The sequence below is a fragment of the Podarcis liolepis genome (genome assembly GCF_965112155.1).
Source record: "Podarcis liolepis genome assembly, chromosome: 5".
Taxonomy (NCBI): Eukaryota; Metazoa; Chordata; class Lepidosauria; order Squamata; family Lacertidae; genus Podarcis; species Podarcis liolepis.
In genome coordinates this window covers 98,360,484-98,577,779 of record NC_139556.1, presented here as the reverse complement: position 1 = coordinate 98,577,779, position 217,296 = coordinate 98,360,484, and the positions used below count along the sequence as shown (strand labels likewise).

The window sequence follows — 217,296 nt, the reverse complement described above, 5'->3', positions numbered from 1 at the left end:
AAGCTGGAGTGTGACATCGGAAGGAGACCAAGGCATTTGGAAACTATGCAATAAGGAGTGAGGCCACAGGAGCTGTAGCAAGATGAAGAGGACAGGGTAGTTCTAGATGACATCTAGATGACATAATCCTAGTCTTGCACTACTGCTAAGCAACTTAGGTACCACCTATAAGCAGAAAGTGTTCATTTGTTCCTGCACTCAAAACAAATGAGTGCCACCCCCTCTCTCTGATGAGCTGTGGCAGAGTTCCAATGGGTTCCAGTCTGTGTTCCTTTGGAGAATTGAGACATGGCGGAGCATGCCATAGCTTTAAGAAATATGGTTTATTCGCCTATTTATACCTTCTGTCTGCATGGAGGGGGTCCAGATCTTACAGTATGGTCATTTCAAGAGGGGCTTGTACCCCAAAGCAGTGCAGCCCTGGAGTCGAAGGCATTTCTCCCAGCCAGCAAGCGGCCAACCTGCCCAAGATGGATCCCAGTCTTCCCTCCCTCCCTCCCTCCCTCCCTTCTTCTTCTTCCCAGCAACCCTTCCTCAAGACTCTCTTTTCCTGTCACCTCGCACCCAGCTAGGCTGGTTTCCTTCCAAACCCCCAGTCTGTGTCCACACCTCAGGGAAAAGGGCCAGAGCAGTTCTCTTGCACTGCCAATTGTCCTCAATGGCCCTGTATTCTGCTTTATCATATCATCAATGCATAGTACGGTATGTTACAGTCAAACACATGGTAATAAGAAACGGGGGGAGGGGGGAGAGAGACTAACAAAAGTATATGACACATATCTGTAAATAATAATAGTAACATATTATAACTCTTATAAGCCTTAATTTTAACTCTCCTTCCACTTTTTATCTGGTTTCCTATCTGTTGTCTTTTTGACTGCATTTTCTTATTTTACTAAATTATTTTCAGTATCTTACACTGTCCCACTTCGTCACATCTGCTGCCGAGTATTCCCACCCCCAGTCGGTTACACTTACTTTCTTGTTATACTATTCCCCAACTATTGTTTCTATATAATGTCCAGTCCTCTTTTAAATTCTTATCGTCATTATTTCTTAATCTATTTGTCTTGCTGGCAAGTTCTATATATCCTAATATTTTAAGGTGCCATTCTTCTCTTGCTGGTACTACATCTTTTCCCCACTTTTGTGCTACCAGAATTCAGGCAGCTGTAGTCACATACATCCATAGAGTAGTTTGATTTTTTTGGTTTTTCCATTGTTATTCTTCCCAGAAGGAAAGCTCCTGGGTTTTTAGGAAACGTTCTTTTAAACATTTTCTTAAGTTCATTACGGACCATTTCCCCTATTTCTTTTATTATTATAGAAGGCCCTGCATTGATTCTTAATGTCCCTAGCTTGGCCAGGGTGTTTTGCATAGACTAGCCCAGGAATTCCTCTACCGCTTGTATTTCTCCACACCCCAAATAACCAAAATCCTATCATTTATTAATTTCTATGGTTTGGGGGGAATTCCCCCTCCCAAATCCATAACAATAATTTCCCACAACCAAATCTTTTGGTGCTTAGCTTCTCGAAGTTCCCAGAACTTACTTGACCATGATTATATTATATTCTGCCCTTTAGCTGAGGGTCACATGGTGGTTTAAAATAGAAAAACACAAAAGTATGTAACATAATAATAAGTGAGAACACAGTAATCCCCCCCAACCCCAACCCCCCACAGTTTATAAGGCCATGGACTGTCTAACTGGCCAAAGGTTGGGGAGAAGAGGAATGTTTTTGCCTGGGGAGGGTGGTTACATGAGACACTGTTCTCTTGGTGGTGGCCCCTTGCCAATGGAATTCCCTTCCAAATGATATGTGATCTGCCCACACCCTTCAAGGCATTTTTCTTTGGATCCTGAAGTATTATTTGAGTTGCGGTTCTACAGTGAGTTTTCTCACTGTGGTTCCTTGCATTTTATTTGATCTGTTCGTTTTGGGAACTGTTTGTCTTTCACTGATTGTGTTTTGCTATTGCGCTCCGTTTTGGAATAAGGGCAATATATAAATGTATCAAAGCAACCAATTAAAGAACCCAGCCCCACAGAAGGCTTGGGAAAGTTAAATAAGAATAAAAGATATAAAGGTGGGAACTTTTGCATCGCCAGGAAAGAAAAAACAAATAACTGAAAACAGGACAAAATAAGGCACGGATTTGCATAAAATGTGCATATATTCATAGCTGCAAACTGAGAAATAATTTCTCTAACTGCTGCCCAGGAGTTAACAGTTGATGAACCACTTCAAAACCTTTACTCCCACTTTGTAAGGCTCTTCCTCTTTATTTCATTCCTCTTTATTTTATTTATTTCATTTTTAAAATTTCTATACTGTTTTATATTTTTAAGAAAAATCTCAGAGCTGTTTTCAGCATATTAAATCAATAAAACATAGATAAAACAATCTGAAGAAAGTCAAATATAGAGTATACAGTCAAAGCAACATAACAGAAAATTAAAATATTATTTTAAAGATTTCAAAATAAAACATTACAAAGGAATTAAATATGAATTCTGTCAACTACAGAATTCATATTTAACATAGTAGGGCTGGGAGAGTCTGGGCCCTGCCCCCTAGACCAGGTGGAAAGGGCCTTGCGGGGAGCGGCCTTCATGCCCCACAACCGGGCAATGTGCCTCTGGCCTCATGAGGAGCCTCTTCAGTGGGGCTGGTGAGTCTGGTACCCGCCCCCTAGGCCAGATGGGATGGGCCTTGTGGGGAGCGGCCTTCATGCCCCACAGCTTGGCAATGTGCCTCATGAGGAGCCTCTTCAGTGGGGCTGGTGAGTCTGGGACCCGCCCCCTAGGCCAGGTAGAAAGGGCCTTGCCGGGCGATGTTCCTCCGGCCTCATGAGGAGCCTCTTCAGTGGGGCTGGTGAGTGTGGGCCCAGCCTCCTAGGCCAGGTAGAAAGGGCCTTGCGGGGAGCAGCCTTCACAGCTCACAGCTGGACTTTGCCCTGACAGCTGTTCCAACATGTGATGTTGATGGGCAACCATAAAAAAACGTTTTTCTCCTTAACCATTTGTGAGTATTGTTTTATTTATGCAGGGGGTTGGACTAGATGACCCTTCCATTGCTACATTTCTATGGTTCTATTATTCTATATATTGGAAGAACATGCACCACAGCCCCTTGTGGACAGCAGCTTCATGTTGCAATGTTCAGGCAAAGTTTTTAAAAGTTTCACAAATCTTCTTGCATCATCTCTCACTGTGCTACTGAGTTCTGGGCTACCAGCTCATAAACTTACTTCAACAGTGGCTGGCAATTTTCCTGGAGAACTAAGCAATGCTCTTCCCAATAAAGATTTGAAAGACTATGGGGGAGTTGATTTGGTGTCAGGGGCGTTTCAGTTGTAAGAAGTCTGAAATAGCTGGCAGTATGGTGTAATGGTTAGTGTGTGGGGCAAGGCTAGCCTCACAATTGTTGTTTGTTAAGTGTGCTTTATAATAAGCAGTTGATGCTCCTCACACACCCAAAACAGTGCTGATCTTCGCTCCCCACTTCTTCCTGATGCTGATATTTATCTCCCCACCCCCACCCCATTTCAGATGCTGGTCTTCACTTGGGGAATATTGGAAATGGGGAGGGGGGAGTCGGTCTAGTCCTGCTGTGTTGGATGAGTTTCAGTTAGTAAGGCCCAGGCATATGGACAAGGCGTTTGGATTAGTCTGGGCGACCACTTGTGCCCTGGAGACTCTTGGCTTATAAAAACTAGCAAGGAGGGGGCAGCTGGCCGGGCCAGTGAGGTGATTAATGCCTCCTTGCGAGAGAAAGTGGCCTCTGTCACCTCAGGAAACCCTTCCTTAACTCAGAAAATCTACCAGCCAGTTGCTAATCTCCCCTTCATCAGCAATGTTCTTGAGCAGGTGGCTGTAGACCAGATCCAGGTGCTCTTGGAGGAAACTGATTTTCTAGATCCTTTTCAGTCGGGGTTTTGGCCCAGTTTTGGCCCAGAAACTACTTGGGCAGCCTTGTACGATGATCTCTGTTGGGAGAGAGACAGGGGAAAGGTGTCCCTGTTAATTCGCCTTGACCTCTCAGTAACTTTCGATACCATCAACCATAATATCCTTCTGGGCTCCCTCTGAAGACTGTCCAGAAACTTCAGCTGGTGCAGAAGCATATTATCACTGGGGCAAGCATATTACACCAATCCTGGCCTGACTGCACTGGCTGAAAATTAGTTTTAGGGCCCAATTCAAAGTGCTGGTTTTGACCTATAAAGGCTTAAACAGCTCAGAACTGCAGTACCTCAAGGACTGCCTCTCTCCATATGAACCTACCCAGACCCTGAGATCATCCTCTGAGGTCCTTCTTCGTGCGTCTCTTCCACGAGATGTCAGAAAAGTGGCAACGCAAGAATGGGCCTTTTTTGCAGTGGCTCCCCATTTGTGCAATGTTCTCCCCAGGGAGGTGTGGCTGGCACCTTCATTATACACATTTAGGCTCCTGGCAAAAGCCTTCCTCTTCAACCAGGCCTTTGACATTCTTGGCAGGTGGTGCGTAAGGCACCGTACAAGTGTCCTGATCCACACGGATTCAGACCACTGCAAATAAGTAAATAGTCCAGGCAAGGGGGAGATCAGCAGTCCCAGGAAGCCAAAGCACGAGAGGGAATCAGCTGTGGGTTTTCAGGACCACGGCCAGTGATCCTGCTGCTAAGACAGACCATGCAAATTTCAAATCTAGGTACCCACCAAGAAGTTGTTCCAGTAACAACAAAAAAGAAGTGTTGGTACTGCATACCCCTGGGAAAAAAGCATTGTTGTTGTCCTCCCCCAATTTGGAGCCTTCCAGCTGTTGTTGATCTCAGATTCTCACCACTCCTGGCAACTGGCCAAGCCAGCTGGAGCTGATGGGAGCTGCAGCAACTTCTGGAGGGCAGAAGGTTAGAGAATGCTGGTGGGAGAGATGGGCTGGCTACTCTGCACCAGAACACTACACCTTGATGAGCCATTTCTTGGTAAATTCAGGATAAAGCAAGATGGGTGTGATAATTGCACCCTGCAGATTGAAGTAACTGTGTCAGTGTTTAAATCCTGAAAGGCATCACTGTAGGCTTCACTGGCATTTACTGGGGATTAAGGGAATAGGAAAGCAACAGCCGTTAGGCAAACTCAAGACTCTGAAAGGGAGGCAATCCATGTGGCAAGATCTGCCAAGAACATCTTAGGATGCAACTTAGGGGACTTTCCCAGTGGAGTTGAAGGAAGCAGTGGTGCGTCCGCTCTTAAAGAAAACATCTCTAGATCCTTTAAAGGTAAAGGGACCCCTGACCATTAGGTCCAGTCATGGCCGACTCTGGGGTTGCGGCGCTCATCTCGCTTTACTGGCCGAAGGAGCCGGCGTACAGCTTCCGGGTCATGTGGCCAGCATGACTAAGCCACTTCTGGTGAACCAGAGCAGCGCATGAAAACACTGTTTACCTTCCCACCGGAGCGGTACCTATTTATCTACTTGCATGTTGACGTGCTTTCGAACTGCTAGGTTGGCAGGAGCAGGGACCGAGCAATGGGAGCTCACCCCGTCGCAGGGATTTGAACCGCCGACCTTCTGATCAGCAAGTCCTAGGCTCTGTGGTTTAACCCACAGCGCCACCCACGTCCCTCCTAGATCCTTTAGATCTATCCAATTACCTCCCAGTTTCAAATCTTCCATACCAGGGTAAGGTAATTGAGAGAGTGGTTGCTGAACAGCTTGGTAGGTTTCTGGATGAAACATCGGCTCTGGACCCATTTCAGTCCGGCTTTCGCCCTGGTTACGGGACCGAGACAGCTTTGGTCGCCCTAACAGATGATCTCCATAGACAGCTGGATTGAAGCAGGTCAGGACTGCTGATTCTCCTAGATCTATCAGCAGCCTTTGACATGGTTGATCATGAACTTCTGGACCACCGCCTTGCCGACATGGGGATTCAGGGCACAGTCCAACAATGGCTGTGCTCCTTTATCTCAGGTTGGGGAAAGAGGGTGGTGCTAGGGAGGGAGTTGTCACCACAGCACTCCTTGGTGTGTGGAGTCCTGCTGGGTGCAATCCTTTCCTGATGCTTTTTAATACAGTGGTGCCTCGCAAGACGAAAAGAATCCGTTCTGTGATTCTCTTCGTCTAGCGGTTTTTTCGTCTTGCGAAGCAAGCCCATTGACGGATTAGCGGATTAGCGCTATTAGCAGCTTTTAGCGGCTTATCTGCTGAACGGATCAGCTGATAAGCGGCTTAGCAAAAGGGGGGGAGGGGGGAAAACCAGCAGGAACTCGCAAGACATTGTCGTCTTGCGAAGCAAGCCCATAGGAAATTCGTTTTGCGAAGCACCTCCAAAACGGAAAACTCTTTCGTCTAGCGAGTTTTCCGTCTTGCGAGGCATTCGTCTTGCGGGGCACCACTGTATCTTTATGCGCCCCCTTGCCCAGATTGTCCGGAGCTTTGGACTTGGTTCTCATCAATATGCTGATGACACCCAACTTTATCTGTTGATGGACGGCTGCCGTGACTCGGCCCCGGACACACTGACCAGATGCTTGGAACCTGTGGTTGGATGGCTGTGTGGGAGCCAGTTGAAGTTAAATCCTTCGAAGACAGGGGTCCTCTGGTTCGGTCGCGATGACATGGGGTTAGGGGGCCAACTCCCCTCTTGCGGGGGCTCAATTAGTGCCAGCGCCTTCTGTCAAGAGCTTGGGTGTAAACTTTGACACCTCCCTTTCCATGGAGGCGCAGGTTGCAGCCACAGCAAAGGTGGCATTTTCCCATCTCTGCCGTATTAAGCAGTTGGTCCCTTACCTTTCTCGCCCTGATCTGGCCACAGTGATCCATGCGATGGTCACCTCCAGGTTTGATTATTGTAACTCACTCTACGCGGGGCTGCCCTTGAAGCTGATCCAGAAACTCCAGTGGGTGCAGAATGCCGCAGCGAGGCTCCTTACGGGGTCCTTGCCACGGGATCACATTCATCCAGTGCTTTACCAACTGCACTGGCTGCCGGTGGAGTACAGGGTCAGGTTTAAGGTGCTGGTTTTTACCTTTAAAGCCCTATGCGGCCTAGGACCCATGTACCTATGGGACTGCCTCTCCTGGTATGCCCCGTGGAGCACCTTAAGGTCCACAAATGACAACATTTTGGAGGTCCCAGGTCGCAAGGTGTTTAGATTGGTCTCAACTAGGGCCAGGGCCTTTTCAGTACTGGCCCCAGCTTGGTGGAATGCTCTGTCACAAGAGACTAGGGCCCTGCGGGACTTGACATCTTTCCACAGGGCCTGCTAGACAGAGCTGTTCCGCCTGGCCTTTGGTTTGGACTCAGTCTGACCCTTATGTTTCCCTCCCCTTATGGTCTTGATTTATCGGCTACTTTTACAATGAGGCTGCATTTTAAATTGTATTTTAACTTGTATTTTAAGTTGGTGTTTTGTTTTGTCTCCCCCCCCCCCCATTATGTTTTTACTGTGATTTTATTGGTGTTAGCCGCCCTGAGCTCAGCTCTGGCTGGGGAGGGCGGGGTATAAATAAAAATTATTATTATTATTATTATTATTATTATTATTATTATTATTATTATCATCATCATCAGATCTCTGTCCCAACACAAGACAGAAGATAGGGCTGTCAATGGCTGCCCTTCCTTATGAGGAGACCCAGGGATGGGGTGGGGCAAGGCAGGTGGAAGGAGGCCTTGCCTGATGGAGTCTCTCCCCTCACAAGGCATAGCTTCCTTATGAGGAGACCCAGGGACGGGGGGGGGGGGGGACAAGACAGGTGGAAGGAGGCCTTGCTGATGGAGTCTCTCCCCTCACAGTTCTTCCTCCACAAATAGCTTCCTTATGAGGAGACCCAGGGCCGGAGGGTGGGGCAAGGCAGGTGGGAGGAGGCCTTGCCTGATGGAGTCTCTCCCCTCACAGTTCTTCCTCCAGGCATAGCTTCCTTATGAGGAGACCCAGGGAAAGGGGGGGGGGGCAAGGCAGGTGGAAGGAGGCCTTGCCTGATGGAGTCTCTCCCCTCACAGTTCTTCCTCCACAAATAGCTTCCTTATGAGGAGACCCAGGGAAAGGGGGGGGGGCAAGGCAGGTGGAAGGAGGCCTTGCCTGATGAAGTCTCTCCCCTCACAGTTCTTCCTCCAGGCATAGCTTCCTTATGAGGAGACCCAGGGCCGGAGGGTGGGGGGGGCAAGGCAGGTGGAAGGAGGCCTTGCCTGATGGAGTCTCTCCCCTCACAGTTCTTCCTCCAGGCATAGCTTCCTTATGAGGAGACCCAGGGCCGGAGGGTGGGGGGGGCAAGGCAGGTGGAAGGAGGCCTTGCCTGATGAAGTCTCTCCCCTCACAGTTCTTCCTCCAGGCATAGCTTCCTTATGAGGAGACCCAGGCCGGAGGGTGGGGCAAGGCAGGTGGAAGGAGGCCTTGCCTGATGGAGTCTCTCCCCTCACAGTTCTTCCTCCAGGCACATCTTCCTTATGAGGAGACCCAGGGATGGGGGGGGGCAAGGCAGGTGGGAGGAGGCCTTGCCTGATGGAGTCTCTCCCCTCACAGTTCTTCCTCCAGGCATAGCTTCCTTATGAGGAGACCCAGGGCCGGAGGGTGGGGGGGGCAAGGCAGGTGGAAGGAGGCCTTGCCTGATGAAGTCTCTCCCCTCACAGTTCTTCCTCCAGGCATAGCTTCCTTATGAGGAGACCCAGGCCGGAGGGTGGGGCAAGGCAGGTTGAAGGAGGCCTTGCCTGATGGAGTCTCCCCCCCTCACAGTTCTTCCTCCAGGCACATCTTCCTTATGAGGAGACCCAGGGCCGGAGGGTGGGGGGCAAGGCAGGTGGAAGGAGGCCTTCCCTGATGGAGTTTCTCCCCTCACAGTTCTTCCTCCAGGCACATCTTCCTTATGAGGAGACCCAGGGCCGGAGGGTGGGGCAAGGCAGGTGGAAGGAGGCCTTGCCTGATGGAGTCTCCCCCCTCACCTGTATAAGAAGTAGAATGAAGGAGGCCTCCCAGCATTCTCACAGGCCCATATAAGAACAGCATAAACAGTTGGGCCTGATGGACATTGACTGTTCCCATACCTAATCCTGCGGAAAGCTATCTAATTAGATTTTAATTTGATTCTGACTTGTTTTTAGGAGGTAATTTAATTATTGTTTGATTTTATACCAATGTTATATATTAGATGTTAGCCGCCCTGAGCCCATTCTCGGCTGGGGAGGGCGGGATACAAATAAAAGTTGTTTTTATTGTTTTTATTATTCAGCATTGTCCATCAGTTTCATAAACTGCTCCTACTTTGTTGGTAATCCTTCTTTCTACATCTGTCCATATAAAGTTCTGGTTGCTGCTGTCGTGTACATAAATAAACTAGTCAGCTTTCTCCGGACCTCTGTCCCCATTCCTAGCAAAAGGCTTCAGGGTTTGTTTGGTTTTGGAATTAAACATCCTTTTCACTCCATTATATATATTTCCCCCCCAAACCCTTCACCTTTTCACAGGACCTTCACATATGATAAAATGACTCTTCCTCTGTTGACATTTCCAGCATGTACCTGGCACTTTCTTATACATCTTTGCTAGTTTAGATGGTGTTAAGGACCACCTACACATCATTTTCATATAGTTTTCTCTCAAGGTGTAACATGCAGCAAATATCAAATCTACCTTCCATGGTGAGAGTGTAGTGATCAGGTGGGATTGCTATGAGGAATTATAACAAAAATAGAGTAAGCCACCTGTGTCAGCAATGAAAGCATTGCGTTGACTGGGTTTAAACTATTTTGATATGATTCCTGATCAATCCACACCTCTGCATCCCTGTTCCATTTCTCTTTCTTGATAAGCCACGTACTGCAGGCAGGCATCCTGGGTCATCAAAGACAGCGGGCAGATTCTTTTGATGTAGCTTTTCTGATATGTTAATCTTAGGATGTTAATCTTAGGGCCAGGAAACAGGTCTCACATAAAGGTGATAACTGTCCTCCTGGCCATCCTTCTTATCATGTATATTGCTTGTTTATCACCTCCCGGGATTGCCAAATGCACTCCTTTGTAGTTCTGTTTTATTTGTTTTATTTACCCTATGCTTAATTAGTTTTGGTAGTTTAACTTTGTCCCCACGTGGGGTTTGTTGAAATGCTCAGAAAAAATCTGATTGGTTCTTACAAGCACTCTGTAAAAAGTTCTTTTGTGAATAAAACGACCTGGGCCGAGGGGCAGGGAGAGATTATTATACGCACCGTTCCCAGAGTCTTGCTGGTTCAAGCCTCTGTGTGTATTCTTATTAATCAGAGTTCAATCCTTCCTTTACTTTGGGAACGCCTCAGAGAGAAATGTGGGATCTTTCTAGAGCACAGGTAATGCCCAGCTGCTATAGAAACATACGGTTAGGAGTTTGAATGTGTTCCATACACCTCTAATCCTTGGATCCAGTAAGTGTTAGGATTTAATTAAGACTTCTAATTCTTGGACTAGCCAGGCAAGCCCCTGATGAGGAGATAGGCTGGGTGAAGAGTCATTAAATGGCTCGTTGTGTGAACGAGGCCTCCTCTCTAAACAGACAAAGCCAGAGTTTGGAGCAGAGCTGAGCTCCAGTGATGGGACTGAGAGGCAAGAGAGAGAAAGCCATGCCAGGACCTCTGCTTGAATCCAAGGCTTTGGCTCTAGGAGAAACAAGACCCTCTTGAGGTGTTAATTCTGTGAAGCCCTCTAATGTTTTTAATATTTAATGCTGTATTGTTTTTAATACTTGATTGGAAGCCGCCCAGAGTGGCTGGGGAAACTCAGCCAGATGCGCGGGGTATAAATAATAAATTATTATTATTAATATTATTATTATTAATGTAGGCTCAGGTTTCATATATGTGTAAATATGGCATAGCTGAGCAAGAATAACTTCTTCACCAAGTTAATTTTATATCACAATTTCAGTGATCAAAAGGCTGCTTGATTTGAAGTGAATGTGTTTATCTTTGCCCACAGATTTAACTACTGTTCCTGGCAGAAAGAGAAAGGGTGCGCTGATTTATATATTTGCATAGTGATTCCAGGAAAGGTTTTCAGGATGAAGCAGGTGAACAGAAGCATTTCCTCCTGATGACTAAGGGCAAAGGCTTAAAATAAGAAGGCAGATAAAATCCAAACCACGCAGTATAACAACTTTACGGCATAAAACATGAAGTAGTTAACTGTTGTTTGAGTTTCAGGTAGTGATAAAGCGGGATATCAAATCCAAACTCTCTTCTTCTTTCACGGACTTCTCCCTCTTTCTGGATCATGACATTTTTTATCATGAGGGAGACAATTCTTACTGTCAGAAAGTTCTTCCTGATGTTTAGCTGGAATCTCCTTTCTTGTAACTTGAAGCCACTGGATCGAATCCTACCCTCCGGAAAAATGGGCTTGCAAAGTGGAAGTCCAGAAAGTAAAATCTTTGCACAGGTTAATGGAACATTTTTAAGAATTGAAAGAGTTGACCTAGGTAATAGTCATGCTTATTTTTGTATTTTTTTAGGCTGTGAGGTTGCCAGCAGAAGTCGTTGTTATTGTTGTTGTGATTTATCTTTAAGAAACAACTGTTCACCCTAAGGTCCCAGTGAAAACAATTCAAAATACATTGTTACTTGAAACAAATAACAGTCAGAAGAACAGAGTGGGTCCTAAAACTATATAAACGTGTCGAAGGGCGGGGTAAAGAGTTGTGTCTTCAGCAAACAGTGCAAACTGATTAATGAAGGTGCTGGATGTACCTTTGTGGGAAGACAATTGCACAGCTTAGGAACTGCGACAGAGCATGGCCTCTCTTCCGTTATCTGTTGGGACTACCACCATTTTAGCACCTGAGAGGGTCTGTATTGAAGGATGTAGCCTTTCAGATATTTCAGGGCATCCTGACCTTGACAGCTCTCCCATTTGTGCTGAAGCAATGGCTTTCTTGGAAACACTTAATTGACTCTTTCACAATTGCACAATGGGTGTGTGGCCTAGATGGGCAGATAAACAACTAAGTGGCAATTGTTGTCAAGGCTCTGTCAAGACTTCAGGGAATTACGATCCCTCCCCCGGTGGCAGTCAAAAGGCAGATAGTTAAAAGAGTTCTCACCACATAATTTATTTGGTATACACAAAGAGATACAAAAGAACGCTGTCTCTACAACAATGGTGTTGCTCCAACTGAGCTCCTCCGCCCTCCCTTCCTAGCAACAGCACTTCCCCTTACCGTGGGCGCCAGGGGCTAATTGTCTCTGAGTCCTTTGCTCTTCCACTTGCAATGAACATCGAGTTCTGGAAGAAGGGGTGTCAGAAATGCTCTCCAGTGATAACGTTCAGCTGGCTGCTTTTGCTCTGTCCCCTCCTTCTCTTCTCCCAACACCTCCCAAATCTTCTGTTCACCTGTCTCTGAGCTGTAATCTTCCTCAAACCACAGCTGTAATTCATTTTTTTTTAAAGATATTTATTAAATTTTCACAAATTATAAAATCAAACACAATACAAACAAACACACACAAAGACAAACAAATATAATTTCAAATCCTTATTCTCTTAAAACTTACTTCACCGACCTCCTCATACCTCCCCTTTCTGCATTCCAATTTCAAATATTTAGTTCAGCAAATACTCACCCTTAATTTACTCTAATTGTAATCCTTTCTTTGCCTTTAACCTAATCTTTACAGCTGTAATCCGCTTACTTCTATAGCCGCAACATTTTAACACTCATTAATTTTACAATGTCTTTTAAGATCTTAAATTTCTTCCAATCTTCTTCCGCCATCTCTTTTCCCTGATCCCGGATTCTGCCAGTCATTTCAGCCAGTCCCATGTAGTCTATCCCCTTCATCTGCCATTCTTCCAGAGTGGGTAGATCTTGTGTCTTCCAATACTTTGCGATGAGTATTCTTGCTGCTGTTGTAGCATACATAAAAAAAGTTCTATCTTTCTTTGGCACCAATTGGCCGACAATGCCCAAGAGAAAGGCTTCTGGTTTCTTAAGGAAAGTACATTTAAGTACCTTTTTCATTTCATTATATATCATTTCCCAGAAAGCCTTAATCTTTGGGCACATCCACCAAAGGTGAAAGAAAGTACCTTCAGTTTCTTTACATTTCCAACATTTATTATCAGACAAATGGTAAATTTTTGCAAGCTTGACTGGAGTCATGTACCACCTATAAATCATTTTCATAATATTTTCCTTTAAGGCATTACATGCCGTAAATTTCATACCGGTGGTCCACAACTGTTCCCAGTCAGCAAACATGATGTTATGACCAAATATCTTGTGCCCACTTTATCATAGCTGATTTCACTGTTTCATCTTGTGTATTCCATTTCAACAGCAAGTTGTACATTCTTGACAAGTTCTTAGTATTGGGTTCTAACAGTTCTGTTTCTAATTTTGATTTTTCCACCTGGAAGCCAATTTTCCTGTCCTGCTTGTAAACCTCCATTATTTGATAATAATGGAGCCAGTCTCGCACTTTAACTTTTAATTTCTCAAAGCTCTGTAATTTCAGTTTATCTCCTTCCTGTTCCAAAATTTCCCAATATTTCGGCCATTTGGCCTCCATATTGAGTTTTTTCACAGCCTTTGCCTCCATAGGGGACAACCACCTTGGGGTTTTATTTTCCAACAGATCTTTATATTTAATCCAAACATTATATAATGCTTTCCTAACAATATGATTTTTAAAAGCTTTATGGGCTTTAACCTTGTCATACCATAGATATGCATGCCATCCAAATACATTGTTAAAACCTTCCAAATCCAAAATGTCTGTGTTCTCAAGAAGCAGCCAATCTTTCAGCCAGCAGAAGGCTGCTGATTCATAGTAAAGTTTAAAGTCCGGCAGGGCAAATCCCCCTCTTTAATTTACATCAGTTAAAATCTTAAACTTTATTGTGTGTTTCTTGCCCTGCCAGACAAACTTCGAGATATCTTTCTGCCACCTCTTGAAACAATCCATCTTGTCCACAATTTGCAGTGTTTGAAACAAAAACAACATTCTAGGCAGTACATTCATCTTGATAATAGCAATTCAGCCTAGCAAGGAAAGCTTCAAATTTGACCATATTTCTAAATCTTTTTTTACTTCCGTCCAGCATTTCTCATAGTTATCTTTAAATAAATTCACATTCTTAGCTGTCATATTAATCCCCAAGTATTTCACTTTCTACCACAGCTGTAATTCAATACTGCCTTCCTCTTCTCTGGATGCTTCAGGAGGAGGGGGCGGCGGTCTCCACCATTCCTCCTCAGTTTCATCCCCCTCAGTCCAGTCCCTGACAATTGTCAGCCTTGCACATCTGCTTGACTTTTATGAGTGCAAGGTTCCACTCTCTGAACTGAACCTTATGACGTGTCTGCAGGACCTGGGGCTGAGCTCGCTGTCTGGACACAGGAAGGCCAACTTGGAATTGTTCACGTGTTCAACAGATTACTTTTAATTATGCTCATGTTAGTTTGCCAGATGGTTGGTTATAACTTCAACGGATTGACATGGGTCCTGCCTAGTTGCTCAGTTTTAGAAAAGAATAGGCAAAGGTTGTTGAGCTCTCTTTTAGGAAAGTCTGCTAGACATCTTTATGTAATAAAAGAACACATACATGAACATGAAAAGAATACAGAACCCAGCTACCTTAACCTCTACTATCTTAAACTCTTCTTACAAAAAAAATATTAAATGAATAAAAAATGGTGAGATGTAGTGATCAGATGGGATTACCATGAGGAATTATAAAATATACATCAAGCCATTGTGTCCACGATGAATGCATAGTGTTGACAATAATTTCTGATTAAATCCCATAAGATTCTACATTTATGCCATTTTTCCTCTACTGCCAATTTTTCTTTCTTGACAAGGCACGTACACAGCGCAGTTGCTTCGCCAGGCATGCATCCTGGGCTGTGAAAGATAGTGGGCAGCTTCTTTGATGTAGCTTTTCTGATATGTTAATCTTAGGATGTTAATCTTAGGGCCAGGAAACAGATCTCACCTGAAGGTGATAATGATCGCTGTCCTCCTGGCCATCATTCTTATCATGTATATTGCTTGTTTATCACCTCTGGGGTTGCCAAATGCACTCCTTTGTAGTTCTGTTTTATTTGTTTTATTTACCCTATGCTTAATTAGTTTTGGTAGTTTAACTTTGTGCCCACGTGGGGTTTGTTGAAATGCTCAGAAGAAATCTGATTGGTTCTTACAAACACTCTGTAAAAAGTTCTTTTGTGAATAAAACGACCTGGGCCAGGGGGTGGACAGAGAGATTATTATACACACCCTTCCCAGAGTCTTGCTGGTTTAATAATAATAATAATAATAATAATAATAATAATAATAATAATAATTTATTATTTGTACCCCGCCCATCTGGCTGGGTTTCCCCAGCCACTCTGGGCGGCTTCCACAGAAACCAGAAAACACTAAAATATCATACATTAAAAGCTTCCCTGAATAGGGCTGCCTTAAGATGTCTTCTGAATGTCAGGTAGTTGTCCATCACCTTGACATCCGATGGGAGGGCATTCCACAGGGCGGGCGCCACCACCGAAAAGGCCCTCTGCCTGGTTCCCTGTAGCTTCGCTTCTCGCAATGAGGGAACCGCCAGAAGGCCCTCGGCGCTGGACCTCAGTGTCCGGGCAGAACGATGGGGGTGGAGACGCTCCTTCAGGTATACTGGGCCGAAGCTGTTTAGGGCTTTAAAGGTCAACACCAGCACTTTGAATTGTGCTCGGAAACGTACTGGGAGCCAATGTACGAGACCGGTGTTATGTGGAGCTTTCAAGACCGGTGTTATGTGGTCTCGGCGGCCGCCCCCAGTCACCAGTCTAGCTGCCGCATTCTGGATTAGCTGTAGTTTCCGAGTCACCTTCAAAGGTAGCCCCACGTAGAGCGCATTGCAGTAGTCCAAGCGGGAGATAACTAGAGCATGCACCACTCTGGCCAGACAGTCCGCGGGCAGGTAGGGTCTCAGCCTGCGTACCAGGTGGAGTTGGTAGACAGCTGCCCTGGATACAGAATTGACCTGCGCCTCCATGGACAGCTGTGAGTCCAAAATGACTCCCAGGCTACGCACCTGGTCCTTCAGGGGCACAGTTACCCTATTCAGGACCAGGGAGTCCTCCACACCAGCCCGCCCCCTGTCCCCCAAAAACAGTACTTCTGTCTTGTCAGGATTCAACTTCAATCCATTAGCCGCCATCCATCCTCCAACCGCCTCCAGGCACTCACACAGGACCTTCACCGCCTTCACTGGTTCTGATTTGAAAGAAAGGTAGAGCTGGGTATCATCTGCATATTGATGGACACCCAGTCCAAACCCCCTGATGATCTCTCCCAGCGGCTTCATATAGATGTTAAAAAGCATGGGGGAGAGGACGGAACCCTGAGGCACCCCACAAGTGAGGGCCCAAGGGTCTGAACACTCATCCCCCACCACCAAGCCTATGTGTGTATTCTTATTAATCAGAGTTCATTCCTTCCTTTACTTTGGGAACACCTCACCTATCAAAAAAGCTTCTGGGGTTTTTTTTAGTAAATGTCATTTTAAACATTTTTTTTCAATTCATTATATATCATTTCCCCCCAAAATTGAATATTCTTACATTCCCACCACATATGGTAAAAGGTACCTTCCTCTTCTTTACACCTCCAACAATTCCTTTGTTCTGTTTTATACATTCTTGCCAATTTTGTTGGTGTGACATACCGCCTGTACATCATCTTCATATAATTCTCTTTTAACAATATACAATCCGTAAACTTCAAATCAACTTTCCAAATTTTTAAAAGCAGATTTCTGATGCAGTGTAAGGCTTTTTTAATGTTGTAAACTGCCCTGTGATTGTCAGATATACATTTCATTAATGATATAATAATTTATCCTATGAACTGCCCTGAGACCTGTGGTTATAGGGTGGTATGCAAATTTAATAAACACACAAACAAGCAAGCAAACAATTCTTGCTCAGGCTTACACTTCCTGTTTCTTCTTTGACTGTAACACAGAACATGCTTTTCATTCTGAATGAGTGCCAGGAGAAAGTAGCTTCTTAACATAGGCACAAAGAGAGAGGTAGCGCAAGTTCCTTCGTACTTGGCAACCTGCAGGGATTTCTCGCTGCATGCTGATATAAAGGTAAAGGTAAAGGTACCCCTGCCTGTACGGGCCAGTCTTGCCAGACTCTAGGGTTGTGCGCTCATCTAACTCTATAGGCCAGGAGCCAGCGCTGTCCGCAGACACTTCCGGGTCACGTGGCCAGCGTGACAAGCTGCATCTGGCGAGCCAGCGCAGCACACGGAACGCCGTTTACCTTCCCGCTGGTAAGCGGTCCCTATTTATCTACTTGCACCCGGGGGTGCTTTCGAACTGCTAGGTTGGCAGGCGCTGGGACTGAATGACGGGAGCGCACCCCGCCGCATGCTGATATGCATTACATCAAATGGGTTGAGTTACCAACGAACTATATATAGAATCTGAAGAAATAAAACCCTCTGACTCAGCCTTAGAAGACTGGAGGACTGGGCTCAGCCAGTAGGGGTGAGATGTGTATGTGCCTGCCGGGGATGATGGGAGTTGTCGTTCAAAGCCCCTGAAGGGCGGCAGCTTGACAAAGTATGGAACAGCCAATTGCCAGCAGCACACAACTCACATAGTTCCACTTGTAGACTGAAATGAGCCTTTTTCTCTTCACTGCTCTGCTGAGTAGTTTGAGACAATAAAATGATAGTGGCAACCCTCCAGATCCCCATACTTTTTTTAAAAAAAATCATAATTCATTTTTATTAAATTTTCCACTTTAACAATCCAATCCAATCACATTAAATATTCCAGATTATACATATACATATCAAATAATCTGAATATTCTGCCAGATTATAAATAGGACTTCCCATGCTTCAAGTTTGGAGGGTTCTGATCATATCTCTACTGCTTTTCATGGCCACTTCCAATGGTTCCTCTAATTCTTCCTGTTGTTAACCTTCGTTCTTTCACGGCCTCTGAGTTGTTCCCACAAGCGACTTGAAACGAGCAATGATGTGTTTCTGTGTGGGTTTTATGTCTATGATTCCCCTCTATAAGTTTGCAGCATCTCCTCACACGCTGGTGTTTCTGCCGAATCAGTCCAAAGGTCTTTTCGCTGCTGGCAGCCACCATCTTCACTCAGTTCCGATGAAATCAAGCCTAAGTGTCTGCTCATTCATTTCCCCAGACCAGTTGCATCAAACATTAGCCTTTCCAGGGAAGATTTACCAAATCAAACTGGAAATACAAATATAACGACATATTAAAGGCTCACCTCCTCCTATGACTATTTGTAGTTCTGCAACTCCGTCTTGACTTCCATAATGGCGGATTTCCAAATTAAAATTGCGACACAGCACCCACATAGATTCTAGGAAACCTTCCAAGGTTTTTTAACATCTCTCCAACGGCTAATGAGATCCTGCTTCTGTCTGATATCAACAAATCGGAGAATCTTTTATCTTCTTCCAAGCAAATCAAAGATCAAAAGCCTTAATTATATAGTATTATTATTTCCACACAGTTTATAATTTTAGAGCCATATTATATAAACAAATACAAAACTTTCCAATCTCGCTTGTTATAGTTAATGTAAACAGCTCTTCTGGGGTTTGGTGTTTTTTTGCCAAATATTATAATAAAGCAAAGTACAATAGTAAGAGAGGCTTACCCCCCCCCCTTTCCGTTCTGTTCCAACATACCAACTTAGATGTTAATCCTTCTTCCACTCAGTCTTTTTTTGGCACCTCAGTGGTTGGCTTGATTGGCAGAGTAATTTCTCCCTCCTCGCTCGAAGCATGTCCAAACCTTAAATCCAATTTTTCATCTTAAGAAATGGAACTTGATTCGCTCGCAGAGACAGCGTCCAAGAGAGCCAGACTCTCTCGGGGGCTTTCCATCCAGTGCCCCCAGCCCCTCCTTCCTTCCGAATTTGGGGCTGGTTTGTTGGGCATCCCCGGATGAGACTATGTCTTCCCGTACCCCCATGAAGATTTTGGGAGGCTGATTACTCCCATCTCAGCCTCTAGGTACCCCGTGGGAGCCGGAGCGATGGAATTTTCAGCCATCTTCCATAACGCCTCAAGCGGAAGTCCCAGATCCCCATACTTTAGAGGCTCTCAAAGTGTGTCAGGCTGGGGCTGGTGGTGATCTGCTGGAGGATCTCACTCCCATTGGCTTCTCCTCTGGCTGGGGCTGGTGGGACTTTCTGTAAACACCTGGAGGGCACCAGGTTGGATAAGGCTGTTTTGCATGATACTAGGGTGCAAGACAAGGTTGCACAAGCCATTCCTTTGATTCCCATTTCAACATTGAGTAAGATTGATTTGATTCCCTCCACCCTGTTCCCATTCTTTATTGTCCACCCTTGTTCTCTCGTGAATTTTTTATTATTATTGAAATCCATGGATTTCATACACAATCTTATCTACATGTAAAGGGTAATAGTAATAATAATAATAATAACCTTAAATGTTTGGTCTGGAGCCAAGTGAGGATTCCTAGGTAAGATCCTCCCTCTATTGTGTGGGCAGGGTAATCCCTCCCCTACCTGGCCTGGTCTCCTTGGCAACGCTTCCCCCAGGTGGGATTGGACAACTGACTGAGGTAGGCGGAGACCTCCAGGTATCCCACCTGAGGGAAGGCAAAGCCAAGCCTATGCTGTTGGGGCGCTCCAGATCTAGGGGCTGCACGCGCCCGCGCAAAGGGCGCCCCCCCGTTTTAAGTGGGGAGCGGTCATTACCATTAAATATTAATTTAAACTTATATGTGCTCTTTTCTTATATTTTCTAACTAAACAAAAATAAACCAAAGTAGAATCAAATAAACTAAACTGACTTCCCGTAATTTCCCAATGTACTTTACATTTACAATATTGAATGAACTTAGACTTATTACCTTACTCTTAATATATTTTCTAATACTTTCTTAAAACACATCATAGCATTTTTCCTTATTTATTAATATTCAATTTATACAAGGGTCATTCAGAAGCTGCCATAGATGTTATATTGTCATTATATTTTTGTAGGTATTTCTTGAACATATCCCATTTTTGAGTAAATGATTGTTTTGTATTTCCCCTTAACCTATTTGTCAATTGAGCCATTTCTGCATAGTCTAGTAACTTCTTCCGCCATTCCCTTACTGTTTCCCCCTTTCCAATTCGATGCAATTAGTAACTGGGCAGCAGCTATCGCATATAAAAAGATGTTTCATATCTTTCCCTTTCACAATTTTGGCTAATCCTCTAGTGTTACTACATCTTTCCTCTGGAGTAGGATTTGACTTACCGGTTTGTTTATCAAATACCATATTGAAATCTCCTGCCATAATCATATTGCCCTTTTGAATATACCTTAAACACTTAATAACAAAATTCCATCTGACTTTCATTAGGACCATAAAAATAAATCATAGTGTATTCCCCCCCCCCCGCCCTGTTATTGTTCTCTGGATTATTATCATCATCATCAAACCTTTATTGGCATCACTTACAAACATTCATAATAAATAAGCCAGTGTAATCTTGTTGTCATGTGCCCAAGGGAAGAAGAGGCGAGCGATCTGTTTCATCTCTGTGGGTTTCCAGCAAGGGCAGGATCCTGCAGCATACTTCGGTGACAAAAAATCAAATAGAGGAACTGGAGGTGGTTGGAGGGTGGATGGAGGCTAACAGATTGAGGTTGAATCCTGACAAGACAGAAGCACTGTTTTTTGGGGACAGGGGGCAGGCGGGTGTGGGGGATTCCCTGGTCCTGAATGGGGTAACTGTGCCCCTGAAGGACCAGGTGCACAGCCTGGGAGTCATTTTGGACTCACAGCTGTCCATGGAGGTGCAGGTTAATTCTGTGTCCAGGGCAGCTGTCTACCAGCTCCACCTGGTACGCAGGCTAAGGCCCTATCTGCCTGCGGACTGTCTCGCCAGAGTGGTGCATGCTCTAGTTATCTCCCGCTTGGACTACTGCAACGCGCTCTACGTGGGGCTACCTTTGAAGGTGACCCGGAAACTGCAATTAATCCAGAATGTGGCAGCTAGACCGGTGACTGGGAACACTTCAAGTTGCGGATGTGCCTCCGGGACAGATTACATTCGCAACTCGGGGTTCCACTGTAGTTGCTACCCCTCTGGATTTTGACATACCATATGCGTTCTCATAATTATTTAAACCTCTCAGTTTGAGGTCATTAACCACCTCTTTCATCTGATGCGTTTGCTGTCAAAGTATTATATCTGCTTTGTCATTATTCAGTAATGTTTCTGTCCTCCTTCTTTTCATCATCAGCGCTTGGACCTGTTCCTGGAATGTTCCTGCAATGTACTTGATCTACCGGCACGTGAGGTCCTTGTCTGAAACACCTTTGAGGTTTGGTAATTGTCACTACTGACAAATATACAAATGCTGGAGGCAAAGCTGTAACGCCTTCTCTGCAGGAAGAATATGAAAAGCAACCCAACCTGCTAGAGACATCCCAGAGCAGAGCTGAGGCTTAAACCTAAGGTGGCAATGGAGATCAGCAGCTGCCTTGCAGTTCTGGCGGTGTCCCTCCTGAGTCTGCAGTTCTTGAAGCTGCAGTGGGCAAGGCGCCACTTCCCACCTGGACCACTTCCGCTACCTCTCCTGGGGACCCTGTGGTGCTTTGGCTCTGGATGGCATCAAGACACCCTCTCCAAGGTATCCTTTTTTGCATATTAAGGGTTGTTTCCTAATATGAGGGTGTAGCAGCAGGACCTCCCAGCATCTGGGTCACAGAGGAAGGGCCTCTATTTGTTGCTCCAGACACCGACCCAGATTCCTGAAGGCTACTGGTGGCATGTGAGGTGGGGTCCTTCACCACCCCTGAAGGCCACAGGCTGACTTATGGGGCACAAGGCAAACTGCTTATTGCTGTGCCTTCCAATACCTCCCCTCCTCTCTCTCTCCCTCTCCACTCTGCCTGACACAGGGGTGCCAACTTGAGTAAAACATTGAGGGGGCCCAGGTAAGCCACGTCCCGCATAATCAATCACAAGACGCACATCATTTAAATGGCAGTGTCCATCAACTTGGGGGGGGACCTGACCCCCTCAAATATTTTATTGGGGAGGCTGAAGGGACCTCTACCCTTAGGAGTTGGCTCCTGTGGCCTGGCATGTGCACTCCAACTCATGTTCCAAGGCATGTTATAATTCTGCCCTCCCTCCACCAAATAAATAGTAGGGAATGGGTCAATCTGTCTGTTTCAGTTTCTAATTTTTTAATTTATTACAATCCCACCACATATGGTAAAATGTCCCCTCCTTTTCCTTACACTTCCAACACATATTTGAGCTAGTTTTATACATTTTTCCTAGCTGCACTGGTGTCATATACCATCTATACATCATCTTCATATAATTTTCTTTCAACAAAGAACAATCTGTAAATTTAAAATCAATTTTCCATAACCTTTCGCAATCTTCCATCATAATATTATGACCTATATCTCGTGCCCATTTGATCATGACTGATTTTACCTCTTCATCTTTCGTCTCCCATTCTAACAGTATCCTGTATGCAGCCTTCATTAGTTTCACTTTCCCTTCAATCACATTCATTTGAAACCTAGACCTTGTATAATTGAATCCTTTCTTGCTGTCTTCCTTATATGTTTCATATAATTGTTGATAATGCAGCCAACTCTGAAAATGATCTTTAATCTCATCATAATCTCTTATTTTCCATCATGGTCCTTTATAAATCAACATATGTGAGCCACTTTCTTTTCTTTTCAAGTGGTTTGAGCAGTAATGCTTCATGTGGTGAACTCTCAAGAAATGTGGTGAACTCTCAATAAAGATTTCCTAATTATATGGTTAAGGAGCCAAAGTGTTAATCTATAAAATCCTATGAAGCAACTGTGTTAAGGAACTGAAGTGAAGTAACTGGAAATAAGCTGAGCATTTGCCAACTTTTGACATCTGCCTGAAGCGTAATAACAGAACATAAACAACTGAAGTTTAACAGAAGCTGTGCTTGATTAGAAGCCTGTAACATCCATTAGATTTAGTATAATTAATAATAGGTTAACTGTTTCCTGAAAAGGCATTATCTCCCGATACATCCTTTTTTTATCCACTTCATTCTGTTAAATAAATCTTTATTGCTTGTTCAACTTCTGCCTGAGTCTCCCAGTATCGATTTTTTCCCTCACAGAAGAACCAAAACATAACCTGTGGTGGTTGAAAAATACATATTATGGAGTGTGTACGTGGGAGGGATCCGCTACATATTGGTATACAGCAGTGAGATCCACTACATTTTGATGGTAGCGGTGGGATCTGCTGCACTAGTACACGCACTAAATAAGTTAGTAATGAAGTAGAGAAAATGTTTACCCAACAATTGGCAGTTTGACTGGGTGGTCACAGAGAATCATAGAGCAGTTGAGTTGGAAACCAACCCCCTACAATGCGAAGTTCGGTGTAATGAAACAATTCAGAATAAGAGGTAGCCTTGCCCTGTTCTGGTTTTCCCCACCTACTCCCTGCCACCAGATACAAGTAGATGTGGACTCAGCCAAATTCAAATGGGGGGACATGGATTTACAGCTAAATAATGATCAAATGTGGACAACGAAGGAATCCTTGGGCTGCAGAATCCTCCACAATCTGTCCTTTGTCTTGTGTGTGGACCTCCGTTTCTGTATTGCTCAATATATGTCTGTGTGTGTGTGTGTGTGTGTGTGTGTGTGTGTGTGTGTGTGTAAAGCTCAACACTTTAAAATGGCTTTTAAAAATGTCTGACTGGACGCTTCCGGACAACCCTGTTTATAGGTCATGCACTCTGATTTGTTTGCAGGTAGGTTAGACAATACCACCCCCCTGGGATAAATAAGCAACCTAGATTTGGATAATTAAATAACCTTTAAAAGAGGGGAGGGTATTGTTTTTGTTTGCTATGTTATGTGTTTTTATTTTTTCCTATTGTAAAGTGCTCTGTGATCCTCAGATAAAGGGTGTTATAGAAAATAAATAAAATAAATTTAAATAAAATAAAAACTATCAGCTTATCCCAGGAGTTTGGAAATGTTGGAAAAGAGGAAATGTTCGGAAAGAGGAAAGAACTGGATGACATTGCAACAAAGATGTAATTACCCTTTGTTGCAATTTGGCTGTAGAATTTCATGGAGTTGGTCCTGAGCACAGGTCATCAAGGTGAATCATGCAGAGCAATGTAAAGGTAAAGGTACGGCGCTCATCTCGCTTTATTGGCCGAGGGAACTGGTATACAGCTTCCGGGTCATGTGGCCAGCATGACTAAGCCACTTCTGGCAAACCAGAGCCGCGCACGCAAACGCCGTTTATCTTCCCACAGGAGCGGTACCTACTTATCTACTTGCACTTTGATGTGCTTTCGAACTGCTAGGTGGGCAGGAGCAGGGACCGAGCAACGGGAGCTCACCCCGTCGCTGGGATTCAAACCGCCGACCTTCTGATCGGCAAGTCCTAGGCTCTGTGGTTTAGACCACAGCGCCAACCGCGTCCCGCAGTGCAAAGTAGCATGCTGCAAACCCAATTTGTTGCTTTAACTGCTCCTGTTTCTCAAATCACACCAGTCATGGACTTTTCTAAAGTGTGGGGTTAGTTGGGTCATGTTGCAGAGAAAGTTTTCAGCTGTGCACAACTGGAAGGGACACATTGCAGGTGGTTGGCTATGTTTATTTGAACCCAATGCCCTGCACTAATTATGCTCATACAGTTATGCTTTTTAATTTTATTGTTTAAAATACTGAATTTTGCACATAGTGTAGAAAACAATACAACAGAATAGGGGAGAAATGATGAATCACATTTTGGTGGACAGTACATATACCGTATTTTTCGCTCTATAACACGCACCTGACCATAACACGCACATCGTTTTTAGAGGAGGAAAACAAGGGAAAAAATATTCTGAATGAAACAGTGGACGTATCATTTTTGTGCTTCATGCTGTGGCCACAGACATGTGATCTGATGGTGAATTTGGGGTGACCCAATGCAAAAATCCTGAGAATCCCTGTGGATCCATGCTTTGTAACCACGTTTTTGCACCATTGCAGCCCCAGGCAACAGTGGGTGCGTGATTTTTTTGGGGGGGGAACAGGCTGTAGCCATGGACATGCTATGTGCTCTGATGGTGAATTTTGGCTGACCCAATGCAAAGATCCTGAGGATCCATGTGGATCCATGCTTTGTAACCACGTTTTTGCACCATTGCAGCCCCAGGCAACAATGGGTGTGTGATTTTGGGGGGGCAGGCTGTAGCCATGGACATGCTGTGTGCTCTGATGGTGAATTTGGGGTGACCCAATGCAAAGATCCTGAGGATCCATGTGGATCCATGCTTTGTAACCACATTTTAAGTGGGGAGGGAAGGAAAAACACAGAAGGCTAAGAATGCAGGAGAGGGCTATAACGTGAGGAAAGGAAGGCAAAAGTTTCCCCCCACCCACCCACACAAGCCAGCCACTGTTTAAGGATTTCATCCTTTTAAATGGAAGAAAGCATATTTGAATGCTGTGTGTCTCCAAAAACAAAAAGCAGGAAATCAAATCAGAATTTTAAGCCGAACCTGTAATCTCTCTTCCCTTCACAAACATTGTTCCCTCCGGAGCAGGGACAGGATAGAGCGACGCTCTGCTTTCCTCTCTACTTGCCTGGAGGGGAGGGGCTTTCCCTGCTCTTTGTTCCGTTTGAGCAAACACAGCAACGAAACAGAGCAGGGTGGGCAGTAAGACCCTGAGGCAGAATGCAGGAAAGCAACAGCTTTCTCTCTCACGGAGCTCCCTTCTCCCTGAAGCGCGGTTTGATTTTTGCCTTATTTTTCGGCTCCAGGGACCACACATTCGCTGCATAACACGCACAGACATTTCCCCTTCCTTTTTAGGAGAAAAAATCTGCGTGTTATAGAGCGAAAAATACGGTAAATAATATAGACGACTAGTGTCCCTGGTGCTATTTTTCTACAAAAAGAAGTGCAGGAACTCACCACAAATGCCTCTCTTGTTCTCATATATGCCTTTTTAATTTTAAAATGACACAGCTGTCCAAGGTTTACGGGAAGGTCTTCACCATCTGGGTTGGGCACAAGCCGATGATTGTTGTGAATGGCTTTCGTTTGGTGAAGCAAGTGCTCAGCAACTACTCGGAAGAAACCTCATGTCGTGTAGTAACGCCCTTTGTCAGAGACACAATGAAAGCAAAGGGTAAGTGTAACCCATAAAATCATTCCCACTGCCCCCACCTCAATGTTGTTGTTGTTGTTTAGTCCTTTAGTCGCGTCTGACTCTTCGTGACCCCGTGGACCAGAGCACGCCAGGCACTTCTGTCCTCCACTGCCTCCCGCAGTTTGGTCAAACTCTCATTAGTAGCTTCAAGAACACTGTCCAACCATCTCATCCTCTGTCGTCCCCTTCTCCTTGTGCCCTCCATCTTTCCCAACATCAGGGTCTTTTCCAGGGAGTCTTCTCTTCTCATGAGATGGCCAAAGTATTGGAGTCTCAGAACAGTGCTTTCCGTAACCCAATAAGAAAGATATGAACACAATAAAATTCAATTAAAACTAGTTTAATTGATTCAATGAAATTGACCCAGTGATGCCAGCTTCTCAAAGCCTGGTAGTCATTTACACCTTCAGTCCACAGCTGCTGCCCTCTAGCCTCTTAGTGTTCCAACTTTGGGAACTACTGGTCTAAGAAATTATTCTTCTATTATGTTCTGGGTCAAGGACCACCCAGGAAACCTGGGACTCCCATTTGGATATCTGGGTAGCAGCCTTCCCATGATACACAGCTCCCTGTGGAACATCCACCCATCAGATGTCAAGGAGATAAAGAACTGTACAACTTTTAGAGGACATCTGAAGGCAGTTTTTTAAATGTTTGACATTTTATTACATTTTTATACATGCTGGAAGCTGTCCAGAGGGGCTAGGGAAACCCAGACAGATAAGAGGGGTATGATGATGATAACAATTCCTAAAGAAAATATGTGCAAGTAATGGTGTTCATTCAATAGCAATAGTGGGTTCACTTACAATATACTGCATGAGAATCAGAAACTTTATCATGGATAAAGATATGAAGAAGGAAGGCCTGACGGGGGGGGGGGCTGGAGTGGGGAGGGAGGGGGGAAAAGTAAATCGGATGGTATTTTGAATTGATTTTGTTATGTAAGCCTTTTTTTCAGAAACCATATAGATTAATCTTATGTAGTTAGGCATTGTAGTATGAATGAATTTTGTTCTGTATTCTTTGTTTTATAGAATATATATAATAATGTTATGTTACTAAGCAAATTTAATAAAACAGGAGGGGGGAAAGAGAATCAGAAACTTTATTGTTAGTTAACCTTTGTTTTGCTTTGTATTTATGTGCTTAAACCTTGATTTAAAAAAAAAAGAATTTATTTTGTGTTTGTTAAATTGTTGGCTTTTGTCATTTTTGAATTTACTGACATGCTCTGTATTTCGTATATTTGTATTTCGGCGTTTTGAATGTTTGCTGCAAGCCACATTTGACACAGCTTGTTGCAGAAAACCGGCATATTAGTAAACTTACAGGGAGCAGTGCTGGCATCTGTCTATCTCGAGAAACAATGGAGGAGTGCGCCTTGTGGGTGAGGTCAAGCTGTTGGACGGCTGCAACGCCTGCTGTGGCCGTAGAGACCGATGTGGGAGAAACATGTTTTGTTGCAGCTGGGGCAGATGAAGATGTCGGGTTGTGCCGCTCCAGATGCAATGTCCCACCTTCTCCCAATATCCACCTATTCCAAAGGAAGTTTGTGCCCTACTCACAGTCAGTTCAGGGGTGCAACCAATGAGCAAGGTTCTCGTAGACTTAGAATTTCAGAGCTGGGAGTGCGTTGCAAGAGGGAACTCCAGCAGGTGGCAGCAGAGAGGGTGCGGACGGTGCATTGGAATAAAGCACAGCAGTCGAGCGGCTGTCTCTTGGCCATGTTTTATACAGATGGTTGGCTTGCAAAATTCATTTCTGAACAATAATATCTTGCTGCCCTTAGGTATCCTGTTTTCAAGTGGCCACACCTGGAAGGAGCAGCGGTGTTTTGGGATATCTGTGCTCCGATCGCTGGGCCTTGGAAGAAGAAGCATGGAGTTCTGTGTGCAAGAGGAGGCTGGCCACATGGTGGAGTTCTTCGCAAGCAAGAGAGGTCAGGAATATCATTGATTCTAAGGCACTTTTCCTAACACCAGGAATGAACCAGATCAGCCACCACCAACCAGGTGCCCTCCAGATGTTATAATAATAATAATAATAATAATAATAATAATAATAATAATAAATTTTATTTATACCCCGCCCTCCTCAGCCAAGACCAGTCTCAGGGTGGCTAACAACCAATAATAAAAACAAGTTGATTGAAATACAACTTAAAAAACAGGATTAAAATACAACATTAAAACATTAAAATGCAGCCTCATCACAGGAGGAGAAAGGAAAAAAGAAAGAGGTGGAAGGAATCAAATTGATTCCAAGCCAAAGGCCAGGTAGAACAACTCTGTCTTACAGGCCCTGCGGAAAGAAATCAGATCCTGCAGGGCCCTAGCCTCATGAGGCAGAGCGTTCCACCAGGCTGGAGCCAGTGTTGAGAAGGCCCTGGCTCTGGTCGAGGCTAATCTGACTTTCTTAGGGCCCAGGACCTCTAGGGTGTTACTATTTATGGACCTTAAGGTCCTCCATGGGGCATACCAGGAGAGGTGGTCCCGTAGATACGAGGGTCCTAGGCTGTGAAGGGCTTTAAAGGTCAAAACCATCACCTTAAATCTGACCCTGTGCTCCATCGGGAGCCAGTGCAGCTGGAAGAGTGAATATGCTCCCATGGCAAAGACCCTGTGAGGAGCCTCGCTGCAGCATTCTGCACCCTCTGGAGTTTCTGGGACAGCTTCAAGGGCAGCCCCGCGTAGAGCGAATTACAGTAGTCAAGCCTGGAGGTGACTCTTGCATGGATCACTGTGGCCAGGTCAGGGCGGGAAAGGTAAGGGACCAACTGCTTAATGCAGCAAAGGTGGAAAAATGTCGCCTTGGCTGTTGCTGTAACCTGTGCCTCCATGGAAAGGGAGGCGTCAAGGATTACACCCAAACTCTTAACGGAAGGCAATGTCACTAATTGGGCTCCCACAAGAGAAGGGATTTGGTCCTTCATCCCTGTATCATCCTAACCCAGCTAGAGGACCTTTGTCTTCGAAGGATTTAGATTTTGGACTGCAGTGCCTATCATTCATAGAATCATAGACTTGTAAGGGATCTCAAGGGTCATCTAGTCCAGCCCCCTGCAATGCAGGAATCACAGCTAAAGAATCCTTGACGTATGGCCATCTGTCATGGACTGGTGGGATGCAGAGGACTGATGGGAGGCACCAGCTGGGGAACTCCCAAGGGAAGAAGGCTCAGAGCCCAGGGAGTGGTGGTGGGATGGTGATGAGTGGTCAGTGGGAGAAGATTGGGAAGAGGAGGTGTTGGTAGCCGAAGAGGCAACAGGGTTTAGTGATCAGGAAGAGGCTGAGGCAGAGAGCAATCCAGAAGCAGAGGCAGAAGCAGAAGCAGAGGCTGGCGAAGAGAGAGGCAAGATGATGAAGCCTCAGATTGCTTGGGAAGGAACCAGAGAAGGAGGAGACTTAGGGAGCTGTGGGAAACCGGGGACTTTTAGTCCTTGAAACTACCTCATAGCGGCAAATCCTACCAGGAAGCGTTGCTGTGCTAGGCCTGGCCTCCTGAGCTGTCTGTGTTTTTTTGAATAAAGAGTTAACTTTGCTGGAGCCGTGTGAGTTATTGCTGACTCCAGCTGCATCCAACCACTGCGTAAAAACCTCTGGTGAAGGAGAGTCTACCAGATTCCCAGGGAGTCTGCTCCACTGCCAAACGGCTCTTGTCTACACTGACATGGGCTTATGGGTATTGTTGTACAAAACATCTGGAGGGGACCAGGTTGAAGGCTGTATCCGTGAGGACTGGTGTTAACAGGGGAATGTGAACAGTTTTGCTGGATCAGAATAAAGGCCCAGGAATGGCTGCATGGAGAAGCAAACAGTCAGTTCACAGGGGGTGTGCAGTCTGTTTCTATCTGCTGTGTGTCCACAATGATGTCAGGTGATTGGCAGGTAGGTTGCCCTGCCCACTTGTCAAAGTTGGCCCCTTGGGGTGGATTCCTTTCCCCCTGTGAACAGAAGGACTAAAGGAGCAAATATGGTTAAAAGAAGAGCAAAACAAACAAGTTGTTCTTCGAAGGGAGCAGGAGCTGAACGATTATGCAGATAAACTGTATGTGACCTTTCCAACACACATTCAACACTGCTCAGAGTGTTCATTGTGACAGAGGACACCTGTATTTTTCTAGGCGAATCTGTAGACCCTAGAACCCCCCTCTTCCATGCCTTCTGTAGCGTGATCTCCAACGTAATTTTTGGACACCCTTTCGACATTGAAGACAAAGTGTATCAGAAGCTGATAGAATGCATTGAGTACGAAGCACATTTTTTCCTCTCCACATTTCATTTGGTGAGCGACTTTGCTATTTTGCTATATTATATTATTGCAAGACAAAATGTCATTTTGACTAGCAGCCCCTAGTGTGTATTTATACCCAAAGGAACGTCTCCACCCCCATCGTTCAGCCTGGACACTGAGGTCCAGCGCTGAGGGCCTTCTGGCGGTTCCCACACTGCAAGATGTGAGGTTACAGGAAACCAGGCAGAGGGCCTTCTTGGTGGTGTCACCTGCCCTGTGGAATGCCCTCCCATAAGATGTCAAGGCACTAAGCAACTATCTGACTTTTAGAAGACATCTGTAGGCAGCCCTGTTTACGGAAGTTTTTAATGTTTGATGTTTTATTCTGCTTTTAATCTGTTGGAAGCCACCCAGAATGGCTGGGGGAATCCAGACAGATGGACAGGGTATAAATATTAATTATTATTATTATTATTATTATTATTATTATTATTATTATTAGTCTCTGAGTATTTGTATATGCATATGTGTGTGTGTGTGCGCACACCACACACACAATCTTACCAGTTTTGCAAGGCGCTTTCATGCCACCTCTTGCCTGGCCTGATCCTTCTACCAGGGAGAATGTGCTGGCGAAAAGTTGATTCCATTTGTGAAAGCTTGATGGGACACCTCAGGCCTACTTGGTGTCAGCAATCCAATGAAGAGACATGAGCAGTGGGACACCTGAGCCAATGTGGAGCTGTGCTTAGAGTGTCAGACTAAGACCGGGGAGACCTAGGTTCAAATCCCCACTGGGCCATGGAGCTCCTTGGGTGACCAAGGGCCAGTCACTGCCTCTCAGCCTAACCTACGTCACAGGGCTATTGTAGGGATTACCGTATTTTTCGCTCTATAAGACACACTTTTTTCCTCCTAAAAAGTAAGGGGAAATGTGTGTGCGTCTTATGGAGCAAATGCAAGCTGCGCAGCTATCGCTGAAGCCAGCAGAGGAAGAGCTCTTGTTCTGCTGGCTTCCCAGAGAAGCGGGAGGAAGAACAGAAGGGAGCACTTACAGAGGCTCTTCCATCCCTCATCCTGCTTTGCTGGGAAGCCAGCAGACCAGGAGGCGCTGCGCAGCCCTCCCTCTTGCTGTGTTGACTTCAGGAATAGCTGCGCAAAGCCTCTTCAGCAAAGCAGTAGCGTTCCTCCCGCTTTGCTGAAGAGGCTTTGCGCTGCTTTCGCTGAAGCCAGCAGAGCAAGAGGGAGAGCTGTGAAGCACCTCTTGTTGTGATGCCTTAGCCTGATCCTCCCTCCTCCTTCGTCTTCAACAACATTCGATTCAGAATATATTTTTTCTTGTTTTCCTCCTCTAAAAACTAGGTGCGTCTTATGGTCGGGTGCATCTTATAGAGCGAAAAAGACAGTAAATGAGGAGGGAACCATGTCCACTGCCTTGAGCTCCTTGAATAAAAAGATGCCCATTGAGGCCTCTGGTTGGCCACTATGAGAACAGGATGAGGACGCTGGACTGGACGGGCCATTGGCCTGATCAAGATCCAGGACTCTCCTCACGTTCTCTCTCTCCCCCCCTCCAGTTGTACGAACTGTTTCCGTGGCTGATGCGCCACCTCCCAGGACCCCACCAGAAGGCCTTCTCATGCTTGGAGCATATCCATTCATTTGGAAGGAGTGAGATCAGAAGGCACAAGGAGAAGAGGGAAACAGATGAACCGCGGGATTTCATTGACTTCTATCTGGATGAAATAAATAAAGTAAGTGGCTGTTGGAATGGGGACAATTTGCTCTTCAAAGGCCCTGAAGGAACACCATTCTCTGTAGGTTGATGGGCTCTGTCCAAAGCGTGGATGTATGAGTCTGCCAGTTTTGGTTTTCTCTTCTTCTTTCTTAGCCTCAAGTCCAGTTTGCCACGTTTCTGCATCAACTTGTGGGTTTATTTATTTCATAAGATTTATATATTGCTTGATAGTTTAAAAAAGAGAGGAAAAAAAACCCTCAAAGCAGTTTACAAAAGGAATAAAACAATGAATTTGTCTAGTGTTGGACTACTACCTGGGAGAGCAGGATTTGAATCCCCACTCAGCTCACCCCAGTGACCATGGCCCAGCCACTGCCCCTCACAGCCTAGCCTACCTCACAGGGGTGTTGTGGGGATTAAATGAGGGTGGGGGAGAACCATGTACACCCCACCCCTTGAGCTGCTTGGAGAACAAAGATGGGATATCCGTGCAATAAATCAATATATTCATTGTCAACAACAGAAGAAGGATGACCCCGAATCGACCTTTGACGAAGCCAACTTGGTTCATGTCATTTACGACCTCTTCACAGCCGGGACAGATACTGGTTCATCCACTTTGTGCTGGGCTCTGCTCTTCATGGTGGCTTATCCAGACATCCAAGGTGAGAGCCGGGATGTCAATGTTCTTGAAATGTTTCGGTCCAGAGGGAGTTTGTGCAGAAGCTGGGCACCGGAAAAGCGGAAGAGGGCCATGGCCCAAATCAAGTGCAGTTTTTTTAATGTGGTGTGTGAGAGAGAAAACCCACATATTCGTTGTTGGTTTGAAAAGTTCCTAAGCATTTCTGTACACCCACATCAACATGTAACAACTAGGGCAACTCATTGTATCTTCTGGTATAAAGTCCTGTCCTGATGGCACCACCAGTTTTCAATATGTCTTTCTGCCCCCGTGATTTGGAACTCAATTTGGTGTCCATGGTCACCATATTGTATTATTGTCAAAATGTGTATATCCGGAGAAATATACACAGTTTTCCTCTTTTTTCCAGTCTTCAGATCTCTTTATTTCTTCACCAGTTTGCAAATTCCACTCCCTGCCCCACGCTCCTAGTCCTCATGAAAATCTGTCAGCATTTTAAGTGCGTATTTCTTCCCCCAAAACCACATTTTTGTATGCAGTGTTTGCCTAATATAGATACTTTTGCAATATCTAAATAATATAAAGCATTTTCCCCTGTTATTTTAACTACCCCAGGCACACCTTTCCCTAATACACATATTTCTGTACACATTTTCTATTGGGGAATTGCATGACTTTCAGGGCTGGTGCTCAGCGGCCATTTCTGATACTTTGAATCACTCTGAGCTTGTGTTGGAATACATTAATTGTTTGATGAATTTGTGTTTGTTTGGGTTTTTTGCCTTATTTATACACTGTTGTGTTTTTTATATGATTATAGAGATTGTAATGTTTGTTAATTTTTAATGCTGTTGTTAGTTGTGAGCCACTTTGCACTCAATACTGTTGTTGCAAATGTGGGATGCAAACCATAGAATGATAGAATTGCAGAGATGGGAGGGACCCAAGGGGTCTCTCTTCCAACCCTCTGTGATGCGGGAATCACTTTTATTATTAAATTAGGTCAAATCAAATGATTTGGAGAAGTGCACATTTTGAAGAGTAGTTGTGTTTTGGTACTTGTCTTGTTTTGAAAGGGGCGAAATGGGAATTTTAATGCAAATCAAGCAAAATTTCATCCCCACCCGTATCCTTAGGAATTCATTTCCACCTCAATTACAAATGTCTTTATGGACTGAGGATGCCGTAGGGTTTCTAGAGCTGCACGGTCATCATAGTAAGATTGCTTTGGTTCTAAATGTGAACATGATTCCACAGAGAAAGTTCAGGCCGAGATTGATGCTGCCGTGACACGTTCCCAACGCATCTCCTATGAGGATCGGATGAACCTGCCCTACACCAATGCTGTCATTCATGAAATCCAGCGCTACAAATACGTTCTCTTGGTTGGAAATTTCAGGCAATGTGCAAAGGATGCAACTATTTTTGGTTTTCCCATGAAAAAGGTACAGAACTCCCCCCACCCAACAGCAAAATTAAAATTTAGTGCACATCCTGCCAATAGCTAGACTGATGAGAGTCTTCTAATAGTGGGCAGCATGTGCCCAGCAGATCAAGTCTCCCTGGTTTATTTATACTCCACACTTCCTCACAAATGAATCCCAAGGCTGCTAACAAATACATCATAATACAAAGTACGATCAGGGCTTTTTTTTTCCCAGCCAGAACTCGCTGGAAATCAGTTCTGGCACCCCTCAGGTGGGTGCCATCGCCACTGTAAGAGAACAAGGGAGGTATTCATGGTGAGTTCCTTCACCTCTTTTTCTAGAAAAACAGCACTGAGTACAATGATAACAAAGCCCACCTAAAATACCAATTAAAGGCGTACAAAACAATCATAATGAAAGAAATGGTGCAGTAGTCTGACTTCCTGCATTCCTATAATGTTTTCCTGAGCTGGGCTCAGGGAAGAATTTCAAGAGTCACAGATGCCCATATTAAATGAGAGCTGGATTCTTCACTGGCTTGGATCAAAATCTGAGCCTTGGAAGAATTACAGGATTCCTTCCATGTATGTCTACCAGCTGTCCCAGCCTACCAGAGCTCTCCTCCCTTTCTGTTTATCTGGCAATGCAAGGTACCAAAAACAACATTATACAGCGGTCCAAAGGCCAGGTTAAACTCAGGCAGTTTGTGTCTCTCTTTGCAGGATACAGTAATTATTCCTGATATAGCATCTGCACTATATGACCCTGAAGAGTGGGAGACGCCTCACCAGTTCAACCCAAACCACTTCCTGGATAAAGAAGGGAACTTCTTCGTCAGAGACGCCTTCATTCCATTTTCAATAGGTAAATGTGACTTGCCATTCAGTGCAGAGAGCAATGTAATGGCTGGTTCTAGAGCAGAGTTTCCCAACCTTGGGTCTCCAGCTGTCTTTGGACTACAATTCCCATCATCCCTGTCCACTGGTCCTGCTAGCTGGGGATGATGGGAGTTGTAGTCCAAAGGCAGCTGGAGACCCAATGTTGGGAAACACTGGGCTAGAGCAAGGAAGGGTGGGGCTACATTTTTTCAAACCAAGGACCACATTTCCTTTTGGGCAAGATACAAATGTGAGCAGGGCAGCGAATACAGATGTTGCCTTGTGACGGTTTTCTACGCACACTCCCTCTGTATCCCCAAATCCAGGCAAAAACACCCAAGAAGGGTTGTTGAATGGTGCGACTCAGGAGGGCATGGGATCTGGGTGGAGCGCCAAGGGCCAGGTAGAGAGGTCTTAAGGGCCACATACCTTAGGCCTGAGGTATCCCAGTCCCTGGACTAGAGACGTCAACACAACATGGGCGAAATCTCTTGGAAAACCTTATGTTGTTGGTCACCCTAAGCTGTCCAGTTATTACAGTGGGTAGTATCTCCTTCCTTAGGGAAGCGTCTCTGTCTTGGGGAGAATCTGGCGAGGATGGAGATTTTCCTCTTCTTCACTAACCTGCTGCAAGCGTTCACGTTACGGCTGCCTGATGGCGTGCGGGAGATCAACACAAACGCTGTGAGAGGAGGGTTAGCTGTGCAACCGTATCCTTACATGATCTGTGCTGTTCCTCGCAAGGCTACAGCTTAGAAGAAGGAACAAGAGGCTAGCCCAGAGAGCCTAGAAGCAGACGTCACCAAACCAAGCTGTTGTAGTTTAGTCGTTTAGTCGTGTCCGGCTCTTCGTGACCCCATGGACCAGAGCACGCCAGGCACTCCTGTCTTCCACTGCCTCCCGCAGTTTGGTCAAACTCATGTTCGTAGCTTCAAGAACACCGTCCAACCATCTCGTCCTCTGTCGTCCCCTTCTCCTTGTGCCCTCCATCTTTCCCAACATCAGGGTCTTTTCCAGAGAGTCTTCTCTTCTCATGAGGTTGCCAAAGTTCTGGAGCCTCAGCTTCAGGATCTGTCCTTCCAGTGAGCACTCAGGGCTGATTTCCTTCAGAATGGATAGGTTTGATCTTCTTGCAGTCCATGGGACTCTCCAGAGTCTCCTCCAGCACCATAATTCAAAAGCACCAGTTATTCGGTAATCAGCCTTCTTTATGGTCCAGCTCTCATTTCCCTACATCACGACTGGGAAAACCATAGTTTTAACTGTACGGACCTTTGTCAACAAGGTGATGTCTTTGCTTTTTAAGATGCTGTCTAGGTTTGTCATTGCTTTTCTCCCAAGAAGCAGGCGTCTTTTAATTTTGTGACTGCTGTCACCATCTGTAGTGATCATGGAACCCAAGAAAGTAAAATCTCTCACTGCCTCCATTTCTTCCCCTTTTATTTGCCAGGAAGTGATGGGACCAGTGGCCATGATCTTAGTTGTTTTGATGTTGAGCTTCAGACGATATTTTGCGCTCTCCTCTTTCACCCTCATTAAATGGTTTCCTCCTCACTTTCTGCCATTAAGGTTGTGACATCTGCATATATAAGGTTGTTGATATTTCTTCCGGCAATCTTATTTCCAGTCTAGCCTTTCACATGATGAATTCTGCATATGTTAAATAAGCAGGGAGACAATATACAGCCTTGTCGTACTCCTTTCCCAATTTTGAACCAATCAGTTGTTCCATATCCAGTTCTAACTGTAGCTTCTTGTCCCACATAGAGATTTCTCAGGAGACAGATGAGTTGATCAGGCACTCCCATTTCTTTAAGAACTTGCCATAGTTTGCCAATGAAGCAAAAGTAGATGTTTTTCTGGAACTCTCTAGCTTTTTCCATAATCCAGCTCATGTTTGCAATTTGGTCTCTCGTTCCTCTGCCTCTTCTAAATCCAGCTTGCACTTCTGGGAGTTCTCGGTCCACATACTGCTTAAGCCTGCCTTGTAGAATTTTAAGCATAACCTTGCTAGCGTGTGAAATGAGTGCAATTGTGCGGTAGTTGGAGCATTCTTTGGCACTGCCCTTCTTTGGGATTGGGATGTAGACTGATCTTCTCCAATCCTCTGGCCACTGCTGAGTTTTCCAAATTTGCTGGCATATTGAGTGTAGCACCTTAACAGCATCATCTTTTAAAATTTTAAATAGTTCAGCTGGAATGTCATCACTTCCACTGGCCTTGTTATTAGGCATGCTTTCTAAGGCCTATTTGACATCACTCTCCAGGATGTCTGGCTCAAGGTCGGCAACCACACTACCGGGGGTGTACGAGACATCCATATCTTTCTGGTATAATTCCTCTGTGTATTCTTGCCACCTCGTCCTGATGTCTTCTGCTTCTGTTAGGTCCTTTCCACTTTTGTCCTTTATTATGGTAATCTTTGTACGAAATGTTCCTTTCATATCTCCAATTTTCTTGGACAGATCTCTGGTTTTTCCCATTCTGTTGTTTTCCTCTATTTCTTTGCATTGCTCGTTTAAGAAGGCCCTCTTGTCTCTCCTTGCTATTTTTTGGAAATCTGCATTCAATTTCCTGTATATTTCACTATCTCCCTCACATTTTGCTTGCCTTCTCTCCCCTGCTATTTATAAGGCCTCACTGGACAGCCACTTTCTTACATTTACTTTTCATTGAGATGGTTTTCGTTGCTGCCTCCTGTATAATGTTACGAGCTTCCATCCATAGTTCTTCAGGCACTCTGTCCACCAAATCTAAATCCTTAAACCTGTTCCTCACTTCCACTGTGTATTCATAAGGGATTTAATTTAGATTATATCTTACTGGCCCGGTGGTTTTTCCTACTTTCTTCATTTCAAGCTGGAATTTTGCTATGATGATCTGAGCCACAATCCGCTCCAGGTCTTGTTTTTGCTGACTGTATAGAGCTTCTCCATCTTTGGCTGCAGAGAATAATTAATCTGATTTTGATGCTGCCCATCTGGTGATGTCCATGTGTAGAGTCGTCTCTTGTGTTGTTGGAAAAGAGTGTTTGTGATGACCAGCTTGTTCTCTTGGCAGAACTCTATTAGCCTTTGCCCTGCTTCGTTTTGAACTCCAAGGCCAAACTTGCCAGTTGTTCCTTTTATCTCTTGATTCCCTACTTTAGCATTCTAATCCCATATAATGAGAAGAACATCCTTCTTTGGTGTCATTTCTAGAAGGTGTTGTAAGTCTTCATAGAATCGGTCAATTTCAGTTTCTTCAGCACCGGTAGTTGGTGCATAAACTTGGATTACTGTGATGTTAAAAGTTCTGCCTTGGATTCGTATCGAGATCATTCTATCATTTTTGAGATTGCATCCCAGTACAGCTTTCGCCACTCTTTTGTTGACTATGAGGGTGGCTCCATTTCTTTTACCGGATTCTTGCCCACAGTAGTAGATATGATGGTCATCTGAACATTCGCCCATTCCCGTCCATTTTAGTTCACTGATGCCCAGGATGTCAATATTTATTCTTGCCATCTCATTTTTGACCACATCCAGCTTACCAAGGTTCATGGTTCTTACATTCCAGGTTCCTATGCAATATTTTTCTTTACAGCATTGGACTTTCCTTTTGCTTCCAGCCATATCCGCAACTGAGCGTCCTTTCGGCTTTGGCCCAGCCGCTTCATCAGCTCTGAATCTACTTGTACTTGTCCTCTGCTCTTCCTCAGTAGCATGTTGGACGCCTTCCGACCTGAGGGGCTCATCTTCCAGCATCATAACTTTTATGTGCCTGTTGTCTTTGTCCATGGAGTTTTCTTGTCAGGGATACTGGAGTGGCTTGCCATTTCCTGCTCCAGGTGGATCACGTTTAGTCAAAACTCTCCACTGTGACCTGTCCGTCTTGGGTGGCCCTGCAAGGTATAGCTCATAGCTTCTCTGAGTTATTCAAGCCCCTTCACCATGACAAGGCAGTGATCCATGAACCAAGCTACTTTCCCATGAATCCTGATGGAGAACACTCAACTGCATTGGTTAAGAAATCTGATGTTGCTGAACAGGAACTCCTCTGTGGAAACCCAGTTTGTGGGTACATGGCTTTCTAACCAAACTCAACAGTGATCTTCTAGATGTGAATGTCTTCCAGCTGCTAATTTATTTGCAATACGATTCAACACTTGTTTTCAACTGGGACCTTCTGCATGCCGAGCAGTTGATCTACCATGGCTCTTTTCCCTAATTGCCATAAGGAATAAACCAAGTCATTTCAATCATGTGTCGGCCATGTATTGATGAAGAACCTAGCATATAATGAAACTGGTCCTTGCAGGCTACAGAAAGATACAGCTCTTTCACATGAAGGACAAGCATGAGTGCAGCTTTCCCAGAAAGCAGCTCAGGTTTCGCACAAATTGTAGCCCCACACATATCAATTTTCTGGCTCAAACTTCATCGTTCGTGGGCTGGTTCATTGGCAAACCACCCTCTCAGCCTGAGCCCCTGTCTGTATTGTAGTAATAATACTGACCTGCTATACAGGATTGCTTCCTTGCCAGTGTAGGTGCCTTGCCAGTATCATGTTTGAGGCGTTCCCAAAGTAAAGGATGGATTGAACTCTGATTAATAAGAATACACACAGAGGCTTGAACCAGCAAGACTCTGGGAAGGGCGCATATGATAGTCTCTCTCTGTGTCTCCAGCCCCCCTCGGCCCAGGTCGTTTTATTCACAAAAGAACTTTTTTACAGAGTGTTCATAAGAACCAATCAGATTTCTTCTGAGCATTTCAACAAACCCCACGTGGGGACAAAGTTAAACTACCAAAACTAATTAAGCATGGGGTAAACAAAGAACAGGACTACAAAGGAGTGCATTTGGCAACCCCGGAGGTGATAAACAAGCAATACACATGATAAGAAGGATGGCCAGGAGAACAGCGATCATTATCACCTTGTGAAACCTGTTTCCTGGCCTTAAGATTAACATCCTAGGATTAACATATCAGAAAGGCTACTTCAAAGAGACTTGCCCATTGTCTTTGATGACCCAGGATGCCTGCCTGGCTGTGTACGTGACTTGTCAAGAAAGAGAAATGGAACAGGGGTGCAGAGGTGTGGATTGATCAAGAATCATATCAAAATAGTTCAAACCCAGTCAACGCAATGCTTTCATTGCTGACACAGATGGCTTACTTTATATTTGTTATAATTCCTCATAGCAATCCCACCTGATCACTACAATGTTCACCTAACTGCCTGCTTTCCCCAGATTTTCACATTGGGGCCATGAGTTTCATTTAACATCCTAGAGCCAAAAAGGGTAGCAAAAACCAATTACATCTTATTGTGAAACTACTGCTTTACTTCATCAGGGGAGTCCTTCTTCATGGTCCCTATGCAGGATGTGCTATGGGGGCCAGGAAGGAGGGGCCTTTTCAGTGGTGGCTCCTCCCATTTGGAATTCCCTTCCTATGGAGGTGGGTTTATGGGTTTGGGCAGCTGGTTAAGACTCGCCTTTTTTCAGTGGGCATTAGGAGGAGAAAAGACGTGGTTGGAGAAATCAGCTGGTTGCTGCTGCTGCTGCTGCTGCTGCTGCTGCTGCTGCTGCTGCTGCTTTTAATAAATCACTGTTTTGTAGGTTGTTCTACCTCGTTGTGTACTTCAGGGACTGTGTTATTTTATGCATTCTTTTTTCCATGTTTGACTTTTATAAACCGCCCTTTGTACAAGCCACAGGGTGGTTTGGAACAATTACCCAACTGGATAAATGAACAAATGAAAGAAGTGGACTCACTATCAGGGTTTGAGTAAACACTTGCAATTAAGAAAACGAGCAAAAAAAGTTAAGATGTAATAATGGGGAAATAACAAAGGGTAAGAAGTAATGTGGAAAATATGATACAAAATTGGTAAGATTATAACAATATTTAATTAAAAGATTATAAAATGAAAGTAGAAGAAAACAGGCAGGAGAAGTAAATATATAATGAATCGGAAGAGGAGGTTTGGGGAAGTGGGGGGGTAGGGGTTTATATATCATTTTTTTAAAAAAAAACAACCCATTGATTGTGATGAATATAAAATCTGCAGAACTCAATAAAAACTATTTTAAAAAATGCATGAAATGAAAACAAAGTGAGAACATCAATGTATGTTACATATGCTTTATATAAGGGTCTGGTGACTTCTGTTTCAGTGCATCTGAAGAAGTGTGCATGCACATGAAAGCTTATACCCAGAACAAACTTATCTGGTCTCTAAGGTGCTACTGGACAATTTTTTAATTTATTTTGACTGTGTCAGACCAACACGGCTACCTACCTGAACATATGCATTCTGTTGATTATAATTTATTTTATATTGCTATATGAGGTCTCAGGAGAGAAAATGATCTGCTATTTTATATGTAAGTTAAGAGAGGTGTGCGCGTGTGTGCGTGTTTAATTTCTGTTGGGAAACCGCATAATATTAATATAACCTCAGTGGAGGTCTTGCTGTGGCATTGGAGGGGACACTTTGAGCAGTATTCTACTAAATAGTTGAGCAACTCAGAAGACTCCACTTGCAAAATGGGACTCCCTCCCATCTTCTCTCCCCCCATGTGACACCCTGCAGCACCCTCAGGTCTGTTCTGAAAGGTTGGGGTGGGAAAACTTGAATACAGTGGTACCTCAGGTTACATACGCTTCAGGTTACATACACTTCAGGTTACACACTCCACTAAGCCAGAAATAGTGCTTCAGGATAAGAGCAGAAATCAGGCTCTGGTGGCGCGGCGGCAGCAGGAGGCCCCATTAGCTAAAGTGGTGCTTCAGGTTAAGAACATTTTCAGGTTAAGTACAGACCTCCGGAACAAATTAAGTACTTAACCCGAGGTACCACTGTATATTTAGGGGGTAGTGTATTTGGGGGAAGAGCAGGGAATCCCCATTGCACAGGTGGAGGTTGTTCTGGTCATGCAAGCAGTTACTTATTGTGGCAGCTGAATGCTTTGGGAAGCATCTCCGGGACTTAATGATAAAACGAAATGATTCAATACGTTACTGGACACCTTGGAACAGAGGCCAGTTGTTCACGGAGCTGAGAAGCCATGACGTCACCAAGAACTTTCATTTGCCATCTGGACATACAAAAACCTCTGGAGTACTTTTGCATTTGTACAAAAACAAAAGGTCCTTCTTGTAATCAGCAGGGGAACAAAAGAACAAATGGACACAGTAAAGTAAGGCAGTGTAAAAAAATAAAAGCCCAAGATTTAACCAGATGTCTGGGGGAAGGGGCAAGACCGAAACCTGAGCTGGTGTTCAGTTTGCTGTTATCTAATATTTTGGTTGTGAAGTTGGAACAAAAGCAGTTTCTGTAAGCTTAGATGGGGAGGGGGCTATCTTCTATCTCTCACTTTCTCAATTTTCCGGTCATAATGTCAGTCTGCCCCAGTTCCACAGCCGCTTGCAATTTTTGTAAGAGTATGCATAAAAAAATCATATGCATGTTTGTTCTCGTGCCTCTGTATGTACCCCCAAAATATCCATTTTCATGACTTGCGCCATCCCAACATTTGCTTAAAAGCTTTGGTTAAAACTCCAGAACAGATTTAGGAGACACACAGGGCTTGAAGAAGGGGGAATCTTCCATTTTGCAAGGAGAAATCCTTGCCCTGATGGAACCAGTGACTTAGGACTGTAACCCCATGTAAAAAATAAAATAAAATACAATGACCTCTTAGAAACCAGGGGCTGAAAATCCAGCATTGTGATTTCCTCTCCCATCCATCCTCTAAGATCAAGAGCATGGAGCCTATGGCATCCCAGATGTTTTGGGAGCCCAGCTTCCATCAGCCCCAGCCAGCATGAAGCGCCCAAAGCCTTATGGGAACAAAAAGTGTACTCATGAATGCATCTCAAAATCTTCTGCAACCTTGGACTTCTCAGGAGACAAATTCACCTGGAAAGTGTTCCCAGAAAGTAAAACCACTGACCTAATAACTTATGTACTTCTATGTCCCATGGCTTTCATTCTCTGATTTATCCAGTAACCTGACTTTCTTTTCAAAAAATCACATTCCATTCAAACGCACACCACATGCTGCAATCCTCCCAAAAGTATACCAGTTTTAATGGCAGACCAATTATTGTAAACTGTATGGTGGATTACTTCAGCATAGAAAGTGCTTGTCTGTGTGCACACATCTGCATTTAGGAGATAATTTGAGATGAGGGGTATGGTGACCATCCCAATGTTGCTGGACTTCAACTCCCATTAGCCTCAGCAAGCAGGGTCAATAGTTGGGGACGATGGGAACTTTAGTCCAGGAATTTCAGGTTCCACTGCCCTGTGCTGAGCAGCAAGAGTTCAGCACCCTGGAGAGTTCCAATGTTCTGCTTCAGATGGGGCAAGGAACTGGGTGGGCTAGGGGGGAAGGGCCAGGAACTTGGAACCAGTGGCACCTCTGAAATTGCTGGACTCCCGGCTCCCATCAGCCCCAGCCAGCAGGGCCAATGGTCAAGGGTGATGGGAGCAGGAGCCCAATGTCCTCGGGGGGGGGGGGTGAGGCATTCCCAAAGCAAAGGAAAGATTGAACTCTGATTAATAAGAGGCTTGAACCAGCAAGACCCTGGGAAGGGTGCGTATAATAATCTCTCCCTCCACCCTCCAGCCCAGGTCGTTTTATTCACAAAAGAACTTTTTACACACTGTTCGTAAGAACCAATCAGATTTCTTCTGAGCATTTCAACAAACCCCACATGGGCACAAAGTTAAACTACCAAAACTAATTAAGCACGGGGTAAATAAAACAGAACTACAAAGGAGTGCATTTGACAACCCCGGAGGTGATAAACAAGCAATACACATGATAAGAAGGACAGTGATCATTATCACCTTTATGTGAAACCTGTTTCCTGGCCCTAAGATTAACATCCTAAGATTAACATATCAGAAAAGCTACATCAAAGAAACTTCCGACTGTCTTTGATGACCCAGGATGCCTGCCTGGCTGTGTACGTGACTTGTCAAGAAAGAGAAATGGAACAGGGATGCAGAGGTGTGGATTGATCAAGAATCATATCAAAATAGTTCAAACCCAGTCAACGCAATGCTTTCATTGCTGACACAGATGGCTTACTCTATATTTGTTATAATTCCTCATAGCAATCCCACCTGATCACTACAGGGGGGGCCACAGGTTCCCCCGCCCTGTGCTGACATACACAGGCCTAAAGGTTCTAACTTTGGAATTCTGATTCAAAATTATTCTTCAAAAAGAGGGTGGGGGTGGTTGAAAGCACTTCTCTCCTTGGCGGGGAGAACTTAGTTCTTCATGTTTCAAGATGAAGAAGGTTAGAGAAAAACAAGGGGTTGCAATCAAATGAAAGTAAAATAGTATTAATTTAAAGGGTGTGTTCTCTCCCTTGTGATTCCTAGAAACTGGTATTCAGAGGCAATGCTTTTAACACACCCACACTAACACCAGAAAAAAATGACCTTGTGGCTGGCCTAACTATGGGGAAGAAGAGGAAAATGGTTGTGAGCCGTGACTTGGTGTTAATGAACTGGTGTTGCCAAGAGACCTCTGCAGAGCATGAACAGAAACAAGTCTGTCCCAGATACGACTGCTCTGCAGCATCCAGCAGTAGAACAGAGTAGGAAAATAATTCTCTATGCAAAAAAGAAAGCAAAGCAGAAAACTAAGCGACACAGGAGGAAATTTTTAACTGATTAAGATCTTCCATCCTTGTGGGTGTTTTCTTTTTGAATAGAAGGCTGGAGCTGTGTTCATGGAAGCTGGACAAAATGTCAGGTAAGGTCAGAAGAGAGAGACAATGCCCAGTTAGGGTGCCTATGGCTGAAAGACAAGAATAAAAAGAGCTGCGTAATGTTGAAGTCATACCTTAGACCAGTCATTCCCCAAATGTTTCTGGACAGTGACACCCACCTTCTTGGTTCCATAAACTCGTCCCCAGTGCCCTATCTGGCCTTACCCTCTAAAAAGGATTATTCATTATAGTGGTTTGACAAACCCGCTAAGAAAGATAATAACCCAATAAAATTCAAAATAGTAACAACTTCACATTTATTCAAAATCCAGTTTAAAATGTTTCATCTAATTAATTCTACAAAACAGAAGAACTTGACCCAGTGACCCCAGCTTTTCAAAGTCTCTTAGCTGCCCCCCCCCCAGTAATGCCCCTGCCCCTGTGGGGTGATATTGCCCACTTTGGGATCCACTGCACTCAGACCTTATGCACAGATATTGTTGTGTATTTTCAGGCTTTTCTTTTGCAGTCAGGAGGTATAGAAACTTATTCCTTGTCTCATGACAAAAGTTTTGATTCTCAGGACTCTGAAGAAGCTACGCAACCCCACACCAGAAGACGGCGGCTTTGGGTTAACAGTACAGCATGTTTCCACCTTGCAACTTTTCCTAAACAGATTTCCAAAGACATGAGATGCCAGGTCTATCGAGGGATAGCGCAGATCTCAAAGTAGTGAGGCTGCAAAGTGCCCCCCAAAACAGGCTCTGTGTTGACATCTTTTGACCCTTCCGCCAAGTGGAAAGTGAACGCCTGCAGGAGGTTGGAGAAGAAAAGAAACATCTCCGTCTTGGCCAGGTGATCTCCCAAGCACACTCGCTGCCCTGTAGGAGAAGGAGAGAGATGAAGTCAGGCTGTGCACCGTAAGGACATAAGGAGAGCTCCGCTCTTGGATCAGGAAAAGGGGGACCCATCTAGTCTGTTCTCACAGTGGCCAACTAGGTGCCAATAAATTTACATCCATTGCCATTTGGAGAACTCTTAAATTGAAAAGCAGGGCATACCTTTCTTAGAAAAATAATATCTAGATCTTTCACAACACTTTTGCTCAGTATTGACACAAAACCCCACCACCCTCTGCTGCTGCTGAGGGCCTGAGGCTAAGCGCTCATTAGTGTGACGACTCCAGGCTCATCCCAGGGCATGAAGATGCATTGGGAGCCTAGAGGGGCAAACTGGATTCCCATGGGGAAATCTGCTGACCTGAGCCAGTGGCGGAACATCTCCAGGAATGGCTTAGAACAGGCATAGGCAAACTCAGCCCTCCAGGTGTTTTGGGACTACAACTCCCATCATCCCTGACCACTGGTCCTGTTAGCTAGGGATGATGGGATTTGTAGTCCCAAAACATCTGGAGGGCCGAGTTTGCCTATGCCTGGCTTGGAAAGTCCTCCTTCCCTGCCCCACATCTGAAACCCTGGAAAGACACCGCCAGGGTAGACAAGGCAGCCCCCGTGTTTTTATGAAAATGAGCCCCTCCTAAGAAAATATGTATTCCTCCTAGCCATGATAGCTTGTCTCCACAGCTGGAGAGGCAGCAATGCTTCCAAATACCAGTTGCTGGAAACCATGGAAGAGGACAGGGCTCTTGTGTTTGAAACCTGCTTTGTAGTGATCAGGTGGGATTGCTATGAGGAATTATAACAAATATAGAGTAAGCCATCTGTGTCAGCAATGAAAGCATTGCGTTGACTGGGTTTGAACTATTTTGATATGATTCTTGATCAATCCACACCTCTGCATCCCTGTCCCATTTCTCTTTCTTGACAAGTCACGTACACAACCCAGTTGCTTCGCCAGGCAGGCATCTTGGGTCATCAAAGACAGTCGGAAGTTCCTTTGATGTAGCTTTTCTGATATGTTAATCTTGTTGGGAATACTGCCAGGGAGATATAGTCCATCATGGCCCCAAGCCGGCTGCCGGACGTCCATCGATCTCCCGTAGTCACGCAGATCCAGCAATTAGCGACACGAAACCTCAGAAATAGAGGTCGCTAATTGCTGGATCTGCGTGACTACGGGAGATCGATGGACGTCCGGCAGCCGGCTTGGGGCCATGATGGACTATATCTCCCTGGCAGTATTCCCAACAAATCTTAGGATGTTAATCTTAGGGCCAGGAAACAGGTGATAAAGGTGATAATGATCGCTGTCCTCCTGGCCATCCTTCTTATCATGTATATTGCTTGTTTATCAACTCCTGGGGTTGCCAAATGCACTCCTTTGTAGTTCTGTTTTGCTTACCCCAGAAATATGTGTGCTTAATTAGTTTTGGTAGTTTAACTTTTCCCCACGTGGGGTTTGTTGAAATGCTCAGAAGAAATCTGATTGGTTCTTACGAACACTCTGTAAAAGTTCTTTTGTGAATAAAACGACCTGGGCCGAGGGGCAGGGAGAGATTATTATACGCACCCTTCCCAGAGTCTTGCTGGCCTCTGTGTGTATTCTTATTAATCAGAGTTCAATCCTTCCTTTACTTTGAGAACGCCTCACTGCTTGAAGGCATCTCACAGGCATCTGGTTGGCCACTGTGAGAACAGAATGCTGGACTAGATGGGCCATTGGCCTAATCAAGCAAAGCTCTTCTTATGTTCTTATGTTCTTCATATATGCCTTGGGCAGCCTTAGGCGTGCTACTATGTCTTTCAGCTCCCAACAATGCAAAGCAAAACCCTCAAGGAAACCACCAAGATTTTGTCTCCAGCCTTTTCATCTACCTAAAGAAAATGGAATGAAGGCTTCTGGACAAACGAAATTTCCGTCCTTGTCAAGGAAGTGGTTGGGGTTGAAGCTTTCAGGCGTCGCCCATTCGTTGGGATCGTACAAGGCAGAAGCCATGTTTGGAAAGATCATGGTGCCCTGGGAAAAAAGAGTCAGAGATTCAGTCCTGCCTTGCTCCAGGGAAGCAGACCATACACTCAGCTTTCAGTTCAGTAAAACCCCTCTCTCAAATAATTGCATGATTCGCTACCAAACTGGAAAAGCAGAGGGCTCTGGCAAAGAGAGATTCAATTGGCCTCTTATTGGCCAGAGATAATGCTCTGAGCATCTTCACCTCTCAGGGATGGTGCAACATCTTCTGCGATGGGGAAAGACACAAAGGCTGTGTGGACACCATACTTGTACAGCACATTTAGTGACGATGGCTTCCCCCACAGAATTCTGCGCACTGCAGTTTATTGAGGGTGCGAGGGGCTGTAGCTTCATTGTGGGTAAACTACAGTTCCCCTGATTCTCTCTTTTTTTTGTAAATGATATTTATTGAAAGTTTAAAATTACAGAAAAAAGTGGAAAAAAACAAAGAGAAAAAAGAGATTAAACAATACAAGTCAATACATATAAAAAAGGAAAAAAAGAAAAAAAGAGAACAAAACACACAATACATCAAGACCAAAAACAAAAGCAAAAAAATTAAAAATAGATCCAATATTTCCATATCTTTATCTTTCATTAACTTGTTTCATCGACCTCCTCACACCTCCCTTTTTTGTATTCTAGTTATTAATTATTTCAGCAAATCCTTTCCATCTTTCACTATTTTCTGTCATTTAATTATCTTAATTCATTTTAACCTTATCTTACCATAAAAAACCCTAAAACTTAAAATTTATTTGTACATAACTCCTTATAACATTTCTACTAAAGCCATATAGTTTCATTCCAACATTTTTCTAACACTCATAAATTTTACAATATTTCTCTAAATAAATTTTTAAACTTTCTTCCAATCTTCATCCACCGTCTCTTCACCCTGGTCTCGGGTTCTGTCAGTCTTTTCTATCCATTCCATCTAGTCCATCAACCTGGTGATCTCCTGTCCGAGGCTCTTAACTCTTTTCCATGTCCCTTCTGCAGGTCTTCTTCATATTTATACCTACACTTTACTTTGTCTTCTGCTGATCTTGCTCTTAATTTCCTTCCTTTGTCACTGAGGAGTAGATCTCGGGTAGACTCCAACCTAACAATGTCTTTATCCCTTCTCGACAAGTCAGCCCATTCTACATAGACAGGGCCAAAATCCAAAACATATTTCAAAACACGTTTCAAATTCCCTCCAAAGCTAAAGGCCCCACCACTCCAATCTCCCCCTGGCCCAAAACCAGATCCCAAAGGCCAGAACATCCCTGCATAAGGGGATCTTTCCAACTCTCCTTCTCCAATCCAAGCGGGACTCCATCTCTCCAAATCTGGCTTTCTCCAGATTCAGTCTTCAAAAGCAACAGCTTATGCTCATACAAGGCCGAGGCTCTCTCCACTTGTATTGCTTGAGGTTCAACAACAACCTCCTCCTTTGTCTTCTCCACAGGTTGCCATGTCAAAGCAGATTCCTGAGTCGGTTCCTGAGTAGTTTCTTTATAAGTATTCACTTTTTGTCCCAAATCAATCCTTTTTTGTCCAAAGTTGTCAATGCTGGTAGTCATCACATCCATCTTCTCATGAAGCTGTTCCAATAAGGCACTTGTTTTGCAAAAAGCAATCACTAAGGCTTCTTCTGTCCACATTCTTGTCCAAGGTCAAGTCTAATTCTCACGGTCTTTAATCTCTACAGCTGGAGACTTCCCCAGCTCCACTCCTGCAACAGTTTCAAGAGCTCCCTCTAGGGGAAACAGTTTCTATTTGTATCTGTCTTTTTTTAAAAAGCGGGTCCAGCAACAAAGTTAACAAAGTTAATTTCGATTTTCAGATATTTTGCTCCTTTCAAGTGCAAAAGGAAACATTGGAATCAATATGTTTCTCTTGTTTAACTATCTGTCAACATACGTTTTATTCACAGTCAATGAACTTTCCCAATACATCGCTCCCTGGCAGCCCGTTCCCAGGTTCAAAACGGTGGTAATTTATCTTTCTTCACTCTCTCTCCTGCAGGCTTAAACAATCTAAACTTTCCCCCTCTTCTCCTGCTTCCAAGGGGGGTTTAGTGATTTTAGCCGATGGAGATTTAATCCTTTACAAAAAAACTTTCCAGACTTTAGCTTGCAATGTCTTTGCTTCAATCTATTTACAAAAGCGGAAGGCGGACTTCCTGTTTGGAGCCTTCCCGCTTCGGTGCCAAATTAAAGATGTTTAGTAATCCAATTTTCCATTCTACTCACGGGTAGTTGTTTAAAGTCCAATTGTCCACAGGAAAAAGTCAGCGCTCTCCGGCAACAGCAATGTGGCTTCACTTCGTGAAAAAAGCAGTTGATTCGAAGCACCGCGCCGCTCACCCCACGTCACTCCGGATCCCCAAAACTGGGTTTCCCCGCGAGTAGGGGAGGCGCAAAAGGTGCCAGCCGAATCCCACGTCCACAGGTTTCTCCCGCCTGTGGTTTTTAATGGGTCTCCGCCTCGCCGTGGCGGTCCAGACCCTGATTTCCACGAAGCAGATTCCTCCCGGTCAGAGGAAATCTGCCATTGCCGGAGGCGCTAACCCGGAAGTCCCAGTTCCCCTGATTCTCTGGGGGAAGTCATGTGCTTTAGATGTACGGTGGGCAGAATGTCATTTCCTGCCCAATAAGAAACATGGCCAGGCTTTTCTTTGATGGTAGAACTAAAAGTGGTATCTGATAAACCTCTGCCGCATTTTCTTAGACATTTGAAGGAAGCGGGGGATGTGGGCATTGGAGGTTCACTTACCCTCTTAATGGTAAACTGTCGAATCATGGTGTCCTTCACACATAACCTGGGCAACCCAACTGCAATGATGTTGCTGAAGCGCTGGACCTCATGGATCACGGCATTGGTGTAGGGCAGCTTCTTGCGATCCTCGCCGCTGATCATTTGACCGGGAGCCACAACCGTGTCAATCTCCTTCTGGATTTTCGCTGAGTGGAATCCAAACACATTCATTTATTTACACACAAAAAAAAGCGCATGCAAAACTTTTTAGAAAATTCATCCCAACACAACGGTTGGTTGGCATGAAAGACAACATTTTGCTTTCTTCCACGTCATTCAGAAGACGCAGCAGTTGAACATCATTTGCACAATTCGAAAGTGGTGCAGCATTACATCATCTCACCTTGGATGTCTGGATAAAGCACCATATACAGAACTCCCCAGTAGAGAGTGGTGCTGGATGTCTCTGTTCCACCCAAGAAGAGGTCAAATATACACTGGATCATGTTACTTTCATCGTAGGCTGGTTTGGGCTGGTCTTTCGTCTGCAGAAGAGAAGAAATAGAAAAATGGGCACAGTTAATGTCACCCTTGCAGCTGTAAATTTTCAAGGGCTTGCAGCTAAACATTCACAAAGGAGCATTTCCCAGCAGGAAGAAAAATACAAATTCTAATTGGGGATGGAGCAATTGCTCAAATTATGGAGAAGAGGATGAGGACAGCACATCCTGAGCAGTTCTGGTAATGAACAAAGAAGCTACTTACTTTCTCTATCTGAGCAAGGTAACTATAAATGAAATCTTGAGGGTCATCTGGGAGTCCTGCAATCTGGTGCTTGTTGATCTCCTTCCTTATGAACGAACACACAAAGTCTCGGGCGGTCAAGGCCTTCTTGTGAGGCCCTGGGATACACTTCATAAGCCAGGGCATGACATTATAAATCTGGGGAAAGAGACATGAACAGATGGAGGTGCGGAGAAAGTTGCTGCGCAGTATTAGAGCACCTGTCCTGTGCACAGAAGGGGACAGGTTCAATCCTTGTCATATCCAGGTAGGTCTGGCAATGTCTCCACATCTGCAACCCTGGAAAGTCGGTGTGGACAATACTAGCTGGAACCGAGGTCTGACTCAGTGTGAGGCAGCTTCTTCATGTCCAAGGCAACCATGGGATCGCTTATCTCTATATGAACCTTCCCAAGCAATGTTCAGGTCATCTGGGAAAGCCCTGAAGAGGCTTAGGTGACAGCTACAAGGAGCTGAGCCTTCGGTGGAAATCCCTCCCTAGAGAGGCCTGCCACACTCTTTCAACTATAGGGCCGGTTGAGGCCCAGCTGCTTCAGAAGGCCTTTTAGGTAGTAGGCTGAAATAGGATACCCTCCAACACATCAAGGCAAAAAACCGGGTGCAGGTCTTCCAGGGCAAGTCATGTGACCCATGCGAGAGCGTGGCCCTGAGATTGCAGTGCCCAAAATGGGCACCATGCTCTCATGAGAAAAAGTGGGGTGTCCCGGTTTTATCAGGACACTTGAAGGGTATGAAATAGTTCAATAATTTCTGAATTGCACCAGAAAATACTTCCCATAATTGACGTGTGAACAGAACATGAATCAAGTTTGGTTTGGGGTAGAACTTTGAAAAATTTCTAGCTCATCTTCAAGTTCACTTACATGTATTTAAAAAAAACAAAAACTTTTTGGACTCCTTGGGCCTTCAAACTTAATTATCATAATTGTTGGGGTATATTGCAATTGTTAAATATCATAATAAATATGGTTGTATTTATTTTCTAAGGAAATTCTTCCCTCACCACAAACTGTCTAGCAAAAGTGAAACCTTTTACTGCTGTTCCTTTCAGGAAAGGAAATATTGAAAAGCAAAGCAAAATAGCGGCTTGCTTACGTTGTGACCGAGACTGCCAGCAAATTTGAAAATGGCCTCCATTGCTTCCAGGAGCTCGTGAAATTTCTTGTCCTCGGTTGAGAAGCGATGCCCAAACACCACAGCGCAAATCACGTTGGAAACGGCGAGGGTCAGAGCGAAGGACGGATTCATGGGTTTCCCTGCAATTGGAATCATCAAGTGCCCATTTGTGAACAATCCTGTCAATGTAGCAAAAGAAGCAACAACCAACCTTTGCTCACCTGGTGTCTTCCAGATGTTTGGGACTACAATTCCCATGAGTTTCTGGATCCAGCTTGGTCACGGGAGGCTCAGATAGTTGTCGTGGCTAGAAATGCCTTTTACCAACTGAAATGAGTATGTCAGTTATGACTGTTCCTGGACTGGGAAAGCCTGACCAAAGCAGTTCATGCATTGCTTATTTCAACGTATGAATGCTGCGACACAATTGCTGCCAGGAGCGAGGCCTTGTCAGCATATGACATCTGTGCTCAGAGACCTGCAATGGCTGCTCATTTGCTACCCAGACAAAGTCAAGGTGTTCCCGTTAATATATAAAGCCCTTAACAACTTGGCACCTGAAAGATCGCCTTACCCAATATATGCCTAATTTGTAAGAACTCCTTCTTTTAGTTTCTTCCTATTTCCACCACACTTTGCTTCCTGTTGTTGGATAAGTTGTTTTTTGTTTGGTTTTTGTCCAGGGTGGGGCAGGGGCTGCTTTAGGAAAATTTATTTGTTGTTATTCATTATTATTGTTGTTGTTGTTGTTGTTGTTGTTGATTAAATTTCTATACAGCCTTTCATCCAAGCATCACAGAGCAGTTTAGAAGATAAAAACACAAAAATCCATGACATAATTTGTATACCTGCAGGTCTCAGGGTAGCTACACCACAAAATCACAATATACACAAAATACATAATAAAAACAACTCAATAAGCCAGCCCAAAAGTTACAAAATAGTCAGCCAGCAATGCAGGATCTGACCCCAAGATAATTCCTACACAGCTGGCTATTTTGTAATTTTTTGGCTAGTCTGAATAAATATATTATTTTTGGGTGAGATGTAACCATAAACAAAAATAGCCAAAGTGTGTGTTGGCGAGAGGTGGTGTGGGAGATGCTTCAGAAGAAAAGCCCCAGTGTGGGCCGTGATGTGATTTCAGAACTGCAGAAAATTTAAATTCAGATGTAAAAGAGAAGTGTTTCTTTCATATTACAAGTCTGAGATATCAAGAAGTTCTTATCTCACCCATGCTTATTGTTTCAATGTGAAGCAGCATCATTTGATTCCTGGGTAACTTAATTGCCTTGCAAGACCAAAATATTTTGATGCTGAAATTCTCTCATTGAGTAATGTGGCAACAGAGATATGGGGACACTTTTCTGGTTTAATCTGAGAAATCAGCCATGGCCTCTGCACTCAGCCAACCCATGATGAAGATCTGAAGAGCCAGCAAGTGGCAGCAGTTAGAGTATGAAACTAAGATTTGATAGATCCAGACTCACACACCCTCTCAGCCTTGAAGCTCACAGGTTGACTTTCATATATCACTCTCTCTCACCCTAACCTACTTCACAGGGTTGTTGTGAAGGTGAAAATGGTTGGGGGTAAGGAAGATCAGTGTATCCTGCCTTGAGGTCCTTGGAAGGAAGCTTGGCTATAATCGCAATAAATACAAGTATCCAGTGCTTTTTTTCTGGGGGGACGCATACCCCTAAACATTTTGTGAATCTAAGTTTGGCCTCATTGAGGGGCAGTATTAGGGTGCAGTATTAGGGTGCCCTAAACATTTTTAAGGGGGGCGAAAGCACTGCAAGTATCTATTACAGTTCTTCATACAAGGTTTGAAAAAAAAATTTGGTACACGATTTCAAAAACCTGCTGGTTTTCCCTTGGTCTCCAGCCAAAGGTATTTTGTTTGGTGTTTTCGTCTCCTCTTTGAGAACAGGAGAAAAAAGCAGGTTAAAACTGGAATCCAGTGCAATCAATATTTATGGCTTGCAACCATTGGTCAAATCAGATGCCTATTAGCACAGACATAAAACATGAATAAATGCATGTTCCATCTAAGATGCAATCAAAACTAAGGTGAACCTTTGGAGAATGAATGACTATCTCTTCGACGACCAAAAAATTATACAAGATGCGCAAAAGAAGTTGATGGAATATTTTGTGGATAACTGTAATAAAGGTACGAAGATGAGTACAGTCTGGGATGCAAGCAAAGCGGTGATGAGAGGTTTTTTTATACAACAGAATTCAGTTAAAAAGAAGAACAGAGAGAAAGAAAAGAAAGAAATTCTAAAACAAATAATGGACAATGAGCAAAAATTAATTAAAAAACCAATCAATTTAAAAATCAAACAAAATATTAAGGTTCTGCAAACACAATTTGCTATGATAATAAATAAAGAGGTGGAGTGGAATATTAAAAAGTTAAGACAAAGAAATTTTGAATTCGCTAACAAATCTGGCAAATGGCTTGCTTAGCAAATTAAGAAAAGAAAAGAACAAAGTACAATCAACAAAATTATGGTGGAAGGAGAAGAGATAGACAATCTGAAAGGTATTAGAAAAGGATTCCTGGATTTTTATAGACAACTATATAGAAGCAAAAAAAAAGAATAATATGAGGAAAGTAGAGAGATATTTAAAAGAAAAAGAGGTGCAAAAGATCCCGACAGAAAAGAAAGACAGACTGAACACTCCAATTGATAACGAGGAGATAAAAGAGACTATAAAAGAGTTGAAAAAAGGAAAGGCCCCTGGACCAGATGGATTTACATCAAGTTACTATAAAGAGTTGAGACAAACCTTGACGGCACCGTTGAAAGAAGTAATGAATAATATCTTGAAGGAAAGAGACATACCGGAGACTTGGAAAGAAGCTTTAATAACCTTTATCCCAAAGCAAGATTCAGACTTAACACAAGTAAAGAATTATAGGCCGATTTCATTGTTGAACATGGATTACAAAATTTTTGCAGGAATAATGGCGAAAAGAATGAAAAGGGTACTACAAGAAATTATTCATGAAGATCAAGCAGGTTTCCTTCCAGGCAGGCAGATGAAAGATAATGTTAGAAATATAATTAATATTTTGGAATATCTGACAGCCAGGAATGAGAAACAAGCAATTCTGATGTTTGTGGATGCTGAAAAGGCATTTGATAACATATCATGGGAATTTATGTTAAAAAATTTAGAATACATGGAGATGGGGAATGATTTCTTTAATGGAATAGAGGCAATTTATATGGAACAGAGAGCAAAATTGATTGTGAACAATGTAATTTCAGAAGAGGTGAAAATATCGAAAGGTACAAGACAGGGATGTCCTCTCTCACCATTGCTGTTTATACTGGTTCTGGAAGTCTTTCTGAATTCAATTAGGAAAAATGAGACAATAAAAGGGGTGACAGTAGGTCAGAATGAATGCAAAGTTAAAGCCTTTGCAGATGATCTGGTAATAATGATGGAAGATCCGATGAAGAGTGTAACTGAAGTGTTATAAGAAATTGAACAATTTGGTAAAGTGGCAGGATTTATACTAAATAGGAAAAAAACTAAAGTTATTGTAAAAAATATGGATCAAAGTGTGGCAGAAGTAATGCAACAACAAACAGGTATTGAAGTGGCGAAAAAGGTAAAATATTTGGGAATATGGCTAACCCCAAAAAATATTGACCTGTTTCAGAATAACTATATACCAGTGTGAAATGGAATTAAGAAAGATTTGGAGGTGTTGGGAAGGATGAAACTATCCTTTTGGGGTAGAATTTCAACGATTAAGATGTGTGTACAACCAAAGGTGTCATTCTTATTTCAGATGATTCCAATATTTAAGGGGACAATGATTTTTAGAGAGTGGCAAAGAGTGATTTCAACATATATCTGGCAGGGTAAAAAGCCGAGAATTCAATTTAAATTACTAACAGACGCAAAAGAAAGAGGAGGCTTTGCCCTGCCAGACTTGAAACTATACTATGAAGCATCATGTCTCTGTTGGTTAAAAGAATGGATAAAATTAAAGAATACAAAACTGTTGGATTTAGAAGGATTTGATAACAGATTTGGGTGGCACGCGTATTTATGGTTAGAGAAGAAGAAGAGTCATAAAGCTTTTGAAAACCATATCTTCCGGAAATCGCTAATTGAAGTTTGGGATAGATATATCTATATCTATCTATCTATCTATCTATCTATCTATCTATCTATCTATCTATCTATCTATATTGGAACCAGGAGTTCCACACTGGCTGTCCCCATTAGAGGCCATGTGTGTAAAGAAAATTAATATGAGAGGGAACTGGATTACATATGGAGAATTGGTGATTAAAGAAGGAGAGAAATGGAAAATGAAGCCATATGAACAAGTAAAAGAATATGTATTTGATTGGTTGCATTACTATCAAATAAACGATATGTTTAAAAAAGACTTGAAAGAGAAGGGTTACATAGAAAAAGATTCAAAATTTCAAACAGAAATAGTAAATAATGATTGTAAGACACTGTCAAAAATGTATAAAATGTTGTTGGAAGTATACGATGGATGAGGAAGTTAAGTTGGTAATGATTCATTGGGCCAGAGATTTCGGGTATAATATACATTTTGAAGATTGGGTTAAAGTATGGAATGATAATTTGAAGTTTACAGCATGTACCACGTTAAAGGAAAATGTTATGAAAATGGTATATAGATGGTATATTACACCGGTTAAATTAGCAAAAATGTTTAAAATTTGTAATAAGTGTTGGAAATGTAAAGAAAAAAAGGAACCTTTTTTTCATATGTGGTGGGAATGTAAGAAAGTGAAAGGGTTCTGGGAGAGGATATATAATGAGTTAAAGAAGATGTTGAAATATACTTTTGTAAAGAAACCAGAAGCCTTTCTCCTAGGAATAACAAGAAATGAAATAAATAGAAAGGATTGTAAACTTTTTCAATATGCAATAACAGCAGTGAGAATATTAATGGCCCAAAAATGGAAGCAGGAAGAACTACCAAGTCTGGAGGAATGGAGAATGAAGTTAACGGACTATGCAGAACTGGACAAACTAACTGGAAAAATAAGATATTAACGAGATCACAAGTTCATTGAGGACTGGGGAAAATTTACAGAATATTTGAAGAGTGTATGTGATGAACAAACAACGCTAGTGGGTTTTAAAGAAGCTTTGTGAAAATATAAGGAATATTGCAAGAATGTAAATATGTTTGAAAAGGTATTTTAAAAGGCGATACTAAATTTTGGGAATGCGTAGTTAAAAATTTAAATACGGATGATTGTCAGAGAAGCTGAGGGAAGTCCAAAAGATGAGAATATGTAATTTGTGAAATTGTTTGATTGGCGATATTTGTGTAAAATTTAATAAAAGTTTATTTTTTTAAAAAAAACAACACTAAGGTGAACCTTAAAACTTCCTGAGGTTGCTCTTAGATTTAGCTTGCTGAAATTAATGAGAGCATAAGAAGAAAACAGGGTTCTGGACTGGAAAATAAATTAAAGGGCACATTCTCCCTCCAACCCTGAGCTGTGCCGTACCTTTAGTGCTCCTAAGGTTCTCCACCAGGTGATAAGCTTCATCTTGGATCTGGTACTCCAACGTCGTCTTCCCCAGCCCCAATGTCTTCAGAGTCATCAGCGAGAACTTCCTCTGGTGCTTCCATGTGCTGCCCGTTGACAGCAAGATACCTGGAGGCATTGAAAGTCAGCTGTGGACTGCTGCAGTGACCCATTATTTGCATTCAGAGCACAGAATCCAAACCCTTCGAAATTATGCTAGGAGGTTGCTACCAAAGCCCTGTTTCCAGTGTCAGGACTTTGACTAGCATAGACCCCGACTCCAGCTACAAAAGCTGAGGCTGCTGAAGAGGCCAAAGAGCATATTGGCTGTGAGCCCTGGAAGACGTTCTTCCATTTGTGCTGGGAGGGTGGAGCCCTGAAGGACTGACGGATGGATGGATGGATGGATGGATGGATGGATGGGTGGACTGACTCCAGCTACAAAAACTGAAGCTGGTAAACAGACACTTGAGCTGGGATATTGCTTGGGTGTGGGAGGGCGGGTCGTTGCTCTTACTGATTTCTTTTTTTATCTTTGTTTTATATCTTATGATTTATGCAAAATACATTTTATTTATTGTTTATGGCTAATTCTGCCATGATCATACATGATACTTCATGCCATAAACTGCCCTGAGCATCAATTTGTGGGAGGGGATCGGAATTAAGTCCTTGTGAAAATTCATCAGCATTTGGGTGGAAATCTTTGCAAAACAGTTTCCCCAAATATAATAATAATATAATATAATAAATTTTATTTATATCCCGCCCTCCCCAGCCGAAGCCGGGCTCAGGGCGGCTAACAACACTAAAATAGTGCCACATTATAAAACATCATAAGAATTAATTAAAATCAAAATTGATGGCAACCATAAACTAAAGCATTGTAAAGATTGCCAAAAGGAGGGGGTCAGGCTGTGCCCTAACCAAAGGCCTGGTGGAACAGCTCTGTCTTGCAGGCCCTGCGGAAAGATGTCAAGTCCTGCAGGGCCCTTGTCTCTTGTGACAGAGCGTTCCACCAGGTTGGAGCCGCAGCCGAAAAAGCCCTGGCTCTAGTTGAGGCCAGCCTAACCTCTCTGTGGCCTGGGACCTTCAAGATGTTTTTATTTGAGGACCGTAAGTTCCTCTGTGGGGCATACCAGGAGAGGCGGTCCCGTAGATACGAGGGTCCTAGGCCGTGTAGGGCTTTGAAGGTTAAAACCAGCACCTTAAACCTGATCCTGTACTCCACCGGGAGCCAGTGCAGCTGGTATAGCACCGGATGGATGTGATCCCGCAGCGAAGACCCCGTAAGGAGTCTCGCTGCGGCATTCTGCACCCGCTGGAGTTTCTGGGTCAGTCTCAAGGGCAGCCCCACGTAGAGCGAGTTACAATAATCCAGTCTGGAGGTGACCGTCGCGTGGATCACAGTGGCTAGGTCAGGGCGAGAGAGGTAAGGAGCCAACTGCTTAGCTTGGCGGAGATGAAAAAATGCCGCCTTTGTTATAGCTGCAATCTGCGCCTCCATGGAAAGGGAGGTATCGAAGATTACACCCAAACTCTTAACGGATGGTGCTGGCACTAATTGCACCCCCGCAAGAGATGGGAGTTGCCCCCTCAATCCCATATCGTCCCGTCCCAGCCAGAGGACCTCTGTCTTCGAAGGATTTAACTTCAACCGGCTCCCACGTAACCATCCAGCCACAGCTTCCAAGCATCTGATCAGTGTGTCTGGGGCCGAGTCAGGATGGCCATCCATCAACAGATAGAGTTGGGTGTCATCAGCATACTGATGGCAGCCCAGCCCAAAGCTCCGGACAAGCTGGGCGAGGGGGCGCATAAAGATGTTAAAAAGCATCGGGGAGAGAATCGCACCCTGAGGCACTCCACACACCAAGGAGTGGCGGGATGACAGTTCCCCCCCAAGTGCCACCCTCTGTCCCCGACCAGAGAGAAACGAGCGCAGCCATTGAAGGACTGTGCCCTGGATCCCCACGTCGGCGAGGCGGTGGTCCAGAAGTTCGTGATCAACCATGTCGAAAGCTGCTGACAGATCTAGAAGAATCAGCAGCCCCGACCCGCCTCGATCCAGCTGTCTACGAAGATCATCTGTTAGGGCGACCAGAGCCGTCTCGGTCCCATGACCAGCGCGGAAGCCGGACTGGAATGGATCCAGAGCCGATGTTTCATCCAGAAACCTACCAAGCTGTTCAGCAACCGCTCTCTCAATCACCTTACCCAGGAATGGAAGATTCGAAACTGGGCGGTAATTGGATAGATCTAAGGGATCTAATGATGTTTTCTTTAAGAGCGGACGCACCACTGCCTCCTTCAGTTCCCCTGGGAATGTCCCGGTGCCAAGGGACAAATTGATGATATCCCCCAGGGGGGCCCGCACCTCGTCTGGACACGCTCTAATCAGCCAAGACGGGCACGGGTCGAGAGGACAAGTGGTGGGCTTTCCAGCTCGGAGGAGTCTGTCCACATCGGCTGGGGATATCCGGTCAAAGTGGTCCAATACTGGACCCGAGGACAGTCGAGGGGCCTCCAGTTCCTTTATTGTATCCAAATTGGCAGGGAGGTCATGGCGGAGCGACAGGACCTTCTCCGCAAAAAAGCTCGCAAATGCCTCACAGCTGTGTGTCGAATTGTTATTTAAATTTGGCTGTCCTTCGAGGGACATTAAAGACCGAATTATACTAAATAATTGTGCCGGGCGAGAGCTAGCGGATGCAATGGAGGCCGAGAAGTAGGACTTCTTAGCGGCCTTCACTGCCATCTCGTAGGTTTTCATAAAAACCCTATAAGATGTTCTTGAGGCTCCGTCACGGGCACCCCGCCATACTCGCTCTAGCCGTCTGAGGTCCCGCTTCATTTTCCGGAGCTCCTCAGTAAACCAGGGAGCCCGGTTTCTGCGGGGTCGCAGAGGGCGCTTAGGTGCGATCTCATTGATGGCTGCCAGGAGCTGGGTATTCCAGCCCTCAACAAGCTCAGTCAATGAGTCGCCAGGGGGAGAAAGGTCCCGCAAGGCTTGACGGAATCTATCAGGGTCCATCAGCCTCCGCGGGCGAGCCCAAATCGGCTCACCACCTAAGCAGGGTGGGGGTGGAACGTCAATCCTGGCTTTCAGAGCGTAGTGATCAGACCATGGCACCTTCATCGAAGGAAACATGATCACATCTATACCGACGCCAAAGATCAGATCCAGCGTGTGGCCTGCTTGATGTGTGGCGCCCGAAACAAACTGGGAGAGCCCTAGTGTCGCCATGGAAGACACCAGGTCCAGAGCCTGTGAGGAGGGAGTGGCATCGGCATGGATGTTGAAGTCCCCCAATACCAATAGGTTAGGGAACTCCAAGGCCCAGCCGGCCACCGCCTCCAGCAGGCCTGACAGGGTGGCTGCTGGTGCGCTAGGTGGCCGGTACACCAGCCAGACAGCCAAGCTCACCTCGGAGCCCCACACTAGGCCAACACATTCAATGCCGGGGATCGATGGCGGTGGTAGAGCCCTGAAAGAACAATCTTCCCGGATTAATAGTGCCACCCCTCCCCCCCGGCCCACAGTCCGTGACTGGTGGAGGACGGAAAAACCCGGGGGCGCCATCTCTCGTAAGGTAACAGTATCCCCTTCGCGCACCCAGGTCTCCGTCACACAAGCCAGGTCGACCCCCTGCAAGGTGATGAAATCTCGCAGGGTGGCGGTTTTGTTGCCTATAGACCTGGCATTGCACAACACCAGTGACGGAGGTGAGTAATCCTTGCTCACCCTACCCTCGTCTCTCGGGATGGGGCGCAGATTGGAAGGGGTACGAGCATATCCGTATCTCGATCCCCTTCGCCTATGACATCTGCCCCCACCGCCATACCTCCCTCGCCCCTCCACAGTAGGAATCCCAGGCCTCATACTCGCCTCCATTTACAAAATATAAAAGCAAACAAACAAACAAGGAAACAGTTACCCCAAAACAAAACCAATCCCCACCCCACTCAACAACCATCCCAACCCAAAATAAAACAAAACAAAATAAAAATACATGGATAAAAACCACCGTTTCTGGTGATACAACAAATAAGTAAAAACACTTTTAAAACACTTTAAAAAAATATAAAACGTTTAAACATTTGCTGCCGCAGCAGCAGTGTCCTTAGGGTTGTGGCGGTGGTGAGTATGGGGGCCGCCCCCAGGCCCAAGATGGAGAATGGGCTTGCAGGGGGGGCGGTCCTCCCCAAGACTCACTGGCAGAAGAACAGCAGCGATGTCCCGAGGCCTCCTTGGAGCCTTGTGTGCTGAGGTGGAGTCTGGGGCCCGCCCCCAGGCCCAAGGTGGAGAATGGGCTTGCAGGGGGAGCGGTCCTCCCCAAGACTCACCGGCAAAGCGGCAGCAGCGATGTCCCGAGGCCTCCTTGGAGCCTTGTGAGCTGAGGTGGAGTCTGGGGCCCGCCCCCAGGCCCAAGATGGAGAATGGGCTTGCAGGGGGAGCGGTCCTCCCCAAGACTCACCGGCAAAGCGGCAGCAGCGATGCAAAAGGGATCTGGGAGGAGCTGCAAGCCCCTCTCTCTGGAAGCTGAGGAGCTTGTGGGGTCTTGCTAAGCCAAGATTTGCACCGTGTGAAGCAGCCAGTTGATTTCATAAGCAATAGGTTTTTGAGCACTTTATAACCAAAGTGTACTAAAGAGGAACGCCACTAAAACCACAGAGCCACTCCTTCAATTCTGCTATGGGAACAACATGACCCTGTGGTTCCTACGCAAGCGAGACAGCCTTACCTTTATTGTTTGCCAGAGCTCTGAAAAACGGGACTACTGGCCGGCCAACTACATCTTCTGGGTGGGTGGTGAGACCGTCTTTCACAGCTTGGAACCCATCCAGAACTACCACAGGGTGAGGACCAAACCATACAGTATAGATGTCCCCATAGGATTTTGCCACCTGTAGGAAAACACCAGGGAAGCTCAGGCAAATAAAAACCACACCCAACCTTTGAGCAATTCTGTTCTTAGTTTTGGGTTGGGCTAAGTTCATTAAAGTCATGCATCGCTTCCCAATTTTAAAAGCTCCAAAGTTTTTTGGTTGCAGCGAAGTGTCTAGAAATGCCATAACAAAATCATCTGAACACATTAAAAACAGCAATACAGTATTATATCACTGGCGAGGGGGGAAAAAGAGGTCTTTGCTTGGTGACTAAATGATGGCAAGGTTGGTGCCTGGCAGGGCTCCCTGGGCAGAGTGAGGCCACTTTGCCCTCCATGCAACCTTCTAAAGCCATCAGAGCCACGTACGGTGGCTCACAAGGGGCTCGATAAACCTTACTGATTGCTTCACATTGCAATCGGCTATAAAGAGGAGATGGGCTGAACCTCATTGGCAAACAGTGATGGGTGAATCTGAGAGTTTGGCCATCTCTCAGTTTCTCACTTTCTCAGTCTTAAATTCAACCCTCCACATTTCTGCAGCAATTTGAAATTTTGCTTTTGAATCCTCATGAAAAATCACTCAGCATTTTAGAGGGAATTTCTCCTAATAAACCTATTTTTGCATTCAGTAGAATCATGGAATCTTAGAGTTGGAAGGGACCCCAAGGTCATCTAGTCCAGCTCCCTCAATGCAGGACTCTCAGCTAAGCCATCTATGACAGATGGCCAGCCAACCTCTGCTTAAAAACCTCCAAGGAAGGAGAGCCCACCACCTCTCGTGGGAGAGTGTTCCACTGCTGAACAGCACTCACTGTCAGAAAGTTTTTGCCAAACGTTTAGTCAGAATCTCCTTTCTTGTAACTTGAAGCCATTGGTTCAAGTCCTGCCCTCCAGAGCAGGAGAAAACAAGCTTCCTCCCTCCTCCATGTGACAGCCCTTCAGATATTTGAAAATGGCTCTCATAACGATGAGAATTTGTATTGAAATTAAGAATGAAGAATGGAGTGATCCCCTCATGGGGAGATCGGAAGAACTATGGATTACAAATTTGTTTAAGATGAAAGTTGGAGCCTTTGGGACATTTGGGACATTTGGACTTAAAAGAAGCGAGAAATATGATTTGGGCTCCGCTTTTGAATATGGAGGACTGGTTGGAAGAAACATAGACTTTACTGGGACAGAGCTCCTTCGAGATTTGATGACCAACATAAAGGACTACCAACAAAACCGGCAGAGAGGGACTGAGAGAGATTTGAAGGCCTCGGACGTGAGGAATCCAGGCTAAGAACTGATATTGTGGATACTCTTTGGGGATCGAAACCGGGAAAGGGGGGGTGAGAGTTTTTGAATCCAAAGGGTGCATAATTTTATGCTGTCTTTTCTTAGTATGCTCAGTAATTAATATAAAAATTGGGAAATCTGTGGAAGGGAATTTGGGTCGACCTTAGAAAAGGATGTAATGATTAGTATTGTGATTTAATTGAGGTGTATAAGTTAAATTTGGTTAATTAAGAAGAATTAAGTTAAAAAAAATAACAATAAGGTAAAGGTGAGAGATAAGAACTTGCTGAGTTAACTATTGGAATTAGGATGTAAGAAGGGGAGGTGTGGGGAAGTCAGGGAAAGTGGTTAAGAAAGTAAGGATTTGAAATTTTGCATGTTTGTTTTTGTGTTTGTGTGTCTGTGTTGTGTATTGTGTGTTTATATAAATTGTGAAAACCCAATAAAAAAATTATAAAAAAGAAAAAAAGAAAATGGCTCTCATATCTCCTCTCACTGTCCTCTTTTCCAGGCTAAACATACTTTATGGACTTTATGGATAGAAAGAAAAGTCAAGGTAGCCTATAAGCAAAATATAAATCTATGGCATGCACAATGCAACTTTAAGATTATAACTTAATAAAATCAGTATCCTAGCCTAATGGCCAATAGAGTCGTCTTAATATGCTATGACACTGACAAACTGGAAATAACATGCAGAATCTCATGAAAACAAACATTGTGCAAAGCCAGTATCAGACATGTTTTGATTGATCAGCCTTCTTCTGACAGATAAAGAATACAGAATTCCAACTTGAGCATGAATCCAGAAGGTATAATTGCTTTTACGATGTGCTGCTGCAAGAATTCATTTCTAAATTTCCAAATTTTAAAACACAGAGATTTTTAACAGAGCACACTGGCCAACCCTCCCCCCCCCTAAAGAAAGGCCAATACCCTAATTTGAAAATGAGGGGGCTGTGGCCACAGAGACCCCAGTATTTAAAAAATCATTTGACAACCAAGACTTTAGCATATCCAAAGTTCCAAAACTCAGAGCATCAGAAGAAGCCCTAAAATGAGTCAGACTATTGGTGCATCCAGTGACTTGTCCATAGTGACTTGCAGGTGATTTTTAGGGTTTTAGAGAGAGAAGACTACCATCAGATGCTGGAGACCATCTGCATGAATAATGGATGCTTGACCACTGAGCTTGACCACCCTTCTCCTATCAATCTCCTCTTATCAACCCGCTGGCCATTACGCTCCCTTTGCTACTGCCCATTCCTCTATCCTGTCGGCCAATCAAACTGCTGGAAACAGATACCTTGGTCAGGCTCTCGCGGCTGACGTTGAAAAACTTCACCTGCCATAGGCATCCGATAAAGGGGAGAGGCGTTGGTCCTGGAGGGAATTGTCGTTTTCTCCATTGCAGCTTCACAAACTGGACAATCAGGAGGCAGAAGAGGAGGAGGAGGAAAATGGAACTTAGTGCCGGCATTTCCATGACTCTGAGTTGCAGAGAGGCACGAGTCGGGCACCTTGCGCTCTTTCCCGTGGGTGTGAGTGAATCTCGTTTGCTGTGCCTGAATTTCAGGGCCTTCCCCCCCCCCTCCCCACGCTGATTTCAGATCCTGTCTCTGAACAGCTCCAGGCAGGCACTTTTCCTGCGTCGTAACATGTTCAGAAAATTGTTTTATGGAAAGTTTATGAAAATCCTCCCTCGCCTGGATATGTCAGATCAGTCTAGGAGGGATTAAAGTTACGAATTAATTTAAAGATGACAGCTGACACATTTGGTTGACGTTTCCCTGGTGAATCAACTGCAGCTGTAAAAAGTATGGTTGAATGAGCACCTCTTAGGTAAAAAATCTGTCTTTTGTCATATTTCCTTGGTGCATTTGCTTTTAGCAGCTTTTACGTTTTGTGTGCTTTATGGACTCATTGCTCACGTTTCGTTTGGAAAGCAATGGAATAATTAATAATAATAATAATAATAATAATAATATCTGATTTATCTAACCTACTCTACTGGAGAAGACAGAAGTGCCTGGCGTGCTTTGGTCCATGGGGTCACGAAGAGTCGGACACGACTAAACGACTAAACAACAACAACACTTTACTGGAAGACAAAGAAATACAGTGGTACCTCGGGTTAAGAACTTAATTCGTTCTGGAGGTTTGTTCTTAACCTGAAGCACCACTTTAGCTAATAGGACCTCCTGCAGGATTTCTGTTCTCATCCTGAAGCAAAGTTCTTAACCCGAGGTACTATTTCTGAGTTAGCGGAGTCTGTAACCTGAAGCGTATGTAACCCAAGGTACCACTGTACATTACAGTCTCAGGAAACTGCAAATAATCACAGTATCCACTAACATCAGATGCAATTATTAAAACTGAGAACAGAAACAATGAAACTTTCACACAATTCAAACAAAATGCCCCCCCCCTTCCTTTTTACAATAATCACTGAAACATCTACTACTTAAACAGGCAACCTACTTGAGTGACTTTTCCCTCATTTTTGTTTTGGGAACCTATCATTTAAATAGTCAAAAGAGATCTGCCAAGTAACAACCTTGTTTCCCACTGAGAGCAGTATTTTAGGGCCAGGTGAGATCTTTGCCTGGGGCAACTGGTTTTCACTGGGCTGGGTATTCCTACCATGGCTGTGTGGTCCAGCCAGCCATGATATGAGGATGTAAGTTAGCATTCCTACAATAGTGCGTATATAGCAGACATAAGTCCTTTGGCATAAATTTGATTCATGGCAGGCAGTATAAGTTTTTACCAAGTTTTTGCCAAGGTTATGGCACTGCCCTGAGCCTCTTTAAAAAACATTTTAACAAGAAGCCAAAGCTCTTCACGCATCACTCTGCAACCCAGATCTGATGGGTATATTCCACTGAGTAACTGAGCACAGGTCACAAATGACGTCTATTTTATTGGTATCAAATAGCTGAACCAATATGTTTTGAAGTGCAGCTTTGTAGGGGCACAGGGAAATGAGAGACAGCTGGTGCCAGAGAAATAATATTAATATTGATGAACAGCAATGAGGATGATGAGGAAGAAGTTGTCAAACCTTATGCAAACTAAGGCATATCAGTCTGGAATCAAAGAGATAGATAGGTCAGTTCAAGAGGTTGAAGATACAGAGATAATCTGGGAGGCCCTAATATAGGGTGGATCTAGACACAGAAAACCCCCCACTATAAATAAGTCAGAAATTAGATCGTTATAACAAAATAAAAAAAATCTCTATGGAAAATCGCATTTTAAAATTTCCTGCTCTCTGGCACCATCTGGTATTGCATGTTTATAGCGCATTCAAATCGCTGTTTCTTTACTAATGTAGCTGAGTCCACCGTCTGTTTTATCCCACGCAGAACCCTTCTTCTGCAAGCTGAGTTGCATTCAAACATCCAACATGAACAATCACACAATAAACATTCAAACACCTAAACATTTAAAACCAATCAGTTCTATGAACAAAACAATTAGTGAGATTCAACAGTAAATTAATAGAAGCAAATTGAGTCATAAAACCAGCCTGTAGCCAACGGCACCTGACTACATGCATGCTGACATTATCAGTTGCCAACAGATTGCTTCTGTGGCCTGGAATTTATGCCTGTAGCTCAGGGGTCAGCAAACTTTTTCAGCAGGGGGCCGGCCCACTGTCCCTCAGACTTTGGGGGGGTGGGCGGACTATATTTTGAAAAAATAATGAACGAATTCCTATGCCCCACAAATAACCCAGAGATGCATTTTAAATAAAAGGACACAATCTACTCATGTAAAAACACGCTGATTCCTGGACCACCTGCGGGCTGGATTTAGAAGGCGATTGGGCCGGATCCGGCCCCTGGGCCTTAGTTTGCCTACACATGCTGTAGCTTTTCCAGGGATGCATTTCGTTCTTCACACCTTCTAAAGATAAAACAAATGGTGATGAAACTCTGGCTCCAGCTCTTCCATTCTGTCCACCTGGTTCCCTTCTGCCTTGGCCAAGTTCCTTCCACACAGGCCTTTCCCATCTCATACGCCCTTCTACTCTGAGAGATTAGACTGACAACCAAAGCATAAATTTAGAAAATTGTTTTGGAATTATAATCAAAGGAATTGCAAATACATGAAAAAGGTGTCTTATTATGGCACTTGGAAGACCAGCGGATTTATTGTGGCACTTGAGGCCACATGTTTCTGATGAAAAACTTCGTGCAGCAATTAATCTTCCTGCTGCAAGACTCCTTGTGTGTGTGCATGTGTTTGTTTGTGTACAATTGCTAAAACAGCTGCTAAGGCAATAGTAAGAATGCTCATTCAGTTGTCTTCAGCTGCTTCCGCGCTGGGCAGACTAGGGAGATGTGGGAGAAATCTGATTCTGTTCACATTTAAAAACAGTGCTATGTAATTTGCAATTTCCAAAAGAGGATGTGAAGCGAAGTACAACCATCCCTGGAAATTCACACCTCTCCAAATTTTGCAAAAGTGCATATACTAAGGTCCAGGGCTCAAATTCCAACTCAGTCATGAAGTTCATTGGGTGATCTTGGGCCAGTCACTGCCAACCTATCTCTCAGGGTTATTGTGGAGACTGAATGAGGAGGGGAGAACCAGGCACACTGCCTTGAGCTCCTTGAAAAAAGCTGGATATAAACGCAATGAATAACTAAAACGAAGTGTGCATAAAATTCAACGTAAGTGAAAATAGCATACCAGAAAGATTAGGCAGAATTGCATAGAAATACATGTTTAATTGAGGACATTTGCCGGTGAGTTTTTGAGAGGACTTTTAAAAAAAATCAAACCAATCCAGAAATGTGGAGAACTGAAAGTTACAACTGGAAAAATAAGAAACAGAGAAACCAAAATGAGCAGATTTCCCCGTTTCCCTCCTATACAGTAGCTAACACTTCCTTCACACTTTTTAGAAGGCATCTACATATCATGATCAACAAAGAAGCTGAACAGGTCAACGTAGGAGTTGGACTAAGAAAATCGCCATCCTCATCATTTGCTTTCCAAGGGATGCTCTTTGCATGGTGGCAAGAATAATACCATTGCTCACTTGTTCTTCTTCTCCTGCTGACTGGGGAGGAACAGGTTGTGGCAACCCGTTTGTGGGAGGTTTTAATGTGCCTTTAATCAAAGCATATAATCAGTGGCTTGAGGTGGTTCCCAGAATTCAAACCTTCAAAGTAAAGCTGGCTGGGGAGAGATCGCATCACAACACCTGAACAGCAACTTTAGCTTGAGACACATGTTAAGGACAGCGATGATTCATGGCTGTTGTCAGACCGGTTTCTCCAAACAGATCCATGAGGAGAGGCATGCAATTAGAACCAAAACCTTGAGATATCAATAATTGCACAAGCTTCAGACCAGAGCTGGTTAGATTTCTGAGTTGTCATCAGACCCTGAGTCTGAGATGAGCCAGGAGCCAAGAAATAATACCCGTGAGAGCAGCCAGCAGTCAGGATCTGACAGTCAATGAAGAAACCAGAAGCTTTTAAAAAGAATCCTCTTGTATGTGCCGTTTTTAATTGATGAAGTAAGCTGGCCTGGGAAGGGCCAGAGCTCAGTGGGGGCGTATTTGCTATTCAGGCATGTATCCCAGTGTCACGGTCCGGTTTACAGGTGGTTGAAGTCCTGGTGGAGGACGTCGGGACCAGGGGCAAGATGGCGGGGTGGGAGCAGGAATGAGAGTCTGGAAGCCAGGAGTCCAGAAGCCAAGGGTCCGAGGATCAGGAAGCAAGGAGTCACAAAGCCCAAGGCAGAAAGCGTGTTGCTGTGGCAAAGAGCCAAAGGGAAATGCTGACCTTATATCCCTTTCCGGCTCTTGCCACCGGGTGCTGTGAGTTACCAGTCGGCCTCACCTGTGCGGCCATGCCTTGCCTCTAGAGAACAAACTTAGGAAAGCCCCAGTCCTGCGAAGCCCTACCGGTCACAGGGCCTGGCTCCTGCATGCACTCCTGACACTGAGGCACAATTCCTGGAATCCCCAGGTAGGGCTAGGAGAGACCTTCTGTCTGAAACCCTGGAGAGATGCTGCCAGGCAGAGACCTAGATCTAAAGAGAGAAAGCTGTGTGTCAACATTATGTAATAAATGTCTCCCACTGATTTCAATCTGACTAAAGTGTGGCTAAAGTTCTCTGGACTGGGGTCTTGTGGATGCTTGGCTGGCTGGCTGGCTGGCTGTTGAAAGTGTTTGCCACCATTCCACTATGCACCCAGGACCATAGCTGTCAACGTTTCCCTTTTTTAAAGGGAAATTTCCTTATTCCGAATAGGATTCCTCGCAAGAAAAGGGAAAAGTTGACAGCTATGCCCAGGAACCCCGAGGTCTGTCCCACAGTGACATGACATGAAGCGTCGTAAAATATCCCTGAGCCATAAAAGAGCTAACAAATTTTAGTAGAACAGGCTCCGCAGAAAAACCCAGCGGCAACTGCCTATTGTGGTAAGAATTCACAACACGAAGCATTGTAACACTGAACGTTGTAAAAGTTCAAAGGCGGCAACACCCTAAAGACAACAAAGTGAAATCTAATTTCAGTGGGTGTACAACACTTTTATTGAATAAATGTGATTATTCCTCGCACGTTTCACTGACAAGTTGTTACTTAGGAAGGGGGCCAGAGAGGGAGAGATGGTATAAACTGGCATTTTGAGAAGCTCCAGAGCCGGTTGGCAGTTATCTGGGCCCATCCCCCTCTGCTTTCAGGTCCATTTATGGCACTACAACAGCCTTGGTGCCCCTGGCTGATGACATTTGCTGACAGGGGGAGTGTGACTCTGCTTGATCACCTTGATCTCTCTGAAGGTTTTATAACCATTGACCGGGGTGCTCTTCTGTAGTGACTCTGGGCAGTGGTGGGGTTGGAGACCCTTGTATTACAGTCGTTCTGCTTCTACCTTCAGGTAACAACAACAACAGTTATTATGGCTATCAAATTCGTATGTTGTTGAGAAGATGTACAAGGCACAGAGCTGGCCCAAGACATTTTGCTGCCTGAGGCAAAGGACAAAATGGTGCCTCCCCTTCCATGTTCAGAAGGTGGCTGGTCTGAGAAATGACTCAAACATCAACACTGGCAACAGGATAGCAGCACCCCCAGCACACCTGAGGGTTGCTGGCTAGTTCAGTGGGGCCAGAGCAGCCACAGAGGCAGTACTGCTGCCACCCATCAGCAACTTCGCCCTGAGGTAGTTGCTTCCCTCTGCCCAACGGTTGTGCCAGCCCTGACAAGGCACTTTCAAATTGCTTTGCAATGTGCTGTCACAATCCTGCACTGCACCAAATGCTCATTGGCATTACAAATGCCTCTTCCACATTAGTCAGGATCGGAAAGCATTAGGTAGAGCACATTCTGTAAACAGAAGGTCTCCTGTTCCATCCCTGGCATCTCTAATTAAAAGGACCAGATGATTTGAAACACTTCTTGAACGTCTCAAGAAGCCAGAGCTGGTCTTGGGTGAGTGTTACAACACAACGTGCAAGAAAGTGATCCAAAAGCTCAGAAATTTGGCACATGCTATAGGTACATGCTACAGATCCAAGCTTGGGGCATGATACTGTTAAGTTTGAACATGCAAAATGTGGGCTGATATGGCTTTGTCACTCTAATTAAGAGATCTGATTTAAATGAGACAAATGCCTAAATAATTAATACCACAATTTAGAAGATGTCTCAATATGTTTCCTATTACAACTTTACCATAATCTTGCTCAGCAAAATGTACATGAATCTATGCAAACTTCATTGCAACTCTGTGAAACTGGTTTAGCGTAGCCTTGGCAGCCCAAGTGCTAGGAAATGTGTGGCTAGTCTTTCCCCCTGGCAAATATTCAGTTTACTGATGATGCAACTATTCTTTACCGTTGCTGTGTTGCCATGCAGTATTTCTTTTAATTAAAAGCTGACAGACAGACAGACAGACAGACAGACAGACAGACAGGGTTTTATACTTTGGAAATGATCCCAAATTCAGGGGGTGGGAAGCCTCATATTTCGCTTATTTACAAGGGCTCTTGGGTCTGTAATAGTGTACAGTGAGTCTTGAGCCCAGCTCACATCTGCAGGCAATCTCTACGGATGCAGTTTAAAAGGTGGTTTTAAAAATGTGGGCTGGGGGCTTCCTCAGTAGGAGTCTGTCAATGGGAAGATCAGTAATGTGTTCCCCTCCGCTCCCAGCTTCGTGAATTGTCTGTCTTTCATTACCGTGAATGGGGTCTACTGCCGATGGGAGTACGAGATATGATAGAAGTATGTTAATGGGTTTTTTATAGCTGCAGATGGTCCTACGAATGGGCAGGAGTCGGGGTCTGAGCTGAGTGCTTGGCAGATTTATTCACTCATTTGGGGGGGTTATAGGTCTCCTTTCTCCTCTGAGAAATGAAGTACTCCAACTGCAGCAAAATATTAGAAACAGGAGAAAGCAAAAAGTCAACAGAAAAACAACCTCTTAAATTACAAAGGAGAATTGTGTGTGCGTCTTATGGAGCGAATGCAGGCTGTGCAGCTATCCCAGAAGCCAGAACAGCAAGATCCCTGTTGCTGTTCTGCTTTCTGAGATTCAGAATATTTTTTTTCTTGTTTTCCTCCTCTAAAAACTAGGTGCGTCTTGTGGTCTGGTGTGTCTTATAGAGCGAAAAATATGGTATATAGGAGGGAGCAGTAAAACATGGAACCCCCCCCCCAAAAAAAGCTAGGACTAAACAAAAGAAATCTGTGCAACATATAATTCAAGAGAGAGCTGGGAAAGTGCAATGAAACCAGTAGAGGATGTTGTGATGCTCACCTGACCTCCTGACAGATGTGTTGCTTCTGCTTCTTGGGAAGAAGAGGTGGAGGTTCAGGGGAGGTCAGCACAGTGTATATGCACTGGCAGGAACACCAGATTAGCCCTGATAGTGTAGATGCACCACATCCACCTCAGACCTTTCCTGGTAAGCAGCAGCAATACAGCTGTTGGGAGGTCAGGTGAGCACTGCCACCCCACCAGGCTATCTGCTGCTGAATGGAACACGAGAGAGAGAGAGAGAGAGAGAGAGAGAGAGAGAGAGAGAGAATTTGACTGCCATATGCACAAAAAATTGCATATCCCACACACTCCAGGGGAAAGGCCCTTTCCAGGCATCGGGCCCACCACCTCAGAAAGCAAAAGCATGTGTGAAAGGGCTGCCCCAGATTATCTCAGAGGGCAAGCAGATGCATGGCAACCGAAAAAGGCATCAAATTAAAAACATGCCAACTTTTTGGCGCAAAGAAAATATTGGGAGCACACTAATGAGTGGTCATATTTAAGCCCTTCTGGGTCCAGGGAGCTTCACTTCCTTGACTTCCAGTAGTGTTGCCAAAGGAGGGAGGGAAACAGCCTACCTTGTTCCTGTGCTTTTAAAAGCACCTTGATTTGTAAAAATGATAGTATCACCAATTGCTAATATCTGCAGATCAAGCTGCTTCTAGAATTTCACATTTTAAAAAGCTGTTTCCCACACTGCTGACTTCGTTAATCAAGTGCACAAGTCTGAGTTTGTTTTTCAGATTAGAAACTAAAAAAGGTCACCCCAGTCCTCCTCTTCAGTTACTATGACGTTCCCCAGGTGCAGATCTCTTTCATCCACAGCTGTCAACTTTCAGATTTGAAAATAAGGGATCAGCGGCCTCACCTGTCCCCGGGGCCAGTCTACGGGATATCTAACAATCCCGGATAGCAGCGGGAAACGGCGCTGGAATAAGGGAATTTCCCACTAAAAAAGGGAAGGTTGACAGCTATGGTTTCATCGCTTGCATTTATTTTGAATACCTAGATAATTGTTTTGCTAGAAGAGAGAGAGAAACACGCTGATAAGATGTTGGTTTCCCAACAAAAGAGTTTCCCATAAGCGACATCTTCCTGTTCCCCTCAAACATGGTGTGGAAACCCATTCTGTGAGTCACCTGGCAGATGCCTTGGCATCAGAGAATACTCATAAATCACACCTTAAGTAATGACAGATTAAGGAACGATCTCGACAGTATGGCAGAGATTCGTGACCAGCTGTCCTGACTCTTTAAATCTGAGAAGAAAGCAGTTGAGTGGGGAGAAAAAAGTGAGCTCAGGTTATGGCAAAAAAGCTCTGGGGCTGAACGATGGGGGTGGAGATGCTCCTTTGGGTCAGCAGCAACACTTTGAATTGTGTTCAGAAATGTTCTGGGAGCCACGGTAGATCTTTTAGGTCAGGGGTTGGCAAACTACGGCCCCCGGGCCGGAGCAGGTCCACCAGGGCTCTAAATCCGGCCCGCCCGGCCATTTAAGAACCTGCCATGAAGCCGAGACTCCTGACAATGACGACGGGCGGAAGAGACGGAGTGGCGGCAGCTCTGCCAATCAAACGCCGCGCCTGGTTTACCTCAGCGCGGGGACGTCTCTGCCGATCAAACACCGTGCTGTGCTGAGGTAAACCGGGCGCGGCGTTTGATTGGCAGAGACGTCCCCGCACCACGCTGAGATAAACCAAGCACGGTGTTTGATTGGTGGAGCCGCCGCCACTCTGCCTCTTCCTCCGGCCACCCCTGCCACCCCCGCCCTGGTGCTCCTGTGGCTGCTGCTGCTCTGCGTCCCCATGAGGGGGGTAGCAGTGGTGTTCCTGGAGGACAGCCGGCCCAGGCTGGGGCTTAGCGGGGTCACCACCGCCGCCGGGCTCCCATTAGCGGCCAACGTGACGGTGGAGGATGATGAGGCCAGCGGCGAAGTGGCCCAGGCGGCCTTCACCTCCGGGGAGCAGGAGGATGAAGGGGCGGAAACGCTCACACGGGGTGGCAGCTGCTGGTGAGGCACCAGCTTGTCCTTGTCTCCATCTCCATGTTCCTTGGAGAGGGACACTGGGCAGTGCACACCACTCTCAACCAGCCCTCAGGCTCCCGACTTCCGAGGCGCCCAGCTCCTGTGAGCACGCCAGCCCATTCTCCAAAACTTCCTGTCGGGCCCCTGATAGTGTCTGAGGGACAGTGAACTGGCCCCCCATTTAAAACGTTTGAGGACCCCTGTTTTAGGTGTTATAATAAATGCATTCTATCCTTAGAACAAAGGAAGGAAGTCAATATGTGTATATGTATGTAATGACTAGATTAGAATGATGATATGGTTTTATTTGTAGATGTGTGTTTTTGTTTTTTGTGTGTGCGCTTTTTCTCTTGTGTTTTTTTTTTCTTCCCTTGTTTGCACTGTTTTATTTTGGATTCAATGTTTGTAATTTTTGTCGCAATTTTGCATTGAAAATTTAAAATAAATAAATAAATAAATGCATTCTAAACGCATTTACTAAATGCATGCATCAGGATGAAGTGCAGGTGAATTTTCATGAGGAGTTAAGGAAATAAATAGATCATGAACTATGAAGAACTGAACTTAAGATGGGGAAAATGAGAAGCTGGGAGAAAGCAACACTGAGACAGAGTCATTCATCCCTACCTGAGATTCATTGGGAGCCATCCCTCCTTTCTCCAGACCTGCCCAGCTGACCTCATCACCGGCCGCTGAGCCAGTGAGAGCTCAGAGTGCACAGTAGGTGTGGCTTAGTCAAATAGTGGGGGGCCCCACACTCATTAATACCATTTTTAAAATAATAATAATAATAATAAACCAAAGAAAAAGGAAGCGAGAGAAAGAGAGGCAATGTGTCTGCAGGAGAGATGACTGCAGACACATCTCTTAGCAATAATTAGAACCAGGAGGTTTTCTGAAGGAGAGACCGAGGACAAAGGATGAAAAGGGACGTTTAGGGGGATGATTGGACTAAGTGGACTTTTCCTACTCGCAGTCCTCTCTCTCTTCGTTATACAGTTTCTGAAGCTGCTATGGGCGCGGACTCGCTTCCCCCCAGGACCGACGCCTTTTCCCGTTATTGGCAATCTGTGGCTCCTGGATTTTTCCCTTAAGAAAGAGATTCTTGCTAAGGTAATTATTGGCAGTGGCTGGTGGGCAGGTAGGGGGAGGGGGACAAAGGCATGGTGCCCGGGGTCAGGATAACGTGGGTCATTTGCCCAGAGCTTACTTAAGCATTGTTTTGATCATTACTGTGATATTGGCTGAGCCCACAGAGGAAACCTGGGGAGAGATTAGAGACAGTCAAACCTGTCCATTTTGGTTTCTCAGTTTTCTGATATTAAGTTCAGATTTCCACATTTCTGCATTGGCATGCTATTTTTTAAAAGTCCTTGTGAAAGACCTCCCCAGCATTTTTCTGCAAAAATTTCCCAATACACACACGTTTGCAAGTGATGTAATGCATTCTTATATGTTATATCCACTAATGTATGTAATGCATCTCGATGCACACGTTCCCCAAATATGCACATTTTTGGGTCACATTATTTGATTGGGAAACCACATTGCAAAACTGAGAGAGGTGCAAATTTCAAAGGATAACTGTTTCGGTTCACGTCATGGTTTCATGAAGTGTGTGTTCAGGAGTTTCATATTAACGAGTGAACAGAAGCAAATTTCTTCCCCATCTCAAGGAGGGTTGGACTAGATCAGGTCAGCAAAGTGTGTTTAGAACAAAGTTAGTGACCTTCAAACTGGGGAAAACAAAGATAATTAAGTAGAGGAAACAGAAAGAGAAGATTGCAAAACTGAGTCCTCTTACCTGTTTTATTGGTGCCTCGTGTTTCTATCCAAATTCACTATTTACTTTTAACCCAGCAAAGTTGAATTAGATATCCTTCATCTCCCAAAAGAAAAGAAAAAATTTATCTGGGGTCCCTTGATTTTTATTTTCTGTAAGAAAATTAATTAAATAAATAAAAAGTGACAGGGACCCTGGAGAGCCACTGGCAGTCAGTGTAGACAATGCTGAGGTAGATGGACCATAGCTGTCAAGCGTCCTTTATTTGGCGGGACAGTCCCTTATCCCAGCGCCATGTCCCGCTGCTGTCCCTTATTGATGATGTCCCTTAAATAAGCTACTGAAGGTATTGAGGCCCTTTGTATGTCCAGCTGTCCTTTGTCAACAACAAATTGTTGCTTTTTTGTGTTGAATATATGCTATATGGTAATTTATGGACCTAATAGGTATCTAAAGCCATTTGCACGCAACAAAATATGTATTTTATCAAAGTAATTGTTGATCCCTTATTTTGGCTGCTGGTCCCTTATTTTCAAATCTGTAAGTTGACAGCTATAAGATGGACCATTGGTGTGACTCAGTAGAAGGCAGTTTCCTATGCTCCTCTCCTAGTAGCTTCCCAGCTGACTGCTGCATGGCAGGGGCAGAGATCTTTTGCCCTCCCCAGAAGGCACCATGAGTCAGAAGGTTATTTAAAAAGCAACTTGTTTACCGAGATGCTCTCAAGTTGGTTAAGTAGTCTTTCCAAAGGCAAAGAAGTCTTCTGTTTGGAAGAAAAGGACTCCCCAGGAAGGAGAGATGGTAATCTCCACACTCGTTCTCTGGCTGCTGCTTTAGTGCCCTGCAGGCATATATATCATAGTCCAGTTTGGGTGCAATGCTAAAACATAGTTTTAGCGCTATGCACATGGTCAGCATTGCGCCTCAGGCTGGAGTGCTCCCCCTAATGGTGGGTGGGCTGGGCCCACGTCAATTTGCACGCATTTGCAAATTGCAAATTCATTTGTAAGTCTGTATAGGTGTGCACACAAAGAATACAAACAGGCAAAACTTCTCAGAAGTGCCAACCAAAAAAAAAAAAAAGGTTGATTACAGCTCAATACATTCCAGAACACTGGTTCCTTCTTTAGGAGCAATTGTAAACGTTCAAATTGTGCCTTTACAACCTGGTGTTTTGGACCACAACTCACATCAGCCACAGGCAGCACAGTCGCCAAAGTCGCACTGCAGTTCACCAGGAGACTTTGCGAGGCAAGACTTTTGGGAAGCCCTATGCAAGGTGTCTCCCCGTATTGCCGGGCAGCAGCCTGTGGGCAGCCAGCCTGATCTGGTCTTCTGAATGCCAGCAGTCATGGAGAACCTGGCAGGGCAGATGCCAGCACCCGAGACCCTCTCTAAAAGTGCTGCCATTCTTGAGGGAGAAGGCTCACCATTGGTGCTCCGTGACTCAGCAAGGAGCCAGCTGTGGCACACCCAAGCAAGCGGGATACTGGCTTGGTCCTGGAGTGGCCAACCAGACAGCTGCCAGCATCAGGGACCAGAGCAGAAGTAGCAGCCAGGAAGGGCGGGCCTGCTCCAGGGTTGTGGTCTTGTGGCAGCAGAGCTTGGGCAGCTGGGATGGGATATGTCCATTTCACAGAAGGCCAATATGCCTCATGGTAGGGCTAGCACCCCTTACTCTAGCTGCTACCTCTCCACTCCATGTTGTACATACTAGCTGCTCCCAATCTTGTTTACACATTGCACTGCAGACAAGTAGAAGTTGTTACCACATACGTACAAGAGTTTGTGTGGTTAGAGCATGGTGCTGATAATGCCAAAGTCTCAGAGATGATCCCCCTACGGGACAGCTGCCTATTCCTGCGTTGCAGGGGATCGCAGGGGATCCTCAGGGTCCCTTCCAACTCTATGGTTCTGAGGCTCAACTATAGCAACCAACTAGACGACTGTACAGCTCAAATATTTGTGCACAAGGTACATAGATTGTACCTTCATCAGTGGCGTAGCGTGGGGGTGCAGGGGGGGGCCGGCCGCACCGGGCGCAACATCTGGGGTGGGCGCTCGCACTCGCAGCTCTCTGCCCCTACCTGGCTCACTCACTCTCTCTCACTGCAGTGCTGGCTGTGCAAATCCGAGCTGCTGGGTCGCTGCCCACTGTGGAGGGGGTGGGTGCCAGGCGTGCGGTGTGGAGAGAGAGCGAGGGACTATCTGGGGGAGGGACAGTGCAGCGGCCGCCCAGCGCAGCGCTGAGCACGGGAGAGAACCACACCAGACCAGACCAGGCAGCAGCAAGAAGAAGCTGGCGGCGGCGGCAGGTTAGGGGTTAGGGGGCGCAAATTACTTGCCTTGCCCCGGGTGCTGACAACCCACGCTACGCCGCTGACCTTCATTGAACGTTGCATGTGAACAACCCTGCAGTGATTTGGGGTTAAAGGACTTCATGTTCCTAACCTCCGCAATCTTTGTAACAGTCCTCTAAGGCAGGTCAGTGTCCATAAGAAAGTAGTCTCCAAAAATTTTCAAGGCCAAGGCAAAATCTGAACTCAGAGCTTTGTGGTTCACAGAACTGCATAATTCCCAGACCCCAATCCTTTACTGATCCCTTGCTAAAATAAAAATGCCAGAAAATCTCCTTTCAGCTCACTTCTTCAGCTGTGGTTTTAACCAATTTTTAACCACACTGTGCATAGCTAAACTATGGAACTCCTTGCCACAGGAGGCAGGAATGGTCACCAACCTGCGTGGCTTTAAAAGAGGACTGGGCAAATTCATGGAGGAGGAGAGGGCTATCAGTGGCTGCTAGCCAGGATGGCTATGCTCTGCCTCCACGTCTGGAGACTGTGCTGTTTCTGAACAGCAGCCGCTGGAAACGGCAGGAGGGGAGAGTTGCTCTTGTGTTCAGAGCCTGTTTCTGGGTTTCCTGTGGGCATCTGGTTGGCCATTGTGAGAAGAGGACACCGGACTAGTTGGGCCATTGGCCTGATCCAGGAGGGACCGTCTTATACAGTGGTGCCTCGCAAGACGAAAAGAATCCGTTCTGTGATTCTCTTTGTCTAGCGGTTTTTTCGTCTTGCGAAGCAAGCCCATTGAAGGATTAGCGGATTAGCGCTATTAGCGGCTTTTAGCGGCTTTTAGCGGCTTTTAGCGGCTTATCTGCTGATCGGATCAGCTGATAAGCGGCTTAGCGGCTTAGAAAAAGAGGTGGAGGGGAAAAAACCAGCAGGAACTCGCAAGACATTGTCGTCTTGCGAAGCAAGCCCATAGGAAATTCGTTTTGCGAAGCACCTCCAAAACGGAAAACTCTTTCGTCTAGCGAGTTTTCCGTCTTGCGAGGCATTCGTCTTGCAGGGCACCACTGTATTCTTGCTTTTAAAAAAAATAAAGATGATAATGAACTTTCTAGTTAGCAAACATCTATGGAGACATCTACACCGTCTGGGCGGGAACCATGCCTTTTGTCGTGCTGAATGGATACAAGGCAGTGAAAGAGTGCCTTGTCACTCACTCGGAAGAGACTGCGGGAAGAGCGCTCTCACCTTTCTATAAGGATCTGATGGGCGAAAAAGGTAAACACCAATATTATTCTTTTCTTGGAAATTAGACTAAAGCAGATCTTTGGTGTCCTTCGGATGCCTTGAACAAACAAGAAGAAATTTGGTAAACTCCTGGCACAGAGATACTGCAGAGCTGCAACTCTTTAAATTCTTCCTGCCAACTGAGGTCCAATTTCAGTTTTTGACATCACCCCAACTCTTTCTTAGTATCCAAGAGATAGATAGATAGATAGATAGATAGATAGATAGATAGATAGATAGATGATAGATGATAGATAGAGTGGTACCTCGGGTTATATACAGTTCAGGTTACATACGCTTCAGGTTACAGACTCCGCTAACCCAGAAATAGTGCTTCAGGTTAAGAACTTTGCTTCAGGATGAGAACAGAAATTGTGCTCCGGCGGCGCAGCAGCAGCAGGAGGCCCCATTAGCTAAAGTGGTGCTTCAGGATAAGAACAGTTTCAGGTTAAGTACAGACCTCCAGAACAAATTAAGTACTTAACCCAAGGTACCAGTGTAGACAGATAGATGATAGATTAGATAGATATCTATCTATCTATCTATCTATCTATATATATCAGAAATATGGAATCCTGTTTCAGGGATATTAAAATAAACTGTTTTCTTTAACGCTTTTATGAATAGAATAGATGTTAACCTTTACAGGTTTGAGCACTATCTGTGCAGAGTATTTATTATAAACACACACATACAATGCTATTTTTCTAGAAAAAAAGAAGTGCCAGAAATCACCATGAACACTTCCCTTGTTCTCTTAGAATGGCAATGGAGAGGTGCCAGAACTGAGCTGTCATGTAGCATTACAAAGAATCTGTCATTCACATTTCTTTGTGACTGCCTAATAACTTAATTGCCACAGTCTGTACCTTCTGCAATGCATTTCCCTCTGACCTCACTGCTTCCCATCCTGCCAGTAGCTGAGGATATCACTTTGTGCATCTTACGAAGTGGACTGTGGTCTAGAAAGCTCACACTGGCCTTTGTCAACCTGGTTCTCCCCAGATGTTTTGGATGACAACTCCCACCAGCCCATCCAAGCCACCTGGAGAGCCCCAGGTTAGCAAAGACTGGCTTGTGCCATAGTTAATTTGCCAGCCTTCAAGGCGCATCTTTATCTCTTTAGCTGCAATGGATAAATGCAATTGAAAGATTCTGTCATTGCCAACATTATTGTGGAGGGCAAAAGATATTGTCGCCCATCATGTTACAGCTGCACTGCTTGACACAGAAAAAGGAAAGGATTTTCTTTTGTGTGACACAGGCATTTATCCTACAAACAACCATAACTGGAAGCAGCAGAAATACTTTGCTATGATGGCACTAAGAAGCCTTGGGGTGGGGAAGAAGCACCTGGAACACAGAATTCACAACGAAGCCCACCAACTCCTAATGGCAGTGACAAGCAAGGAAGGTAAACTCACAACCAGGCAGCTTTCAGTTTTTGATTATGATAGCCCTCTCCACACGACACATGATCTGGGGTTCCTTGTTGCAATGGACTGATCTGCAAGGCACTCAGAAGACAACTGTGCAGAAATGAAAGGGTCCAGCCCCATCCCTCTGGAATTCATCTGACGGCTGATGCACTTGCCAAAATAACTGGTTATCTTGCAAAGAGGTGGACACAGCTTCCTTGCAGTGCTTGCCCTGCACAGCAGCTGTTTCCAAGTGATTCAATAGTCTTTTCATTTGAGATGAGATAAGTCCCTGCCCAATACCTTGAGCAGGTTTGTTTTGTGGGTGTGAACTAATCTTCTGCCAGTTCTGCCGCATATGAATTCAAAGCGGAGTGTGGACAAAATGAAACAAACGAGGTTTGCTACAAGGGAGAGGGCCTTTTCAGTGTTGGCACCCCAGAGGTGTCTGCCTAGTGCCAACATGACAATCTTTTTAGGTGCCCGGTGAAGGCGTTTCCGGTTGTAAATGTTTTTTACTGCATTTAAAAAAGAAACTTTATTATTTTAAAAAAATAAATGCAAAATACAAACAACATTGAACATATTGATACAAACTAGAATATATTAGTGGGAGGGGAAGAAAAAGGAAAAGAATACCCTACATTAATTCATTGATGATGGTGTGTGATTGTGTGTACCATGCCACTAATACTTCCTGCATTCACAGGTTTAGCCTTTGACCCCCAGACCCCCATAAACCGCGCTGTGGCCAACGTCATCTGCTCTTTGCTGTTTGGGCATCGCTTCGCCAGTGAGGACGACTCTTTCAACCGATTGATAAAAGCCACCTATTTGATCGTCTTCATTCCGGCTTCTTTCAGGGGTGGGGTGAGCTTCCTTCTATTCCTGCCCTTGTCCTCTTGAAAGCTGTTTTCCGTTATGCTTCCTCAAATTAAGTGAAAACAGGGACCTTTCCGCTCAGGGACCTTGTGTTCTCGCCCCACACAATGCATGCTGCAAAACTCCACCTATTTTCTGGGTTTGGCACGACCAGCTGCTGCCTTCCTTTTTATTCTTTTGCAAGATCAATCTGCATGCTTTGCAGAAACATTGCATTCTTCTGAGAAATGGCCGGCCTCCCCTTTCCAGCACATTAAGGTTACCTCAGAGCCATTTTTTGGCTCACTCGGAATTAATTTCACGACACTCCTCCTCACCTGCATTTTCCTTTGTTGCCACAGGTATATAATGTTTTCCCATGGATTATGCGCCGCCTACAAGGGTCGCATCAACAAGCGTTTGAATACAACAACTTCCTCCATGCCCTTGTGAAGGACGAGGTCCAAAGCCACCAGGAAAGATGGAAGGAAGGTCAAGAACCAGAGGATCTCATTGACCTCTACCTGGACCAAATGGCAAAGGTAAGAACATGGCTTCTGTCCAGCTTCAGCACCATGCCTGTCCTCCTGAGGCAAAGCGGCCTTGGCCAGGGCTCAGCATGGCTGCTAAGAACAAGCCGGGCTCTGATGTTGCTTCACCCACAGCCAGCCAGCTTTAGGGCACATTTAAAGCACTATCTGAAGAAGTGTGCATGCACACGAAAGCTTATACCCAGAACAAACTTAGTTGGTCTCTAAGGTGCTACTGGACAATTTTTAAATTTTTATTTATTTATTTAAAGCACTGTGATGCTGCTTTAAGCAGCCGCAGATTCCCCCAAAGAATTCTGGGAGCTGTGGTTTGTTAAGGGTCCTGACAGTCGCTCGGAGGCCCCAATTCCCTTCACAGTACTTCAATTCCCAGAATTCGCTGGAAATTAGGGGTGGAATCCCTACTACAGTGGTACCTCGGGTTAAGAACTTAATACATTCTGGAGGTCCATTCTTAACCTAAAACTGTTCTTAACCTGAGGTACCACTTTAGATAATGGGGCCTCCTGCTGCCACCGCGCCACTGCCGCGTGATTTCTGTTCTCACCCTGAAGCAAAGTTCTTAACCCGAGGTACTATTTCTGGGTTAGTGGAGTCTGTAACCTGAAGCGTCTGTAACCCGAGGTACCACTGCACTCTGGAAATCATGCTAGCAAGGCCCATGAAGACCCTGACTGAGGTTGAATGGGCCCTAAATGTAGCATCTCCGTATTGATGAATTGCATTTAAATGCCACTCACAGAACGTCAGAAGTCCTCCGGGCAGTTTAAAACTCAGTGCCAAATGCAGTCCAGAGTCCAAAACAATTAAACTAGTTAGCAACAATAGAAAGCAGCAGAAGACAAACTATCTACAAACAGGGCTGGTCCACATGAGGGAAGATGAAGCGATTGCCTCAGGTGGGACGATCCACAGTGGCAGCAGATCCAGCCTTCAAGGGATGCCTCACTTGTAGCAACGGCTATGGGACACCCCTTGGAGGCCAGATCTGCCTTTCCCACAGCAGTACCCCCCTCGCAATACCACCTCAACAGCAGCCTCTTGGTGAATAGGAGGGTCTGCTGGTCTCCTTCCTCCCCTAGGAAGGAAATGGCAGGGGCTGCCCTCAGGGGTCTCCTGGGGTCTGCACCCACCTGGCACAAGTGGGCCCCGTTCTCCCACACAACGGCCTTTGATTCCTAGTTCAACCATCGGGTCAGATTGATTTGATTCTGCCCCCTGTGTGTCTGATGTGGATCTTCACTCCCTGTTCTTTCCTGGTGGGGAAGCCCTGCCATTTTGTGGTTCACCACAGGTGCCAAAATGTCTTTGAGCTGGCCCTGTCTACAAACCAGCCTAAGCACAGCAGCGGTAAAATCAATTTTGAAGCAGCAAAGAGAAAAAAAGTTGGCGCAAGAATTTGAAAATATCCGATAAATATAGCTTTGTGCTTACCCTTCCGAATGTTGCTGCTCGTTATTTGGAAGCCCCCCCCCCAGTTTTCTGGGGGGCAGGGATAGGCTGGGAGTGGGGTATAAGTATCTGCAGAGAAAAAGGAGTGTTTCGGGAGCCCTGGCTGCTCAGCAACTGAATCTCTGGCAACTGAATCTTTGACTCATGACCTGGCTCTGCCTCCAAGCTTGGCTGGCCAAAAAGGCCAAGGAAACTTCACAAGCAGCTCTTGTTGGATAGGGATCCACTAAGCTTTTCTGCATTCTGCCCACAGAGCAAAGATGAGCCAACGTCCACTTTCAATGAAGACAACTTGGTTCAAACTGTAGTTGACCTCTTGATTGGAGGGACCGTGAGCACCACGACTATCCTCTACTGGGGATTGCTTTACTTGTTAAAATATCCAGGTGTTCAAGGTGAGTCACTCATCATCATCATCATCTGCATCATTTTATTTGCAATCTGCCTTCCCATACTTAAAACCAGAGGTTTACATTTGATGTGAGGAAAAGGCTTCAAGAAGTACGCAGCCCAATTGGACAATTTCCACATTAATCATAACATGATCTAAAATAAAGAAGAAGAAGAAGAAGAAGAGTTTGGATTTGATATCCCGCCTTTCACTCCCTTTAAGGAGTCTCAAAGCGGCTAACAATCTCCTTTTCCCTTCCTCCCCCACAACAAACACTCTGTGAGGTGAGTGGGGCTGAGAGACTTCAGAGAAGTGTGACTGGCCCAAGGTCACCCAGCAGCTGCATGTGGAGGAGCGGGGAATCGAACCCGGTTCACCAGATTACGAGCCCACCACTCTTAACCACTACAAAGATGTACAAAAAATTAATATCAATAACAACAACAACCCCCACTGAACTCCCAGGCCCAAGGGTCTGTCCATCAGCCTCAGCTTTTGTAGCTGGAGTCAATCAGTCAGGGCTCCACCCTCCCTGGCCAGGTGTAAAAAGTCTTGCAAGGCAGGCAGCAGGTCTTCCAGGACTCACAGCCGAGGTTGAGGCCATTGCAAAGTGTGTTGCTAATGTTGATTCAAGAACCGTGTTGGCCAGTCCAGATGTAACCATGTGCAAGACTGTGCATGTGACCCAGGAACATCAGCTGGGGATGAGCATCCACAACTGTGTTGCAATGAGAATGGGAATACCCATGTCGCGTACTCAGAATGGTATAAGAGGTCATTGTTTTATGGTCCACCTTGTATATGCCAAATGCAGGGCAGAACGGAATACGGTGCCTTCTTGCCAGTGGTGGGGTGTAGCCAGTGTGGTGTAGTGGTTAAGAGTGGTAGACTTCTAATCTGGTGAACTGGGTTCGTGTCCCCGCTCCTCCACATGCAGCTGCTGGGTGACCTTGGGCTAGTCACACTTCTTGAAGTCTCTCAGTCTCACTCACCTCACAGAGTGTTTGTTGTGGGGGAGGAAGGGAAAGGAGAATGCTAGCCACTTTGAGACTCCTTAGGGTAGTGATAAGGCGAGATATCAAATCCAAACTCTTCTTCTTACATCCCTAGCCTAAGCTGCACATTGCATGAAATGTGTGATCCCATTGAACGTGTCTGGATTTGGGGTTAAAACAGCACATGTTGTAGAGCAGTAGTTCCATAAACTCTTTTTCTCTGCCCCCAACCTGACCCTGTAAAAAGCATGATTCAGAATAGCGGTTTGCACAACACAGCAACATTCAAAGCAGTAACAGTTCACTGCACATTTAGTCCAAATTCAATGAAAATCGTTTAGTTTAGTTCATTTGACAAAATTGATTAACTTGGTCCAGCACCCTTCTGTTGCCCCCTGGCCTCTTAATGCCCCCCTAGGTAACCCTGCCCACTCCCAGTGGGTGGTACCACCCACCCTGGGTCCCTCTGATGCAGAGCATGATTAAGAGCAGGACTAAGTTTTCTCCTCCTGCGTTGCTGCCATAAACAACCCCTTCCCAAGCCACTGTTTGCATTGGAATGGGACTCAGCTACTGGGGTCAGCAGCAACTTCAAGGGGGCAGGTTTTTTCCAGGACCATGGAGAGAGGAGGAGGAGGAAAATCAGATTCCCACTGGCCAGAGTTTCAATCCTGACTAGGCCCACCTGCTGCTGTTTAAAACAAAACAAGAAACACACCCAGGGACATTCAATACAATGTAAGGCCCCCATAGAGAAAGCACCCATAAGTAGAGGGTTGGTAATACTTTTATGATGCTGTTGCATTACAGTTAATATAGTTTTAAATGCTGTATTTTGCCATGGAAAGATTTTGTTTCGAACAGCAATTAAAAAAATAATTGAATGCATTCAACAAATAGACTAGCTAATAATGACTGTAGAATAACAAAATTGCAAAATTCAGTCGACTACATGTGTGAAACTCCTAAAATTACAAAGTAAGCTGACAATGTTGCAATTCCAGATTAAAGAGCAGTGAGAATTGAGTCAGACTTGCAAAGCATTTTGCAAAAATATCAAAAGAGTTGGAGGAAGGGTGTGAATCTCTTGTAACAAATGAACAGGTCTAGGCAGAACCTTGAAGATCTGGGTCTCACTTCCTGCTGAACCGCCACAGGCAGAAAGTCAACCAGTGTAGCTTCCCTGTCGATGTGTTTCCTTACCCAGAAAACTGCACCGGGGGAAATTCTGCCTGCCATGCAGCTGTGAAAGAAATAGAAGAGCTTGAGGGTAAAAAAGCAAGGTGACCACAGCATATCGGTATGGCCTGGGGCAGTATGTTCTACAGCCTTGCATTAACTTACAAGGCACATTAACAACTTAGGGTCAGGATACCCCAAGGACCACAAACTCTCTATATTGCTGCCTGATCACTGAGGTCTGTGGCAGAGTGAGTGGCCCTCCGTGGCTCACAGCTACAGCTTGCAACTATCAGGAGCTGTACGTTCAGCATTGTGGGCCCAATCCTGTGGAGCTCTCCAAAGGCTGAGATCAGAGAGGCCCCTCTCTGTTGAAGTTCGGGTGTTTTTTATTCCAACAGGCATTTCTGGTTTTAGGGTGAATTTTAACTAGTTTTGTATTTTGTAATTCAGTTTGTGGAATTCAGTTTAGTGCTAAGATGATCATACTGAGCAATGCAATGTTCTCCTCCTGCCAGGCACCTCCAGGCACATTCCAGGGGTGTGTGAATCAATATATAACTTGGTGAAATAAAGGAATCAGCCTTATGGCTGCCCATTTTCCATATGCCTCAAGTCCAAAGAGTCCAGGGCAGAAATGGGGAACCTGCGGCCCCTCCAGATGTTGCTGAACTACAATTCCTTTCAGCACCAGCCAGCAATCATGGGACTTGTAGTCCAGGACCATCTGGAGGCAGGTCCTCCATCCTTAAAAATAAAATTTTGAAAAATGAAAAATGAAAGACGGAGAGTTTCTTCACATGTGGTGGACATGTAAAAAAATGAAAAAAATGGGATATGATTTATAACGAATTGAAAAAACTGTTTAAATATACCTTCCCCCCAAAAAACAAAAGCCTTTTTGCTGGGATTGATAGGAAACGAATTAAGAAAAGCAGATCAGAGACTGTTTATGTATGCTACGACTGCTGCCAGAATCTTAGTAGCCCAAAAATGGAAAACTCGGGAAATACCAACACTAGTGGAGTGGCAGACAAAAAAGGTTGAATACCGGTATGTAGAATTAGCAAAACTGACCCACAGGATCTGTAACCAAGAGGAAACAAAGTTCAGAAATGAATGGAGTAAATTTGTCGAATATATAGGTAATAACTGTAGAAGTTTAAAGACTGTAGTAGGATTAAAATAAATTTTGTGATGTGTATAGAATGCTATTAAGAATCTGCGAAAAAAGAGAAAATTTAATATGAAAACCTGTTGAGGGGAGGAAGTCCATGCACGATAGTGTGTTTAGAAAATAAGTAGAGATATGATTGTGGAATGTTAGAGTATTTATTTTGTTTATGTTAAAGAAAACTCAATAAAAAGCATTTAAAAAATAATAATAAAATAAAATAAATCCACAAGATGGTATGAGGAAATGAAGACTAACAAGTAAGAAGAATTCTGCTGGCATCCATTAAGGGAATTATTTATCTGCAGAGAAAATCCACGAGGAAATAGACGCTGTTCTGAGACCTTCCCACGTCATCACTTATGAGGACCGGATTAAGGTGCCCTACACCAATGCTGTACTTCATGAGGTGATGCGCCATTGCAATGTGTCCATCACTGGGCCTTTCCGGAAATGCTTGGAGGACATCACTTTGCTGGGCTTCCCCCTTAAAAAGGTACAAGATGCTCCTTCCCCCCAAAGGCAGCACAGGCGGAAAGGCAGGGTATGAATAAACAGAAAATAAATATAATAATCATTGTGACCATTATTGGCACCAGTCAGGAGCTGGGATGGCTTTGGGTTCCTCCAGGCAGCCTGTTTATTTGATTACATGGAGGGCAGACAAGGCCCCGTCTTGCAAAAAGGTTTGCCCATCAGTTGCTTCACATGATTTTGAATCATGTTTCTCATTTGTTTTTATTTTGCTTATTTATTTCATAGAATTCATACGCTGTTCGATTTTTATTATTATTATTATTTTTTAAAAGCAGTACAGTTGTACCTTGGAAGTCGAACAGAAACCGATCCGGAAGTCTGTTCGACTTCCAGAACGTTCAGAAACCAAAGCACGGCTTCTGATTGGCTGCAGGAAGCTCCTGCAGCCAGTCAAAAGCCGTGGAGGCCCGGTCAGACGTTCAGCTACCAAAAATTGTTCGAAAACCGGAACACTCACTTCTGGATTTCAATTGTTCGGGAGCCAATTTGTTCAAGATCCAAGGTACAAAAAGGATAAAATAGTAATATTATCTCTAGAAAGAACTAACAAGGATGTTCTGATGGCAACAATTAATTTGCAAACTCATCCGAAGTAATTCTCTCCTTCTCCCTTTTGCGCAGGGGACCCTGGTGTTACCCAACCTTCACTCGGCGCTGTATGATCCAGAGTACTGGGAGACCCCCTGGACCTTCAACCCGGGGCACTTCCTCGACTCGTTTGGCCGGTTTGCGAGCAATAAAGCCTTCTTGCCTTTTTCGACAGGTAAAGAACCTACTCCTTCTCCTTCCCAGGATGCAGATTTAATGGTGAAATCCCATACCATGGTGGTGATGATGATGATAATTATTATATTATTAATACCCCGCCCATCTGGCTGGGTTTCTCCAGCTACTCTGGGTGGCTCCCAACAGAAAATTAAAAGCACACTAAAACTTCAAAATGAAAAATTCCTTCCAGTAGCACCTTAAAGACCAACTAAGTTAGTTCTTGGTATGAGCTTTCGTGTGCATGCACACTTCTTCAGATACCAAGTGTGCATGCACACGAAAGCTCATACCAAGAACTAACTTAGTTGGTCTTTAAGGTGCTACTGGAAGGAATTTTTTATTTTGACTATGGCAGACCAACACGGCTACCTATCTGTAACTGGCACTAAAACTTCAAACATTAAAAACTTCCCTGAACAGGAATGCCTTCAGATGTCTTGTAAAAGCCAGGTGGTTGTTTATTTCCTTGACATCTGATGGGAGGGCGAGCGCCACTACCAAGAAGGCCCTCTGCCTGGTTCTCTGTAACCGCGCAGTGAGGGAACCACCAGAAGGCCCTTGGAGGTGGACCTTAGTGTCCGGGCTGAATGTTGGGGGTGGAGATGCTCCTTCAGATATACAGGACCAAGGCCGTTTAGGGCTTTAAAGGTCAGCACCAACACTTTGAATTGTGCTCAGAAACGTACTGGCAGCCAATGTAGGCCTTTCAGGACAAGTGTTATATGGTCTCAGCGGCTTCCGAGTTAAACAGACCACCTTTGATGATAATTGGGTAACATCTAATGAGCATGACCAACACAGTAGGCAAGGGCTTGGAATTGTGTCTTTCTTTCATGGAAGCGATTCTGTCCCTTCGATTCTCCTGCAGGCCGCCGGTCCTGCGTGGGAGAACCTTTGGCAAGGATTGAGCTTTTCATCTTCTTCGCTAACCTGCTGCGTGCCTTCAAGTTCCACCTTCCAGACGCAGAAAAGGAAGTCAACATGGAAGCCATTAATGTAGGTACCTGTCAGCCGCACCCATACAGGATCCTCGCAATTCCACGCTAACCCAACCTGGCTGCAATTTCCTTCCAGGAGAGCTGGGTGGGCCAGATGGGGAGCTGCTGGAAGAGCCCGTGTCATCCATTCTCATTGCCAGCAGTGGCTCGCAAGCTTCTTAGAGCCGCCACCCTCAACCTTAGTTACCTGTTGCTCAGGTGAACTTCAGCTTGCACCAGGAGAAGCCTCCCGGAAAGAATCAATGAATGGCCATTTTCTCCCTCTCTCCAGGTGAGAGATGGAGAAGTGGCTGAGAGAGAAAACCCAGGTGGGAGCTGGGAGGAAAGGCAACCACAGGTGACAGGTGTGGCTTCCACCCAAGGCTTGCGGGTTAATTGCAGCGAACTTTCTGGAATAACAATTCTGCACCTCCCCCAATTCTTATGCTGCCATTTTATTTCTTTGTTAGGCATTCTTCTCTCTCCTGTTCATTTTTAAGTGACTAAATTAGGTTAGTTTATTCGTAGTGTTTTATACAACTCAGTAGGGATTGGTTCCTTTGCATTTACTTATTGACAGTATTAAATCTAATTGTTCCTAGTATGTCTCTTGAAATGTTATCCTGACTCTTTGGGAACCGTTTTGTGGAGATCACACTTCGTGAACCCGACGGAAGTGGGCTGAGGTTCATAAAAGCTTGTGCCATAATAAACGTGTTTATTAAGTGATGAAAGACTCTTTGTTGCTTTATCACAAATACCATGATAGCCCAGGTTTTGAACACCTGCCACGCTTAATTCCATGCTGCTTCCTGTGTCATTTTGTAGACAGCAACCTGGAATGTAAGTGTTTGCATTTCTCTGTAGCTAAACGGTTATAACCAGACCGCACCAATGACTGCAGGAGGTGCCAAATAAACCATGCAGGGCTGGGTACTGTGCATATTGACAACTCTTGTTATCCATTTAGGAGAGATACCATCTCTTACCTCCAGGATCTTCCCACCCACCCTTTCCCACTAACACGGAAGGAAAAGGAGATTGCATATACACACATACATATATATATATACAAATACATACAGGCACTCCCTGATCTCCAAGCTCGCTCTGCTTTTCCTAATTTCCCATGGTAGCATGTTGGATCAAAGCAACAAAAGGGATATAGGGAGTGATTGCCACTACAAAGAAAATCATTGCCTTTGCTTTTAGGAAAGCTGCTCTGCAATCCCAGGCAGGAAATATTTTTTTCAGATGCCTCATTCTGTTACCTGTACAGGCCTGTCAATTTCCTGTATCCAAATGGGGCAGACAAATTGAAAACGTAGACAGTTGCAAAGTCTAGTGGGCAACAGAGATGCCTGGAAGAGTTGTCTATAGCAGAGGAAAATGAGGCCATTTTCCATTTTCCTTACCGTTTTCAACACACACACACAACCGGCAAAGCATCACCATGAAAAAGCGCCACATTATAAAAGAACACAACTCACCAAAAAAGCTCGTGTGAACGGAATGCCATTTAACATTTTAATATATTATTTTCAAAAGACGTTTCACCGACGACCTCATTTATTAAAAAAAAATACAATATTTTAAAATCTCACTTAAGAAATGCTTTCCAAGGAAATCTGGAAAAAGATCAGTTTGAACTATAGAGGCATAACTCTCCCCAACTAATAATTTTAAAATTATAGCTCTTCTTAAATCCGTCACGTGCAATATCCTCCCCGCAAACAGTTTCAAACCAATGCCTTATTACAAAGGGGATTATTCTCGCTTCTCCAGCTCACATTCTCCTGAAAGAAGCTCCTTAGAATCTCCCCAAGCAGATAAACACAACTGTTTAAATAACTTAAATAAATAAATAAATAAGACGTTCTGGGCAACTGCAGCTCAGCTGCTGCAAGATCAGGCCCACCAAAAGGCTCACCTATGCGGCTAACTAAGGCAGGAAATTCCAGCCAGGATTATTGGGAGGATTTTCCTTCGTGCCTCACCAGATCCTGGCCAAGGTGGAGCTGATCGAGTGGAGGGAATCACCGAAATCAGGAGGTGGAGAGCCTGAAAAAATGAACATTGGAGTGCGGTGGAAGAGCACAGTGGGAAATTGAGAAAAAGGAATGGGAATCCAATGAGGCAGGAACAGAAGCACGGGGTTGGGCTAGATGACCCTCGGGGTCCCTTGCAACTCTATTCCATGGAGCTGGGAGAGGAATCCAGTTTAGACAGAGCTGTTATACCTCCTGAGTCCTGTCCTCTTATCGCCCTCCACGTGATACTCATTTTTTGGGGGGAGCCTTGACCGTGAAGGACTAAGCCACTAAGGGATATGATGAGAGGTTTGCTAAGGGGATGGTTTTCCCAAGCAGTTTTGAGCAAGTCTGCCCAGCAGCCAACCTGCCTTTGTGGGCTGAAGACAAATAGGTTTAGAAACGTATTTTTTTCACCCTTCGGTTAATTGTTCACAGGTGGAGACAGGCAGGCTGCTCACTCGCTGGACCTGTTCACGGTTATTGTCTCGAGGCGATACTGGTTCCATATATTATTAATTATTACTATATAAATCTGGTTTTATTTTTTGTCTTGCACATTTTAATGGAGAGCAAGATAGAAGTGCCTCAAATAAAATAATGTAAGCCATCTCCTGCATTTACACCTCGTTTGGGGCAGCCAATACAGTGGGGGGGGGGGTGGATTGTCAAGCACCTAAGACGCTGCACCCAGCTGCGAGTGGCGTCTTGCATATGTGGAAAGCATCGCTGGCTGCAATCACCATCTTTTTAAAAACTTCCTTCCTGAAAGGATGGTAGCATTTCCTGTCTGCTTCCTCCTGGCCTCCTTTCCCTTCTGTTTCCAAAGCTTACTTGGTTAACGGTTTGGTCTCCGAGAAACCGACTTCCACTATGAACACACACACATACACACACACAGGGCAAAAGTCTCACCACCACAGAATCAGAACAGATTTGAACACAGCACATGCACAGCGGTGCCTTTCCGCCAATATTTAGAGGGCATTGAACGAAGTACACCAAGCAAAGTCCATGGATCTCGACACAGTTCATACGGGGGTATTTGAAACAAACAAACAGAAGAGGAATTGGAGGTGAGATTTCCTTCCATTTGATTTTAAAGAGAGGGTGACTAAGAGGACCAGATGCGACTCTGCCTGGGGGAAAAACCCAGTTGGGCCCAACATCCGTTTGGATCGTTTCAGGTTAAAGCAAAAACAGCATTGCCCTTCCCAAGGCGCCCGCCACTTCCTCCCTTGCTGGGTGTGCCAATTCCAAATTACATTTTCATCACAGCTTTGAAGGAGACCTGCAGAATGAAAGAAAAACAAACATGCACACTGTTGGAAACAAAAACAGAAAACTGCTGTTTTGTGGACCCCCACCCCCCAAGCCTTCAAGAAAGAGTCCGAAGGAGAAATCCACACAGTCAAGATGTTTGACACGAATGGCATGGAATTCAGAGAAGCTGCGCTCTTATAAGCAAGCAGAGTGCCTAGTCCTCCTGATATGTCCAGAGAGGGCTTTCAGTACACGGATGCTAGTTAGAGAGAGATGTGCTTCTAGGGTGGGAATCTGAATCGGGTGCTAAGGGCCTTTTAAAGCAGATTTTAGCTCGTCTATGAAGCAGCACACCTGAGCTCACAGCTACCAGGGCTGCATCATTCAATAACATCCCAAACCTCTCTGGGAGGGGTAAGATGTGTGCCCACTTAGCTGACTTGATCATCCAAGTCGTGTTATATGTCTTGGAGAAGACTTACATTGTTTGTTGATACTAGATTTATAATGTTAGGAGTTGGGGAGTGCTTAATATTTATATTCCGCCCAGCCGGCTGGGTTGCTCCAGCCACTCTGGGTGGCTTCCAACACATATTAAAGCATAATAAAACACTTTTCAACACAGGGCTGCCTTCAAATGTCTTCTACAATTTGCGTAGTTATTTATCTCTGATGGGAGGGCGCCGCCACCGAGAAGGCCCTCTGCCTGCTTTCCTGTAACCTCACTTCTCTCAGTAAGGGAACCGCCAGAAGGCCCTTGGAGCTGGACCTCAGTATCTGGGCGGAACAATGGAGGTGGAGACGCTCCTTCAGGTATACTGGGCCAAGGCCGTTTGGGGCTTTAAGGGTCAGCACCTACAATTTGAATTATGCTCAGAAACGTACTGGAAGCCAATGTAGGTCTTTCAGGACTGGTGTTATGTGGTCCTGGCGCCCACTCCCAGTCACCAATCTGGCAACTGCCTTCTGGGTTAGTTGTGATTTCCGAGGCACCTTCAAAGGTAGCCCCACATGGAGTCACATCGCAGTAGTCCAAGCGGGAGACAACCGTAGCATGTACGACTCTGGAGAAACAGTGTGTGGCATTAAGGAACCACTTTTGAATATGTGTTGTGTCTAACTTGCACTCAGCTGACCCCCACAAGCATTCTGGCCTGCACGAGCGTGTTTGGGAAATTACGAAGGTTGCTCTGTAGAAATAAACTTTAAAAAGGGATATTCTAGGTCTGTATTTCTTGGCTCTGCTAAGGCTTCTCCATGGTGATTTAAAAACAAGCCAAGTAAGAACTGTGCACAGAGGAGTGGAGATTTGGCTGTCTGGCTCTGAGTATAATAACACTGACCTACCTCACAGAGTTGCTGTAAGACCAGCAAGGCTTTAAAAAGCCTCTTCGCCACCCACCCCCTTCGGATGTTATACCTGGCTACTCTCTGCCTTGCTCATCCAACTCATAAATCACAACTGCTGGCAACTTATTTAAATGGCTATTTTCAGGAGTGATTTTAAAAGCCTTTTTATTGTTCTAAGAAATCTATGCACATAGGCAACAAAAGCTGTAAGAGGAAGGGATGTTAATGCTTTTAAAGCAGGGATGAGGGATTTGTGGTTCTCCAGATGTTGCTGAATTAAAACTCCTACCGTCCCCGGCCTCTTGGCTCTGCTGTTTGCAAGGGCTGATGGGAGCTGGAGTCCCTCAACATCTGGAGGGCCACGGGTTCCCCATCTCTTCGTTTTACAAAATCAGCTTAACATGACCAAAGCAGCTCACAGACCAGCAAATTAGTACCAGGGCAGCTTGTAAATTCGGGACTCTCAAGAAGACATGCAGCAGGATCCCATTTGGAGATTGCATTCCCCTTTTTTATATAGTGGGAAGATGGGGGGCAGAACAATTATGGGGGTGCCTGGAGTGTTTTGCTATTAGATTTGCTCTGGGATTTTCGGTCAAATTAGCAACCCCAACCCAAAGGGCTCTTTCGGGCTCCTTATAACTTCCTTGGGAAATAGAAAGGATAGCTCAGTTGGTTAGAGCATGGTGCTGGTAACGCCAAGGTCACAGGTTCGATCCCAGTATGGGACTAGGCGATCCTTCCAAATATGCAATCCTATGATAAGATGAAAAGAGGTGGCAGTTTGGCCTGATCCAACCCCGGGGCAGGCTTGTTCATAATAATAATAATAATAAATAATAATAATAATAATAATAATAATAACAACAACAACAACAACAACAACCGCCGCACAACAACAATCGCCGCCCATCTGGCTGGGTTTCCCCAGCCACTCTGGGCGGCTTCCAACAGAATATTAAAATACAATAGTCTATTAAACATTAAGAGCTTCCCTAAACAGGGCTGCCTTCAGATGTCTTCTAAAAGTCTGGCAGTTGTTTTTCTCTGGTGTGGGGGCGTTCCACAGGGCGGGTGCCACTACTGAGAAGGCCCTCTGCCTGGTTCCCTATAACTTGGCTTCTCGCAGGGAGAGAACCGCCAGAAAGCCCTCGGAACTGGACCTCAGTGTCCAGGCAGAACGATGGGGGTGGAGATGCTCCTTCAGGTATACTGGACCGAGTCAGGCAGAAGGCATCACCTGCCGCGGCATTTCTCCTTTCCTCTCGTTCACGTTGTCTTCTGAGCCACTCCAGTGGTCATTTCTCAGAGCACTTGAAAGGTCCAGAAGAGCCCGCCTCCAAGGTCTCTTCCAGACAGTCTGTCTGTTCAGTATTCACCCCGATTTGTTTGTAGGGAGACTAGGCAACACTGGCTTTTGAATGACATTGGCTACTGTTTGTGGGAAGGTTAGATGGTGTTGCCTCAAAGCAAGCAAGTTGCCCTGCACTCTCCTCTGCATTTCCCCCTCACTTTCCTTATTGCACAATGTTTCTCTTGGGGAAACTCGGGGACGGCACAGTCAGCTACAATTGCCCAATCTGAATTTCCCTGTGTGTGCTGGAATCCCACCCAAAAAGAACGACAGCCTGGACGTGCCCAGGAAGTGCAAGGGCAGGGGAGAAGGGCACCCCTGGGAGCCACATCTGCAGTAACAGGGTGCCCAGAGTCAGCTGAGGCAGAAGGTCCCTCTGGGTTATTCAGGGGGGCACACGAAGGAAGACCCCAGAGGGTGATCTCAGGGTCCGGGGCGGTTTATATGGGGAGAAGTGGTCCTTGAAGTATTGCAGTCCTGAGCCATTTAAGGCTTTGCAGGTCAAAACCAGCACTTTGAACTGGGTCCAGAAACTAATTGGCAGCCAGTGCAGTGCATTAAAAGAGAAAGGGATTATTGTTATTATTATTACAGTCATACCTCTTGTTACGTTTGCTTCAGGTTACGTGTTTTCATGTTGCATCCCATGGCAACCCAGAAGTACTGGAAAGGGTTACTTCCGGGTTTCGCCGCTTGCGCAGATGCGCAAAATGACATCACGCGCATGCGCAGAAGCGGCGAATCACAACCCGCACGTGCGCAGATGTGGGTTGCGTTCCTTTCATGTTGCGAATGGGCCTCCGGAACGGATCCCGTTCGCAACCAGAGGTACCATTTTATTATTATTATTATTATTATTATTATTATTATTATTATTATTAGTAGTAGTAGTAATTGAATTTATATACCTCCCTATACCAAAAGGTCTCAAAATACACAAAATACACAATCAAAATCAAAAAATACACAATCAAAATAAAAAAAACCCACTCGTAAACCACTTTGATGTTTTGTTTTTTGTACAGAAATCAATCAGTGTATAAATTTTATGAAATAAATACATGTCTGGATGGCACCAGACTGGGGAAGGCTGAACTCCATTCTGATGGGTAACAGCTCTCTTTCCAAGAATCTGGATAGGAATCTTCCAGCACCACTGAGGATTACTGAGTCAGACCCTTGGTCCGTGGATACGTCAGTATTGTCTACACTGACTGGCAGCAGCTCTGCTCTCCAGCCCAGGCCTACCCGGCAATGCCACTGGGGTTGGAAGCTGGGGCGCTCTGCACATGCACAGCAGATGCTCCACGCTGAGCTATGGCCCTTCCCTCCGCACGAGGCAGGAAGAGAGGAGAGGGGCAGAGACTGAAACTGATGGGAGGAGCCTCGAGGAGGAGAGCCCAGGCAAGCCTACAAGTCACTGTCCGCTCTTGGAATCGGGGCGTGCCCTAAGTCAGCCTCAGCCAACCTGAAGCCCCCCTATCTGGGGCTGATGGGAGTTGTAGTCAAAAACAGCTGGAAGGCACCAGGATGGCCTGATGCTGCTCTAAGCGACTGCCTCCTGTGCCAAGTTGAGAATTTCAGCGCTTTAAAAATGCAATTAAAAACACAATTAATTTAACATGAACTGATTTTAAAAAGTGTCACTTGCCTCTTGCAGCCTTTGCCCCAAGGTCTCCTTGCTCCGAATGCTCTTCCTGTGAAAAAGAAGATATTACTATTGCAAAATACAATGTAGGGTCAGTCCTACACCATTCACCAACAGCTTCAGAGATATCCTGAAGGAGCCATTTTTTGCTGCTGCTGCTTCTTTTGCTTCACACCTTGCCAACACTCACCACCCGACTTTGCCATTAGAGGGGCTAATGAACACATGAGCTACAAAAGGCCATTTCTGTTGAGAATGGGAAATAGTTATCTGTTTTTTACATTGCTTACACTGGCACCATTGGCATCAATAAAATATTATCTTAAAGAATTCAAAATAGGTACGGTAAAGGTGAAGGAGCTCTGGACGGTTAAGTCCAGTCAAAGGCAACTATGGGGTGTGGCGCTCATCTCGCTTTCAGGCCGAGGGAGCCGGCGTTTGTCCACAGACAGCTTTCCAGGTCATGTGGCCAGCAGGACTTCTGGCAGAACAGAACACCATGATGGAAGCCAGAGCACACAGATTTCAAAATAAAACATTACAAAGGAGGTCAACTACAAAATGTGGCAAAGTTAAATATAAATATAAATAAGAATGAGAGAACGCATTTCAAAAGAAGACATTACTTAAAGGAAGTCAAATATACCGTATTTTTCCATGTATAAGACTAGGGGTTTTTTTTACCAAAAAATTAGGTTTGAAATTGGGGCTCATCTTATACAAGGGTAGTGCTGAGGGGTGTTTTCTTAATTTGGAGTCCCCCAAAATAGAGGCACCTTATACATGGAGGCATCTTATACACAGAAAAATAAGGTATTATGTTTTTATTATTTATTACAGTGGTACCTCGGGTTACATACGCTTCAGGTTACATATGCTTCAGGTTACAGACTCCGCTAACCCAGAAATAGTGCTTCAGGTTAAGTACTTTGCTTCAGGATGAGAACAGAAATCATGCTCCGGCGGCGCAGCAGCGGCGGGAGGCCCCATTAGCTAAAGTGTGGTGCTTCAGGTTAAGAACAGTTTCAGGTTAAGTACGGACCTTCAGACCGAAGTAAGTACTTAACCTGAGGTACCACTGTATTATGGATTGTTCATTGGTGTACGTGATATTCTGTGCATTTTGTTATGTTATTAAAATTACTTTTAAAAACCTGGTAGTGAAAAATTGTTTTATATTTGTAGTGTGGATCAGTTCCTAGAACAGGACTCTCAAAGAACAGGACTCCCCAGCCAAAATGGGGGGGGACAAGACAAGGCAGGCGCCCAGTCCTGTTTTGCAAAGATATCCATGTATAGTGGTACCTTGGTTCTCAAACTTAATCCATTCTGGGAGTCCGTTCGACTCCTGAAACCGTTCAAAAACCAAGGCATGGCTTCCAATTGGCTGCAGGAGCTTCCTGCACTCAATCGGAAGCCGCAGAAATACTTACTTCCGGGTTTGCAGCGTTCGGAAGTTGATTTGTTTGACAACTAAGCCGTTCTAGAACCAAGGTACCACTGTATTCTGAACCTGGTTGTCTCCAGATATTTTGACACTCCAACTCTCATCGTGCTGGAGCTAATGGGAATTGATCGTTCCAAACATCCGGGAGGCAACAGGTTCGGGAACACTGATCTAACAGAAGCAAACATGGCTTTACCTGTCTATTTTGGTAGCTACGATCACCGTGAAGCTGCCTTCTGTATCTGGCAAATACGTAGAAGGAACAATGGCGTAATTCCCTGAAGAGAGGCGGCACAGCTGGCTGACTTCCTGCGAGTAGCAATGGGGCACACAACTAACCACTGGCTCCAAGTGCAGGAAGGAAGACGAAGGCATTTTCACGTTGTTGTTGTCGCTGGGGACCTAAAAAGGATTGCAGGCTGTTAAGAAGGCTTCCCTGTGACCTTCAGGTATCGACTCCCTTAAGTCAACAGCTGGGCTCAATTGTAACACAAACCCAAAGTTTGCCCACAAATCATGGTTTGTTTAAGGCCAAGAAACCAGCATCTGTGTATGCAACTACAGCAGCAAGAATACTCATCGCGAAGTATTGGAAGACACAAGATTTACCCACCCAGGAAGAATGGCAGATGAAGTTGATGGACTACATGGAATTGGCGGAAATGACTGGCAGAATCCGAGACCAGGGGGAAGAGTCGGTGGAAGAAGATTGGAAAAAGTTTAAAGACTATTTACAGAAATATTGTAAAATTAATGAATGTTAGAAAAATGTTGGAATGAAGTTATATGGCTTTAGTAGAAATGTTATAAGGAATTAAGTATAAATAGATTAATAGAGAATTAAAGGGAAAAATAAGGTTAAAATGTGTTAAGATAATTATAGGATAGAAAACAGAGGAAGATGGAAAGGAATTGCTGAAACAACTAATAGAAGTGGAATACAAAAAGGGAGGTGTGAGGAGGTCGTGGAAATAAGTGAATGAAAGATAAGATATTGAAACTATTTGATGTGTTTTAAATTGTTTTTGTTTTGTTTTGCTAGTTTAATTGTTTTTGTTAGCTTAGTGTTATGTATTGTTTTTGTTTTGTTTTGTATTGTATTGTTTATTTTTCTTTTCTTTTTTTGTAATGTTTAAATTGTAGGAAAAGTAATAAATATTATTTTTTAAAAAAAAAAAAAAACACAAACCAGCATCTGAAACTGGGGTTTGCAAGTCACAGCTTGCACTAACCAGTTTGCTTTTATGCCCAAATTCAAAGATGGCTGATAAACCACATTTGAGGCTGCTGGTCTGCCTCAGGAAGGAACTGAACTGATGAGGGACAGTCCCAAGAAGATAGGAGAGAGAGACAAAGACAAAGACAGAGACACAGAAGCAGAGAAAGAAGCAGTTCCAAACCATGGTTTATCGGTTGTACTTATGGAAGCTCCAACCATGGTGTGGGTTCTTAATCACGGTTAGCCACGGCAGAAAAGGCCTGTTCTTGTGTTGCCACCATCTGGACCTCAGGTGAAGGAGGCACACGAAGAAGGGCCTCAGAAGATGAATGCAGGGCCCGGTCAGTTCATATGGGGAGAGTAGGTCCTTGAGGTTTCCTACCTGGAAGATGTGAAACCCTATTGGGCGGCACTTGTTATCTGGGCAGTGCTGGCGGAGGGCAATCTTGATGCTGCTCTGCCCCACGCCTGCAGGGACGGAGAAAGGGAAGCAGGGGTTGGTGTGGAAGGATGGGAAGTTGCGGCTGCCGCCGGCGTTCTGCCCTTTCCTCCAGCAGCCCTCCAGCCGGGCTGTGTCCCACTCGCCCCCTGGGAGTTCTTCGCGGATGGCGTTGTCGGGCGACGGGAGTTTTATCTCACTACAAAGGCAAGGCGAGGAGGACAAAGAGAAGAGATGGGGGAGAGAAGGGAGAGAAGTAGGGTTAACAAAGGGCACTTCTAGACCACAGAACCCATCATGGTGGTTCTGCGTTAAAAGGTCAACCCCCATTGGTCAGAAAATGGAAAGCGTAATGCTGGTGGACAACAAAAGAGGTTTAAAGACTCTCTCAAGGCAAATCTAAAAAAATGAAATATAGACACCGACAACTGGGAAACACTGGCCTGTGAGCGCATCAGTTGGAGAACAGCCTTTACCAAAGGTGTCGTGGGCTTTGAAGACACGCAAACTCAGGAAGAAAGGGAGAAACATGCTAAGAGGAAGGCACGCTTGGCAAACCGTCCCCATGATCAACTCCTGCCCGGAAACCTATGTCCCCACTGTGGAAGGACGTGTGGATCCAGAATTGGCCTCCACAGTCACTCACGGACTCACTGTTAAAAACTGTGTTAATGGAAGACAATCCTACTCAGCTACAAGGGATCGCCAAAAGAAGAACCTGGGTCACCAAACCCATATGTGATCCCTTAAATTGAGATTCATCTGGACACGTTATGCTTCTCTAAAATAAGTTATATCCTGCTCCTGCCCACTCCAACCTGGCTTAAGACCTGATTTTGGAGGGGGAGCCGCACTGCTTGATGACCTGCAGTGGGGCAGGGACCACCTCCTGCTTCTCTTGGAACCTCTTAGTGGCTTCTCATAGAACTGTAGAGTCAGAAGGGACCCCAAGAGCTTTTAGTTCAACCTCCTGCAATGAAGGAATCACAGCTGAAAAATCCCTGATGGATGGCCATCTAACCTCTACTTTGAAAACCTCCAGTGAACCATGAACCCCACAAACTGCTGAGGGAGTCAGTTCCACTGTCAAACAACTCCTATGGCAGGAAGTTGGTCCTCTTGTTGGGGGAGCTGGGCATGTTTAACCTGGGAAAGAGGAGGCTGAGAGGAGATATGATCGCCCTCTTCAAGTATCTGTCACACAGAAGATGGGGCAAGCTTGTTTTCTCCCATCCTGAAGGGTAGGACTCAAACAAATGGTTTCAAGTTACAGGAAAGAAGATTCTGACTAAACATCAGGAAGGACTTTCTGACAGCAAGAGCTGCTTGACAGTGGAACAGTCTCCCTCAGAAGGTCATGGACTCTCCATCCCCGGAGGATTTTAAGCAGAGGTTGGATGGCCGCCTGTCACGTACGAACTAGTTGAGATACCTGCATTGCTGGGTGTTGGACTAGATGTCCCCTGGGGTCCCTTCCAACTCTACAATTCTATGATAAAGCACTTGCAGTAACAGTGCCCACCATTATGTAAATCACAGGGTGGGAAATCTCAAGACGCAGTTTCACACCAACGGCCAAGCTCGGTGGCACAGCACTTGCCTCCCAACCCTCGGCACCTCCAGGACAGAACTTGTGTCTGAAACTGTGGCGAGATGCTGCCAGCCAGAGTTGGCAAAACTGAGCTAGATGGACTCGTGTACCACCCTCCCTCCCCACGCTGCATTTCCTTTCTTTCGGATGCACCTGAGGGAGATTCTTCCGCTGGAGAAGACCCGAAGCAGGAAATTGCCCTCAGCATCGTTCAGGAAGGTGCTGGGGATGACCAGGTAATAGCCAGGCGGGAGGTCACAATGTAGGTGCACCTCTCGGTTGTAGGAGTGGCAAACGGTGCTGGAAACTGGAGGAGCAGAGAGCGTCTTTGGGAGGCTGAACTGCTTCTTTTCGACCTGGAGGGTGGAAAAGCAGTGGCAGTGCTGCAGAGGCCTTACAAAGTCTTACAAGTGGTCAAGGCAAACACGAAGCAGGAACACAAAAGCATTCGTGTCCCCTGGAAAGAGCTGTTTGTGCTTTGCCCCAGGAACCTACTGCAATGTATACAAAGAAAGCCCCCATAATCTGACCTTAGAACAGGTTTTGTGCTCAGCAGTATTATTATTTATTAAATTTGTATACCGCCTACCACCCATACATTTCAGGGCAGTTCACAAGATAAAACTAGAGTCGTACCTTGGATCTCGAATGGCTTAGTTGCTGAATGTGAGCGTTCCAGTTTCTGAACATTTTTTTGGAATCAGAAATCAGGAAGACCAAAATTTTAACAGGGAATGGGGAAAATTTATAATTTATCTTAAAAACCACTGTAAACAGCTAAAATCATTAGTAGGATTGGAATAACACTTGTAGTTTAATGTTGAATTTTGGATATAATGGAGATGTAAAAGCTTTGGATTATTATAAAAGATGCAGGAGGAAATGGTTAACAAAAGGACCCACAAAGGGGAAGAGGGAATTTCAGGAGAATCTTGTCTTTCTGTTGGTTGTTGGATAATTGACTGTAAAACTTTAAACTGAAAAACTCAATGATTGTATTTTAAAAAAAGAAACATTCTGTATAAGGAGGTGGCCCAGATCCCCCCCCCCCCCAGCTGCTTGTTACCTTCCATATGTGGAGTCCCACCGCGTGGTAATTTTTGCCTCGGATGCCATCGTTTAAAGCGGGGTCCGCTTCCACTAAGCGGGGCCAGTTGCGGATCCTGCCCGCCCAGTCGGTGCTGTGCTTGCGGTGTTTCTGCAGGAGGGCAATGCACACCTCGCTCTGCTCAAAGACCCTCAGCCAGAACTTGGGGTTCATGGGGAAGGTGCTGTTGTTGCGGCAACCGCCTGCGGACTGGCCCCTCACCCAGGACCCGTACAGCTTCTGCGTGTGGCTCAGCACTCTGTCTGTGGGGAGAGATGGGGGGGAAAATACCGTATTTTTCGCTCTATAAGACGCACCCGACCATAAGATGCACCTAGTTTTAGAGGAGAACAAGAAAAAAAATATTCTCTCCCTCTCTGTTTAGCACCCCTTCAGAGAAGCGGCAGGAGAAACGGAGCCCCTTCCATTTCTCCTCCCGCTTCGCTGAAGGGGCGCTGCGCAGCTTTCCCTCTGCACAGCGCCTCTCCAGCGAAAGCTGCACAGTGCCTCTCCAGCGAAGTGAAGCCAGGAGAGCAAGAGGGATTGGTGCGCACCGATCCCTCTTGCTCTCCTGGCTTCAGTGAAAGCAACGCAAAGCCTCGTGAGCACAGTGGGAGGAGCGCTCCCGCTGCACTCACGAGGCTTCACGCGGCTATCCCTGAAGCCACCAATCCCTCTTGCTCTCCTGGCTTCAGCGATAGCTGCGCAGCCTGCATTTGCTCCATAAGACGCACACATATTTCCCCTTACTTTTTAGGAGGGGGAAAGTGCGTCTTATAGAGCGAAAAATACGGTATGCACACATCGCATCACTGAGCCAGAGCAGCATTTGAGGTCAAGGGGAGACTGCATCGCTTTCCTTGCGTCCTACCGGTGTAAAGGCTCTGAAGCTGTCCTTCTTCAGTAATCGGGTACCCAGTTATGATCTCATCAAATTCCGCAAAGAACTCCTCCTCTTCGACCCAAAATTCTCCTTCCTGGATCTGGGACAACAGCTCTGCAGCAACCACAGGGTCCAGCTGGCTCCACCCTGGACCACTGAAGAACAAGAGGCAACAAGGACAAAAATGAATGTCAGTGCGGGGGCTAGAGTGCCGGACAAGGACCTGAGAGACCAGGGTTCAAATCCCTGCTCAGCTCACTGGGTGACTTTGGGCCAGTCACTCAATCTCAGCCTTATCTACCTGACAGGGTTGTTGTGAAGATAAAATGGAGAGGGGGAGAGATATGGGGAATAAATATAATAATAGATACATTTTTTATTATTACTATTATCTTTATTCACAATGTCGTTCAGTGTTTCCCAAACTTGGGTCCTCCAGCTGTTTTGGGACTACAACTCCCATCATCCCCAGCTAGCAAGAACAGTGGTCAGGGATGATGGGATTTGTAGTCCCAAAACAGCTGGAGACCCAAACTTGGGAAACACTGGACATGGTACTTTAACGAAATACAAAAGATTAAGTCCCTACAGCAAAATAGAAATTTCCCCTCAACTAGCCCTGCAATGTCACTCTGAGGCACAGTGGGAAATTAGCATGGAAGCTGCCATTTTAATTTCCCACAATGCCCCAGGACCAATGCTACATCCAGGGCATTGGGGAAGGGCAATTAAAATGGCTCCTACAAGAGAGAGGCCAGGGCAAGCACAGTGTTGGCTCCAGCCAGAAAATGGTCCCCAGGCATCTGTCCGAGGATGCTGAATGCCAACTGGGCTGGCAAGTTGGGCTCCTGGGTGAAATGGAGAACCACAGCTCCTGTGGTTTTAAGAGGTGTATAGAAGACAAGGTATGCCATCTGAAAAGTTCGTCTTGTCCACAAGTCCTTAAGGTGGAGGAAGGGGCTCTGTCCTCTTCCCCACCTGGACACCTTCCTGAGAGGCAGCCTATCTGGGCATCTCCCACTCTACGTCTGGTTTGGCCTGACAGAAAGAGCCAAAAGTTGCCATGCTTCATTGGCGCAGAAAGACGAGAATGGTTGTTGGCACACAGGCCAGTAACAAGCAGCAAAGGTAGGTCTACATTTCCTGTCTTCTCCGTGGCGAGCATGTTAGCAAAAATATAACCCTCTTCCCATTGGGGCGCACTGCCCCACCAACCTCAGCCAGCCCCCACCTGCCTGCCTCCTTACTTCCAAGCAGTCCAGAAGGTGGCCCTGGTTGTCAGCTTCCTCCTCCTTAGCCTCCATGTTGCCTTTGTAGGGCTCAGAAGGGATGGGGGCGGAACTAGGATGAGCTGGCTCTGCCTGTCATGGGCTCTAGCGCCACCTAGGGTTGGGCTCCCTGCATCCTACCCTACCAGCCTCAACCAGTCGTCAATGTCCCCCTTTACAGCCCTTCAAAAAAGGGAACTGGGCTGCGAATGGGGCAATTAAGAGTTCTGCCACCACTACCAACGTATGAAGAATCCTCCCGAACCGATATAAGCAACTCGCTTCCTGGCTTGAGGACAGACCTGAATAAGCATTTATGGTGTTTGCAAATGGCATCCGATGAAAGGCCCACGCAGGGACAGAAGCACGGCACAGGAGCATCCTTAAGAAACTGGCATGTGGAACACTCACTCACCCCTCCCTCCAGGGCCCTTTCCAGCAACGCCTTCCCCAGGGATTACGGATCCGCAGCAGGATGATCTCCTTCCGGGACACTTTGGAGAGGTCCTGCATGTCCACAACGATGAAGGCATGGAACTCCCCCAGTTCGCTGGTACCTGGGCATGCGGAGAAGGCAAGCAGTGGTTTAAAAAATGAGCAGCATTCATTTCACCCCGGGGGGGGGGGAGAAATGCCCCACAGACATGCAAACATCATCTCTTTGCAATGGCAGCTCCCAGTTTATGGAACCCCCTGCTGGGATATGAGTGCTCAGCAGCTGCTAACTAGCAGCTCATTGTTTACACCATGTGATTCATCTGATGTTTCTGAGCGTGAGACAGGATGTTCAACGCTCTTCTCAGGGTTGTGTTCTCAGTGTAACTTGAGACCTTCCTGTTGTTGCTGCAAAGGGGGAGTGAGTGAGTTGTACGGAGGTTTCTGAGAGAGCAGACATCCTCTGTGCAAGCTCGTGTACAGTGTACAGTCCAGGAATAAAGTAGAATGGATTAGACTACTTTCAGACTGTTTTTCTTTCTTCTGCTGACATGCAAGGAGAAAGGCAGTGTGCATCTCTCAAAAGGGGAGTGTCGCTTATTACCGATCTCTGGACTGACCGAAGACCAGCCCGGGGCAGATCACCGGCAACAGGCCCCAGTGCCTGGGAAGAGGAGTCAGCCTTTCCCGAGGGGGCCATTCGCCAACACCCCCTTCCTATTATCTTTCTCCAGGCACCAGTTCAAGGTCTTATTTATTTGCAGAAAACTTCAGTGCAGCCAGAGTAACTATACTGGGATAACAGTATCGCTAATGGTTTTAGTTACGCTTCTAGTTACTGTACTGTGTTTTAGATTATGGTTTCGAATGCTAACTGCACCTCAGCAATGAAATACAGTGGTGTCCCGCAAGACGAATGCCTTGCAAGACGGAAAACTCGCTAGATGAAATAGTTTTCCGTTTTGGAGGTGCTTCGCAAAACGAATTTCCTATGGGCTTGCTTCGCAAGACGACAATGTCTTGCGAGTTCCTGCTGGTTTTTTTTCCTCCCCCCCCCCCTTTTCTAAGCCTCTAAGCCGCTTATCAGCTGATCCGATCAGCAGATAAGCCGGTAAAAGCCGCTAATAGCGCTAATCCGCTAATCCATCAATGGGCTTGCTTCGCAAGACGAAAAAACCGCTAGACGAAGAGAATCACAGAACAGAATCACAGAACGGATCACAGAACGAGGCACCACTGTACAAGGGTGTGATTGTCCGTCTTGCGAGGCACCACTTGTCAAAACCTTGAAAATGAAAACCACTTACAACAGACGCATTTCAGAAAGCGGCCTGGCCATCCACAGGCTTCTTGCCCAGCTAAATTCTGAGACTGAACAGGCTTTAAAGAGCTGCATGTTTACCTTGCCGTGAGCTGAAGACGGAGCAGCTCATTACGCATTTCTCTTTCAAGTTCATCAGTCTCCTAAATACCGCCTTCTCCAAAACTTTGCCTGCCCTCTCCCTTTCTGTGCTCCGGCCTGGGTCTTTTAGGGACCACCTCTCCGCTAGGCCTCCTGTCAGATCCACAAGAGCGTCAGCAACCTGGCCTGCCCAGAGCTGTTCGTAAGATCCATGCACCCTAGAGAGAGAAAACACAAAAACTCCAGGACATCATACCAGTACTTCAAAAGAAAGCTGAAGTTGGTGAAAACATGTAAAGTCCCTGCCAATCCTTGGGAAATCCGCTAGTGCATCAATGAGTGGCGAATGTATCAGAGTTACTGAGACGAGTCAAGCCTACTAAATATTTTTGGTGGCTAGAAGCTTTCGGTGTGTTTTGCAAGACCAGGCAACTCTGATACATTGGGCACCAGCAGCCAAAATTATCCACACAAATGGAAAACGCTATGTCATCCACGCGTATTTTTGTAAGGAAGAAAAATAAGTGCACCGGATTTGGAAAGCATCTAGAATCCTGCTGAAAAGATTTTTGTTTAGAAAAATCTGAAGAGGTAACTAACTTTTCCACAAATTCAGTCCTCACTAAGCAGAAAGCACAGCTAAGGGCAATTCTGGAAAAGAAAACAAGGACTGCAAAGGACACACAAGCCACGTTTGCATGTAACACTAAACCATGGTTTAGTACTGCATACAGGAATGGGAATGAGGCTGAGCCAGGCCTTGGGCCCAAACACTCCCCAGAAAAGTTACTCCCATGCTGCTGGGAGAGTGACTGGGCCAGCATTTCCTTCCAGTTCCTCCTAATCTTAGCTTCTTCTTGAGTGTGAACCAAGAGTGGTGTTTCATCACAAACCCTGGCCAGTTTAACAAGCCAATTCCACAACCCATAATTCAACAGGGGCTTGTTTTAAAACTGTACAATGCATAATTTTTCTTGATTTTATCCACTGGGAGAACCCCATCAAGAGTAGCAGGTAAGTCTTTGCAAGAAGTTTTGTAAGGTGAATTATTTGAAATATAGCAAAAAAGACAATGAGAAGAATTATTAGTTAAGGGTATTAAAGGTAATATGAAATTAAGAAAAGTATAAAGGTAAAGGTACCCCTGCCCGTACGAGCCAGTCTTGACAGACGCTAGGGTTGTGCGCTCATCTCACTCTAGAGGCCGGGAGCCAGCGCTGTCCGAAGACACTTCCGGGTCACGTGGCCAGTGTGACGAAGCTGCTCTGGCAAGCCTGCACCAGAGCAGCACACGGAAACGCCGTTTACCTTCCCGCTATAAAGCGGTACCTATTTATCTACTTGCACTTAAGGGTGCTTTCGAACTGCTAGGTGGGCAGGAGCTGGGACCGAACGACGGGAGCTCACCCCGCCGCGGGGATTTGAACCGCCAACCATGCGATCGGCAAGTCCTAGGCGCTGAGGTTTTACCCACAGCCACCCGCGTCCCAAGAAATGTATAATATATGATAAATAATGGAAAATCATCAGAGGCATTGGCAGAAGTCAAAAAATATTGTATAGGATGAGAAGTTATGTTGTATGAATGTTGGAATTAATATGTTAAAAATTAATAAAAATGTACAGTGGTACCTCGGGTTACATACGCTTCAGGTTACAGACTCCGCTAACCCAGAAATAGTGCTTCAGGTTAAGAACTTTGCTTCAGGATGAGAACAGATATTGTGCTCCGGCGGCGCAGCAGTAGTGGGAGGCCCCATTAGCTAAAGTGGTGCTTCAGGTTAAGAACAGTTTCAGGTTAAGAATAGACCTCCGGAACAAATTAAGTACTTAACCCGAGGTACCACTGTATTAAAAAAAAAAAAAAAAGGAGCAGGTGTGTCACAATAGGAACTGTCGTCCTATAATTAAGTTCCTGGGATTTCTGGGCTCGTTTCTCTCCCAGAAGTTAAGGAGACCTTTTGAGCCCCTAGAGGGCAAATGTTTGGCCTGTCACTTGGCTCTGCCCAAAGAGGAACAAGGCAACACAATGGACTGATTGTCAGTCCTAATAGACGAGCTGTTTTCCTTTAGGGAATTATCAGGGAAATCCTCTCATTTTGTATTAATTCCCGGTGTCAAAGTAATGAAGCCAGGCAAGCTTTCAAATGTTTACGCCCCTTCAGGGTTCTTCCGACCACTTCCATGTGTGGAAGATCACACACAAAAGGAACACTCAGCGCAACCAAGACTTGTTTGAAAATTGCTGTGTGCATCTGTGCAGCCAGGCACCCGCTTTGCAATCCCCTCCAGGGCAGGTCCCTCCACACGTACTTGGCATAGGCCTTTTCCAGGAGAGGGAGCCAAAACACATCTTCTGTCTGGCACTGCGAGAAGCAGAGCTTGCCCCCCAGGCAAGGCAGGCGGTCGTCTATGGTCACCTCCACCCAGTGCCCAAATTGCCAGACCCGGCAAGTGAAACAGCCTCTGTATTTCTCATCTCTCCAGCTGGGCTGACCCGGAGGTATCACCTGCGAGAACAAAACAAGAGCAAGTCAGAGGCAACAGGAGCAGGCAAAGGCTTTTGCATTCTGCGTTTGTGGGCTTGCTGCCTGAGGGTGTAGGCGCCCGAAGACTCCTTTCCTTCCTGCCTTCTTAAAACATAGCAAGATTCTAGTCCTTATGGCTATAGGAAAAAATCTTAAAAACATATGTGCAACCTGGGGAAATTGCACAAGGAGCAGGGCAGTGCTTTGGTAACATATGGCCCCTTCTCTACTCTTCCAAACACACCTTGGCCAGACATCCGTATCTATTCTTCCTCTCATTTCCTAAACAGAAACTTCTGCTTAATATGTGAAGTTTAATCTGACTGGGAATCAGCGGTGAGATTTGGAGTGATTTAAAGGACCTGTTTTGAATCAATCAGGTAATAATAATGCAGTAAAAGTAGAAGTACCATCAATGAAAGATTGGCGACATCAATTTTTTGAAATGATTGAATTAGCAAAAATGAGGGCAACAATTAGAATGCAATCTAATCAAAATCTCAAACAGGAATGGAAATGCGTAGAAGACTACATGACCAACAAGAATTTATTGATTTGTATAAACTGATTTCACAAAGTTAAGTTAAACAGATATATAAGAATGTATGTTTAATTATTAAGATACAAAAATACAATCACAATAACAAAGTTATAAAATAATAACAAGGAAGTTATGCACAGGTGGAGGGAAGACACAGGGCAAGAAATAAGAAGCAAATAAGAAATGGCTAGATGTTGGTACATAATGGAATGTGAAAATGTGAATTTATATAATGTAATATAATGTAATGTGTATTACTATGTAAAAAATTCATATTTTTATTGTGACATTAATAAATTAAATGAAATAAAATAAAAATAATGCAGTAAAATGCACTTTATGTTTCAGAGGCACTGTGCCAAGCTAGACTTCCTGGTGCCAAAACAGATAGAGAGTCAAACATCCGCAACCTGTTGTCCTCCCAGTGTTTTGGACTGAAACTCCCATCATTCCTGGCCATTCATCATGTTGGCTGGGGCTGGTGGGAGTTGTAGTTCAAAACATCTGCAGAGAACCAGACCGTAAGAACATGGATCCTCTCCCAGTCAAAGGAGCAGCAGTGTCCTGTACCTTGGCCAACAAGTATTTACTCTTCTGCAAAGCGGCACAGGCACACAGGAACCAGCAGTCTCCCAGCATCCCTTGCTTGACTTGCCACTCATATTGATTGTCGGAAAATAATCGAGGCGTAGAACAAATCTCCTGGTGGGGAGAAAGAGACAGTGCAAGTTTACTGCTAACTTTTTATAGAGCCAATTGTATTTCAGGATTAAACAGCAAGGCTCTGGGATTCTGCTTTGAGTGGTTTTACAGAACAGGTTGGTTCTATTCCTTGGAGGTTTTTAAGCAGAAGCTGGATGGCCATCTGTCACGAATGCTGTGGTGGAGATTCCTGCAACTGCCGGGGGTTGGACTAGATGACCCCCCAGGGCCCTTCGAACTCTACGATTCTATAATTCTATTGCATGTTCTGTACTTCATCATTTGTGACTAAGCCAGTGCTCCCTGCCCGATTCACTTGCTACCTATTTTGAAAAGTTGCAGAATTAGCTAAAGCATGTAAGTAATTTTATTATTTGATTATTAATTTGGGCTCTTTTTTTGGTAGTTAAGGACCATGCTTTCCTCAAATTAAGCATGAGGCAATTGTGTAACAAGTCACTGCTCTGGAAAAATCTGGAATGGTGTGATCATACAGGTACTCATTATCTATAAATGGGCAGCTGCTGTCATGGGTCATAAATCAACCCTCAGATGCTGTGCACAGAGGTGGAAAATAAACCTAAGGTTTTAAGAATGGAGAAGCAAGTTCTGGGGAGAGAAAAAAATGGTACTGTAAGTTTCCACCAGCTAAGACAGGAGCCAATTGTTTCGCACCAAAATAACCTCCGCTTGCCCCATCCAAAGCAAACCTGCATTTCCTAGTACAGCTTCCCCACTGTTTTTCAAATGTGCATCAATTTTTTTTTTATAGTAAGGGACACGGGTGGCGCTGTGGGTTAAACCACAGAGCCTAAGACTTGCCGATCCGAAGGTCGGCGGTTCGAATCCCCACGACGGGGTGAGCTCCCGTTGCTCGGTCCCTGCTCCTGCCAACCTAGCAGTTCGAAAGCATGTCAAAGTGCAAGTAGATAAATAGGTACCACTCCGGCGGGAAGGTAAACGGCGTTTCCGTGCGCTGCTCTGGTTCGCCAGAAGCGGCTTAGTCATGCTGGCCACATGACCCGGAAGCTGTACACCGGCTCCCTGGGCCTGTAAAGCAAGATGAGCATCGCAACCCGAAAGCCACCTGTGACTGGACTTAACTGTCAGAGGTCCTTTACCTTTACGTCTGCATAAAGACAGGGGTGCCCTGTTAAAAATAAAACGTGGTTTTGCAAACTTTTCACCTGAAGCACAGGAGCAGGAATGAGGTTGATCTGGGATTCTATTTGCACAATTAGAATGGAATGAAGGAGGGTGGGGATGAGTGTGTTAACAACACCCCCCCCAAAAAAAAATACAATACAAATGGAGGCTCCTCACATGATTTCTAAATCACCTGGGAAGCATCCTTCCCCACAATTGAAAAGGCTCCCTGTTTCAGAAGCTGACCCTCCACATTGGCGAGGACAAACAGACTTGCATCCTTGTTCCCGCTCCGCCTGACCACATGGAGTACTAAAATGCCTAGATTGGGTTGATGTGGCTCAGGCCAGCTGGGAAACCCAGTTCACTGCAGATTCTATGATTTTATGAAATCAATAATCCACCATGGCTGCTCTTAAGAGCCTCACTCTTGTCCTCATCCTGGGATGATTAAAACAAAACAAAACAACCCAACAACCTACTGTATTTTTCGTTCTATAAGACATACCAGACCATAAGACACACCTAGTTTTTCGAGGAGGAAAACAAGAAAAAGAATATTCTGAATCCCAGAAGCCAGACCAGCAAGAGGGATCGCTGCGCAGCGAAAGCAGCAATCCCTCTTGCTGTTCTGGCTTCTGGGATAGCTGCGCAGCCTGCATTCGCTCCATAAGACGCACACACATTTCCCCTTACTATTTAGGAGCAAAAAATACGGTAAATTTGTTATTTGTTCGGCTACTCACTAGGATTTTGCTTTAAAAAAACCCCACATCAGTCAAATGGCCTCTGTAGGCTGGTGGGTTTTGCATGTATTTTATTTATTAATTTAATTTTAAAAATTACACACCACTTGACAGTAAAAAAAAAAAAAACCCTTCTGGCGGTTCCCTCATTGCGAGAAGTGAGGCTACAGGGAACCAGACAGAGGGCCTTCTCGGTAGTTGCGCCCGCCCTGTGTAACGCCCTCCCATCAGATGTCAAAGAGATAAACAACTACCTGACATTCAGAAGACATCTTAAGGCAGCCCTGTTCAGGGAAGTTTTTAATATGTAACGCTGTACTGTTTTTAACACTTGATTGGGAGCTGCCCAGAGTGGCTGGGGAAACTCAGCCAGATGGGCAGGGTATAAATAGTAAATAATAATAATAATAATAATAATAATAATTACTAAAACAGATTAAAATTTCCCCAACTTCCTAAGCAGATGGGTAGGCTTGTCTAAACAAGAATGTTATTTGCAGGCACCAAAAAGAGTACAGTGATCAGGTGGGATTGCTATGAAGAATTATAACAAATATAGAGTAAGCCATCTGTGTCAGCAATGGAAGCATTGCGTTGACTGGGTTTGAACTATTTTGATATGATTCTTGATCAATCCACACCTCTGCATCCCTGTCCCATTTCTCTTTCTTCACAAGTCACGTACACACTTAGACAGGCAGGCATCCTGGGTCATCAAAGACAGTGGGAAAGTTTCTTTGAAGCAGCCTTTCTGATATGTTAATCCTAGGATGTTAATCTTAGGGCCAGGAAACAGGTTTCACAAGGTGATAATGATCGCTGTCCTCCTGGCCATCCTTCTTATCATGTGTATTGCTTGTTTATGACCTCAGGGGTTGCCAAATGCACTCCTTTGTAGTTCTGTTTTATTTACCTCATGCTTAATTAGTTTTGGTAGTTTAACTTTTCCCCACGTGGGGTTTGTTGAAATGCTCAGAAGAAATCTGATTGGTTCTTACGAACACTCTGTAAAAAAGTTCTTTTGTGAATAAAACGACCTGGGCCAGGGGCTGGAGGCACACAGAGAGAGATTATTATACGCACCCTTCCCAGAGTCTTGCCGGTTCAAGCCTCTGTGTGTATTCTTATTAATCAGAGTTCAATCTTTCCTTTACTTTGGGAACGCCTCAGTGAAGGAGCCTGCTTGCTTGATCTCAAGAGGCAGGGAGTTCCAATGTGCAGGCGTTGCCACACTAAACAATCGAGTGCTCAGAGATGTGGAACGGGTCAAAGGATAAACCAGGACATTTGTGGTATGAAAAGTTACTGGATTTCACCTGGAAGTTACAGCACATGCACTGGTTGGAAGTGAAGCAGTTTGACTACTCCAAAACCTTGGCAGATGCAAACAGTATTGAAAGTGGGATTGCGTTTAACTGCCCTGAGCACAAATCATCACAAAAGCACAATAAATAGGGTGTGTGGAGGAGCCAAAACAAACCTGAGGTCTCAGCCAACAAATCTCCCCCCTGAAATGAGCCAGAGGAGTCGAGTAGTTAAAAAAGAGAGAGTCGTCGTTAGCCGGGAATGCGAGGTCCTTGTAAAGATCTCCCTTGAGATCCGACGGCTCCCGGTCTCCCAGCATCTTCTATGAAACAGCAAATATTTGCATCAACATCAGAGGCTGCAGGACTCCAATTTAAACCTGCAACCGTATCAGAAAGGAGGGAAAGGGATCACAGTTATAAAGATACACACTGTCAGAAAAGAAAGGGTGGTGGGAGAGGAGAGAAAGCAAAGAAGACAACAACAACAACAACAATAATAATAACAATAATAATAATAATAAATTTTATTTATACCCCGCCTCCCTAGCCAAGACTGGGCTCAGGGCAGCTAACAACCAATAATAAAAACAAGTTGATTAAAATACAACTTAAAAACAAGATTAAAATATAACATTAAAATGCAGCCTCATTTCAGCAGGAACTCAAATCAAAAACTTTTTGGGGATGAAAACGTCAAATCTTCACCAAGGCCAACTATCCAGACTGGTCCTACGTGGGCCAGAAAAAAGCCAGGGAAGTCCCCAAATAGGAGTTCCATCACAGAAGGAAAAAGGAAAAAGGAAAGAGGGGGAGGAGATCAAGTTGATTCCAAGCCGAAGGCCAAGCGGAACAACTCTGTCTTACAGGCCCTGCGGAAAGAAATCAGATCCTGCAGGGCCCTGGTCTCATGAGACAGAGCGTTCCACCAGGCCAGAGCCACCGCTGAGAAGGCCCTGGCTCTGGTTGAGGCTAATCTGACTTTATTAGGGCCTGGAACCTCTAGGGTGTTGCTATTTATGGACCTTAAGGTCCTCCGTGGGGCAGACCGGGAGCGGCGGTCCTGTAGGCCCCCCAAAAGAGGCTCCTTTCTAATACAAGAGCTCGGGATCACAGAATGGACTGGGCAGGAGGTTTTGAGTCAGATAAAAGGAAAGACTTCTTCATGCAAGGCATAGTTAACTTACAGAACTCACTGGGAATGGCCACTAGCTTTGAAACAGGACTGGTCAGATCCCTGGGCTGGTTAGGCATGACAGCCAAAAGGAGCCTCCAGCTTCAAAGGCAGTATACCTTTGCACAAAAGATTCAAGAGGCAGAGAGCAAGAGAAGGCTGTTGCCCTCACAACTCACTTGTGGGCTTCCCAGAAGCACCTGGCAGGGACCGTGAAACTTTTGGGAGTCCATTAAAGGAGGGATGTTAGGGAAGAGAACTGCAACGTCATTTAGGGATGACTTTGCGCTGCCTGTGGACCAAGTCCAGAGATGCTCTAAAATAGCGAATGCTCTCCTTACCCTATAGGTAGACAAGAAAAATCAGACTCCTGCTCCCCCTAGCGTGAAATGAACGTTAAGTCGCTTACCATGCCTGCTCTCTGTTTCCGTCCCTTTTACCTGCAATAGTCTTCATTCAGAAACCCCGGATACGTCCTAAAGAACCCACAAGCTGGGTCTATACAAATCGGGGGGGGGGTACAGAGAAAGGAATCAGTTTGCATGGGGAAAACAAGACTTGATACTAGTGATTCCCAACCTTTTTTTGGCCGTGTCCCACCTGAGCATCTCTAAAATCCTGACGCCCCCCCCCCCCCGTGACATATAATTCTTATTATTCAAAAAGGGATCTCCTATTCACGCGGAGGAAGCCTAAAAGGCCATTAACTTGGTCTAAAGTCTAAACTCATTCTCAAATTGCCTCACTTAAAAATCAAATTGCCCCCCTGTGGGGCGTGTGGGAACCACAGCTCTACACGGTGAGGAGCCGAGTGAGAAGCAATGAGGTTTTCCGGGCCTTTCAGGCAAAGCAAACAGAATCAAAACTCTGTAACCGGAAACTCCAAATTTCTGCCCCTGATATAAATATAATTTGCTGTTCTTATGAGGTTGGCCCTGGCCGAGGAGGCGATGGTGATGCCAGCATTGCCAGAACAGGATAGGGAGATATGGCAAAATAAATGAACATTTTCCCATTTACTTGCAACAAGCCCCACTGGCACTATAGACATAAAGCAGTATTGTGCTTTAAACCATCAAATCTTCCCCAAAAGAATCCTGGGAACTGTAGTTTGTTAAAGGTCCTGAGAGCTGTTAGGAGACCCTCCTCTCCTTGGGGGCGCTACAATTCCCGGAGTTCCCTGGGAAGAGGGGCTGGTACAGTGGTGCCTCGCAAGACGAAATTAATCCGTTCCGCGAGTCTCTTCGTCTAGTGGTTTTTTCGTCTTGCAAAGCAACCCTATTAGCGGCTTAACGGATTAGCGCTATTAGCGGTTTAGCGGCTATTAAAGGCTTAGCGGCTTAGCTGCTAAAAGGCTATTAGCGGCTTAGAAAAAGGGGGGGAGCGGAAAAAAATATCAAGACTCGCAAGACATTTTCATCTTGCGAAGCAAGCCCATAGGGAAATTTGTCTTGCGAAGCAACTCAAAAACGGAAAACCCTTTCGTCTAGCTGGTTTTCCGTCTTGCGAGGCATTCGTCTTGCGGGGCACCACTGTAGCTCCATGAGGGGGACAAGGGAGCTCCTAACAGCACCATTAACTACAGCTCCCAGAATTCTGTTTATGTTGTTGCATGACTTGGCACAAATGTATCAGGTGTTCGGAGAAAAATGCTGCCTTTTCATTTATCTAGGATTATTTTTAAAGGGCAGTGTTTATTTATATTTTATAATTTTATATTTACACCTTTTATTATTATTAAACAACTATCTGACTTTTAGAGGATATCTGAAGGCAGGCCTGTATAGGGAAGTTTTTAATGTTTGACGTTTTACTGTGGTTTTATTAATTGTCGGAAGCCGCCTAGAGTAGCCAGAGCAACCCCCCGTCAGATAATAATAATAACGATAATAATTGTATTTTTAAATTAATATTTTGGATTGCTCTTTGCAAATCGCTTAGGGGTTTTCTGTCAGGTAAAGCGGTATACAAATGTTGTACAATAAATAAGCAAACACAAACAGCGTGCTGCCCTTCTCATGTGGAGGCAGTTTGAAGAGGCCGCTCCCTTCATCAACCCTGCTCACACTTCTTCCCCACACAATGCCAAGCAACAATGAAATGCTCACAATAGCCCCCACAGAAAAACCCCATTTATGGGTCTTTGCGCCCACACCACACATTTAAAGCACATGATTTGCCTTTGCCAAAGAATCCTGGGAACTGTAGTTTGGAGAAGGCGCTGGCACTTGTGAGGGGGCAAACTACAGTTCCCAGGGTTCTTTTTTGTGTGTGGGGGGGGGAGTCTTGCGCTTTAAATGTATGGTGTGTGGATGAGACCGCAGGCATCCTTGGACACAACTGACCCCCCCCCCAAAAGCGACATCAGAAGCGCAGCAGAGCATCTTCACCCTCAGCAACCCCAGATTCACCATAACCAACATGGATGTTGCATCGCCAACACCATGTTCTTTCATGCTATCAAAAGCCAGTGACACCTCATGTCCCTTGTCCCCCACAAACGCACGTGGGGCCACACCGGTGGACATGTCAGCCTACCCCCTCAGGGCTGGATTGAGACCTTTAGAGGCCCTAAGCGCTTTAAAAGATTTTGATGACTCCGTATATGTCTAATTCAGCCGACGCAACCAGCAAACATGTGAGCTTCAGTGGACCGAGTGGCGCTTTGCCAGTTGACAGATTCAAATTTTGTTGTATTTCCAAGATTAATGTATACCATTAATATCTATTATTCCTATTATTATTATTATTATTATTATTATTATTATTATTATTATTACAGTGGTACCCCGCAAGACGAACGCCTCGCAAGACGGAAAACCCGCTAGACGAAAGGGTTTTCCGTTTTGGAGGCGCTTCGCAAAACGAATTTCCCTATGGGCTTGCTTCGCAAGACGAAAGCCCATAGGGAAATCTCTGGGACAGCGGGGAAGCGCAGCGCATTTAGAAGCGCCTGGGAAAGCAGCGCACTTCGCTGCTTTCCCCGGAGTGCTTTTAAACGTGGGCGGCTGGGAAGGAATCCCTTGGACCCCCGCCGGACTTCAAAAGAGCTTCGGGAAGTCCAGCGGGGGGCCAAGGGATTCCCTCCCAGCCGCCCGCCTTTAGAAGCGCTCGGGGGAACACCTGCCCCCGCCGCCCCACTTCGGAAAGCTGTTCCGAAGTGGGGCGGGGGGCGGGGACACCCGGCCCCGCCGCCCCACTTCGGAAAGCTGTTCCGAAGTGGGGCGGGGGGCGGGGACACCCGGCCCCATCCGCCCCACTTCGGAAAGCTGTTCCGAAGTGGGGCGGGGGGGCGGGGACACCTGCCCCATCCGCCCCACTTCGGAAAGCTGTTCCGAAGTGGGGCGGGGGGCGGGAACACCTTCTGAAGGCGGGCAGGGGGCGAAAGTCTTTGTCCCCCCTGCCTGCCTTCCCAGGGGCTTTTAAATCGCCCCGGACAGCGGAGAAGTCCTCCGCTGTTCGGAGCGATTTTAAAATGCCGCCCGCCAGCATTTTAAGATAGCCCCGCACAGCGGAGAAGTCCTCCGCTGTCCCGGGGTTTTTTAAAATGCTGGGGGTGGGAAGAAAAGCCCTTGTCCCCCCCCCCCAGCCTTCAGAAGAGGTCCGGGGACAGACTGTCCCCGGACCTGGTCTGAAGGCGGTTTCCCTAGGAACGCATTAATTGATTTTCAATGCATTCCTATGGGAAACCGTGCATCGCAAGACGAAAAAACCGCAAGACGAAGAGAATTGCGGAACGAATTAATTTCGTCTTGTGAGGCACCACTGTATTATGTGTGTGTGTATGGAAACCCAGCCAGATGGGCGAGGTATAAAAAATAAAATTATTATCATTATCATGCATTTTTTTCATTTATGTAGTAGGCTTTAAATTGCTGTGGTGGCCCCCTTCTCTTCACGCTTATTTTGCTTCATGGTTGATCTAGCCCCAATCCCCATCTTTCTCACCGCAGATCCAAGCTATTTCTTCATGACGTTCCTATCCTACCTTTCCTCCAGGGATCCCATGGCGGTCTCCTTGATTCTCCCCTTCCCCATTTCACCCTCACAACAACCCTGCGAGGCAGGTTAGGTTGGGAGCCAGTGACAGGTCACCCGGTGAGCTTCATGGCTTCCCAAGGCCTGGTGGTGCGACACCCCAAGCCAGTATAATGCGTCTATATGCATGCCATCCCCTCCAGCCCCATCTTCTAAATCTGTGCTTTCAGCTGCTGTGCAACAGGCTGAACTTTAATCAGGAAAAAGAAAGAGAGGAAGGCAGCAACCCACTTCAGGGCATGATGATAATTTCCACAACAACTAAAAAGCCCAGGCGCCTTGTTCTGTGTTGCATTGCATCGCCATTCCAAGCAGAAACCCACAGTGGCGTAGCGTGGGTTGTCAGCACCCGGGGCAAGGCAAGTAATTTGCGCCCCCTAACCCGTGGATTTGCGCCCCCTAACCCTAACCCCCCAGATGTTGCGCCCGGTGCGGCCGGCCCCCCCTGCACCCCCCCCCACGCTACGCCACTGGAAACCCAGCACCCTGGACCACACCGAAGGCCTGTCCATCCCAGTCTTTCAGGATCTGCCCAGCAAGCCGGGCCTCCCTCTTTTGCGCGCCCAGCACCTGTGAGTCACAGGTACAGTGCCTCGGAACATGGAGGCTCGCTAGATGCCATGCCCGATCGCTGCCGATTGCGCACCCCCTTTTAGCGCCCTTCAAGCAAATGGCCACCTCCATTTCTGGATGGCAGCGAATTCTAGCACGCCAGGTTCCCCGCCTGGAATCAAGGCAAAGCCATGCCTGGGGCAGCCCTACCTTGGCTTCCGCTTCCTCCCCTTGCCCTAGCAAACAAAGCCCCTCTTGTTCTCTTCCCATGGCAAAGCAACTCTGCAGGCAGGCAGGCATGGTCGTGCAAGCAAGCAAGCAGCCCCTTTCGCCCCTTGCACAGCGCGCTCTGCATCCATCATCCCCGGTCCCACCTTTCAGCCAGATCGCAGCGGAGATCTCCTCTCTCCAGCCAACCCAAAGGAAGGTCCGAAGCACACAATGCAGCCACGACCAATAGCAAAACCCCCTTGTTCCCGGTGCAAAACACACACACACACAAACCCCCGTGCACTACCTTTGTAGCCTAGAAAACTACTATTCCCATCATGCATCTGCGACGACGAGCTGCAAGGCTCCCAGCATGCATTGCTGGCCGGAGGAACTACACGTCCCAGCATGCCCTTGGCTTATTTCCTCCCTCTCGTCTGTGCAAAACTGTCCCGGTGTTGTTGTTGTTTTCTCCTTTCAGATCTTTGAGCGTAGGCAAGCTGTGCATTTTCTAAAAACAGTAACTCAAGCTCTGGCACAGAGTGCCAAATAAGAGGAATGGTTAGTAGCACACAAAAATGGAACCTCCCGGTTATCAACCCGCATCTGGGGACTTGAGCTGCCTTGAATTCAAAAACTGGGCTCACTCGTCTTCTGCAATCTTTGCTGTCCTTGCAGTGCAGACCACAGCTTGTTAGGGTTTTTAAAAATACCTGCTGGCAAGATAAATCTTAGGATCATTCCAGGTCTTTTCATTTGCACCCGCCTCCCCTCACTTAATTGCACATGGAATTTCCCTTTTTCGCAGTTGCCACACACCGACCCCAGGATCTCTTTTTCTGACCGTTCGCCACCAGTTGAGATTCTATTCGCATATACGTGAAGTTACTGCTGGCCAAAACTTGTTAGGTGAAAGCTACATTAAAACACCAACCAATTTATTTATTGTCCCCCCAACAAATATCCTGGCTATACCCATGGTCCATGCCTACATTCCACCAGTGATCCTGCTCTGCATTGTTATGGATCCGTTGCTAATCCAGCTTTAAAGAGCAAGCAGACTCCTAGCTACTGGGTCAGGCTGTGATTGCTCAGTACTTGAATCTCATTACTACTGTATATAGAAATCTAATCACAAAGAAGCAACCAACATTGAGCAAACCAAGAAATTCTTAAGGTTTGCTGAAAAATACTTGCTGAAGGGGCCTTACATCCTTCCCTGGGGAGGGAGTTTTGAACCTGGAATCACCCGGCTAAGCACTGTTAATTTGCCCAGGCATTTTAGGGATGACTGCTGTTAGGTTTTGTGCTGGTGATCTTAACAGTGCTCAAATTGATTTAGTGTGCATAGTGTTACTGTTTTAAAATTTTGTAACTCACCATGAGAACTGGATGGCAAGTGGTCCATTAATGCCCAGAAATAAGTAATTAAGTGTGCCTCTGGCAAAGTCTGTGAAACTTGCATCAATACTTTCGTGCCCTGCTGTGATATTTGTCTGGGGTGGGTGGGGCTGAGGTTGAGACAAGCATAGATGGTGCAGTGGGGGGCGGGAAAACAGGCAAAACAGAGATTCAGAAAGTCACAAAGTTTAGTTTAATTCAACATTTATCAGTGATGTTATCATAAGGCATCAATGTACGTTTAAAAGGAATTTCCACCAGGGTTACATACATTCTCTCCGGGTGGGGGGAGGATTGCAATAAACAGAGGCCCAAGGCAGCCCAGGGTGCAAGGTGGGGGGGGGGGCAAGACTCTGCCAGGCTGGAACTGCTGTCAAAGGGGGGTGCATGCAAAGAGTGGCCAATTGTTTGCAATGTATCAGGTGGGTGTGTGGAAAGGGAGGGAACCCCCCACCATATCCCCCACTAATTTTAACTAAATTTAATCTCTGTTGTGAGGGAGAGACGAGCTTGCTGTGACTTCAAGGTACCACAAATTAGGTGAAGCATCTTTCCGATGCCTGTAGTTCATTATTGCTTTATCAAACTTTGAGGCGAAACACTGACGCTGCCTGAAAATCAATTTAAAATCAAAGAATGGGTGGAGAGAACAGATATGTAAACAGCAAGCACCTACTATTTTTGTATGTTCGGACTGCTTCTGAGATGCCTCGCTCCTGTCTGCAATGTGAGTTGAATGTGGCCTCTCTTTTTCCAGAACAGGCGACATTAACCAATGTTCTTGTTGAAATGTGGTGGTCACGAGAGCAGGCAAAACCCATGGCTGCTCCACACTACTTTGTGCAACAGACAGGGAAATGAGGAGGGGAATTGTGTGTGTCCAAAAACTGCAAGGGAATCACCGACTGCAAATCCCAAGGAAGAGTCTGCCACGTGTTCCCCAAGTGCACGGGGACAAGACATCTACGGTGGGGGGGGGGACTCTTCGGGCTGAGAAAAGCAGTGACGTTTCAGCAAAGGGAGGGCCAGATACACGAAGTCACACACCCTTATCAGACAAAAACACACACACTGAACATAGAGCAGCCTCCCCCCCACCTGCAATTTGCATTACCAAAAAAACCCCAACCCAGTTCATTCAACAGATCTTTTTTTTGGCGATGCAAACTGTAGGTGCTGGGAGCCTGATACAGATCGGAGCCATGGTGTGGGAGGTCAAGGGCTTTTATCCCCCTTGGGTACGCTCCCCATCTGGACCAAGTCCCAGTGCCTGTAGTTTGCCGCTTTCTCCCTCCCTCCTGCAGCCAGCACAGAACTCAAGTAGCAGGGGGGCCAAAGAGGAGACGTTCAGGGAGCCTGATGGGAAGCCTCTGAGGTTTGCATCCATCCAGCCCATGAATCCAAGGCTTCCCCATCTGTTCTTTACAGGATCACAGCAGCAAGCACCAGAATATTCTCACCTACCACGAAGCGTTAAGCAGCCCTTCGGGCACACTCAACTCTCAAAAAGGCAAACAGAGTTAATTTAAAAAAACACACACATTCCTATACTGCCTCCACCCCTGGAAGATATGGCAATTCCCAGCACCCTGTTTGATTTTCGTTGGAAGCCTCATTGTAGACCTATTTGTTCAATCCTCAGCTCTCTGCTTCTTGCAGAAAAAGGCGCTCAGAGAGAGATATTAAAAACACAGCCGCTCCCACAGCAGGAAAATGTGACGCTGCACCATTTTGTCCACTTCCAGCCATCTTCTGAAAGATGCACCAATGCCTCTACATACGGTTGCCCTTCCATTCACTTTTGACAGACGGCAGTTCGGCTGGCTGGTCAGAAGGGCATTGCATAGTCAGTCTCTGTTTCTCTCTGCCTAATGGCCAGGAAGGAAAGGCTTTGCTGATGGGCAGCATGGCTCTGATCTCAAGAGACGGCTTTGGAAGAAGCTGGCTTTCATATTCAACGGTTGCTTTCTCATCCAGAGAGAGAGAGAGAGACTTAAAAATGTCCTTAGCCAAGACACAGGCTGAACAGGACACAAAGCGTATCATTCTGTACTCAAAACCTAGCCTGTTTGTCCATTCCTATGACCATTGGGAAGCACCAACAGACCAGAGAGACAATCCGACAGAATCTTCACTTCTTCTGGCCTCCTTTAAAATGAGCAGAATTTGCACATTTAACAAATGTGGAAAGTTACCGGAGGATTGTGCCTGAGTTTGCCATTGCATCCCATTTGTTAATTTGCAATATGAGTTGGGGATGCGAGTCATCCTTACCTGCTGTTTTCAGAGCTGCGTTCCAGACACTAATGAAGGATTTGCAGCGTAGTTTTAGGAAAACAGGCCCCTGGCCCCATTGCAGTTAGTTGAGTGGGGTTGGGTGTCAAATGTCCCGTAACGGAGAAAATCAGAAGTGAAATGAGGGAGGATTTCAAATCCACCCCGTCTCCTAGCCTTTAACGCTTGACCAGCTTGATGAAACCAAGGCATTGCTTGAAGGCGTTGTTCTAAACCCTCCACCTCCTGAGTAACACAGTAAAAGAGCACAAAAACGGAACAGACTCCCCCATCACTCCTTTTCTGTTCTTTGCAGAATGCTGCCAAACCTTCAAATCTCCATGATCCTGATCGTGTTCCCCACTCCCTTTACTTCCTTGTCAGTGCACAGCCAGTGGCGACTTTGCCTCTCTGAAGGCCTGGAGGACACAGACCCTCCCAAGTGCCCAAGAGAGAACTCTTCCCGCTTGCAGTGGGAGAACAAAAGTCGCCCTGGAATCCACATTCATGATGCATCAAGTCAACAGATCCATCCCGTAACAGTTCCCGCTTGCAGCTAGAAGGGGAGACATCCCTGATATCTGGCTGTGCCAACGAATCGGGCACCGGAAGGCACATTTGTGTGTGTGATGGGGGCGGGGGTGGGTGGGAGCGACGACAAGAGATCCAATCTCCCCCCCAAGCTGTGGCACAGAGGGTCAGGAGGCAGCACTTGGTTCACGTTGCCCCTCGCCTGGCTGCTCCTCCACTTTCAAAGGCCCGGCATGAGCTGGGGAGCTAAGCAGACACGTTTACGTCCCTGAGAGAAATGGCACTGTGTGCAGCTTCTGGGGGCTTGTCCTCTACCACAGCAGCCAGAGGGTCTGCCATAACAGCTGCCGCATCCATGGCAAGGAGCGGGTTCAGGCCCTGCGTCAAGATCTGCTGAATGGTCTTCCGCAAGTTGGGGTGCAACTGGTTCTGGGTCTGGTAGAAAATGTCCAAGGCAAACGACTTCAGGGTGCCGGTGCAGAGGTCCTCGTACAATGGAATCGTGTACATCCGCGACATCTGCAATACAAATGGGACTCAGTGACCGTACAAAAATAAATATGCATTCTGGTTTAGAGCTAACAAGGAAATCTGATAGATTGGTGGTACTGCATAAGCCAGCCAAAGGACTGGCCTATTATTATTATTATTATTATTATTATTATTAAAATTTGTATATCACCCTTCATCCAAAGAGCACAGGGCAGTTCACGACATAAAAATACAAAATAAGAACACAAAATACATAACGAAACAAAAACAAACCAATAACCCTCTCCCACAAAAACATTTTTATTATTGTGCAAACACATTATTCTTGTATCCTAGTAAAAGGAAAAGTACTAGAGAGCACAGCGGCAGATATGTTCTATGCAAATGAGACTATTTTATTATTTTGCTAGTTATGCTGTTTCAAATGTGCCTTTTATATTTGACTTCACTGTTTTCTTTTGAAATGTTTAAGATATTTTTTTAAGAAACTTTGCTCTGCTAAAGGTGCATTCTGCAGTCAACCTCCTCTGCAGTTTTTTTTTTTAATGTTTAGGATAATATTTTAGTTTCCTGTGAAATTTGTTTGAATGTTAATTGTATTTAACTGTACACATTATATTCAACTTTCTTCAGTAATGTTTTATTCTGAATTGTTTTATTTCCTGTTTTAATGTAGGTTGTAAACTGTTTTGAGATTCCCCCCCTTAAAAATATAAAGCAGTTGGCTACCAACGTTGCAATCCTGGACTTAACAGTAAACAAGTGCATTGAATTTGACAAGGATTTGATCCGGGAAGCTCACGCAGCTGGACAAGAGAAGAAATTTGAGAACTTTGAGAGTGTGGAGAAAGAGACACATGTTGTTTTTGATGAAAGGGAAGGAGGAGATGTGGTGTTGCAGATGACAAAGGAGAGCCAGAGTCCTGACATGATGGCTACAAAGGAAAATAAGAATTTGATGATGAAAATCTGGTCCAAATTGGAGATTGAAGAATGGAGAGATCTCCCTATGTGGAGATCTGAAGATCTAAGGATTACAAATTTGATTAAGGTGAAAGTTGGAGCTTTGGGGACATTTGGACTTGAAAGGAGCAAGAAACAAAATTTGGGCTCCACTTTTAAGTATGGGGGTCTGGCTGGAGGAAACACTGTCCCTATTGGGCCAGAGCATCTCCGAGATCTGGTGTTTAATATTAAGGACTGGACTATCAAAAAAACCGGCAGAGAGGAACTGAGAGACAATTAAGAGCCTCGGACGTGAGCTCTCCAGGCTGATAGCAGATTAAGACTGATGGACATTTGTTGGGGATTGAATCCGGGAAAGGGGATGGGGTGGGGTTTGGGGATCCAAAGGGTGTATAAGTATAATTCGTCTTTTTCTTCTTATTCTGTTTTGTTATCAGTATGAAAAGTGGGTAATTCGTGGAAGGGAATTTGGGTCGACTTTAGAAAAAAGGATTTAAGAATGAGTACTTATATATAAATTATGATGTTTATAAGGTAAAATCGATTTTTTAAAATGAATCAAATATAAAAAGGTTAAAAATTGGGGATAAGAACTTGTTGAATTAACAATTTGAATTGGAATATAAGAAGGGGAGGTGTGGGGAAGTCAGGGAAATATGTTATAGAAAATAAGGATTGTAAACTGTATATGTTTTTAATTTTTCTTTTTGTTTTTTCTTTTTGGCTTTTTAAAATGGAAAATTCTTAATAAATATCTATAAAAAAATATATAAAGCAGTATAGAAATGAAAATAATAATAATAATAATAATAATAATAATAATAATAGGGATTCAAAAGTGAAGATATAAATATATTGGCTTCTTAAAATCTACTGAAACACCATGAGTTGCACCCAAGATACACTCAGACGCACTGAACTCTTAACAAAATAAAAAAATTCCTTCCATGCACGCACACTTCTTCAGATCTGAAGAAGTGTGCATGCACACAAAAGCTCATACCAATAACAAACTTAGTTGGTCTCTAAGGTGCTACTGGAAGGAATTTTTTAATTTTGTTTTGACTACGGCAGACCAACACGGCTACCTACCTGTTAGCGATGTCCATTAATTTCATTGAGTCCTTCTTGTTACACCCTCATCTCTTCTCATCTCTTATCCCTCCTCTCTCCTCTTGGGCGATGCTTCTTCGCACCATTCCTACCCAGAGCCAGTGTGGTGTAGTGGTTAAGAGCGGTAGACTCGTAATCTGGTGAACCGGGTTCGCCGGGTCCTCTCCTCCTCCACATGCAGCTGCTGGGTGACCTTGGGCCAGTCACACTTCTTTGAAGTCTCTCAGCCTCACTCACCTCACAGAGTGTTTGTTGTGGGGGAGGAAGGGAAAGGAGAATGTTCGCCGCTTTGAGACTCCTTCAGGTAGTAATAAAGCGGGATATCAAATCCAAACTACTCCTCCTCTTCCTACCCACATCCAAACTTTTCCTCCACCTCTTGATTCCCTCCTCCGTGTAAAGCACCTCCTACGGATCAGGAAGTCTTGGTTTGGCTCCCAACCTTAAACTCGGCAGGCGGCCTTTGGCGAGCCACCCTCTCTCAGCCTCAGTCCTCTGCCTGCCCTACAGAAAACATAATACTGACCTGCCTAACCTCATCCAGCCCACCAATGAGTTCAGCCACCAGTTTCCACGTGCCGACAAACTGCACGACACACTCAGTCAATCAGCAGGAGTTCCAGGGTTGTTTCATGCCCAAATATCACGCACCCGAGAGACGCAGGGTGTTTTTAATCTGGAAGTTAGTACCTGGTTTTCCAAGAAGCGCCGGACTTTGTGAAGATCGGGATGGTAGTCGTTGCGGACAATGATCTGCAGCCAGCGGATGCGAATCTCTGCGTTCATGCCATCCAACTGAGCCGAGTAGCACTCAGAGAGCTTTGATATCACCTCTGAAGAGCACATACGGAAACGTTCAGAAATGGAACCAGGAGGCCTGGCAATTCTCCAACCCAGAAGGGCTTCAGACCCTTGAGAAGACTGAATTTGCAAACCTAACCCAACCACACCTTAATGCAAAAAATGCCCCTAGATTTTAGTCTGCTTCTGGCTTCCTCTGAAGTTCGTATAAGCGAAGGCAGCTAACATTCACTGCCATTCACAGCATGGCCGCTTCAGCTCATATGGTGAGATGCTCTGAACAACACTAAGGAGGAAATGAAACTCACAGGGACATAGGAAGCTGCGGTGGATCGTGCAGGTCCACTGCTCCATCTAACTCAATACTGTCTGCACTGGCTGGCAGTGGTTCTCGAGGCACAGAGACCTTTCTCAGCTCTACCTGGAGATGCCAAAACCAGACCTGGCATTTTTTTGCATGCAAAACATGGGCTACCCTTCCAAACTGCAGTCCTACCCCCAAACTGGCTACAGGCATGCTGATCCCAGAGGTGAGTGTAACAGTTAGACCGGATCTTTGCAATTTATAAAAAATACATGCTTTTGCCGTCTCTAGAGAATCCACAGCTGTGAAACACTGGCCAATTTCTTTCTCCAAATGGATGCGGCGAGATGCAGCGTCTTGCGACCATCTCTTTTGCTTAGGAGTTTGCAGTGTTTCCTTGCTGGCTAATAAGCCACCTGGCTGTCAGAGTCTATTACTGATAACTCTGGAAGACCTGAATATTTATTATTTGGTTATTGAATTTCTATACCACTTAATATATTAAAAGTATCTCTAAGTGGTGTACAAAGAGCTTAAACAACAGCAGACGACTTAAATATTACAAAAATAAACAGTTACATATTAGAATGTTACATTAATACAAAGTTATGTGGGGGAGGGATGGGGAGAGAGAGAGAGAGAGAGAGATCAATTCATTTTCCTTCTGACACACCCGCCTCCTCAGCCTCTGGATTCTCACCCAGGGCCCAAACAAACTCTCAGCAAGTCCACAAAAGTCTCACAACAAGAATAGTTCCTGGAAACAGCAGACATCACCCTAGTCTCCCACTCTTTATGAGAAGGCACAAGGCATGTGATATGTCCCCAGGCTGTCCACAGCTGTGTCCCATTCAGCTGCACTTGCCACACCCAGTTTCAGGTACAGCAGGCTTATCAAGTTTCCCAGGGGATCCTGTCCTCTCGTCCTCCAGCTCCATACTGCTGGCTGGTCACTCATGCCCCCATTTTATACTTAGGGCTGTCTCCTGTCTCCCATACGGACCTTTTACTCGCGACCTTCCAATTTTTCTGTCTGAGCTACGTAGGGACTCAGATGCTCACCTGCCAGCTCAACGAAACTCACCTTCAGGCAGCGGAGACCCGTCCAGCAGCCGGTCAAGGAAGAGCACAGTCTGGAACGTCCGCCATTCTGCGATATCAATGCTGCCAGCAGCAGCCACAGCATCCAGAGGCTCTGTAGTCCAGAGGCTAAAGAGCGTCTCCACGGGGCAGGTCAGACTGGATCCCTGAGATAAGTCTGGCTCAATTAAAGGAGGACCCGTCGCATTGAGCCAGCGTTCAAACTCTAGTCCTGCAACAGACACACAAAACAGAATCAGACAGGGAGCAGCCTGCACTTCTTTTCAGTCAGGTTTCTGTGAGCATTTGCAGCTATGTTATACTGGATCAGGCGGCTGGCAGAACACTATCAGAACTGGTTGGCAGTGGTCCTTCAGCATCTCAGACACAAATATTTCTTCAGTCCTGTCCCTGGGGATGTTTTTCGCTCGTGATACCAGTGTACTGTTCAACAGTGGATGGTACTCACTAGAAAGGCTGTGGACTCTCTTTCATTGGAGGTTTTTAAGCCGAGGTTGGATGGCCATCTGTCTTGGACCCCTTAGTTGAGATTCTTGCATTGCAGGGGGTTGGACTAGATGTTCCTTGGGGTACCTTCCAACTCTACTGAAGGAATGATCGCCAGGCGTGGAGCACACTTCCACCCGCAGACAAAGCCACAGCTGTCTGAACATCATGCCCTCTATCTAACCTTTGATCTCTTAGTGGTCTGCCGTGCCCTGTCTGTGACCTTTGTCTCCTTCATCATACACTGTGCAAGGGGGGAAATGATGCGGTGGAAACAGGTGCCAAAATAACTTTGTACCACCCCACGATCTCAGGCTTGGAAGATGCGTAAAGGTCATAGTCCAAAATGTATCTGACTGGTTTTGCATATTGTGCTAATAAAAGGAGCCTCCACAGAGCTAGCCGGCAGCTTGTCTTGGAGCATGCTTGCCAGCGTGCTTCTGCACAGCTCACCTGCAATACCAACTCCCACCTCATGCCTTCACTTCACGCTACGATTCTGTGATTCTATGAAACTGGGACGTTCAGAATGCAAGACATGTGCTCCACAACAAAGTAAAGCAAAGATTGAGTCCCAAGTCTACGGACCATGTGCCAAGGCAATCTTAATCTCCAATATCACAAAACAATCATGCCTCTCCCTTCTCCCCACTCCAAGCCCTACTCAGATGATGCCATGAAATAACACTATTATTGTTTACACTGCAGTCCTTGGATATGACACAGCTTGGGGTCAGGAATCCTGGAAATCATCTGCCCCAGTACAGATCACACCAAGCTTTTTAAGATCTTCCAAGGAGACCCTGCAGGTCAGTTCATGACCATTATTATTATTAACATTTCTATACCACCCTTCCACCTGTAGGTTTCAAGACGGTTCACAACATGAAATGCAAGATAAAAAATACAGAAAATATATAATAAAAACAAGAACCAGGGACGCGGACTTATAAAAAATATTGGGGGGGCCCGGGAAAGCTCATGAATAATAAATAAGCTCATGAATATGCAAATAAAGTGGCGCCGCCTCCTCATGAGCGAATAGGGGAGAGCGTGCTGCGCCTATTAATCAGCTCCGAAGGGTGGAGCTTTTGCTCGGGAGGGAGGGCAGGAGGCATGCAGCCCGACCCTGTGCATTTTGGGCTGGGGGAGCGGCGGCGATGGCACTCTGCTGGCGGGGCGGCGGAGATTATTGGGGGGCGGAGCCCCCCCAAACGAATTTTTGAGGGGGCTCGGGCCCCCTCAAGCCCCATGGAGTCGGCGCCTATGACAAGAACTGACCAATAACCTACTTCCCTTCCCACAAAAACATTTAAAAGGGTATCATATGTTAATTAGCCCAAGACCAGGTAGAAGAGGAATGTTTTTGCCTGGTGCCTAAAGGTGTATAACGAAGGCACCAGGTAAGGCTCCCTGGGGAAAGCATTCCACAAACGGGCAGCCACTACAGAAAATGGTTTGTCACCACATGGCACTGCAGAAGTGGGTCTTCTTGATGAGAGCAATACCCTATGATATCCCCTTCCTTGAGTAATCGGTGAGGTGGAGACTGCAATGAACTTTAAATGCTGCTTGAAAACTCTTGTGTTTACCCAAACTTCCCTGGACTCTGACTCTTAACTTTTTAATTTTCTGTTTGTACAATGCTCAGTTTGTGACATGTTTGGCTGTATCCAACAAAGAAGGTCCAGTGAAATTAATGAACCTCAGTCAGTCACATCCATTATTTCCAATGGGTTTATTCGGAATAGGGCTGACATTGGATACAACTCCTATTTTTTTCTTTTAATGTAGATTTTAGCAATGGATCAGAATGGAAGATGGAATATATCTGGTAAGGCTTGGGCTGGATATAGAAGGTTTTTTAATATGACCCAGGGCTACGGTGATTCAATGAGCAGGTGACCTACAGGGAATATCTGGGGAGATGCACACGAAAGGATTGGACTTGCATGGTCTTATGCTGGACCACTTTGAAGAATTGCAGGCATCCTTGCCAAAACAAACTAACAGTGGAGGCTGGCATTCCAGTTAACCACATGTGCTTTGACAGGAAAAGTAGATGCACACCACATAAGCCTGATTTTCCACCCGATCTGCATGTGGGGTTCATTTTGTTGCTCTGAGCAGTTTCAATTTCTCTGAGACACAACCCCACGGCTTTGCACAAATCTGTGGGTTGTTTAAAACACAACCCTAACAAGTAGCAGGGTGTCAAAGGCTGTTGAGCAGGCAGTGGCAGGCAGTTCCACAGGCTCAGGAGGGCCTTCAAGGAATTTTGCGGCAGTTTAACCTGCCTGCTCAGATGGAGGAGCCAAGCGCACCCTCGCTTGCTTCTGGGATCAGCTCCACCTTAGGAAGAGTACATACTCTAGAAGACAGGCTAGAAATCCACCACATAAAATCCACAAAATGTGAAGACAGGTGCCGTCTCTACTGAAGACCTTCACCATTCAACAAGCCTTTTAGTGGAGTTTTTATTATTATTATTATCCTAATCTGTATCTGTATCGGATCTGAACTGTTTTTACACATGGAACTGTCTTATGCATGGCTTCATCGCTGATGTTTTCACTGTTAAATCGCTTCAAGGTGTTTCAATGGAAGCAATTCATAAATGGAATTAAATAAACAAGCGACATAATTCTGTCGAGCCTGGTTTTCTTTCTTTCTTCTCCTCAGCACCTTTTAGAGATGATTTTCATGATGGATCCTTCTTTCTGCTGGCAGGCACAACACCAACCAGTCAGAGAGGGGAAGGAGGACAGGGGCAAACTCTTGAAACTGCAGGTGGTAGCCCATGGAAAATATATAGCTTGAAACTGAGCAGCAATTAAATTAAATGCAAATACAAGCCACCCAGCTCTCCACATGTCTTTGCTGCAGGCCACACCCTGTTAAATACTTCCCTTTTCTCCTCCCAGCACTAAGTGGTGTGAACTTAGAACAGCAACAGCATGAACTATATTCAGATTCCAGTATCAGTGATGAGTCAGCCATCGAAAGCAATTCACAGTTGTGACTTCCTTGAACCAAGCCCCTGGCTTCTCCTCCTTTGCTACGAATTGCAACCTGCAGATTTAGCTTAAGCTGCAACAGTGCAAGAAACAGTTGAATCACTGGCAGGCCAGAGGGGACAGCTCTTTGCTGCTTGCTTCTCATAGAATCATATAATTGGAAGAGACCTTCCATCGACCCCCTGCAATGCAGGAATCGCAACTAAAACACCCAGGACAGGTGGCTAGCCAAGTTTCCAAAGAAGGAGAGTCCACCACCTTCTAAGGAAGTCTGCTCCACTGCTGAACAGCTCTTACCTACGGGACCCTCGTACCCACGGGACCACCTCTCCTGGTATGTCCCAGGGAGGACCTTACGGTCTTCAAACTAAAACGTCTTGGAGGTCCCGGGCCACAGGGAGGTTAGGCTGGCCTCAACCAGAGCCAGGGCTTTTTCGGCTGTGGCCCCGATCTGGTGGAACGCTCTGTCACAAGAGACTAGGGCCCTGCGGGACTTGACATTTTCCGCAGGGCCTGCAAGACAGAGCTGCTCCACCAGGCCTTTGGCCAAGGCACAGTCTGACCCCCTCCTCTGGTAACCCTCATAGAACTCTAGCCCAATGGTTGCCATTAATTTGATTTTGAATTGATTTTAGAATGAATTGATTTTAGAATGTTGTGTTACTTTTATTGTTGTTAGCCGCTCTGAGCCCGGCTTCAGATGGGGAGGGCGGTATATAAATTATTATTATTATTATTATTATTATTATTATTATTATTATTATTATTACAGACAAGAAGTTCTTTCTGATGTTCTTGTAACTTGAAGCCATTGGTTCAAGTCCTACCCTCTGGAACAACATTAAGCAAGCTTGCTGCATCTTCCATATGGCAGCCCTTCATTTGAAGATGGCTATCACATATCCTCTCAGTCTCCTCTTTTCCAGGCTTAACATTCCCAGCTCCTTCAACCGTTCTTCATCAGGCTTGGTTTCCAGACCCTTGGTTTCTCCCATCCCATTCCAGCCTCTTTACCACCTGACTGCCAAAGAGGCCCACACAAAGCACCACGACTGTGGAGCCGTCCCCTCTCTCTGTCATTGTCTGAATGGCACAACAGCTGCTGCACTGCAAACCCACGGAATGAAGATGATGCTAGTGCAAAAGCTCCCAGAGTCATTTATTCTCATCGCGCTTCAACGAAAGCAAAATCAGCCAATGTGTTCTTCTCTACCTGTTCTGCTCTCAATGCATTGTTCTTTCAGTTCTGGAAAGAAAGCCAGGAAGGAATCCAAGAGATCTTGGGCCACAACACTAGTGAACTTGTACTTCTCGATGTAGGCCTGGAAGAGAGCCGGGAGAATGGGTCAAGGAGCTGGCAAGTTTCAGGGGAAAGAGAAAGACAGTTAAGTAGCAAAATCATATATATAACAGGGGAGGAAGGGCAATAACAGAGAAGGCGAAGGGGGATGGAACAAGCATGCAGAGGAAAAAGTGAGATGCAACAGGTAAGGAAAGTCTATTTCCCACAGGAGACTGCATAGGGGAGAGAGAGAGAGAGAGAGAGAGAGAGAGAGAGAGAGAGAGAGAGAGAAAGGAAGGAAGGAAGGAAGGAAGGAAGGAAGGAAGGAAGGAAGGAAGGACTTATGTAAACCCACATTACCACTAACACCCCAAATCATGAAACTCCTTCCTCCTAAAGATTCACTAAAGGACATTCATCTGTCACAAGAACTTCCTTTAAATTATTTGGCACTTCAATCCTTTAGGAAGGCCAGGCTGAATGCAGAAATAAAATATATAATGCTCCAGAAAGTTGTTGGTAATTGGAGAGCAGGGATGCAACTGGCATGCACAATACGCAGCATCTCTTGGCGTACATGAACACAAGGCTCAGGCTAATCGCAGAACAAGCCCGAAGCCACGCCTGAGAAAACCAGTGGAGATTTATCTAGCATACATTGCCATGTCAGCTGCTTAGATCAGATTAGAACAGTATGCCCCGCTTTTCTATTAAAATATCACTCAGAGCAGCTTACAGTGAAAAACAGAAATACAATATAAGGATACTAAAATGAAACAATCAACGTATTAATATTAAGAACAACAGTAATATATATCCCCGTTCCTGCTCCTCTTGCTGCATCCAGCCCAGCAATTTCTGGAGCTCTGACTCAGGACCCCTTAAGCATTGCCTCACTTTCCAGGCATCAGCTCTTCACCTGAAGACACCAGCACCAGGCTCTATTTTCTAACTGCTGCTTACTTGATCTCTTCCTTATCACTTGTGGGGATGGGGGGACAAGCAGTGAAAGGGGGATCTCTGGCAACATGTAGGCCACATTCTCAAGATGGGTGTTTGCCATGAAACCCCTTCTGTCTTGTATTCCTTCTCCACTACCTCCCAACTCATTGCTTTGACCGGTCTTGAAAGACCTACACGGGCTCCCAGTACATTTCCGAGCACAATTCAAAGTGTTGGTGCTGACCTTTAAAGCCCTAAACGGCCTCAGCCCAGTATACCTGAAGGAGCATCTCCACCCCCATCGTTCTGCCCAGACACTGAGGTCCAGCGCCGAGGGCCTTCTGGTGGTTCCCTCGCTGCGAGAAGCCAAGTTACAGGGAACCAGGAAAAGGGCCTTCTCGGTAGTGGCACCCACCCTGTGGAATGCCCTCCTATCAGATGTCAAAGAGAAAAACAACTACCAGACTTTTAGAAGACATCTGAAGGCAGCCCTGTTTAGGGAAGCTTTTAATGTTGAATAGACTATTGTATTTTAATATTCTGTTGGAAGCCGCCCAGAGCGGCTGGGGAAACCCAGCCAGATGGGCAGGGTATAAATTTATTATTATTATTATTATTATTATTATTATTATTATTATTATTGACTGAGTTGTTTTAACTGGGACCCTTTGCTGATCTATTTCACTGAGCGGTCTCCTGCAGAGGTATCCTCACCTAACAAACAGCTATTTTCAAGCCCTTGCTTAAAGCATGCCAACTGCCTCTCCTCCTCCTTTTCTAAATTTGACATCCCTCTCTTTCTCCTGGGTGTCTCAAAGGGAAATGCATACAGGCAAGAGTCTCACATACATGCACACGGACACACCCCGCCTCTGAAACCCAAGTTACTAACTCGAAGGAAGGCATCAAAGCGTGCTGGGTCTCCACAGAGCTGAGACAGGTAGTAAACAAAGCAGTAACCTTTCTCGTACGTGAAGAGGTTCATCAGATTGCTAGGATTCACACCTGTAAGAGCGAGGGATGGGGGGTAGGCAAGGGGAGGGGAGGGGAGGAGAGAGAGAGAGAACACAGTAGTATCTTGGTAAAGCTGCAAGCAAAAATGCCATCAGAAGCTTCCTTGGTCCACAGCTTTTCCCCCTCCTCCTTAGATTACGGCTTTTAATGACTTATTTATACAACATCATCAGTGCCTATGGTGCTCCATAAAGTTTCAGAAGCAAAACATGAAACAGGCCCCTGCAACACCACATGCCAAGAGTTTGCAATCTAGAGCAGGAAATGGAGAAGGCAAGAGAGAGAGAGACATGAATCTGTGGTCACAGCCACACTTCTTCAACCAGGCATTTGGTTGATTAGGATTCTATGGCTTTTAAAATCTGTTTGGGGGGGGGGGTTATTGGCTTATTTTTGTTTTATTATGTATTTTATATTCTCATTTTCTGTTTTTCTGCTGTGAACCACCCTGGGATCTTGGAAAGGAAAGGAAAGGAAAGGAAAGGAAAGGAAAGGAAAGGAAAGGAAAGGAAAGGAAAGGAAAGGAAAGGAGAGGAGAGGAGAGGAAAGGAGAGGAAAGAGGAAAGAGGAAAGAGGAAAGAGGAAAGAGGAAAGAGGAAAGAGGAAAGAGGAAAGAGGAAAGAGGAAAGAGGAAAGAGGAAAGAGGAAAGAGGAAAGAGGAAAGGAAAGGAAATCCAACATTTTAATAAGGAATGGGGGAAATTTATAATTTATCTTAAAAACCACTGTAAACAGCTAAAATTGTTAGTAGGATTGGAATAACACTTGTAGTTTAATGGTGAATTTTGGACACAATGGAGAGGTAAAAGATTTGGATTGTTCTAAAAGATGCAAGAGGAAATGACTAACAATAGGACCCACAAAGGGGAGGAGGGAAATCCAGGAGATTCTTTGGAATCTTGTTTCTATGTCGTATGTTGGATATGTGACTGTAAAATTTTAATCTGAACCCCCCCCCCCCACAAATGAATAAATTTATAAAAAGGGAAGGAAAATAAAAATAAAATAGCACCCTTGTACCACTTTCATAGTTTCCTCTAAAGGATCTTGGGTACTGCAGTTTGTTAAGGGTCTCCTAAGAATTCTCATCACTCTTTACAAACTACAGTTTCCAGGGTCACTTGGGAGAAGCCACAGCTGTGAAAGTGGCGTAAGAGTGTTTCCTGGAGGAAGCACACAAAGAAGGGCCTCAGATGGTGATCACAGGGTCTGGGTTGGTTCATATGGGGAGAGGCGGTCCTTGAGGTATTACCATCAAGTTATCTAGCAGTTAGGCCTTAGTAATCTCCTGGGGTTCTTACAGTGCAATCCTACAGAGTTCAGTGGGGCTTAGGCTTACTGTCAGGCAGTAAGCACAATTCCAAGTGTTGGTGTTGACTTTTAAGGCCCTAAACTGCCTCGACCCAGCATACCTGAAGGAGCGTCTCCACCCCCATCATTCTGCCCGGACACTGAGATCCAGCGCCGAGGGCCTTCTGGCAGGTCCCTCACTGCGAGAAGCAAAGCTACAGGGAACCAGGCAGAGGGCCTTCTCGGTAGTGGCACCTGCCCTGTGGAACGCCCTCCCATCAGATGTCAAAGAGATAAACAACTACCGTATTTTTCGCTCTATAAGACACACTTTTTCCCTCCTAAAAAGTAAGAGGAAATGTGTGTGCATCTTATGGCGCGAATATAGGCTGCACAGCTATCCCAGAAGCCAGAACAGCAAGAGGGATCGCTGTGCAGCGATCCCACTTGTTGTTCTAGCTTCTGGGTTAACCGCGCGAAGCCTCTTCAGGACAGGGGGAGCCTTCATCCTGCTGCCCTGAAGAGGCTTCGTGCGGCTATCCCAGAAGCCAGAACAGTGAGAGGGATCGCTGCGCAGCGATCCCTCTTGCTGTTCTGGCTTCTGGGATTCAGAATATTTTTTTTCTTGTTTTCATCCTCCAAAAACCAGGTGCGTCTTATGGTCTGGTGTGTCTTATGGAGCGAAAAATACGGTACCTGACATTTAGTAAAGGTACCCCTGCCCGTACGGGCCAGTCGTGACCGACTCTAGGGTTGTGCGCTCATCTCACTTAAGAGGCCAGGAGCCGGCGCCGTCCGAAGACACTTCCGGGTCACGTGGCCAGCATGACGAAGCTGCACTGGTGAGCCAGCACCAGTGCCGCACACGGAAACGCCGTTTACCTTCCCGCTATAGAGCGGTACTTATTTATCTACTTGCTTTCGAACTACTAGGTGGGCAGGAGCTGGGACCGAACGACGGGAGCTCACCCCGCTGCGGGGATTCGAACCGCCGATCTTACGATCAGCAAGTCCTAGGCACTGAGGTTTTACCCACAGCGCCACCCGCGTCCTGACATTTAGAAGACATCTGAAGGCAGCCCTGTTCAGGGAAGTTTTTAACATGTGACATTTTGATGTATTTTTAATCCTTGTTGGAAGCCGCCCAGAGTGGCTGGGGAAACCCAGCCAGATGGGCTGGGTACAAATAATAAATTATTACGATTAGTAGTAAGAATTGCAGCCTTATAGACCCTTCTGTAGTCAAAGAATGTAAAGAAGCAGGGAGATGAGGGAAAGAAGGGAACCTGGCAATGCAGGGGCGTGTTGTGGGACTGAAATCCAAAATAACCACCTCCATACTTTATCGCGAAAGCTTGTTGCCTGCCCCTAATTTAGAGCAGCATTTTGATAACAACTTCCACTGTGCTGTGATATTTCACGCTTGGCCTCTCTCTGCGACACTGAATTTGCTTTGTGGAACTGACCCAGGATGCAGCCACCTATTTCAGGCTTCAAGGGGTGGAGGGGTGGGATGAGATTACAGCCATGATAGCAGAAGCTCATGCATAACAGGAAGCCAGAGGTGGTCAGGGTGAGCCGGCCTGTTTTATAAAAGCCGAGACCCAGCCGGCTAATCTCAATGCAGGACATACCTGGCTCCAGCTTCACCTGAAGCTTGCTAACAGGGTTGTCCTCCCCAAGCAGCTTCATCTGCCTGTGGAGGGCATCAAGGCGGAAGGCAGTCTCCAGGCACGTAAAGGCAGCACCTGCACACGAAAACAAAATGTGTTGGTGCCTGAAGCCTGCAGCCCAAAATCTGGCTGTGCATTTCAAATATACATGTGGACTTCAGCTTCCCTTCCCGTTGCAGCTCCTAGCCACCTCTTTTCTCTGATCATTCTCTCTCCCAGTCCCTCCGGCCCTCTCACACACCTCCTGTGGCCTTCTGCTTTTGCCTTCCCTCCTCTGGACCGCTCCCAGTTCGAAACCCCATTTCTTAACCTCCCTGTGACCCTCCCTATTAGGCCTGCTCTCTTCACGGGACCTCACCATTCTGACCCAGTCCTTGCTACCATCTGAACAGCTCACCCACTGGCAGACTGTCCCCACCCGTCTGTGACATCATGGAAGGCCACCCAAACACAACAAGAAGCTACATTGCCAAATTGCAAAACCCTTCAATCTTGGCATTATAATTAAGTTTCAGGGAAAGAAATTAGTTCATTCAGCCTTACAACCATTTTACAGAGAAGGGGTGGGCACACTTCAGGTTTGTGGCATCTGCTTCCTCTGTTTTTCACTAAAACCCCAAGGGAACCCAACTGGAGCCAACTGCAAAATAGTGGGTAGGATATAGACTTGGAATCGGTGCACACGCTTAGCCCAGGAATTTATATCCAGAACTTCAACTGAGCTCATAGTCCTTCCACACAAAAATCCACTCCTGGTTTCCCCCCAAAGCTTTCTTTAGTTTAGCAGCTTAATTTAGAGAATTCTGATCTACTGCAGATTGTCCAGACATCTACCAGTTGATTGCAATCAATCTTCTGCCCACAACTGCTGTGAAGTAGGTCACTGTTTCAGGAACTGGTGAAATGAAGGCCAAGAGCAAGCAGCTAATCTGAGATAAATGACCAAGTTGAAATCCTGGACTTCCCAAGAAACGCCCAGTGTTCAGCAGAGGAGATGGCACAGGATCTCAAGGAAGCAGGTGATGGAATGGTGTAAACTTTAGGGCTGTCACCCTAAAGGCAATTTTAAATCAAGTTATGTGACAGCTGCTACCACATGTTGAGCTGTTCAAGTGCATCACATAAACTGGGACGTTTTCTGCATGGAACTGGAAACCTTTTCATGTATCAGTTAACCAAGAATCAAGCTGCAACCCACAATTCATCGACTCCAGAGTAGTCTCATTAAAATTCAGTTGTTTCCGTTTCAGTGGTCCAATCTCTCCTCTGATTTCCTATCTTATTTGTCTTCAGAGGTCAAGGTTGGGTATGATTAAAAGACTGGGAAAGCAGGATTCTTGGTTCGGTACATATAAAAAGATGGAGGGGGTTTTTGCTTGATGCTACTGTTACATGTGTGCTGATGTATCATTTGATTAAACAGAAAGAAAAAAGGTTAACAGCAATTGTGAGATGATACAGGATTGCAGGACTTTGCAACCTGACTACCCTTCTAGAATTAACGTACCGAGACAAAATACTGAAGCAACTTTTTTAAAAGCTAGTTCTGGACTAGTTAAGCTTCTCTCTTCTTGCCCTTGGGATACTGCTTAAACAGCCCTCGCGTTAACTGTAAGGTTGTTATTGTACTTCACCAGATCTTAACCTATTATAGTATTTTTAAGAATGGTTTCCAAATGTCACTGAATTTGTCCATGACAAGTCTGCGTTTATATGCAAGTTGTTCATACGTTGCGAGTTTGTCTAAGTCTTCAATCCAATCGTAGAAGGGAATTAGGGCTACTCGGGGCGGGATCTAAAACCCACTTCAAATAATGGTTTCAGATCTTGATTAAATAATGATGGCTTTTGCCAAAGGACGGACAAACTGCTTTACGGACGTCGGGAGACAAAGGGGAAATTTGCTCCCGGGAGGGGAGGAGCCGTGGGGAGGTATCTTGAGCCTGGCTTCCAATTTGTTAAGAACGGTTATTTGGGAAGTATCAGGAGCTCCAAGAGATCTAGAACGTCAGGATTGCAGCTCCCTGATGCTTGGTTAGATGAGTGTAGATGCTATAAGAATGGCAGCTCTTGAGGGCCCCTGGTAACGGCACCCAGGTTGCTGAAACAAGCTCTTCTTTTCAAATGATGTAAACAAGGTCACGGAAGCGCCACCTACCCTGCCGCTTACCATAGGTCTCAGTGGTGATCCGGCGCTGAGCGTAAGTGGCCAGCCCCTCGCTCAGCCACATCTCTTCCCACGTGGCATTGGTGACGGCGTTGCCAAACCAGCTGTGGGCCACTTCGTGGATGACATCGATGATGAGGAATTCGTCGCTCTCCAGGATGGAAGAGATTATGAAGGTGAGGCAGGGGTTCTCCATGGCGACAATGGGGAAAGAGGGAGGAAGGAAAACGATGTCGTACCTGGAAGGGACAAGGAGGGGGCGGGCAGGACGCAGGTCACTCTCAGGACCTTGGAGCCATAATTCTCACAATTGTGTGGAAATGCATAGAGGAGTCCTCCTTCCCAGCAGTGGAGGACTTTGGGCTCTCAATTTCAGCAGCGCCTTGTGAGAGCCTCTCGAGCTCTGTTCTAAAGCATTGTTTTGGTGCCCCAGTGCGACCTCAACAATCACGCCACCCTAAAACTGCCTGTTCCCAGTCTCTCCTAGCCCATCTGTGCACTCTGGGTGCGGTGGGAGAAAAACTGCCATTTAAGCGGTAGGGTTGGCTGTATGTTACACATCCACCACTTCTCAAAGGAGCTGAGAGCGGCAAACCTGAGATTTTCCCATGTTATGGGGGTAGATCAAGACAGGGACTGGCTTTGTGCAAGGACTCAAGCTCTGTAACACAGTGCACAAAATCAGTTCTGGAGTTCCTTTATAATGGCACACAATCCAATGGACTAGCCCCTTATTTATCACAATCTTTCTACTTGCAGTAGGAGAATGAAAGAATAATGCAGCCCTCCACAGCTACGGCAATGCCTCCCCTCCCACATTCACCTGCCACCATTTAAGAAGGATGTTGACAAGCTGGAATGTGTGCAAAGGAGGGCAACCCAGATGATCAAGGGTCTGGAAACCAAGCCTGATGAGCAACAGTTGAGGGAATTGGGTATGTTTAGCCTGGTAAAGGGGAGACTGGGAGGAGATACGATAGCCATCTTCAAATATCTGAAGGGCTGACACATGGAAGATGGAGAAAACTTGTTTTCTGCTGCTATGGATGGTAGGACCCGAACCAATGGATTCAAGTTACAAGTAAGGAGATTCCGACTAAACATTGGGAAGAAATTTCTGGCAGTAAGAGCTTTTCAACAGTGGAATGGACTCCTTCAGAAAGTGGTGAGCTCTCCTGCTTTGGAGATTTTTAAGCAGAGATTGGATGGCCGTCTGTCATGGCTGCTTTCATTGAGATTCCTGCATTGCAGGGGGTTGGACTAGATGACCCTCAGGGCCCCTTCCACCTCTATAATTCTATTCTATGATTCTATGACTCCATGAAGAGCCTTGAACAATTGTTGTATTCTTGATTGAGGGAGGCTCAGTATAACCATTTGAAAAACCACCATTTAAAAGTCTAACATTTCACCCATTAGCTCTGGATTCTGATCCTTTTGCACTCTGTGTCAGAATGAGCCAGACTTTATATTATTCCAAGTTTTCTGTGCAAGGAAACAGCGTGCTCGCAATTTGCCAAAGCACCCTTAACTTCAGAATAAAACCCTTCCGGATGAGGCACCCATTGGACACCTGATACCATTCTTGGTACCCAAGAGGTGCTGGTGGCAGGCTAGAAAAGAGGCCCTTGGAACTCCTGAATCACGGCCTCTACAGATACCTTCAATTTTATTCCAAAAGCGTGAATGCACCAAACCTACCTTCCCCATATATAGGGTCCATAGAGGCTCTCTGCAGCGCTGAGCCAGCGCTCAACCCGACCCGAGAGTTTGCTGATAGCTGTTGACAGCAGGCATGGTTCCGCCCACACTTTGCTCCTGTTACAAAGACAGCAACAGTCAACTCACTGACTTCATGCTGGTTCCGCCATTCATATCATTCACTAGTGATTTTGGATCCCTGTTACAAAAACTAAAATAGACATTTGCAGACAATTTCAAGGTCTAAGTCAGGAGTTGTCAACCTGGTCCCTACCAGCCAGTAGTGGGCATTTCAGGATTCTAGGTGGGCGGCAGGGGGTTCTACGGCACAAGCTGAATCCTCCTTCCATCGAGGACTGGTGGGCGGTAAGGAAATTTAACCACCAAGAAAGATGCATTAGTGGGCAGTAGGATAAAAAGGTTGACTACCCCTGGTCTAAGTAAAGTTCCTGATTGATGATTAGGCAAAAGCCACAAATATTTTCCTGGATATGGAGATGCCACACTGTGTGGCAGGTGTCTTGTGGCACAACTAGTCAGCAGTGTTCAAGCTGCACAGGTCTGATCTACAAGTGTGCAGTGTCCCATGTCACCAGGAACAGCTTTTCCTGATCCATCCGGCTCGATGACTTCCAAGCACAAGCCTTGCATTTACGCATTAGCCTGGTTGCCGCAGGTGAGCAAGGATTCCGTGCAGGCGAGAAAGTGGGCTGGTGGAGGAGGCATAGACTGCTCCATCCTTCCTTGATCAGTCCACTTGGTTTCTGTGACAGAAACCATGAGAAGGAAAGTCTATTCCTCCACCACCAGCATGGAAATGCAACAGGCCAGAGGAAGGCACCTGGATCACTCTATCCCTTCTCCACCACTCTGCTCAGTAGAAAGCAGTTTTCTACTCTTCCACCACCAGCACGAAAATGCAGGCTAGTAAAAGAACAATGAAAACATACAGGCTAATGAACTTTGTGGGCGCATTTGAAAGGCTGCTAAAGCAGCTCCTCACAACGAGCACAGCTCAGGCAGACAAAAGTAGCTTACCTAGGACCAATGTCTGCAGGTACAAGGTCCCCTGCCACCAGTGCCACAAGGTAAGCAGGAATTGGGTATTCCATGTAGAACTGATAGGTGCCCTCTTCTTCCTCATAGGTGCTTTGGGTAGCACTCATCAACACTTGCATACCTGCAGGAGCCTGGAAAACAAGCAACGGGCTGTCAGGATGCTCTACGGGCCAAGGAGACTAACAGCTGGTTTGCACAACACTCAGTTGCCTAGTCTGCACATCCCAGCAAGCTAAACTGTGCCTTACCAGGACTGTATGCAAACATGCAGAGTCCTGGAGAGGAGCAAGCAGCCACTCTGCTCTTCCCTGGTCCTTTTTGTTTTTCTGTGCTGTGCTGAGCTAAGCCAAGGTTTGACTTGGCATGACATCCAAGCACAAGGAGGGCTGTAACTCAGGGGAAGACCATCTGCATTGCCTGCACAAGATCCCAGGTTTAATCCTTGGTGCCTCCAAGTAAGGCTGGGGAAGGCTCCCTATTTAAACCCTGGAGAGTCGCTGCCAGCCTGTGTTGACAATACTGAGCTAGATAAACAAGGCAGCTTCCCTTGTTCCTATGGGGTGAAGCTCGCTCCTCTCTAACCACAAACTGTTGCAAAAGTTTTTTCTTGACTAGTGCTTGCAGTTGGTAAGGAGAGAGTTTAACTACAATTCTGGGTTTGGACAACAGGCTAAGCCAAACCTGGGCTTAGTTCAGCCCAGTGAAGGAGCAAAACCAAAAAAGGAGTGGGGAGCAGCTGAGAGTTCTTCTCTGGGAACTCACATATTCACTGTTTGGTGACATGCAAACCAGGCAAATGTGCACTAAAAAAAATAAAAATTTCCCATGCAATCCAAATTCCTAAGACAAACGGAACTCTATACAAACTGTGAAAATTGAGCAGATTTTCATAATTTCTCCAAGTCTGCATAACTTTTTGTTGCTCTGCCAGTCACTTGTAGGTCAAAAGAGCAGTAAAGGGCACTAGGGTTCTGTCTTGGGCCCAGTCTTATTCAACATCTTTATCAACGACTTGGATGATGGACTCAAGGGCATCCTGATCAAGTTTGCTGATGACACCAAACTGGGAGGGGTGGCTAACACCCCAGAGGACAGGATCACACTTCAAAACGACCTTGACAGATTAGAAAACTGGGCCAAAACAAACAAGATGAATTTTAACAGGGAGAAATGTAAAGTATTGCACTTGGGCAAAAAAAAATGAGAGGCACAAATACAAGATGGGTGACACCTGGCTTGAGAGCAGTACATGTGAAAAGGATCTAGGAGTCTTGGTTGACCACAAACTTGACATGAGCCAACAGTGTGACACGGCAGCTAAAAAAGCCAATGCAATTCTGGGCCTCATAAATAGGAGTATAATAATAATAATAATTTTTTATTTATACCCCGCCCTCCCCAGCCAAGGTCGGGCTCAGAGCGGCTTACAAGCAATAATAAAAACAAGATGAGTGATTACAACTTAAAAACAAAAATAAAATACAACATTAAAATAATGGAACATTAAAATATTAAAATATAGCATCTAGATCAAGGGAAGTAATAGTGCCACTGTATTCTGCTCTGGTCAGACCTCACCTGGAGTACTGTGTCCAGTTCTGGGCACCACAGTTCAAGAAGGACACTGACAAACTGGAACGTGTCCAGAGGAGGGCAACCAAAATGGTCAAAGGCCTGGAAACGATGCCTTATGAGGAACGGCTAAGGGAGCTGGGCATGTTTAGCCTGGAGAAGAGGCGGTTAAGGGGTGATATGATAGCCATGTTCAAATATATAAAAGGATGTCACATAGAGGAGGGAGAAAGGTTGTTTTCTGCTGCTCCAGAGAAGCGGACACGGAGCAATGGAGCCAAACTACAAGAAAGAAGATTCCACCTAAACATTAGGAAGAACTTCCTGACAGTAAGAGCTGTTTGACAGTGGAATTTGCTGCCAAGGAGTGTGGTGGAGTCTCCTTCTTTGGAGGTCTTTAAGCAGAGGCTTGACAACCATATGTCAGGAGTGCTCTGAGGGTGTTTCCTGCTTGGCAGGGGGTTGGACTCGATGGCCCTTGTGGTCTCTTCCAACTCTATGATTCTATGATTCTATAAAGCCCCAGCTCCTACCATTGGGAAATCCTTCCTGCCAACCCTCTGGCATCTGAGATAACAACAACAAGAGATTAGACAGCCAAACAGCTTTTTCTAGAAAGGATATTCAAGAGGTGTGAGCAGTATCAGTTGAAGCAAGATGTCTCTGCCCTAGCCTGGGGTGAGAAGAAAGAGAGATTGTGATCCACTAATATACCAACTAGCCAGTTTCTCATGGACCAGTATTGTCAGCCTTTCAAAAAGGATACTGAATCAGACTTCAATTTGAACGTCAGGCAGCTACATTTGTGAGCGAGCGTTAATGCTCAAAAGCATTTAACGCAAATTAGTTATGCCTTAAGAGAGCCTCAGAGTGTACTCTTGCTTTTTAAAATTTAAAGCACACCCGTGGACTGCAGGGGTTCTAGTAATAAACAAAACAAAAAAGCAATCCCGCACAAGTCTGAAGTCAGCTCAGCCTAATCCTCCAACCACTTGAGTGAACAAGAAGAAGAGTTTGGATTTGATATCCCGCCTTTCACTCCCTTTAAGGAGTCTCAAAGCGGCTAACATTCTCCTTTCCCTTCCTCCCCCACAACAAACACTCTGTGAGGTGAGTGAGGCTTAGAGAAGTGTGACTAGCCCAAGGTCACCCTGCAGCTGCTTGTGGAGGAGCGGGGAAGCGAACCCGGTTCACCAGATTACGAGACTACCGCTCTTAACCACTACACCACACTGGCTCTCAGGAGACACAGATCAAAGTCTCTTGTGCTGATTGAAAGGGATCAAGAGGTATAAAAGACAGTGGCTCATGGATGCCCAATAATGTTTATTTCAGAGTCCAACTCCTGAAGAAAAAGAACCAGAGTTCTTTGGGAAGAGGGGGATGCTTAGAACCTGACTGCCTACCTGCACATGGCCTTCTGGCATCAGACCCAGCAGATAAAGGAAAAGTTGTTAGCCAAACACCCATCCCAAAAGTATTAATATGGTATAAGGGAAAGCACCAAACTTTCCCCCCGAGCAGGTCTGTTCAGACAGATCCCAACATTTCACAGAGCACAGCAACCTAAACGACTGTTTCTCCTCCCTAAGGAAACGGTGGTTTGTTACAGGCTTCCTCCTACCTTGACGATGGCGGAGTAAGTACATTTCACAGCTGGCGTGTCAAAACAGGGGAAGAAGGAGCGATTGCACACGGAATGGCCTTGCGTGAAGACAAATGGCTTGGCGTTGCCGTAGGTCAGCTCAGGATCCAGCCACCAAATCTAATGGAAGCAACAAGAAGGAATGTGTGAGAAGCAATGGCCGTAAGGGAGCAGAGAGTATTTTTTAAAAGAGTGAGACGAGTTTCATTTTATTAAACTGCACACATCACTCATGAGGGAAGGGGAGAGGGAGGCAGACAAGCTGGCAAATACCCGACTCCGTGTCTGTCCATGAGTAAGCCAGACTGTGTCCTTTTCTACCACCAACACTGGCATAACCGTAGTGGAGGACCAACCAAATGCCCTGTATGAAAGTGAACCAGGAGTGGCAGGCAAAGACACCACCGCAGTTTATCCATGTTGAAAGCTGTCTAATTGTTAATAGCTAATTACCGTATTTTTCGCTCTATAAGACGCAACAGACCATAAGACACACCTAGTTTTTGGAGAAGGAAAACAAGGGAAAAAATATTCTGAATCCCAGAAGCCAGAACAGCAAGAGGGATCGCTGCGCAGCGAAAGCAACAATCCCTCTTGCTGTTCTGGCTTCTGGGATAGCTGCGCAGCCTGCATTCGCTCCATAAGACGCACACACATTTCCCCTTACTTTTTAGGAGGGAAAAAGTGAGTCTTATAGAGCAAAAAATACGGTACTTAGCCAGTCCGTACCACTACTACTTAACACACCAGAAGGAATGGCTCCTCCCAGACGTACCTCATCACCACTTCAGATCACCAATTCTTTGCTCTACCAAACTCAGCTGCCTTGAGGAAACATACCTAATGCCATCTCTGCATGCTTTTTGCCAGCAAGCTCAAGCATCAATTTTTGTTCAAGAAAGGTGTTTAAAATAACACTGACAGAGGCCCAAGCTGGTGTCATTTCCATATTGCTGCTGCTAGTTTTGCAGTATTGTTCTGTTTGTAACAGGTATTTTGTTTTAATTGTTTGATCCATGACTTTAGGCAATCTATCAAAAAGTAAGTTTTATAAATAAAAATGAATATTCAGAGGGCATCAACAAGTCAAGGGCTGGCTGGTTTCTTCCGAACAGACTTCTTTGTCCCACACTTTCCCATCATGTGTGCTTGAAGGTTTTCCGTTTTATCTTTTCCCTGGTGCCATACATCTGCTCTGATTTCACAAACCAGAATAATAGCACGTTTCTCTATGCTTGATTTATAGCAAAGAAATAACTTCTCTGTGTAATTGCAGGCAAATTCCCCTCCCCATGTGATTGTTCTTCTCAGCAACCCTGGCTCACCTGACCTTACCATAACTGGAATCCTCCGCACTGGACTAACCTCCACTGGCGGCATCACAATGTGTACAAGTGCCATTAGAAACAGAATTAAAATGCAATGCCAAAAACAGCGGCAGGACTTACATATATGCCTAATTTCTACATACACAGCAAGCCTTGCTCACAGTGAATCCAGATGACCCTTAGCCACGTGGTAGCTTAACCTTTGCTTCTGCCGTCCAGATGTTTGCACTATTATTTATTATTTTTATTTATTAAATGTGTATACTGCCCCACACCCATAGAACTCAGAGTGGGTCAACTATAACTCCCACCAGCACAAGAACATAGGAAAAGCTCTCTCATACTAAGAATGGAAGCCCTTTTTGGACTATCTCGGAAATATTATAGTTTGATGAACTTGCAAGCGGGATCTGAAATGTGAGCAACAGAAGGAATTAGAGAATATAGTATTGATATATTGGTATAAGAAGGTATTGTGCAGCAAGCGGGGGACTGAAACACAATGGAAAATGGGGCGGGAAGTTGAGGTAAGTTAAAATTATTATGTACTGAAGTATATATGTCCAACTTTTGAAAATTCAATAAAAATTATAAAAAGGAAGCTACCTCATAGTGAACCAGGCCACTGGTCCACCTTGCTCAGTACTGCCCACACTGACTGGCAGCAGCTATAAAGGGTTTCAAGCAGGGGATGTTCCAGGCCATACCTGGAGATGCCAGCGACTGAACCTGAGACCTTCAGCATGCAAAGCAGACAACTGTAGTTCCAAACATCCGGAGAGGACCAGGTTGGTAACTTTCCACAGTGTGCATGCAGTCAGCTGGCAGCCTGGTCATCTGTCCTACCCTGCCAAGTGGTGCAGAGAATCTGACTATATTCCTGCCCTTAATCAGAAACCCAGAGGAACAGTAAGAGTTTCCTCACTTATCCGGACACCACAGATCAGCAGAGGGAAAGTACTGAAAAGGCTGCTGCTACCCCTCAGCTTCCAGCACCAAGCCTGTTGGCAGCCACATCATGGACTTGGCATCAAAGGAATTATGCATGGTCAAAAACACACTACATTTTACATTCTTTTTCTGATTCAATGATTAATCTTTCGGTTGGAAGAAATAATCCAGGAGTCGTCCCAAACTAGGTTGCCCAGGCTCCAGACACAGACACCCCCATATTAGATCAACCCTCTCTCTCTCTTGGCCCTCAATCATAGCTGCATGTTGGGCCAGCTGTGACATCGGTAGCCAGCTGACCATTCCCCTCTCTTCGCCCTCTCCCTATTTTTTAAAATTCCAAGCTCTAAACAGGACGGAGAGATTCAAGCATGCCATTCATTGAGTGGGCATCTAGCTAGTTCCAAAACATTTCGATCTCCAGGCTACAAGCCTATTTTTTATATATATTTGGACTTTTACGGTAAAGACAGTTCAAGCCTCCCTACAAATCTGCGCTTTACGCCAAACAGCATAAGGAGAAATGAAATGCTCATAAAATGTGTGCCTTGTTCACTTGGAAAGAACAGCAAGGGAGGAGTGCAGAGAAACAGAAGGAAATTAATCCAGAGCTGTGTCAACATTTCGAACGAAATGGCACAGAGGTCTCCAGCTGTCTTGACCACGGGCAGCCTTCCAAAGAGGCAGCACAGAGAAAAGGCCTTTCCACTGCCCTCCATTTAGAACCTGGTGGACAAGCATGGCTTGTTCCATTGTCATGAAAAGCACACAACAGTAAAGATAAGAAGTTCAATTGTCCGATTATCACAAAGAGAGAGAAAAAGATTTACGAGAAAAATACCAACCATTTATGGATAGCTGCTCCTATAAGTGGGTTAAAGCCCTATTTTCTCGACCTCACCTATCAAACAGGGTGAAGAGGGAATGGAAAGGCCCTGAGGATTTGAAATAAGGATGGGGAAATCTAAGTAAATACTATATTGTCCAGCAGTTGATTTCAAACAGATGGGAAGGAGCAAATAATTCCAGCACAAAAAAGGATGACGGCCAAAGGCAACAGACTCTGTCATCCCAGGGAGGGGAGGGAACTGCCTCAAGAGTTAGCCTCAGCATTGTATAAGACCCAGTGCTTTGTTGTGGTGCACGATGCTATGGAGAGTGCTGGCCCTGTGCAACTAATCACCAAAGTATGTAAAAATAAAAAAGGGAATTATAGCTCTGCAACCCTCAAAGAGCCTTAGGCCACCCTACATCCACATGATCAGGAGACTGTTCCCTTTGAGACACTCTAGAACTGTGTCCAGCCCATGTTTTGTTTGCCACATTGCTCTCATGGCAGTATATGCAGAAATTAATAAGGAACTGGGAGTGCACACCCCAAATTAAGCTTTGGGGCATCATATACCAAACACCCACCTCCAGAAGAGTGGTATCTATGAGACACCAGAGCACTGTGTCCACCTGGTGTCATTTCTGAGCAATTCACTGAAAAGTATGCTAGATCTACATCGAGAACTGCCCGATGTATGTGGAAATGAGTAAGAAACTGGGATTGTGCACAACACAAAACCAAGAGACTATCACTTTTCGACTGCCCTAGCATTATTTCCAACTCAACTCTTTCTTTTTGCAAAAGACACTGTTGGCCATGCTGCCCCATGCAAATCTTTGCAAATACAGTAAATATACAAATAAGGAACTGGAGCTGCACAGCCCACAATAGGCTTGGGGCCACCACAAATCATACTCACCCAACCAGAAGACTGTCATCTTCAGGGTGCCCTAGCACTGCACCCAGCCCAGCAGTCAAGAGCATTGGATCCACACTAATAATTGCCAATGCATGCAGAAATGATCCAGGAACTGGGGTTGTACATCTGGCACTAAGCTTTGGGGGTTGAATTAGAGGACACTTCGAACTCTATAATTCTATGATATCAATAAGACTATTTCATTTTGGTGGAAGGGACTGTCAAGTTCCTTCTTCTTCTTTTTATTGGCTATTGTTTACATAGGAGCTGCCTGCCTGATCGTCTCTTGTAGCAGATACAACGTTAGGGTGACTCAAAGGCAATAGTCTCTTGCTTGCAGAAGTGCATAACCCCAGCTCCATATTTTCATATACGTTGGCCATTACTGGTGTGGGCACAGCCCAGCATGTGTGACGGTGTCTTGCACCAAAATGAAGCATTCTGTGGCGATTCAAAAGCAACAGTCTCCTGGTTGTACCAGTGTGTGATTTTGTGTGGCCCACATCGGTTGGGTGCACGTCCCCAGCTCTTTATCCATTTCCCCTTATATACTGATAATAAATGGAATGGAGGAAATACACTTCTCAATATCCTGAGCCAAATCAAAGCACTGGGTGGCTGCAGTGCTAGGAGTGTCTCATAGAAGATACTCCCCTGGAGCTGCAGGTATAAGACTTATTATGGTAGCCCAAAGCTTTGTTTGGAGTGCACAGCTCCAACTCCTTATTTGCAAGTAGGATTACCATGTGTTAAAAAGCACTGCACAAAATCAATGGCTTGATAGAGAAGAATTGTTGAGGGTCTTGAGGATCTAAAAGGGGAAAGTCACAGAGATATACAGCATACCCCAAAGCTTATTTTGGGGTGCAGTGGAACGTAAGCCAATTGCTTACTGAAACTGCTCATATCGCATCGTTGCAAATTGTCTTGGGGAACTGGCAACTAGTTACCAACACCAGTCCTGTTTGCCCCTGGCAAACTTTTTAAAACTTTTTTAAAGAATCCTTTAAATTCTGGTTTCATGAGTGTGCTGAAAATTCTGTGCAGGGAGATCTCTAAACCCCCCTCACAGCGTATCCAAGATTCTCTGGGGAGAGGGAATGGCTCTTATTCCACATCTCAGTCTCCTTGACTTAACTGGCACATAGCTGTTTTCTTGACAGAAGCCTTGTGATGGTACCATCCAAGAGTGTCCTTGACAGCTGTTCCCCAATTCTGACCCTACCTTCTAGAAAGAATGTGGCAAGAATCAAAATCTGAACGTCTTCTGGAAGTGATATAATATCCTATATAATAGAGAGGATAGAGAAATAGGGAGCGGAGGCAACATTTAAAAAAAATGTTATTCCATGAAGATGTTTTGTTATGCATGCAAGTTATTATCAGACACCTGTTAAGTCTTTGGGGTGGGGGGAGTTGAGTTCATTACAAATGCCATGTTCACTGGAAAGGATAAGGCAGTGTTAGCAGCTGTCACAAGGTGACCTGTAACAGATCAAGATCGCTGGCTGGAGAGTGTGGGGGATTCAAGTGGATCCCTGCCCCCACCTGTCCCACATGCCTACTTGCAGAGGAGACTTTCCAATATCTTAAACCAGTTGCATATGGTATCCAAACTGGGAAACTGTGCATTAAGGGCTCATTGGTCCTGGTTTGATATTCTGATATGAAGGGAGCCTTCAGACCAGTTTTCCAGCTCAGATGTCACAGGAAACTGTGGTTAAGAAACCAGAAATCTCCAATACAGTTGGGTACACAAGAGGATGAGGGAAGCAGAGGGGAAAGGAGCAACGGAACTTTATTAATCATTTGTTGTTGGGTCAGCCCCATTACGTTTGATGCAGACCAATGTGGCATGACAGCTAACGTGATGGATTTGGAGGTAAACCTCAGAGAAGTCTTTCCACATATTTTTGCCTGCCACAAAACCCTTGCCTGTCGCATAGGACGCTAGAATGCATTCTAGGAAACACTGAATTAAGAGGAAGAACCTTTATGGCTCTCCAGATTGTGTTGGCCTCCAACTCCCATCAGCCCCAACCAGAAGGCCAATGGCCAAGAATGGCAGAAATCATAATCCAATTATATATGGTAGACCAGTTTCCTGTCCCTGCTCTGGAACATGCATCAATTGTTCTGGTTTTCTACATCTAACAGGTTTTCTCCATCTAATGGTCTAGCTACCACTGTGGCAAAGTTCCCCACTTGAAATGTATTTAAATGCATTTTTTTAATTATTTTTATCAACTTGTCACTCAAGTTATTTTTCTGCATCCCTTACTGTCAGTTTGCATTTCTTTTTCAATAATCTGCTTTCTTTTTCTTGTTCCCGTCACCTGGATAAGGCCTCCGTTTCCTTAAACAAAGCTGACCTTTATAACTTCCTTGACTCTGTTGTTTAACCACGCTGGTATCCTCTTAGCATCTTTCGTACTCCACCCGAGCTCATGTCAAAGGGCAATCAGCTCCAGATCTGTACAGCCTCCATGACCATCACCCCCACTGCAAGTTATCCCCTAAAATGACACCACGAGCACCACCCACCCACCCCAAAACACAATCTTTGGGGTTGCGCAGAGAAAGGGGCACTTACAGCGGGTGCATCAATGGTGGTGTAGCGGATGATGAGCTGGAAGGGCTGGTGAGGCTCCAGGGAAGACGGTAAGGAGATGGTGAGGGCCGAACCGTAGTCCGTGAAGGGGTCCACCCTGAAGAAAAGTGGGCATGGGGCCACCGAGGCCGGCGCGGGGTCGTCGGGGAAGGTGGGAATGGGTGGAGGGGGCACCCCAGGCACGAGAGGAAAGTCGGAAAAGGAGCACGAAAAGTGGTTGATGGGGCTGGCCGGGGCAGCGAGGGGGGAGTGGGGGGCAGCCGCTGCACCCCTCAGGGCACCCTCGGGGTCCGGCAGAGGGGTCCCATCCTGAGAGCCAGGGGCAAGGGGGCAGTCTGGTGAAACCAGGAAGTCGGGGGGCCCTGCCACCGGGCAGCTGTGGTGGCAGCGGTGGGCGGCCAGGGGGTCTGCCGGGGGCCCGGGGCCCGCCAGCTCGGGGGCCAAGGGTGGCCCCAAGGCCGAAAGTGCGCTGGGGGTGCTGAGCGGGCAGTGCGGGTGGGGGTCCGAGAGGGGCGTGGGAGAGGGGCACCCCGTGGGCGGGGAAGGGCAGCGGGTCAAGAGGCGCCCGGGGGCCGGGTCGCTCCTCTCCGGGCCGGACAGCTCCGAGGAAGAAGAGGAGGAGGAAGAGGAGGAGGCGGGAGCGGGGTCCCAGGCGGGGCACCTCGGGGCGCCATCCCCGCCGCCGCCGCCAGCCCGGCTCTCCGCGCTGCCCGGCGAGGCGGCGTCGGGGAAGACGAAGCCGCAGCGTCCCCCGCCGGCCGGGGAAGGCCGGAAGGCGACCGAGGCGACCCGCAAGGCCGGGTGCGAGTCCAGCACCAGGGCCTGCCGGCGGCTCTGGCTGCCGCTGCTGCCGGCTCGGCGTCCCCGCCGGGCGCACAGCTCCAGCACCGAGCAGCCGGCCAAGGCGCGGGCGTCGGGCCGCAAGTGCAGCCCCAGGCGGAGGTGCCGGAGGCGGAAGAGCGAGGAGCTGGAGGCCGAGGCCACGTCCGGGGGGCTCTCCGAGGCCGCCATGGGCGGAGGGCGCCGGGCGGAGAGAGGCGCGCGCGGCGGCGGCGGGCGGCCCAGGCGGCGGCTATGTGAAATCCATGGGCGGGAGGCGGCGGCGGCGCGGCGGCGGGAGGCTCGCGCAGGCCGCTCGGCAGCGCCAGGAAGAGGCTCGGCCCGGCCCGGCCTGGCCCTGCCCAGCGCCGGGGCCTGGCTCCCTGACGGACGGGCTGACTGGCTGCCGGGCTGGCGTGCGGCGCCTCGCCGAGGGTGCGGGGCCGTCGGCCGCCGGGAGGCGCCCGAGGGAAGCGGGAGGCGGCTCGGGGCCAGGAGGAGGCCGGCAGCGGCCAGCAGGGGGGAAGGGAGAGCGGCGGAGGGAGAGGAGGAGGAGCGGAGGCCGAGGCCTCGCCGTGTGGGTCGACCCTTCATATATTTTTCCCAGGCTAATTATTTCGTTTTCTCTTCTTTGGGAGACACATTGCACTGAAAAACAAAGCTAAGCAGAAGAGACTCTGCACATGCTCTGGGGCATTGTGTGTTGGCAGGGCGTTTCAAAAACACACACACACGGACGTTAATTTTAAGTTTGAAATCCAAAAAATTGGTTAAACACACTCTTTGGGCAGAGCAGCTTTCCCCTTAGTACAGGGGTTCTCAAAACTTTTTTCTCTGGGCAAGTGATGCAGGTATATTTTTGTTTTGTAAACATGGGAGGAAATTCACACAGCTCTCCTGCCTTTCAGCTGGGTCACTTCCTGTGCGGAGAAGTGGTCCTTTTGGTACTTAGGCCCTGAGCCGTTTAGGCAAATCATTTTGCCTACTGAATCAGTATGCCTGCTTGTTAATAAGTTTTGTCTCCTTTATCTAATCTCAGGACACTACAAATCAGAGTGTTGCATCCAGGTTGTAAAGAGTAGACCTACTGAAATTACTGGTCCTGAATAAGTCATGGTCATTCATTTCAATGGGTCCACACTGGGTAGGGCTAATATTGGATACAAGCCAGTATAAAGATTTGTACCTACTAAAATCAAGAGCAAAAATGACCAAACATTCACAGAGCTGGATTTTTGTTTAAGTGTTCAATTACAATAATGAATCATCTAAGAAAGGAAACCAGCTTGAATTACTTTTTCCTTGTTTTTGTTTCAGGAGCCTATTATTTCAGTTGTCAAGAGATATTTGCCAAGAAGCAAGCTGGTGTTCTGCTGAAAGCAGTATTTATAAGAGCCCTGTGGTAAAAATTTCCCTGCGACAATTGTTTTAACACGGAGTGGGGGCAGGGCTGCTTGTGTGCTGGATCCATCCCCTGGCCAAATTTCACCTAGCTCATGGCATCAAGTACACATTCTTGTCTTGCCCTTTCCAGCCTTCCCCTTGGGACAGTTGAGGTGGCGCAGGAGTGTTGGGTGCTGCTCAAAGGCGCCCAATAGCATATGCCCCCAACCACCTGGCCGGTGAGGAGGCAAAGAAAGCTAGCATACCTTTGCCTCTCCTCAGCTCTGGATTGGAGGAGCAGATTCCCTAAATGACTTTGTGGTGAGTAGTTCCCACTTAACTCAGTGAACTCTACTCCTGAGTAGACATGCATACAGCTGCTCAGCTTCTTTACTCCTGTGATAATTTGCTTTCTCAAACCATGCTGTTAACCAATCAGCATAGAAATAAAGCTTGGTCCTTAACTGCAAGGGCACCTTCCATCCTGGCATGGAACAGATTATTACTTTTGCAGAGCCAACAGAAGCAACAGTCCTTCTTACCATATACATTGATACCTCTGGTTACGAACTTAATTCATTCTGGAGGTCCGTTCTTAACCTGAAACCGTTCTTAACCTGAGGTACCACTTTAGCTAATGGGGCCTCTGACTGCCACCGCCATGCAATTTCTGTTCTCATCCTAGAATCATAGAATCATAGAGTTGGAAGAGACCACAAGGGCCATCGAGTCCAACCCCCTGCCAAGCAGGAAACACCATCAGAGCACTCCTGACATATGGTTGTCAAGCCTCTGCTTAAAGACCTCCAAAGTAGGAGACTCCACCACACTCCTTGGCAGCAAATTCCACTGTCGAACAGCTCTTACTGTCAGGAAGTTCTTCCTAATGTTTAGGTGGAATCTTCTTTCTTGTAGTTTGGATCCATTGCTCCGTGTCCGCTTCTCTGGAGCAGCAGAAAACAACCTTTCTCCCTCCTCTATGTGACATCCTTTTATATATTTGAACATGGCTATCATATCACCCCTTAACCTCCTCTTCTCCAGGCTAAACATGCCCAGCTCCCTTAGCCGTTCCTCATAAGGCAAGGTTCTTAACCCGAGGTACTACTTCCAGGTTAGCGGAGTCGGAACCCAAGGTGTTTGTAACCCGAGGTACCACTGTACAGTGATTTTACTTACCCCTGTCCCAGCATTGCTTGCTTTAAAACTACAAATGTGTTTTAGGACATTTGTGGCCCGCCTTTGCTTAAGGAGTTCTGGGGTTCTCCCCTCCCTTTTAGCCTTGCAACCACCCTGTGAAACCGATTAGGCTGAGAGACAAGGGACTGGCCCACTCTCCCAATGAGCTGCATGGTGCAGTTTGGAGCACAGAGTCCTTAAATCTGGGTCTCCCACTCCTAGAGTCAAATACTTTAGCCACAAAGAGACACTGGCTGTTCCTTACACCTCTGCAGAAGGGATGTAGCTTTGTGTCCCCTTTACTGCTTTGCACTGCAGTTGGGATGCAGCCAGTGCTTCTGAAGAAAGAGCTTCAGCTTGATGTACTAGGGATGTTGATTTGTTCATGTAGCTGACACCCAGTGCTCCCCCCCCCCGAAAAATAGGTGCCAGTACTCACCATGAGGTTGTTAGAGTACCACACTTTTTAACAACAAAAAAAAGAGGTGCCCGTACTGCATACCCTTGTGTACCCCATTTTTTAAAAAAGCATTGTTGGCACCAAGTATCGGCAGCAGCAGGGTAAACTCCATGTACTTTATTGCTGGGAAGATCCCCACCACGGCCCAAATAATAGGACGCACACAAGAGTTTTACAAAGCCCAAAATAGTTTTTATTCACTTTTTCAGATTTCTGTCTCAACAAGACAATTTGCAAACATGCTAAGGCTATAAAATGTCCAACTGGACCAAAGGAAAAAAAAAAGAGGAGGGGGGAAAAAAGACATGCAACGCTGACCAATTTTAAAATCACAGCTATTACAAGACTGACCATGCCCACCTGGGCTACTGGCCCCAGACAACAGGGATGGCGTACAGTAACCATGGTAACGTACCACACAGGACTCAGCACCTGAGGTAGGTCTCTTTACAGTAAGAAAATAAAATTTCCTACACCAGTGTTAAACCCTGATCAGCAGGAGCCTGCTAAAAATTGCAGTGGTGGTAGTGGTGGGAGGGATAATTATAGTAACAAATATGCAGAAAATAAAAAGCTTGCACGCAGACAGAGTAGGGCAAAGAATTAATTGTTACAAACACCCAAGTATCTGAAAAACTTCCCAAGTGAAGTATTAGCGTATTTAGATCACTAGATCTATAATTCAGCAGAGGCCACTTTGAAAACTTTTGCAGACAGCACCAGGGTATCAATCTGATGGTTAATTGCTGTAGTTCATTAATGATGGATGGATGTGCTCAGCAAAGCAGAAGCAGTTTGCATTTCCTTTCTATAAAATATAAACCGAACTCTGCCGATAGAGAATGTGTATTCACATTCCCTTTATTGCACCAGAGCAAGTGGCAATGAGTTTTTCTTTAAAGGTACCTAATGCTAATGTGTGGTTCTTCCTCTCTTGCTACTGACAAAGCTCATTTATGAATCTCACAAGAGACACAAAGAAACCTGACCCCCACTGCAGGCGTGTTATGGGAAACAGCTGCCACTACTTCCATGTGCCCTAGCAATGTGCCAAAGAGCATGATGGGTCTGAGGAAACCAAGCCACATCAACAGAACCCATCTCTCCTCTGTGAAGGACAGTGACAACAGGACACAGGAAGAGACAAGGGCAAAAGCCCACTTCCATCCAGAGATCTGGGAAACTCCAGCGCTAAGAGAAAACAGACTGCAGAAGACGAAACAGGGTCTAACGCAGCCTGGAAAATCCAGGTTCCCAGTACCGTAAAACTGTACAAAAATGATAGAAAAGAATATGCACTGGTATTAACACAGCGCTCATTTTAATATAAAATAAACAGCTTACATTTCCACTGTAAATATAGGCTATGTACAGAATTCTGTATAGATATAGCTACATGTATAAAGCTTCAATATAGGCCTCTTGATAAATTTATAATCATGGCTCCCTGAGCCATTTTGTAGAGTGCATTTAATAGCAAAAAACTAGTAACAAGAATATGGAATAAATACCATAATAAAAACCATAAAGAACCCTCCTTACAGTACTTTTTAGAAAAGAACTGAATCGTGACCCACAATGCTAAAAATTAAAAGATGAAAAGGCAATAATCTGCTTGGAGAACATGAAGACAGAGGAGTTCCTGCCACAGGCAGAAACTGTTACCCTCCCAATTAAAGTGACATTGCCCTGAATTTTAGCCCTTGACAGCAATCTTATTTTCTGCAGCAGCAAACATGGCATAGAAGCGAGAGTTCTCATTGGACAGGAGAACCGATGGAGTATCAAATTCCATCACCTAAAACAAAAATTAAGGGGGAGACCATTAGAGATACATGGAATGTATACCATTAAACCTTTCATCTACCAAAAGGAGTAACATTTGAGTATAACAACAACATTAAAGCAGGTAACCTTCCTCAACCTAGTGCCCTCCATATGTTTTGACTATAGCACCCATCAGCCCCACTCTGAAGCTTTCAAAAACTAGTTTTAAACCACCCCAACAAAGAACCTGTTCAGATTTTCCTTAAAAGTCTCCAATTAAGGATATCAAGCCACCTCTTTAAGGCAGTGTGTTTCACTGCTGAATAGCTCAGAAGTTTTAACATTTAAACCAGACCTGAGATCTCTCCTAATTATGTAAGCATTGCACAATTCTGTCCCGGGTTGAAGAGGGGCTCGTTGCAACAGCTTGAGAACACTAGTTCTGCGTGATCTTCTGCGGAGGGGGGGGGGAGGTTCATTTCTTGCTCACCTGCCCTTGCATCAGAACCATGATCCGATCAGAGCCCAGAACCGTATGCAGGCGGTGAGCAATTGTCAGCATTGTGCAGTCTGCAAATGCCTCCCTGATAGTCTCCTGGATCAGCAAATCAGTCTCTGTGTCCATGGCAGCTGTTGCTTCATCCAGGATCAAGATCTGAATAGAAAGCGTAACATGAACGTTGTTAAAAATAGAGACATACACCTCTCACAGTGCTCCCAAGAAGGACCAAAAATGTAACAAAACAAAGCCCTAACAGAAGCTGCCAAGAAAACCGAAGTACAAGTAGGAAAGTTAAGTACAAATAAGAGAAGAGAATAAATAAAGTACTTTTCCTAGGTGAGGGAGGGAGACTAAACAGAGAGAGTAGTCACAGGGAGCTGCCTCTCATGGTGGGAATCCATAGCCCTTAGTTGTCTGGAGTCCTCCTGCTCTGCCCCAGGGAACAGCCCACTATGAAAGGACTCAAAGGATCCACCGAGTTCACCAGGTGTTCCTGAACTGCAACTCTCAGCATCTCTGAACATTGAACATGTTGGCTGACGGGGAGTTGGAAGTCCAACAGCATAAAGAAGGCACCAACTTGGTCAGCCAACAGGGTCTTAACCCTAGGAGGCTGAATTCTGCTTTGCACTGGCTCTCTCAATACAAAAATATAGTGCAAACTTGAAACACCACCTTAGTTGGTGGGATTAGGAGGGGGAAGCATATTAGGCTGTTGGGATACATTGGACCCCTTCTATTATTTACTATGACTCTAGTATTTCACCTATGCATTTAAAGTTTCTGTTTGCTCCCTCCTCTGCTTCTTTTGCTTCAGGTCCTCCTAATAGCCCAAAGAGGACTGTCTAATTGGTGGGTTGGATCTTTTCCCTAGGCACAAGGCACAGGCTTGTTTGCCCCCAAAGAAATAAAAAATAAATTACAGGATTTTCTCTCTGTACGTGCTTCTTCACTGCAAAAAATTAAGTTGATATTGTGGGGCCCAGTGTACCGCAATACATTTTGTGTCCAGCTAGGAGTCTGCTGGACCCCAACAGCAGATTGATACTATCAGAACAAATGGTGGATGATGGTTAAAAAAAATTGGGACTGCCAAAAACTTCAAACATATGCTGGCTTTTATTGTTTTCTTCTTTTTAAATCCAACATGTGCATGCAATGTGCATCACAGTAGAAAAATGCCCTAGTAGCGTAACAGGAAAGGAGCTGAAACTGTATGCACTCTTCTGCCTGTGCAGATGAGGATAGACCAAGCAAGGAGGTAGAGGATACAAGGAGGCAAAGGATACAAGGCGGCAGAGAGTAAAATGCAGAAAGCTAAACAGGTTTCACTTCTGGGATCGGAGGATGAAGGCGACATGTGTACTCTGAACAAAGGCAGCATTCTGGAAAATTCTCAACAGTAAAAGATGTGGTAGCAATCCTGACATTGAAACAAGCTTTTCTTAGGGAAGAATATAATTTGCCAAATACATACGGTCTTTGTCTTCTACACACCAGCTCACCTTACAACGGCGCAGTAATGCCCTGGCAATACAAAGCAACTGCCTCTCCCCGACAGAGAAGTTCTCGCCATTTTCCATCACTTCGGATTCAAGTTTCATGGGCATCTGAGAAATCTGAACCAGAACAAGGGAATAGAGATGGATCAATGCTGTGGTCTGGCACTGTTGCAGCACAACAGTGTTTTCCAGGGGCACCACAACTGGTTATGAGAAAAACGAAGTGTGTCACAAGAGTCCAAGCACCTCTCATGCAAGGAGCACGACACACAGATCCAAGATTAAAAGTAAGCATTCTCCTCTGATTTTTAGAAACCTCCAGCAAGGACCACACCAGATTCACACAGCATCACCAAGAAAGAGCCCTACCTCAGTCAACAGTGTGCACAAGAATTCATCTGGCAAGGTCCTTTATTAATTTATAACATCTGAATCACTTTTACTCAAAAGTGAGTAATGATTTCTGACCCTGTAAGCGTGCAGGTCGGCAGTGATCTTGGAAACCATGTACAAATTGTATGCGTATGTGTGCCTTAGAAGCTGTTATCCAGGTGGGTTATGCTGACCCCCATTATGTGCATCACTGCACATCTGTGCAAGTCTCCTTTATCCTTCTCCTAATTTTCCAGTTGTTTATATGAGCCAGGCCTCACTCTAAAAAACAGAGCCAGTAAGGGTATGTGACCAGTTAACAAATGTTCTTAACTTAAAGCCAGATAATTTGCACCTTATTAGCTTTCCCTGCATTTTTTTTTCCTTTTACAAAAGAAGATAAAGGACTTGTTTCAGTCAATCCTATCCAATTGCTCTATGCCTAAAGGAATGAGCAAGGGTACCCAGATGGGTGGGGTATAAATAATAAATTTATGATGATGTTGATGATGATGTTTGCTAGAAAAACTTTTTTCTCATGCAAATGGGACCATGGTGTCACTGGCAACCATCTTACATGGCCATGGTGCTGCACTTGGGCTGCTAAAGAACCCCCAACCCCTGTCACCAATCCCCTTACTTACACAGTCCTTCATGTGAGTCCTCTCCAAAGCATCCCAGATTTGCTCTTCACTGTACTGTGTGAAAGGATCCAAGTTATATCTAGAGGAGGGAAAGAGTGTAACAGGATAGGATACCAATTCTCTTCTCGAAAGGCATGTAGGCACCCACCAACACACAAGCACCATGGAAATCAGGCCATCTTCAAAAGACAACCTCAAGGAAGCCAAAATCAAAGATGAATTGCTCCAAACCAGCCACTTTGCCCAACGCTCTAATGCCATACTAAGCGGACATGTTTTTGTGACTTTCTGCAGCCAGCACCTCAGGCTTAGAAGTCCATAAGACTGAACCATCTTTGTTCACACAGGTTAGGTAAAACTAAGGCACGCTCCCAATAACAAGTGTCTAGAGCAGAGGTGGCGAACCTGTATTGGCCTGAAGGCCAACCCTCCAGGGGCTGTAGAACTAGAGTTGGAAGGGACCCGGGGGGGGGGGGGAGGGGGGTCAATCAAGTCCAATCCCTGCAATGCAGGAATCCTGCCCTCAGCCGTCCCTGGGTGGGCTGAAACCACCAACCTTCTGGTTAACAGACCGACCCATTGCACCACAGAGGACAATTGTGGGTGTGGCCACCATATACAGTTACATACAGAGAGAGCCACACAACCCTCCCTCCTCGGTTGAAAAACACAGATTAACTGTGGAGTGGGACTTATCGACTGGGTGACAGGGGAGAGGCAAATCTGCATCCCCTATAAGAGTGCTGGGCTCTGCCCAACCCACTGCTGGGTCTACGGTATGATTATCATCAACTCCCACTCCCCAAATCAGTGATACCTGGGGGTGAAATGGGGGAGAAGATTACGCCCTTGACCTGGGGGATAGTCGCAATGGCAACCATTTATCACAGAATACTTAAACCAACTTTTCCCAACCTGGTGTCCTCTGGCTGCCGCCGGACTACAGCTCCCATCATCCCTGACCATGAGCTGCATGGAGCTGATGGGATTTTGGAGTCCAACAACATCAAGAAGGCAACACGTTGAGGGAGATCAAGTCAATATTTAAGCAGCACTAAGATCCTTAATTCAGTTCCCTTTTGCCTTACAAAAGGAGCAAAATGGGTTCAGTGGAAGTAGACAGCAGCAGTGAATCACTGCTCCATGTCCCAGGGCAATGGAACTCCCTCTTCTATTGTGGCTAAGGCAATTTCACTTGAAGGGTGGCAGGTGAGGGAGAGGAAGATGCAAGCTCTTTTCTACCTCTTTGACTATGGGTGAAACTAACCTCACAGTACCACTGAACAACACAGGCTCCTGAGGAATTATGGACAGCTTGCTCCGGAGATCTGCTAAGCCAATGTCATTGATTTTCACTCCATCAATTTTAATGCAGCCTCCTGACAGTTCAACCAAGCGGAAGAGAGCCATTCCTAGAGAGGACTTCCCTGGGGTGGAAAAGCAAGGAGGAATTAAGGGTTAACTGGTGACTTCTGTAACACACAGTCATGGTCCAAGTCCAGACAACAGACAGAAGCAAATACATTAAAAACTCACTCCATGAATGGTTAAAATTAGAGGTGCCATGTCAGCCTTTTAGCAGCCAGAGTTACTTTTTTAAATTTGCCTAATAAATTTAGATTCCACCTTTCAAGCACTTCACAGCTTAACATGATGGCTTATAATTCAATAGACATAATATAAAAGTGAAATGGGACAAGGAGAGGAGAATAATAAAATGCAGGTTCTATGGCCACCTCTGACTGCAATTCTGAGAGTGAAGGAGCCAAAAGACTATAATAAAAACAACTTTGACCAGAGAAAAAGCCATATTCCTGGGAGGAACCCAGAAGACACTCAATTTATTTATACAGTGGAACCTTGAGTTACATACTTAATCCGTTCAGGAGGTCCATTCGCAACAGGAAACCGCTCATAACATGAGGCACACTTTCTCTAATGCTGCCTCCCGCTGCCTCCATGCCACCGGAGCACAACTTCCGCTCGCATCCCGGGGCAAAGTTTGCAACAAGGGGCATCTTCTTCTGGGTTAGCAGAGCACGTAACCCGCAGCATTCGTAAGGGGGAAGGTATGTAACACGAGGTACCACTGTATTTATTTATAAAAAAAATATTTCTATACTGCTATATCGTAATATATATCCAAGTCATTTAAAACAATACAAACATACAATAAAAGCATTAGAAAGACAAAAAGAAACATCAGCAAACCATTTTGGAAGGATGTGCTCTTTACTGCCTGCATAGGCCTGGCAGAAATGAAAGGTTTTCAAGAAGTTGGCACAGAAGGTGCCTGCTGAATCTCTCCTGGCAGAACATTCCGCAGGATTGGGCCAATGGGACTAAATGAAGCCAAACCATCAAGTTTTATTGTAGTGGGTGTGTCAATTGTGCAGGTGCATATAGTTGCCAATGTGCAGCGTGTTCTTCAGAATAACAAGACACATAAGCCACTAGGTGGCTCCAGTCAGCTTTCATTGGTACTGATGGCAGCACTTTCGCAAAGATACATGGGGATGGATTTTCGCTTCCTGGATTGTTGCCTAGATGTGTCCTTACCTGACCCTGTCCTTCCCACAATGCCAATCTTTTCCTTGGGTTTGATGGTGAAGGACACTTTCTTGAGGACAAGCGGCAAGTTCTCCCGATACCGCATTTCTGCATTTTCGAAGATGACTTCTCCTTCCTGGGGCCAGTCTTGAGGGGGAGCCTTGTTCTTAATCCGAGCTGGAGCCTCCAGAGAAAGAGTCTTAGAAAGTTGCAGAGGATAAAAAAAGAGGTCAGGTGTCAGCTGAGAACAGTGGCCCCAGGAATATGTTCTCATAAGAGACTACAGCTGGTAACTGACTCTTCAACACAAGCAAGATTCAACAGAAACTGACACATCATGCATGGGAGAGATGGTGCAGCTCCTGACCTCGAAGCATTTTTACTGAGATCAAGGCACTCTTTCCCTCAAATCCTCAGTCATGGAGGCAAAATACCCCATGATGATGGGACAGCTCCTCTTACATCCAATTTGGGAACAAAAGTGTCAGAAGCTTCTGGAGCAAAGAGCTGTCTCAGTTACAGCTATTGTCCAAGGTACTGGTTTCTCAGAGAATTCTCTCTCACCCCTCCTCATTGCATAAACTGGATGGATTATGACTACATAAACTTTTGGGGATAAATATTGGCAATGCGGGGAATAAATCTAGGACATAGAGGTGACCTTCTGTCAATCTCTTTTCTCAGCTCTCTGTTGAATATTGCTGTTGTATTTCCAAATTTTATTTTTGAGAGCAGATTAACTGATATTCAGTTCTGACAGCCCCCAAAACTGAGGGGGCGCCTCCTCCCAGTGGAGATTTCAGACGCTTCCTGAAATGGATGGGAAAAGTCACCATCACAAGATCTCATCCCCTTCACGAAAAGAACATTCCTTCTTTCTATATTTTGACAAGTGTTCTTCCTGGAGTTCAGTTGCCAATACTGTACGAGAGTTACACTTTGCCAACACAGTGCAAAGTAAAGTGATTTCATTTAAACAACAATCCTCCACATTTTTATGATCATGCCACCCACACGGTTAAGCTCATGTCACAATGTGTCAAATTAAGCCAATTTTTAAAATATATTTTTCATTAATGCTTTTAATGAAATTTCCTAAAAGAAATGAAAATTAATGCAGTCAAATGATACAGAATAAATCAAGACAAAGTGTTATATACATACATGTAAAAATTAAGCCAGTACAGAGCACAGTTAAATGGCTGGAGGGACTTTTCTATAGAGAGGTCATCTAAGACCAGTAAAAGCAGTAGAAAAATATTTTGAGTACCTTGATATAGTGGTCAATCCTCTCCACTGAGGTGAAGCGGGCTTCTGTCTCTGAAGCTAGCCTGACTGTGAACTGGAATAACCCTGTGAGCTGATGACAAAACAGACAAGGATGTTATCTTTAAAAAATAAATAAATGCATTTTAAGAGAAAGCTTCTAAGGACTGGTGATAAACATTTTAGATTAATCTGAGTAGTGATATGCAAGGAACCAATATGGAATCTGAACTATTGCCAGAACAGTAGAAGAACAACATGAGAATTATAAGAGGCTCTTATATTTAACCTAAAGAAAGTGATTTGAAACCTCAAAGAAAGCAATTTCATTCTAGATTCCTACTCTTTCCTCCTGTTGTCCTACTAATCTGTAGGTAATAAGAGTCTGTGTTGGGAGCCTATTGAATTAATTGACCACAAAGGTGTGTTTTCTATCCAAATATAATGGCATTTTAAAATGAAAAACACTATTTACTTTTAAAAATTAAAAACAGCTTCTGAACACAGACTAGTGGTTATGATTTCTCATCTTAATTTAAATCTTCTTCCCCTGGAATTATTTGTGAATTTAGCTTTCCAAGTAAACATCAAACATTAATGATTTCCTTATACTGGGCTGCCTTCAGCTGTCTTCTAAAAGTTGCAGTGTTATTTATCTCCTCGACATCTGACAGCACAGTGTTCCACAGGGCTGGTGCCACCACCAAGAAGGCCCTCTGCCTGGTTCCCTGTAACTTCACTTCTATACTGGGCCAAGGTCATTTAGGGCTTTAAAGGTCAGCACCAACACTTTGAATTGTTCTTGGAAACATACTGGGAGCCAGCGTAGGTCTTTTAGGACCGGTGTTATATGGTCCCAGTGGCCACTCCCAGTCACCAGTCTTGCAGCTGAATTCTGAATTAATTGTGGTTTCTGAGTCACCCTTAACATAAAAGCAAAAAAAGAAGAAAAGCTCCATGGTATTATGTAATATTCACAGCAATCCAGCCAATGTCTGTGGGCTCAGACAGAGAGGCAAAGCAGGGTGGCCAGTTTTTAGCTTTTATTATAGATAAAACAAACAATGTATTTTTGCTACTGCACAAGAATGGTGTTTCTACTTACACCTGGAGTTCAAAGATTCAAATGCAATTTTGAAAACTTCAGAAGGGAAGCCATTACCTGAACAGCATAGGAGATGGCCAGCCCAGCATAGGCAGGCGAGATCTGGCCGTGCATGAGAACAATCATTAGGCCCGTGGTCGTAATGAGGGCAATGCTGACAATATCCAGTCTGACAGCGAGCCAGCGCATTGCGCAGCTGAACAAGTAGAAGGGTGATTGATTGTCATCCAGCAGTTCTTGATATCTAAAAGGAAAATGATGAGAAATATTAGTAGGATTCTAGGTAGCTTACCTTTGTTTTAAATGCAGAGAAATTTCACCAAAAATTGACTGCAGTCAAATGACAGCAGTCAGTATATATGGAGTCCAGTAACATGCAAATACTGTGTTTCAGAGAAGTAGAGCAATAACCTGCGCAGAAACTCCTGCCCTTTATTGTATGCGTGGATTGTAGAGAGGCCTTGAATGCTTGATGTGATGTGTGACAGGAACGGGGACTGTGTAATGTTGTCCAGACGCTTCAGCTCCCGAATGAAGACTCTGCAGAAAGAAAAGAATCAATTGGAAGGGCAAGATATCTGGCCCTGCAAACTACTCGTGTCACCTGTCTGGGGGAACATGACTGCAGAATCCCTGAACAACGGTTGCGTTTACCTCGATACAACATGCAGCACTATAAAAAGGACGACAAGGGGCCCAACTGCCATCAGGAACCATGGAAAGACACCAGAGATCACTCCCACACAGAAGAACACCAGGATGACGTTCTGTATGAACATTTCCGCTTGAAATGGCAGGCGAACATCAACTGGAAAAAAATAGACGGAGATGGCAGTCTTCACATAGGAGACTGAACACAAAAAGAGTTCTGATCTGGTAAAAGTTCTCCTTCAGAAATTCAGGTCTCACTTCTACCCAGGAAACAGAAACTTACCAGCATATTCTTCCAACCCAGGCCATATCTATCCAGAACTCTAATTCTGGCTGTCACCATATCTACAACTTGGTGTCACCATATCTACAACCAGGCTTGTTCAGCTACAGAAATACCAACCTGCCATTTTAGGAAAAACCCTGACCCACATCTTCATTTTGAGCCATGCTCTTCCCTTTCATCTATATGCATTTGGGGGAAAAACCTCGCTATATATATGGAATATATGGAAAATAACTGTTTACAGCTGAAAACGCTGGCAGCATTAAGATAAACTCAATAGAGTAAAAAATAATAATTGATGGATGTAAAAGTGGAAAACTGATTTGAATGGTTATAGTAAAATATGCAGGGATGTATATGCAAAATGAACCATGGAAGGAGAAGAAGGGAAGTCACTGGATATTTTAACGTTTGTAAAATGTTTATTCGGAATTGCAAAATTGAAAATTTAATTAAAAATAATTTTTAAAACCTCACTAGTTTTCATACTAGAAAAAGTCAATAAGGACTTCCCCTGGGCTGCTTTGGGAGGCAGAGAGTGGGGTATAAATTTGACAAATAAATAAAAGAAATTACTCTGCCCCACCAGTCATAGATACGTTTCATATTTTACATGCATTTTTAAAAGTTTCCATAACATCTGGCGGGGGGGGGATGTTTCAACATGCTAAAAAAAAGCATGTGGTACAGTCTTATTGGAACCACACCACTTCAAATTGGCAGTTATTCTTGTATATTTATTTTCCACATGGGTATGGGTTACATGCTTGAATGTCAGCCAATTTTTTTAAAAAAGAATCTACACATAGAAAGCTTGCCACCAGAAGAGGTAGCCCTGGCAGAAACACATCCTTTCCACAGTTACCAGTTACTCCAAACTCTGCAAGTTAGTCACTTACAGAGACCCAGTATAGGTCATTAACAGAGACCAATTACCTTCATCCATGTCTTTGGAGAACCTATTAAGAATTCGCCCTGCAGGAGTTGTATCAAAAAATTTCATAGGGCTGCGAAGAATCCGTCGGAAGAGCTCATCATGGAGCCTGGAGGAGGCTCGCAATGTCCCCTGCAATGAAAATAAAGGAAGTTTATAGAATTAGACAAAGATATTTGGTATATGCACTTAAAACTAGGCTGCAGAACCTACAGCTCTTCAGATGTAGATGAACTCACAGCATCCCTGACCTGCCTGGGGCTCATGGGAGTTGGTCCAACAACATCTGGAAGGGCAGATTCCCATCCCTGGCTGACAGGCTTCAAAATGGAGATTGACAGAACATCTCTCAATATCCTTCCCACCAGCTCCTTTCAAAAGAAGAAGCTAGGCTACTGCAACCACTCCTTTCCTTCCTCACAATGCAAGAAGCGAAGATTCCAAAAGAAAAAGCAGACTGTGCAGAGAGCCCTGGGAGTCAGTGGCGTAGCGTGGGTTGTCAGCACCAGGGGCAAGGCAAGTAATTTGCGCCCCCTAACCCGTGGATTTGCGCCCCCTAACCCTAACCCCCAGATGTTGCGCCCGGTGCGGCCGGCCCCCCTGCACCCCCCACGCTACGCCACTGCTGGGAATGCCTTCTAATTGATATCTGGGATGACTCAAACTTGGGTGGTGGCAACTGGACTGAGGGGGAGGGAGAATCTTCAGTCCATGGGTAAGCCAAACAGGGTTCTCATTTAGCTTGCAAGTCTATTTTCCCCAAGTCACCTGCTCCACACCTGACATTGTATGCAAAATCAGGTGCAGACACAGCTGAAAATGAACAACTGGGAACCTTAAAGGATGCATCCAATGTTTCCTTGGAAAGTGGGGCTTGTATTCAGTACTTTTTAAATCTTCCACCAAATGCCAACCTTGCTGGGACTGCTTACTGCACTCAAGAGCAGCTCCCAAGCACAGGCAATCCTGAACAAAGTCAGGTTGGCAGTTGGTGCAGATTAATGGTGGCTACAAACCCTGCTGGGATCCCCTGGGCTCAGGAACTCCAGAGTGGAATGAAACCCAACCGAAAGCAGATTTGGCAGCCCAGCACCAATCAGCTGTGGCTGCAAATCCCATTTTCAGCAGGGATCTCCATTTGTAGCCCAGTTTGAGTGTGCTTCCAATTCTTTCCCTTGAATCTGAGTCACCTGACACATCAGGGGTTGACAGGCAGGTGCCAAAAGGAAATGAAGGAATATTCCTCTGCGATACGACACAAAGCCAGATCACCTCAGTAAACCTGGCCATTGGGCTCTGCTGCACAAAACGAAAAAAGAAGCCATTCTGTTCCTGCCTCTGGAGACATACACATACCTTGACAAAGACGACACCACGCACAACCTTCAGAATCAGCATGATACCCATTGAGAGCGCATAGATGCCAGCGTAGTAATGCATATGTGGGTTGTCCTTCATACTGCTGCTCACAGCCGTTTCATTTCCCAACATGAGAGTAGTGTTCTATTAAAAATCAAGAACATACACAGTATATAGATCTGCCCTGTTTCACAGTCAGTTGACAAAACTTTGTATTAGCCTTGAATTTCTATATTTCTACGAATGAAACTCTGCTGGTGGAATTTTTAGAGTTCTTCTGGAAGTCTAAGATAATACAGCTAAATATGCACTTTAACGTCGAAGCAATTATTTAATTAAACCATCAAATCAGGCTCACAAGTTTGTTCTTGCAACAATATAAGGCCACGTTCCCTCTGAGAAAAAGTTACTTTGGCTAACAATTATCTTGGAAAAAAACTTTCCCTTGTATACATTATTGCACTTACAGATCTGTCATTCTCCATTCTTTATCCTAGCTCTTTCTAGATACTGGACCAACAGACGCTGTCTCTCAGCCACCTGGTTCTGCTCCAGTATCAAAGCCTCCCTAGAAATAGTTATTAACAATTTTGATTACTAGCTCTCTAAGCTCATTTTGCATATGATTGCTATAAGCTTTAACTACCCCGTCTCCCAAAGAGTTTACTTTCTTCTTCTTGTAAATTTCAACAACCCATAAGGTCATGTGGGTATAATACTATCAACCTACCCTACAAGACTTAAGTACAGTCAAACCTCGGCTCCCGAACACCTCCATTTTGGAACGTTTTGGCTCTCGAACGCCAAAAATCCAGAAGTAAATGCTCCAGTTTTAGAACATTTTTTGGAAGCTGAATGCCCAACGCAGCTTCCGCTTGAGTGAAGGAAGCTCTTGCAACCAATTGGAAGCCGCGCCTCGGTTGTGAAACATTTCAGAAGCCGAACGGGATTATGGAATGGATTACGTTCGACAACCGAGGTTTGACTGTCCTGCAACAAGACGATGTATGTAAAGCGCTCAGAATGTCTGAAAACACTTTATAAACGACAGGTATTTGTGATCCACTGACTGACAGGATGGTGTTTTAGCAAAGCTGCTGTCTGGCTGGTTCTCACCCTTGTTATGGGAGGATTTGCAGGTGGGCCTGTAGTTCTGTGGGAGAGCACATGCCTTGCAGGATCTAGCCTGGCATTTACAGCTAAAAGGACTGCAGAGACCATGTGATCCCATGAAGACACTCTCTTCTTAATCCACTAGCAAATCAAATATATTGTTGGCTCTTACCCCACTGCCTTGCTTGATCCAGTAACTCAGCCACCAATTGCTGAATGCAGTGCTGCCCACATTCAATATAAAGAGAGCCATGATGATGATAAAAGCAATGGGGCCTCCAGCTGCTTGGATATAGACGCCGTAAACTGACCAAGGGACAGAACCTTTGCCTTTCTCTTCCAGCTGCATGAGTTGACCTAAAACACACACATACACAGAAGGAGGGTGCGGGGGGGGGGGGGGAGAGACAGACAGAGAAGCAAGAAGTGAGCAGACTAACAAGGCAAGACCCAGAGACTGCTATCTGTACTGTGAATGTTTCAGCATCCTCCTTATACAGATTTCCCTATCTATGCACGGCATATAGTTTTAGAAAACAAATAGATTGAAATGATTAGTGGGTCAGAATTAAGTTCTGCTCTTTGTTCTCTCATATAAAGACAACTCATATCAGTATTCAGGCCCTCACATCACTCACTGCAAGTTTACAAGTGTTAACACAAATTTCTCTGTCCAGATGCTGTGTTTTAATGATTAACCAGCATCTCTGTGGCACACAAGAACTTAAAGCTTCAAATGCCAAAGGGCAAGATGGGTCATCCACACCTAAACCAGGTTGTCAGCTGTATTGAAAACCATCTGGAATGTACTAAATCCAAACAGAATACACTCATGGACTAGATCACTTTAAGCCAGAGTTCCATTTGAGCAGAAGTAAGTTTGCATGCATTTCTGGGTGGGAAACGGTACCTTCTTCCTTCTTGACTGCTTTCTCTTTCTTCACAGATCCTGTTTTAGTGCCTTTATCTGGGTGCCTTTTCAATGAATTGTTTGTGGTTTTCTTTAAATTAATCTGGGGGGGAAACAAATGGGGGGAATTGGACACAACCTATTTTAACTCCGAAACAGCACATTCAACAAAGATAATTGCAGAGACGGTTCTCAGTAGAAACTTCCTCTATCCACAAGAAAAAAACCAATGACTAGTCATTTTCCATGAGAGCTGCAACAAATGGCTTGCAAGCATAAGAAAAGGTAGTAACATACCTCAATGTGTGGAGTCTCTCCCAGTTGCAGGTTATTAAAAATGGTTGCATAGTCACCATTCAAATTCATCAGATCCTCATGGCTTCCCCTCTCAGTGACACAACCCTCTTTCATGAAGATCACTTCGTCACAATCCACAAGATACTACAAGGCCAAACACAGGGAGAGAATTATTACTGTGTGAGGTTGCTATGCCCAAATTCCTTTTTCATTTCCCCCTCCCTGATGTTAATGGGTTATCACAATACCATGAAGCAACTAGCCCAATAATATAGGTTTAATTACAATTACACCAAACAGTACTTCCATCTGTTTATCCTGAAACTGTGTCTAGTCAGCTTTACTGAAGAACATCGTTACTGTTTTTTTGAAAGCAGCTTATTTCTGTCTAAAATGCCCATCCCTGTTTTATGATCCACTAGATTTTTCCAAACTTGAAAACCCAACTGCTGCAGCCCCATTTCCTTATTCTGCACATTAACCACCAGGTGTACTGTGCGTGTGGCTGCAGTTATTTAATTCTGGGTGCATTTCCTTGGTTTCTCTCTGCAGACTCCCTTGGCTGCCTTCCCCTCTGCGCTTACACTTAAGATAGTGAAGATGCCTCTTACCTTTCCCCTCTGTGGAGCGATAAGCAATTTGGGCTATACAGATTAACAGCTACTCTCAACAGCAGCATCTACCCTCATCCAAACTTACTTTTCCTATGTCAAACTGATGGAAAGGCTGAGGGTAGAACCACAAGTGTACCTGCAGCTGGTGGGTGATAAAGAGAACCGTTTTTGACTTCATGTGCTTCCGTATTGCACTGTTGAATATGTGGTTTCCAACATGGGCATCCAAGGCACTGAGAGGGTCATCAAGGATGTAAATGTCCTTGTCGCTGTACAGAGCTCGAGCGAGGCTGATTCTCTGGCGCTGCCCCCCACTCAGGTTTGCGCCTCGTTCACCAATCTAAGTTAAAGATGCTGTGTTAAAGGATCTCCTTTGTTATCACTTGTCAGGGCTGCCGCCCAGTCCCAGCTCACATAGGACCAAGTCAGCCAGCGTTCAGTTTCAAAGAGTCTTTATTGGATTACAGGTTCCATTTCCAAACTGCAACGTGCAGCCCTACTTCTTCTAGGTCAGAACGACGAAGACCCGTCTGAGTCTCCGCCTCTAGCGCACCAGCTTAATACCCTAGCCTTGCTCCACCTCCTGCGCCTTTCCTTCCGTCTCTGGGTCCTCCTGCCCCCCTGGGTCTCTCCTTTCCTACTCTCTTCTGACGCGGACCCCCCTGACCCTTCCGCCTCCTTGCGGCGGGCTTTGGGACTCGGTTCACTCTCTGGGCTGCTGGCTGCGCCAGCTTCCGTTACATTTGAACTTGGCGCGCGCGCCCAACTCTCCACTTTCCTCTTGATCGTTTCCTCGCTCCCCGAGGTGGGCGTGACTACTCCTGACTCATGCCCTCCCTCCTTCTGAAAGTCTCCGGAGCCCGATATCTGGTCCCCTTTCTCCCCGCTGCTCCCGGCTGGGAACGTGGGTCCCGATCTCCAACTGCTGCTTTCTGATCCCTCTCTGGACCCTTCTTCCTGGGGTGTCCCCCTGCTCTCCCCCCTTGCTCTGGCTGCTGGCGCTCCCTTCTGGGAATCCTCGGACTCGCTAGACAGGCTCGGTGATCTCGGGTCGTCATCCCCACTCATCCTTCCTTCGTATTCCTCCCCCTCGCTCTCTGTCTCCTCCCTTCTCTGCGTCTCTGCTCCTGAACCCCTGACATCACTTAAGATGAAACATTACATTTATATCCTGTCCTTCTTCCAAAGACCTCAGAGAAGTTGCACAATAGCCCAGCAAGATGGGAATCAGTGTTTATTGGCCCCAAAACAACAAAGGCCTGCACTACGTTTCCTCCACATTTGAGCCAAACCACCTAACTGCTATAGCTCACTGGGCTTGTGAATCCTGGGAAGTGCAGTCAAAGGCAGAAAGAGAACATGACATGGCCAACAGACCAGTACACCAAAATGAGGTGTGTGAGAGTGCCTGGCCTTATAGTGAGCTGTTTGCCCTGGGAGAGTGGCTGCCTAACAAGATTCCTACCTCTGTCAAGTCTCCATTAGGTAGGATAGCCAGATCAGGTCTGAGACAGCAGTCATTCAGCACAGTGTTATACCTGGAAAAAAAACATTTTTAAAAAGCAGTGAACAGCAACATTTCCAGGTATGGTGTTAGCTGCAACAGAGGAAGGAAGGACTGAAAAGGAGCTATGAAAAATTAGAAAAGGAGCAAATATACCAAAGAAACCAAAGGCCAGAAATTACAAACTTTTAATCAGACTAAGGCAGGCAGTACATATTACAAAACTGCTTCAGAAGGCATGCAATGATAGTACGGAAATAAAGGGACATATGGAGTATCTTTTTTAACTCGCACCAAGCTGGACCAAGCTGAGCATTTGCAATTTGTCAGTAGATCACTACAGCTTACAAACCTTTCTTCTTCAAACTCCTTCCCAAAGAGGATATTGTCTCTAAGTGTTGCATTGAGAATCCAGGCCTGCTGGGCTGCGTAAGCAAATGTTCCATCCACAGAAATGCTGCCTTCCAGCAGAGTCATCTGAAACAAGCAGAAGAAAATCGAGAAATGATACCATTCCACATCTGTATGGGAAAGGTTTTCCCTCTTATACTCCCCCCCCTGCCCTGCTCAACCTCTCGAGCACAAAAAAGCATAGCTTGTTTCAAGTTCAGCATGCATAGCTATTTAAAACTTTTTAAGATCTTAAGCATGCCTCACTTGTTGTTTATGATCCAAGTCTGAGGTCTGATAAATTATTTATCATGTGGACTAAAGGTACATTGAGCAAAATGCAACTGCTGGTGGCACAGAGATCGTGCTCCTCTCACAGGCAGAATGCAAACAGAGCCAGCAAAACAGACAGTGTGAAAAAATAAGAAAACATGAGATTGTTTCTCACCTGCCCTAAAATGGCTGAAATGAACGAGGTTTTCCCACTCCCCACGCTGCCACAAATGCCAACAAGTTTCCCCTAGATTAGACCGTAAAAAGAAATGTTATTCTAACAGAAATAGTATTTCACAGTAGGAAGCAATCTTAACAAGTGCAAGGGGTGGGGAGAGGAATCACTGGCAATATTAGATTATACAATTGGGAGGGGGGGAGGGAAGGAGGCAAGAAATCTGCAGTACCGGGAGAAGGCTGCCCTCAGCATTAGTATTTTTAGTGTCACATCAGTTCCCTTGCCAGGAAGTTGCCAATATCTTCTGGACTTACTTGCCACAAAACAACTTCCACAAAACTCAAACTATAGTAAACTCAAAGCAACGACCAGCACAATTCTATGCACATTGGTGATTACTCCCATGTAAGCATGCACAGGACTTCAGCATCAGTTTTTGCATTTTAAATTTTTATTTAGATACACTTATATTCCACCTTTCCTTCAATAAGTTCAAGGTGGCATATCTAGTTCCCCTCCTCCCCATTTTATCCTCACAACAACCCCTGTGGGGTAGGTTAGGCTGAGCGTGAGCGGCTGGCCTAAGGTCACCCAGTCAGCTTCATGGCCAAGTGAGGATTTGAACCCTGGTCTCCCGGGTCCTAGGCCCAACACCTTAACCACTATGCCACTGGCTCCACACTGTGTTGAAGGGAAGTCACTTTAGCCTTTTGCTTATTATACACAGCACCGGTGTTTATGTGTGAAAACCTATAGGAGCACTCACATGGACCCTTCCTGTGGGGCTATATAGTAGGTCACAGCTCTGTAGCATGCCTGACCCTCTTTTCAGGACTTAATACGTGTATTATTGCACTGATGTGCTGAAACTGTATTTGCCGCAAACACAAAACACAGCCTTTTAAGTTCTGATGCAAAGGAGAGAGACTTTTGATTCCTCACCTTCTCGATTTCCAGGTCAACATTGTAAAGAACCCTCTGCAGCCGGACATTTGCTAGATGGACATTTTTGTTCTCCTCCTCCGGGCTTGGCGGGTCGTCGCTGTCCACTAAGAGTTGACCCTTCTGCTCAGCTAGCATCGCCTGCTGTCCCTCGCGTTGCTGCAACTTCATCTTCTCTTTCTTGCCCTTCTCTTTCTTGTCTTTTTTCATTTTAGGAGTCATCTTTGGGGAGCTCTGGACACTGGCATGGGAGGATTCCCATGCCAAGGTGGCATTTTTCACCTCTATGGCGGTGTGTGGGTTGGCTGGTTTTTTCCTTACCATATGAACCTCTTCCATTAGAAACAAACTCTGATAGGAGTTGTGAGAGAGGTGCAAAGATGAGACACCTGGTCAAGACTGGAAGGGGACAAGCCTACGGCACACTCACGCAGCAACACACATCAGGCTATACAGTGGAAGGAAGCTGAAGAGCAAAAGGTAGCTCATTAGTGAAAACTAACTCCAGGTCCACAAAAGGGCCTGGCTAGCCATGAATGTGGTGGTTCTCAGACAGAGAGTCTTCTGCAGAGTCACTATTCTCTGGACACAAATATGGTTAGGTTCAATATTGTCCGTCCGTCCCCCCCATTCATCTTGCATTTCAGGGTTTGGAGGATGACATAGAGTGACAGGAGGAAGCAGAGGAAAGGTTTGCTCATTAGAAATCCCACAAGACTTAGGGATGCAAAATGTTTCTTAGCCAGTGTTCGGGGGGGGGGTGGCTGAATTCCCTGCACAAAATTCAGTTGCCTAAGAATTTGACAAGTTACAAGAAACTCTGAGGATAGTACAGAGGCTCTTTATCATGTTTTCCACCACATCCATATACACATATAGTCTTAGGTTCCACAATATCTGTCAAACAGTTTAGCACAGAAAAATCAAATGAAAACCAAGCAGTTTCCAGTTAGTTAAACCGCTATTTCCAACCAATATGCACCTTTCCCTCAGATACCAATTCCCTACCCAGAAATAATGATGGGAATTGCACTGGACTACTAAATTAGGTCTACTCTACTCTGAGCAAAACTCAGTTGATTCATCTTTGTATCTTTTTGTAATGATTCTGCTGCTGCTCTCTCAAATAATTAAAAATGATTAAAATGGGCTAAATCGCTAGCTTGCTTGAGGAATTTCTGAATGTTCAAGTGGCAGTAGCTTAAAGATCCAAGAGCCATTTATGCATATAAAATGTATATATACATACATACATATGTAAAATGGCTTTGGCTTTGGGGAAAGAGCTGGGCTCCAGCCAAAAACTCCTAGAAGCCCAGAGAAAAAGGGGGAGGGTGTGGTATATCCAAGCTGCAATGTGCATCCTGGTTGTGTTCTGATATGCACTCTCAACACGCACAGGACAATGGTGAGGTCTAGCAGCCCGGACAGCTCTCTACTGCAAAGGACTGAACATCCTAAAATAAGCCACAGAATCTCCTGCAACTCACAGGGATTCCACAGAAGAAACAGATATGGTTTTCTGAAGATTGAACGTCACTGTTCTAAGCAACCAACTGATACTATAAACTATTATGGTTACCTAGATTCCTTACAGTAGCCTGAAATCCTCACATTTGAAAATGCATGTATGACATGCTGTCCACGTTTCTCTACAGGCTTATGCTTAAGAAGGATGCAATCCTACACTCACTTTTTACAATGGAGGTAAGTGCATACTTTAAGATTTGAGTCAGTATATTACAGTAAAATGGCCAATCTTGCAATTTCAAGAGAAGTCAATAATGTCTACATCACACCCTTCTTGGGCTGAAAGGAGCTAAGAAAGCTAAGAAGAAACTTAACGTGTGAATGCTCCTAGAAATACACCCTTGACTACGTTAAAGGTCCCAGTCCACGCCAATTAAAAGTAGCAAGGTTGCGACTGCTCACCTTAAATCTGTCGGCTGCAACCGATGCTTCAGAAAGAGACTTCACAGAAAAAGGTGTGACTTTCAGAGCAAAGGTCATTGAGTTGAATACTGTAACCACTGTAAAAGCCTGAAACACAAATGGAAGAATTTTTAGCACAATATTTAAAAGGATGCCTCCTCCTGTATCAGCCTGCTTGAGCATTAACATCAGCAAAAGAAACCCTGCTTGTAGCCCCAGCCCCTAATGAGGGGGGGGGAGAGAGAAGTGTGTGTGAGGGCCTTTTCTGTGGTGCCCCCGTCCCTGTGAAATAACCTCCCCTTTGAAGTGCTTTGTGCACCCGCACTGCTGACATTCCACTGACAGGTGGAGACAATTTTGTCAAGGCCCTTGAGGATAGGAGAAGTTGGATCCTAAAGTTGGTAATTATTGCTTTTATCTGTTCACCCCCGATTTTTCAACTACCAAGGTGGAGGAAAGCTCTCTCCACCCAATGTAATGGCAATGGGAAGAAGCGTCACAGACCAGAAGCAGGTAAAGGACAATTTCAGCCACCCAGCCTGCCCATTCCCATGTCTGAAGTTAACATTACCTGAGCTGCTGTTAGATCATAGCCAAGGATCATATGAACAGAGAAGGTCACCACACTGGCAATGACTACAACTATGGGAGCCACTCCTACAGTGATGCTCTGGACATATCCAACACGTTCCAAGATTTTGCGTTCTTCCTCTCTGATTTCTGAGAATAGAGAACACAACCGCAAAACACATGAGGCAAGCAGAACACGCAGCACATGCATGAAGCTCTCCATGTTAGTTAGAGAACTTTCAGTCATGACATCACAGATATGTTCCAGAACTAAACTTATCGTGGAACAAAATGATGATATAGATAAGTACTAATACCAAAGACAAATAATATGCCTATGTTTTAGGTTTTAAAATGCCCAGCCCTGGAGCACGTCATTTTTAAGACTAGCAATCCCAAGAATGAATGCAGATTGGCTCTCTCATTACAAGCAGCCATACAAGTTCAACAACAGTGAGAAAGAAGTTTCCGGTGTCATGACCAGGTTTCAGCCGAAGCAGAGTGCTAAATGATCTAGCAAGGTCTCTTTCTTGCCAAATTGTTGGGAGGTGGAGAGAAAGGAAACTGACACTCACTTTGAACATTCTGAGAGAAGGCTTTGACCCAGGCATACATTTTAATGAACTTAATGTAATTAAGAACTTCATTCATTTTCTGGACACGCTCATCGGTTACAGACACACACTGCCTTCTGAAATAAGCTGTGAGGCGGGATGCAAACATCTGCAATGAAAAGAGGCACCATAAAACCCAAGAGCAGACACAGTAGGATCACCTTTAACAACAAACAACACATATTAATCGAAGTTCACCAGGGCTGTGCAAGGTGACTTAATGGTGGTTTTCTCATCTCTAGGGGTCTTGCTGCCCAAGAAGGCAGGAAGGCTATCTGAAAGCATCCAGACACAGGATAAGTGGCAGGGAGCATTAAAAGGAAATAACAAAGTCTGGCACGAACAAACCACATTTCATTTCTCTTCCTTAAAGCTACAACTTTCTAAATGCAGTAATATTATTCAGAAGACTGGGGTTTTTTAGAAAACAATTTTGGGTTACGTTTTTATATGTCAGTCATTGTAGTAGTTTTAAAACACTGTTTAGATATTGTATGTGATATACTGTGTGCAATATGATTAACATTATATAGTGTGTATTTACTAAATATATTACATGGGGTATTTTTTTAAAAATGCATGTTTTTAGACTTCATGGTTTTTACAGACATTTCCCTAAATAGTTTCATCAAAAAGCATTGGGAGCCATATCTATTTGTGTGGTTGACTTCTTTGCAGATTTACCACAACTGTAATTGATCCTTATTTCTGTGTATCATCTAGCAAAGAAGATCAGTGTTTGACCTTCATATGCGACCACCAACATGCAGCTGACACGCTTTTTTCCTTTACACAAAGGAAGTGCTACTCATATAAAAAAACGCATCACATTTGATTGAAGCAGACTTTCTGACCTTTCCTTCCTAAATACACCTTCAGCTCATAGGCAGATAGGCACCTACTCACCATTGCTGGGTAGAAGAGAATGAAGACTGCCGATCCCAAAAAACCTGTTGGTCCCAGTATGATGACGTTATAAACCATGCCAAGAATAGCAACGATAGGACCTCCAGCCAACAAGCTACCCACTGCTGTCGCCTCATACATTCTCTGTCCATCATTAGAACACATGTTTATGAGCTGAAACACAATGCAAATGAAAGATGCCTCAGAAGATTTAACTCCTAGTATTTACAGGTAGCTTTTCTGCACATGTGCATTCAAAGCCGTGTACAACAACAATTTAATTCATTTTGTTTTTAAAAAAAATTACCAGTCAATAAAACTGAACACTAAAAGGCAGCTATGGAGCAATGCGGCAAGAAAGAAAGAAACTCCAAATGACTGTTCAGATCCAAAGGTGGGGAAAGAAAACTCCCCAGCAAGGGAATTCCACATCTGAGTACCACTGCAGAAGCAGTATGGCCAGGAAGGGCCAACCGTATAGCTTGGAGAGATTCATATGGGTGATGCTGGCCTTCCAGGTAAGTCTGCCCCTACCCCACGCCAAGCCAATTAAGATGAAACGCAAGAGCAAAGGCACTTGCAGATAAACACTCCTTGAAGCAAGCACAGCAGACCATTTTTTGCTTCCCACCTTCAGAAGTCTTGTTATTCTTCCTGGCGTTACTTTAACCAGGACTAGTTCAGATAATGACTAAACAGCATGTTATCAGAAGGCACTTGGGACAGGTTAAGGCTATGGAGGGGAACACACAGAGCCCTCTACATAAACTGCTTGCCTGAGTTAACTGTCTAGCTGGGGGTTGTATCTGCTTGACTCGAACTGCAGGTTACTCTGAGTATGTGGGGGCATCCCCACACCGCCCACTCCCCCCTCCCCGCCCCCGGGTATTTTTGTTTTTTGCAGTGGCAAAAGGATGCATTTCAGCCTACCTCTCCCAAAGACTTTTCCTTGATATTTTTCAGCTTGAGTATTTTCTTAAAAGCCATGGTAAGGATAGCTCCGCGCAGTCTGACCCCAGTGCGGTAATTTAAAGCCCAGGTTAAAGCCAAGGACCAGGAGCGCACTATCTCTGTCATTAAGAGGCCAAAAACTAACAAGAGGCTGTACTGCAGGTTGGGCTCCGTTTGCTGCGTGTATTCAAGGAGGTGTTTCACAACAAAGGCCTACAGGGAGAAATGCAAACATGCATGAACACCTCAATGTGCCAGAGGAACCATTTAATTGTTTTATGTTAAGTTAGAAATAAGGAGCTACTTCATTTCCAGTAAGAAACATGTATTGTTGATTGGAAGTCTTTGGAACCACAGCTATTAAATAATCCATGCTGAAAACAAGCAGTAAAGTTAAAATTCCGCAAGTGAAATAATTTGGAATTTTTCAATGGTTTATAAGAAAATCCTGCTCCTTGAGGTAATCTAACTTAACATAAATCTGTCAGTTAGCTGAAAGCAATCCATCATCATATTCTTTATAGTAATCTGTACTTATGCAAAAACTGAGCACATCTTTTTTAAAAATAAAAAATAAAAGATATACACATGACATTAAGACCTGTTTTATTTCTTTGTTTCAAACGTGCTTATTTGATAAAAAGGAACAAATGTACCTACAGTTGAACTGGGGAAGAGTGTGAGAAGGACATTTTGCAAAACATTCCTGAAAATAAACATCAGCAGTTTAATAGTAAAGAAAAGGACAAGCAAGAAAATAAAAAAGGCGATAGCAACAATTAAAAAAAAAAAACGCAACCCTTCTCCCACTCCACCCCGGCCTCCCCCCTCAAAAGACAAAAACAATTTTACCTCGGCAATCACATTTCAAACACCACCTGCAAAGAGAGAGGGAAACAGCACCAGAGCACGAGTCCCCCATCGCGTGTGCTGACCAAGGGGCACAGTGCAGTACACAACTCACGTTCATCGCAATATTAAGTACTAATAAATGGAAGCAGTAGCTTTATTATTATTTTGTAAAGTGCCACCATATTAAAATGGATAAAAACATCTCACAAACACTGTACAAAAGAAAAGAAAAGAAAGGTGCTGTGGAAAACATACAAATCTGCACACATAAGGAAAAGTTATACAAGGCCTGAATCCAACATACAGTCTGGCTTCCGACAAAAAAACAAGTTAAAACTTCACATACACACAGAATTTAAACGATACATGAAAAAGCAGAGCCAGTATTTGTTCACAAAGTCCGAGGAAGAGCGAAACTTGTGCGGCTAGTCAGGAAGACTTCCAAGGCCGGGTGGGCTTTCGTGACTGGTTTAACAGAGCTCTACTACAATAAGGCTTCCCAGTCGGACTTTTTCAACGATGCCTACAGATGCTGGCATTTAGGGTTCTTTAATCAGAGCTGAAGTACCTTTGCCAACCACAAAAATCTGAAACCAAGGCAGCGGTTTGGGAAGGCTTTCAGAGTCCGCAGGAAGTCCTCTTGACTAAACTAAGGTTTGCAAATCAGAGTTCTGTGCAACACAAGAATGGATGGGAAACGAACGCACACTGCTTCAAGCAAAGGTAATAGCCGCTAAAGCCCAGCATCAAGTGACAGATTAAAAAATGGAGGCAGAACAAGCACGTGAGTCCTGAGGTAGTCAACTCTGAATGTCATAATCGAGAACTCAACTGTATAGCATTTCTCCCATGCACTTCCGTGTGTACATGTTAAGAGCCAGGTGTCCATCATGTTCCCAAAGTGACCATTAAAAGCACAAAAAGAGAGCCTTATACAAATTCCTGATCAAAGTGCAACAGCTCATGTTTCAAGGTTATGTAAGCCAGCTTTCTCCTCCATTGGCCTTGCTTTACATCCTTCATGTTCAAGACATAGCAGCTGGCTTGGTGTTACTTAAGCAAGAAGGTATTTGGTTCTTTCCTAGCATTCAATCCTACAAAGGCAGCTGAGTCAGTGGAAGAGCCAATAACTCCTGAGCCAAAACCTTACAACACACTGACAGGTGTGGTACAGGGGGGAAAGTCTCTAGCAGAGCATGTGCAACATCAGAAGGAATTCTCTTCTTCCCTAATTTAGAGTGTTCCTTTTTATTGCACACGAAATCAGAAACTCCAGTGTAGAATAAGAAATGTTGCTTACACTTTTTTAAGATTTGAAGAAAGTTGTTATAGCAATATTAAGAGGGAAAATGACAACATTTTCAATCTTATAACATTGTTTTTGGTTAAAGCAATGAAGAGAATACCATCATATAAAACTGTACAAAAATTATAGCTACCAAAACTAGCAGAGGTATGGGAAATCACTTCTGAAAACTATCATGGAAATAGCTGCCCTTAGCTGCCTGACTATCTTAAGCATTCCCATGAATAAACATCACCTTACCTTTCATCTTGGCGTTGGATTCTGCCCAGCTTGACTGTCTCATTCTGATCGCAGAATACAGCCATCCTGGAAATTCTAAAGAACAGCTTCTGTCATTGGTTCCACTACAGAGAAAAATCCCCCCCAGCTGCATCCAGCTTTTACAGCACAAAGGAAGCTGTGGCTGGAGTTGAACTGGAAGAGTTGGAGGCTTACCTCAAATAGCTCCCCCTTCCAACCAACCCCCCTCCCCACGCCCCACAATACACCTTCTTCAAAAACTAAATGAGGAATCAAACTGCACTTCACTGCAACAGGAACTTTTGCTGTTCTTCCAAAGAGAAAAAGCTGCTTCTGAGCATCATCCAAACCCAAATTTAATACCTTTGGCAGGACTGAGCAAACCTGAACATGAAATGCTTAGCAGCCCCCACAATAGAACATATTTTTAAAAGTTACATCTTAGTCTGAGCTCTACAGGCATTAGACAAACCCATGTTGTCTCAACTGGATGAAGGGTTAACATGAGTCTGAAAACAGTGCCAGGAAAGAAATTTTTACAAAATATACTTTAAAGGGGGAGGGGGCAGACTATTGCACATTTGGATATACAAGGAACTTATGGACAGTAACACCTCTATGTTTAAGAATTTTAAGAACTGCTGCTTCCCATTAGCATACCATGTTTACTGCTGAGAATGGCAATTTGCAAAAATGGCTCATCTTTACTTAGCAATACAAAAGGGTAATTTGGGTGCTCTGTTTTCAAGCACCACTTTCACATGAAAAGATTTAAAAACAAAAAAACACTGATATTTCAGCACAAACAGCAATTAGGTTTCAAAGTAGTGAGGTAGTAAGGATTCCTCTCTTGTTCCAGACAACAAAGTCAATTAATACGAGTTCTTCCTTCAGAGAACACAGGTTACTGAGTAATGGAGGATGTGCACAGATTAGGTACATCCTAATCCTGCACAGAGTATATTCTATTCAGTTCCTTCCTGTCTTGCAGTTTGGTTTGATGGATTGGAATCATGTAGTCCAAAGACATAAGGGACAACTCTGCTACCGACTCTATGCTAGAGGTAAGAGCATCCACAGGGCCCTGTAGTGAAACAATGACAGAAGCTCTTCTTGGGGGAAGCTTGTTCTGATTAAACCTCATTCTTACTGGCAATTAAAAGCATTATCAAATAAAGCCACTTGCAAGTGATTCAAAGTTCCACCACCAGCTATTAACAAACAAAACAGAACAAAGAAAACCAAGAAAAACTACTTACTCCCTTCTTAACAAGGAACACAAGAAAACTTTCGAGATTTAAGAAAATGAGTGGGATTTGGAAATTTTTAAAAAGAGAGAGACAAAAGACAAGACTGTTTTTAACATTAACCTCAGCTGTACTTACCCAAGCATTGAACCATCCCGCTTAACAGCACACTGAAATGTGTACTACAAGCAATAACACTGCTCCTACTCCTCAAGGGAAATTTGTAGAGAATAGATTTAGTCAAGATGTTAAAGAGTAAATCTTGCACTGCACGTGCAACAAACAGGCGACAAAAAAAAAATGCTGTGAATGTCAAGTCCTACATGCTGCATCTTCATTACCACCTACAAGTAGCAGCTACAGTCTTCCAATCATGCCACCAGAAGGATAACCTATCCGACTGCCTTTTCAAAGAAGTCGAACAACACTAGCTCTGCAGAATCCTCTGAGCCCTGTTTCCTACAGATCTTAAGAAGTGATTTAGTACCAGCACTCCATTCCATTTCTTGCAGAGAGCACTCAAAGCAAGTGACCTAACAAAGGACTGCTTTGCTGCTTTCCCCCAAAATTCATCACCCTCCCGTATCCAGCCACCTGGTACAAACAATAAAAACCGCCACATACACACAGAACAGTTTGAAAGCTTTAAGATTCCCGCAGCATTCTGAAAAGACTTATTCATTTTCTGCAAACTGCAAGGCATATTTCTAACTAATCAAAACATTTCGAAGATCCTCTGCAAGAACTTGGGATACATTAGCACTGGCCATGGGATGGAGCCCACTCTGGATGTTAGACAAAGGATGGATAGTACTTACTGGTCCACTGAAGCCAGCAAGTTGTGTGACCATCAAGCACACTATGGAAATGATGAGCCTAGTGCGACAGAAGACCCATACGACCCTTCGGAGAGAGGCATCATCTGGCCCACGTTCATGCAGTTCTCGCTGCCACAATCTTTCCAGCCTGGAACAACACAAAATACAGATGTAAGGAATCTCACCTCCATTTTCTTCAACATCAAATAACATGAACTAAATGGGACAAGAGCGGGAAATTTTTAATAAAGAAAGAAGGAGAAACAAGATCCAAAGGAGAGCCACTGGCATAGCCCTTAATTAGGACACACACAAAAAAATGGTATTCAGTTCATTTCTGAAGGTTAGGAAAAAGACAAAGAAAACAGATAGGAGAAAGTTCCAGAAAGAAGTAGTCGGAACAGCCTTCAATCACCACCTGACACAACATCTTACAGTAGGCTATCCCAAGGAAGGCAAATCTTTTTAGAGACAACATAGCAAAAACATACCTTCTGCAGTTAACCTCCGACGACTCATGGGTTGATAAGGACCATACATCTTCTGTGAACAGTTCTCCTTTCTTATAGGCTGTTCGTGCCAGAGGAGTAAGCCAAGAGAATGTCAAATAGGAGAAAAGTCCGGCATTGTCTATTGGATGTCGATGTCTACAATTAGAGAAGAGCTATTATAACAAAACCAAAAGCATAAAACACACTACAGCTTTCAGAAGTAAAATAAGACATTTAATTATTCAAGATGGTGGCTGCCACTTTTTCTTAGAAAGCTTAGCTGTATGAGTGGGAACTCACTTTTAAAAATCAAAGTTGCTATTTTTCCAACAAGCATGCTTCTATCACCTCTAAACACTTCTATTTTCAGGTCAGCTGTGTCTGTAGTTTAATACACCAAGTCTTACTTTGAAGTAGTCCGGATAGGTTTCATCAAGTTCAAGCCATGGTGATATTTTCCTCTGTGATGGCCCTTATCCAACACGCCCAAGTGAGAATTTGTTGGGACATCTAATGGAAGACCTTCTGCCCGAGCAGCTGTTTCCAATGCATCTTGGAATTCAAACGGCTTGACAGGAGAAAATAGAATGCAAATAAATTGGATTTAAAAGCATTTTCTGCCTCAGTCCATTTCATATCTTAAGGATCCTAGCAGAATGGCAGAGCACATACTTTGAATATCCCACTTCAATCTCTTGACACCTCCAGGTAAAAGTGGTAAAGACTCCATCTAGAAACCATGGCTAGGCACTGCCAGTCAGTGCTGACAATGCTGAACTAGATAGGCCAGAGGTTTGAACCTGTATCAGTCACCTTCCTGTATTCCAAGCAATTCCATGGCCCCGCTTGATGGGGGCTAGTGCATTCCCATCTACAATAGGAAAACCACTGGATTGCTCTTTGCTTTTCTGGAGGCCCAGAAACTGTATCCTTTCTACCCAATACTTTACAGATTCTTTTTTTAATAATGTACTTTAAAGATGTGCTTCATAATTTTACTTACTTACAAGACAGATGACTTAATGACTTTTTACAGACAGGAGAATCTAACAGTATAATCTAACGGAACAATAGTATAATCTAATCTCCAATATATAATTAAACAATTGGTGGTGTATGACACAACCTTTGACTAGTGCCTATGTGGTACAGAATACAAATTGAGCTGAAGAGAGTTAAGGTGTCAGAACATGCCATTCTTTTCTTCAGAAGAATAACTCTGCCTCTTCACTCAGTAACATGGCAAGTATTTGAAATTTTCCTGGCCACTGCTCTGCTCAAAGCACCAGCCTCTCTAGCACATAACGAAGATGTTATTTTGCATCTTCATCTTGTAGCCCAGCCGAGACACAAATGTGACTTGCAATAGCATAGCCTCAAGTGAATTACTCAAGCCCTGATTAACTTTTCAAAAACCTTCTCCAGTTTGCCTCAGAGCTCCCACGAGACACAGTAATTGAAAATCCTATCATCCTCTATAATCCCACACACGAAGCTATTACATGTGATTTGAAAATCACAAGGCCTTTATAGCTGTTCATTTTCTGAAACCATACTAAGAAGGTGGGGAAGAGAAAGAGAGAGAGAGAACTCATGAAATAAAACAGCCAATAACGTACTATACTGTATGCATGTAGCTCAGCATAAGAGAAAACTGGAGGTGCAGGTGGTTAACCTTAGCTAACCTAAACAGGTATTGCTTCCGGAAAGAAAAATTACATTACAGTACATATTTCATTTCAATGACTAAAGCAGATAAGAGAAAGCTGCAAGCACCAATAACTGGTTTACAGGGTTTCCTAGGAAGGTTTTTTTTAAAAAAAAAAACCTATGAAGGAACCCTAAGATGGTTGGATAGTGCCTTATACAGTCATACCTCGTGTTACTTCCGGGTTTAGCCGCTCGCGCATGCGCAGATGCTCAAAATTACGTCATGCGCATGCGCGGAAGTGGCAAAACGTGACCCGCGCACATGCCGTCGCATCTTACGTTCTGTTCAGGATGCAAACGGGGCTCCGGAATGGATCCCGTTCGCATCCCGAGGTACCACTGCATGCCTTAAATGAAACTCCTGCAACCCAGCTGGTGTCAAACGTATTGCTCTACTTTCCTTTGGACCACATCAGCAAAGCCAAGAGAGGGGTCTTTTGTCTGGGCAGCCCAGGACCTCCAAACACATAGTGCCCTTGCTGCTGCCCTGGGGAGGTCATTATGGTGTTGCTAATGCAGCAGTCTAGACTTCACCCCCAGAGGCGCACTCCATTGTCTTTCAAGACAGACTGATGCCAACAACAAAGTAGTTATGGTAAGTTAATCCATGTATTGCCTGGTCTGGGATAATGGCTCACCAAATATGGGTCCTTTAAGGGAACATAGGGAGGGCTCCATGCCAGAGAGCAAGTGCATGGGCTTCTCTCCCTCAACTGTCTGAGCTAGAAACACAAAAGGCCAGAGTTGACTGTTGAATTATGTGAGCTATAATCTGGAAGCAAAAGCTATTACAGTGGTGCCTCGCAAGACGGAATTAATTCATTCCGCGAGTTTTTTCGTCTAGCAAATTTTTCGTCTTGTGAAGCACGGTGTCGGAAAAGTTTTGGAAAAGCTTCAAAAAATCGCCAAAAACCTCAAAAAAGGCTACTACACCGCGTTCTATGAGTTGCTCCTCGAAGTCAAGTTGCAACTGTATTAAGGGTGTTAAGAAAAAGGAAACAAACTTGCAAAAAATGCAAGACGTTTTCGTCTTGCGAAGCAAGCCCATAGGGAAATTTGTCTTGCGAAGCAGCTCAAAAACCGCAAAACCCTTTCATCTAGCGGGTTTTTCGTCTTGCGAGGCATTCGTCTTGCGGGGCACCACTGTATCTGGAAAGGCACAGAGAGAGAGAGCACGCCATGTCTGACTTCTCCTGAAATCTAAGGCTGTGGTGATGGGAGAAGCAATATCCTCTTAGGGTGTTAATGCTGTGAACCCCTCAGCCATAGGATCAGCTTGTATTGTAGATCAGTGTTTCCCAACCTTTTTTGGGCAAAGGCACACTTGTTTGATGAAAAAAATCTCGAGGCACACCACCATTACAGCCCCGTGACGTCAGCGCGCAGCGTCACGCCGGGAGGGACGCACGAAAGTGTAAGTTTCAATTTTTTCCCCTCCCCCTTGCCGGGGAACCTCCAAGCTTTGGGGGGGGGAGGAGGCAGCAAAGCGAGGCAGGAAGGAGAGCGCGGCTTGGCTGGGTGAGCTTTGGCAGGGGCAGGGAATGAGAGCCGCGAGGTGGGCGCTGTGGACGGAGGCTCTGCCCGCCGAGCTCGCAGGCAGCCAGGCAGGCAGACGGCGAGAGCCCCGCGCTGGGCGGCCTCTCCTCGCCGCCGCCGCCCCGCCTCTCGCCGCCCGACTTGCCCGCCTCCCTCCAGGCAACATCTCGCAGCACACCAGGCAACATCTCGCGGCACACTAGTGTGCCGCGGAACAGTGGTTGAAAAACACTGTTGTAGACAATCACCTGTCTCAAGAGACAATAGAGTGCGCCTCTGCAAGATTTGCCCACTTTGGAAGAATGGCAGATGAAGCTGATTGACTGTATGGGACTGGCAGAAATGACTAGCAGAATCCGTGACCAGGGAGAAGAGTCGGCAGAAGAAGACTGGAAAAAATTTAAGGACTATTTACAAAAATATTGTAAAATTAAGGAATGTTGAATGATGTTGGACTGAAATTAAGTGGTTTCAAGCTGTAATTATGATAAAATGGTTTTCTTTTCGTAAGCAAGAATTCAAAGTTATAATAATCTAAGATGTTGGAGAGATAAGGATTTGCTGTATAAATAATTTGAACTGGATATACAGGAAGGGGAGGTATGAGGAAGTCGGGGAAATATGTTATGAGAAAATAAGTTGTGAAATTTATGTGTCTTTAATGTTTTTATGTTTGCTTTTTTCTTTTTGTTTGTAAAAAATTGGAAACTCTAATAAATATTTTTTAAAAAAAATAAAAATGGAGTGCGCCTCTGGGGCTGAAGCCAAACCAATGAAGAATCACAATGCCTGCTGTGGCTGCAGAGACTGGTGGCAGTAATAGTAGTAGCGGTAATAATAATAAGAATTCATTATTTATATGCCACCCAGCTGACTGGGTTGCCCCAACCTCTCTGGGCAGCTTCCAACAAATTAAAATGTATCTGTGTAGGGTTTACTCCTTGGTTTTTTTTTCTCCCAAAGATGTTCCACAAGGCAGTGGGTATGGCTTTTCCCTTGGGGTATGTGTGTATGTACATATATGCATATACATGTGTACATATACATGTGTGTATGTGTGTTGTATATATGTGTAAATAAACCATATATCATAAATACTCCACTGTCTCCACTGTGTCTCATTCTGAAGAAAACATTAACTCTGGGTAAGCACCTGGAACCCCTGGAATCTTACAATGCTTGGAGATTGGGGTGGCATGAAACAATATTTTTATTGTATGCCTGTTTATTTTACTGTATTTTAATGTTAGTATATTTTCTTATCTTGTTCTAAACTGCCCTGAGATTCCCAAATAGGTGGTATGTAAATACAGTCGTACCTTGGTTCTCGAACAGCATGGGTTCCAGGAGTCTGTTCAACTTCCGGAACCATTTGAAAATCAAGGCGTGGCTTCCAATTGGCTGGAGGAGCATCCTGCAGCCAATCAGAAGCTACTCCGGTCTTTCAGCTTCCGAAAATCGTTCGAAAACCAGAACACTCACTTCCAGGTTTCAACCGTTTGGGAGCCGATTTGTTCAGGAGCCAAGGTGTTTGAGATCCAAGGTACGACTGTACAGTACTTTAATAAATAAAATAAATTACTTCCCCCAGTCATGTCACAAAGTCAACTAACAAAGAGCCTAAAATAATGTAAAGGAGCTCTTCTATCTGGAAGTACTACATCAATCCTTAAACATTTCTGGGCCACGACAGCATAATGCACAATTACTACACAGCTACAAGCGCATTTCTCAACCTTACTTCAAGGCGTCACAGGCCATTAATGCAGGTATGAATAGTGTTCCTTTGGTCTTCAAGCCATGGTGGAGCAGGCGGGGGACCATGCAGAAAAAGAGCATCTACCCCTGCAATTCTTCCATTTTAAAGTGTATAAATGGCATGCACCTCCTAAGCATGTATTTGCACTGTAAAAATATTCAGAACCTGCAACCCTGGGCTCATATGCTCCTAGCCCCGCCCCCATCACCCTTTAAGATTAACCACATCTTGCCACCTAGAACCACATAAACTGTCGTTAACATGGTTTGCTGAAACAAGACAACTCCAAACCATTAAGTAGCTGTCTTAGCAAACTTTGATTAAGATTAACAACAACTTAGTGTTTGGACACAATGTTAAACTGTAGTTAAACTAAAATGGAACTAGAAGGTTCTGATCTCTTCCTCACAGCCAGGGAGGGGGCAGCACACAAGGCTGAGGTTCAGTGCAGCTCACAATATACATATATACAGTGGTGCCTCGCAAAACGAAAAGAATCCGTTCTGTGATTCTCTTCGTCTAGCGGTTTTTTCGTCTTGCGAAGCAAGCCCATTGACGGATTAGTGGATTAGCGCTATTAGCGGCTTTTAGCGGCTTATCTGCTGATCGGATCAGCTGATAAGCGGCTTAGCGGCTTAGAAAAGGGGGGGAAAGGGAGAAAAACCCGCAGGAACTCGCAAGGCATTAAGCCCATAGGAAATTCGTTTTGCGAAGCACCTCCAAAACGGAAAACCCTTTCGTCTGGCGGGTTTTCCGTCTTGCGAGGCATTCGTCTTGCGGGGCACCACTGTATTGCAATGTATAATCTCTGGATGGTGGTGGAAAGAAACCACAATCTATCTTAAAAATTTATTTTACAAGGATTCTGCATTATGGAAGGGTACAGCTGCAGCTAGCGCTTTAGTGCCCTCATAGTTGCTGACAAGACTGAATTATGCATTGTTTGTTTAATTATTACATTATTTCTACAATTAACTTAATACACTCTAAGAACAGAGTTTTGGCTGCCCACAAGAGCAACTTGCATTTCCTCCCTGAATTAATGAAATGCAACTCAAAGAGAACATTACAATCTTTTCTGAATATTTAGTTTTCATCAGCCAGAGTACAGAGAATCCAGTCCATTTTACTCCTTGTTTGCAGAGAATTAGCAGGAGCTTCACCAAACTGGATTAAGTACCAACTTATTTGCACTTCTACAGTCACACAATTAAGTTTCTGGCTCACTATTTGTCCCTGCAGTTAAGAATAATGAAAAGAACAGCAATGCGTCTGCCAGAAGCACAGTGAAATTTAACAATCAATAATGTTATGCAGGGCTGTTCTTCACAGATCAGGGGTTGGAGTCATAGTGCGCAACTTATCACAACTCTAGGAGTATTTGGGTCCTCTAATTATTGAGAAGTCAAGACAGCAGAGAGCAACACATTCATGCAGCCTCCCACAACATCCTGCCCTCCAGATGCTTCGAACTACAGCTCCCTTCATGCCTAACCGCTGGCCATGCTGGCTGGAGCTGATGAGAGTTGTAGCTCAAAACATCTGATGGGCACCAGGTTGAGGAAGGCTGCAGTAAAGAGACTGTCATATCGGTTATGCAAAGCTCCATCATTTTAACCTAGTTTAAATATTTGCCTAACATAACCAAAGCTTCTAGGGTTCTTCAGCAACATCCTTCCCTAGAACCACTGACGTAAAATATGAATACAACTCTCACAAATAGTTACTCAATTCAGCACATTTACATAATATGTTCCTTGCAGAGTCTCTCCTCACACTGTGTGATTTGTGGACTTCCTTGCCAAGCAAGGTGTTAAAAAGGCTTAGTTGCAATAAATTTCAAAAAAACATGTAGCCTGGAGGAAAGAATAGCAAGAGTTTGATCACTTCAGCAACTTCGTTTCTACATGTCTTTTATCCTTCTAGCAAGGCCCTTCATTATATCAAGTGACAATTTAATACTTTTGTTTTTCAACGAGGGCCACAGCCAAGTTTTGGGTTTGGTTTTTAAAAAAATAAAAAGAAAGAATGTGAAAGGGCGCACTATTGCAACATTTCCCATGTCTCCTCCATGGGATGCAGAAATGCCTTCTGTCCACCAAGGGCATCTGAAGGCTAGGCTGTAAGGACACAGGAGGGGCCTGAATTGCAATGACAGAAAACAACAAGACCCGCCTAGTGGCTGCCTGGCACAGCTGGGAGGAGAAAAGAGAAGGCAAGTACAGATCAAACACCCTCAAAAAGAAGAGGGCATGAACAATAGTTCTGCAAGAAAAGAGGAACTTAGATATATATTGTTAAGGAGTTAACAGGATAGCTTCGAAGGGGAGGCTAGGCAAATGACAGAAATTGCATTGGTAAGAGCAATCCAGGAGTGCTATGAAGCAGAGGCAAGCCAGTGATTATATGGCATTGCCATGTGGGGGGCATGAAGCTGCCTCTCACGCTGCAGTTTTATTTATCGAGAGTCTAACACAATAGAAAACTGAAAACAGAAGGTCAAGTGTTGTGTGAGGGTAGGAATAAAAATAATTCTATAAGAATAGCTTTGTAAGTTTTATATACCGAACTGCAAACATCAAGGGGAAATAAACTGGTAATAAGGTACCCTAATGGAAAATGGACAGGTGTGAGAAATACAGTATTTAGAACCAACATAATTAATTAGGACCATCAGAAGTATACACAGCATTTGAGAGACAGCATTCCCCAGATTTATAAGACAGCATTATGATACTGTCTGTTTTTAATCTCTTTTCTAATATTTCATTATGTGGATTAGCCTCTTTTTCCCTGTTGCTGCACAGACTTGGAGAGCTCAAATGAAAACTCCAGAATGACAGCAGGTCATAGCAAGACTGATTTCCTGTCTTGTTTCAGGCAAGAAAATGCTACTTGTGAATCATTCTGAACACAAGGAACATAAAGTGTGGGAGAGCATACTGTCATGGTCCAACATTTTTCCAAGCATGAATGATGACAAAAGGCTGTGTAGCCTACACTGTGAAGTGGAAAGGACACAAGCAGACCAGCTAAATTTGTAAATTTCATTGCTGATACCAAGAGGATATTTCCTCCCACTCCACTGGATAATCCTTTCACTTTTTAAACTTTAACAGGGCCACAAAACTCTCTGTTCTGGGTTGAGTGGCAAGGCAGTTAGTTGAAGGGGAGTAAAAAATAGCCCCAGATCAGTTTAAATCCAAAGAAACTCAGTCTCCTCTGATGCCCTCACACACCTGCAAAATTGGCTCCAAAATGCTGGGAGATGCTCTGGAGCAAATAGGGAGGAGGACACAGAAGAAAGAAGGGGAAGCCCTGTTGGATACAACCCCCTAATTCTGATTTTGATAAATGTTTGGCTCAGCCCATTTTTGCAACACAGTTGCAGCTCTCTTGATGTGTGTATCCAGAAATGGATATTGTATTATCCATGCTTTCGACACCTTTTTTAACTCTTTCCTCCACAATTTCACAAACATTGTTCGCAGATACTTAACAGACCCACGTTCAATTGGCCAGATTATGATAAAGGAAGCCTCCAAGGAGAGCAGAGAACATTAAAAATATGCTACATTAGCTGCACAGTCCACAGACAACTACCCCTAGCTGCTTCAAGCTTCTTTGCTGAGAATGTTACACAATGCATAAACCCAAGCTAGGACATAAACCAATCTGAAGAGCTATCAGACTACAGGGGCTGCAATGCTCTCAAATCCTTGTAGTTTAAAGAGAAGGATGCCTGCCTATAGAAACACTGTTGTCACCAGAAATGTGCCAGTTAAGTGCTACTATTGGATTCTGGATTTCACCAGTGGAACCAGCTTAGTGAAAGGTCACCACCAGCATTTGAACACAGGCATTCTAACTTCCCCTAACAATGAGAGCAATATTCTGCTGAGTCACAAACAACAGCAGGAAGCCTATAGCATTAAGGAGAAGCCAAGAGCTGGCACTGCACTTGAAACTATAGCCCACAGCGCAGTCTTTGAGGTTCCAGGCTCTTATGGGGCACCTGCTTAAAAAAACAATGGCAGGGGGAGTTTTCCATTAACTCACTTGAACACATTCCTTCATTTGGGGGCAGGAGCAGCAGCACAAAAGCACCACATATATTGCAGCATAAGCTTTTATGGGACAGAGCTGCATCTTCATCGGATGCCACAAAAAAGAAGATGCAGCCCTGGCTCAGTTCACATCACAGTAAGAGTGTTATAGGGCTGGGCAATATTCAACATTTCAAACATATTCAGCATTTCAACATGGTGTGATAGGAATTTTATGGTCTTAGATATATGGAAATGTTCATAAGTGTACTAACCAAGCATGTACATAGATCAGCACAGGAAGACCGACCTGGAACCATTTTGATTCCTAAACTGAGCAAATGTTTTCTCTGCAAGGTCAAAGTGGGAAACCTCCCCACTGTCTCTTTCCTCACAAATCCTGTCTTAAGGGCACATTTAAGATATGAATAGGGTGTGAGCCTGTGACATGGCCCAGGAACTAAGTATTTATCATTACAAAAGACTGGCCAGGCTACCCAGGCAATCCAATCAAGTAACCTGCCAGACAGGAGATAAACAACGACAGGAGAAAAACAACATTCAAATTTCTGTTTTAAGACCGACTTTTCTGTGATGTAAGTATGATGTATCTGAGGGGTGGTCTTAGGTTACACCCCTTCTGTGATGTATGTGATGTTTCTGGGGGTGGTCTTGATCTAAAGGGTGGCGATTCCCAAGTCTTTATAAGGCCTTGCACGCCATTTTCCTGGGTTCCTCCTCTCTCCTGCGGTTGAGGGGAGCACCCTGTTGCAACAGATCCATAAAGATCAAGCTTACTAGCTGCTTTGCTTCTCAATATTCTCTGGTTGGCCTCTGTTATCTTCTCCTACCAATAGGGAACCTATGTAAGGACTCTATGTGGGCTCTTGAATACCCCATAAGGGAAAAGGGCAATTTTTGTTTACAACAATGGCAGTGTATCACCAGCCAAACAAGCTGCATTGGCCTCAGCCTGCAAGGCCCTGGGTGAAATTGCCGCAAGAGCTGAGGCGGTTTCACCCCAGCACCTAGCAGGCTGGGACAACACAGCCTTTTTCTATGGCTCAGCTGGGGCGCAGGAGGGCTCCCACTAACAAGACTCAATGTGTTTGGGTATAGTGTTTTCTATCATGTAAAAATAGGTACTCTCATGCACAGAGCTGCCATAACTAGGTAAGGTAAAAGGTAAAAACTAGGTACGCAACATGCCAATCATGTTATGCAATAATAAGCGGCTTTCTGTTAACATTACCCTTTTCCAAAGTTTCCCAGAGTATTGGTTTGTTGCTGTTGTTTATGCATCTGGTTGCAAAGCAAAGTATCCATCTCTGTCAAAATTACTAGGCCTCCCATACTTCCCAAAAATAATTGGATTTTCTTCCCCAACCTAGACTGCACACATTGCAAGAACAGCGGTAGAGCAGCAGAATGACAGCGGACAATTTCCGGGGCAATTTTATTATTTATGTAAAACCCTATTTCCTAATTAAAATGCAGGGTTTTTTAACGCAATGGCTAGAATATCATAAAATGTGTACAATGAAGAGTCAATAGTGTGATCTATGAAATGTATGACTGTTTGCATGAAATCTGATTCTTCTCATTGAATAAACTACCCCTAAATCACAATTAGCCAAGAGTATTTACTGGTTAAATTTGGTTTTCTTATGATTGCATCATGAACTTTTTTCTAAAAAGTATTAATAATTTTATTATTTATACCCTGCCTATCTGGCTGGGTTTCCCCAGGAAGAAGGATTTCCCATTTTACCAGCACTTTTCACAGAAGATCTCAAAAAAAATCACCCATCCCTCAGTAGGTAAAAGTATCCCCTGGCTACATACAGTCTCCAGAAACCAGAAGGCCTATTAGAACTTCAACACTTCATGGGACACAAATGGATTCCAAACCCTTGCTATTACCATTATAATTATGAATATGAAAGGACAACCACACTCACTGAAATCCTCATGGTACTAAATAATATGCTCATCTCAAAGCAGCCTAGGTAAAGGTAAAGAGACCCCTGACCATTAGGTCCAGTCGTGGCTGACTCTGGGGTTGCGGCGCTCATCTCGCTTTATTGGCCGAGGGAGCCAGCATACAGCTTCCGGGTCATGTGGCCAGCATGACTAAGCCGCTTCTGCCACACATCAAGAGCAAACTGGTTGACATTCCACAGGTGCATGCATGATTCGAAGGGTGCATTGCTTTAAAAAAAGCAGGTGATGAAGCATCAGCACCAAGACATACAAGGTTCGATCTACAGCACCTCTGTTTAAGATCTCGGGTAACAAGAGTTGGGAAAACTAATGAAAGCAGCTCCCACACAAATCTGACTCTACTAGGCAAATCCATCAGCAAGGATACACCAGTACCAATAATAGCATATAAATAAGCCAGTGACAACCACCAATTTCATTCAAGCAGACAACAGGGAAAGTTTCTACTATCCAAGAACTCTCCTTCCTTGGAAGTTTTTAACAATTATATAATTCTGTGATCTGTGAGAGTGTATCCTCATCACAGGTCTCTTTACTGCATGACACATAATCTACTGGAATCTGGCACACAGTATTTTCTGTGACAGCAACTGTGAAATTCTGTTTGCTTGTTTGTTTTTATTAAATCAGTGGTTTAATAAAATCAGTGGTTTTTATACCACCCTTCATCTGAGGATCACATGGCAATATAAACACACAAAAATACATAACATAGTAACAAAAATTACCAATAAAACACATCAGTTTAAAAGGCCACAGATGGGTTTAATTAGCCAAAGGCCCGAGAGAAGAGGAATGTTTTTGCCTGGCGCCTAAACATATGTAACAAAAGTGCCAGGTGAGCCTACCTGGGGAGAACAATCCACAAGTGAGAACCCACCACAGAGAAAGCCTGTTCTCATATTGCCACCCTCCGGACCTCTACAGGCTCTTCATATGTTCTCATTATAAATATGAAGCTGACGTAATAAAATTAAAACTACTAAACTAGGCAGTTCCAAAAGCTGCCACTCAAAAGACAAAAATCACAGCTCCTGACCTTGTGTTTGTCTTGCTGGTAATTCAGCCCATCTTGTTCTTCATGTTGGCCTGGGCTGCCTCTCTCCCTCACATTTCTATACCCAGGACTGGGTATAACATATTCTTTTCCTAGATCGATATCTTTCATCTTCTCCTTCTGTTAACGCCAGGGTTAACAAATGTATCTGCCACACAGAAAACTCTGGAGGAAAAAGAGACAAAGCAATCTTGCATTAGAATCATCACGCCCCGTATCTTCTTAAAGGATGTTTTAAACAAGCTTGGATTGCAGTTTTTGAATCCTATAGCAAAATATGACCATGCTACTATCCTTCCGTTACCACCTGCAGGTCCATGTCAGAAATTAGGCAAGCGCCAGGCACATTTTGTGACTGGTGCGGGTCCAACTGCTGTCACACAGAGATCTCTTAATGCCAGGTTGGTGATTGGGGAAAGCAAAATGTCACTTTGAGAAGGATCTGAAATATTTTATTTCAAGCTTGAATTTGATTTATTCTGGATTGTTTTATTTGATGTTTTAATGTGTTGTAAACCGCTTTGAGATTTGTTCTTTACAATTTAAAGTGGTATAGAAATGGAATTAATCATCACCATCATGAATTTGGAGAGGGGGCGGTGCTGAGACATTCCATTGTGGCAACTGTAACTTAGGTCTAAGGTGCCATTGGGCGATTAGATTATATACCTTGAGTGTCTAACATTGCTGCAGATTATATATATATCCCATGCACTACCCCAGCAGTGATCTCAAAGTAAAGAGAAACACACACACTACTCCCTAAAAAGTTTGTCATGCAAGTTTCAGAAGCAGCATTTGGAGTCCATGTGCCTGAAGATAGCTTTATCATCTGTTCTAAAACACTTCACAATTCTTAACATGCAGCAGGATATCTGCAAATGCAGAACCCAGCCATGATCTTGACAAGCACAGAAAGGTCATGAGGGACTACTGTATTTGACTGAACAGACCTATCAACACACTCCTGAATTTCACTACATGTTTCTGAAAGAAAAAAGCACAAGATGTAGCAATATGAATAAAACTAAGCTTTTGTCGGACAGAACTATGCATTAGGAAGAATGGAAACCCAGCTATTCTAAGCAGCACAAGGCACAAAGTTGGCTACAACAAAACACATACTTTAAGTTCCTAGAGACAGAAAGTGGCAAAAAAAGGGCTTATGCCTCATGGTAACATAAAAAACAAATTGCAGTTCTGTCCACAGCTGTAACATACTAGTCTACAAGGAGTTATGGTACTTCCAGGGACAGTGTCTATGGGTGCCAATCTCCACAACAATTGATGCTATTTCAGACTGAATATCCGTATCAGCAAGGAAGGTATAATTGCTATTGCACAAATATTCCTTTTAGAAATCTGTTGTTTAATCTTTATTCTTATAGGACCCCACTCAAACTATTTTATGTTACTCATAACTAGCTAAGAATCTTTTTTGCACATAAATCTTTCAAAGAAACAGGTTTATTTTTAAGGCAAGGATAAAAAGATGCTGTCACTTTTGAAGAAATGCACATGCAGAAACAAGCTGTTATTCTCTGCAAGTTCAGTTGAATGTTATCTTACACTATGCAATAGTTACAGCCAGTGCACTGTATTAATGCACCTCACACTGTCTCAAATGTGGTACAACTAATACAGCAACAATGCAAGTTCAGTGTATTCGTCACTAAGGCTGCAGTCCTAATCTTATGTAATGGAGTAAACACCATAGAATTCAATTGGTCTTAGTTTCAAGTAGAAAATAGTTGGGATCGCACTGTAAGCAACTATACCTTCATGTTACTATGTTTTCATCCTCCCAATGACGTCCATATTCCTTTCCTCACCCTTTTTTAAGGTTATGGCAACAAATCAACTGTCTATAAAGCCATCCCTTGGGGGGGGGGAGTCACCTTGATCTGGTGTCATTGCCTTTGATACCCCAAGGGCATTTAAAGCAGTCTTTACAAAAAAAATTAATACATCATCATAGCAGATCTATGAAACAGCCTCAGAGTGCATGAGTCTGCAAATCTTGCTATGTTGCCATGAAATAATCATTTTTGTCATTGGTAAAAACTGCACAAGTCTTCACATGAATTTAAAGATCTTTAGAAAAGCTATTTTCCAACAGTCCTTTTCATTTGCAGCTCATCAGGGTAGTTGCATTTGACTTGTTCCAAGGGATCTATACTGAACCCCCTCCCCCAAGAAAAAAACATTCACAGAACACCACTCCCTTATAAAATTTCTGGGTAGTCAGGAGGATGATTCTGCATCCTCTCTCTGTGCTGCCAGATCTGATGCTTGGTCATCCATTACTTTGTTTGCAGCACCATCTGTGGGGCCAATTTATAAACAGCAGCAAGCAGTTCTTGTTTTAAACAACACTTTTAATGCATAATTTTAGAACTGTGGGGCAGCAGCGGCAGCACCTATCCTCTGTTTCTCAACCCTTACATCTCTTGAAAGGTACCCAGCACTAGACAGCCTCTCTTCTGCCACCGAAAACAGCAGCAGCAGCAACGTAAACAAGGGAGGGGTCCTCAAACTGTAAACTGCTCTGCATAGGCCATTTCACAATCCCATTCACTTCCATGCAGATACCTGAAGAGGGTGAAGGGCTGCCTTTTAAAAAGCACAGCAAAGTGAAAGAGGGAGGACTTGTTTGGATGTCTGAAAAATCATTATTCTGCATGAAAAGGGAGAACAGGAAAGTCCTTTGTCACTAGATTTGTAGAAAGATGTGCTGTTCTGCAGGAGTGTGCAAGGGAGGGAGCATCCTAAACCACTGGTAGGGCAGGAGAGGAAAAACACCAGGACTGACTCTGCACCTTCTTATCTCTCTCTCTCTCTCTCTCACACACACACACACACACACACACACACACCAATTTCTTCCCCCCCCCACCTCCATAAAGAAGTTACAAACAAAAATTCAAGGAGTGCAATCCGAATCACACTTACTAGAGAGTAAGGCTGCGATCCTAATGCCAGCCACCTACCTGAGAGCAAGCCTATGTCACTATTGAGCACGGTGGGCCTTCCTCCCAAGTAAACAGGCACAGAAGTGGTCAGCCAGCCCTTCAGAAGCACTCCCAATGCCCTCTCCCCCCAGTTGCCCTCCCCACTTAAGGAAAGTGATGTCTGTTTCACTGCCCCCTTCAAGGCTCTGCCCCAAAGGTCTCGGCGAGAAAGAGCGTGGGTGGCACAAGGAACTGCCCAAGTTTGCAAAACGAAGAGGAAGAAACGAATCTAGGCTCCTGAATAAACTGGGAATGATGGGGAGGGGGAGGTTTTTTATTGTTGTTTTTTTGCTTGGGGGAGAAGAAAGAAAGGAGGAAATGAGATTCCACTTCTTACTGGAACCGAGGCTGCGTCAGCAATTAGGGAAGGCCGTCCTTTTGGTACTGTTAATCTTCTGACTGCATATGCAAATCTATAGATAGATATGTATGTCCCCTTTCCAATCCTGCCCGTTCCTGGCCCCACCCCGCACGAAATGCCTCGTGCATTGATAGGCCGCCGCCCCCTCCCATAAATAAATTACAAACAAAAAACCCCAGCCCAAAGTCAAAGGTATTGGGGGGGGGTGAGAGGGGCGCCTCCCCGGCGGATCTCTTTCAAAATGTCCTCCTTCTCTCCCCCCGCACCTTCCAAAAGACACCCCCCCCAAAAAAAAAACCCCAACAGCCTCCACCTTTTCTTTACAAGGAACTCCGTTCAGAGTCCAGGGTGGAGAGAAGGGAAGTCTTCAGGAGCAGCTCCCCCCAATATATATATATAACCCCCCCCCTCACAAAAACGACGCCTGAGGTCCCCATAACAGCCCCTGCCCCCCAAAAAGGACTTCTGAGGAGAACAAACCTCATTTAAGCCGTCCCCCCTCCTCAAGTGTCTTGTGAGGGGAGGGGGGCATTTCCCCAATTTAAATAATCGGGGCCCCCCTCTATTTGAATAACCGCCCTCCTACCTGGCTTGAGCGACAGCGCCTCTACAGCCCTCAGCGGCCCCGGAGCCACAACTGGGGTCAATAGGCAGCCCGAGAACCTCAGAACGGCTCCTCAGTCGCACTGCGCCTGCGCGGGCACCCGCGGGCAGCCCAGTCCGCTACCACTTACCACCACCACCAGCAGAGTCTTCTTTTCCCCTCCGTCGCGGGGTGCTTCGGGAGATGTAGTCCGCGTTCCCTGCCGGTGCCCCTACTCGAGCCGCGGAGAGGGACTACGCATCCCACAAGGCAGCGCGTGGGGCGGCAAGCCGGCTCCTTTCCCCGCAGGCTCCTCCCACTTTTATCCTCTCTTCTCGCCGGCCGGGTCCTGAACGTTCTGAGCGCCTCCCGGGTCCTTCTGGGCGCTTCACACGTGCGCTTCCCACCCCCTAGGGCGGCGCACGTGTCCGGGGGGTGGAGGGTTCCCAGCTCCGGCTTTGGGGTATATTACAGCGGGAGCTGCAAACGGCACGAGCCGGTTTTGAGCTGCGCGGACCCGTGCGCGCTTTCCCTGGTAATGGGGTCCCATTGAACTGAATGGGGTGCTGTGGGGCTCGCTTCTGTAGGCCTGTTGTCGCTGTTAATCTGCAGTCTTTGCGCGCGCGGTGGTTTTGGGGAAACGGGAGCTTCTTCCCCCCCCCCACCCACCCGGAATGAGCTCCGTTGGATTTTTCTTTGTAAAAACGCCCATAGGATTTTGCGCTGGTGCTGAGCCGGCTTCATCGGATGCGCGGAGTGGATAGGAGTGGTTTCGTTTTATTTGACAAGGTTCATGTACCGCTTTAATCAACAAAAACCTCATAAGTAGTTCAGATAATCAATGTAAAACATTCAATGCGAATACCAGTAACTTTAACAACAAACTGGTCTCAGGGTCGTTGCTTCTACCCCCACGTTAGGAGAAAGCTTTCCTGCGTTGGGGGGCGGGTGGACTAGATGACGCTCTTGATCCCTTCCAACAAGTCTATGATTCTATGAAATGCACATCAAGTTTATCATAGAATCTTAGAGTTGGAAGGAACCCCCAGGGTCATCTACTTCAACCCCTCTGCAATGCAGGAATCTCAGCTAAAGCGCCCATGGCAGATGGCCACCCGACCTCTGCTTTAAAACCTCCAAGGAAGGAGAGTCCACCACCTCTCCTGGGAGTCTGTTCCACTGCTGAACAGCTCTTACTTTCAGAAAGTTTTCCCGAATGTTTAATCAGAATCTCCTTTCTTGCAACTGGAAGCCATTAGTTCGAGTCCTACCTTCCAGAGCAGGAGAAAACAAGCATGCTCCCTCCTCCATGAGACAGTCCTTAAGATACTTGAAGATGGCTATCATATCTCCTCTCAGTCTCCTCTTTTCCAGGCTAAACATACCCAATTCCTTCAACTGTTCCTCATAAGGCTTGGTTTCCTGACGCTTGATCATCTTGGTAACACTCCTCTGCACATGTTTCAGCTTGTCAACCTCCTTAAATTGTGGTGCCCAGAACTGGACACAGTATTCCAAGTGTGGTCTGACTAAGGCAGAATAGAGATATTATTACTTCCCTTGATCTGGACACTAGAATTCTGTTGATGCAAAGTAGAAGTAAAATCAGTAATATCAATGGGCAGGGAAACAAAACAATAAAATCCTTCCAGTAGCACCTTAGAGACCAACTAAGTTTGTTGCTGGTATGAGCTTTCGTGTGCATAGCTTTTCTTGTGGCTGCCACACTGAAAGACTAATTGCTAGCAAGTGTGGCACAAACGTTAGTTGGCACTTGTAAAGGTGCCAGTTCCTCACACCAAATCAGTCAAGTGGGCATGTATTGAGAGTAAGGTGGTCTGTACTTTGTGCCATTCATTGCATTGCCCTCTGATAACCATTTGCAGTTCCATCCTGCCCACACTACGCTGCTGGGAGCTGATACGGAAGGGGGGGGCATGTCTTCTTCACCTCCTTCTTCGCTACAATATATCCATTTATTTCCAATTCTCAATGTCAAAAGGGACTAAAATCTATAAAATTCATAGAAAATCAACGTGCCAATTTGCTCAATTTCTCTAGGACTCCATGACACCTCCCCTGTCCTCCATAATCCCTCAAGCAAGATGTCAAGACCCTAATCCTGTCAAATCACTCTGCCAAGCCTTTCCTCCGGGCAAGGCCAGGTGGCAGACCATGCATACATGGACCATTGTCTTCTCATCAGGTACTCAGGATGTGCTTATCTGCGCATATCTCCAGCTCTGCATAATCCCCCCTCCCTCCTCCGTATGTTAATCCTGTGTAACCCAACCTCTTCTTAATGTATTCATGATGTAACTAGGATGTATTTTGCACTGTATTCTGGGACATGGAGGGAAGTTTCAAAAGTTCATGTCACCCCGTTCTCGCTGTTCAATCTCGTCTTGAACCTGTTGCGCAATAAACTTGGATCTTCTGCAGTTTGCTCCTGTCTCCGGCTGAGCTCATTTTCTTCCGCAGGGACCCGCGGACCTAGTCCGACGAGCTGGGTGGCAGAGTAGCCCCGCACCCAGATTTTACCGTAACAGAGCAATGATGCAGCTGATGAGGTGCACTCTAGTCTACGAAAGCATATGCTGTGATGTCATGGAACGTAAAGCTATTGATAGCAGCTGGCCTTAATGGCTGTATTTACCGTCAGTATCAGAAGCAGCGCATAGTTTCTGAAACTCACAGGAGAGCAATGCATTTGCGTTCATGTCCTGCCTGCAGACTTCCCACAGGCATCTGGCTGGCCATTAGGAGAACAGTGCTGGACTAGATGGGTCATTGGCCTGATCCAGCCCTAAGGCTGGATGTCTAGGATATGGGGCAGGGAGAGTTAAAAGGCCACGAATGCCTTGGTTGTGGCTTTGTTTCAAAGCTGCTTCTGTGTTTTATTTCTGTAGCATTTTACATAGTTACTATCTTAGTCTGCAATCAACACACTTGCCTGAGAGGAAGCCCCCTTGGCTTTAGTGTGGCTTACTTCTGAAGAAATCATGTCTAAGATGGCACTGTTAATTATTTTCCTGTATACTCCCCTGAGAGTTTTAACTGAAGGGCAGCGCTGACATTTTCTAAATAAATACATGAAATGCAAGCACTCCATTAGATCCTAGCAGGCCCAGAACTCATGCAAGAGAAGAACAAGGTGACCTACTTACAAGGATAGTATAATTAGCAATGGCTTCCTACCTTATTGACCACCTCACTTGAGGCTAAATATGTAGCATCTGCTGTAGGAAGGAAATGCTTGGGCCTTGATTCAAAACCCAAGTAAGTGAGAGTGGGAAACGGTTGCTGCTGAGAGGCAAAGCTAAGGCCAGGGAAAATAGAATAATAGTCATCTAGTCCAACTCCTGCAATGCAGAAATCACAGAATCCCTAAAGGGTGCTCCCTCCAATCTCTGCTTTAAAACCTCCAGTGAATGAGAGGTCCATCACCTTCCAAAGCCCTTTCCACCCATTTAACAGCTCTTACTGTTGGAAATGGTGCTGGAGGAGACTCTTGAGAGTCCCATGGACTGCAAGAAGATCAAACGTATCCATTCTTCAGGAAATCAGCCCTGAGTGCTCACTGGAAGGACAGATCGTGAAGCTGAGACTCCAGTACTTTGGCCACCTCATGAGAAGAGAAGACTCCCTGGAAAAGACCCTGATGTTGGGAAAGATGGAGGGCACAAGGAGAAGGGGACGACAGAGGACAAGATGGTTGGACGGTGTTCTCGAAGCTACCAGCATGAGTCTGACCAAACTGTGGGAGGCAGTGGAAGACAGGAGTGCCTGGCGTGCTCTGGTCCAGGGGGTCACGAAGAGTCGGACACGACTAAACGACTAAACAACAACAACAACTGTTGGAAAATTCTTCCTAATGTTTTCTCGGAATCTCTTCTCATTTGAATCAATTGGTTTGGGTTCTACCCTCTGGAGCAACAGAAGACAAACTTGCTCCATCTTCCATGGGACAGCTCTTCAGATATTTGAATAAATGGCCTCAGGGGTAGCTTGCAATAACAGGCCAATCAAAATGTAATTTGGATATTTCTCCTGGAGCAAAGTATGGGGGAAGTGCTATAGTTAATTTGCATATGTAAGTTATTGCTACAGATGATTTGCATGCACTCATTTTTACAGTCCATGCTCCTCATATGTAGAGCAGGGATGGCAACCTGTGGCCTTTTGGATGCTGTTGGAGGGCTCCCAACAGTGCCAGCCAGCAGAGTCAAAGGTCAGAGATAACAAGACGGGGGGCGGCGGTGTCCAGCTCTCAGAGGATGACCTCCAAACCATCCTAAATATCTTCACAGAAGCTTACAGAAAGCTTAGCCTATCACTCAACATCCAAAAAAACCAATGTGTTGCACTAACAAACACAAAGTTTTTCAGAAATAGACTGGAAAGAGAAATTGCTGAATTGCAAATTATTACCAAACTTAAAACCATGGAGAGACCTGGTCTGAATAGAGAAATTTGATTCTTATCTCATTATACATGATAAAGCTATTTTTAGCCATCTCACCCCTTGCTTTTTCCTGTAAGACCAATTGCAGTCGTTAACAGTCGTCAACAGGTTTACCACGCCTATCAGCCAATCACCCCTCCCCACCCTCTCATTACATATAAGGGTCTGGTGACTTCTGTTTCAGTGTATCTGCAGAAATGTGCATCCACAGGAAAGCTCATACCAGTAGCACACTTACTTGGTCTCTAAGGTGGTACTGGAAGGAATTTTTGTTTTGTTTTGTTTTGTTTTGTTCAAATACAAAACAACCGCTCTGCAGCACCACAAATCCAACTCAATAGTATAACACTGGAAAGTGTTGATCACTTCTCTTACCTGGGTGGTTATCTTTCCACATGGGCCAATATTGATGCCGAAATCCGGCATTGCCTGAGCTCTGCGAGTGCAGCTTTCTCCCAATTGAAGTGCAGAGTGTTTGAGGACCGGGACATTTGCTGGGAAAGCAAAATGCTTGTTGACAGGAGCTATTGTACTACCAACCTTACTGCATGCTTGCGAAATATGGACCACTTATAAACGCCATCTCCAACTCCTCAAAAGATTCCATCAACGGTGTCTCCGAAAAAAATTTGCATGTCACTTGGGAAGACAGGCAAACTAATGCCAGTGTACTGGAAGAAGCAAAGATCACCAGTGTTGATGCAATGATTCATCAACTTCATTGGACTGGTCATGTTATTTGGATGCCTGATTATAGTCTTCCAACGCAGCTACTCTATTCCGAACTTAAAAATGGAAAGTGTAATGCTGGTGGTCAACAAAAGAGCCTTAAAGACTGTCTCAAGGCAAATCTAAAAAAATGTACTATAAACACTGACAATTGGGAAACACTGGCCTGCGAACACTCCAGTTGGAGAACAGCCTTTACCAAAAGTGTCATGACCTTTGAAGACGCTCAAATGCAGGATGAAAGGGAGAAATGTGCTAAGAGGAAAGTACGCTTGGCAAACCCTCACCGTGATCAACTCCTGCCAGGAAACCTATGTCCCCACTGAGGAAGGATGTGTGCATCAGAATTGACCTCCACAGTCACTTTCGGACTCACTGTTAAGACAATGTTCATGGAAGACAATCTTGCTTGGCTTTGAGTGATCCATCGCCAAAGAAGTAGAAGACTCCTCTCCCATTCACTAAGGACAGGGAGGGTATGCCCTTTTGTCAGCTATTTGCTAGTCATTGTACACCATTTACCCATAATTTCCCTAACAAAGGAGATACTTGTCAGGACCATTTAAATCATGGCTTCTTAGGCTCCTTAAGACAAGAGGGTTGGTGGAACCAGCAGTGCAGCTGATTGTTATCAGCAGGGAGGCATTTGTTAAGTAAATGGCTCACAAGGCCCAATAAATATTTGGCAGAAATTCTCTCCCCTCCCCTTCCCTTTCACTCCTTAGGCATGAACCTGGTGACTCCAACATGCAAATGTTCCAAGTCTAATGTGAGGATAGTTGAAATCACCCATTGCTGCAGTATTTCCTGTTTCAGATGCCTACTTGATTCCATTCTCCATCTCATGATCACCCTCAGCGTTTTGGTCAGGAGACCAAGTGTTCAATTACTAAACCATCTTAATTTCAACTTCCGCTTTCCTCAGTAAAACAGTGGACACTCAAATGGAGCAAAGGCTTATTTAGTTCAGTTGCAGATGTGGTTGCTCTCCAACTCCCATCCGCCCTAGCAAGCAAGGGATAAGAAAGAGTTGTAGTTTATCAACACATGCAGAGCAGCAGGTTCTGCACTCCTGTTTTAAATATACCTACCAGCCCAGGGGGACTGGGCCTTCAACAAAACCAAGCGGGTGGGACATAGTGTCTGTCAATCACCGGACATCATGATATCAGATGACTGACAAGTATGTGGGACAACACAGCTGTCAAAGTTTTCATTGAAGCTTCTGCTAACACAAAGCTTTGTGCTATTGGACCAAGGTGGGCTTCCTACTTGGGTGTTGGGAACATACCTTTCTCCTGCAATTGGGAGCTCACATTAAGCTCCCAGTTGCTCCTTTTGTAACCAGGTGACATAGATTGTCAGGTATGGAGCAGGTGGGTGTGGCTTGCAAGGAACAGCCTGGCAGGCAGTATTGGGACCACTGCCCGGCCAAATTTGGTCCATCATCCAAAAGTCCCCATCCACAACCAAAACATTGCAGTTGTGGAGCACTCTTGCCTTTTTTCAGGATACTCCATCCCTGTCCCACCCTTCATTGCAGGGGGTAGGGCTAGATGACCTTTGGGATCCCTTCCAACGTGATAATTCTTAGCGTTCTTTGGCCACTGAGCACATTCTGTCTTCAGTGGGTTGTCTGAAGCCATTTTTGCCCTGTTAGGTTTATTCCCTCCTAAATAAATGTGTTTCTACTTCTCGAACATTAGGGTTCACCAAACACAGGGGTACCTCTCTCGTACTGAAACCTTACTCTTATTTCTCATTGGCCCCATGTCACCAAGTTTGCTATTTGTTGGTATATGATGATGATATCAAGGCTGAGTCAACAAAACATAGATATTTTTAATATTTAAAAAAACATACCGCTCCAGGGTAAGAACCTGAAAAAGGGCGAGGGTGATTTAACACTTGAGAAAGTTGTCTCTTTACTTTGTGACTTGGGTGTTGGCCACAACCGTCTCCTGACACCCGATGAGAAACAAGACACCAGGAAGGACAACATGAAGCCATAATTTCTGACGAACAAATGCAAGTTTTGTTCTGACATTGTGTTCCAGAGCTCCTTTTTAAATGTCCTAACCCAGCAAGGAAGAACAGTGCCTGGAAGAAGCCATCTGGGGCTGCCAGTTGTTACATGCACATAGTTGCCCGTCAACAACAGCCAGATAGTCTCCAATAAAACTCTCTTCTTTTGCCTTCAAAAAAAGACAAAAAGAGCCAGATAGGAACCGTTAACTGCAATATACTTTATGGTCCTCATGTCATCCGTCTTCACCATAATTTGAATGGGACCAATCTATATCACCTATATTTAATGGATAGAATCAACCAGAGTGTTACACACACTGCGTGTCACACACAACATATATTTAAGGCACATGATGCTTCTCTGCAAACAGTCCTGGGAACTGTTTTTTGTCCCTTACAGGGCTGCATCTCCCAGCACCCTTGACAAACTACAATTCCCAGGATTCTTTGGGGGAAGTCATGGGCTTTAAATGTGTGGCGTGTTGTTGTTGTTGTTGTTTAGTCATTTAGTTGTGTCCGCCTCTTCGTGACCCCATGGACCAGAGCACGCCAGGCACTCCTGTCTTCCACTGCCTCCCGCAGTTTGGTCAGACTCATGCTGGTAGCTTCGAGAACACTGTCTCACCATCTCGTCCTCCATCACCCCCTTCTCCTTGCGCCCTCCATCTTTCCCAACATCAGGGTCTTTTCCAGGGAGTCTTCTCATGGGGTGGCCAAAGTCTTAGAGCCTCAGCTTCAGGATCTGTCCTTCCAGTGAGCACTCAGGGCTGATTTCCTTCAGAATGGAGAGGTTTGATCTTCTTGCAGTCCATGGGACTCTCAAGAGCCTCCTCCAGCACCATAATTCAAAAGCATCAATTCTTCGGCATCAGCCTTTGCATGGGGTAATTCATATGTATAAATGCCTCTGGGAAATTAAGATGGTGGGTCTCTGCACTTTGCAGTCTGCCAGGCTACCATAATGGTCCAAACTTTAGCTTCAGGGCTGAATGAGGGAACCTTTGACACTTGAAAAAGAGAGTAATTAAATTGCCTAAGGGCTGCACTCCCATCTAAGCAATCTTCTGGGGACCACATGCAAATGGTGGATGGGGACAGAGGCGAAGCAACAAATGTAAATGTTAACTTGGTACAGTAGGCTAGTTTGAAGGAAGGTGTGAAGTAGGGCTGGTGGGGTGTGGGGCCAGGAGAGAGTTGCGAGGGCCAGATAGAGGGGTCTGGGGGCCGCATCTAACATTCATGTCTGAGGTCTCCCAGCCTCACTCTAAGTGCTACACCATCAAGAGTAATATGAGATGGGAGCCTTGGGGACAGTAAATGAGGTGAAGGGACAACAGCAACTGTTCTTTGAGTTATTCTCCTTCTCCACAATTTCTCTTCCCTGAGATGTGAGCCTGGGCAGTGTGTATGGGGCCCTGGGCTGCCCATTTGACACGAACATCCCCTCTTAGCCTTGCTAATGTGATCCAAAGGAAAGGAAAGCAATATGTTTGGCACCAGCTTGGCTGCAGGAGTTGCTAGAAGGAGACAGTGTACAAGGCACCATCTAACCACACTGAGGGCTCCACTCCAGATTTGCATCGGGTTTACTTTGCTTCTCCCAAAGATATCCCACAAGGCAGCAGGTATGGATTTTTCCTCTGGGATTTACTCTCAAAGCATTTCTGACAAATGAGGTTTAGGACCAGAGTTTTTGTCCTCCTAGATGGGCTCCCTTCCCAGGATGATGAGCCCCATCTGCCCCTCACATCAATCTACATCTCATGCAGAAAGGATTACATTTCCATGGACAGAACTAGGACAGGAGATATATCTGATGCCATGGCTTCTGCCAGTTGCTGCGTGTCCCTTGCAGACTCGGGGGCAATTCACAGGAGCCTATTTTCCCCAGGGAACGCTCTTTACCAATCACTTTTCAAAGAGTTCCTGGTTTCATCAGAGGCTCTTATCTCTTGCAAATCACTTCGCCTTCTGATTCATCCCTTTCTGGCAGGTGAAAAAAACCAGCTGCTGTAAGCAAGATGTTAGGTTTGAATTCCAGGGTAAATGAGGGTAAACACAAATTGTTACAGCTTATAGTTCAGTTTTCTTATTATTAAATGGAGTTGTTGTTTCCTTGGACACACATTTCAAGTCTATTTAATTAGTATATTGATTGTTAAATTCCATTCTGATTGTCTTTATCGTTTTTGTAAAGAACTACGCAGAAACTCTGGTTTTAGTATGCTGGCTGCTTTGACCGTAATAAGAAACATTAATTCATTCATTCCTACTAACCAAGTGGTGGCTGAGAAAAAGCCTCACCGCTAGTGAAAGCTCCGAGTCTTTACGCCACACATTAGAATAACTGGGGCAAGGCAGGGGATGCATGTTTTTAATTGTTTACTTGCTCCTGCAGATGGTAAATTGTTTATTTGCATTGGGCCTGATCTGGAGAAGCAAAAGAGCTGGTACAGTGTAAAGATCTGGTTGAAATGTCGCCGCCCATCCCTCACCTTGTTCATTTCTTGCCCTGGTGGGGTATCTTTTTATTCATTATATTTTATTAAATTTCAAAAAATTCACATATACACTCCAAAACACAACAAATTTTCCTTTTTTATTTTACTTCCATTCCCGTTTTCCATGGTGTTTACAATTTCTCCCCCTTGCTTATAATCATAACCACCATACAATAACACTGTGAGCCCATGTGGTGTAGTAAAGAGCAGTGGGCTCGTAATCTGGTGAACCGGGTTCGCGTCCTCGCTCCTCCACATGTAGCTGCTGGGTGACCTTGGGCCAGGCACACTTCTTTGAAGTCTCTCAGCCCCACTTACCTCACAGAGTGTTTGTTGTGGGGGAGGAAGGGAAAGGAGAATGTTAGCTGCTTTGAGACTCCTTCGGGTAGCGATAAAGCGGCATATCAAATCCAAACTCCTCTTCTTCTTCTCTAATTTCTTCTGTTGCTCATACTTCAAATCCTGCTCATTAATTCATCATACTATATTGCATTAAATATTCTGAAAAAGGCTTCCATTCTTCCACATAACAATCCTCATTAGGTTCTCTTATTTTTGCTGTTGGCTCTACCAATTCCGCTTAGTCCATCGCTTTTCTTATCCATTACCCTGGTGGGGAATCTCTAGCTTATGGGCAACCATTTACCTGCTCCTGTTGCCACAGCACCCACTAAAAAGACAATCAGCACCAATTTTGGGTGCGGCCTCGCCCCAAATAGACGCAGTCATGCCCAAAATCGGCACAGATGGCAGCACCACTTCTCCGCTGGTTGAGGTGGCAGGGCAGATGGGACACCCACAGGCATGCTGCTTGGGGAACTTCTGCCGCCTGAGGCAATGGTCTCACCCTGCCTAATGGTTGGGCTGGGTCTATATGACCCGACCCAGCAGGTTCTTATTAGGTACCCAGCCAGCCAGAACCCTGATACTGAGCAAATTGATCTCAGAGGTCTCATTGGCTCCAGTCCAACCAACTGCAAATTACCTGGGCTCAGATTGCAGCCTGATTACGGAGTACTTTTCCCACACCACAATGGCGCCCTGCAAAATCCTTTTGCAAGTGCTTAATAACAGGCTAAGAGGAAGGGTTGCAAAATGACCAGTAAGAAGAAAACCACAGAGGATGCATTATACAGTGGGAAACTTGTAATAAATAGCCTTAAGCATGGACTCGCCTGGTGTTTTTAACACACAGTTCAGCCGATATCTTATGCTTCTTTTCGAATTCTGTCTTAGCTCAAGAACACATTTAATGGAGTGGCCGGGTTGGAAATAAATTCTTCTTCTCTCAGTTAACCTTCTTCATCACTGTCTTTTGCTTTCTTTAAGATGAAGAACAATAATTTCTGATATAGCAGGATGTGCTGCCCAGGGTTAAGTATTGTTATAATTTGGGGGGAGACCCCCAAACCCAACAAGACTCCCCTCTCAGCCTCGCTGATGTGGTCGTAAGCAGAGTAAGGCATTTGGCACCAGCTTGGCTGCAGGAGTTGCTGGAAGGCAAGATTCCAGGCAAGTTAAAAAATACAGTCTAAGCTTCCTTTCTGAGGAATATAGCAGGTGAAATGGAGGAAAGTGGCTATAAAATAAAGGGTCATTTTTGTGGCAGAGAACCAAGTAGCAAAATAATGCAATTGAAAATAAAATAAAAACTTATTTTAAAACAGTATCAGCTACAAACATTTTAATAAACATTTTAATGCTGCTTTTTAAAGATTGATTTGTGGCAAGCAGCCCAGGGAATATTTGCTGAGAGATAATAGTAACAACTTATCTTCCTTCTCCTCTAAGGGCTTTTGTCTATTATTGCCCACCCAAAAATCTTCAAAACTTTCTTGATGCAAAATCCTTTCTCTCATGTTCTCTGCTTGCTCCTTTTCAACACCACACATAATGAGCCATGCGAAGTGTTTTTTGTTTGATTGTTGGTGCAAATTTAAGTATAGTTATTATTGTAAACTAGAATAATGGCTTGAACTTTAACTGAGCTGGTTTGGCCACAGTTAATCAGATATCTTCCTGTAGAATATTCCACTGGGAGCTTTGAGCTTGCAAATATAAACTGGTTGGGTTGAAATTTTACTGCTGTTTGGGGTTATTTTATTCTGAGTGGTGTATTTTTGTTTTGTAAGCATGGTTGGAAATTCACACAGCTCTGTTCACCTCCTGCCTTTCAGCATTTGCCGCCTGAGGCAGCTTCCTCACTCTGCCTCCTGGTAGAGCCAGCAACGTATGGAGAGTACCACTTTGGCACCATGAGTCCCTTGTAAGCAAATGCAACTATTTTCTGCCGGGGAGCACTGTAGACATGCATGCTGGTTCCTTAGATCAGTGGTTCTCAATTTTTTTCCCTGGGCCACACTTTCAGAATAAAAACCTGCTTGTGCCACACCAATTTTTTTATTGATAAGAAATACATTTGGAAGGTGGGAGAAGAAACACCTCCTCCAACAGTGCTTGGTTAATAACAAAGAATACAACTACTTTATAATATCATCAACATCATCAATTTATTTATCTAGATGCCTCCCATCTGACTGGTCTACCCCAGCCACTGAGGGCAGCTTACAACAAATTAAAGAAATTAAACCTATTGTCACGGGACTGCCAAGGAATGTCTTTGAGTCGGGGGCAGGGGGGAGGAGAAGAGTCAGAGTGGGAACAATCAGAAGGAGACAGGGAGGAAGTGACGGAAGGGGAAGAGGGCGAGAGCCAGGAGGCGGCAAGGCTCTCTGATGCTGAAGCAGAGCCCCAGCACCGCACAGGGAGTTCAGGAACAGAGAGCCTATGCCTGTGCCTTTGGCACAGGAAAGGAGAGGGTTAAAGAGCAGGAATCAGAGATGTCCCATGAAGCTTCCCCACCTTTTCTGTTGGAGGAGAAGCAGGAGAAGACCACTCCCCGAATCTGAACTGGACGATTCGGATGCATGATTGTACTGTGCTGCTTGTACATATGTAGAATAAAGAACTGTAAATATCTCTCTGAGTGAGCAGAGGATGCTTATTGCGAAGAGCATACACAAACCATCACACCTATTAAGCACAGTAAAACATCAAACATTAAAAACTTCCCTATACAGGGCTGCTTGCAGATGTCTTCTAAAAGTCAGATACAGTGGTACCTCAGGTTACATGCGCTTCAGGTTACAGACACTTCTGGTTACAGACTCTGCTAACCCAGAAATAGTACCTCGGGTTAAGAACTTTGCTTCAGGATGAGAACAGAAATCGTGCTGCAGTGGCAGCAGGAGGGCCCCATTAGCTAAAGTGGTACCTCAGGTTAAGGACAGTTTCAGGTTAAGAACAGTCCTCCAGAATGAATTAAGTTCTTAACCCAAGGTACCACTGTAGTTGTTTATTTCCTTGACATCATAGGGAATCCCAAAAGCATAAAACAATGCAGCCACATAAGAACATGGCTGATTCCCAGAACACAATATTGATTGTCCTTGAATCTTCCTGCCACACTTGCCATCCTCTCCTGCTACACCAGTGTGGCATGCCACACCCTTTGAGAACCACTGCTTTTGATTCTTACAAGGCTTTGGTTCTCAGTGGATCCCGTGGAACAGTTCTACATGACGATATTGGATCAGGCCGAATGAGAGGGGGTTGCGTCTGTCCCCACCTCATACAGTGAGGTCACCAGGGGCCCCCAGTGATGTCTTCTTGGGTGCACACACATTTTTTGCATGCAGAGACCCTGGAAAAGCACATGGCTACCACTTACTTCTGCGTGGAAAAGTATTGAGGACAGTGTAGCCATGGGGTTGTATGTGCCCACTATCGAAAGACCAGCACTGATTGCAGCGAAGATGCAATGCAAAAAATGTGTAGGCTCATTGAGCACACATCCTCAGCAGGGGCTGCAACACACCACCCTTTCGTGTGCAACTCGCCTATCAAAGTGACTCAGCATTTTGCTAATCCCAAGATTACGTAAATCTGAGTGTGCATTTGTTCTACTGACCTCCTACCTGCTTACACACCCACGCTTACCTAATAAAATCCCAGGCTCAGCTACCATTGAAGGGTGTGTGCTGTTATTTTTCTGGCTTATGAAACACTTTTACATGCTAACATTGATGCCGTTTTGCCATCTCAGTATAGCTT

The 217,296-nt window shown here is 45.1% G+C and overlaps 6 protein-coding genes and 2 long non-coding RNA genes across 21 annotated transcripts; 4 read left to right on the top strand and 4 right to left on the bottom strand.

Moving 5' to 3' along the window:
* Positions 1 to 21,444: 21,444 nt before the first annotated feature.
* Positions 21,445 to 39,378, top strand: LOC310707259 (cytochrome P450 2J5-like). 2 transcript variants are annotated; one of them, XM_083504251.1, is made up of 9 exons: positions 21,445 to 21,661; positions 26,033 to 26,195; positions 28,009 to 28,158; positions 30,343 to 30,503; positions 32,030 to 32,206; positions 32,714 to 32,855; positions 34,091 to 34,278; positions 34,983 to 35,124; positions 38,749 to 39,378. In XM_083504251.1, the coding sequence occupies exons 1-9, from the start codon at positions 21,494 to 21,496 to the stop codon at positions 39,039 to 39,041; spliced, it is 1,584 nt and encodes a 527-aa protein (XP_083360377.1). In that variant the 5' UTR covers positions 21,445 to 21,493; the 3' UTR covers positions 39,042 to 39,378. The 2 variants fall into 2 exon arrangements, with proteins under 2 accessions (XP_083360377.1, XP_083360378.1); XM_083504252.1 differs by lacking the exon at positions 38,749 to 39,378 and adding an exon at positions 35,701 to 36,243.
* A 372-nt stretch (positions 39,379 to 39,750) lies between these two features.
* On the bottom strand, positions 39,751 to 68,332 carry LOC310707281 (cytochrome P450 2J4-like). Of its 2 annotated transcripts, none has more exons than XR_014526415.1 (10): positions 65,467 to 65,746; positions 62,733 to 62,895; positions 57,967 to 58,116; positions 52,415 to 52,575; positions 51,281 to 51,457; positions 50,919 to 51,060; positions 50,534 to 50,721; positions 47,635 to 47,776; positions 43,986 to 45,741; positions 39,751 to 40,056 (listed from the first exon to the last, which is right to left on the bottom strand). XR_014526415.1 is itself a non-coding variant. In XM_083504287.1 (10 exons), the coding sequence occupies exons 2-10, from the start codon at positions 65,644 to 65,646 to the stop codon at positions 45,563 to 45,565; spliced, it is 1,482 nt and encodes a 493-aa protein (XP_083360413.1). In that variant the 5' UTR covers positions 65,647 to 66,189; positions 66,472 to 68,332; the 3' UTR covers positions 45,154 to 45,562. The 2 variants fall into 2 exon arrangements, 1 of the variants encoding a protein (XP_083360413.1); XM_083504287.1 differs by lacking the exon at positions 39,751 to 40,056 and adding an exon at positions 66,472 to 68,332 and having other exon boundaries at positions 45,154 to 45,741; positions 65,467 to 66,189.
* Positions 46,232 to 114,766, top strand: LOC310707474. Its single transcript, XR_014526482.1, has 2 exons — positions 46,232 to 46,704; positions 114,414 to 114,766. It is a non-coding gene; the product is annotated as an uncharacterized lncRNA (long non-coding RNA).
* LOC310707299 (cytochrome P450 2J4-like) lies at positions 70,322 to 91,363 on the top strand. Of its 3 annotated transcripts, none has more exons than XM_083504317.1 (10): positions 70,322 to 71,621; positions 75,976 to 76,089; positions 80,163 to 80,325; positions 81,599 to 81,748; positions 82,462 to 82,622; positions 82,976 to 83,155; positions 84,870 to 85,011; positions 88,664 to 88,851; positions 89,514 to 89,655; positions 90,529 to 91,363. In XM_083504317.1, exons 3-10 carry the CDS (start codon positions 80,208 to 80,210, stop codon positions 90,705 to 90,707), a joined length of 1,260 nt encoding a protein of 419 aa, XP_083360443.1. In that variant the 5' UTR covers positions 70,322 to 71,621; positions 75,976 to 76,089; positions 80,163 to 80,207; the 3' UTR covers positions 90,708 to 91,363. The 3 variants fall into 3 exon arrangements, with proteins under 3 accessions (XP_083360443.1, XP_083360444.1, XP_083360442.1); XM_083504318.1 differs by lacking the exon at positions 70,322 to 71,621 and adding an exon at positions 74,597 to 74,961; XM_083504316.1 differs by lacking the exon at positions 70,322 to 71,621 and having other exon boundaries at positions 75,781 to 76,089.
* CAPN10 (calpain 10) lies at positions 92,137 to 121,330 on the bottom strand. Of its 4 annotated transcripts, none has more exons than XM_083504166.1 (14): positions 121,159 to 121,330; positions 116,604 to 116,692; positions 115,197 to 115,343; positions 111,693 to 111,824; positions 110,367 to 110,563; positions 108,054 to 108,271; positions 106,632 to 106,773; positions 104,937 to 105,103; positions 104,045 to 104,328; positions 103,132 to 103,334; positions 101,331 to 101,586; positions 99,926 to 100,131; positions 98,286 to 98,331; positions 92,137 to 93,958 (listed from the first exon to the last, which is right to left on the bottom strand). In XM_083504166.1, exons 2-14 carry the CDS (start codon positions 116,604 to 116,606, stop codon positions 93,929 to 93,931), a joined length of 2,031 nt encoding a protein of 676 aa, XP_083360292.1. In that variant the 5' UTR covers positions 116,607 to 116,692; positions 121,159 to 121,330; the 3' UTR covers positions 92,137 to 93,928. The 4 variants fall into 4 exon arrangements, with proteins under 4 accessions (XP_083360292.1, XP_083360295.1, XP_083360293.1 ...); XM_083504169.1 differs by having other exon boundaries at positions 115,197 to 115,400; positions 121,159 to 121,328; XM_083504167.1 differs by lacking the exon at positions 121,159 to 121,330 and adding an exon at positions 120,183 to 120,544.
* Positions 121,331 to 122,565: 1,235 nt separating this feature from the next.
* Positions 122,566 to 155,721, bottom strand: RNPEPL1 (arginyl aminopeptidase like 1). 2 transcript variants are annotated; one of them, XM_083504014.1, is made up of 11 exons: positions 154,449 to 155,721; positions 147,805 to 147,945; positions 144,588 to 144,739; positions 143,550 to 143,666; positions 141,852 to 142,087; positions 139,643 to 139,756; positions 136,597 to 136,709; positions 134,694 to 134,802; positions 129,961 to 130,188; positions 128,462 to 128,604; positions 122,566 to 125,719 (listed from the first exon to the last, which is right to left on the bottom strand). In XM_083504014.1, exons 1-11 carry the CDS (start codon positions 155,475 to 155,477, stop codon positions 125,447 to 125,449), a joined length of 2,655 nt encoding a protein of 884 aa, XP_083360140.1. In that variant the 5' UTR covers positions 155,478 to 155,721; the 3' UTR covers positions 122,566 to 125,446. The 2 variants fall into 2 exon arrangements, with proteins under 2 accessions (XP_083360140.1, XP_083360139.1); XM_083504013.1 differs by having other exon boundaries at positions 141,840 to 142,087; positions 154,449 to 155,707.
* A 976-nt stretch (positions 155,722 to 156,697) lies between these two features.
* LOC310707455 lies at positions 156,698 to 158,599 on the top strand. Its single transcript, XR_014526461.1, has 2 exons — positions 156,698 to 157,340; positions 157,737 to 158,599. It is a non-coding gene; the product is annotated as an uncharacterized lncRNA (long non-coding RNA).
* On the bottom strand, positions 158,478 to 203,622 carry ABCC5 (ATP binding cassette subfamily C member 5). 6 transcript variants are annotated; one of them, XM_083503813.1, is made up of 30 exons: positions 203,464 to 203,622; positions 199,488 to 199,670; positions 187,801 to 187,961; positions 187,394 to 187,549; positions 186,903 to 187,050; positions 182,419 to 182,652; positions 181,489 to 181,662; positions 180,544 to 180,691; positions 179,970 to 180,118; positions 179,399 to 179,506; positions 177,467 to 177,817; positions 176,522 to 176,593; positions 176,036 to 176,160; positions 175,645 to 175,717; positions 174,316 to 174,519; positions 173,566 to 173,709; positions 173,269 to 173,371; positions 172,531 to 172,715; positions 171,243 to 171,389; positions 169,889 to 170,018; positions 168,670 to 168,823; positions 168,427 to 168,555; positions 168,073 to 168,259; positions 166,915 to 167,004; positions 165,654 to 165,843; positions 164,362 to 164,521; positions 163,095 to 163,173; positions 162,082 to 162,195; positions 160,565 to 160,729; positions 158,478 to 160,105 (listed from the first exon to the last, which is right to left on the bottom strand). In XM_083503813.1, the coding sequence occupies exons 2-30, from the start codon at positions 199,614 to 199,616 to the stop codon at positions 160,004 to 160,006; spliced, it is 4,311 nt and encodes a 1,436-aa protein (XP_083359939.1). In that variant the 5' UTR covers positions 199,617 to 199,670; positions 203,464 to 203,622; the 3' UTR covers positions 158,478 to 160,003. The 6 variants fall into 6 exon arrangements, with proteins under 6 accessions (XP_083359939.1, XP_083359940.1, XP_083359942.1 ...); XM_083503814.1 differs by lacking the exon at positions 203,464 to 203,622 and adding an exon at positions 202,496 to 202,520; XM_083503816.1 differs by lacking the exons at positions 186,903 to 187,050; positions 187,394 to 187,549; positions 187,801 to 187,961; positions 199,488 to 199,670; positions 203,464 to 203,622 and adding an exon at positions 183,096 to 186,795.
* Positions 203,623 to 217,296: the final 13,674 nt, after the last annotated feature.

Excerpts from the sequence above, each read along its gene's own strand:
- LOC310707281 (XM_083504287.1), bottom strand. The coding sequence starts at position 65,646 with ATGGAAATGCCGGCACTAAGTTCCATTTTCCTCCTCCTCCTCTTCTGC. Across the intron at positions 52,576-57,966 it reads GAACCTTAGGAGCACTAAAG|GGAAACCCATGAATCCGTCC; the intron begins GTACGGCACAGC and ends TTCCAATTGCAG. Across the intron at positions 45,742-47,634 it reads CTTCATTCCATTTTCTTTAG|GGCAGCGAGTGTGCTTGGGA; the intron begins GTAGATGAAAAG and ends CTTCTCCTACAG.
- ABCC5 (XM_083503813.1), bottom strand. The coding sequence starts at position 199,616 with ATGAAAGATATCGATCTAGGAAAAGAATATGTTATACCCAGTCCTGGG. Across the intron at positions 172,716-173,268 it reads AGCAGTCAAGAAGGAAGAAG|GTCAACTCATGCAGCTGGAA; the intron begins GTACCGTTTCCC and ends TGTGTGTTTTAG. Across the intron at positions 168,260-168,426 it reads GGGCAGGAGTTTCTGCGCAG|ATATCAAGAACTGCTGGATG; the intron begins GTTATTGCTCTA and ends TTTTCCTTTTAG.
- LOC310707259 (XM_083504251.1), top strand. The coding sequence starts at position 21,494 with ATGGAGATCAGCAGCTGCCTTGCAGTTCTGGCGGTGTCCCTCCTGAGT. Across the intron at positions 32,207-32,713 it reads ATCTGGATGAAATAAATAAA|AAGAAGGATGACCCCGAATC; the intron begins GTAAGTGGCTGT and ends TGTCAACAACAG. Across the intron at positions 34,279-34,982 it reads TTGGTTTTCCCATGAAAAAG|GATACAGTAATTATTCCTGA; the intron begins GTACAGAACTCC and ends CTCTCTTTGCAG.
- RNPEPL1 (XM_083504013.1), bottom strand. The coding sequence starts at position 155,477 with ATGGCGGCCTCGGAGAGCCCCCCGGACGTGGCCTCGGCCTCCAGCTCC. Across the intron at positions 128,605-129,960 it reads CGGGTCTCCGCTGCCTGAAG|AGGTGATATCAAAGCTCTCT; the intron begins GTGAGTTTCGTT and ends TGTGCTCTTCAG. Across the intron at positions 125,720-128,461 it reads GGCGCTTCTTGGAAAACCAG|ATGTCGCGGATGTACACGAT; the intron begins GTACTAACTTCC and ends TTTGTATTGCAG.
- LOC310707299 (XM_083504316.1), top strand. The coding sequence starts at position 75,919 with ATGATTGGACTAAGTGGACTTTTCCTACTCGCAGTCCTCTCTCTCTTC. Across the intron at positions 82,623-82,975 it reads CGGCTTCTTTCAGGGGTGGG|GTATATAATGTTTTCCCATG; the intron begins GTGAGCTTCCTT and ends TTGTTGCCACAG. Across the intron at positions 83,156-84,869 it reads ACCTGGACCAAATGGCAAAG|AGCAAAGATGAGCCAACGTC; the intron begins GTAAGAACATGG and ends TTCTGCCCACAG.
- CAPN10 (XM_083504166.1), bottom strand. Across the intron at positions 110,564-111,692 it reads GTAAATACTTGTTGGCCAAG|GTGATACCTCCGGGTCAGCC; the intron begins GTACAGGACACT and ends TTGTTCTCGCAG. Across the intron at positions 100,132-101,330 it reads TAGGGTTTCACATCTTCCAG|GTCCCCAGCGACAACAACAA; the intron begins GTAGGAAACCTC and ends AATCCTTTTTAG.